The 288,358-nt window shown below is 39.0% G+C and overlaps 2 protein-coding genes across 2 annotated transcripts; one reads left to right on the forward strand and one right to left on the reverse strand.

Moving 5' to 3' along the window:
• The first annotated feature begins 400 nt into the window (after positions 1-400).
• Positions 401-39,913, forward strand: LOC120543309 (interleukin-17 receptor D-like). The gene is made up of 11 exons (XM_039776344.1): positions 401-469; positions 868-975; positions 1,814-1,940; positions 2,180-2,215; positions 7,295-7,339; positions 7,444-7,589; positions 14,030-14,110; positions 27,730-27,790; positions 31,364-31,468; positions 37,898-38,082; positions 38,911-39,913. Exons 1-11 carry the CDS (start codon positions 401-403, stop codon positions 39,382-39,384), a joined length of 1,437 nt encoding a protein of 478 aa, XP_039632278.1. The 3' UTR covers positions 39,385-39,913.
• Positions 39,914-47,793: 7,880 nt separating this feature from the next.
• Positions 47,794-236,197, reverse strand: LOC120542084 (semaphorin-3F-like). The gene is made up of 18 exons (XM_039774232.1): positions 235,747-236,197; positions 166,897-167,025; positions 92,024-92,184; positions 91,299-91,361; positions 89,566-89,685; positions 89,383-89,476; positions 88,903-89,022; positions 88,101-88,240; positions 79,725-79,839; positions 76,898-76,967; positions 75,888-76,032; positions 74,883-75,105; positions 73,528-73,616; positions 71,798-71,839; positions 58,077-58,234; positions 57,779-57,846; positions 52,549-52,682; positions 47,794-49,921 (listed from the first exon to the last, which is right to left on the reverse strand). The coding sequence occupies exons 1-18, from the start codon at positions 235,841-235,843 to the stop codon at positions 49,538-49,540; spliced, it is 2,352 nt and encodes a 783-aa protein (XP_039630166.1). The 5' UTR covers positions 235,844-236,197; the 3' UTR covers positions 47,794-49,537.
• Positions 236,198-288,358: the final 52,161 nt, after the last annotated feature.

Consider the following 288,358-nt stretch of genomic DNA (forward strand, 5'->3'; position numbering starts at 1 on the left):
AATATCATTAAGTACTTTGTACGTAAGTATAAGAACAAGAAGCCATTGTAGTTGGAGAAGAACAGGAGTGATATTTGCAAGTTTGGTTGAATAGCCTGGCTGCTGGGTTTTGGATATTTTGCAATTTACTGATAGAGGGAGACAGGGAGACCATTTTATAATATATTTCAGTAGTCCTGGCATAATGTAATAAAATCATAAATTAGTATCTCTGCATCATGGAATGCTGGTTATGAGCAGAGGCCTATGATATTATATACATGATAGACAAGGCTTTAGCTAAATAGCTATTACATGTCTGGAAACAGAGAATGTAATCAAACACAACACCAAGATTATGAATTGTACTAGAAGAAGCAACTGTTGTACCATGTAAGCGCTGACCTTGAACCCTATCAACATGAATTGTTGTATTCTGATGAAACACAAGAAAATTTCGATCTGCCTGCAGCCACCAGCCGGAGTGGAGGTCAGGTGCTATCTTTACATTGAATGATTATGGTTGCAGAGTTGTCCCATATTGCTGGTGCTAATGTGTTATGTGCCCATGGTCTAGTGAACTTACTGTACGTCAATTGTATATCAAGCTAAATTGGTCTGCAATCAACCTAACAGGGATGTCTTCGATAATTCAACCCATGCATTAATGCTAGCCAAAACACTCCTGTCAGGCTGGACTTCAAATATTCATACAGGCTGAAAGAATCTGTTTAGGACTACACTGTGACCTGAAAATGCACCCCTAGGATTTCATATCTGCTTTTTCTAACCAAAAGATGATGCCAACTTTAGAGACTGGGCCTTAAATTACTGCATTTTATGGTAATCACCATTAAATGTCTTTTCTTAGGAATTTTGTTCCTGCAGGGCTTCATTGTTGAGCTGAAGTCTGACTCAGGGTACGGCGTTCTGTCTAAATGTCAACAAATCGTCATTAACAAGAGAGGAGTGCTTCAGAACGAAGATGCCAGCATGGTAGGTTGACTTGAATACTACAACAGCTGGACTTTCATAAGCATCCCAGTCTATTCAAGCAGTGTACTTATTATGAACGTTGCTAGTCTCAGATTGAGTATTGCAGTATTTTTTTTTTTTGCTAGATACACAGTGTGCATTTGAAGTGTTGATAATCAAATGTTGATTTTTTTGTTAGACAGTAACAGTCAATTTATTATTACCTTTTAGAAAATGTAGGTAGGAGTAAGTTTTCCTGTGTTCAGTTTAAAATGTTTTCTTATTAGATTGAGTAAGTTAGGCTCAGGTCAATTAATGCTTCTTTCAGAGCCATTTAAATGCTAGAAAAGAAATGAAAAAGTGCAGAACAAAATTATCAACCACTGCTGAAACACTCATTCATACATTCTTGAGAGGATTTTCAGCTACCAGTTGGGGAAGCTCAATATATATGACTTTAACCCCTGAAGGGACGGGGCTTGGGAGGTCTGGCATCGTCTGGCTACGGTTCATCAAAGCTGCGGACAAAAACACAAAGTTGTTAATGTCAGTGCCTCCTCTCGTCCTAAGGTGATAGTGCTTACGTCATCAGAGCCTTGAAGAAGCCCTCATGCACACTTATATATATATATATATATATATATATATATATATATATATATATATATATATATATATATATATATATATATATATGGAGTCACACACCAGACATGTTAATTTAATGCAAGTAATTTTACTATGTAGTAAGACAAGCCATGTCTTAAGTATGAACTGTGTGGCTCTGAAATTTCCCTAGACGGTTTGCTTCACTTCTGTTTATGTAATAGAAGTGGTGAACTTTTGCTTCTCTTTTCAGGTTTTTGGAACAACGTTTTGTGTTCCTTTGAGTACAACATACTCCATCAGAGTCCGTGCCTATCCTGTACCAATGGGCACAGAGAAAGACAAGGATATCTTTACCAAAGCCATGTTCACCTCTAGAAGTAAGTGGTGCTGAATTAATAATATGTTCATTTTTTGGAGTTTGCTATACTTATTGAGAAACACTCTATTAACTGTTAATAAGACTATGTAAAGAATGATCGGAAGAGAATGTAGACATACAGTCTGAAAATAAGAAGTTCAGGTATGAGTATGTAATCCAAACACAAACACAAATATACTTATTGAATTCTATGTGCCACTGTGCACATGTTAACATTTTTGTTTTTGTGGTTTTCAGCTTGTGAAGAGGTTTATGGTGCACATCACTGTAAAGGTAACCTACACCCTTTCTGTGATACTCATTTTGTTTGTGTGATACTAGGCTCGGCTCACCTGTCCCTGCATTTGTATCTTTGAATGCTTCTATTTGTTTTCTATTTTTTATTTTTTTTTGTGTAAACTAGTGAGTTTTCACTTCCTAAGCTGACAAAGTAGAATATTAGAACACTCTAGATGAGAACAGGCCATTCAGCCTAACAAAGCTCTCCAGTCCAATACACTTAATTCCTCCAAAATAGCATCAAGTCCAGTTTTAAACGTCCCTAAAGTCCTACTGTCTACTATGCTACTTGGTAGCTTATTCCATGTGTCCATGGTTCTCAGAGTGAAAAAAACTTCTTAATGTTTCTAACTGTGTCCTGATGTTCTTGATGAACTCATTTTAAAATAACAGTCTCAATCCACTGTACTAATTGCCTTTATAATTTTAAACACTTCAATCATGTCACCTCTTAATCTTCTTTTGCTTAAACTGAAAAGGCTTAGCTCTTTTAATCTTTCCTCATAATTTATTCTCCATAGCCATGGAATCAGCCTAGTTGCTCTTCTCGGGACTATTTCTAGTGCTACTATTTCCTTTTTGTAGAATAGAGACCAGAACTGCACACAGTACTCCAGATGAGGCCTCACCAGTGCATTATAAAGTTTGAGCAAAACCTCCTTGGACTTCTCCTCCACACATCAGGGCACAATATATAACCTAACATTCTGTTAGCCTTCTTAATGGCTTCTGAACACTGTCTGACAGCTGATAGTGTCAAATTCACTACAACTCCTAAATCCTTCTCATTAGGTGTACTTTCAAATTTCAGAGCTCTCATTGTGTATTCAAACCTGCTTAGTACATTTACTTATTTAAATTCCATCTGCCACAAATCTGTCCAAGCCTGTGTGCTGTCCAAGTCTCTCTGTAATGATTCTAGATGATCTGCCAATCCACCTAGCTTGGGATCATCTGAAAACTTAACCAGCTTGTTACTTATATTCCTATTATATATATATTAGAAATAGCAGCGGCCCTAGCACTGACCCCTGTGGAACACCATTTTTAACATTTCGGCCAGTTCTGATGAGGTTCCTCTCACTATCACCCTCTGCTTCCTGTGTCTGAGCCAATTCTGTACCCATCTACAAAAATCACCCTGAACTCGCACTTAATTTAGTTTCATGCTCAACCTTTCATGTGGCAAATTACCAAATGCTTTCTGAAAGTCCAAATAAATAATATATGCTTCACTTCTGAGCATATCCTTTTGTTGTTTCCTCACAGTATTTCAGCATGTTGGTGAAACATGACAATAAAACAGCGGAGAAGCCATGGATTAAATAAAAAGGCTGTAGTTATCAGCAGGGAGACGTGAATCCCATGGCGAAGCCAGGAAGGGAATGTAGAGACCGGAGAGAAGGACAGCCTTATATAGGCAGGCAGCCAACAACGTTGGGATGGGGGACCAATGCCACCTCACACGGTGACCGAGCTGCAGGCTATGAACGTATATATGTACGTAAATAGGATTCAGTTAGCGTTGGGAACCCGTGTACCAAATTTCTTGAAGATGGGCCCATAAGTAACAAAGACCATTAGAAAGTTCAATATGGAGGCCGACAGTGGTGTCATACCACCGAAATAAGTACGTACATCGGTTTCAGTTAGCGCAGGGAAGCCACCTACCAAATTTCGTGAAGATGGGGAAATAAATAAGAAAGTTCAACATGGCGAACATTGTCGACCGTTATGACCGCTACGCTTAGAATTTTGAAATGAAACCTGCTTAACTTTTGTAAGTAAGCTGTAAGGAACGAGCCTGCCAAATTTCAGCCTTCTACCAACACGGGAGGTTGGAGAATTAGTGACGTTGGAAAGTTCAATATGACGGCTGACAGTGGCGTTATACCACCGAAATAAGTACGTACATCGGTTTCAGTTAGTGCAGGGAAGCCACCTACAAATTTCGTGAAGATGGGGCCATAAATAAGAAAGTTCAATATGGCAGACGTTGTTGACCGTTATGACCGTTACATGTAGAATTTCGAAATGAAACCTGCTTAACTTTTGTAAGTAAAGTGTAAGGAATGAGCCTGCCAAATTTCAGCTTTCTACCTACATGGGAAGTTGGAGAATTAGTGACGTTGGAAAGTTCAATATAAAGGTCGACAGTGGCGTCATACCACCGAAATAAGTACGTACATCGGTTTCGGTTAGTGCAGGGAAACCGCCTACCAAATTTCGTGAAGATGGGGCCATAAATAAGAAAGTACAATATGGCGGACTTTGTCGACCGTTATGACTGTTATGTGTAGAATTTCGAAATGAAACCTGGTTAACTTTTGTAAGTAAGCTGTAAGGAATGAGCCTGCCAAATTTCAGCCTTCTACATACACGGGAAGTTGGAAGCTGTTGCTGGGGGTGCCAGAATCCATCGAGGAAGAAAAATGAAAAATATTATTTGTACAAAATCTTAATTTATCTTAATTTTTCGTATCAGTGCAATATGCTGCTTGTTAAAACGGATGACTCCTGCTCTTACGTGCACTTATGTAGTGCTGCGTGGGTATTATGAAGTATCGTATCTGTTCAAGTTCTATTTCAATTTTAAATATAAGTAATTTTTATTTAGTCGACAGAAATATGTTTGGTAGGAATGAAAATTAAATTTAGTCAGCAATGCATAAATTTTTCTTCACCATAGAAATTTAAAGAGTAAATTCAACTTACATTCCTACCAAAGATATTTCTGTCGACTAAATAGAACCTACTTATATCCAAAATCGAGCTATTGAGCTGTCGTCTGCCTGCCTGGATAAGTCACCCTCGCTTAGCTCTTACTTTTTTACCATTCATTTAATCATGGCTAGTCACGAAAAAATCAAAACATGGAAGGAGGATTACACTGAGTATGGCTTTACCAAAATAATTATTGATGGCAAATAAAGTATCCATTATTCATAAAGCTTCAATTGGTGATATTTTTTTCTGCGTTAATCTCATATTTTTTCATACTTCTTCTCAAACCAAGGGGGTGCGAGGATAAAATGAATCGGGAAGCGCTGATTTATATATATTGAATATACTGAAATAGTTTTACTTTCAAATAATGCAAACAATACACGGCACATGTTTCGCCCTAATTCTGGGCTTATCAGGCGTACACACTCACTGCACCCCCTCTCGGGAATCGAACCTCGGACGTCAGCGCTAGAGGCGAAGCCTCTCGTGTTGTGCCACGGCGTGTGTTTTGTTTATTTAACAATATGTACTGTAGATCGGGGTATATATATATATATATATATATATATATATATATATATATATATATATATATATATATATATATATATATATATATATATATATATATATATATATATATATATATATATACTCCTGTAGCCACAATAAATGCCTTTATTTATAGACAAACCAGGGATGAACAAGTTCCTTTCTACTGCAGCCACAGCCGCGACACACATAAAAAACATCAATAATAACTCATAAACATGCAATATCATTTAGGAAAATCACAACATTTTACTCACCAAAAATTCGGATTATTTGTAAACAAAATCCATCGTCCTCTTTTTCCTCAAAAAAATCCGAGCGCTTCAGTTCTATCAAAACCTCACTTTCTATCGCCATCGAAGGTAATGCTGAATACGTGTTAATAGGGCGAAACACATGTCGCATACTCTTTGCATTATTTGACAGTTAACTATGTAACATTCTATGATCTGCTTCTCGCAACTGAGATGGCACTCATGGTGGATGTTTGCCGACTTGCAGAGCAACTACACGCGTTACCTGGTAGGTAACCACCCATACAATCAGATTGTAATTCAGACTTCGAATGCTATGTATGTAATTACCCCGATCTCCAGGCTGTCAAGTAAACAAACCATATGCTGTGGCGCAATGTAAAGAGCCTTTGCTTCTAATGCTGACGTCTGAGGTTCGATCCCCAGTGAGGGGTGGAGCGTGTATGCCTGATGAGACCAAAAATAGGGCGAAACACGTGTCATGTACTCTTGGCATTATTTGACAGTTAACTATATAACATTCTCTGATCTGCTTCTCAGAACTGAGAGGGCACTTGTGGTGGATGTTTGCTGACTTGCAGACCAACCACACACTTTACCTGGTAGGTAACCACCCATACAATCAGATTGAGATTCAGACTTCGAATGCTATATATATATATACTGTATATATATATATATATATATATATATATATATATATATATATATATATACAGTATATATATATATAATTTGGATATACTTTGTTAATCCCTGTGGGAAAATGATTTCTTCACATGACCTTTGGAGGTCAGAGTCAGCTATTGTACAGCATCCCGAAGCAACTTTCACATTAGGGGCCTTGCTGAAGAGCCCAAAGGAGTTTGATCCATTCTGGCATTATTGAGATTTGAAGCAGCAGCCTTATAGATACCATCACAGAGCAATAGGCCACAAAACCACCACTCCACCTGTTTACTCTTTTACACATCAACACACATACCCAGCCAAGCCGTGTGAGCCCAGGAATTGACCATTGCCTTAAATGTCTACACGTGTATGAGTGTACTGTACTTCAACACAGATATGAAATCTCAAAAGGGTGCTTCTTTTAAAAAAATGTACGCTTAAGCAACAAAAAGCACAATTAAAAACAGGCCCTCAACAACTCGCAGCTCAAAAACTGTACATCAGCCATTGCAGTTTTTACATCACTGATCTCTACAAAAGCTTCTTCAGCCAATACATGTCAATCTGAATTGTTTTTTAACTAAATAATAAAATGCATATTTTTAAAAGCAATTTATATTAAATGCTCTCCTAATACATCTAATTACATTCTGTTATCACTGTTTAAATAAAACTGTTGGAAAAAAAATTAATAAACATAGATGTGCTATCTCTTTAAATAAGCAAACCTTTAAGTAACGCTCCAAGTTTCAAAACAGTTGACTAAGTTCCTGAAGAGACCTGAATGTTATCCCATGCATGTATTCTCTAACTTGTTAATCATTAGTACTTTTTGTAAATTGATAAATGTATTGCTGTCTTGTTTCAGGCTGTCTCCAGTTAGGTCTTTATGCTGAAAATGAATGTTATAAGAGTAAGTTTTGGAGATTTTCAAACCAATAATCACCTTTATTTTTTACTTTGTTTCTTTAAATATGCTTTAATTTGTCTGTCGTTTTCTTTTTGTCATCCTGTCAGATTGGGCTCCTACAAATATCACCATTTTTGGGAGTGATAACACAGTTAGTATTGAATTTGACTCGGCACCCGACGAGTATAACATCAGATATTATCTTGTCTACTACAGAGGCTTTGAGGAAGAATCCTGGAGGATGAAGATGGTGGTATGTTAATGTTCGGAAGAACACGTCTCCATGACTTGATTAAAAGCCATAAAAGTGTGAGCTGATATTTATTTCACATAACTTTAAAAAGGACACACAATCCTCAATATGTCAGAGAATCTTCCTTGATTTGAAAATCATTTTTGATCTTTACATTTTGGAAAGGAAAGTCCTGTAATGTCATGTGCCTAAAGCCAATGCCATTACAACATCTGGACTGTATTCCTAACTTTTGTGATTTATTGCAAAATGAATGGAAATCTAATGAACTTCAACTCCTTAAACTCTTCTTTGATGAGGAAGCTCTTTCATGATTTTTCACTGTCAAAATGTGCTGCATCAGGCAACAGGACGGCATGTTAGGGAGTGGAATTTAACATGTGGGAGGACATTCTACTCAAACATTGACAAGGCGTTTAGATTCAAGGCTGCCTGTCCATTAACATAGCCAGTCATCATCTGTCCCAAATCATTTTTATTACAGAAATATAAATGTACTTGAACACAGTTTACAAAATATAGGATGTTAATAAGACATAATGCTTTAGACTGCTTTAATAAGTTAATAGAACAGATGAGGCCACAAACTTTCTAGTTATGTTTATGTGTGTTCAACAAGCATTTTCTAAATTCCCACTTCATTCTGCTCTTTTCTATTTAGAAATTCTGGCAGAAAGGCAAGACATCTGCTGATTTGCTGATCAATCTCCAGTAAACACAATTAAAAATAACTTATGTATAGCTTTTTGCAAAAATAAAAAGCAATGGCAACAGATTAATTGTTTTGGACCAAATAGAATTTCTGGGTGTGCTGATTCTGATTTGTTTTTAATTTTACGAATGAGGTGAGAGGTGTTATGATGAATTTGCATAGGAAAGTAGTCTTTGAATTGGTCTACTGAGATGTCCCATTTTGAAGGGAGCTCACATGAAACTCCCCATGGCCAAAGTCACATTTTCTATATTTTCTGTGGCATGTACTGTAAGTACAACATGAAAATGTCTATACCATCTGTTGGCATACATTTTCTGCTGTTGGTTTTGGTAACTTCCCTGGTTTTTTTTATTTGGTTTGCATATTATTGTGAAATTTTGTATTTTGTATTATTTTTTTGTGAAGAAGAAACAGAAAAAGATATCACCAGCCACACCAGCACTTCACAAAGTCTGACCCCCATATACAGTGGTGTGAAAAACTATTTGCCCCCTTCCTGATTTCTTATTCTTTTGCATGTTTGTCACACAAAATGTTTCTGATCATCAAACACATTTAACCATTAGTCAAATAAAACACAAGTAAACACAAAATGCAGTTTTTAAATGATGGTTTTTATTATTTAGGGAGAAAAAATCCAAACCTACATGGCCCTGTGTGAAAAGTAATTGCCCCCTTGTTAAAAAATAACCTAACTGTGGTGTATCACACCTGAGTTCAATTTCCGTAGCCACCCCCAGGCCTAATTACTGCCACACCTGTTTCAATCAAGAAATCACTTAAATAGGAGCTGCCTGACACAGAGAAGTAGACCAAAAGCACCTCAAAAGCTAGACATCATGCCAAGATCCAAAGAAATTCAGGAACAAATGAGAACAGAAGTAATTGAGATCTATCAGTCTGGTAAAGGTTATAAAGCCATTTCTAAAGCTTTGGGACTCCAGCGAACCACAGTGAGAGCCATTATCCACAAATGGCAAAAACATGGAACAGTGGTGAACCTTCCCAGGAGTGGCCGGCCGACCAAAATTACCCCAAGAGTGCAGAGACGACTCGTCCGAGAGGTCACAAAAGACCCCAGGACAACGTCTAAAGAACTGCAGGCCTCACTTGCCTCAATTAAGGTCAGTGTTCACGACTCCACCATAAGAAAGAGACTGGGCAAAAACGGCCTGCATGGCAGATTTCCAAGACACAAACCACTGTTAAGCAAAAGAACATTAGGGCTCATCTCAATTTTGCTAAGAAACATCTCAATGATTGCCAAGACTTTTGGGAAAATACCTTGTGGACTGATGAGACAAAAGTTGAACTTTTTGGAAGGCAAATGTCCCGATACATCTGGCGTAAACGGAACACAGCATTTCAGAAAAAGAACATCATACCAACAGTAAAATATGGTGGTGGTAGTGTGATGGTCTGGGGTTGTTTTGCTGCTTCAGGACCTGGAAGGCTTGCTGTGATAGATGGAACCATGAATTCTACTGTCTACCAAAAATCCTGAAGGAGAATGTCCGCCATCTGTTCGTCAACTCAAGCTGAAGCGATCTTGGGTGCTGCAACAGGACAATGACCCAAAACACACCAGCAAATCCACCTCTGAATGGCTGAAGAAAAACAAAATGAAGACTTTGGAGTGGCCTAGTCAAAGTCCTGACCTGAATCCAATTGAGATGCTATGGCATGACCTTAAAAAGGTGGTTCATGCTAGAAAACCCTCAAATAATGCTGAATTACAACAATTCTGCAAAGATCAGTGGGCCAAAATTCCTCCAGAGCGCTGTAAAAGACTCATTGCAAGTTATCGCAAATGCTTGATTGCAGTTATTGCTGCTAAGGGTGGTCCAACCAGTTATTAGGTTCAGGGGGCAATTACTTTTTCACACAGGGCCATGTAGGTTTGGATTTTTTTTTCTCCCTAAATAATAAAAACCATCATTTAAAAACTGCATTTTGTGTTTACCTGTGTTATATTTGAGTAATGGTTAAATGTGTTTGATGATCAGAAACATTTTGTGCGACAAACATGCAAAAGAATAAGAAATTGGCAAGAGGGGAAAATAGTTTTTCACACCACTTTAAGCCTCACCTCAGGCAGCCTGACCCCAAACCCCTCAGAAAGGCTTCAAAGTTTTACACATGGTTTAAATGGGGCTCATGTCTTTAAAAGTTCAAAATACTAAAAAATACACAAAACACCCATCAAGAGAGAATAACCTATAAAATTGCTGGCTCAAGAATACAAAGTTAGTGGCAAATCTTATAAACTGCTTATTTATATAAACAAAAAAAAAACATAATGGCAAAGAAAGGTCAAATAAGGAAAAAATAAAGTAAAAAGAGCTTTCCTAAAAAGACAACTCAAGGCTAATGAGTGCAAACATAATATCCAAAGGCAAAAGTCAATATTCAAAAGAAAAAATCAGTAATCACAAATCAAAACAAAACAAAACTTGCAGGAGTCACTCGATGAACCTCTGAGGGATCAACTCAGCTGGCTGAATATAAAGGCTGAGGCTGAGCTCCTCAGCAGTGATGTCAGGGTGGCCTCACCCCTTTGGTTTACACCCACAGAAAACAGCACAAATGCACAATACATAAATTCTAAACAATTAATAATCATAACAATATTAACAACTTTTTTTTAAAAAAAAAGAACATGAAAATAATATGCAATATGATAATTAAATGCAGTGGAAATCCTGGGTGAAACAGAACATTGTTCTTTTCGGCTCTTTTGACTTTTGCTTTTTTTCTCAATTTCCTCTCTTTACTCTTGTGAACTTGCTTTTGCAGTTATTAACCCTTTCGCCCCTGGATTTGCTGTTTTTATGGGTAAACTTATTTTGTGAGATATTCTAACTGTGGGGTCTAAACCTCAGAAATGAAAAAAAAATCAATATTATTATGCAATAGCTGCCAAATACTTCAATCGTCTAAATAAAATTGAAAGTGGAGCTACTTACTATGTGGTCCATTTTCACTTCCAAGTTTTGCCGACTGTATTCCAGTCTCTCCAGTCTGCGTTAATAGTAGCACACCTGGCTCCAGCAGCTGCAAATGTACACGTGCTTTGCAAAAATGGCTGCATATACAGTATATGTACTAGTAATAGGACGTCAGAGCCGAAAGGGTTAAATTGTGTTTATTTAGTTTTTAGTTTGTTAATGTTGTGAACTAGACAGTTCCTAAACACGAAAGTCCCAATAATTGGTTAAGATGCTCACTACAGCAGAAAAACATCATCAAAAACCCAATTAGTTTCACACGGAGCAACATGGTATCTTTAGAAATAAAAATATTTATTATTCAAAAAAGACTATTTAACTAGAAAGATTAAAAAGCACAAACAACACAGAAGGCAAAGCCTTCAAAACAGGCCATCCAAAGCAAACACAGTCCCAGTAAAAATATAAAAGAGTAATGGAAAAAAAAACAGAGCACAGTGGTTGAAAAATTCAGAAATTTACCAAAAGTGCAATCATCACTAGAAAAAAACTCACCATCATGAGTGCATTCACAATGAACCGCAAGGGACTGTGGGTTTTCACAGCCTTTACAGTGCTGAAGGAAGTCCCATGATGTAGATAGGCAGGTTACTCTGCCGGTTGTGGGAACCACCCACAAAACACACATGCACAGATACATAGAAACTAAACCACCAACAGTATTAAAATAAGCAAAAATGAACAAAACAGACATAAAAATGGCACTTGAACCTCAGCCAGGGGAGTGACCCTGGCTGAAAAACAACACTTTAATTTCAAAATGTATTCTTTGTTTTTGAATTTTGTATTACTTTTGTTTTTTTGTCTGTTTTAGTTGTTGGGTTAAAATAAAAAAAAAATAATATTTACTTTGCTTTGTTTAATTTTGCCAGGGGTTTTAACAATTGTCTTTGTTTTTGAGACCTGATTTTTGAATGTGCAGTGATTTGAGTTTTAGGCCAAGGCCTAAATTGTGCTTCAATGCATTCTTAGAGATTTTTGATTTTGAAGGATTTCTTGTAGATTCTTAGGCCTGGAAATCATAACACAATGACACTCCATGCAGCTTTTGTGGGTTTATCTGCTCAAATCACCAGGCCACCAGGCATTCACTGGCATACACCCCCTTCAGGCCTGGCTTCAGAAGAGAGCCCTCTCTTCTGATCAAGTGTCTTTTTTAAAGCTGATACTGAAAGAACATGAAATATTAAAGCCAAACCTACTACCCCCTTTTGAGTCAATGTCTCCAATTATTGTGAGTGAAAAAAACACTGGGGGTAAGTAATGGAGGGTACAATTGTTGTCAATGCCAAGCAAGGTCGAAATCAGAATATAGCAAAGTTAACTGAGTGAACAAAACACAGGGGCAAAGCAAAAATCAAAGCCAAAAAGTCAAAAATAGTTTTGAACTGAAATGAAACCTAGTGCTTGGCCTACTTGTAATAAAGCTGAGGAATATATAGATAGATAGATTGATAGATAGATAGATCTTTATTTGTCCCCACGGGGAATTTGGCTTTTTACAGAAGCTCTTTAAATAAATACATAAATATATAGATAAGTAAGTAAGTAAATACAGTACTGTTCTTGAATGGCCCAGCCAGAGTCCTGACTTAAACCCAATTGAGCATCTTTGGAGAGACCTAAAAATGGCTGACCACCAACGTTTACCATCCAACCTGACAGAACTGGAGAGGATCTGCAAGGAGGAATGGCAGAGGATCCCCAAATCCAGGTGTGAAAAACGTGTTGCATCTTTCCCAAGAAGACTCATGGCTGTATTAGCTCAAAAGGGTGCTTCTACTAAATACTGAGCAAAGGGTCTGAATACTTAGGACCATGTGATATTTCAGTTTTTCTTTTTTAATAAATCTGCAACAATTTCAAAAATTATTATTTTTTGTCTGTCAATATGGGGTGCTGTGTGTACATTAATGAGGGAAAAATTTATTTAAATGATTTTAGCAAATGGCTACAATATAACAAAGAGTGAAAAATTGAAGGAGGTCTGAAGACTTTCCGTACCCACTGTAAATAAATAAATAAATTTTCATGCATGCTATGTTCTGAACACACACAAGAATGACTTACAAAAGAATAAAATTAAAAAGAATGAAAAATTTCTGCCTTAGCTGTTTCAATCACAGTGAGGAATTATGTAGATGTATTGTCGTTGGCATAAAGGAGCCCCAGTAGCGTTTCTTGACACACTTCTGTTGAATAATTTGTTTTTTGAAAGTCCTCAGTGTTAGTGTGTCAGAGAGAGGATGTGCAGCATTGTTCATAATGGCACTCTCCTTCACTGTTACCTCCAGAGTGTCCAGAGTGCATCCCATAACTGAGCGTGCATAACTAACCAATTAGTTTTTTGATTTGGTGGGTCTCTCTTGAAGTGATGTTACGAGCACAGCACACCACGGAGTAGAAAATCACATGGACCATCACAGAGTTATAAAAGATGTGAAGGATGTCACTATCCACATTAAAGAAAACACAGTCTCCTATGAAAAAGGGCCTGCTCTGCACTTTCTTATACAACTCCTTTGTGTTCTGGGACCAGTCCAGCCTGTCACTGATATGGACCCCAAAGCACTTGTAGGAGAGGACCACCTCTACACCCACGTTCTGAATAATGACCAGATGTAGAGGCTCTCTACCAGCTTTCATATCCAATTAGGTACACTAGAGTTCAGAATAGACAGCTAAAGTTATAATATTTGTTTGTGCTTTTTTTCCAGCCACACAAAAAAAGTCGGGGGAACAGCAGATTGAAAGACGTCTTGGAGAACTTTAAGCCAGGAATAAACTACACTTTCATGGTAAGCTTTATCTGCATCACTCCACCCTTTGTTTAAAAAGAGTCTGCCACAGTCTGCCCTGCACACCTCTGATTCAAGTCCTTCTTCAGTAGACTAATTTACACAACAAAAGACTGCTGAAGAAAATGAAGTTAGTCTGGAAATGTATTTAACACAAGGCAAAAGTACATTTTTGGGCCAGGGTTGCCTCATATAGTTTGTCTTGTAAGAAAGAAATGAATGACATTAATGGCTTTGTGACAAGTTATCCAATACACTTTTCAGGGTGACTTTTACCGTAGTGGGGTACCAGATCTGTCATTGTGTGCAGAATGTACTTATTGTAGACCACCAGGGGGCACACTTTCATCCAAACCTGACACGGACAGATGCAGGACACAAGTTCAGGGTGCACGTTTTTTTTTGGGTTTTTTTTCCCGTGGAAAATGGCTTTCCCCGTTTCCCATGTGTACAGCACAGTTAAGCACACCAAACACTTCTCTTCTTCTTCTTTTCGTTCCTCTCTCTTTTTTTTGCCTCCTCTCCTCCTTCATTAAGAGCTCAATCAAGCAATCAAGGGCTTAGCAGCAGCTGCAGCACCCCCTGGCGGTGCACACTGAACCCAATGCGGCTGTACCAAACCCCAGCTCCCATAGAGCCCTGCGGGAGTCTAAGGCACCGCTGCAACCCAAGGGTGTTGCCACCTAGTGCTCTGGGGGAGGTAATGTTTGTTCATGGGAGGTAACACTCCCTCCACTGGTCCTTCCACGTTAAACTGAGATAGATGATATTTAGGGACATTATGAGTATACTGCAGGTGTTAGGCATGTTTGGTAGAAAGTGGCCTAAAAATGTTTGTAAAGTATAAATGATACAGACTGAAAGACACAGGAGACGTAGAAGACAGGTAAATCTTTTTTTTTTTTTTAATAAAAGACCAACTTAAAAAAAGATCTATACTAATAAAAGGCAAAGCCCTCACTGACTGACTGACTCACTGACTGACTCACTGACTCATCACTAATTCTCCAACTTCCCGTGTAGGTAGAAGGCTGAAATTTGGCAGGCTCATTCCTTACAGCTTCCTTACAAAAGTTGGGCAGGTTTCATTTAGAAATTCTACGCATAATGGTCATAACTAGAAGCTATTTTTCTCCATTTACTGTAATGGAGTTGAGCTTGAAAGCCGTGGGGGGCGGAGTTTCGTGACATCATCACGCCTCTCACGTAATCACGCATTACGTAGAAAACCAGGAAGAGCTCCAAAAAGCGCTGAAGAAAACATACATTATATAATTAAGAAGGCAGCGAAACAATTAGAAGCGAGTGAGTGACGTATAAAACCATATTCAGTGGCTCACGTGAACTGACGCAGTGCGCAGACAAAAAGCAACAGTTCCAAAGAGTGCTGAACAAAATCCGAATTACACTGCTACGCTCAAATAGATACACCGCACGCCGTGGCGCAGACTTCCGAGGTTCGATTCCCGAGAGGGGATGCACTGAGTATGTACGCGCTTCTCGATTCATTTTAGCCTCGATCCCCTTGGTTTGAGACGATGAAAAATATGCGGTTAACGAGAAAGACAGATCACCAATTGAAGCTTTATGAATAATGGATACTTTATTCGCGATCAATGATTGTTTTGGTAAAGCCATACTCAGTGTACTCATTAGATGAACGGTAAAAAAGTAAGAGCAAGGGGAGGGTAACTTATTGAGGCACACAGGCAAAACCACAATAGCACGCGGCTCGATGTACTGTAGTGCGCCAACTCGATCTGAATTGCGCGATCACATTTGAAAAATATTTCTTTTCAAGTTCTATTTAGTCCATATGTGTCAAACTCAAGGCCCCGGCCACATCCGCCCGCATGTAATTATATCAGCCCGCAGATCATTTTATATACTGTATTATTGTTATTAATGGCCCGGGATATGAAGCGCTGGTAACACAATAAACTACAGATCCCATAATGCAGCGCTTCAGCTGCCTTGCCTAACACTTACGCGTTAATCAAGTCTAGCTTATGATGCTGCAAGTTATTGCGAAGCTAGCCCACACGATGCCAAGAGAAAAGGTGATTCTGAAAATAGAACCTTTAAAAACCGATGGGAGGCTGAGTATATGTTTACTGACATTGCCGGTAAACCCGTGTGTCTCATTTGTGGAGCTAATGTGGCTGTAATTACAGAATTTAATCTAAGACGGCACTATGAGACAAAACATCAAGATAACCTGAAAGACCTGAATGCAATGCACAAGATACAGAAAGCAGAAGAGTTAAAGAAGAATCTGACACTTCAGCAGGCGTTTTACCCGCAAAATCACAAAGTGATTTCAAGTGAAGCTACTTTTATGGGAGACACAAATGCACCAGTGCAACTTGCCCCACTTTCCCTTTTGCCAAGTAATCTTGAACCAAATTGGCACAATGGTGTTCCCAAATACGCACTTTGCTGATAAACTGAGCGCACTGCGCACTGAGTTCACACGCTTTGGTGACTTTGAAGAACAAAAAGAATTTTGAGTTGTTTCGCAACCCATTTGCCGTCGATGTGGAAACTGCACCTGTGCAGATTCAGATGGAGGTGATTGAGCTGCAGTGTAATGGCACACTGAAGGCAAAGTACGATACTGCACGGCCCGCACAGTTTATTCACTCCATTCCCGCAAAATGCTCCAGCTCCGTCTACATGCGGCTCGAACCTTGAGCATGTTTGGTAGCACATATCTGTGTGAGAAGCTCTTCTCAGTCATGAAGACTAACAAAACAGCACACAGGAGTCGCCTCACTGATGAGCACCTGCAGTCCATCCTGAGAATCTCCACAACACAGAACCTCACACCAAACAGAAACGAACCTGTTGCCAAAAAAAGATGCCAGGCGTCCAGCTCTGATAAAATGACATAAGAGCAAAGACAACTGAATGATTTGATTTGTTATTGCTGAAAAGAACAAATTTTATTTATATTTCCAGGTTTTGTTATGCAGCATGTTCATATTTGAATTTGTATAATTTAGACAGGATGTATTTTTATGGAGAGCAAAATATTATAAGTTATTTAAGGTTTGAGTTGATTTATTTTGGAATAATATTCTGTTGACTAAATAAAAATTCCTTCTATTTAAAATTTAAATAGAACTTGAACAGATACAATAGTTCATAATATCCAGGCAGACTTGCACGTAAGAGCGGGAGTCATCCGTTTTAACAAACAGCGTATTGCACTGATACGAAATAGCCTGCACATTTAATTATTTAGGAATGGATAAATAAATTAAGATTTTGTACAAATAATGTTTTTCATTTTTCTTCCTTCATGGATTCTGGCACCCCCAGCAACAGTTGCTCGCACCCCAAAGACTGTATATATGTATATATATATATATATGTGTGTGTGTGTGTGTGTGTATATGTATGTGTGTATATGTAGATATGTATATATATATGTGGATGTATGTGTATACTGTATATGTATGGATATGTATAATAATATGTTTATATGTGTGTGTGTGTATATATACTCTGCAAAAAAAGAAACGTCCCTTTTTCAGGACTGTGTATTTCAACAATAATGTTTTAAAAATCCAAATAACTTTACAGATCTTCATTGTAAAGGTTTAAACAATGTTTTCCATGCATGTTCAATTAACCATAATCAATTAATTAACATGCACCTGTGGAATGGTCGTTAAGACCTTAACAGCTTACAGAAAGTAGGCATTTAAGGTCACAGTTCTAAAAACGCAGGACACTAAAGAGACTTGTCTACCGACTGTGAAAAACACCCAAAGAAAGATGCCCAGGGTCCCTGCTCATCTGCGTGAACGTGCATTAGGCATGCTGCAGGGAGGCATGAGGACTGCTGATGTGGCTAGGGCAATAAATTGCCATGTCCGCACTGTGAGATGCCTAAGACAGCACTACAGGGAGACAGGAAGGACAGCTGATCATCCTCGCAGTGGAAGACCACGTGTGACAACACCTGCACAGGATCGGTACATCCAATATCACACCTGCATGACAGGTACAGGATGGCCACAGCAACTGCCCGAGTCACACCAGGAACACACAATCCCTCCATCAGTGCTCAGACTGTCCGCAATAGGCTGAGAGAGGCTGGACTGAGGGCTTGTAGGCCTGTTGTAAGGCAGGTCCTTACCAGACATCACCAGCAACAACGCCGCCTATGGGCACAAACCCACCTTCACTGGACCAGACAGGAGTGGCAAAAAGTGCTCTTCACTGATGAGTCACGGTTTTGTCTCACCAGGGTGATGGACGGATTCGTGTTTATCGTCAAGGAATGAGCACGCCTGGGACCTGTTGGATCGCAGGGTGAGGGCTAGGCCATTCCCCCAGAAATGTCCAGAAACTTGCAGGTGCCTTGGTGGAAGAGTGGGGTAACATCTCACAGCAAGAACTGACAAATCTGGTCCAGTACATGAGGAGGAGATGCACTGCAGTACTTCAGGCAGCTGGTGGCCACACCAGATACTGACTGGTACTTTTGATTTTGAGTCTCCCTTCATTCAGGGACACATTGTGAAACATTTTTAGTTTATGTCTTATGGTGTTGACTCTTTTAGTGTTCATAAAAATATTTACACATTAAGTTTACTGAAAGTAAAAGCAGTTGAAAGTCAGAGGATGTTTTGTTGAGTATATATATTTTTATATATATATATGAGTATATATATATATATATATATATATATATATATATATATGACAGCAACACTCATCACTCACAACAGTGACAAAACAATTACATTGACAATCATGTTACGTTATTTTCAAAATGTTTCCTTTTCTTTTTCATTACTTCTTTAACACACTACTTCTCCGCTGCGAAGCGCGGGTATTTTGCTAGTCATTCAATAATTGCAAGAAAAAAAGTTTTGCACTGCCAACTTTGGTACAGCTTTGTGCTTTGTTTTGCAAAGGCAATGACTGCACAATGAGCATTTTTTAATTCACATTGTTTGTTATTGCCATCATCACAGGTAATCATTTAATATTTATAAAAATGGGGATGAGCAGGGCTGAAAATACACATGTGAATCTGTTTGACCATTTGAAATTAAGCTCTCTGAGCATAGGAAAAGTGCAATTTAAAAAAAGTATTATTATTATTATGTTTTAGAATACCTGAATTTTCATCAAAATCTAATTGTGAAAAGGTAAACTGTAAGAATTTTAAATATAAAGTTTAGGTTAGCATAAACTGAAAAAGGTAATTTCAGAATATTACAAATGGGCCTTCTTCAAGGAATAGCTAAGGCTTGGTTTATACTTCACGCGACGCAACACATGCTGCAGCGGATGCTCCTGCTATGCAAGCGTTGTACTGTTTATACTTTTGCGCATACTTTACATAAATCTGGAGGAATCCAGCAGGTGACAGTGCGAGATATCATCACGATGAGAACAGGTTCGGCTTCCCTGTGTCGTGAATTGCCTGGAACACCCATTAAATTCCGATGACACCATACCGCAATAGCCCTGAAAAGGATGTTTAATGATTAAATCCATCAATCCAGGGATTTGTCCATTCCAGCAAGCATTGGGCACGAGGCAGAAACAATCCCTGGATGGGGCCTCAGCTCATCGTAAGGTGAATGCAAGCACACACATACACTGGCGTCATTTTAGTGGCACCAAATCCTCAAATCTGCATATCTTTTGAAGAAAACTGGAGCACACTGTGGAAACCCAGCAGAAAAACATGTACACTCCAAGCAGGGAATACCAGAGACATGACCCCCTGCGACAGCAGTGCTAACGCTCCGACATCGCGTCACCCCCATGTGTGTAATTATTAACAGTATTCATTATTTAAAATGAAATTAACGATTTATCTGTAAAATGTAACATACATACTTTAATCATCATGAAAGTGATATCAGGTATAAATCTAAAGATTTTAAATTTGCAGAGAGTTTGAATACCATACATTTAATGTGTTCTGTGTGGTGATCTATTGCTGCTTGCCGCTGCTGTCAGGTCTAAGAAGCTTGTAGCGATTAAAAACTGTGATGACGTTTAGACGGTCTGCTTTAATGATAAAGTAAACTACGAGGGTAAAATGGGCATTTCGAGATTAAAGCCGAAATTTCCACTTTAATCACAAAATACATGTTTTCACCATGTCCTTAATTTTTTTTCTCTATGGCTCAAATACAGCACTGTACATTATGTTGCTGTTGTGAAGCTGCAAAAAAAAAAAGACGTCACAAAAGATGGTATATGAGACGTTTAAAATGTATCGTGTCATTGCGATTGGGAATATGCGACGCTTGAATATAAAAGCACCACGAATGCATTTGTATGTCGGCATTTTGCTTCTCCACATCGAACCATTCATCAAACATCGAAGCGTGCACATCGATCCCGTAGGATCCGCATAGAGGCTTTCTGTCACATATAGATAATAGCCAGAGACTCTGACGTCACATACCGACTTTTATCACACTGCGCCCCCAACTTTTTGCTGGTACTGAGGACCTGCTCAGAGGACACACCAAATGAATGTTGGGAACGTGTGGCGGCCATGATGCGGGTGCATACGCGTTCGGAGCGTGAAGTACAAATGAGCCCTAACAGGTTACACCCTACAGATGTTCTGTAGCAATCAAAATCAATTAAGCCTTGCAAGTTAAAGCAAAAAATTTGCACAGGTATCCCTCGCTTCTGTTGATTACTTAAAAACCTGTCTGTCGTAACACTAGAATCCCTGAAGCCTATGAAAAAACTTGTAATCCTGGCCCACCTTAAATCCCTTCGCACGTCTCCATCAGCATCTTTTGTTTTGTAAATGTGTTGATCAACACAAGCAGCAAGCAGCCTGCTATCCCATCCCCGCCTTGACGGATCTCAACTCGGGCAAAACGTTCTCCCCACTCATGCCAAGGCTCCTTACCTGGTTGAGAGGTGCCTGGAGTTGTACAAGGTAAATAATACAGTATATTGTTATTTGGAATACATACATTTTATGTGTGTTCCATGTCTACAAAGATCTGGGTAAGTGTAAGATGAAAGGAAACATGAGAAATGCAAGAAATGCTGAACACATACCTAAAGCAGAAACTTTTTCCATGTTATACTAATAATGACGAGAAGTGTATATAATGTGTGAAGACTTTAGTCCAAATATTAAACAAACATGTACGCTTTTATTCAAGAATTTAACCATAGAAAAAAAATCATTTAATTTACATGTTGCTGTCAATGAATTAAAAACCCAAGCTCAAATGTCAAATGATAGGACATTGCTATGAATACTTGGATGGTGTAGAGGTAAGACCTGCTGCCTTATAACCCAAAGGTTGCAGGTTCGAGGCTGGCCGATCTGTGTTTTGAGTAGTGAGCTGCTATTATTATTACTATAATTTAATAAAAACATACATTTGATTTGAGTCTGTAACACCCGGTGTAAATTGTGGCTACTTGTTAAAGTTAGCACTTGTTTTTTTTATTATTCAGTTTTATTCTATCAGTGACATTCACATGGTGCAACGAACTCTCTGAGTTGATGGCATTTATCTCCATTCTTTTCACAAGATACAATGTCCCGTAACTGCTATTAGACTACCATGCATCATTTGCGCTTTGACAACAATGACACCCATGAAAAATGACAGATTTGCTAATATTGGACATCTGGCAACATTTTGTTGAGAACTGTGTTTTGAGTTACAACTACAATAGCTTAAACAATATAAATAGCCCTAAAGCTCAGCCTTCTGTGAAAAGACAATGGAAAAAGCACGGGGAAAAATATAAGAATTTCAGCAAGTACAAGTGGAGGCAAGGAAAAACGTACAATTTGTTGGTTTAAACAGTGGTATAATCAACAAAAAGAAGTTGATCAAGTGACAGAGTGTCGGAGAAACTCCAAAGCTCAAGTCCACAAAGTCGCACAGTACCCGAAATAAAAAAGAAGTTGTCAGATATCCAAGTCGCCATGAAAAGGCGAGTCGTAGCCCAACGTCTGAGTGTCGTATGAAAGCATATTAGGGAACAGAGAAAAAAAATAGGCACACAGTGGGGAAAAAAGCAGGAAATGTCAACTTTAATTTTGAAATTTCCACTTTAATCACGCAGTTTATTTCGTCATTAAAGTAGATCATCATAAACTTCATCTTAAAATTAATTTACTAGTTTCTCAAATCCCATCGTAACTAAAGCAACACGTTAAATGCTTTGTTTTGTATTTGATGTTCTTTGTGCTCAATGTGTGTAATTCACTACGTGGTTCTTAAACCGGCTTTCTCTTCCTCCAACAGGACACAGAATCCTTTACATTCGTTATATTACAGCTGTCTGAAAAATTAAAATATTGAGATGTATACGCGATATCTTTTTCATGATGATAGGAATGAAAGCATGTTATAAACATGGGAACACAGTGGCGGTACTGTCTCTTTCAAACGTATTAACCCCCAATTGCTGTCCTTACTTTTCTTTCTCCAGATACCCAATCGCCACACAAACAGCTCTGTAATAGACGTTAAGCCGTCTGTAAGCTTACAACGACGATTCTTCAAAACTTTTAAGGAACATTGAAATATCTTCATAGTACGTGTTTAATTATTCTATCCATCTATCCTTCCAGCATACAGCAATCAATTAGGATCAATCCGTGAACTTGCTAGTGCTGCGGCACTGTGTCCTCACATGTTTAATTATTAACAATACAGATTATTTAAATGAAGTTAGTTTTATCTGTATAATATAATCAACATATTTTGCTGCATTTCATCTTAAAAATGCTATCATCATCATATGTAAATACGCGCTTTATAAAGTGGCACAGGTTGTGCAATATTATAACTGTAGTGCAAGTTTACAGTGAGGTAATTGTACTTATAAGTACAAACAGTTCTACAAGGAGCAATTGATGGACTGATTGACTGTTTAAAGTTCTTGGGATGAAACTGTTTCTGAACCGCAAGGTCCGTACAGGAAAGACTCTGAAGCATTTTGCCGTGGCTGAGGCAGCGTGTGCTTGATGCTGTATACCGATAATTCTCTTTCCAATCAGCTGCTGCTGTGATTCACACTCAGATACAGTGATATAAATACTCCGAGTGGTGCAGTGAGAGTAATATGGAAAAAGATGATCCACTGTGGCAACTCCTAACGGGAGGAGCTGAAAGAAGAAGAAGGTGCAGTGAGAGTAACAACGCTAAAGCAGTTATGGTATTTGGAATACTATGGCTATTCCCTGGACGATTATATTGTTACAGGTTAATTACAATCAGATGCATTACACTAATAAACAATATGCGTTAGTTTCAATGTATTTTATAAAGCCGTGTCAGAAATGTGGTTCTAAGAAATAAAGGGTAACCACACAGGAACAGTAGCACTGCTTTGCTGCTGGGTGCCGCCAGTCTGCAAAATCAAGCAGAGAACTTGCATACAACAGGGTATGAGGTACCATGGAAAAGTGCGCGGCTTTACGCCAAGTATAGATTTTATACATCGCGATTTGAACGTACAAACATTCTTACGCAACATTTCTGTTTGTACCTTTATACATGAGGCCCCTGGACAGAACACTAGTCCATTGCATGGCGAACACACACACCCAGCAACACCAGTTCACCTAACCTGCATTTCTTTTGGAGGAAACTGGATGAATCAGATGCTCGAAATTCAGGTGCTGATATCTCTATGCATAAGTTCAATTATATTCAGAAAATTTCAAGATATTATTTTAAACAAAAATGAAACAACAAAATGAACCTATGTTCCTCATTTACTGTTCTGTACCACATCTAATATACTATTAACATCAACTGATCTTCCTTTTGTGGAGTTCGGGTGTCACACACAATATATTTGTAATCTCCTAATCTACTGGCTAACACATGAATAAAAATCTTTTTTTTTTTTTTGAAATTGTATTAATTTTATTGCAATCATTCCATACAAATCAATCAATGTTTATAAAAAGTAGGATTAAGAACAGGTCGACCTCCACCCCGAGAGAGAGAGCAAGGCCAACGGAGTAAAACTTAAGGCTTAAATTGATGAGTTTGATAAGCCAATAGAAAAGAATGGAGAAGAAAAAGAAATGCAGAAATATTTGCTTCCTCTGTGCTTTAAGAGCTTATTCTAAAATACTACTGATTAGATCCTGCCATGTTTTGAAAAAAATCTGTACAGATCCTCTTAACTGAGTATTTGATTTTTTCCAATTTCAAATAGTATAAAACATCGGTTTCCCATTGACTTAAAAGAGGTGATTTAGGATTCTTCCAATTTAGCAAAATCAGACTGCGTGCCAAAAGTGTAGTGAATGCAATCACAGTTTGTTTGTCTTTCTCCACTTTAAACCCATCTGGAAGAACACCAAACACAGCTGTTAAGGGGTTAGGAGGGATTGTGAAACCAAGGCTCCAGAATGATATTATGCAGGCCCAGAACATGGGCATCCTGCCCAGGAAACATTTTGAGAGTTTTAGGCGAGACAGATGTGCTCGATATATAATTTTGAGTTGAATAATTGTATGCTTTGCACATATGGAGCTTGAGTGAATCCTCTGCATTGCTATTTTCCACTCCTTTTCTGATATATTGATTAAGAGATCTTTTTCCCAGTGTCCTCTTGGATGTTTGAAAGGGAGGGACTGTAAAATAATTTTATATATTGCAGAGATGGTGTCTAAGTCCTTGAAGTTGAGCATTATTTTTTCCAGCATGGATGAGGGTGCAAGATGAGGAAAATCGGGCAGTAAGTTCCTAATTTGAAGATAGTGAAAGAAATGTGTAGCTGGAATGTTAAATTTGGAATGTAATTCTTCATAGGCTGCAAAGATGTTGTCTATATAAAGATCTCTAAGAGGTAAAACTGCATATTTTTGCGAAGGTTGAAAGAGGTGGTTCTCTTGCAGAGGTGCCACAGATAAAAGATTCTCCGTCTTAAAATGCTTTCTACATTGGTTCCATATTCTGAGTGAGTGAAGCACAATTGGGTTATTAGTATATTGCCAATAACTTGCATTTATTGGAGCACAAAGCAGGAAATATAAAGAAGTACTGCAGGATTTTATTTCTATTGTGGACCAGGCCTGTATATGTTCATCTATTTGTTGAATGTTTGCTGCCCAGTAATAAAATTGGAAGTGAGGTAGAGCCATGCCACCTTCTGCCTTTTGTCTTTGTAGGGTTGCTGTTTGGATACATGGATATTTTGAGTTCCAAATAAATAAGGTTATTGTTGAATCTAATTGCTTGAAAAATGATTTATTGATGTATATACACGAATTAAAATCTTGTAGTCATTGTTAAAATGTAATAGGACAAGGCTAATCTCTGTGCCATCAGTATTTGCCATGTTTTGGCAGCAGGGTCATTTGACGATATTTTATATGTGTGATACATAAAAAACCTACAATTCCACAGACATGAACAAGCAAATAAAACTCCAAATGTTTTTCATTTTAACTGTATTGCAATTACAATTCTTCTAGCAACTTACATTTTTTTACTTACAAACCAACGAAATTAGTTTTGACATAGATAATATGGAGGAAAGATCACTAATGATGAGGAACAGACTGCACAGTGAGAACTTTATCACCCTTTTCACTCACTTTGTGCTTTTGTGAGTACTAAATGTGCAGCTACACAGCTACTGGGATAGGGAGCTGACACACTGAGCGATTCTTTTACAAAGACAGTATGTCTCTGCTGAGGGATCAGTTGCCAGTTAGTAGTTGGTTTTGTCTCCATTACTATACCTCTACCAGCTCTATGAGTTCTGTGTTATTATTAAATGCTGTAGGATGTTTAAGAGTAACGTTGTCATATTGTACATTTGTTGTGGTTTATTTCAGTTTATGTGCTTTGTTATTTAAAGTGAAGTAATATTGCTTTACTGTCACTTTATAATACATTTGATTTTTTTTCTGTTCAATAAGTTATAAACCGTTATGCATTTTTGTGTCAATACATATTTTCAGTGCAAGTTCCAATTTAAATACAAAATCGGAGTTTGAATGTCTGCCTGGAACAAACCCGTTTGTAACCTGAAGCCCAATTGTAATAAGTTTTTTGCACATTAAATAAAATATCTTGAACTTGTAATATCTGTAAGGTGTCTGTTTTAACAGGTGTAAATGCAGTATTTTGAATCATATTCAATGAGATGTTTGTTATCCTAATGAAATTTAATAAAATTAAATTTCTCAGCCTCACAAAGACCCATGCTTGAAGTGAAATTGAGATGTTGTCTGATGGATTAAATCTCTTCATGTCTTTTTGGTGGGCTGGAGTTTACAGAGGACATTGCAAGTGTTATGGTTTAGTCAGGGTTTTATCCCTGTCTCATGTAAATTATTTTTTAATCTATTATCGTTATGTTTTGTTATTCTTTTCATATATTGTATTTTGAATATTTGTTTTATATATTAGTTGTGGGCGGCACGGTGGCGCAGTGGTAGCGCTGCTGCCTCGCAGTTAGGAGACCCAGGTTCGCTTCCCGGGTCCTCCCTGTGTGGAGTTTGCATGTTCTCCCCGTGTCTGCGTGGGTTTCCTCCGGGTGCTCGGTTTCCTCCCACAATCCAAAGACATGCAGGTTAGGTGGATTGGCGATTCTAAATTGGCCCTAGTGTGTGCTTGGTGTGTGGGTGTGTTTGTGTGTGTCCTGCGGTGGGTTGGCACCCTGCCCAGGATTGGTTCCTGCCTTGTGCCCTGTGTTGGCTGGGATTGGCTCCAGCAGACCCCCGTGACCCTGTATTCGGATTCAGCGGGTTAGAAAATGGATGGATGGATGGATGGATATTAGTTGTTTATGTGATTAATTATGTGCATCTGTCAACTTAAAGTTAAGTTTCAGGGGGTGGGGCCACCACAATGTACAGTTGGAGGACCGCCCTCTGCCTATAAAAGCCCAGGCAGGAGCTCAGGTCCTCCAGACTAGCACTGCGTCTTTGGAGAGCTATTGTGAGAACTTGTTTTGTGTCGGTTTTTTGGATTTTGTCCTTTTCTTACACTGTTATTTGATTACTGATTTCTAGTTTCTGGATCTGGCTTTGTTTGTTTTGGGTTGCCTCTTTTGAAACACCTGAGTTGCCTAGTTTTTAAATTTTGTGTATATACTTAATGTATTTAATAAGTCTTCATGATTGTTTGCAAAGAGTAAGAGTTTTTACATGTCTCTCTTAATTAATACTTAGATATTTCTAAATAGAAATGAGTGTTTTTGTGGCCAAACTTTAAAATCAATGGAAAGCCTTTTTTACCGTGGAGATCTAAGCCTGGGCTTAAATCTTGGCCTATGCTTTGGCATTTTTTTCAAACAGATTACACAGATTCCAAAGAGCAATATATTTCTGCAACAAAGCAGAATTTACAATGAGACACAGTATTTGTCAGAATGTGTATGTTGAAGGTACTACATATCTAAGAAATGATGCTCAGCAGTGCTCATTTACCATTGAAGACAAATATTGGGGACACCTAGGAATGAAACGCGAAATCTTTGGAGATCATCTAATGAGTTACCAGGACACTCGAAAAGCTGATGAAAACTGGGATATGTGGGATCCTCGGTCTATCATGCACATATACCATCAATTGACATGAGATTTGAAAATAAACTTGGACTGTTTCACCCACAGGTGTCTTCTGACTTAACTGATTCACCTAGTAAAGAGGTCTACTATGTCTTTCCAGAGACAGGTAAGCAGGAAATATATGCTACAAATTCTTACTCTTGCTTACATAACATTTCTCAGATCAAGCACCATCTTAAAGGATCTAAAAATAAAAAAGATCAGAAAGTGTGCCTGCGGAGAGATCTAATCATGTGGAGGATTTGAAGGCACAAAGCGCATATCATCTCAAACTGGTTCCAGTTTACTTCAGTCACATGCACAATCCCTGGATCTCTCATCTAATACAGCTCATCTGGGATAAGGTGGAATATTAGGTTCACAGCATGAATGTTTGGCTGAAAACTCTATACAGTTAGTATGAAACAAAATCCAAAAGTGAAAACTGAGTATCTTATATATAAATGTCTACACATGGAAGTGTGTGTGTCTGTCCGGCCTGGAAGTGAGAGGTGGTGTCGGGGTAAGGGCTCCACCTCCGAGGATACACAAGCAAGGCCAGCATGTCGGCAGAAGGAAACCTCAGAAGAAAGACAGTCGCTTAGCTGCTAATGCACAAGCAATGCAAGCACGTTGGCAACACGAAACCTCCTAGGAGAGAGATGCCCAAAGTAGTTCTTTCCAATTACCTGACCTCTCTCTACATTTTAATTTTTTTTTGACGATTTCAATATTTTTTAGGACCCCAGACTTTTTACAGCATGTGCTTACACAGCTCGCTTTGCTCGCACACCCCCTTCACCCCCCCATGGGGTGCACTAAATGCCAGCCACTTCACATCTCTGCCTCTCACATTGTAGAGGGGGGCTGAATGCACACTAAGGAGATGTGGTCACTCCTCTGAAAACCCCATCAAAAATGGTGATACAATTAGAAACAAATACATTTTGTTTTCCAAAACATGGACATTTCTAAGTGACTCTATAATTTTGAACGCTTGCACTAATATGCACATATATATATATATATATATTGTAACAAGGCGCTATATAGGCACTTTTTATTTTTCTTCACCTGTGGGACAAGTCTTCCCCATGACCCCCACAGGCACAATACATTTCCAAACAGACCAAACACCAACACACAAGCACAAATACTCTTCTTTGGCACCACCACTCCTCCTCCAAGCTTCGTCCTCCACCTCCTCCCGACTGGCTTTTGAGTGGTGGCTGCTGGCCCCTTTTATAGTCCACCAGGAAGTGTGCCAGGTGGTTGACTGCCGAGTTCCGGCTGCAATTCCAGGTGTGGTGAATACCCTGCCCATACGAGCTCAGGAGTCTCAGCTACATTACCCCTATTGGTACCTGCGGGACCCAAAAGGGCTGTACCGAACTCCAATTACCATGGAGCCCTGTGGGAAACTGAGGCACTAGCGTCGTAGCATCCAGGGGGAGATATTGCACAGTCCATGGTGGCTCCTCTCCTCCTGAACATATAGCGAAGGGGCATGGACCCCGGCCATCCGCCACAATATATATATATATATGTATATATACAAGGTAAGTCAAAATTATGTTAACATTTGAATGGCGGAAACAATTTTTTCACAAAAGATACTTCATATGTTCAAGATGATTTACAGGAATATCTCAACCTGTTCGCCATCATGTTCAATACATGTACCATATGTGGCACATAAATTGTCCGCAAAAATTGTATATTAGTATATACATAGCAGTACCATTAGTGTTAACATAATTTGACTCACCCTATATATATATATATATATAACAGTATATAGTAATAAGACGCAGGAAACATTATAGAATTGATGCACCATAGTGATCCCCATATAGGCCTATATGGCCAAAAAAAAAGAGGAAAAACATTTGAGTGCAACTGAGAACCTTCTTCAGACTGCCCCAGGACGGTGCTGGAGCCAATTAATGACGTCTGCAACCCAGAAGGGGCGGGTTCAGGAGGGTGAAAAGCGGAAGTGATGTCAGAGATGAAGGAGCTGTCAATCATCCTTTCTGCAGAGGGGAGAAGAGAGAAGGCATTAGACAAACAGCACCACCCTCTGGCTCGGAGTATAACAGCTATTAAATTAACTGAGGTTGCCTCCCAGCCTTTATATATGTTTGTTCTGTGGTGACTGTCTCACTTTTTCCTGATTCTGTTTGTGTAAAAAGGTGACAGAGGCATCTCAGAGACCAGAACAGCAGTTTAAGCACCAACTACCATAGCTGCTGTTATCCAGAGGATAATTAGAGGAGAAACCACTGAAAAAGAAAGACTGTTAAACTAAACAAAAAGGTACACATAGAGACTTCACTGGACCACTCCACTGGAACACACTCAGCACTCCTTTGTCCGGATCTCTTAGTTTTTGCACACTTTTGGGTGTTACTCCACACTTCGGTCTTTTGAAATCTCATGTGGTGAGCCACTCTGGCCATTATCACATGCATCACCCAAGATTTAGAAATGAAACAATCATATTGCTTCTACTTACACAGTGTCCTGTGCACCTCATGTTTCTCCTGTGAGGCTGCACTATCTGTCACCCACTCGACACTCACTTGTTGGCTTTTTTCCGCTTCAAGTCCAAGTACCAGATTTTCCTTTTAGGCTAAGAGAGGTGCCCACTAGGAGACTGGGAAGTAAAGAAGGACAGGAGTGAAGCTTAAGTCTGCTAGACTCTTATTGTGTGCAACGCAAACAAATAATTTGTTACTTTCTTGCTACCCATCACTAAACTAATGGATGCACTCTAGGTAGCCGCTATTGTAATGTCATTGGTGCTTTATAAGTTTGAATCCAAATGCAGCATTTACTACAATTATGCTACACACTGACTAATAGATGTATAAGTACAATAGATAGCTCCTGTTTGAAACTGTTGCCAACTTCTGCTTTGGTCGTAAATGAAGATGATAACCTTTTCAGCTGGATGTCTGTTTGCATGAAAGTTCAATCTTTTGGGTATTAAGGTTGGTCCACCAAGGCTTGCAAAGATATCTTTGGCTGACCAGGCCAAAGATGAGTCACATGTGAGTCTGTGGGAGGCTAACAAGATGTCACCTTATCTTGATTAACATTGTTCTGATCAGAGGCGGACAGCGGCATTAGTTCCTGGTGCTGGATCTCCTCACATTCCTTGAGAGGCCCTTTGCAGGAATTCCAGTCACTTAGCCTTCCCTTATTCTAGTATTATATAAAAAATCTTAACACTTCTTTTATATTTATATATTTGCACAGTGCTTTAGAATAATAATTACCATGGAAAGGCACTATAAAAAATAAATCTAATTTGTTAGTCTGATCTCTGAGTTCAGCAGCACCTGTAATGCATTTGAGTAAGTCTCCTATTACATTTGCTTTAAGATTCTGGTATGGCCGTCCCTATTTTTATTACATTTTTTTTAACTGCTAAGGCTTTTTGTGTTATATAAATTTTAAAAAAAGAAATGGGCTCTGCCAGTAACCTAGCTGTGCCACTGAAATGTTTTACAAGATTTTCTCAAGTGATTATTGTTATTGTTTTCTTTTTATTGGAGTAATAATGACAAGGGCCAGGACCACAGTCTATTAAATTTTTTGCCATCATGCATTTTTTTAGTTATTACTTGGCACATTAATATGAAATTTTAAAACACATTTAGTGTAAATAATTGTGTCTTGTTTTATTTTATTCCAGAGAGTGTCCCTAAAGTTGTGTTTATAGTGGCTCCCCTACTGGTCATGGTGACTGGAGTTGCCCTGGGGTTTACTATTGTATTTGTGAGCTCTGCCAAGAAGAAAGGTATGTTCACTGCCAAAAAGAGACGTATTTGTATTGAGTGAGATGTTATCTAGTGGTGAGTATAGTCTTCAGTTACACAGTATGATCCAGGATACAAGCGGAGCATGGTGTCGGTGTGAGAGGGAGCTCACAGAAGTGTCTTATTCATACCAACAGCCTTCTTGTTCAGAACTGGCATCATACTGGGTTATGAAGCCGTTGTCACCCAGCAGTCACTAATCAGTCCCCCTTAGTCTTTTGTCCACAATATGCCCTGTCATATTAGATGGGGGTTGTTGTCTTAACTAATAAGTGGTATTTTTGAGCCTAAACTAACAGTTTAAGTGTCCCACGATTCTATGTGAAAAACAATGTTAGATCCTAGCTGTGCTCAGCCTTAATGTTTGTAGTGAACCATGTCTCTTTTATATGACATTTGGTATGGGATTTGTAAAAGCAGTGTTTCTGTTTTTTGATGCACCATCTGTTGGAATGACAAATGAAATTCATATGTCTCTGTTATATGCCATTTTCTATATGCATTTTATAAAAGCAGAGTTAATGTTTGTTATGTGCCTTCTACTAGAATGACAAATGCAACGCATTTTGCTACTACAAATGTTTGTGATAATCCACCTTTTGGGATGACAGATTCATAGCAACTGACACTTATCCATTTATTTAGGCCGATCTTTAATAGAATAATAAAACAAGCCAAACTAAGTCTTTCAAAGTTACTTAATTCACACATCTTGCGACGCACTTGGAAACATCATCAGTGATTATACCTGGGGTCATAGGGTGATTTGGGTCTTTCCACAATCATACCCCCTTGCCCAGGTGACCTGGAGCTGGAGCTGATTAGGTCCTGACTTGTGACCAAGCAGCACCTGTTGTCCACTGATCCCCCTGACGTGATGCACAGCCATCTTGACACATTTTCTCTGCTGCCTCAATGATGTTCTTTGTCATATTTCAGCCATGGTTCCTCCCTGGCTGGCATTCTGAGCTCTCATTTATGATGATTTGTTCATTTTTTATGTGAAGTTTGTCTATTATTTAGTTTCTATAAGTCCAAGTATCTTCTGTTATGTTCCTTGTGTTCTGTGGGTGGTCCCCCAAGAGGTGGATCCATCTGCCCATCACCACAAGGAACTGCCCTCAGCCCTATAAAAGCTGAGGATAACTCACAGTACCTCCTGGTTCATTGAATGCACTTGTGGTGTGGTGAGTTCTCTAGGGTTTATTCTGTGCTTTCATATTATTGGAATTGGAATTGCTCTGTTTTCAACCATTCTTTGATTTGTGCATCAGGACTTCTTTACCTCTGGAATGCCTTTTCCTTTTCAGTCACTCCTTTTGACTTGTGTGCCCCTTAGAGTTTTTTTTTTGTAAGAAAGTATGTGTCACTCCCACCCCTGTAGATGACTTTGGATGGACTGGATAAATAGATTGAGTGGATCAGAAACCTGATATGAAACAGCTCAACTTCCCAAACCACTCAGTCCATTTCTTGTGTCCACCTAGTCTCTGCTCCTTGCTGTGGAATCCCCTGCATCATATTGTATTTTAGTTCCTCCATACTTGAATACACCTCCTTCTGGAATAGATGTTATTGCCTCAAACCTAATCTTACTAATTCCTGTCACTGATCCCACCATCGGACTGAGGTGTACTCGTAACTCACCCTGGACAGCTGTGTCCTGTACCCTCCACTTCCTCGTAGCCCTAACCTCAATGCCAGCCATGGTAACTTTTGTGTCTGAGAAGTTGCTGTAGCACCTCTCTCACATTAGGTACCATGAACTGCTGAAAGGAAGCTTAATCTTACTGCTTTAATTAATGTTTGTGGTGATCTCCAAATAGCAGGATATGCTTAAATGATCCTGAGTAACTGACACACTAGGATTAATCCATCCTACATTTTCTGTATCTTTTAGTAAGCCCTATTGGTGACAAATTCGAGTTAAAAAATTATCTTAATGATCAGATGAACAGAGAAGAGATTGGGAATTACAGCTCTCTGTCAGCTGCATCAACAACTTGACACAAAGCAAAGTGACAGCTGCAAGCAAGCATAAAGTTCATACAAGTAATTTTTTAGGATAATTCTGTCCAATTTATGGTATTTTATTATATCTTTTAAACTATTTGTTGCCAGCCCTTCTAGTGAAAAAGTCTCCAAAATGCAATAATAATGAAGTACAAGGTACGAGCAGCAGACACAGATTACTAAGCAAAGCCATGGTAATAAAGGTAATAAATATGTAACGGTATCAGATTAGATAGATAGATAGATAGCTAGATAGACAGACAGACAGACAGACAGACAGATAGATAGATAGATAGATAGATAGATAGATAGATAGATAGATAGATAGATAGATAGATAGATACTTTATTAATCCCAAGGGGAAATTCACATACTCCAGCAGCTGCATGCTGATAATAAACAATATTAACTTAAAGAGTGATAAAAATGAAGATAAAACAGACAATAACTTTGTATGATGTTTATTATAGGTATTATACTGTAGGTAGATATTTATAGGTCTGTACCCTCTGCACACAGTCACCTCTGATAATTACGGGATCCGTGAGGGGCCTAGGCCTCCTAAAATCCTCCACCAGCTCCTTGGTTTTGCTGGTGTTCAGGTGTAAGTGGTTTGAGTCGCACCATTTAACAAAGTCCTTGATTAGGTTCCTATACTCCTCCTCCTGCCCACTCCTCATGCAGCCCACAATAGCAGTGTCATCAGCGAACTTTTGCAAGTGGCAGGACTCCGAGTTGTATTGGAAGTCTGATGTATTTAGATTGAACAGGACCGGAGAAAGTACAGTCCCCTGTGGCGCTCCTGTGTTGCTGACCACAATGTCAGACCTGCAGTTCCCGAGATGCACATATTGAGGTCTGTCTGTAAGACAGTCCACGATTCATGCCCACAGGTCCATGCCCTTCCATCTCTGTCAGCTTGTCCCTAAGAAGCAGAGGTTGGATGGTGTTGAAGGCAACTAGAGAAGTCCAGAAACATAATTCTTACAACACCACTGCCTCTGTCCAAGTGGAAGAGGGATCGGTGTAGCATATAGATGATGGCATCCTCTGCTCCCATCTTTTCCTGGTATGCGAACTGCAGAGGGCCGAGGGTGTGGTGGACCTGTGGCCTCAGGTGGTGAAGCAGCAGCCGCTCCATGGCCTTCATCACATGTGACATCAGAACAACAGGCCGGAAGTCATTCAGCTCACTAGGATGTGACATTAAAGACAGAGGAAGGAAATTTTAAAGTACCACAAAATTCAAATAACTAAGCTATAGAATAAGAGCTTTCAGCTTTTAGTATTGCCTTTTTGCATTATTTTATACACTGCAATTATTATTTATGTCATTTTATTTATGAAAAATGTAATATATTTATCTTATATGTACAAAATGTCACATCTTTCTGATGAGGAGGAGGATTAAAAGAAGTGAAAAAAGGAGCCTTCAGGGAGTTCACCATCTTCAGTTTAGCTGACAGTTTATTTGCTTCATCCAGCGCTAACAAAGCTAAATACTCAACAAAGTTTCCAGAGGCAGCAGGGCAGCATGTTGGCAAAAGCATCAAGAGTTTAATAAATGGAGAGAAGCCAATAGTCATGGACAAAGCCTGATTGTTGCACAGGCATCTGAAGGGAGACAATGCAAAGTTCACCCACAAATATGCCTAGGAGCAAATTGTTAGGAATCCATTAAAGTCATGTTTGTTTCCTTTAAAATTAATGTGGTTTATTTATTTTAATGTTATTTTGGTCATATCATCTTCTCACTGTTAAAGGATAAGTTCAGTATTTTCAAGTCAAAGTTTTCTCTTCATCAAAATGCTATACTGTATGCAGTTGCTGTTTGAAATTGTGTTCCGAAGACCAAAGTTTCTTATAAATTTTAAGAAATACCTTGTCCACACTGGTGTTTTACACTGAAATGAACAAGGGTTGTGCACAGCCCAAAAATTCAAGCCTCAAAACTTACCGAATATGTTCATTTGTCAGGCCAAGACCGCTGTTGCACGTTGACCCATGTCTTGCATGTTTGGGCCTGGCCAGTACTTGTATGGGAAACCAACTAGGAAAATCTTGGGTTGCTGCTGGAGTAGGTGTTGGTGAGCCAAGCAGGGGGCACTTACCATGTGGTCTGAATGTGGATCCCAATGCCCCAGTGCAGTGATGGGGGGACACTGTGCTGTAAAGTGGTGCCCTCCTTCAGATGAGGTGTATAAAGAGCAGCATGTATCCCAATGTCCAGGATAAATTTCCCTCTGTGGCGTAGTCATTCTGGCCCCCTAATCATCCCCTGTCTCTTATTGGCTAACTGTCTCACACCCCTTCACCACTTAACAGCTAATGTGTGGTGAGGGTACTGGCGTAAAAATGGCTGCCGTCGAATAATCCAGGTGGGTGCTAAACATTAGTGGTTGATGAAGTGGATCTCCATTTTTGAACAAAAAAAACACCAATATTATTAGATTCAGCAATTTTAAAAGAACAGCCTCTGTTGTCTTCTGCAAGAACATTTCAGTTTACTCTCAAAAGATCTAGCACAGTAAATTGTTCATATCACTTGGTAGGTTTAGTTTTGATTAACTTCCATGTTTATGTGAGGACTCACACAAGCAAACAGAACCTTACCTTGAGAAAAATGGCATAAGAAATATATGATAAAATGATTATTCCCAGATCCCTTTTGTTGTCACAAACCTGCATTGGAAACATCAAAGAGATGTTTTCTTTAATCAAAACTCAAACAGGGAGTATTCGGTAAGTTTTAAGGCTTTTGTTTTCTGGCTGTCCTCAAGCCTTGCTGTCTCCAATGTAGAACACCAATGTGGGTAAGATAGTCTCTCTATTATAAAAAAATATCTGGAAAAAAATCTTGGAAGGAGACGTGATGTGATTTTCATGGAGAGACACTTATACTTCCCGCGAAGAATGTTGGAACAGTACACATGCAGAGCAGGTTAGAGATAATGGAAGTACAAAAATTCGAAAGTCTCAAAAAAATAGGATAGTAAACATCGCATTAGCGCAAACAAATGGAAATTATTACTCGGTGAAATAATGGAACAGCGAAAAGAGATTGAATATATTGTTGGGATTTAAACTTTAAGTTGCAGACTTGTAGATCATCTAATTCATGTTGGCAGCGAGAATTAAAAGATTCCAAAAACATGGGTGCTGTATGAAGTCCCGTGAGACGAAGACTTTTAACATGAGATTCTTTCAAGTCATGCCATACTTACAACTATTTTCAAACAAAGACCAAAGGTCATCTAACGTCAGTCGTGTGAATGCTTTTGTCAGACGCACTTCCTGCACTCTCAGATCTTATAAATTTTATCAGGACAATCATTTTATATACGTTCTAGATGACATGTCAATGACTAAGTGAAGAAGAAAGAGCATGGACAAACATTTGAAAAAGTCATTTTATTTGTTAGAGAGAAAGAAATGATATTCACTCACAGGCAGTTATACATTGCGTTGTCAAAATGTAAGTCCAAACACGGAATCAAAATTCAATGCAATCTTGAAGAAAAGTTAATTCCAAATATTGTTTTAAAGTAAAAGTGAAAATAATGCACATGTAACAATTCCTATGAATATAGCAATCTCTTAAACTTGTATATCCGGTTAACCAAACCCGGGGGTGGGCTAGCGAAGCAAGCAGGGGCAAAGCCGCCTAGTTTTTAAAATTTAGAGAAAATGCTGAACTTAGAAACTTCATTTTGCATGACAAAGGCAACTATAGCAAGTTTGTGAAGAAATAGCTTTGACGTGAAAAACATCAAACTGTAAGTATGAAAACTTAAAAGAAGGAAAATGAACAGGAAACAAAAAGATAGTATTTTGGGAAAGGCCAACAAAGGAATCAAACTTGGTCAATAAGCAAAACACATGGGAAAATCAATCGTCATACACATGCCAAATAAAACAGGAATATGTGTAAACCAAAAAAAAAACCCAAAATCTGATTATAAAACCTGATGTAGGCACATTTCTATGCCGTTTACTTTTTATAAAAATGTGCATATGTCACTGTGCTTCAAATACACCCAAGAACCCGGACAGGGCTACGTTTCCGGACTCCAATTCCCATGCCACCCTGTGGTTGTCTTAAATGGATTCAGCCTTGAGTAACATTGCCACCTGCCATGTCAGGGAATGAACTACTCCCGGTACCAATGATCACCCAGTCATTCCTTTACTCTTCTGTCCCAGTTAGAATGAAGATTGTCAGGCATTCCTGCTGCCTGGCCAGGCAAGAAATCGTCCTCCACCCTGACCAGGATGTCTGTCCTTCCTCCATGGCACTTATACTATGTCACAAAATAAAAAAAAAGATGTGAAGGCTAATATAAGAGGAGCTGCTGTTTATAAAGTGGCAGTTACTCATTCCTGTGTCCTGGTTCTAGTTGCAGGTGGTCTGAATAAAGGTGAAGAATCTTTTGGCAGCTGCTTACGTGATCCTCAGTGTCAGACAAAGCCATTAAGGTTTGCTCCTCATGTATTCTTATGCTACTCCAGCTGTGAGGGTCCAGCACACACCCATCTGGTCCTGGCCTTTGCTCACTATCTCCAGCAGCACTGTTCCTGCCAGGTAAGGATGAATGCAGATCTATCTGTCTATCCAGATCAGTTGTGGTGAAATCTCGTTGTTTCTCAGCACAAAATTGTTTATATGGAGAATAAACCCACTGGTAATGTCCATTTTTAAGCCCACACAGATTTTTCTTTAATGGTTAGGGAGGATTTTAAAGCATCAGTCCTCAAATGAGTGAAACAAAATAAGGATGACAGTTTCAACAACAAGACATGTAAAATGTTACTAGAATATATTGGTAGGCATGAGAGTGTATGGAAGCACACTAGTGCAGGTGCCTTAGGGATGAGGGTTCAAATCTTGTAGAGGCCAGTTTTTGTGGGTTTTCCTTTTAATTTGATACAATACATTCCTCTCGCATCCCAAAGATATATGAGTGTTCTAGAATGGTTGGCACCTACAGTAGATCTGATTCTAATGGAAATGGCTTCAATTCCTCAACAGCTTCAAAAGAATAAAAAACTAGAAATATGCTGACCTAGTAGTGTGGCAGTGTTTTGAACCCCAAGTTCAGGGGTCACCTATCGTTGCATTTCTCATTTTTTTCAGAATATTTGCTTCTGATTGCCTCATGCATTTGTTTATGTTGATGAACTACTCTAAATTTCCCTGTTATGGCCGAGAGTTTGGCTCCCATGATACTCTATTCTTGGATAGCTCCTAACTTGTGACGGAACAGCCACTGCATGGAGGTATAGACAGTTTCAAAATGAAATCATTGATAAACCCAGAAACGAATGCAGGAACTGAACATGACCATGTAAAAAAGCATCTCATTAAACAGGCATGTTTATACTGACCATTCCATTTCCGTTTCTGTTCTAGGTGACTTTGGATCTTTGGGAGGAGCTTGTCATTGCTCGTGAAGGCCATGTTTCCTGGATGAGCAGCCACATTGAGTCATGTGATTTTGTCATCATCATTTGCTCCAAAACACTCAAGAACCTTGTTGACACGAAATCTTCAGTGGAGGTTGACTTTAGGAATTCATTTGTGGCTTCCGTATCTCTAGTGGGTGAAATATTAGGACAAGCTCTCATTTTCAAGAGAGACATCTCAAAGTTCATAGTGGTGTCATTTCAAGAAGACATTCACCTTCAGATTCCCAATGTCTTGCAATTGGCAACTAAATACAAACTTATGGAGGATTTTCCCAAACTCTTCTCTCACCTTCATTCTCTTGAACTTCTCCAGCCTGGTCTTCTACTTCATGTTAGCAACATTAATCAAGATGACTATTTCATGGTGAATTCTGGTTACCTTTTATATTGTGCCATTAAGAAATCATATTTGTCATAGTAAAATTATTAGAATTGGACATTTTCTGACCACATATGACAACCGTCTCCTGAGAATGCCTGTACAACATCACTGCGTTTCCATGTCCAGAAGTGTCACCAGGTATGTTGAGGATCACACATGTGTAAGTTATTTTAATGTTCTGATTAGAGCCTGCAGCACACCAATGGGCGACTGGCACTAAGAGTAATAGTTCATGAAGTGTTTTGGACTGACAACCAAATTGCCAAAATAAAAGACATGGAGGAAGATCTATAGCCAACAGTTTCTTATTGGAAATGTCCTATTATAGTGATCATATTTTTTTGCACATGTAATGATGTAAAAAATAATTAAATTCCAAGCTAATGTTAATTGATTTGCATTTCAAAATCACAGATTTCAGATATGTGGAAGTTCATTTAGAATCATAGAAGTCAAACAACATCTGGATTGTTACAAAGAAGTAAAAACAGTAGTTGATAATTGTATTATTGTGGTATTTCCCTCCACTTGCCCTTTTGCCTGTTTCCTCAAGGGTAAGTGTTCTCGTCAAGTTCGTTATCGGGTTGGTCTACTGTTGCACTTTAAGATGAACACACACACACAGACCCTAACCACAACAGTGCTCCATGAATGACACACACACACGCTGATTAACCCTTAGCACTTTAAACCACACAAGTGCTATAGGAATAAAAGCCTGTCATTCAGCACTTCAAGAGACTTACTTATTTTCGGCACGAACAACAATACGATGTTTTAGTGATATCTCAGACCTAAATATTACTTTTGGTCTACAAGAATACATTTAAACATACAAAGACTCAGCACTCTTGACTATAGGCCATTCATCAGCCAAGAATACCTTCTTTCTCATATTTGTTCCTTCTGTTGAGTATAACGCTCTTCACTCTCAGCCATATAAACCTCGCAGCACAGAAATAATGGCAAAAATCTGGCTGTCACCAGGTGCTCAAAGAAATCTAACTTATTACTTCAATCACTCTAGACATTAAGACAAAGCCCTGAAAGTTAAAAGCAGCATGGTATTTATTACAAGAATAATAATAATTCCACAAGAACAAAGAATACTAGAAAATAGGTACTGATAGGAAAGTCTGAATATATATAGTCTTTAGAAAAAGCTTACGAAAAAGTTACAGATGACAAGGATGAATGTCCCAGGGCGGCGTTTGATTTAGCAATCAATGTTCATGATGCCTTTCTGACGACCAGGGCCGTCTTCGTCCGTTCCTCTTCTTTTCTCTTCTTCTCCCTTTGCTTCTCTTTCTTCTTCTTTTGCTTCTTTCTTCTTCTTTCCAAACCAAGGCATATTTATTATGAAAAGTCAAGCCTTGGTTTCACAACACATGCACCTGATTGGCTGGCTGTCCAAATGATCGATGAATTAATTCAATGTCTGTTTTCCCACACAACAAAACCTTTGATGTGCTCTGAGGTAGCAGTAGTTCTTCCTGTCCCAGGCTATAAAGCAAATTGTTGTTCCAGATGTCCATCCATAAAGTGATCAATAGCCTGAGGTATCAGCTCAGCATCCTTTCCCAGGCTATAAACCTAATTAGCACGAAGCTATGAACAAGTGTTATAAAAGTAAGGTGTAAGGGAAGAAAACCTGCTTTAATTTGTTAATTTCATCTGTTGTCTTGTCTTGAACAAAATATAATGGAAACCAAAATGTACAGATTTTATACACCATAACAATAATGCAATAGAACACATCTGAGCATTTTAAACATCTCATTGCTGACCACTTAACTCATGCTTTGAGAACCATTGAAAAACCTGTTGTACTATGTGTGTATTCTACAGAGGGAATACTAAATCAGAACCAGTATAAACGAAGACCCCTACATGCACATTGTAAAAATGCAAGGACAAAAAAAAAACACAAGTTTGGGCTACAGTGAAAACCTGAGCTGGAAGAAATTTCAGCGATATAAATCATGCCAAAACAAGATTGGTCAAAGGGCACAAGTTAGGAATATGACAGAGGAGTTGTCTTACACCATGACATCCCATTGGTCCAAGAGATACATCAAGAAAGGATAAGACTGGCATAAATTCAGGCTAATAGAGATGCCCAGAAGTTTCTTCCTCATTCCATCTATCCAATCACCTTACTAAGATGAACAGCCATCTGGTTATCTGGTCATATTTGACTCCTCAACTCATAATAAGAAGACATGCTAACCATCCAGGTTGTGTTTGTCACACTCATTACTTTGCTTCTGTTTTAGGCACTTTAGGAATCTTATGTTTTCTATAATACCTGAATAAAAGTATAAAATGTTTCTCCTGATTGTTTTGGTGATCTATCTTCTTATCTAGGTTCATAGACACAACGGAAAGGGAAAGAAAGGAAAAGTTCTTTAACCACAGTAGGATTCAGCCTTGACTGTGGCCACAAGTGGAGCTGCAGTTGTACCTTTGTGTCTGGCCGGCTGAGTGTGAACCTATGAGGGCTATAGTGGGAATTGTGGAGGGAAAGGTGAAGAAAAAAAGAAAAGGAAAACTGTCCAACGCTAGTTTAGTTCTAAAAAATGTACAGCCTTGTTACTGACGTGGTGGTTCCAAAAAAAATTAAGAGAGACATTTCTACTTTCATTATAAATGACTTGTTTTTTAAAACTCAGAACCTGTAATTTTTGTTTCTTTTTTCTTAACCTGCAGTCAAGTAATAATAAGATGGAAAAATAACCCAGGGGTTTCACACCAACTCATTTCTTAATCACAGGCTAATTCTTGTAGATAACACAACATGTTATTTAATTCGATGGCGGCTTGCTACTGCTCTGGCTCTACCACACCACTCATCTGCAAAACTGTCAATCTCATTTGTTTTGAGACCACCAATAAAATGTATTACATGCCAAAGCAAATTGATATTTGTTAGACATTTAATTTTTATTATCCAATATGTTATTTAAAGAGATAACATGATGGGCAAGTAAGTACAAATGAGATCAAGATTTCTGGTCATCTATTGATTTGATGTGCATCTCACAATTGTTTGGCTTCTGGTTAAGGAAAACAAAAGAATTTGTATTATTAGAAAACAAGTTAGTTGACATTAGGGCAAAAGTTGTGAGTACAGTTAGCAGCAGTAGTTGGTTAATAGCTAAGAAAAGAACACCTGCAGCCACCACGGCCACTCCTTCACCCTGATGTGGAGAGTGAACATGCCTACTATTACTGGAACCAAGGCAGAGTATAGCCATGTCTGTACTAGATAAACTGGTGGGTCCCATGGCTGGATGGCTCGGTAGCTGGGTGGTTAGTGCTATGTGGGTCACGACAGAGCCATCTTACCCCAGAAGACCTGAAAAACCAATATGAAAGGGGCTGAAACTGTGAACGGAATTCTGTAGAGTTTCATTTGTTTTGTACTTGTCATATTACAAGTGAAGGAGCCAGCTGTGGATTTGTTTGTTTGGGCCACACCTCACACAAGCCACCGTGTAGGCCTGCAATGCCTGAACAGGACAACACGTGTTGGTAGGGTGCAAAGACATTGCCAGTTGTTTGTGGTGTGCTATGTTAATATTGTTTGTTAGGTGCTTTCTAAAAGTCAAATAAAGAATTTTAATTGATAGTGGGTCAATCTTTAACATAACATAACGTAACAAAATACATTTTTTTTTCTCTTTGTAAGTGCAGCGTAAATTTTGAGTAACCGCTTATATCCAAAGTCAGGTTTTCTAGAGAGAAAACTATTGTGTACCCATGAACCTATTTTCTTTATTGGTGAATAATATTTTATTTTTATGTATATGACCAAAAATATTTATAATTAATTTGACTGAATTTCATGTATTTCATGATTTTAGTTCTCCCTGAAAATATGACATGAAACGTTTTACACGACCATTGCTACAAACAACTCAAGGTAAGTAGCAGATAAAAAATTACCATTTTTGAGTGGAGTGACCCATTAATATCATGTTTTATTCTTCTCAATGATTACTCTCTTTATATTATTCATGATGAACAGAGTCAGACAACTTCTCATTCTTGAGCTTCTGACTTCTTGCCCGCCATTGCACATGCATTTTAGAAGAGGTCATCCATCAGAAGCTAAGCATGCTTGGGTATTTGGAGGAGAGGCCATCTAGGAAAAGCTTGGGTTGCTGCTGGAAGAGGTTTTGGTGAGCCCACCTAGTGGAGCTTACCCTGTGGTCTGAGTGTAGATCTCAATGCTCCAGTGCAGTGATGGGGACACTGTCCTGTAAAAAGGGCACCAACCTACAAATAAGATGTAAAACTGATGTTCTGATTTTCTATGTTCATAAAAGACTCTTGGGCATCCTTCTTAAAGAGCTGGGTGTACTCCAATGTCCTGGCTAAATTTCCCTCTATGGCCTAGTCATTCTGGCCCGATGAATCACCACCTGATGATTGGCAAGCTCTCTTTCACCACTTCACCAACTAATAGCTCACGTGTGGTGAATGTACTGGTGTAAAAATGGTGCCATCATACCATCCAGGTGGATGCTGCACATAAGTAGTGGTTGAAATGGCTCCCCACTCACTATGTAAAGTGCTTTGAGTAGTGAGAAACCATTATATAAATGCTATTATTATTATTGTAAGTGTTCCTTAATTTGAAGTTCAAATACTTGCAGTTATCATCCTCTGTGGACTTAGGGATTCTAAAGCAGTCAGAAATGGAGGAACTCGGGGTGCCATTTCATGGCCTTCTTTAAATGTCACAAATTTAGATTCCAGCTTCTTCCATCTAACCCAGGAATAAGTAGGTTCAAATCATAATAAGAACAGTAAAGGAAGGAAAATACAGAACACTAATAGAGACAATAGTAAAATAAAACACAAAATGTAAGGTTAGAAAACATATTTATTATCTCTATACAAACTGCAAAAAATATTTTATAATAATTACAAAAGAAATGTATTAATTTAGCCTAGCACAAAAAAAATCTACAAATACAAAAAAAGATCTATTCTTCAGTTAAAAAAATTAGTGGAAAACTTTCTAGAAAGGCTGTGTTCCTTGGCAAACGTGAGACGATACATAATCTGTGTCACTGCACCTATTGCTAATAACACTACAGGCTTTTTTTCATGTTGAGCTGTGCAGACTTTTTACACAAAATGAAAAAGAACCAAGTAGCGTTTAACAGAATTTGTGTGAAACTCACAGAGTTTGACTTGGCAATTGAGGTCCCCTGCAAAACTTCGAATGAGAGACACCAAGCTGCCACCATGTGACCTGCGTCTAAACTCTTTCAGGCAGTGTTCATCCAGGAATGACTTCAAGAAAGAAGCTACAGTGAGATGCGGACAGAGAGAAAGGTGAGCAAAGATATGAGGTACGGTGCCAATCTGGGAAATATTCAATAAGCAATTCAACACAAAGAAATAAAACGTCAGTGAGAATGGAGTGCTGGTTCTGCCTTTAGAGATTACAGTTAGGAGAGGTTGATTTTTGCTTGCTCTGCATATTAGAAACAATATCATTTTCAATGTTTTTATGTACTTGGAAGAGGGTGCATTGTTTTTTACTATGTACACTGGAAAGATGAACTATAATATTAAGTTCATCAACATTTTTCAACAGGACCATACAGCAGATTATAATTTTTCGTTCATTTTTGTTTCCTGATACAAATATAATATAAACCTGCAATTCAATTCGCAGGGTTTAAGATCTGGTCGTTTTCTTGTTCGCAGTTTTATGGTCACATACATTTTTGACATTTATTTTAAAATCAGATTACAGGAAGACATTTTTAAAATGATTTTGAGAACATACTAAATACACACTCATATTCTCGAGGAATTGGGATGCCTTTCTTATTTTTTCAGGAAAAGGAGAAACTAACAAAACATTTGTGATTTGCCTTGCTTTTTACAAAACTCGGTTGACGGAGGTGTCATGCACCTTCTTTCCTTGCCAAAATGTAGTATAAAAAATGGTGAAGGCATGTGGCAGAAATTCCTTCACAGTGACAAAGATTAAAGGTCAGCAATATGCATGTTGGCTCAAATTAGAGTATCAGATGATATTTAGATTTTTGAGATAGATGTGGGGTTTGACTACTAGGCATAGGTGCACACAGTAAGTGTTTTAAAAGTGAACCTGGCACGCCACTGCTGTAGAATAAAGTGCAAACTGAGTTTATCTTACTCTGACAAGTCCTTTCTTCCTCACTATAACTACATTCATGTAGCCACTTAAATGTCATCTTATTCCAACAGGGGACTTTCATTTTGTTTCTTACACAGAACTGAAATGGCATTATGTTACATTCTAAAACGCTGATTAATTACATACAAATCGAAATATCAGCAAGTACCAGTGATATAAACAAGTAACCACCCAAGTCAGAGAACCTCTAAGCTGGTGGATTATAGGAGACTTGATGATGACATAGTCAATGTCCAGCATGGAGAAGGATGACTTGTTTTTAAAGGTTTCATGGCTGAACCATTTTCCCTATAGGGCTATAAATTAATTTATTCTTTGTAACAACTTTAATGTTGTGTATTTAATAAAAGCAACCCAAAGTTTATTAAAATATAAATAAATCCTTTTTATAGTGTAGCTTCTGAGGTTCATGAGGCCATTCAGTCACCCTGTTCTTTATGCACTGCCAAAATTTTGTTGGGGAAAAGGGTTCCAAATATGCTCATTCTAATATTTATAATTTTACAGTACAAGCCTCGAAGTACAACCTGTCCTGCACAGATGGCAAGTGATGCCCCTCCAGCTGGATGGCTGAGCATTGGTTGGTCATTGAACACAAGCCTGTGGCCATGATACTCCTGTAATTAGGATTCCATTGTGAGGAAGAAGACTTAAGTGTATTTAGAGAATGGCATATGCAGACAATAAGAGGAGTGTGCATTATGGCCTAGGAGTTAAATGCAGGGCTGCAGCTTAAAGGTCTATATAGGTAATGTAGGATTATGCTTGGATCCACATAGCTACAGGTTATGTTTTTGTGCTAGATATCAACTAAAAATGTAAGACACAGCTTTTTTAAATAAATTGTTAATTGAATAATGTCTATTGTAGTGTATCCGAAGACAAAACATAAGCTTCTTTTAGTCATTGAAATTAGGGAAAATTAAAAAAAGAAATGCTTTTAGTGAAGGCCAGATGGACCCATGATGCCTGTGAAGTGACACTAAGCTAGTTTATTAAATATTTCCTTTAGCTCAACAAAAAAAGATCTGCTGTATGAAAGTCAAACACCTTTGCAACACACCCTGTCCCATGTAACATACATGACTTCTGGTCCTGCTAATAAATGCAATCTCTCCACCTCTTCCCAAAAAGCATAACAAAACAAAAAAATTCTGAAACCAACCAAAGTGCATAGTTTAAAGAAATATTTACATCCTAGAATAAATATTTGTCATGGCCGAAGCAGGCCCTGCGTCAGCAGAAAAAGCAGCCAATGGGTCAGGTTTCTGTCTTCTAATATGCAATGTACGGTACGGCTTTGAAGAAGCAACAGAAGACCAGTCCTCTACAATTCAGGCCCAGCAATAATGCACAGACACCATTGAGATGGCACTAGTTGATGCTGGAACGTGGCAGCAATTACAGAATCATGTCTGCACGACTGTTTCTTTTTTTCTGAGCCAAGGTCAAGCAACTAATACATAGAACTGTAACAAGAAGAACTTGTAATACGGTGTCTTAATGTACGTAGTTTAAGAAATGAGATCGTGGAAAATGGGCTGCCTTGTAATGTGATCAAAGGAGATAAAACATTAAAACATGAGGTCAGTTGCACATTAGCACTGAGTAACAGTCAGAAACCGTTTCAATAATTAAATATTACTCTTAAAAATTAATTGGGAATTTAATTTTGAAATCATTTTTTAAAAATAATTTCAATTGAACTAACTCCTTACTTTCAAATGACTTGGTAGAGACACTACCTAAGTGTTTTATGTGGGAAAAACATTTAAAGAGTTCTTATGAGTCCATGGTATCCAGAGTTTCAGTAACATTTACATTCTACATTGTGCTTTAAAACAAAGGGGCATGGCCCTAATCAGAGCTAAGGAAAGAAGTACCCAGAGAAAACCCGACAGTTTGGAAAGCAGCATAGTCCTGCTTCCATATTGGTTCACCGACAAAAGCGCGATAGACATATGCGCCCCGACAAAACCGCGATGGACAAATGAGCGCCGAATGACCCGCTAACTGGTTTTCAACAAATGCGCACCGACAAAATCGCCATGACAAAATCGTGACAGAGGCCAAGAGAGTGGGACGCCCTTGCTGCAATTCTTCCTACATATGCAGGGCTTGATCTTAAGGACTATCTGCGTGCCGTGCTGATGCATAATATTGACTTCTAAAATAAACATTATTATATATGCTTTAAACTAGTAATTCATATTTAATGAAACTTTTGCAATTTTGTCGGGGCGATTTTGTCGGCGTGTTTTAATCGGCGCTATTTTGTCGGCGCGCATATGTCTATCGCGCAAATGTCGGGTCACATTCATATTTGACCTTACTCTGGGAAAACAGATATAATCAGGGCTTAATGTGATGAAGAATATTCTATAGCCTACAGGTCATAGAATTTAAGGAGGTTTCTCAAAATGCAACAGAATAGAAGTGTAGCGATAGAATTTGTTGTATAAGAGAATTAGCAGTTTAGGATGTTGGCTATAAGTCTATGTATCTTGAATAAACATAAAACTTTGCAAAATTACCACAAATAACAAGCACGCACACTAATATATAACCATCCATACATTTTCTAACACACCTATCCATTTCAGAGTCACACTGAGCCTGATGTAAGCCAAATGTGTCTCTAAATTACTTTTTAAAATTTCCATAGATAGGTTACTTGGGTAGATATATGACATTATGCCACTAGATCACCATGTTGCCACATTGTCATACAAATAACTTTCTCCTCTTTTATAATTTTCCACCTAAAAAATCAGTCAAAATAATAAAACATGAAGAAGCACAATATATTTGATCATGAACTGTCTTTAGTGCAGGAAATGGGCTCTCTATAAATTCAGGAAGCTGGTCCTTTGCATGTTTTCAACTTCTCATTTCTGTGATACAATAGCTCTGTTCCTTTTCAAATGTCTGCCAACTGTGGTATGTTAACTCAAACAAAGTGATGTTCCTTCCACATAAAAAGGAATCCACATTCCAACTCAGTCAGTTTACAAAAAAGAAAATCAGTACAAATCTTTGCTAACATATATCTAAATGAACAGGGATGAAAGTGCAGTGGAAGAATGATGTTTTTTATATTCTTGAATGTTTAATATGTAAGATGTAGACTAGAAAGAAAGCTACAGGAACTGGAAGGCAAGAGAAATGTCCCATGGTGACATTTCTCTTGTGGCTTTTTTGTTTATTTCTGCAAGTGTCAGAAATAAATGTGGGTTGGTATGCTTACATTGTACAGAACAAACAACACGAATTACATAATCACTTTATTAGATTCTTAAATTAGGAAGAGAAATAGTAAGGAATGTATTTGCTGGGTGCCTTGGTATATCCACTTGTGCATGAAATCATTGAGCAGCTGTAATTCATTGAACAATCAGCTTGATCTTAGCCTCTGGTTTATGTTGTTGCATAACCTACCAGGAATTTGTAAATGTTATTTTCCAATGGGAATTTGCAAATAAAAACCTGCATCCATCTACATGGTTCCCCTCGCTTTTTCCTCAAAGTCTAATAGCTACTGGGTCACAGAGTTGAATCTCTGAGGTAAGCCACCTCTAATATTGGAGTGGTAATTCGCAAAGTTGTGAAGGCTATGTGTAGTCCCAAATGATATACTGTAAGGGGCATACATATTGCCTACTATGTCACTTTCCCTACCATTTACAAGGGGTGCAAAAGTGAGGAATGCCATCTAGCTGAAAGTGAATCTGTGTCATTCGTTGCTAGAAGTCTACATAAGTTAGTCAGATAGGGATTCAATTTTCTGGCATACCCAAAATGTGTGACTGACTATCAGGCTTGTAGCTTTATACAATAAAGTGGTCTGTGCTGTCAGTCAGAGAAGGTATAAAGCACCTGGTTTTAAGAACAAAATTGCTCTGGAATGGCACCTGGGAGAGAATCTGGGCATCACTGCTTCATACCCTCAAAGCAGATCGTAAATTGATATTCAGACATGGCTCCTCAGTCCCTCCGTTCTGGTATATCCTTGACATCATCATGTCGGCTTGTCCTCTTGGGCCTTTGTGCTGGGTTCAGCTGGTGCCAGTAGGATTCACAATACTGATTAATAAGTCGGATCTCTGGCTGCCCAACAATATGTGGTGGGGTCTTTACAGAGCTGTGTGGAGTTGGTTCAAGCTGGATGGACTGTGAGTGAATAGGGATGTCAGGGGTTGTAAGAGCATCAACAATCTCTCTGTCCAGTACGCGCAGAGCCACCCGTGCCACAGTATGCTTGAAGTTGTTCTCTGTGGCAACACAGTGATATAAACCACTGTCTTCTTTCCTGATGCCTTTGAGGAGAATCCCAAGTCCAGTCTTGAGAACCTCTCTATCACGGTTTAGCTGAGGAAACATGAAATATATAATGTTAAGCTGCTGCAAAAAAGTACCCTTCAATTCAAGCAACCCTAAATCTTGGTGATGCAGAAACTCTAGAAACATTAGCATATAGAGCTCACCCAATACGCAAGCTGTTACTAAACGGGGGACACTTGTTGCGATAAAGCATGTCAGGGGTCCATGGAAGTGCAAGGTTTTAAAAACAGTGTGGCTCTGGCTTTGTAGCTATAGGTGTGTTCTGGTGTAAAGTTGTGTGGCTTTAAAGTGCTTAATGGGGAATTGACTGATGGCTCGTTCACATGTGAGAGTGATCAGCACAAATATCTTTCACTGATGCTCTGTGGGTCTTTAAGGAAAGGTCATACACTCACAGGGAGTATTAAAAGATCTGAGTTAGGATGGGAAAGAGAGATTGAGATCAAGACTGAAAGGGTGAAGAATCAAAAACTAGAAGATACTGTACTACAGTGTAGTATAGAGGACACATGGGGAGAGACAGGTATGACAGTGCTAGGGCCGGTAACTCCTGTTGAGCAAAGGGAGCATCAGCAGCCAAGTGCTTCCAGGGTCATCCTGTGGATGGCGAAAGATGGTGGTATGACGAGGGAGCTGGGGTCAATGGGTTCCAATTGATGTTGAAGGAAGGTGTTTTGGGTGAGAGTCGATTATGATGGACCAGACCAGACAAGACAATAGAGAAATGCACTGGGGATAGAGAAGGAAATTAAGCTGGTTCTGACTATACTGTAATTTCTGATTTTATCATATTTATTTGAATTTATCTATTGGTTTTTAACTTCCACAACACAAGTTTTTATGATTTTTTTATTGAAGATTATGGTACTTCACTTTTTGAGCACTGTCATGAAGTTTGAATTAACACACTGTGCACTATGCACCATACTTCTTGTTTGTGTCCTCATTAGCTCTAGTCCATCTCGGTTGTGAATATGGATGTCTTGGGAAACAGAAGGACCCCAAGGCTGCGAGCACCCAGGGCATCTCACTTGTAAGTTATTCAAGAAGCCATTAATGAGCTCACTGAAGGGAATTCTGCACATAAGGAAAAAATATAGCGATAACTAGCAAATGATAGTACACCATCTGAAAAGATGTTACATTAGAATGAAAGTCTTTAGTTTTGTTTAATATTTAATTAAACTGTACAGCTTCATAATAAAGCCAATGGCACTATTTTTACTTAGGAGGTAATCATAGATAAGTGTAGGGGATTGCACAGAGATGCGACTATAAATCAGACATTGCAAGTAATTTTTAAAAGAATAACATTCAATCACTGTGGAAATTAGAAGCTGATATTTGTAAATCTTGAAATGGAACATTGGGCAATGTAATATCAGGTATCAACTATAAAACACTCTCCATAGTACTGGTCAAAATGAATTGGAAGGACTAATCATTTCTTAATTGGACTTTATAATATGTTAGCAAAAGCTGGAAGAATTACCTGTGACCAACATTCCTCTTAACCAGGGGTGGGCAAAGTCATTCCTCGAGGGCCGTAGTGGCTGCAGGCTTTTCTTCCAACCCAGTTACTTAATCACAAGCACTTATTGCTCAAGTAACACTTCTCCATTTTAGTTGTCTCGCTCATTACGATTTTGAACCCTTATTGCCTATTTTAGTCTTAAACAGCTGTATTCTTGGTTTTTTATTGCTCCTTATTAGCAATAAGATGCAAATGACAAAAGAAACTAGCATTTCTCCATTTAACTTGTTTCCATTTACACCTGTGTGTATTTAATGTGCACTCTTTGGTTTAATTAAATACTTTGAAGGAAAGTGAAGAGAAAAAAGTAAACGGCTGAGAATTACTCTTCAATTTTAGACTTCAAATAATTTGGACAATATCCTTAGAAATGAAAAAAAATCTAGGATATGAGAATTACCTGACATGGCAGAGTTAAAGCATTAACAAGTCATGAAATTAAATTATCGGCAAGGATTATTTTCTAATTAAGCAACTGGGTTGGAACAAAACCTGCAGCCACAGCAGCCCTCCAGGACTGACTTTGCCCACCCCTGCTCTTAACTGAATCTATTAAGACTCATTTCATTATTAAATTAGAAATGTTGAAAAGTGTTGATAATGGTCCAATTAGGATGACTAAAGAAATGGGTTATCATTAAATTACCAGGGGTTTGAACTGATCGTCTCTGTTAAGAGGCTATTCTTGATTGTGCCCTGTCAGACTACAACTGATTATTCAAAACAGTATCTATTACATTTCTCATATGGTAGGGACATTATCTAAAAACTTTTCACTGGTAACAAAACAGTCATCACATATATTTTTATAAATATACAATACAGTCTAGTATATACAATCATAATATTTACAGTTATGTTCCACTTTTGTTCCAGACTTTATAAGCATGGTTGGCACTGCGAAAATCTAAAACTCCATTTGTTAAGGTAATACAAGGCAATTTTTTTATCATTCACATATCTATGAGTTTTTACTAAACTGTCTTATTCTTGTTTATATACAATATTTATTTTATTATGTCAGTTGACCTGTGACCCTGCTTATCACTAAAGTTGCTATTTAGAAAAGTGGTAAATAATGAAAACGATGGAATAACTTAGTAAGCTAAGAATTACTTACCACTTTCCTTCGGCCAGTGCCATCTTTTTGGAATAGCCACTTGATTGAAGCCTGTGGTGACCGTGGTTGACACTCAAGAAAGACAGTGCTGCCCTCTACGCCAAACTGAGATGTCTCACCCAGTCGCTTCTCCACTAATGAAGAGAAGGGAAAGAAGACATTCAGTAATACAGATAAATAGAATGAAATGAGTTCAGGAAAACTTTGATGTGAAATGTGGGTGTTGCACCTCACGTATACCACTATTTTAAAGACAGATGTAGAGTTTCATATTTGAAATAAGCTCCTCTAACCTTACCCAGTTTAGTTTTTTGGTTTCTATGGCTACAAGGAGAATGTTTTGTGTGCCAGATGGACTGTTAAACTATACTAAGGCACTGATCACAATGTTGTCACGTGCAGGATTTTCATACTCATCTGGGCTATTTTTCCTGTTTTCCTTAACAAAATATTAGACTACCTACATTTTTACAGAGGTTAAAAGGAATTCATTTTTACAAAAATGAATTTGTTTTCTAATGCCAGTTGTTTGCAAAATGTCTAGAAATTGGTCAGGTTCTGAAATAACTACTTTATGTCAGTGTCGAAATTGATCAGCCTGTAAAGCACCCAACACAGCCATATGTCCTCTGCTTTCCAGCTGGTTAGGGTTTTCACCAGAAAAGAGAGAGAAGTGCTTGAGAAGTAAAGCTGCTTTATAACATGTTGCATATGGCACTACTCTGGTGGAGTCTGACATTTTACAGCTTTAAGGAAAAGTAACAACTCATTTTCTAATATTTATACCAAATGTATTGGAATTATGACTTTTCAATTTTCCATCCACAGCACTCTTTATGTGTTGATATTTTGTTTGTGATTCGAGTACTTTTAGCAATAAATACAAATAAGAACTGTGGCACTCGGCTGGGGGTAGCACCCAGCCGGGAAGCCCAGGAAGACAGGAGATGGGCTCAGGCCTCCTCCAGACCACGAGGGGGTGACTGCCCTGGCTCCTTTGGGGGCCACGGGTACATCGCTGGGAAGATCAACCCTGTAGGGGCCCGTGGTCACCGCCAGGGGCACCCCCATGCCTGGAGAACCCTGGACCCCAGCACTTCCGCCACACCAGGAAGTGCTGGGGGGAAGACGAGTAGCGACACCAGGAGTGCTTCCGGGTATGCAGCCGGCACTTCTGTCACACTGGGGCGTGTTCGTGGGAGATTGCCAGAACACACCTGGAGCACATCCGGGTATAGATAAAAGGGGCTGCCTCCCTTCATTCGGGGCTGGAGTCGGGTGGAAGATGGACGAGGTCGGTGAAGAGAGAGAAGGAGGCGGTCAGAAGAAGAGGCAGTGTGGTTTGGTCTGGACTTTGGGGAAGATTGGGGTTTGTGGCGCACTGAACTTGTAAATATTAGTGTTAATAAATGTGTGGTGGTGTCTTTAAACTTGTCTGCCTGTCTGTGTCCGGGGCTCGTTCCACAGAACAAACATAACACTCAACTAATTCTACCCACCAACATTTTATTCACAAGTGAGAACCCTTAGATATACTAAATGGTTGCAACTGATGGATAGCTAAAAACACACTCATATGAAAATGTGTGCTTGTCCCCAACAGAACAAACTTCTAGTACCGAGTTTAGCTCTCCACTTTGTCTGACATTGACATTCACATGATGATATGAATGAACAAATATCTGACACTCTTGTTGAAGGCAGGGTTTATAATTAGATGTAGATTGTCTGAAAAGAGGTTCGGGTCAGTACACCAAGGCAAAATTCAAAAACAAAAATCAGAATACAAAAATCAAGGCCATAAAACAGACTACATTTCAAAATACCAATGAGCAAAGAACCAAAACAAAAACACCACAAAACTGCTATCAAAGGATGCTAAAGTCAAAACTGTGAGATTATTTTGTCTCTTAAAGGAGCAGCAATGTCATCAGATAGGTGTTTCCTTGCCATCACTATTAATCAGAAAAAAGACTACATGACAAAGAATGTAGGACAGTTGTATTACCACTGATTCAATGCAATTACGAAAAAATAACTTACAATACAATGTTGAATACCCAAGTAACAAATCATAGACTTTTATTGTTCATACATTTTTATATGCTTTTACCATAAGAATCCTGTCAGATCTTAAATTTGGACTATTCAATTAAACATGTTTTATTCTTTTAAATTTAATAATAATCTAAACACTAACAAAATGCATTGGGCAGATGATGGCATATTATTTAGTACTGCTGTCTGAAATCTCCCAGATACTATGTTTTTCTGCAAACAGTTTGCTTTTTTCCCACAAGCCTGTATGGCAGCGTTTCTCAACCTTTAAGTATTTGCGACCCGAGTTTTCATAACCGTTTTAATCGCGACCCCCCCCTAACATTTTTTTGAAATGTAGATGCATATTTTATTATACCTACTTAACCTTTATCGACATTTATGTAACTCTATATTTATTGTTCCAGTATCAGAATGTAGTTTAAGTTAATTTGTTTTGGTTTCAACAGATGTTTTTTTCATATTTTTGATTCTTGTTTTCTTTTTTTCACATCTTTGCACCCCCCTTTTTGTTACTTCGCGCCCCACAGGTTGAGAACCACTGCTGTATGGATTTGTCTTTGGCTACTGTGGTTTTTCTATCACACCCTAAACATAGGCATGTTATTTTAGATAGGGACACTACGTTGGGTTCTAATAAAAAACGCTTTATAGTTGTAGAAACCATACCCTTTCATTAGTACGGGGTTGTTTCCTTTTAATTAAATTAATGTATTTTCATGCTCTCCAATTATTGCTATAAAGACAGGACTGCCTGTGGGGTAGCGCTACAGACTCAAAGCTCTAGGTGCCAGAGTTTTAATTTTAGGATGTGCATTCAGTGTTCTAGGCTGCTGTGACAGGCCCTGGCTCCTGCCATCCTGTAATGGAACAAGTACAGTAGATTTAGAAAATATATGGATGACTTACAATTAATAAATGTTTTAACATGCAGTACCAGTGCAAAAGCCCTCACGTAAATTGGCTCCTTGTGCACTGCTGACACACTGCTCCTCTTTATAAAAAATATAATATGCTTACTGAGAAAAATGTTCAAAGAAAACAGTTCACCAAATGACAGATGTTCATTTTGTCTTCACTATTTGATATGCCTTAAGAAATGAAAAACTGTTGGATCTTTTAATTCATCTTTTTCCAAAAGTAGTTTAATGTTGCACTGAAAATGTCATTGAATTTCTTTTCTTATACAATAGACTTCAACTTTCAAACAGATTTTTATGTTGTACATTTATATGTAAAAAATACTAAAGACTGCAGGAAACTAACAAAATAATTTTGTGTGTAGGTTTTTTTCCATTGGCCAGCAACTGAATAGCCCTTCTAAAAAGATGATGGTGAGCCCAGTGTGTGGATAGTTATATATTTGTAATTTCCATATATATATATTTTGATTTACTTTCAGATTTTACACTTGAACTAATATCTTGTGAGTCTTTCTCTTACCTGTTAAACTTAAGTTTAAAGTTTTTGCTATTTGTTCTTATTTCTTTCTTTCCTTTTTTTCATACCCATAATGTCAAAACCTTGTCTGTGCACTTTTGTGCTCCACTTAAACTTCAGATGGAATACTAAATTGCGGTTGCATCTCATTTTGTGCTTTGCTTTGACTGTTACTTGAAGTTATGCAACAGGCTGGTATACCAAACATTAATTGTAAATTATTCAAAGTCATATTGGAATGAGAAGGCTTGTGTTAGAACTGTAAATGGAAACTAAGATACTTTACAATAAAAAAGAAGTAAGGCAGGAATATATTTTGTCATTTATATTGTTCGACTTATATAGTGAACATTCAATAACAGTTGCACTGGAGGAAGATAAAGGAATAGGCATTGTGGGACACATTCTAAACAATATAAGGTATGCAGATAACACAATACTGATTCTGAGAATGAACTAGACCTACAGAAACAAATTTACAATATAATTATGAAGAATATGGAATGGAATTAAACATATAACATTAATTACACATTAATCCATAAAACTGGAGGAAAGACATGAGATAGTGGCCAAAAGAATTAAACTGGCATAGAATAAAGAATACAAATAATTGCAAAACTGGATAACAGGAAATGGGAAATGTATAAAAGAAAAACAATTAATAAAAGGAGGTTTAAAATGCAACCTGAAAATGAAATTGCTAACATTTTCTCAAATTTTGGCTATTGCTGTGAAACATGGACTTTGAGGAAAGATCTGAAAAGGAAAATAGACACTTTTGAGCAATGGTACTACAGACGAACTCTAAGAATAAGCTGGATAAACAAAGTAACTAACATACTCATATTACTCAGAACAAAAACAAAGAAACATCAAGGAATAAATTTAACACAACGAAAGATGAAGTATGTTGAGCATGTGGTGAGGAGATCCGCTGGAAATCTATCCTTGTACATCTTAGGGGCAAGAATAAATAGTAAAAAAGTTAAGGAAAGACCAAGGAGAACCTGGTTAGATGAAATTGGGGAAAGATTAAATGTAAAAAACCATGGGGAAGTATAGGGGCTAACTGAAAACTAAATAAGATGGAGAACCATGATATGAAAGAGGACTATACAAATGAAATATTATTGGGGCTTTAAAAGAAATCACCGAATCCATAGGCCCAAACCATTGTTTTGCCATGTCCTGTCTGAACAGCCTTCCATTTATATATGCCATGCAGGGAAAACTGCCATGACTTTGTCATTTAAACCACCCATTAATTATCCAACCTGCTACATCCTAACTGCAGGGTCACAGGGGTCTACTGGAACCAATCCCAGCCAACGCAGAGCGCACGCAGGGCACACACTAGGGACAATTTAGGATCGCCAATGCACCTAACCCGTATGTCTTTGGACTGTGGAAGGAAACCAGAGCACTTGGAGAAAACCCACATAGACACGGAAAGAACATGTAAACTCCACGCAGGGAGGACCCGGGAAGCGAACCCGGGTCTCCTAACTGTGAGGCAGCAGTGCTACCCACTGCACCACTGTGCCACCCTCAATTAAACTACCTGGTCTTAAAAACTACTTTCTGCTGAAATCCCCTATATTCCATTAACTGCACAACTCAGTTAAATATTCAAAAAGTTCCACATAATTTTTGTCAAGACATATATGCTAAATGCCTGCAACCTCCCAAACACCTTTAGAACTGGTCTGTTTGATTAGGATCTGCTCACCTTTAGCATTGAATCCCCGGCACTGCCGCAAAGGGTCCCCATATTTAATGTCTTGTCTGCGACTCCTCCTGCATTGCAGACACAAAGAGACATTAATGCTATCATGAATGTTTCCTAGAAATTACAGATGACAACTTCAAATACTGTATAAAGCGATGCATCAGAGACAAATGTTTCTGCAGAAGGAGAATGTTGCTTCAGCCAGTTGCATTTATTAGTGATTAAACCCCACTTGCTCTAGCCATTATACAGCTCATCTAATGCTTTTGGAAAAAATGAAGGCTAAAACAGCACATACCTCTTGGTAGCTGGAGTAAAGGGTGCACAGTTCTCCCCATCCCAAGCGCAGTATGGGTCTCTGGCTAGGCAGCAGTCAGAACATGCTTTTCCATAGACACCACAGCGGTGAAGTGAAACTTGAGTCAAGCCGCCTTCTGAAGAAACATAAAGTTGTTGCTGCAAGCAAGGAATAAAAGAGTTGTGTTTATTATAAAATATATATATAGTTTTTAGTTTGTACGAATATTTGCATAGATAATATGTAAAACAAATTACAAGTTTTAATTTATTGCAAAGAAAAAGCAGAAAGAATATACAGTATAAAAATCTCCCATGTACTAAAACCTGGAATAAGTTACATTTATAGTGAGTAGAACTGGCATAACTCTGCTTTTTGTTAAACAAAGTATTACATTATGAATCAATTGTTAATTCTTTCCTCAATAGAGACAGTACCTGAGTACACTGAAGAAAAATGGGAAGCAAGACAGAAGCCAAACCTGAATGGCTGTCATATGTCACACTTAAATTCACTCATACAGGGATTATTGCATGCATCCAGTCAACTTAAGACAGTGCAATGCTTTAAAATGTTTTATTAAACAAGACTCCTTACTCCATTTGCTAAATTAACTTAAACTGATTTTGAGGTCTTAGGGAAACAAATGTCAATCAGGTAGCATCAGATTCAAAACAGAAGTCACATCAGGATGGGCAGCCTATCTGTTGCAGGGAACAGTCATGCACACATTCATACACACTCAAAATAGCGACAATATAACGTCACCAATTAACCTGACATCTTTGGGATGTGAGGAAAAGTCATATAAAAAAACCGTATATAATTCAGTCAGTAGGTCAGCCATTGTTAACCTACAGGGTCACGGGGGTCTGCCGGAGCCAATCCCTGCCAACACAGACCCCAAGGCAGGAACAAACCCCAGGCAGGGCACCAGCCCACAGCAGGACACACACACCCACAGACACCAAGCACACACTAGGGGCAATTTAGGATCGCCAATGCAGCTAACCTGCATGTCTTTGGACTGTGGGAGGAGGAAACCCATAGGAAACCTACGCAGACACGGGAGAAACTGCAAACTTCACACAGGGAGAACCGGAAGCGAACCTTGCAGGTCTCCTTACTGCAAGGCAGCAGTGCTACTACTGCCACCCCATATATAATACAATTAAGAAAAATAAGGAGATTCAAAATAACCAAAACAAATGAAACAAAAAAAAAACTAGTTCAAAAAGTTTAATCCAAAAAAAATATATACAAATAAACATACAGTATCTATAAATAATATGATAAAAAAGAATGCAAAAACAAAATACATGGATAAAACAAGAAGAAACATAGGGAAGGAATTACTTAACATAAACCAAAGCAGAAAATTTGAATAGCAAATTCCAAGGAAACATGAGCAAAACGTACTGTAAGTGCCAAGAAATTTGAATACTAAATGATGATAAGAACTATAAACTATTACTTTAGGTTTTGATGAGACAAGTGCTAAGAACTAAACACAAAAAGTATCCTTGTAGGCCAATGGCCCCATTGAAGTCTTGGGGGACTCAATATGGCTGCAGATTTTTGTTCCAACCAGTTTCAAAATCAGTATGTCATTTTACCTCTAACTGATCACATTTTTAATTAGCTGGTCTTTGTTATCTTTCTTATATTGCATATAGTAAGAGCAGAGGAGTGAGATTTATTATTCATAAGAAATTTAGAAATATTCATAATTTTGCCATAGTTCTACGTTATTAACTCTCTTATATCATTTTCCTATTAATTGACCATTTTCTGTAGAGTTTGCTCCCTTAATTGCATCCTAATGATCACATTTAGGAATGCAGACAGCAGAGTAAACTACACTGAGTGCTAAACTTGGGAACCATTGTTCTAGACAAACAACAAATCTAAGAGCTTTTAGAGAGAAGTGTTGGGTAAGAGAGCTACAAGAACTGAAGTAAAGGCTAGCTAAAGGCACAGCAGGGGCCTTTTATAACTCTCCCAGGTAATTGTGGCCAATGTTGAGTTCAATAGAGGCAATAACCTTTTCATACTCAAAGACAGCTTTTTGATCTCTTTTCCCTTGCCCATCAATCTGACAGATGTGTCACATAATGTGCAAAGCCACCATATGCTTTCTTCAGTTTGCAGTCTCCTTTTAACAAACAGCTGTGGGAAACCAATAGAACAAAACGGGAACTAGCGTACTTAAACCTTCCCTGACCTGAGATGTATCAAACCAGCACAGCACCCTCTTGTTAACACAACATTATTCATGCCAGCATCTGGTGTTTCTCCTATCCTTCTCTAAATCCAAAATCTTCTTTCTTGGCTTTGGTTATGCCCCTGAGACTGCTGTTCGCCAATTTAAAAATTCTGTTTTTCTCTACTGCATGGCCCTCTTTCAAACATACTGTAAATTTAACAGTTGATTTATTGTCTTAACAATGAAAATAAAATGTACTTATAAGAGAATTTTTTGTATCTATAGATTTTGCAGTGATAACAAAAGTTTTTTTATTGCAGAATTCTCCCAGACTACCTCCTGAAACATACTAGTTAACAGTATCAATGTCCTCTAAACCACAAATAAACTTTGTATCACTGACTCCACAGTGTTAAAAAAAACAGTCACCAAATTAGTGCCTTGCATTTTTCACTAAAAAGGTGGCAAAACTACTGAGTTTGTAACAAGGAAACGTTCTATATCTACAAAACAACCACTGCTGTTCTCCCTCGAGGGCAGTGTATTAAAACTTGCAACAAGAATAATTTTGTCAGGCACATAAGGTTTCCATTAAATTCAGGCTCTGAAGCACCACCTAGTATACTTTGGCCGACCAGTAGTTACTCCCCAAGGTGCTAAAATATGGAAGAGCTATGCTTTAGCATGTTGCAAAACAAGTGGTGTTAGTTCCATTTATTTAATGATGCCACCTTCATTTTTGATTTCTTAGTGGCACTTAGTGGTGGCATTTTCAGACAAACAAAACCTAGAAATTAAAAAAAACTGAAATAAACGCCAAAAATACTGACTGATCCTAAGTGGTCACACTCCTATGAATGGAGAAGGCACTTACAGCACTGACTCACTTATAACTGTGAGAACCCATACTTACTCATTTTAAACGTGGAGTCTGCTTATTCTTCATGTGTCTATGTGGATTTTCCTCCAACATCCCATAGCTGTGCATGTTAGGTTGATTACCAGACCTAAATAGCTCCTTTATGAGTATGGGTGTATGTATGTGTGTGTGTGTGTTGAACCAACGATGGATGGACCCTGTAAAACTGTTTCCTAAATTGTGTTCAAAGCTGCCAGGATACAACTCAAACCAATGTAACCTTGCATTGGGTTCAGTGTTTTCAAAGTGCTATATCTAAAAGCTATGTGATGTGAAAGTTGAGAATTACAAATAGCAGTCAGATGCTCACTCAGGATAATGTTACCTCTCTTCAATTTTCAGTAATAAAGATAAGAAACCCAACTTTCAGGGATCCTCCAAACCAAGTTTGAACACTTTGGTTGAAAACTTGATGTAGGGTTTAACTTTCTTCTTTATGTGCATTCACAGTATTAATTTTCAAAACTAACTTCTTTTAAAAGCAAAACCATATATTGACCATTATATATATATATATATATATATATATATATATATATATATATATTGTGATGGACGGCCGAGATTTCAGTCTGGCCAGGATGTCCCTCAACTAAGAGAAAGCCTTTTTATGGCACTGCATCCCCCGGGACACTAGATGGCAGCTCCCCTGGGCGGAAGTGGTTCCCCGGATTCCCGCAGGGCAGCATGGGACATGGAGTCCAATTCTTCAGCCCTGTTGGGTGCCGTGGGTGCCGCCAGGGAGCTCACCAAGAACCCGGGGACTATTACGGTGACGTTAACCCGGAAGTACTCAGGAGTCACAAGGACGGAAACTCGCAGTACTTCACCTAAAAAGGCGTTTGAACTGAAGACGGAATACTTTAGGGTCATAGACTATAAAGAATTGTGGGAAACCCCAGCAGATGGAGCGGAGTTGGGTGGTAGAGGACAGAGCTGCTGGGAGTGGAGGATTGTGTTTATTATTATTGATTATTTTATTGATTTATTACTGGAGAATTGTGGAGAGTGTGGTGCTTTGTGCACTTTATTGAAGAAAATATTAAAAGAATTTTGTGTCTGGGACGTCTGTCTGGTGGGTTCAACAGGGCAACAGCTAACCCTAGCATCCACAATATCTATATTTACTTATATAATACGCTGCCATGGCTGTTTATTTGTCTGTCCAAGATTTTAAATCACCTGTAGCTCGTAAACCGTTTCACCTATTGACTTGAAATTTCGTACACATATACTACGTGACGTCTACTATCCGCTTTCGGGGTGATGATTTTTATTACTCTTTACTACTATTTTATTTTATTTTATTGCAGAATCAACTCTCTGCAGCGCGCAACAGTTCTCATTCCCTTCCACCTTCGCAGTCATTTCCCCTACCTCTTCATATCTATAATCATTTTTGAGGCAGATTAAAGACTTAAGTGCAAGCTTAAGTGAAAAATGAAAGCAAATGTACTAAGTAATTGAAACACAAAAACTAACTTAATCAGTTTTAACACGAAAAAGTGCAGACAAAAGAAGAGAAGCAGCGGGCCGCTAAGGTGGAGAAAACAAGAGCTGCACAGGAAGGAGCAAGCACATCAACCTCTGAGCAAACAAATGATAAGCATTACAGAGAAAGAGGATGAAAACTACAAATCAAGTGTATTCTCTGCAGCTATCGCAGTATGCCATTACTGGTATATCTATACTAATAAAGGCAAAGCCCTCACTCACTCACTGACTCATCACTAATTCTCCAACTTCCCGTGTGGGTGGAAGGCTGAAATTTGGCAGGTTCATTCCTTACAGCTTCCTTACAAAAGTTGGGCAGGTTTTATATCGAAATTCTACGCGTAATGGTCATAACTGGAAGCAGTTTTCTCCATTTACTGTAATGGAGATGAGCTTCAACGCCGTGGGGGGAGTTTAGTGTGACATCATCACGCCTCCCCGTAATCACGCGTACATAGAAAACCAGGAAGACCTCAAAAGCGCTGAAGAAAACATGCATTATATAATTGAGAAGGCAGCGAAACAATAAGAAGCGGCGAGTGACATATACAACCATATTCATGAGTTCTGCTACTTGAAACAAAGCACGATGTAAACCTAAACTTTAAATTAAGTTCATAGACAGGCTGCCGCTGGCGTTTGTAATTTAGTGCCTGCCCATATAAGGCCGTCCGTCAGCGGCAATCAATAGCAAACTGCCACGGTAAATATTCACGGGTGAAGGACTGTGCTTATGGAGAGGAAGATGAGATGGTCAGGGTGGTGTTTGACACAAACTCAGCGAAACTGCGAGAGAAAGTTTTAAGTGCCAGGACTAAGGTAACATTAAATACAGCCATGGACATAGCAGAGATGGCACCAGCACAGCTGGGAACCTTCGATGCATGTACACCGAGTGGCTCACGTGAACTGGCGCGAGTGCACAGATAAAAGCAACAGTTCCAAAAGCTGAACAAAACCGAATTACACAATTGAAAAGGCAGCAAAAATATGAAGCGTCTGATACATACAAGCATATTCATAAATCCAACTACTGCGGAAACAAAGCACACGTTGGAAAAAGTCAATGTCCGCTAAAGGAAGACAGTGTAAAAAACCCGTGCATGCAGTGTGTCAGGTCTCAGATAAAGAAGAAGACGAGCTGTTTATTGATGCAGTAAGAAGCGAATCGATGAATGAAACCTGTCATCTTTACAGCGATTGACAAACACGGAATGTAACTTGAACACAACACATCCTACAAATACGAACCTGATTGAAAGAAATAATGATAATCAAATCCTTGATGACAGCAACACTCAGTAACACTCACAAAACAAATACTGTATATTGACAGTCATGTTACGTTATTTTTAAAATGTTCCCTTTTCTTTTCTAGCTTTTTAACACACTACTTCTCGCTGCGATGCGGGTATATATATATGTATATATATATAACCCGATCTACATACTCGAATAATGGATACTTTATTAGCCATCAATGATTGTTTTGGTAAAGCCATAATCAGTGTATTCATTAGATGAGCGGTAAAAAGTAAGGCGAGGGAGGATGACTTATTGAGGCATGCAGGCTGTAGTCTTGGCGTCAACTATATCTTTTCAAGTTCTATTTAGTCCATATGTGTCAAACTCAAGGGCGCGGGCCACATCCGCCCGCGTAATTATATCCGCCCGAGATCATTTTATATACTGTATTATTGTTATTAAAGCCGGGTATATGAAGCGCTGGTAACACAATAAACTACAGATCCCATAATGCAGCGCTTCAGCTGCCTTGCCAAACACTTAAGCGTTAATCAAGTCTACCTTATTGATGCTGCAAGTTATTGCGAAGCTAGCTCACACGATGCTGAAGAGAAAAGTTGATTCTGAAAATAGAGCCTTTAAAAACCGATGGGAGGCTGAGTATATGTTTACTGAACCCGTGTGTCTCATTTGTGGAGCTAATGTGGCTGTAATTACAGAAATTTAATCTAAGACGGCACTATGAACAAAACATCAGGGTAACCTGAAAGACCTGAATGCAATGCAGAAGATACAGAAAGCAGAAGAATTAAAAAAGAATCTGACACTTCAGCGGACGTTTCTACCCGTGCACAATCACAAAGTGATTTCAAGTGAAGCTGCTTTTATGGGAGACACAACCACTTGCCCCACTTTCCCTGTTGCCAAGTAATGTTAAACCAAGTCGTCACTACGGTGTTCCCAAATACGCACTTTGCTGATAAACTGAGCGCACTGAGTTTGCACGGCGCTTTGGTGACTTTGAAGAACAAAAAAAGTCCGTCTACATGCGGCTCGAACCTTGTGCATGTTTGGTAGCACATATCTGTGTGAGAAGCTCTTCTCAGTGATAAAGACTAACAAAACAGCACACAGGAGTCGCCTCACTGATGAGCACCTGCAATCCATCCTGAGAATCTCCACAACACAGAACCTCACACCAAACAGAAACGAACCTGTTGCCAAAAAGATGCCAGGCGTCCAGCTCTAAAATGACATATGAGCAAAGACAACTGAATGATTTGATTTGTTATTGCTGAAAGGAACACATTTTATTTATATTTCCAGGTTTTGTTATGCAGCATGTTCATATTTGAATTTGTATAATTTTGACAGGATATATTTTTATGGAGAGCAAAATCTTTTGGGATATTTAAAATCTAAGTTTATTTTTATATAAAATTACATAAGAGTAAAGAAATTTGAATGTTTGTTCTTTTAATGTTTACTTTATTTCTAACTTGTATAATTTAGACAGGATATATTTTTATGGAGAGCAAAATATTATAAGTTGTTTAAGGTTTGAGTTGATTTATTCAGGAATAATATTCCTGTCTGTTTTTACCATTCCTACCAAAGATATTTCTGTCGACTAAATAAAAATTCCTTCTATTTAAAATTTAAATAGAACTTGAACAAATCGATAGTTCATAATATCCACGCAGACTTGCACGTAAGAGCGGGTGTCATCCGTTTTAACAAACAGCGTATTGCACTGATCTGAAATAGCTGTGTGTGTATATATGTAGATATGTATGTATTTGTGTGTATATATGTGTGTATGTATGTATGTGTGTATGTATATGTATGTATATATATATGAGATATATATATGTAGTATATATGTGTGTGTGTATATATATGTGTATATGTATAGATATGTATATATATATATGTTTATGTGTGTGTGTGTGTATATATATATATATATATATATGACAACAACACTCATCACTCACAACAGTGACAAAACAATTACATTGACAATCATGTTACGTTATTTTCAAAATGTTTCCTTTTCTTTTCATTGCTTCTTTAACACACTACTTCTCGCTCATGGCTGGTATTTTGCTAGTATACTAATAAAAGGCAAAGCCCTCACTGACTCACTGACTCACTGATTCATCACTAATTCTCCAACTTCCTGTGTAGGTAGAAGGCTGAAATTTGGCAGGCTCATTCCTTACAGCTTACTTACAAAAGTTGGGCAGGTTTCATCTCGAAATTCTACGCGTAATGGTCATAACTGGAAACTATTTTTCTCCATATACTGTAATGGAGTTGAGCTGGATGGCGTGGGGGCGGAGTTTCGTGTGACATCATCACGCCTCCCACGTAATCACGTGAACTGACTGTCAGCGCAGTACGTAGAAAACCAGGAAGAGCTCAAAAAGCGCTGAAGAAAACATGCATTATATAATTGAGAAGGCAGCGAAACAATAAGAAGCGAGCGACTGACATATACAACCATATTAATGAGTGCTGCTACTTGAAAACAAAGCATGGTGTAAACCTAAACTTTAAATTAAGTTCATAGACAGGCTGCCGCTGGGGTTTGTAAGTTAGTGCCTGCCCATATAAGGCCGTCCGTCATATGGACATAGTACGACATTGGCACCAGCACAGCTGGGAAACTTTGATGCATGTACACGGCGGCTCACGTGAACTGACGCAGTGCACAGACAAAAGCAACAGTTCCAAAGAGCTGAACAAAAATGAATTACACAATTGAAAAGGCAGCAAAAATATGAAGCGTCTGATACATACAAGCATATTCATAAATGCAGCTACTGTGGAAACAAAGCACACGGTGGAAAAGTCAATGTCCCGCTAAAGGAAGACAGTGTAAAAAAAACCCGTGCATGCAGTGTGTCGGTCTCAGATAAAGAAGAAGACGAGCTGTTTATTGATGCAGTAAGAAACGAATCGATGAATGAAACCTGTCATCTTTACAACGATTGACAAACACGGAATGTAACTTGAACACAACACATCCTACAAATACTGAACCTGATTGAAAGAAATAATGATAATCAAATCCTTGATGACAGCAACACTCAGTAAAACCCACAAAACAATTACTGTATATTGACAGTCATGTTACGTTATTTTTAAAATGTTCCCTTTTCTTTTCATAGCTTCTTTAAGACACTACGTCTCCGCTGATACTGGGTATATATATATATATACCCCGATCTACATACTCGAATAATGGATACTTTATTCGCCATCAATGATTGTTTTGGTAAAGCCATACTCAGTGTATTCATTAGATGAACGGTAAAAAGTAAGAGCGAGGGAGGATGACTTATTGAGGCATGCAAGCAAAACCACAATAGCATGCGGCTCGATGTTCAAAAAATATATCTTTTCAAGTTCTATTTACTCCATATGTGTCAAACTCAAGGCCCAGGCAACATCCGCCCGGCGTGTAATTATATCCGCCCGCAAGATCATTTTATATACTGTATTATTGTTATTAATGGCCCGGGGATATGAAGCACTGGTAACACAATAAACTACAGATCCCATAATGCAGCGCTTCAGCTGCCTTGCCGAACACTTACCGCGTCCCCGCCGTCTCTTCAGTCGTTTCCTTACTTTGCGAAGGAAGCAGCTTTCTCAGAGCTTCTGCACTGTTTTATAAACGAACGATATATAAGAAAGACCTTTTCCTTGCTTAGCCAATGAAGCAGCCTTTTTATTTAATCCACGGGTTCTATGCTGTTTCATTGTTCATTTATTACAATTTTTATAGTTATTGTGTAGGTTTTATTTAATCCACGGGTTCTCTTCTGTGTTCACTCGGTGTCTTCTTTGGTTTACTGAGCCGCCAAGGAAGCAGCTTTCTCACAGCTTCTGCACTGTTTTAAAAGCGAGCGACATTTAAGAAAGTCCTTTTCCTTGCTTCACCAACGAAGCAACCGTTTTATTTAATTCACGGGTTCTCTTCTATTTTATTGTTCATTTGTTACGATCGTTACAGTTAATGTGTAGGTTTTATTTAATCCACGGGATCTCTTCTGTGTTCACTGCGGTTTCTTCTTTCGTTTCGACCTTCGCCAAGGAAGCAGAAACTTACAATCACCGAAACTTTGTAACGGCACAAGATTTCAGGTCACATCTCTACAAAACAACCTAATTGAAGCAACTATATTTACTGGCAGTGCCTCAGGTGACACAGTTTTTTATTCCTCGCATCCCCGTTATACCATCTAATCTCCCATTTCAATTCAAAGCGCGTTCAGTTTCCAGTAAGGCTCTGCTTCAATGACAATTAATAAGTCTCAGGGACAAACACTAAAAATGTTGGCATTAATTTGAGGCGGGATTGCTTTTCACATGGCCAACTGTATGTTGCATGCTCAAGAGTGAGCTCAGCACACAGCTTAGTCATATTACAACCAGAGGGCCGAACTGACAACGTGGTATACAGAGAGATCCTTAACAATTAATTTTTGACATATTTTCGTTCAGTCTAAAATGTTTACTTTTTATTAATAAACATATTCAGACAGTATTTCACGCTGCAAAGCGGGTATTTTGCTAGTATATATACTAGCAAAATACCGCGCTTCGCATGCGTGAAGTACTGCATTAAAATCAAGAGTGAGCCTGATATGGCCGTGCAATATGATCATCTCGATAGACATGGTAATGGGGGTTGGAATGATAAAGGAAATGGGTACCTGAGCAATGTAAAGTAAGTGTAAAATACCTACACAATAACTATAATTGTAATAAACAAACAATAAAACAGCGGAGAAGCCGTGGATTAAACATAAAGGAATGTAGTTATCAGTAGGGAGACGTGAATCCCGTGGCGAAGCAAGGAAGGGAATGTAGAGACTGGAGCGACGGACGGCCTTATATAGGCAGGCAGCCAACAATGTGGGAGGCGTTGGGATGGGGATCCAACGCCGCCTCACACAGCGACCGAGCTGCAGGCTATGGACGATATATATGTATGCGTAACTAGGATTCAGTTAGCGTTGGGAATCTGTGTACCAAATATCTTGAAGATTGGCCCATAAGTAACAAAGACTGTTGAAAAGTTCAATATGGCAGCCGACAGGGGCATCATACCACGAAATAAGTGCATACATTGGTTTCGTTAGCTCAGGAAGCCGCCACCAAATTTCGAGAAGATGGGGCCATAAATAAGAAAGTTCAACATGGTGGATGTTGTTGACCGTTATGACCGTTACGCATAGAATTTCGAAATGAAACCTGCTAAACTTTTGTAAGTAAACTGTAAGGAATGAGCCTGCCAAATTTCAGCCTTCTACCTACACAGGAAGTTAGAGAATTAATGATGTTGGAAAGTTCAATATGGCGGCTGACAGTGGCGTCATACCACCGAAATAAGTACATACATTGGTTTCGGTTAGCTCAGGAAGCCACCTACCAAATTTCGTGAAGATGGGGCCGTAAATAAGAAAGTTCAGCATGGCGGACGTTGTTGACCGTTATGACCATTACATCGAAATGAAACCTGCTTAACTGTTGTAAGTAAGCTGTAAGGAATGAGCCTGCCAAATTTCAGCCTTCTACCTACACGGGAAGTTGGAGGATTAGTGACATTGGAAAGTTCAATATGGCGGCCGACAGTGGTGTCATACCAACGAAATAAGTACGGACATCAGTTTCCATTAAAAGTTCAATATGGCGGCCAACAGTGGCATCATACCACTGAAATAAGTACCAAATTTCAGCCTTCTACCTACATGGGAAGTTGGAGAATTAGTGACATTGGAAAGTTCAATATGGCGTCCATACCACGAAATAAGTATGTACATTGGTTTCAGTTAGCGCGGGAAGCCGCCTACCAAATTTCGTGAAGATGGGGCCATGAATAAGAAAGTTCAATATGGTGGATGTTGTTGACCGTTATGACCGTTACGCGTAGAATTTCGAAACGAAACCTTCTTAACTTTTGTAAGTAAGCTGTAAGGAATGGGCCTGCCAAATTTCAGCCTTCTACGTAAACAGGGAGTTGGAGAATTATTGATGTTTGGAAAATTCAATATGGCGACTGACAGTGGCGTCATACCACCAAAATAAGTCGTACATCGGTTTTGGTTAGTGCAGGAAGCAACCTACCAAATTTCGTGAAGATGGGGTCAGCCTTCTATCTACACGGAAGTTCGAAAATTGGTGACGTTTGGAAAGTTCAATATGGCGGCCAACAGTGGCATCATAACATTGAAATAAGTAAGTACAGCGGTTTTGGTTAGCGCAGGGAAGCCGCCTACCAAATTTCGTGAAGATGGGGCCATAAATAAGAAAGTTCAACATGGAGGGCGTTGTCGAGCGTTATCGACCGTTATGACCATTACGCGTACAATTTCGAAATGAAACCTGCTTAACTTTTGTAAGCATGCTGTAAGGAATAAGCCTGCCAAATTTCAGCTTTCTACCTACATGAGAAGTTGGAGAATTAGTGATAAGTCAGTGAGTCAGTCAGTCAGTGAGGGCTTTGCCTTTTATTAGTATAGATATAGATAGATATGACAACAACACTCATATCAATGACAAAACAATTACATTAGCAATCATCTTTTGCATAAAATACAGTATATTTCTAGAGTAGTAGGGTGATGTACTATATTAGCCATTATAGGTGTAATGAGTAAAGCAAAAGAAAATGACATGTCAAGACACAGCTGGACAGAAAGGAACAGGAAGTTAAACTTAAAATGTAACACATTACAATTGCATGGTTTAAATAGAGACAAGAGTTTTATAATCAGATATGAGGATTATTTACATCTCTCTGTCTGACCTAGTCGATTTGATTACAGATCCACATTGTAAGGAAAACTCATCAGAAACTTCAAAGGACTTTGTTGGACAGTTATCTTATCAAGAGATCTTATCAAGAATGAATCATAGGCTGGAGAGGTCTGTTAATTTTTGATATTGAAAATGACCCACTTGAAGGTTTTCAAATGCCGTTTCTTTCCTAGTTTATATATAAACACAGGGAACTCCATTTGCTGTACTACAATTTGCCTGAAGAATGGACCTGAGCTGCCTCAAAAGCTTGCATATTATAATCTGTTCACTTAGCCAATAAAAGGTGTTATTTTGCTTCACTTCTCATATGTATGAAATCCATGTTCTGGTCTTATATATAGTATGGTGTATGTCTGACTTATATTTTCAGGTTATTAGAGGACCATGTAACTGTAGTCACATTCTAGGTTGCATAATGAGAATGAGGGCATTTTGAGAACGACAATAAGAATGAATGATCATTTTGTAACACACATGACAAGTGTCCTTACAGGAAAAACACAGCATAAATCTGAAAATAAATGTGCATATGTATGTGCTTAGTGTTTATGAGATCTCTGTCATTTCTTCACTGAAACCTCTAAACATGAATACAGTACTCCAAATATTGCATAATCTTTTCAGGTTTTTTCTTTAGTCTAATTTATGCCCTTTGTAGTTTTCAGTTTATGTGCATTCATATGCAGGAGCATGCTCACCTCTCACATGTGTGCTGATGCATTATACAGTGTGCAGAGAGAAACCGTCATGGTTACTTCAGATGGCACATACATCATTTGTAAAAGTCTGTTTTTTTTTAATTGCACTGTGATTTATTTACAGATGATGGCTCTGGTTTGGTATGTTGGCTGATTTCAAAATCTAAGTTTAACTTTAAGAAATCTAAAGCTGAGTTCAGTAAAGTGGCTTTAAATGACCTAGGGATAAAAGATTACTCAAATAGATTATTTTATGAAATACTTCTTTTGTTTTTGTTAAGTAACCTTGGTAACCTCATACCAAAAATGAAGAAAGACATACCCTTTTTGATGATATCTTCATAGTTTTGACAGGTGCCGAAGTCTGAAAACAAACAACATTAAACAAGATTTAAAAAATAAATGGCACAAATCCACATTTGTTCAAAACTAAAACCAGTGCTATTTTGCAAAAACATGTCATAATGCAGACATTGCTAAACCATAAAATGTGAAAGGGGGAAACACTTTTGAATAGTTTGGAATAAATCCAGATTTCCTCACAAACTCACATACCAATTTCAGCATGCCAATAAGGCGCAGGCAGGTTTATTTTATGTAAAAAAAAATTGGACACAGTTGAATACCAGCCCCTCGGTGGGCTAGCGCTCTGCCTGGGGTTTGTTTCCTGCCTTGCACCCTATGTTGGCTGGGTTTGGCTCCAGCATACCCCCGTGACCCTGTAGTTAGGATATAGAGGGTTGGATAATGGATGGATGGATGAATGTATTCCAGCTAAATAAACGTGTTATTTTGTAGAAGAAGAGCCATTAATTTGTTTACTTATTTATGTGTTTTTATTATTCTCATTGAGCATATTGTTTAAATCACATTTTAAACAGTTTTGCAAGATGTTCATCTGAGTGTTTTATCAGTGTGAATCTTATGCATGTAGAAAATAACTAGCTTACAGATTAGAGGTCTCATTGCTGAGGTTATCATCAATAACTAGCAACCCTAATTATTTCACTTAATATAGCCCATAGCTGTACTTACAGTAGATGATGAAAGTCAAATAGCTATAAAGTGTACATTTTGACAGTCAGATCCTGACAATGTTAATCTGGAAACTGAAATCTGTGCACTACCAGTATATAAAATGATTTCAAGTGTAATGTTTTGATATTAATGTAAATGAACGGTAATTTCTCAAATAAACACAAAACGACCTGTTGCATGAAGTAGGAATCCACACATGGAGAGACACTTTGTCACAGGAACACTCACTCACAACAAGGCAGTCAAGAGACACTAATTAAGATTATGGTTTTAGACTTTTTATGGGTTGTAGACTATATGAAGATGCCAGAGTCGACTCAGAAGGCTCAAAATAAAACATTTAAACAAGAAGATTCCACCACGGTGGCGCAGTGGTAGCGCTGCTGCCTGCTAGGAGAAATGGAGTTTGCATGTTCTCCCTGTGTCTGCGTGGGTTTCCTCCGGCGCCCAGTTTCCTCCCACAATCCAACATGCAGGTTAGGTGGATTGGCGATTCTCATTGGCCCTAGTGTGTGCTTGGTGTGTGGGTGTGTTTGTGTGTGTCCTGCGGTGGGTTGGCACCCTGCCCAGGATTGGTTCCTGCCTTGTGCCCTGTGTTGGCTGGGATTGGCTCCAGCAGACCCCTGTGACCCTATTCGGATTCAGTGGGTTAGAAAATGGATGGATGGATGGATTCCACCTAGCCCCCTAAATGGGTAACAATACCAACTTCTTCACCATGCTGCTCAGAAAAAAACAAATGTAGATAAGATACAAATGAACTTCCCATTCATAAAATTAATTTCAGTTCAGCACAAAGAAAAAGAAACATCATTTGACTTAGGTGTGGGCATAGTACGAAAGGGTTACTTGCATCAGACTTTTTTCATTTGTCTCGTAACTTCTAATATACAGTATACTATCTCCTTGTGACAGTAAGGACAAAGCCAGGATCAAGCTAACCTATTTTTTAAGGACTCATCTGACTGGAGAAACATCACAAAGGGAATTTGTACATAGTGATGTATCTCTTACCTTAAACACCTCAACCTCCTCCAGAATGAGCTCTTCTGTGGTGCTGGGATCTTTAGGGAGCACAATTACCTTTTGCACTGTCCCACGATCTGGAAAAGGGAATGTATACAAGCTAATACCATGAAACACAGGATATAGAAATGTGTATGGAAAAAAACAAAACCATACTAATCAAAATGATCCATAAAGTTGTCAACAGAATATTACATTCAATACACTAATTAATAACATTATATTTAAAAAAATAGTATACTGTATATAACTTTCAAATATTCAAAATACATTAGAAAGCATTACTGCTTAAAATAACAATATGATTTCCCTTCAAGGTAAACATGCTTTAAGGTAAATTCACTTTCTTTTCTTTTGCCTTAAAATTACTTATACAGAATTATTTTTTCTGATTCTCAAATAAGTTATTAGAAGTGATAAGCAGCTATGTAAAAGTAAGGAATGCTTTTTTGCCACATCTGACCACCCAGGTTTAGATTCCCATGGTGGGCTGCTCCAGGTTCTCCAGTTTCCTCTCTTATTCCACGGTTAGAATAATGGCTGCTTTTTACTGTAAATTAACTCAGTTTAAGTGAACATGGCTTCTGTAACCCTTACATAATAACATAAGAAAGATGACACACCAGAAGAGACCATTCACTTCATCAAGCCTGTTTGTTTAACCCTTAAGTTGGTTTGAGCAGGTTCAGAACATGTGGCGCCGAGACTGTGGAACGCCCTCCCTGACTACCTGAGAGCCCCACAGTCGACTGATGTTTTTAAACGGAATCTAAAAACTCATCTTTTTAGAAAGATATTTTGTTAAGGTACAGTATAAATAGATTTTCTTGTTTTATGATTTTTATTTTTACTCTGTAGCACTTTGAGATTGCTAAAATATAAAGTGCAATATAAATAAAATGTATTATTATTATTAACATTAAAAATTGGATATTTGTTAGATTTCACCTTAACTTCTTAATTATTATAACTATTATTATTTGATGACTATCCTATAATGCACAATACCTATTTATGGAATTATGATACATTATTCCTCTATTTTAGATTTGTAAAATTATTTAGATTTGAAATTCTTACTAAAATTGCACATTTGTCTGTACTTTAAACACAGACAATAATTTCTTAAGAATGATGAGGCATATGTGAAATATTGAACTTTGGATAAGAAAAATGTTGTTTCAAATAACTGGTGGCGCTTTTTTGGCCTTCTCAACCTTTTGTGATTCATGTTTGGTTTTACAAACTGTTAATAAGATGAATAAATACATAACACTGTGATTGATTCAAAAGTTACATTTTCAGCTTCCTAGAGAATGTAAAATATTGAAAAAAAAACACACCTGTACCAAGGAACAGAACTTCATAACGGCCATCCACAGCATCGACCTGGTCCACGGCAATAGTGGTAAAACGATAGTCAACTCCTGTCCTGACCACCAAAGGCCGACGATTCAAAGGATACACTGATAAGTACATGAGCGGGTGTGTACGAATGAAATTCACTACTTCATCAGAAAAGTCCTTTGTGGTGCGTATACCTGGAGTGAATGTGCCTCCTGGACACTAGTCAAAAGAGAAAGATAGTCTGAGGATGAAACTTCACATTTTAAGCATTTAGTAAATTAAAATTTCACCATTCCAGCCAAAAATTCAATGACACTTTAATCACGGTAGCTTCAAAATATTCACTAGTAAATATTTCCAAACCTTCCAATACTACTATGTACTAATTATCTTACCTGAATATTTTTGAAATTTGAATACTTTGATATAAAGCCTTCAGAGTTATCTCTGCACTGGACTGAAGTGATAAAGCAACCAAAGATGAACTTGTTGCTTTTTCTTCATGCAGCTGCGTCTTTTTGGTAAGGTCTTGTTCAATTTTGCAACTCAAATGTACCCTCACTGGCACATATTGCACATCTTGATTTTTACAATGTATGGAGACTGCCACTAATTGTATTTTTATATAGAATTTATAATGAGAACAGCTTGATATTTTCCATTTTATATTCACATTTAATATCCTTACATGAACACCTCATATTTATCTGATCTGATATGTATTTACCGAGTGTTGAATATTTCTGTTACCTTATCCATATTTACTGTGGATAACAGTTTCATGTTATTCTCCAGCAAGTATGGACATGTAACGCATAAACAGACCAGTAAGATAAATTAGAAGAACTGTACTAATGAATTGAACACAATGGGAACTCTTTCATGTTCCATTGTTATTTTCTCACTCATTGTCTAATTTCACAATACACATCACTTATCTCCCACTGTACTTAAAGATCATACGTAAAATTAAAATGTGCTATATTTCATATTCTACTTACAGTTCCAGGACGTGGATATGGAATTTTCCCAGCATATGGTGTCCACTGGTAATTGTGGCCCTGCTTATGCGAAAATGGTCCATTGAAGACTGTCCGAATGTCAGACATGGAATAGACACATACAGCTGATCCCTTAAAGACAGACCTGTAAGAGAGCAACAATAATGATCTGTGGTTTCCATCTGATTCCTTATGAATTTAACAATAACTAATGGTATCTGAAAAAATACCAGAGAATGTTATGGTCTTCATAGTTATAAAATGACTGGTTCTGCCCAGTGCAAACCCACATGTGTGTATTGTGCCTTCATCACATTTTATCGTGTTAAACAAGTGATGATGTTTCCTGTAGTTTGGACAGGAAGAATGCTTTAATGACTTCAGAATATGTATACATAATGAAAATGGACAGGCCAACCTATAAAACATTTCTAATCTCTTGTTCTACACTGTTCTTTTATAGACTTAATAATGAACATATTGTCTCCACTGATATTATCATCTATTTTCTAATTTTTCACCTTTGTTCTCCTGAGTTTTGATATTTGCTTAAGAAAGTCACTGCCTGGTTGAAACCACCAGGTCTGACAAGGACGAAAACAAAAGGTTTTGTGAAATATATGATAAAGTCTCTCCTCTTCTCACCAGTTCCCTGTGCGTAAGAAGAAGTACTTAGATTATTTTGCTAATAAATAATATTATTCTAAAACCAGTTAGAAGAAATGTTAAAAGCAATAGACACAGCAAATTCTCAAGTTTTTGATTGAATCTTATTGTGTTGATTTAAACGGTTAAACATTTTTTTCATACATACACCTTCAAGTGTTAATTTAACATTAGCGATTTTACTGTGCATGTTATTAAAGTAAACTTGGTGCCTTTCAGCAGACTTAATAAAATGCAAAAATAAGCCTACACTGTTAGAAAGGAAAAAGAAAAACATATGCAAAACATACTCATTATTTTAAAACATATACATACAAGACTTTAAAGGTAGAGAGGCTACTCACCCGGTTGTTGAGAATACTGCATATAGTACCGGATTGCGTTCATCTTGGGTTGGCTGGATAAACATGTCTCCTGCCATAAACAAAGTATGTGGTTTTAGTTTCAAGAGCTACAGTACATGACAAAATAAGCAAAAGTGACCCTAGGCCTATCATTAATTTACATAATTTGTAAGGAAGCCAGTTAACATTTAATTTTAAATTTGCTGCTTAACCAAGGTTTTAATACTCTAGATTTCAGTAAGTACAAATTACGTCCTATTGCTTTAGAAAAGAGAAGACTAAAAAACAAAATATATAACAGCAGAGTGGAGTCAATTTTAACTCAAGTAAAGACTGGATTTAGAAAAGATAACAGAGGTTATCTAGGAGTCATGGAATAAAACGTTTAGATCAGTAGTTCTTTCACTCAGTGCTGGAGACTGCATGTGGCTGCAAGTTTTAGTTACAACCAGTTTCACAACATAGCATGCTGAAATGATGCAGCTACCTCAGTGTCAGCCCCGTACTCATTACTAAATAATGGAGAATGAAATCTGCGAAAACTAAGTTCAAGAAAAAATTACACTAAATGATTCTAATAATGGCTTTACTACCATATTTCAAAAATGTGTATCTTAGGTTAATAGACAGCTCAGGATGGCGCATGACTGTGTCCTGAAATGAAATGATGCTAATCCAGGGGTGTTTCCTCCCCTTGTGTCTAATTAGGACAGGATAGTCTCAGACTATCTGTGGCTCAAGATAGGATTAAGGAGTTAGAAATAATGGTTCAGTCTCAAATATTTCTTCATAAAAGGTAGATAATAAAGATACCCTTAACAATCTACAACAACTATAATCAGTCTCTAAGTAATCCTGCTGACTCATTTGAGAGACTTCTACATAAAAGCGGTCGGGATTGTCCTTCCGTCTCCGTGAGTGCTACGCAGGCGCGGAGTTTCACACACGCCCCGTCCATTTTGCAATGCACGATGGGATTTGTAGTTTCGTTTTTCCAGGTAAAAGATGATTTTCTACTCCAGACTGTGCGATATCTTCTTCTTCTTTCTTACTATATAAAAGCGGTCGGGATTGTCCTTCCGTCCCGTGAGTGGAAAGCGTAGCGGTATTCCGCTTATCACAGGCTTACTACTTGCAGCTTGCGGTGCAAGCGACATGATGTGAGCAGAGTTCTGGTGCTCCCATCGTTCCCTTGCTTTTGTGCGTGATGCGCTGGAAAAATAGACAAAATTATGTCTCTGGAAATAATTAATGTTGATGGAGTACAAATGCCTCACCGCGTAGTAAATATCAGGGGGGTTCAAAAGGGCGACCTCAATATAGAAAAAAAGTTGAAATTTCATCACAAAAATAACAGAAACTACGAGTATTAAAGTAATACCGCTCAAATGCAATATAACCAAATTAATGAGTTTGTATAAAATATCAAATTGATCTACATATTGAATTGCCTTAAGAAGTGGTCAACTTAAAAGTCGGTCGCCTTAAAAGGCGGGTGAGCCTAGTAGATTATACTATTGTGTTATTGTCTATTTATTGTTCAATTTCATGAAAATATCTTAATTGAATTCCAGTTACAGATATTGCAGTTGGTATAAACAATAATGATGAGCTCATTAATTTTAGTAATATGAAGTATCAGTTACAGACATAAAAGCTAAACCTGCCTTCCCCAGTGAACCAAAAAGTGCTCTTGGCGCATGTAATAATAACCATCCTCTTTATTAGTTCAGTTTATCTAAATAAAAACATGTTGAATTCATTGTTGGAAATTTTATTTTGTCACAACAACTCAAATGCAGGTGATATTATCAGTACACAAAGCCTCTGCTATTATTTAAAATTAATATGATGATAATGATGATAGGGTGACTTGGTGGAGCAGTGATTACCACTGCTGCCTCACAAAACCAGCTCTCTGGACTCAAATCCAGTGCCTGGTCATTGTCTGTGTGGAGTCTGAATGTTCTTCCAGTGTCTGTGGGGGATTCTCCATGAGTACTCTAGTGTTTCCCCTCACAATCTTTATGTCATGCAAGTTAGATTAGCTATATACAGTATAACTATGAATGTGTACATGACTATATCCCGCAATGGACAGACACCCTTTCAGGGCTGTTTTATGCTACCCTACAAGACTAAACTAAACTAAAAGTATATTTGAGAATATTATTTTATTATTGTACATTTGACAGGCACATTTACACAAGTATGTTTGCAATAACATGATGAATTACCACTTTTTTTGAACCAGTGGCATTTAACTTGCTTAGAGTCACATGGTGAGTTGAAGGAAGGGTTGAATCAACAACCTTTATTCAGTATAATAAGATTATGGACTCATTATGGTTAGAAGAATGTGTTACTAAGATATCTTGTGACTCAAATAAGACTAAATAATCCTTAAGACTGCTTGCCTCAGAAATGCTCTAAACATGTTAATCCATGGTGCAGGGAGAAATTCAAAAGAAAACAAGATTTTATGGTGGTAAAATATCCATTTAGTTAACTATTTCATCAAATCAACTTTTAATTTAAAGTTTTTATAAAACTAAGAACCAACTTGACGTGTGATGCCAGCCCTGTCATGGTGAATCTGACTTCCACAAGTAGCTGTACATCCATGAATAGTATATAGATAAAGTGAAGGTTGGTTATAGTACTTACTGTGAGCCCAGACATTCACTTTAAACTTTCTAACTCCAGCTACCGTATTATTCCATAATAATAAAATTCCAAAATACTTCTCGTTTTGTTCTTAATGAAATAAGATGTAGACATAATCAAAAGGTAGGCCAATATATAGTTTTAGTAAAGGTGTACTAACTGAGATCATCAAAATACGTCTCTACTCCATCCTCTCCAATGACAGAGCACACTAGTCTTGCTTTAAGGAAAGTGGTCCACTTGTTCACTAGAGAGCGCTGCCCTCCATCATCATTCTAGGCAACAGAAAAAGATATAGCTTTTCAAAATGTTGAACAATGAACAACAGAAGCATAAAGGAGGCACTTAATATAAGACAGACAGTTAGAGTTAAGACAAGATTTATATATCGTAAAAATAGTATTATTTTTTACAAAAAGCCAACACTAAAAACTACCAGATATTGTATTTTTTCAAATGTCCATTTACTAGTAATACTATGTATATGTACCACTTACATCAATATACAGTCTATATATTTTAATAAAGTAACCATTTTCTAAATATATTATAATAGTAATCTATAGATTGCTATTAAAATATATTTATATATAAAACTACAAAACATCAGGACACACCAGTGTCCATGCCCAGGTGTAATGTTGTCAGGCATCCACATGAGGGCTGATAAATAAAGGCAACAAGACACACAAAGAAAAAGGGACATAAGGGCTAGAATATCCAATGAAGAAAGGCAACAAGACACACAAGGAAAGGGGGGCATTATGGCTAACTTATCCATCCATTCAACCACAACCAGGTCACCGCTTGCAGCAATACCAGCCGCCCACCGAGAATGAATGGGGCAGTCGTGTGTGGTGGGCGGGCAGTGAAAACGCTTGCTGCCGGGAGCCACCTGAGGGACACAACACTGCGTGGACAGTGAAATCACCCACCTTCAGCCTCCATCCAGCCATCGCTTGCAGCGTCCCCAGGCCAAAGATGATGGAGCGGCAGTTACTGAGGCGTATGCATCACAGCTGTGGCCCCGTTCATATGTAGTAGGTCGGACGTCCGTAACCTGAGGACTACCTGTATATGAATTAATCTCTGAGGTGCAGAATGGGATGGTAAAGGATGGAGCCTTGACATGTTATCGAGATAATATAAAGCAAAATAAGCTACAAAATTAATATGGGATTCATATAATGAGGAATGTCCAATACAACAAGCTTATTAACTTGTGAACTGGAGTCTCTGGATTAAGGGCAAGTGGGGTACTGCCCCCAACTCTTCCAGAAGATAGCGCTGTTGTGCATAAATTACATCAGTAGTAAACTTGCCTCAAAAGTTTAAGAAATTGTTGCAATGTTTTTTCACAAACTGAAGTTAGTCGCCATAATCAACTTTTTTCTAATTTTCCATTACAGTCAGTCCCCGGGTTATGTACGAGATAGGGACTGTAGGTTTGTACCTAAGTTGAATTTGTCAGAACAGGTCCATTATTTTAATAAATGCTACTAGCCAACCCGTGGCGTACCATACGCCACATAATCAGGCCGGTTTTTTAATGATTTTTAAGCACAGGGAGAAAATTAACATTTGAAAAATCGGTAATGTAATAAATCAGCAAGAAAAGCAACATTGTAACAATGCACGGAACGAACCAACACACAATCGTTCGTCACTGAAAACTGGCGGACTGTCCTTGCGCCTTCTCCTGCCAGACGGAGGGATGGGGGAGCACGGAGCGGAGTCTGGAACGGGAGGAGAGGAGAAGGACGTCCATTCAGCTCCGTCCATCATGCTAGTCTGCTGATTTCTCATTCAGTATGCACTGCCCGCTCATGTGCCCACCTCCAACTCGTCACTTGAGTCGTTGTCGACTTTACACAGTCCAGATGTACCTGTGACTGACGTAGACTTTTCATTGCTCTGTGCGGTTTTGGCTGCTTTTCTATATATAATCCACCAAGACACCCGACCACGGTAGTAGCGAGGTGGGAAGGGGGTGTGTACAAAGGGTTGGGACGCAACCAGTGGGAGCGTATGAGTCACACTTAGTGGGAATTCCATGGTTTGCAGCCCGAATGGGGTTCAATGGCTTACCCACGCCGGGCAGACACGCGCTCAATGTCATGCATAATTATTTATTGAATGCTAAACACTTCTGGAAAGACACGGATGTCTAAAACGGGTTGGTGTGAGAATACAACAGTAAGTGAATGAAAAGATGGAACTCTGGAGAGAGCAAAATACAACACAATAGTGAACCCGCAGCATAACAAACGCCGCGTGGCTCAGACGTGCATGTGGACTCTTACCACAGACGAAAGTGACTAACTTGGTGGTCAGTAAGTTTTTGCGTCTGGGCGAATGGGCAGGCAGTTTGAATGCCTAGAGAGCGAGGGTAGACGGCGGCCGGTGAAAAAGGACTGTTGGTGGGCAGGGAAACGTCTTCCGTGTTCCTGCAGGAGCATCTAAGAAGACGCATGTTTGTCGCGGGTGCGAATTGCTGAATTGCTATATGTAGCGTGTAAAACAGTTTGCTATGGTGCATGCAGTCATGCGTCGTAACCGAAAACTCGTTTTTTAAAGACTGCTTACTTCATTGTGCTTTAACCTCAGTTGTAAAGGATTGTTTTAAGGATCCCATGGGATAGCACTCGCAAACCGTTTCACACGCTGCATATGGCGATTCACCTCCACGAGAAACATGCCTCTCTCTATGAACAGTCAACATAGCTCGAAGGTGCATGACATTAACCTGACCTGCACTGCATGTGGCCTCTACGACAGACGAATATAAATGACGCCATTTTTTCTATGTCCTCGCGTCCGAGTTGGTGAACGTGGCCCTGCGAGTTGTCGTCGTATCCATTGGTTTTGGAGTTGGTGGGCGTGGCTCCTTCCTGCGGGCGCCATAGGTGTCTCACTTGTCGGCGGCTTAGTGAATTCACGCCCCTTCCGGCGTGCTTTTCATGGTTGTCTTGCCTTTCCATGGGTGTCTTGCCTTAGTGAATTATATATATAGATTGTTGACCGACTGTAATCAAGTGCTCTGCCAATGAATGATGGAGTTTTACCTCTCTCTGACCTTTTTATTATTTCTACTTTATTTTCAATGGTGATGGTTTTCCTCTTATTTACTGTATCACCAGCACTTGCATCAGATTTGTGTTTCAGAGACATTGTTGAAGGGTGAAGACAAAAGGTTAAGATGAGCTCTTCTGCACAGCACTGTACACGCTATCACAGCAGGAAGGCACCTGTTGTCAACACGTCTCGTGTACTAACAAGAGACAACTTCCTGCTATGTGTGTAACAGTACAAGCAGGCTTGCTAATGAGAATGAATGGGGGTGGCGAGGGGCAGTTCACTACCCGCCCACCACAAAATCACCTCCACTACAGTATGCTGCCTGCAGCATCCACCCAGTGAGAACGAACAAGGTGCGGCCAAAGGTGGGTAGTGAATTGCTCACCACTGCCCCCATTCAACAGGCAGCCACCCTACAATGCTACCCCCCGCTTGCCCCGTTCACCCTCAATGGCCTCCGTTCATCCTCAACCAGGTCACCGTTTGCAGCATTACCAGCCACCCACCGAGAATGAACAGGGCAGCCAAGTGTGGTGGGCGGGCAGTGAAACGCCCCCCTCCACTCCATCCAGCCTGCGTCCAATCAAGAGCAGTAGCTGCAGTGGCGTAGTGGGCGGGCAGCGAACTGCCCCATCAAGCCTCCGTTTTGCACACGAGCGATAGCTGTGGCCCCAGTGACTATGGAGCACAGGTCACCGCTTGCTGCCGGGAGCCGCCTGAGGGACACTACACTGCACAAGCAGTGAAATCGCCCCCCTCCAGCCACCGCTTGCAGCGTTCCCAGGCCGAAGATGACAGAGCGGCAGTTACTAAGGCTCATGCGTCACAGCTGAGGCCCCGTTTGTAAGTCGTAGGTCGGATGTCCGTAGCCAGGGGACTACCTGTATATGCTCAATACAGTTTCTTATCTAGAAAAAATATTTTGGAGTACTTCAAATTTTCATTGTGGCTGGTTCTTCTAGCCTGTTACTGGGTTACTTGGTCAGACCTTTTGACCTTACAGTATTCTATGTATACTGGATCCATGCTCGGCCAGGACGCCCCTTTGTCACTAGATCTGGGGGAGCAGCCATGGGAGCCACGCTACATCCCTCGGAACCTTTGTTGGCAGCTCCCCTGGGTTGCGTTGGGGCCACTTTCGTGGAACAGCGGAGCTTATCTTGGTTGGGCTCCATGGCCTCTGCCAGGGGGAGCTGCATAGAGCTGCACGGCTTAACGAGCCCGTCTGGGCGGGAGCGCAGCCAAACCCAGAAGTGCTGCCAGAAGTAGGTCAACGAGCACCTACAGCACTTCCGGGTGGGCTATAAAAGGAGCCTGCAGCCACTACTCAGGGTGCCAGAGTTGGGAGGAGGTGGACGAAGCTGCCCTGGGAGGAGTGGAAGACAAAGAGTGTGATTTGGGGTGATTTTTCTTTGTGTGTATTTTGGGACTGTATTAGGGCTGGTGGGACACGGGGAAGGCATGTCTCACGGCTGAAGAAAGAAATTAAAAGTTCTTTTTGTTTGTGTTTACACGTGCCTCCATTGTCAGTCTACGTCGGGACAGCGCCAACCAAGCGCCACTATCACAATACATACTTTTGCTCATGTTTATACATGTGCAACCTGAATTTTTCAGCTTGGCCTTGAGGGTTTCCCTTCTAAGCGACCCACTAGTTAATAATTTGTGATGCAATTTAAACTGTGTTTTAATTTGTACATTTTAGAGTAGTCCTTATGATTAGCATGGGTCACCTCAATTACACTTATGTAAAATCAAGTTTATAGGGCCATTATTGTCATGCAATTTAGCACCCATTGAATAAAAATAATGCATTTATGATAAATATCCTAACACAGAGTCACAGGGATCTGCTGGAGCCAATCCTAGCCAGCCCAGGGTGCATGGCAGGAACAAATCCCGGGCAGGCACCAGCCCACCGTAAGGCACACACCCACACACCAAGCACAAACTAGGGACAATTTAGGATCGCCAATGCACCTAACCTGCATGTCTTTGGACTGTGGGAGGAAACCAGAGCACCCGAAGGAAACCCACGCAGACACGGGGAGAATATGCAAACTCCACGCAGGGAGGACCTGGGAAGCGAACCGAGATCTCCCTACTGCGAGGTAGCAGCGCTACCACTGTGCCACCCAATTTATGAATATCCATTTGCATTTCTGCTTTGAGTGTTAAGAATTTAATGTTGGTGTTGATACATCTTTTAATACAATCATTTGGTGATTGTACATTATAACAATATGTTGATAGATCTTTATTTTCTGTGATTTCTTAATATTATTTGGCTGACATTTTATAGTCACATTTTCTACAGTCCTATCTCTTTCTGTCTCACTTACACTCACACTCTTTCTTATACATGCAGCCTATGCATGGCTTCTCAGTATGGCTCTGCCCTTTCTGACAGTGCCTTTCTAATCGTCTGTATGGCCCCACCAGAATTTTCATGCCTGGAATTAAACTATAGGTGCAGAGGTGCCATTCAACTTTTAATTTCATGGAGAAAAATAAACAGAGAAAGAAAGGTCAGGCTTTTGTGGTATTGGAAGAAATATAAAGGTGAATATTATCAGTATAATAATGAAAAAGAAGGCTATGGTGATGCATAATTAAAGATAGATGAAGGGGGTAAGTGATGCAGAGAAAGGGGTCTAGTACTGAACCCTGAGGTAAGGTTTGACCGAAACCATGAATAAGTAACAACAGTAATTCCTAAAGAAGAATGACATTCCAATAGTATTTTGTGAAAAATGGTGTAGAATGCTGAAACAAGATCCGGAAATATAAGAATGTTTAGTAATCCAGAATCAGCAGCACAAAGCTCATTTGTGACTGTTAACAGAGTTGTTTCAGTACTAGGTTTAGAAAGAAAGAAAAGGTACAAAATATAAATTGGTGATGAAATGATCATAAAGCTGGTAAAGATCAAATTGTTCTAAATTCCAGGCAAGACAGGGGAGCATTGGACATAGGGTGGAAGCTGCAGAAAGCTTTGTGATTACTATATGTAGGTTTGGTAACAAGGTTAACAGCTGTAAATTAGCACAGTCTGGAATAATACCAGAGGAATGGGAAATGTTAGTGACAACAGTGAAGGGAAAAGCAAGAGGCAGTGAGTCAGCATTGACTTAAACTGTGGGAATAGGTTCAAGGTGACAAATGGATAGGTTAGATTTATCGACCAGTTCAGATACTAAAAGATGATTAACTGGAGAAAAATCTGAGAAACTGGGTATGTTGTGATATACGAGATAGTATTCACCTATAATGAGGATGCTTGTAAAGGTGTGGCGCCCAGGTGTTGGTAAATAGTAATGGATTCGAAATGGAAAATTTTTCAAAAAGAATAAAAATATTGGAAGAAGCTTAAAGACAATAGTTTTGAACCTGTAAAATATACAAAATTGGGTTACCCTGTTCACCACTTATCATGATGAAACAATATGTACATCTTTTAGGAGACAGAGATTCGTGAGATTTTTGGGATTTTGAAAGAAAATAAAATTAATGTTTTATCTTAGTTAACTGAACCAAAATAGTGTGATGGACAGCCAGGGATCTTGCCCGGACGGGATGCCCTTTTTAGGAGAAGACCGGGGGAATGGGCATACTGCCAGGAAAACCTCCCCTGGGACACGAGAGGGCAGCCCCCTTGGTTTACATCGGGGCCACGGAATTGGAGCTTAGAAGCTCAACCCGGTGCGGGTCCGTGGCTACGACCAGGGGGCACCTGGACAGCTCCAGAGTCTGGTCATGCAGAAGAGGAGCGGGGTTCTGGTGCAGCACTTCTGCCACACCCGGGAGTGCTGCTGGATGTTAATCAAGGGGCACCTGGAGCACTTTCGGGTGCACTACAAAGGAGGCCGTCTCACTCGACTCAGGAGCCAGAGTCGGGAGGAATAGGACAAAGCTTGGGAAGAAAGGAGTAGAGGAGGGTCGGAAAGGAAGAGAAGGACTGAGTACTGTTGAAGCACTGTGTTGTGTGCAGGACCGTATTGAATAGACGTGTGTGTTTTGGACATACGATGTCTGTCTGTCTGTGCCGGGGGCCCGTCTTCTACAATGTTAAAAGTAAAAGTTCTCTGATTAAAAGCATAAAATTCAAGTGGAATAAAATTAAAAGGAGCAGAATCAAAGGATCGCACCAGATTAAGTGTGTGTCCTTTCCTGTGGGCAGGAAAAGCAGATGTGCCAAGTAATAACACAACATTGTAAGAAGTAAGTAGAAGAGAAATGTCAGTTTCAATGACACCCATGTTTATTACAATCACCAAGATAATATGGAGGGTGGCAGTAACCTAAGTAAAAAAAGATGACACTTTAGTACTAAACTCATTAAACTTGTACCAAAATGTTAGGTGCTCACATTACAGTAATCCCTCCTCGATCGCAGGGGTTGCATTCCAGAACCCCCCGCGATAGGTGAAAATCCGCGAAGTAGAAACCATATGTTTGTATGGTTATTTTTATATATTGTAAGCCCTTAGAAACTCTCCCACACTGTTTATAAATATTCTCCGCACAGTTATACAGTATATGCAAATATTTGTATATTCATTCCTATTATTTCTTTTTCAACATATTTTGAAATGGAATGTAATAATCACAAACCTTGGAAAAAATAACTTTGTTTACATTGTTTACTGTTACTCTGCTTGAGGATTAGACACAATTAAAGAAATATTTACAATGAGCAGTGAAATGTGTGTGAGTGCAGTGACAGACTTGTGTCCCAAAGGAGGCTGGTTGAGAGGGGAGGCCAAATGTCATTTATTAAGTTGCTTTCCAAGTATGCATAGTAGTTACTGCAAGTATGGCAGTATGAGTGTGAGTCAAGTGTTTTAGAAGCTTTTTGCACCTCAAAATGTCTCAAGGGTTGTCTTTGTCTTTGGAAACCACTGGCTTGACAACCATATATTTGAATGACTGCTAGTAAGCTTTAATGAACAATATGTAATGAGTTTTAAGCTAAATTTTGCTCATGCTATTATCTTCTTCTACATGTCGTCCAGAGAAGTGTGCTAGAGTTTTAAGCCTTACGTAATTAGACTTATTACCACTTTCCAGGGATGCAGCCAGGGTCTTGACCAGAACCAACCCAGAATCAGGATTGTTTTAAAGATTCAATACTTAAGACAAGAGGCTGCACATACACCTGAAACACCAGGCTTAAATAACTGTACTTTTATTCTAAATGTTCGGTTTTTATTCTAAACACACAGCGTTAAGTTTACAGATTTTTATCACCATGCAGTGGTAGATGATTGCCAAATGGTTCCCATGCATGGTTTTCAAAATTAAAAAAAAATGGATATCTCTGGTGTATCCTGATAGCAATTCATACTACTGTGGTGCCAGGTGATAATATGTGTTAGGAGTAGCTCACTGCTCCTCAAGTACTATGAGCAGGATTTTTCTTTTTATTTCTTCTTAATAAAACAAAAGTATTTAATACCAGGCATATCCGGCCAACACGAGACAGCACATTGGGACTGCTTCCTCCTTCCAATGACTTCTCCCGGAAGAAAAAATACAACTTATCATCATTCTTTTCAGCACTGTCTGGGATCACATGCATCTGGATGAACACAGGATCTGAAGTGATAGAAACAAGGCAAATAAAAATGTGCTCAGATAGGATGGGGCAGATAGTTAAAGCAGGAAACAAAGCAAACTTTCATTCTGCCATTTAATGCATTCCTTTTACCTTGTTTGTAGTTACACGGAAACTGAACCTAATATGAAGGAAATCAAAGCTAGAAACTCGCCATTTACAGTTTACACAAGTTGATTAATTTGATCTCATGTCTTTGGATTCATTTATTTTGTGGATCATAACTTTTGGCAAATGTTATAGCTAGCTGGCATTAATAGTGAATTAGTAGCATACACTGGTATTACTTATGACAACTTAAGGGAAACTTAATAGTACAGAATGGACCAAGTTACACTAGTCTTTCACCATGAAAAGATGAGCTGTCTAAGCGCCAAGTTATTAAAATTGTTAAGTTAATATGCCTATAGTAGAAGCTATACATTTACAATAATGACACTGATGAAATATTGTAGTGCATTTCCAAGAAGGCATTTTGTTTTAATAAAGAATAGTTTAATGTTCAGCCTCATACCACCCACTGATTAAATATTTTTGGGATATCACAATAGATTAGATAAAATGACAAGTTTTTCTAGGTACCAATAACCTACAGAACTTTTTCACTTAGAAGTAACTACTACAAAAAGAAAAGACACTTTACCATTGAGCCAACGGGAATCATACTGCTCGGTGCGTACAGCTGGTCTCTTCCCCAAGGTTCGAAAGACAGCAGCATCTGTACCCATGAAATCAACGTGGACCCCTGCATAAAGACTGCCATCTGCATACATGGAAAAAGAGTGGCATCATTCCGGTATGTGACTTTGGTGCCTAATTTCAAGGATTGGAGCAAACCAACTACAAGCTTACTGATGGCTTCAAGTCAGTTTTCCATTTTTCCAAGTTTGTGTGCTTTCAAAAAAGTTAATTTCACTTTTTACCTTTGTGAATGTAGTTTACAGAGAGTAACATTTTATTCACTTTTTCTGATTATTTCCAATAAAATGTTATCCGTCAAAACAAGAAAAAACAGTTAAGACTCAATATAAAATATATTTTACACATTTTTGCACACATACATATACAAACACATATATGGCATACGTAGATGTATAAAAAAAAAGGTTATATGGCAGCTTACCTACAAGTAATGCAACATTCTCCTGTCTGGGGTCATAAGGACACTTTCCTTTCCCAGATTCAGCCTTTCCTGGTACAAGACGAAATAGGTACTCCTACAATGATAATGAGAGAGAGATATAAAAAGATGGTAAGGTTGATATATTTGTAATTTTTGTGCTCAAGTGAGAGAACCATGCCTAACCTCAGATTTCCAACCACGGTTGATGAAAGTGCACACAGGACTGTAAGCTCCAGTCCCACAGGCATACAGATGAGTGCGATTCCATGGCTCTACCAGCCGCACATAATTGGCACATTCTCCCTGCCACAAAGAAAGGAACAAATCAAGTTTAGTACCACAATCCACTTGCCTGTGCAAAAACATAAAATTGAACTAATAATTACAATGTATTTGCATGGACATACAGTATGCTAGGAGGGTAATTCAAAAAGTAGAGACAATTCGAAAGTTACAAAGTAACCACAATGGATAGAAGCTTATGGGTATTTCAAACACACACAGTGTAGCACTCTGCTATTAGACTAGTTGAAGCCAAGGTTAAATGAACTTGGATGCTCCACTTCAGGACTGCACCACTGGTGAACAGCATGCCGTATTGAGATCTTTTTGGGCAGAGGGAATGAAATCTGTTGAAATTCATTGTAGAATGTTGGCTCAGTACAGATGTGAAAACAGCATGACTCAACAAAATTTTTATTCATTGGTAGAAAGATTTAAAGCAGGAAGAATAAGTGTAACCAACAAAGCTCAATCTGGTCGACCATCAACCTCACTCATATGGACATGGAAAATGCCTTCATCAGAGAAGACCAGTAGATTAAGTTGCTGCTCATTTTTATATAAGTTATAGATCTGCACATGCCATAGTGCCTGCTGACTTGGGTTAACATAAAAACTTTGCACAAGATGGGTACCCAAATAGCTTACTGATCTGCACAAGCCTTCATCAGGCTTAACTCAATCTGCCCAAAGAAATCTCACTATGGCACAATATTCAACAATGGTACAATCCCACAGCGAAGTGTTCATGCCAGGTTCATTTGACCTTGGCTTCGACTAAATTAATGGCAGAGTGCTGTGCATATTCAAACCACCCATAAGGCACTGTGAACATGTTGTAGTTCCTCAGTTCTAGCTATTGCAGTTATTGTGTAATTTTCAAATTGCCTTTGCTTTTTAATTTGCCGTTGTATATTATAAATTTATACTTGTATTCATCTAGTTTCAAACTTAGTTGGTCAATATAGAAATGACCTGATTACGTTCCTTACCAAGGGTGTTAATTATCAAAAAAGATGAAGATGTGAACAGTGTACATAATGAACACTATCATACTACTGCACATGTTTGTAATTGGAAGACAGAGATACAATATGTTAGCACATATTACTATACAAAGAAGTTGTATTGATAAGTTTATAAAACAAAGAGATTGACTTTAATTGCATTTGGATATCTAGGAAGCTCTCTTGCATGGCATAGACCTTGCATACATTTTGCTTTCTAGTTGTAACCACAATTAAAATTTATAGAAAAATAATAAATACTCAATACATTTTTGCATACAATGTTTTACCGAGGGCAAGACCACCAAAGTGAAAAGTGGAATGTGTCCAGCAAACAACTCCAGAGAGTCATACGTACATGGATTTCATTCTGTTTCTCACCAGACCAAGCAGAAATGTGATTGCAGAACAATCTGCTGTATAGAGAATGCTTAATGATTACTAGAGACAGTGTCCTCCAGCAGGCAGGAAGAAAAATGGTATCACTAGAAAGTGCTTCATAGGACCTTCACATGTCCTGCATGCCTATATTGCGGTATAATTAGGTTGTATTGTACATGTAAGATTCTTTGGAATGATAAACACTATATAAAATAAAGATTCAGAAAGATCCGTCACTTTGCTCACCTGTTCTCCTTTTCCTGCCATCCTACATTCACCACGGCGCTGCACAGAAGCTGGCCAATGGATCTGAGAAAAAAAGAAAGGTAGGCAGGTAATTCAACACATAAATAAGAGATGACACTTTACTGATTCCAGAATTGGAGAGCTGGGCCTTTATTGAAACATGCCTTATAAAGAATCTGTTCTCTAAAGGCTTAAGTGAAAAATATCAAATCCAGTCCTTTGAATGCCACAACAGCTAACAATTTTCATTCTTTATATTGCTATTAATGAAACAATTGTTGGTTCAATTTAGTTTCCTTTCTGCCTAAGATTCAACCCCCTTATTGCATGGCTCTTATTTTTAAACAGAGTCTTTACTCAGTTTTGTTTTTAATCACCAGCTGTTAAATAATAAAAAAGCTCTATAATGATCATCTAATGAATTAGACAGAAATAAGACTTATTAATCTATTCTAGTCCACACATACTGAATTTTGACAAAGTTCTCAGAAAGAGAAACTATTAAAAATTTCTCAATGTCAGTAAAAAAAATATATATATATATATTAAATTGGATGTTTACATAACAGCAAGAACTGGCTTTCAATAAATTAGAAAGAAAACTTACAGAGAATGTGACCATCCAGGAACTGGACTTGACACCCTTTTAAGTAATAACTCAAATAATTCTCAACCACACATAATTTCACATTAATTTTTTGCACAAAGCCTAAAAGCTCTCTTACAATAAGAGGCTCCTTGTTGACGTTCTGCATGTCCAATGCCACTACATATTCCCGACTGCCAAGATAGAGTCGATCCTGGTCTTGGTCCATCAGCAGGATTCGATAATCACTTGTGTTGAAGGAGAAACTGAAAGGACGAGCTGTGCGAGTCTCCATCAGTTCTGAAAAAATAAATAAATAACAAAACAGGACATTCTTAAACCAAGTCATTCTAACTCAAGGGGCCAGAGCACAAGGCAAAACCCAGTTCTATACATGGGAATAATCAAAATGCTAATTAAACTAATACATGGGTCTCTGGGAATATGTGAAGAAAAACAGAGTTTCCCTAAAGGGAAACCCATACTGACGATGAAAGAATGTGCAAACAAGGAGGAACTGAAGGAACACAACCTTTTCAATTTAAACAGACAGAGATTAAGAGGTGACATGATGGAAGTTTATTAAATTATGAAAGGAATTGGCACAGTCGATTCCTTCTGTTAGTTTAAAGTCAGGTCTTCAACAGATACATGAGGGCACTGATAGAAACTTGTTAAGAGTAGATTTCACACAAATACTATAAAGTTTTTGTTCACATGCTGAACCATAGAGACATGGAATAAGTAACCAAATAGTGTGGTAGAAGCTGCTCCTCTGCCTGGAGATGACATCAAGTTAAGTTTTGCAGGTCTTTAAAGTCCTATAATGCTGCTGTCACCATCCTGCTCCACTGACAGACTGAGGAGATCGTTGCTCCCCCACACTATGTACTCTTCAATTCCACCCAGGGGGGTAAACGTTCACATTATACAAAGTTATTGTCTGTTATACCTGCATTTTTATCACTCTTTAATTTAATATTGTTTTTATCAGTATGCTGCTGCTGGAGCATGTGAATTTCCCCTTGGTATTAATAAAGTATCTATCTATCTATCTATCTATCTATCTATCTATCTATCTATCTATCTATCTATCTATCTATCTATCTATCTATCTATCTATCTATCTATCTATCTATCTATCTATTGAAGAAATTAGTGAATAGGATTGATGAGCTTTGTTGGACTGAATGGCCTGTTATCATTAAAATTGTTCTAATATATGTAAGCACTAACAGCCGCCATCTTTTTTTGCAATAATTTATGAAGTTAACCAATTAATTTTGTTTTATAAAATGGCGTTCACTCATAAATTTACCTTAAACAAGCTAAGTGTTTACGTAGAGTATAATCTTTTATAAATGTATTAATCCACCAAAACTACTGTACATGTCAGTGAGATGTTAAAGGAAAACTAAAGTATTTGGAGAAAGATCCTTACAAGCACAGAAGAAGCAACTTCAATGCAGAGAGTGACTCGGCTTGGATCCCAGTACAGGTCAGTAAAATTGTGATTTCAAGATAAAAAATCAATGTAGTAAGAAAATTAAAAATAGTAAATCTAGAGCCATCAACTCATATTCTTTATTTAAACATGTAAGGGATAGAATTGGCAACAGTCATACAAATGTTTCCCCTTACGTTAAATGAACCACAATACTGTCTGAACAGTAGGTGTCACCAAAGAGAGCACAATACAATCTGTAGCAATACCCTCAAGCCAAGGAAAACAGAGATTGTACTGGTATTAGTCTGGTCTGTCTTCTTTTGGGGGCCTGTGAAATGTTTTTAATTTGGCCACTTTTATCAGCTCTTTAATGCTTGTGACCAATCCAGGCAGATTCTCAAAAAGGTACTTGCCTGCTGTTCTCTTGCACACTTTGAAACAAAAATGAAAGGTAGACAACACACAAATACACACTCCCACACTTAGGCAATTTGCAGTCAATCACTCTGGCAGCATGTCTGTACTATGTGAGGTGATTTAAAAGAAACTGGGGAGGAAACTTTAAACTGCAACACTCTAGTCAAGAACTAAGCCAGGGTCTTAAACGAGTTAAATCAGAGGTCCTGTTTTGTACTTATGGTGGCACTCTTCTTCTAAATGTACACTGACATACATTATGGCTATCATTTAAACACATAATTCTGATAATTCAGATGAACATTTTTTAGGTTAATTTCTTAAAATCCTACAGTGTGTCAATTTAAAAACATTTAACAACCAGAATCTCATCATTGGAAACTTCATCAGATATACACAGCTGCAAGCTTAATTCCAGAGCTTTGCAATTGCTTCCAATTACAGTATGTGCAATTCCATATGCAACCATGAGCCAATACTGGCCTCTTATAATTAAAAGGAATAAGATGGATGTACACAACAGTAGCAAGAATCACTTATTAACTAATTTAATTACGGATCTTTCACAGTGAGACAGAAAACTATCTCCGGATGGCCTCCAGCTGCCCAAATTGGCATGACAATATGCTCTCTCAATCTAAAGTATGTTTACATATATATATATTATATATTTTTACATATTTATATATATAATTAATTATATATATTTATACTGTATACATATACCGTATATATACCTGTACATATACTATACTATAGTACATACAGTAGTGATTGCATGATTTATCTATATCCAGTACTCATGGCATGGCTTCAAATTTCTTGCCAGTTAGACAATGTTTTACAACACTGTGATATTCTTTTAAAGAAAATCTGTGTGTTTTCAGAGTTGCTATTTCTGTTATATCCTAAGAAGATTTTTCTTAAATTTCCAGTAAGCAATATTTTTAAGTCATGTGAAAATATACAACCTAAAAATACATTGCCTTCTTTAAATATTACAAGATGAAAAAAGGAGGTGCTCTGGGCCAGTCATGGGCCTGGAACCTTATAATGGCACTTCAGGCTCACAGACACCTACCACATTTTTTTGTTTTGCTTTTCTCTTTGGCTGAAACACATTATTTGTGTTGGATTCATTATACCTTGGTCTACTGGCATCAAACAAAGTAGTGGCTTGCAATAGTCTGAGTAACAGACACATCTGAACTTGGCTCAGAGTGAAGGCATTCTGCTAATATTCCCACAATGCTGGGTGATGACATCACTGTGGTCAGAATGGCAACACGAATCTCTTTGCCAGCTATGATAGTCTATTCTCAGACTTGTTTTTTCATCCTAATCCAAATGGCTTCATCCATAAAATCTTCTTTTGAGAAGCAATGAGGATCTGTTTTTGGGGATGCACCTGCTCTTGTTAAAAGGTCATAGCAAGGTAACATTCACTTGCTATCTAAACAGCCGGCTACTTCATTCTCAGTCAGACTTTCAATAGATCACACTGGCGTTCAGTTTAAGTGCTTCATTTTCTGATCAGTGTATGACACAAAACAGTAGAATGCTCAACACAAACTATGGAACAAAAAAAAATAAATAAAACAAAACCATGTATTTTCAGGACACAAAATCCCTTGATGGATAATTTGAATATTTAATTTCCCTCCAGGCTTGAAAAAAAATGAAAAGTCCTGCCAAAATTTCCAAAATCTGCTGCCAGATTGTATAGTAGAGTTTGATGTAATTAACATTTTAAGGCACTACATAGGGTTGCCAGATTAGAAAATTAGAAATATGTGACACCTTAAAATCCCTCTCTATATTACTATATATATAAATTTATACTTGCCCCCTACACACCCAGACCAATACATTAAACAAAAGAGACATAAGTTAAAAACATTAAGAAAGTATTTTAATGGGTTATGAGGAAAACATAAGTGAAATCATTTGAAAATATTTATTTAATACAGACAACAGAGAAATATTATTATTATTTAATAAAGGCGGTTAGAAAAAAAGTGGGCCGTGGCAAGTACACACTTTGTTGACACTGTATGTTGCAATGCTGATACAGAACTGCACAGCAGTGCGGCTGGAGAGCAAAATGGTAAGAGTGTCGCTGTCCTCAGCCAACCATAGCAACTGAACAAGTTACAAACAGGCAGCGGACACTAGTTTCCTCATTACATTTGGGTTATTTTCATCAAGAGAATCTGAGAAAAGAAAGTATAATTACTTATAAAGTTACAACTAAATACCGTAAGAAGGTAGTAAAAATATATTTTTATTATGAAATTTGAAAATGAACTAAATACGGGACATTTGGGACAGGGTACAAAATTATCAAATATGGGACATATGGCAACCCTAGGCACTACATCACATAACAAAATTGATTAATATTTTCTACTTTTGTACATTTACTTATATGTTTTCGGGATCCCTGCAAGCTTGTATTACACTGAAGTTTCAAAATGGATTGCTGAATGTAGAAACATACAGTCTGATATTATTTACATACCTTGTTAATTAATTAAATAATTAAAATGAATGAATGGTGTTGTAGTGATAGTGCAGGCATTTCACAGCTGCATATTCATAGGTTTAAATCCCAACTCAGAAATTGACATTTCTGAGTTTCCAGTTTTTTCTGGGGTGTACGAGCTTTCTATGGACTACTCTAATTTCAAATATGGAGTAGGTAGTTTGATGACTCTAAACTTGGCATAACATGTGCCACCATGGCCTTAAGGCACTGTTTCCTGCACTGAAAAAAAATTAAATGTATTTATATCATGACATTAAATCTTGTTTTCCTTAGTATAACAGTTATTGACTTATCAAAAAGCATGTATTTATTTAGCATAGTTTAAGAACTCTTGTGAAGTAAATTTTGCTTACCCCATTGGCAGATTTTTTTTGCTAAATAAAAGCAAAACAACTACCATTTAGTTTTTTTATCTAGTTTTTTCTTATGCATTTTTTGCAGTGTGGCAACAGTATATTGGAACTATCAGGATCAGTAATTAATTACGTATTTTTTATGGATTTATAGTGATTAGAAGATTTACTACTTTTTCAGGCAGAGATATAATAAACATATATTTCTGTTATTTTTCAGTTTGTCAGAAACTGTTGTATTTACATCAGTTATCATTGTAGTCACCTCATACTGTATGTCAGTCATTATGATTTCTGTTTATTTATTTAATCTTTCACTGGTTGTGCTTTATGCGTCTAGATTCTAAAGCTTGGTATACTTACCGAGTAGGCATGTACAATAAGCATTTCTGTTGTTATGTGTACTGTAGTCTGCAGGTTGTTTCCTGTTACATGACTGTGTAACATCTTATATTGATTTTTTAAGAATAATTTGACAGGAATACCTTGGACGTCAGGAACTATTTTCAATTCAGAGCCATATTAAACCTTACTTACTAAAATTTTTTCTGTTGCAGAATTCCTTGGCCAAGTGCCTTTCCTGTTTAGATTAGTATAATTCTTTTCATATTAGTCTTCATCAATGCTATTTACACAAACTTAATATAATTCAGATTTCCACTGCTTCTGCTGTAAACCACATAAAGTTCAATCATAATATTACTTTAATTCACCCATCATCAATCTGACTTTCACCTGAATCCAGTTCAGAGTTACGAGCAGCGGATACCTGATCCTGTCCTGGATGGGGTGCCAGTGTATTGCAGGGCACACTTATGCACAGACCCACACTCACTCATATCAGGCATGTTGGTAGACTTGCCAATAATACTAACATTCATGAGTTTGGGGAAGGTAGGAAAACAGGAGTGTATGCTTAAATGCTGCGACATCACCAGGTAACAATAAACAAGTGGAAACGCTTAGAGTTTTTTAAGACATTGGGACGATGGGCTGTCAAGGGCACACATATGTGCTACATATTAATATTGAGCAGTAGCTTGCTAAAAAGGCAGGTTCTTCAACACAAATTTACATGCTAACAGCCTGTATAAGTAAATAACACAATTCCCAATTGTCAAACAAGCACATATTGCCTCCATGAAAGTTATCTTGGATTTAAATTATGGGATGTATATCTTGAAACATTACAACTATTATGACTATTCCTGGTGAATATTAAGTAAATTGCTCAATGGGCAGAGATGTGTTAATCCAATGTGATAGCTGTGTTCAATATAATAATATGGCTATCACCTGGGATTTGATCAAAATTAAGTATTTTCCGGCGTGTTGCACCTTCCGGTACTTAATGACCATTATGTTGCTCCCTTGGTGCTGTGACTTTTAATGATATGAGTACTGTAAATTATAAATTTACAGTAAAAATATGACTGGCACTTTAAAAAATACAGCAGTATGTTGGCAAATGTATTTAAAAAAATTTAATGAAAGATGTAGTAAATGCATTCTTCTGTACATAATAAGGCCCTTACTCACCAGTGCAGGCTATTGGCAGTGCATTGGCATTATAAGAAATCCTTAAATATTTGAGCTCATATTCATGTGCTGTGACATTTGTTGCATCAAAGATCGATTGCTGCTCTAGCACAGATTTACTTGTTCTGTGTAGCTGGGTGAAGAACAAAATAGTTATTAAATAATGGATGTCAATCCCTGAAATACAACAATAGTAATTTTCATCTATTACACCATATGTTTAAAAAGAATGTTCTCTACCGGTATTTCAATGCCTGGCCCCAGAACAACATAACATGGCCCTTATTTAGGACATATAAAATTAGGCCATACATAACATACACCAATAGATTTGATTATACGAAATCTTCTTTAGCGCCAATACACTTATTTGTGAATTAATACAAAAAACAATGCACAATATATGTACTTATTTGGCTGGTGCCTTTATATAAGGCAACTTACAATATTTATGATATAACTGGTTACATTTCTTTTGGTTTTCCAATTGGAGCACAGGCAGATCAATTGACTTGCTCATGGTCACATAGTGTCAGTAGTGGGATTGGAACTCAGAACCTCAGGGTTTAATGTCCAAAGCCTTAACCACTTCCACACATACTGTGGATATTTCATCAGATTTTCAAATGAGTATATACAGTTCCACATGCCATATTATAGTATATTAGGGAACAAATCAAAATAACGACAAAAGAATACACTGTATTTACTGAGAAAAACATTGACGCGTTTGATACTTATTTTACCCACTGTATATTACAAGGAGCTTGAGATGAAAATCATGCTTGATAAGATGTGGTCTAGAAAGTTTTCTTAAATACGTTACTACTACAGGGATAAAACAATAGCCTAGAGGAAAAATATACAGTGTGCTGCTTTTTGTATGTTGCTAATTAAATCAGAGCAACATTTTAAACACATGTAACTAGAAAGATGATGATTAGCACTCATACATTCATTAAGAATCATTACAGCTAAAGAATAACTTTACCAGTTTGTATAAGGAATCTGATGTCTTGCTTGTATGTGCTATAAAACACATTGGCTGACAATATGATATAGCAGTACTGCAACATGCCATTGTTTATAGCAGACAAATTATTTTACAGAGAAGTTCTTTTTAATCGCTCTAGTGATAGCTGATGGAAATGCCCTGCCTGACAAACAACACAACAACCATTCATTTTTGAGATGGTAATGTGGCATTAGGCGGGCTGGCTTCTTGTGAAGAACAATAAAGACAAGGCTGCTGAAGTGTAGTGTTTATCACAACTCTAGGAAAGATTCTGTCTGCAAAATGCCAAAGAATCTTTGTTCTTAACAACTGTTTGGTCAGATTTGGCCAGCTGTTATAGGTGTAGAAAATGACTGTAGTAGCACACCCATTAAATGAATCTTCTGTTTCAAATATACAAGTTAACAGGTCGCACGCACAACTTTAAATTGTACACCTTTACATCACAAACAAACCAAACCTCAAACTGATTATTAAATAACCCAGACCCGGAGTAGAAAAACTTCACTAACATGAGATTCAAGGAAATAAATGCAAATTCAAGTGACTTCATGGAACTTTTTTTACTATATACCGTACAAATACTAAAGTCATTGTTATTATTAATTAGTCATTAACATTTGTTTTTCAACAATTATACTCCCAGGTAACGTGAAATGAGAAAGTTAACCATCGGTTAACATCCTGTTAGATACTTTACATCAGTTTGCAATAACAATTTTTGACTCCTAGATATTTAAATAGTTCTGATACAATCAGACGTTATGAAGTTTATTCTCACATTCAAGACCATTCCCTAGAAACAGTAAACTATTATTCAAGTTCCTCCCTTATTACCCTCTTAATCTTCAGCTATTTGCAAAGTCAGATAGCCACAGGACTTAGCAGTTTCAAAAGCACTGTTGATAACTGGCAGATACTGGTGATTTTACTGGCAATAGAAAAAGATAAGAAATCATCTGACCCCTCTGAAATGTTTCTCAGATATGTTGGTCTTTATGGAAATTAGAGAGATGAATTTAATAAAATCTTCACCAAGTCATATTAGCTGGTTGAGTTGCCAGTTGTGAGTAGTATTAGTGGAGTATAACAATTTGAGTGTAACAATTAGAGGAGCATAATCAGAGATAACAAAACCATCATAGTTGCATGGTCTTGGAGAGAGAAGATTTTTCTCATTAATAAATTGTTTATTTGTGAGTAACTGTAGCGCATAGACAAAGTAATGAATGCTGTCTGAAACATGGATGGAAATATCTTTAGGGTGAAAGAAATGAGATCTCCAATGGTACACACAAAATGAAACATAGTATTCAGTGGGTGCAAGCTTCATCACTTTTCCTTACAAACATTAAACATTCTATGTTCATAATTCTAATGATATATTATACACTACTACATTTAAATCTCTACAACCCCACAGTCAACATACATTATTAATCCAAAAGATACACACCCTCCAAGGTGAATCTAAAACAAAAGCAATCACACACTTATAAACATGTAACACAAATGTATGGTTATCCAAACACATAAATGTCTAATAATAATTTATCTTATTGCTATAGAACCAAAGGTATATCCAGACAACATTGAGTAGGACGTCTCAAATAATTATTAATAGTTTAGTCTTAGCATCCACAGGTGATACTCATATCACTAGTCAAAGTATACAGTAAATAGACCTGCATGTCTCTGAATATACAGTATTTGGAGAACAGAACAACAGAGGCAAACATAAATCCCATGAACCTGAATTCTATGATAATTCTCTCCCTTGCATATGCATGCAAACCCAGATCCAAGCTAAAGCTCACCCAATATCTTTCAGGAAAGGATCTGATCCCTTTTTTCAAGGAACATTAACAATATAGAAATACAGCAATTGTATATGTGACATAAAACATATCACTAGACGAAAAAGAAATAAGTACTGAATGCTATTTTTTTTTCTTTGTTGGTTGATATACAAAAGCTTCTAAGTCTCAACAGGAGTATTTGAATGCAGAATATTTTGAATAATTGAAGAATAATGATAATCATGAATCACATTACCTGCAGGAATTTTCCAGGGACATAGCCATAGTTTGGTATATCAGCAGTGGGCAGGAGAATGAATATAGGACACTAGGACTTTGTTGAATGCTGCTAATTGAACAACCTACAGCTCAACATCAGTAAGACAAAGGAGATGACCATAGATTTCAGGATGATCAAGCCCATACTGTCCTCGTTTTGTCATTGACGTGGAGGCAGTGAGGACATACAGATACCTGTGGAGTGCATCTGAAAAAAAGGCTTGAGTGGCACAGAGGCTGTATTCAATAAGGGTCAGAGTCGCCTCTATTTTTCGAGGACGTTGAGGTTATTTGGTGTATGCAGGCCACTCTTGCATGTTTTCTACAAGCCAGTGTATTGTTCTATGCAGTAGTGTGCTGGGGAAATGCCATTAGTGCATGTGATTATTTTGTTACTCTGTGTTACCGTAAGGTAGCTGCTCCACAATTCCTGGTTTTCACATGGCTGCCGTGGCCCAACCACTTACCTTGTTAACATGTCTTTCTTCCATACTTTTTGTACTTTATCCTGGCTTCACTACCTTTTTGCCAGTTAGTCTTTATCCTGTGAATTCTAGATTCAGCTTGGCACTGACAAGTACTAATATTTTAAATACCTTGAGGTTATTTTCAGGCTTTAACAATCTCTTCTGAGGACTGAGGCCAACCTCAGCATGCTTAAGGTTCCATTAACGGTTATGAATCCTGGAGTGTTTCTGGCATGCCAGCTCCTGGCAATAAACAACATGGCTGTAGTAGCTTCTCTTGATAATCTCTGCTGCCTATTTTTGGGGAACATTGTCTCCCTGGAAGCATCCTACATACACACCTAATTTTTTAACACTCCTTATAGCAACGATATCAAGGCATATGTTGAGAATCTCCTTTCCCTGGCCTGTGCCAGGACATCCCAAGGGATGTCGTCCATTTCATAAACCACTATTCAGCCCAGTTTTGGTGAATCTCCTTTCCTGGCCTGACCTCTCACTTTCTAGCTCTCTTTTTTAAGTGTCCTTTAGGATTGGAAACCTACTACTTATATTTAATTTGTAAAAACTGGACAAATCATCCATTGAGGGTATGTAAAGTTAATTTGACAAGAAAGAAAAATGGCAGACATACTTCTCTTGCAGGATTATGGAAGAAACACATCAGTCTATAAATAAGTAACCACAGGACCACCATGCTGCCCTTGACTACAACATGTTAAAGTTGTTATATGCAGTGTTCATTATTGCAACTACAAAGTAACCATTTCAATAAAAAATACAAATAAGGAAAAATTCTAAACGTGTTAAATGTTTTAATCATGATGGTTTTCATAAAAAATAAACACCAGGGATTTCTTAAAAATAGTGCTTGTGCCACGTGGCAAATCAGTTTTTTTGATGGGCATATGGAGGTTGCATAAGGTGCCATAGTGGAGGTAGTCTCACAGAGCCAGAAATATCATACGTTTGTCTGGTGAAAACCATGAGCGAATTGTGCTTAAAAGTGGATGGGAACAATTAAGAAAGTTCACTCAATTTAAAAATTCTAAACCAATCCAAAACCTCATGAAGGAGCAGCTCAGAGTAAGGGAAAGGATTTAAACACTAAAGAGTAATGGTGCGCTTATTAACCTTGTCTGACAGATAGCAGGCCTTTTCTCATGAAGCATAAACCGTCTATGGCTGAAATGTCTCCTAAAAAGACCTAAACAAATAAATGTGTGTTATGTTTACGGAGAACATTGTACATGTGTTAAAAAGAAACATAACCTGTTGCAAGTAAGGTAAGAGTCTTTGATGCACTGCCGCTGACTGTACATGATGTCTGTTGCTCTTAATTACAGCACTGCTGCAGTCAATGTAAAGCTGAAAAAAATGGCATCTATGTCTGCCAAAAGATGAAATGTAAAATATTCAAATTAAATGGTGTTGCAGCGAGGGGTAGTTGCCCTGTCCAATGATTGTTCCTGCCCTGTACCCAATCGCTGCTGTTATAGACTCCACCTGCCTAGCGGGTTAATATAATGGATGGTGTATCATTACACTGAGTTAACAGGAGGTGAAAAGAACTACCATCAAGGGGGATATTGTAGAAGTGCCACAGGAGATATCATTTTCATTCTTCCTTACACCTAAAATGGTAAATGTGCCTAATGACACTGACACAACTTCAGCAGAACCAGAGGCAAGGATTCACAAACTAAAGTAAGTTAACCTACCATCCCTGAATATAGGTGCAGCGTATAGGAATTGACAACAGCAATTTTACCTTTCTGTTTTCTCTCTGTGTTAAGTATTTTGTTCACTTTCTTTTTCTTTCTACCTCTGTCTTTCTATGGTTATTTTACATATCTCCCTAATACATGAGGTGAAATGGGATACTGCAACCTGAACATTTAAAGTGCACAGACTGGAGGAAAATGGTGGTGTTGGTGGATTGGGTCTTTGGGAAGAAACCCTGTGTGCATAGCCTTTTTGCCACAATCCACTACAAACTTTTCAGTGAGTTGTCTCTAGAAGTGGGCTCTCATTCAAAATCAACTTCTGGTCCCACAAGACCAGGATCAAGACCAGCAATCAAACACTAAAACAAGAAAGGTATGGAGAGAATGCGGCAGGCTCCCTAAGGCCAAGCTTACATTCACATTTTATGAGCTAAATTGGAACTAAAACAGATCTTCCTTCTTGTATATCATGATTTTATAAAACATATTAGAACAAATATAAAAATAATGGAAATGATTATGTTATGATTTTAAAACATATGCACGCTCAAAGTCACTTTCCCATTGTAAAAAATCTATTATTATTTAAGAAGCAAGTGAAAAGACAGAGTAGTGAATGGCAGCTTAATATACCTATATCTTCATGGCAGAAATTAAATCTTTACGACGATGGATCAGTGTGAGCCAATTATGACATATCAATGTCTTGTAGTCAAAAGCACCAAGAGAATTTTAGGCGAAAAAAATCTGTTTGCTTTCTTATACACACCTTAACCAAAGGTCAGACAATCACTTGTGGGGATATGTACAGCAAAGAGTGGAGTTCACATGACCAGTCTCTGTATGACAGGTTTTATAATCTGGACCAGAGGAAATCCTAATATTTTAAAAGCTGCAGGAAAAGCAATTTCCTTTCTTGGCTTTCTTTTCTGTTTTTCATTTCCCATGTGCGAAAAGTATATTTTACACATTTATGATGAGCATCTTTGCTTTCCAAGAGGGCGTAAAATCTGGAAATTCACCATCAGTCCAGGGGAATAGTTTCCTGCATAGATCTGAAACATGTTGACATAATGAGATCTAAATTAGGAGTATAGTGATGAGATGGTTAAATAAAATCAGGGTGGAGCAGTCTAAGTAGGCTTCCCTACTGTTATGCTAATCCAAAATATCTGTCAATTTCAATGTTTTAGATTAATGTTACTGAGGTTACATTCTATACAAAAGTCAATTTCAATCATTTCCAGCTGCTGCAGCTGGGGTGTACTGTATTATTATAGCCTGTAGCAATCAAGTTCAGTGATCGGTTAAGGACTGCAGCACCTGCATGAGTGATGTTATCAGAAGAAGCATGTCTATTGAGAAGCAGCATGCTGTTTGTGAGACATTTGATATGATTTCCCAGCTTCAAATCCTTAAGTAGTCTCTGAAAGCATTTCCACCCCAAATGCACAGTAGCTTTCATTAGGCTCTGGTTTATTATGACCCTATAATTGGAAAAAATGTATTCTGAAAATGGGCAGATGCTAGATGATGCCAGCTACTGCTCAACAGCAGATTTAGGATAACTCATCTTACAAGATGTAAAGACAGTGTTATACAGTAACAAAGCATGGCGGCATTTACAATATTCAATTTTCCAGCTAATGACCAAAAACCATTTTAAGAATTAGAATGTGAACACTATTTAAAATGGCAGTATCCAAAGAAGATTTAAACTGAGTTGTGTTGTACATGGAGTGACTCTTTTCATAGCATGGGATTTAGCTTTGTTTGCCAGCTCACTCTGTCTTTATGCCAACTGGAAAAAATCCTCATTTGTAGCTTTGCTGCCAAATTGTGGGGAGGCAGCATGATGCCAATTAGACCCATAAAAAAACACTCTGTAGGGTTTATTACTCTCATCCCGTAACAAGTCAGAGTTAAAACTTTTCCATGGATTAAAGTGAGAAGGATGAAAAGAACCGAGGAGCCTCATGTTGTTCAGGGCCAAAATCTCCATATATTCTACTTGAGAAACAAACAAAGAAAGCAGTTTTGGATGTACAAATATTTCTGAAGCTTTCTTTCTGCAAATTGGACCCACAATAGACTCATGACTGAAAAGAAAAATTATGATTACCCTCATAAGGATTTTCTTAGTTACATACATACTGTACTTACATATGGGTTAACATTTTAATAGTGATCTTAATATGTTATTTGTGTCTTTTGATTACAGATTCCGTATTGATTAATCATGTATTAAATTAGGTGAAAAAGAAAGAAAGAAAGAAAGAAGAGTCTGGCACAGTAATGTTTATACATGATTACCTCCTTCAGAGCCAGGTTAATGGTTATGCAGAACAATGTTGTATTAGTGGTGTGTTGATAGCAAATACCCTGGTCTCTTTCCTTGAATCGAGCCTTGTTAAAAAAGAGATATAGAGTCTCCTAAATCTACTTTTTTGTCAATCCATTGCTCCAATCACAGGCCATTTCTTTCTGTGCCTAGCAGTCCTTTCCATGCTTCCATTATGTTGCAGACTAATAATAAACATTTCCTTCTGTGTGGAAAGTCATTAATTTGTGAAGCGGTTTTGCTAAAATGAAGATTTCTTAATACCGATGCCACAAAATGATCAATTGACATTACTGCTGGATATATGTGCTACCTAGCTGTTCTTCCCTAGGATGGAACGCACAGGACAGCAAACCCTGAGGCTACTAAATAAGATTTGTCCCTTTCCCTCTTCTTCTTCAAAGGTTGCCAAAATAAGGTATTATATACCAAAAAATGGTAGGCAGCTGGTCCTAATTCATGGACCTGGACTAACATTCTCTGAGATTTAGGTACAGTCTACCACTGGCTAACTTGCTTCAATGTCAACATGTACACATAAAGTGTTTTGAAATGGCATTTACTAAGAAAATACATGTTTACTAATGGATAAAAAACTCTTTAGAATTATGCATTTAGTCCTGAGTTTTCCTTTCATGAGCTACAACTCTACTACACGCACTTTCTGACTTGCCTCTGTTTCTTCTTAACAAATTGGGAGAGTTTGAAGTGTGATGCAAAGTTCATTCCAGCTGGAGGAAACATCTACATACTATATACCTGTATGACTAACATACAATTCTTCTCAGCTTGGAGTGAGCTTGCACATTTTGTTCTTTAAAGTGGTAGTCTCCTGTTTAATGCTTTAATAACCTGACTTCTTAATGCAGTCTATGGAGGTCTGCAGAGGGTGCGCAGATTCTTAATAACAGGCCAGTTAGGGCCGGAGTAAAGTAATTGTTTGAATTAACTTTTTGTTTCCAAGTCTCCATATTCCAGATAAAAGAGTTTTCAATATGGGCTTTAGTTTTTATACAACACATCACGAGTGTGTCTGAAATACCCAATTGGATTAAGTGTGTTTAATACTGTACTTTGTTTTAAGTTTGTTTGATTGAGACTCAGGTATTTGGTTTATACAAATGCATTTTACCTCAATAACATTTGTTACAGTATCCCTGAGGAGAAGGTCATGCATTTGCTGTCATTCAAACCATGGAACACTTATTACTAAATCACAAAACATTTGAAGATTAATAATAGCAAGTAATAAATCAACTAGTGAAAAAATGCACCTGTTTGGACTCATTTATTAAGAAATTGATCAATAGCCATACTAAGTTTAATGTCTCTGATTACATCTACATTCTCAGTGTCACACACGTGCGAGTAGGAGACAACAAAAGGGCCTGAATAATGGTAATTCCACACCCGACCAGGGGGCAGCGGGGTGCACTAACTGTCTTTCTCAATCCCTTGCAGGCAATTCTCGGGAAATCCCGCACGGTTCTGGTGCCTCTGATGATGTCACTTCCAGTCCTGGTGCCTCCGATGATGTCACTTCCAGTACTAGCAAATAAAGACGCCATCTTTACTGTCGAGAATCAATTCTGTTTTTGACTCTAAACTTTAAAGACCTGCTCAAAACCTTAACCTTTTGCAGCCGGGACATAATATACAGGTGACTGCCCCAAACCTTCTTGGTGTCTTTGTGTGATCTTTGTGACATCAGATTGAATACTGAAACAGTAAAACAAGAAGTTATAACAACAGTGGAATACTTTTATAATCAAGAACTACAGCCAATGTTGCCATTCATCAAGTGGGTTGATTAGTTCTACTTTATACTGTGAAACCAATGCACCATTGTTCACAAGGACAAGAAGGCCCACTTTCACTGTAGTTTGTGAAAAAAATATGATCAACTTGACATATTTTTAGTATAAATATAACATGGCCCATGGACATGGTTCACACCATACTTATCATGAGGGCTACAATTTTGAATACATCTGTCTTCCTAAATAAGGATAATTGCAAAAAATTTATTTCTAAAACATAGTGCTCATAAGGCTAAACTGTCTATTTTTCTACTGCATCATACTACAGTAAATCATGCTTTTTTGAAGACACTTTTAATGTCAAAATGGGAAAAAGAAAACAAGTGATATTTCACATTTAAAACTATGAGGTATATGAAAAGTTTGGACCTACATGAAACACACTGGAGTATGCTGCAGTTAAACTTTTTGACAGAGAGTTCTTAGACACTCAGGATTTTTAGCACTGGCTGATAAACTGCTCCTTGACAGAGTTTAGCTTACTTTCTGTCACTTTTTTCAATGTAAAACACTTTACTAATCAAATTGACTAGAGTAGGGTAGAGTATTAGTAGGGACACTAGACTGTATGCAATGTTTTACCACCAAACTCCTTGAAGTATATTGTCTTCTGGTTGTCATGTTCCCTAAATGGTCAATCACTGATTGGTTTTATCAAAAACGTTTTATTCAAAACATTTGAAATAATTTTAGTATGAAACAGGTGTTGTGAAAATGAACAGAACTACTAAAGAAGATAACAAGATAAAACAATTCTGGAACTGATGTATCAAAACAAGATCTGCAGAATACCACAGCATTGCACGGCATGTCTGGAGTAACACAATGCCAAAATTAGTATGAGATAAAACAAAGAACTGTTTTATGTTGGACATAATACTCTTTACCAGTCATCCACTATCTAAGATCTGTTTTCTTTTGCAAATTGTAATCTTTTACTTGTATTTGCCAGTTTCAGATATGGCTTTTTCTTTGAAACTCTGCCATTAGCTGTCTTTTCACTCTTGCAGATGACTCACAGTGGCAAATGAAGAACTGTAAGATGTTGGTTTCTTAAACTACAGACTCTGATGTACTCTTCTCTAATGCAGTTGTGCATCTGGGCCTACTTCTTCTTCTTCTTTTCTGTTTAGCTTCAGTTTGCCCTCTTCTCTCAAGACAGCACTGGCCACCTTTTAATGAAATCTTTAGCTCTTTGCAATCTGTCACCTGGACTTGCCTTCATGTCGTATAACAACAATTCACTGATGTGATTCTTGAGAAAGTTGTTTCATTTTGTCAATTATTTTAAATAAGAATTAAACTTCAGGAATACCAGTAGCTTCGAACCCAAGGAAAGACAATTTCTTGTTTTCTTCAACAGAATAACTGGTTTCAGCTGTGAGAAACAAAGGTTTCTCGAAAAACCAATTAGGATTTAAGCATGGTTAATTAAGGAAGAGGCCAGACAGTTTACCATCAGAACACTGGAATAATGGGTGCTGTAAATCAGGCTTTGCAGTCATTTCTGATTTTTTTTTTTAAATCTGTCATCTTATAAAAAAATGAAGATTTCTGGGCAATTCTGAGCTTTTGAATGCTGGTATATGCCAATGTGCACAGATCCTCAGGATCAACAGGATCAAATAAGAAAGATATCTAGTGAAGTCAATCACCATCGCTATGATTCTATGACTATACCATTCCATAATTCTGGCCAACATAGAATAAGCTTCATTTTAATCTTTGACCCTTTTATATACTAAAGAAATAAAATACAATGCTCACTAGGTAGTCATTTAAGTAGTCATGTGCTTAATATACAGTCTTCAGTACATATAATTGTACTTTCTGTATTTTTGGTATTGGATTGTGTTTTGTTCTTTAAATTAAAAAAAAACAAAACATCCATTTAAAGAACCCCCATTTTCTCTTATTTTTAGGGAGCCTTCCTGTTCATGTTACTGCATGTGTTCTGGTCTACTCTTCTGGTCTGAAATCTTTTAAATGAACCACTTTTCCCATTGCATGGTAACCTAGGCTGTAAAGTTCTTATCTCAGTTTCAACTACAAGCATCACTGCTCACCAACCAGAAGCCATGCCAGTCTAGCAAACTAAACTGCAGCATGATGCTTCACACTTCCTCAGTCTGTGAATACTTACTTAATAGGCCACATTGTTGATCTGCCAGACCTAGCCTGAACACCAAATTTTTCCCATTCCACTTTATTGAAATATATTACAAAAATACAGTCTCTTTCTTCATTCCCAATGTGTCATCAAGAACTAAAACCTGCTAAATAATATTCTAGTTGGGCTACTCTAAACAATAGGCCAATGTGTTATTAGCCGCTTTCACTTTGACAATTTACTATGTTTTTTGCAAAATAATTAACCACTTTTGAAACCCCATTTACTTTACAGGAAAAAATCAGCTTCCAGTTAACACTCTACAATAAATTTACTAAATAATAAAAACCCATGGCTGTGGAAATCAATGCAGTTGCTTGGTTTTCTCTATAGTCAAAAATTCATTATTATAAAGAACAAAAACCTGTGTTTACAGACTATCAGAATGAAGAAGATCCTGTGAGCTGGTAAGCCATGATACCACAAGGTAGGCATTTGACATTCTCAGTAAGCTGAATGCTATACCTGAACTCTTCCGTAGGCTTTCATAGTACATGCCAGGCAGTCTGGGGTAATGTATATAACACCTAGCTAGGCAGTTTTCTTAGCCAGACCTCAATGCTTTTGGCCATACAACTTGAGGGGTGAGTTAATTAGCATTTCAATCAAAGACAATTAGCTATGAATATGCATAATCCATTTTCAAATATATGCATTCTTAATCCCTTTTAAAAATGGAACATTTTCAAAACAGATAATTTTAAGATATACTCTGTACAAATTATCTAATCTCTGTATAATGTGGCAGCAGTGCAATGCATAAAATCATGTAGATACAGGTCATGAGCTTCAGTTAATGTACATATTAAACACCAGAGCATGAATAAAATATGATTTCAGTGATTTCAATTGTGGCATTATTATTGGGTCCAGACAGGCTTGTTTGTGTATTTCTCTAATTGCCATTAGCATGGATTTTCACACATAGCTGTCCTAGATCTTATTCAGAAGGGAACAAAAAACAAAAAACACATACAGTTCGACAGGCAGAAAAGCCTTTTTGATGAAAACAATCCGTGAAGAATGGCCAGACAGAAAGATTATACCATGTGAACCTGCCAAAACGGGAAGGACAGTGACCCTGACCTCTATTCCAGACAGCCTCATTCTTACTTCACTCAAAACAACACCCTTTATTTTGCCCTTAATATGACATTCACTCAGCAAAAAGAGTTTGAAGCAGCCATCTTGTCTGTCTCAAAAGTGGTGAATGAGTGACTTTCCCTAATTGCACACACTATCTTTACTGATTCTAGGATCATTACCAGAGAGTGCAATATTTCCTCCCAGAAGTAAAAAGAACAGAAGTGGAGCTTGAGACCAGAAGGATGCTGGACCTTGGTGTTATTAAGGAAAGTTTTAGTCCCTGGCACAGTCCTATAGTTCTAGTCCCTAAACATGATGGGAGTTGGCACTTTTGCAGTGACTTCAATTGACTTAATCGAGTCTCACAATTTGATTCTTATCCAATGCGAGTACATGAACTCTTTGAGGGACTTGGTAGGCGTCAGTATTTGACCGCACTTGACATGATGAAAGGGTACTGACAAATTCTGTTAACAAAATCTGCCAAGGTCAAAACCACATTCAGCAACCCTAGTGGCCATTGGCAGTATGTTGTTCTCCCATATGGGTTACATGGGACTCCTGCAACTTTTCAGCATCTGGTGGATAGACTATTGCTATCTCACAATAACTATAGTACCGCATACTTGGATGATGTCGTCATCTATTCCGGCACCTGGGAGGAACATGCACAGCAGGTTCGTGCAATGCTCCTGACACTTAGTGAAGCCAGCCTATGTATTAACCTGAAGAAGTGTTTCTTCGGATTGACCAAGGCCAAACATTTAGGCTACTTGATGGGCAGAGGTACCGTTAGTCCACAATGCGCCAAGGTAAATGCCATCCTGAATTGGCCCCATCTGAACAGCAAGATACAGGTGCAGGGTTTCTTAAGTTTAGCTGGTTACTACCACCGGTTTGTTCCTCAGTTCTCCTTTGTCAGACCTCACTAAAAGGGCTCATAACATGATGGGATGAGATATTAAAACAGAGGCTGCATTTTGTAACTTGAAACAGGCTCTTACGTAAGCACCACTGTTAATTACTGATGATGTTTCTTCTTTTATTTTATAGACCAACGCTTTGGACAAAGGTCTTGGTGCCCTACTGAGCCAAAGTGTTGATGGTGTTGAACACTCCATCATGTACCTGAACCAGAAACTACTGTATCAGGAGACATGTATACAGCAGTGGAAAGGGAAGCTTTGACAATTAAATGGGCTATTAACCAGTTGTGTTACTACTGATATGAATTCACTCTGGTGACAGACCATGCACCCCCTACAGTGGATGGCATTTCATAAGGAGTCAAATCCTCACATGACCAGATGGTTGTTGGACCTGCAACCAGTTCAGTTTAAAGTCATTCACTGTCGAGGCTCTATCCATGCCAAAGCTGATGCTCTGTCCCGAGTTCATGCCCTTGCTGTTCGGAATGCCCGACCCGACAAGTCTGGGCTGAGGGGGGTCCTGTCACATGTGAGCGCATAGGTAACAGTTTAAGGGCTCAGGTAATTGTAATTTTCCTCCAGAAAGCCAGAGGGTGCTGTCGACTAACACCTTTTCTCTTTCACTTTCTGTAGACTGGAAAATTGACCACCATGACAAATCGTATGTCACTTCTGGTTTCTGCCCACCTGGACCAGCATCTTCTTGCTTGGGACCTTTAACATCAGAAGCAACATCATCTTAATCAGTCTTTTGGAGACTTGCATCATCACAACATTCTTTTCTTCAGTGTGCAATACCACGTGTTTTATTTGAATATACAGGGTTAGCCTTTGTGGCCTTATAATCTCTCATTGTCTCTTTGTTACAATGTTCAGAAGCCGAGTCCTACCAACAAAAAATTTTGTTATGTGTATGCATAATGACAATAAAGAATTCTACATCTATAGATTTGCAATTTGAGGATATCTGAAAATGTTTATTGAGACTTTTTAAAATTTTATATACTTGTATACTTCACCATACTAGTTCAATCCTTGACCTTTTAGCACTGTCTGTCATTGGATTGTGACACATTTGGGGAATGTTCTGTTGCCTGAATTCCTGCTGAGATTAAATTGCTTTTCATTACATAGTAAGACTTCCTTTAGTAACTGTATATGCAGCAGATGATAGATAGATAGATAGATAGATAGATAGATAGATAGATAGATAGATAGATAGATAGATAGATAGATAGATGACACATACTGTATGTAATGACAACAGTAATATATACTGTATGTAATGGTCTTCACAAAAGAAAACTTAAATTCTTCATGATCCATGTTTCTCAAGTTAGTGTACAGTGGGATTTAAATACTATTCTGGTATTGTCTCAGCAGAATACTTTGCATTTTTTTCTACTACACAAAGCACCACCTCCTCATGACTCTTTTTTAAAGCTTCAAGTGTAAGAGATCCATGAAACAGCACCCACACATTGTACAACTGTAGCCTCAGGGCAAGTCTTTTGTTTAGCTTTATGTTTCTAGCAAAATGCCTATAGTATTTGCCACCCACTGAGAATGGTTATGGATATTCAGGGTTTTTTTAAACAGACAAAATCATATTAAGGAATGTTACCTTAATGCTATCATTGAAAATCAGCTTCATTGTATCCAATTAGCAAAACAACATTAATTGCAATATAAACCTAGCACTGGCATCCTTGGTAGTTTGATGGAACCATAAGCAACACTAAATCTTCTCAGCGAGCATGCTGACTGACCAGCAGGCTCTGGCATTGGCATTGTTTCAGCCTATTGAAGTGCTGGGACACCAGTTCAGAGCTGATGTGAGGGGAGGGACCTTCATGGCACATTACCATGGGGTCACCTAATAGCATTCAACTGCTTATTGAGTAGGGTGCTATGGGAATGCTTTGCATTTGCAAAAGTGGGCGGTTAGACAGACAGCATGGTTAAGTTTTTTTGACTTGGATATTTGAATCTACTTTGAAAATGCAGCCAGAAAGGCTATATTTGCATAAAAGTATCACAGGCAGGCAATGTAAACAACATTGACAAAATCTGCAGCAAAGAGTGTTTTATCTACCAAAACTTACTGTAGGTAGTGCTCTGGTCCAAGTGCAGTAGAACAGGAGACTGACAAAAGCAGGTCTTCAAGGATTACTGATTAGGCATCACCAGTACCTGATGATTACTGCCATTACAGGTGTATTTACCTTAAATTGCACTTTTGTGCATTGACATATTTAGTATGTGGAACACAATTTTTCTTTTAAATTTTCAGTGCTGTCATTTACAAATGATGTGCAATGTATTTATATGAAAGTGGTCTGAAAAGTTAAAAAAATACTCTAGGAAATACATACAGTGTGTCTCCATTGTATACAGTATGTCATATCAGTAAAAGCTGCGGTGGGCTGGTGCCCTGCCCGAGTTTTGTTTCCTGCCTTGGGATTGGCTCCAGCAGACCCCCGTGACCCTGTAGTTAGGATATAGCGGGTTGGATAATGGATAGATGGATATCAGTAAAAGTTCTTATGTACTCCTAACTGACTAAAAACTAATAATGGTAAAAAAAGCAGATATTATTTTTTAGAAAATTAGAAGATCTGTCTGCACTATAACTATTCTTGATAAAAATCATAAGTGAAAATAGTCACTAAAACTCCTGTTCTGGTCCCTGTGTCAGGTTTGAGTCAATTTCAGAATAAGCACATCATTAGGAAACTGATGCATGTTAAACTATACATATGCATGGTGTCACACACGTATGTTTAGGAGACAACTAAAGGGCTTGAATACTTGTGATTCCATGCCAGACCAGGGGGTGGCAAAGTGCACTAATCTTCCCTCTCGATCTTTTGCAGACCATTCTAGGGAAATCCCGCCCGGCTCTGGAGCAGCCACTGATGTCACTTCCGGTTCCGGTATTGATGACATCACTTCCTTTGCTGGCCTTTAAAGCCGCCATCTTGTCTCTAGAAGATCAGTTCTGTTTTGGACTCAGTTAGATGAACATGTTTTGTTATTTAAATCAGTTTTGCAGGCGGCTGCCCCAAACCTTCTCAATGTTTGATGGTCTTTATTGTGACAATGTTTAACTTGATACAGCAAACAAAATATGATTATCAAGGAGATTTAGAAACAAGTCAAGAAGCAGACAAGGCAAAACCATTCCAATTTTTGCTCAGATTCATTGAATTTAGTCTGGTACGAGTATACTGCAGTTGAAAAACATAAGTTCATAGATAGACCTTATGATAAGGTTTAAAATAAGGTTTAACTAGATTATGAGATCATCCTAAAATGTTGCTTATATATTTCTGTAAGAATATTACATTTACTGTATCTTGAGCCAGTCTGAATACAGCCAGATGACTGAAGATATTAAGAGTTGCTGAGGAGCCATATCTTTTACTTTGATATTTGGATATCTATTGCAGTTAATATTTGCTGAAATAATGATAGAATATCTGGATATCACTACCTATATATGTTATTGCATCTAATTTACATTTAGGCATTGAGTAAGTAACAATTTTAATAACTTTTACACTTAATTGGCCACCCCCGCCACTCCCCACTCTCTCCTTTCTTTAAAGACAGCAAGTCTGCCTGCATACGTGCCTGTAAATATCTGCTGTTGAATAAGCACAAAATTAAAGTGTAGAATGATGTTCATTTCCATCTCTTTATGGCTTACTAAATACAAGTGCAACTCTGATTATACACTTTATATGATTGCAGATCTTCTGTCAGCAAAGTTACTAAAAGACTATTGAATCTACTTTAATTTTGTTACTACCCAGATCACAAAGCTACAGTATTTTTAAACCATGTCAAAGAATCAGAAGATTATTAATGTAGTATCAAGTCTTGTTGCTTATAATTCTCAAATACAAAACTTGGGAAGAGTACTATAACACTTTAAGCAAATTTTGCTTAGCAAATGAAATATTGGAAGGAGGCTGACAGAGTGCTATTTTCTCCATTGCTTTAGGAATCAAATACTGAATATAGCTTAATGAAGAGTCTGTGTAAATTTGAATACACTTGAAATAAATAATTAGGGGAAGACTTTCAGAGATAACTATTAGTTGAAAAGAATTTGCTTTTGATAATTTCTTGAACTAGGCTCTAACTATTTGAAGTAAAAAAGAAATGTGTGCTATTTGTATGCACCGTATTTTCCAGCTACAGTTTAGGTCCAAATAGCTGCTCAGGAACCTCATAAAGTGGAAGACAGAAAATCTAAAGTAGCAGCTCCATAAAAGTAATACATAACAGAAAAAACATGCAGGCATGCCTGAAATGTGATTAAGATAAATATATTGTCACATATGTACACCTGGAGATTATCCTTCTGTCTCTGCCAAGAGGTAAGCAATGCCTCTCCAGGATGAGAGGGGACTCTAATGTTAACTGTCTCTCCTTTTCCACCTGCTGCTCCAAGAAGTCACTGAGTGAGGGCAACTGACTCGTCGAGACGGGACTGCAGACTGCAGCTAGAATCTATTGTGGACTTGTTCACAGTACCCAGAGCTGACCCTGCCTCTTCACGTCTGGGCTATATAAAACCCACTGGAGCCCGGAGGATGGCATCTACTGTTGGACCCGGAACCAGATCTGAAGTAAGCTCTGTCATGTTATCAAAGCTACCAAGCAAATCTGTTTATTGTGCTGAAATGCCATTTTTGCTGTGGCTATCATGCCCAGTTTTTTATGTTATTAAACTGGAACACTTGGTTGTTGCCCCAACATTTTGAAGCAAATTATAACAAACTTACCATTAAATTAATATCTAAGCATGGAAACTTAAATAAGACCAGCCAATTTAATGTCAGGTATGCAAAGAAAGAATAAGTATTCCATGCACCACATGAAGGACATTGAATCAAGATGTTACCAGAAAAGCAGAATTCTACATTCTACAGCTAAAGAAAAAATTAAAAATTGTATACAGTGTGAAAGTAAGTAGATTTACAAAGTAGGTCATATAAAACTGTACCCAATGCAAGAAAAGTAAATTGTAACATAAAATGCACCAACACCTTCCAGGGAACTGAGTATAAGTGCATATAAAGATGAAATACAGAACCAAGTTTTGCACAGTCAAAGTAATCCTTTCAACCGACAGCAATATCACATCACTCTGGTGCATGATATTGTGGTGTAATAGAATATGGATGTGAAAAAACAATAAATATTTTATTTTCTTCTTTATTTCCAGCACAAGTCAGTTATCCTTATTTTGACAAATAGGATCTAGACATAATTTTTGTAGTACATGTTGGGAAATTTTACAATTAATGACAGATTACAAACTACTGATTTTGCTTCTTAATGAGCCAAAAGTAATGCTTTAAACATCACCTCCACATATTGAGAGATAGACAACTTCACTGAGGACATATCAATATGCAGTCATATAAATCACAAGAAGGTATAACAATAACACTAACACAAATATTAGTTATGGCGACAGTAAATAACTAATAATTGAAGGGAACAGGCATGCTTATTAATAGTGAGGTTAGAAGACTCAAAAGCATCAAGTAGAACATTTGCTCAATGGAGCTGGCAGAATCAAAATGAAAAACTCTGTAAGAAGGGCTAATTACAAAATTATATAATTCAAAATATAAAAGATATGTTAGGTGGCAAGGTAGCCTCAAGTCTCATATAACAAGATTCCTACATTTAAATCTCTATTCCTGTACTGTCTGTGCACCTTTTGCATGGATCTATCTGTATGGGTTTTCTTCAGATATTTCAGTTTAATCCTACATGCAAAAGTAGTGTAGGTTATGTTGCCTGGCATCCCTAAATTGGCAATTAATGAGTGTGGATGTGTGAGTGAGCACCCTACCTGGGAGTAGTTTCATGCAGATGGGATAGGCTGTGGTCCCCTACAACAATATATAGTTTTAGAAAATAAATAAATGATTTACAAGCTTTATCACTCCCCAAGAGAAAACATTGCTAACATCGTTATTTAAGTCATAAAAAGGAAAGTACAGAGACAGATAATTGCATTTTTAAGGGACTGGGCTAGGCTGTATGTAGAAAAAAGACCTATGATTTACTGCAGGACTGTGCATGGATGTCTGAAGGTAAAGAAAGTACCACATATTCGCACATACTTTCCATTTGGTAATTTTCTTTATAGCAAGAACAACACAAAGTTGCATAGAATTGTATATGGTGAATTTCATACAATAAAACATTAATATAAATACACTATATAATTACATCAATAGTAATCAATCCTCAATAACTCATAAATATCCATTTGTACTTAGACATCACTTAGACATATTCATCAAATGAGCAAAGAAGACTCGAATGCAGGGGTTCTCAACGTCGGTCCTAATCAGTGACAACACCTTATAGCACTGATCTCATTTAATTAGCTGGTACTTTTTTCTTTTATTCGACATTCAAAAAAACATAGCAGCATGATTTTTACATTTATAAGACATTTATAAATATTTCTGCTTTTGCTATAGATTTAAATGCTTAACTCTCTTTTGTTGTTTTCATTATATTTTGCCCTTTCTCTGTGCAGTTTTTCCCCCTTCATTGTATCTTAATAATGGCAACTTAAAACGAGCAGAGCAGACACTCAGGCAAACAACACTGAATAATCAAAGGCTGCAGCTACTTTAGAGTCAGACCCACTAATTAGTAAATAATGGATTAATTAAACAATTAGAACACCTAGAAAAGTACAATGAAAATCAAGAAAAGAGAAAAATACATTATTCTTATATACCTGCTTGGTACATTTTAATTTTTTTTTTTTTTTAAGCAAACTTAGTTTTCTAATTAATATATTGTTCCTTAAACACATAACTTGGGAAATATCAGTTCACTTAATTAGCCCAGGAATTCAATTAAAAACAGAAGCTGGTTGGAACAAAACCCTGCAGTGACAGGGGGTCCCCAGGACCGACGTTGAGAACCCCTGCTCTAATGTCAACCTGCTAAGTTTGTACATCTCACAGCTTACAAATCAGTAGTCCTGGCCTTGGTGGACTTAAGCAGTTTACCAAAAGGGAGAACAGTGAAATCAGCAACCAACCTATAGAAAAGGTTCATGGCTTCCTGTGTCACTCCAGAATTCTTTGACTACCTCAAAAAGAATTACCTCTGGTGGGCTTTTGCATCTATAATGTATATGTTGACTGCCATTTTACAGCACTGGGGAGGCCTATATATGAACTTGAAAATCTCCACCCCTTCTATAAACTGCTGATTAATGTATTAATGTTAGAATTATTTGTTTTTTATATACAACCATTTACTTTGTTCTATTTACATATGTCTTCAGTTTGGTTACTTAATTTAGAACATAAGAAATCTGACAAACAAGAGACCGTTCAGTCCATCAAGCTTCAATTTATAGCCAATAGCTAAGCTGTGCCAATATCTCATCTAGGTACTTCTTAACATTTCTGTATTCAGGCTCTCTTATAATTTGAGAGGAGCCCTATTGGAGTTGTGCAATTAAGAAACTGGACAATCCTTACAGAATCCATGTGGAAAGCATTTGCTCATATATAACAAACACAAGTGGTGTGTGTCAGTTTATCAGAAAGCTTTAGACGGTTAATTGTGTTAAAACCATATGTGCTAGGTGATTTTAGATAGTAAAGTACAGCATTTGTACAGTATAGTTGTGTCTGGGTTGTTGGGGAATGTTATTACTTTGTATTTATATTGTATGTTTCCAATGATCTGTTATTTGCATCAGCTGCAACAAATCAAATTCCATGGAAGTGTTATTGTTGGCATACATGAATGTTATGGCAATGACAGTAAAGTGAAAGTATTTTCCAGAAACACTTAATACTGTAATTAATTTATGTCTCTCCTGAAGTGCAGAGTTGAGAGATGAAAATATTAGCTCTTGCTCATAAATGTTGAGACAAAAGCTGAAGAGAAACGTTGGGCATAAAATGGAACATAAAACTGTTACAGCCATTCAGTGAAACAATAAAACAAAAGCTAAATTGACATAAACATGTAGGTTTGTCACGAAATCAATTCAGCCAACTAGTTGTAGATTTCAGCATTGAATAGTCAGAAAAACTACACACAAGTTACATATACAGTAGTATCAATCAGTGTGAAAGGGATGACAGGCAGAAAGGTGGCGCCAGAGCTCTCAGTTTGCCTTTTTCAGTACTACAACATGTTTATGAAATGCTAGAGGGCCAAAAAATGAAAGATTCTGTACACTTAAACAAGCTAGCTCCAACAGGAGAACAACTGTGGGTCTATTAATATTTTGGCAACAACTAACATTAAAAAAAAAAGAAATTAGAAAAATCAAAGCTTTTAAAATGGGTATAAAGAGCATATATAAATCATAAAACTGTAATAACAAAACGATTGCTCAAAAACATCATGTGTGTTTGAGGCCAAACATTTTTCATTTCCATTTTTAAAATCTCAAAAGAAGGAAGCTATTACTTATAATGACAGACTTTGTGCAAGTTTAACTGCCAATAACTCATTTAACAGATCATCATAATTACTGTTTTCAAAATTATATTATCATTAAAAAATGATCTGCTTAAAAAAATATCTAAATACACTGAAAAGGTCAGACGGATTGCATGTTTAGTTCATGTCATCTGTTACCAAATGCACTTCATCAAGTTCAGAAGCTATCCCGGCAGTATCCAGTGCAAGCCAGTCACTATTCCATTGCAGGACACACACATGCACATTCACACATACAGTACGTAGGTATCGAGTAACTAATTATCTGAATGCCCACATTTTTGGATTGTGGAGGAATACCTGGAGAAAAACTCTGGGAGAACCTGCAAAGGTTACATAAAAATGACTGGGCCCAAAACAAAAGACAGTCTCTTAGAGCCATGAGGCAGAAAACCTAACCCTTACAGCATTGTGCCATACAATTCTCATTATTTTCATAACATAAAACGCTTTAATAAATGCTATAATATGAAAATAAAAAAACATAACACAAAATATATTCTCATGAGCTATTAACTTATTTGTGCTAAGAAAGAAAACCTGGGCATGCATTAAGCAGGTTATTAAGATGACAGGTTTCCCCTAAAAATATAAGAAGCAACAAGTTAGTAGCAGACAGCCATGGTGAACATATACAAAACCACGGGACTCTTGCTTTCTTATAATCAATTTCCCATAAGCTTACAAACTCAAAGAACTGAAAAAGAACTGAGTGTGATTTAAAGAATGAGTTTTCAAACACTGTGGCATTGAGAGCCACTTGACTGGATTAATTTGTTGTTTCATACACAAGCAGCAAATACCCCTGCTTTCTTTCCACAGCGGCAGGGTGATGGGTAAATGCACTCCAGCATAAAAAAGAGAAGATACACTGCTTGCCAGGGCTCTACTTCATATTGAGGCACACTGGGATTAGCTACACGGGTGAGCTTGTAAAAGAGTAAAAAAAAAAAAAAAGCCAATAGAAAGAAGATAATCCTGACTGAATGGTGAAGATCATGCAAGAAAGCTAAAGTACAGTTTTATCTGTCTGCCAGTGGTCTCAAAGGAGCTTCTCTTTGGAAATGTTCTGGGTCACTAACTGTTAACAAAGACTGTTGATTTCATTTCACCAATAATCCAGAACATTCCTGAGTATATATACATGTATGGGAACAAGAGGATTATTTGAAACCTGAAGAGTCTTCTCAAAAAGTGGGGCCCTCCCTTGGTAAGCAAAGTGTCTGCTGCAGAAGTGCTGAGATGATGAAAGTGTTTATACAAGATAATCATTGCCAGCATACTGACCAGCACAACATCATGCCTAGTGTGTTTGGCATGAACCAGTGCAGCATCCATTTTGTAAATACATCTATCATGGGCTGCATCAGGAGTGGGCAGGAGGAGAAGTATAGGAACCTAATCAAGGACTTTGTTAAATGGTGCGACTCAAACCACTTACGCCTGAACAACAGCAAAACCAAGGAGCTGGTGGTGGATTTTAGGAGACCCCGGCCCCTACTGGATCCCGTGATTATCAGAGGTGACTGTGTGCAGAGGGTGCAGACCTATAAATACCTGGCAATACAGCTGGATGATAAATTGGACTGGACTGCCAATACTGATGCTCTGTGCAAGAGAGGACAGAGCCGACTATACTTCCTTAGAAGACAGCGCCCTTCAACACCTGCAGTAAGATGCTGCAGATGTTCTATCAGACAGTTGTGGCGAGCCCCCTCTTCTATGCGGTGGTGTGCTTGGGAGGCAGCATAAAGAAGAAGGACGCCTCACGCCTGGACAAACTGGTGAGGAAGGCAGGCTCTATTGTAGGCACGGAGCTGGACAGTTTGACATCTGTGGCTGCAGGGGCTGCAGGCTCCTGTCAATCATGGAGAATCCATTGCATCCACTGAACAGGATCATCTCCAGACAGAGGAGCAGCTTCAGCGACAGACTGCTGTCACCATCCTGCTCCACTGACAGACTGAGGAGATCGTTCCTTCCCCACACTATGCGACTCTTCAATTCCACCCAGGGGGCTAAATGTTAACATTATCCAAAGTTATTGTCTGTTTTACCTGCATTTTTATCACTCTTTAATTTAATATTGTTTTTTATCAGTATGCTGCTGCTGCTGGAGTACGTGAATTTCCCCTTGGGAATAATAAAGTATCTATCTATCTATCTATCTATCTATCTACCAACCAGCAAACAGCATCCATCCAGGAGCAATACAGCCCAATAAGCAGTGCATCTAGTTTACAGCAACTGAATAAAGAGTACAATACACCAAGAGAATTGCCTTAGGCATTACTGAATTAAAAGAAATTTATATAAATCCCAATCTTTAAATTTAAAAAGGAAAATAATGTTTTCTGTTCTCTAAAACAAGAAAAAAATCCCAATGCTGAGTACTGACCGTATTTCAAATTGCAGCATTACAAGGCTAAACTAGACTCTTGACAAAGTATCTGTCATTACCCAAGTGCTTATGACTGTGACAATGGAGAAAAGGGCTTAAATGCACACATTTTCATAGGAATCCAGGGTTAAAGACTCCAGCATAATTCCAGATTAAACAGTTATCTGTTAGGGCTGCCTGATTAGCAAATGCAAACTCATAGAAACCCACTATGAAAAACACATAAAATCCACATTAAACACCTTAGTAAAATTGTTGTCTGGGCAATCACCTGAGTGACGGCAGCCCGAGACGGGAAGGACGTCAAGTGGGTGGTCAGGTGTACTCACACGCGCCTGCTGTAAAGTCTACAAACGCTGCGCAAGTGCGCAGCCGTGCCGTAAAGGAAACAAAGACTCGGGACGGGCACACTGCCACTGTGGTTTCAAAATAGCACGATGTTAAAGGTCTTCCTGCTTGTAACGTTCGTAAAGCTGGGAGCAGGTGAGAATAATCTCGGACTTAGTCTCTTGTGCTTACCTTCTCGACATGTTTCGATGTTGCCTTTTGTCTCGATTAAGTATTTTATTAAAGAACCATTAGCATCACAAAGGCATTCACTGAGTGAGGGGCGGGTGTGCGTTTGTGTCGGAACATGTCTGCAAGCGGTGGGCTCGTAGCCTGCAGGTCAGCAAGCGAGAGACAAAGAAAACGATTGCATCTACACGGTAAGAATACTAATTATTTGTGAAATCTCGTTGCCTCCATACGAGACACAAACTTCTTAAAAAAAAAATTTAAAAAAAGTGTTTCTCAGCAAACTTCTTCCTCAAAACTGTTACAGCTAGGGTGCGCAGTTACGAGTTTCATTTCGTATGTTCTCCTAATGAAGTTTCATTTCTTAGGGCAGGGGTGTCGATCTCCGGTCCTGGAGGGTCGTTATGGCTGCAGGTTTTCATTCTAACCATCCTCCTAATCAGTGACCAGTTTTCACTGCTAATTAATTTACCCTTCATTTTAAAACCCCTGTTTTTAAGGATTCAATTCCCAGAACTGATTCGTTTCCTCATTAAATGACAACCGAATGAGATGTGAAACTAACAAACAGATGACCAGCTAAATTGGGTCTTCAAACACCAACCAGTTTCACTCCAATCAGTTTCTTAATGAGAAGCCAATTCTTGCTGTTAATTAAGCCCATATTTAATTCCATTGCTTGTTGCTGCTGTCATTCTGCCATAGCAGACATGTCCAAAATTGTTATTTGTTTCCCTTCTAAGAACACCATCAAAATGTTTTGGTGACCTGACAGATCAGCTTTATTGAGACCTTCACCTTTCTTCATTTTCAGATATTACATGATGGGCACAGGGGAGCTGGTCATCTGGCGGCTCTTCTTGTGTGTCATTATTGTTTGGCTGCTAATTAAAGAAAAAGAAACAGCTACGGGTCCTGAGTCAAGTTAATTAAAACTAAGGCAAAAGAAGTTAATTAGCAGCAAAAACTGGTCACTAATTAAGAAGAGGGTTAGAATGAAAACCTGCAGGACTGTGCCTTCAGGACCAGAAGTTGACATATCTGCCTTAAGGTGCATCAGTTTCTACTCCCAGATGCCTCATTTTACGTTAATCTGTGATTCAGAAACTATATGAATGCCCATTCAGGGTTTGTTTCTATCTTGTTTACAATGCTGTCAGAACCCTGAACTGGACTAGCTAGGGTTGATAATGGCTTCCTCAAACTAATGGTGAATCAATCATTTACAAGATCGGAGTAATCCATTACATCTGTTAATGTCCAACTTGAACATTATTCAGTTTCCTAAGAAATAAGAACATACAAGTGTAATGTGTACATAAGATAATAACACTGAACCAGATGTTTTTAACAAATGTTACAAGGATGGCTGGATGGCAGAAGACGTGGTGAAACTTACTGTATCTCCAGTTGCACATGGGCGTATTGTACAAATAGACTTACTTATCAATCACACATTTATTTTCCAAACATAATTATTTCTGTGCAATGTGAAAGAGGAACAAGACGCTATTCAGAGAGCATTAGGTCAAGTAAATTAAATTCTCATGTACTGGTGCACCAGCTCATTATGAATCATACTTGTATTCACATCATCTTCTTCTTCTTTCACTTGCTCCCATTAGGGGTTGCCACAGCAGATCATCTTCTTCCATATCTTTCTGCCCCCCACATCTTGTTCTGTTACACCCATCACCTGCATGTCCTCTCTCACCACATCCATAAACCTTCTCTTAGGCCTTCTCCTTTTCCTCTAGCCTGACAGCTCTATCCTTGGCATCCTTTTCCCAATATACCCAGCATCTCTGTTCTGCACATGTCCAAACCAACACAATCTTGCCTCTCTGACTTTGTCTCCCAACCGTCCAACCTGAGCTGACTCTCTAATGTACTAATTTCTAATCCTATCCATCCTTGCCACACCTAATTCAAATATTGGCATCTTTAATTTTGCTACCTCTAGCTCTGTCTCCTGTTTTTTAGTCAGTGCCACCGTCTCCAACCCATATAACATAGCTGGTCTCACTACCATGCTGTAGACCATCCCTTTCACTCTTGCTGACACTCGTCTGTCACAAATTACTCCATATATCTGGTTAATTTAGATCCATCCATCAACCTAGCCTGCATTTCATTGAGTTGTGGGAGAAAAGCCATGGAGAGTGATGTGTCAGTGCCATGTGGACAGTGCCTTAGCTGCTTCAAACCCAGGACACTGAAAATTATCAGTGATTCACTGCGCTTCTATTTGACAATCATTGCCAGACCAGACAGATATATAGAAATTTATTTGTCCTTAGGGAAAAATGTAGCTTTTTACATAGCATCTTTAAATAAATACAGTAACTGATAAATATGTTCAGAAACAAAAACTAGGAAATATGGACATTCTGATATCACACCATTCTCTGCTCTAAACCAATTCTGCGTCATGGAGAACTGGAGCCTGTTCTGGCCGCACTAGGCACAAGCTATGAAACAGTCGTAGTTGGATATTAAAGATATTTTTAACATAATATTTACTGTATTATACAAAGGTAAATCAAAAAGTAAAGGCAGCTTGGAAATCACTCAGTAACCGCAACAGACAGAACTTAGCACAACACGTTCATGTTCATTCCTACTGTCCAAATAATTCTTACTACTGCATGTTGTTCAACAATGATGCAGTGCTGCAGCAGAGCATCCATTTTCATTTGAATTTGGCTTCAACTGGAGTAATGGCAGAATGCTGCAGTGTGCATGTTCAAACTACCCATAAGCCATCGTGAACCAGGTTGTATTGTGTCAGCTTCTATCTGTTGCAGTTACTGCAAAATTTCAAATTGCCTTTACAATTTGATTTAGCATTGTATGTTTTTATTTAATTGCCTTAAAATGTCCTTTGAATCGGTTTTGTTTTGTTGCAGCATGGATTTGAATTTCCTCTTGGGGATTAATAAAATATATCTAATCTGATTAACTGGTTTGTAGTACTGTAGATTCTTTCATTCAATTAATCACATACAATGGGGTGGGGTGCTGAAAACATTTCTTTTTAAGCCATTCACTGACTTTCATCTTTACAGACTTATTCATTCACAGTTCCTGTACTCACTCTTTAGTTTAATACTGGAGATGTTGATGAACCTACAGATAATCCAGTAATCATTGGTGTTTAGTAGGACAGATTAATGTACCTAACATTCCTGCAGTCACTCACTGGCATCTATATGGGCAGACTGGTAAACCTACTACTGTTTATGTGCCTTTAGTGGTGTTAAATGGGTTAACCTGATACTCTTCCACCCATTCAGTCTTATACAACTAGACAGACTAGTGAAAATAGCACTCTCAAAGTCTGCAACTGTCACTCAGCTCGACAGTGGTTAATTCGCAGCTCTTCCAGAGAGACCAGTGAACCTAGGGATCCTTGTGTACGTGTATACAATTGGACAGACTGGTGAACCCACTCTTCTTTGAACCCAGTTCTCCTTCAGTAGTTGCTGGTATATAATTAGACAAAATATTCTATTATTACTAAGAGCTCCCCCATTCGCATACACAGAAGAAACAAGCAATCATATCACACTCAGCTGGGTTGCACAAAAATCCTTTGCAAGTATGACCTCCTCTGGTGGGGTCAGCAGTCCTGAGCTTAGTCCCAGGAGATGGTTAGAGAAAGCTGCTAATCCCTTTTTAACAAATGTCTTTCAGACACATACCCACAATCCGAACACCTTAATTTGGCCCGTGAGAGGCAATAAAGCTTGTCTTCTTTATCAGGCTCTTTGTTATTGCCTACCATTTGAAATTAAAAGACACCAGAGGGATGAATAAGAACCCAAAGGCACAATAAAGTGTTTCTGTTGGGTAGGAAAAAGCAGTGCAATCTACTGTCTGGGGTGCAAACTCTCCATCTGATAAGGTGTTACCTGAGATGAGCACTTTTCCATGACAGTTTTAGGGCTCAACAAAAAAAAACAACTTCCAGTTCAGCTAAATGTACTTAAAAAAGTAATCCTACAGTCCAGTGTTGAAGAGGAAGTCCTTGTAGGATAATATTATTATATTTCATATCTGACTGTTACTTTCCAGACTCTCTAATAGTGGTATTACATCAGCTTCTAAGCATATGGAGAAGTAATTCTGCATGCAAAAAAAAGTCCTAATATAGGACAGGCGAGGAAACATTAAATAAAAGGACAGCTATGCTGAAGTCATTTCTCCCATTTCATTGTGTATTACATTAAATAACTACCTGCTTCCTGACTATAGTTAATAAAAGACTGAAATCAATTTCACATTCCATTTTACATCCATTCACTTTCATTCCCATTCAAGGCCTCAATGGGCTCAGGAACCAATCTCAGTAGTAAACAGTGGCATCTCAACCAGATGACACAGTGACAGATAACAAACAGCTACCGTTATTAACAATGTGACAGTTGCAAATCTTCAGTTGTCCTAACCCTTTGCCTGCATTTTTCAGTGAAAGAGATGAATGCTGAACACAAAGAGTTAGAAATCAAATTGAGCTAAGAATAGCGGTACCACAGTGCATTTTATTAGGTGTGTTTGTATATAATACAATGCATTGAAGCAGTGATCTGCACAAGCATGAGTTAAACCATCTTTGTACGCCCCTCTGTCAATGTGAATCTCTGTAAAATTTGTATTGTAATTGTACATTAATAATCAATAATATTTGGAATGAGGTTGACCATGAAAATATTTAAAATGGAAGGAACTAATACAATGTGTAGCAGTACAATTTGACTGCTTCTCAGAGTTTTTTCCCTTACTACACATCACTTGGCAGCCAGTAGGGTCTGTTAGCTATGTTTATTGTTTTTAAACCACAATGGTGGCAGTTTAATCCCTGTCTCTGATATTCTGTGTTACCAGCATGTGTTTCAACTGTAAAATTTAAATAAATGCGCTAAGGACCTTTTTAAGGGGTTCATCATTAAAGGGTGCTATACTATATAAATTAAAGGCTGTTTGTTAACTTGATGGTTTGATTTGACAGTTTACATCCTGTTGTGGACGAGGTTCACTGCATATTGCACCAAAAACAAAGGCAGCTCTTTAGAAAAAATAGTAGCATGTTTATCCCATGAATTTCATTAATCTTTATGTTGGGAGGTTCTGAAATGTTCCAACACCATTACTCATAAAAGGTAGTAATGAGAAGTCAAGCAAAATTACACCATAATGGCTAATACAACACAACACCCTAGTACTATAGTCATAAAAGGTAGGTAAAGTTGCAGATGGGAGTCTGTAAAATATCGCCATAGAGAAGATAATCTTGTTTTTTTTTTATATTTTTGTAAGTCATTGGTTTACATCTACACCTTGCAATCAGAATGTGTATAGAATTGTGGTATAAAACGATAGGTTAAGGTGTCAAGGTGTATCAGTCAAGCAGCAATATTACTTGTAGTGTTTAAAGCTGGAAAAACTGAGATGCTGCTAGACTAGAAGAAAGATATAATTGGTGATTATAGGTTAATAATTGCAGGTTAGATCTTTTAAACTGGGAGAAAAGGGTGGCTGCATTATGCTGTGGGTGCTTTGTTAATCTAATAACTACATACTTGCTCTTGTGACTTACAATTACGCAGAGAGGTTTTGATTTGACTGTTTCATTTAATGGTGTTAATAATTTTATTAAATAGTGTTAATGTCCTGCATTTTACATAAAAAGGATACCTCTCTGATTAGTGAATATTACTAAATATTTGGAACCCTTAATTGTTCCTCAAATCACTAACCTGCTATATTCACTTTATTTTTTTTTCTCCCAAGAAAAGAACACCATCTACACTCTTTACTTATTACTTTTTAAAGCATCTAATAAATCTCTTCGCCTAAATTAACCTTACATCAATGATCTTTCTCTACTCTCTTCTCCTCTTTCCAGGAATTCTATAATCTTCAATGGTACATTTTGTTCCACAAAACCCAACTTCCAGTACACCTATTCAGAATTCCTTATAGACTTTAAATGGCCTGAACCCAACCAACTCTGTCATACATGTCTCCTCAGAATACCTGCAACTTTCCTACACATGTTCTTGAATGGCCCTCCTATTTTTTCCCTTTTAGTCTAGGACATGTACATCTTTATCTTTTGTCATTTAAATTTCTCTATTAACTCAAACCCTTCTTCTGTTAGATTACCAGTTCGGTGTGCTGGCAGCCAAATAATCCTTGAGCTTGTTTCAATCCAGTGTATGTGTTGAGTGAGACGGTGATGTTGGCTGCCAACCAATGATTCTGTCTATTTTGACATATCATGATAATGTCTATATTCTTCCACACTCCACTACAAACATCAACCATTCAGTCTAAGTTTGTTAATCTTTGTCTCCCTCTGCCTTTTCTGCCTTCTATGTGACCTGGCAATACTAATGTCTCTCTAACTTGTTTTTCCTCAGGACTTGCCCAAGAAGCAAATGTGTCTTGTTGCAGTTGTTCTCATTAAGCATCTTTGCAATTTTTGCCGATTGTAAAACTTCATGATCGGAGACTCTCCCGAACCATGCAATATATAGAATTCCCTGCAAAAACCACATCTCTGTTGCTTCCAAATGAGTTTCCACCTTCTTTAATATGATTCAGTTTTCACTCCCATTAAGAAGTGTTGGCCAAATGTAGAATTTAATAAGGAGGATCTTTTTATTTTTATCTTATTGATTTTGTTAAGAAAATAACATTTCATACAATCAAGTCAAACTTAATAAACCAGAATTCAACCCCCACCTGAGAGAAAGAGAGGAGAGCCAAAAGCATGAACACATCTTTAAAAACAAGAAAGAAGAATGTTGTTTTCTCTAATATAAATGCTTATTCTAATATTTTATTAATGAGATCTTGCCATATTTTTAAAAAGTTTTGAACAGATCCTCTTAAGTACATGTTTTGAATGGTGGTTCTGAGGCTAGGGATCTGCGCCAACGATCAGAAGGTTGGCGGTTCAAATCCTGTAAAATGCCAGAAGTGACTCTACTCTGTTGGGCCCTTGAGCAAGGCCCTTAACCTGCAATTGCTTGGGGTTGGTGGCAAGACAGGCACTCCAGCTACTGTAAAAAAACAAAACAAAAAAAAAACCTCACACTATTTCAATCCAGATGGTTTGTCATGTGGTGGGTGTGGCAATGCGAGATTGGCAGATGCTACCAACCTCTGTAAGTAAGACTTTATTTTTTTTTTTTTTAATTTCAAATGATATAGAACATCAGTTACCCACTGACTTATAACAGGTGGACTGGGATTCTTCCAGTAGGGCAAGATAAGTCCACATGCTAGTAGTGTGGTTACAGCAATTCCAATTGATTTGTCCTTCTCCACTTTAAGCCCATCCAGGAGTACTCCAAACACGGCTGTTAATGGGTTAGGAGTGATTGTGACACAAAGGCAGTTTGATAGGCATTCAAAGATTTTTATCCAGAATAATGTTACTGTAATTTGGTGCACGCTCAAAATATGTGGCAAAGTGAGGGTGGAGCAAGATTGCAACGTTAACAGGTCGAGTCTTGCCCTGGATACATTTTAGACAATGTTAAATGGGATAAATGTGCTTGATAAAAAAATTTAAGTTGGATGATTGAATGCTTCATGCATATGGAGCTGGAGTGAATTCTTTGCATGGTTACCTTTCTCTCCTTTCCTGAATTGCTAATTGAAATTGTCCTTACCCTTTTGTACCCTTGGGTACTTGAGAGGAAGAGACTTTAAAATGTTTTATATATTATTGATATGCTGTCTGAGTCTTCAAGACTAATCAGTATTGCCTCTGGAATAGAAATGGGCGGAAGGTAAGGAAAATTGGACAGGCTCCATTTAGCAAAGTTTCTGGTTTGAATGTAGAGGGAAAATTCTGCTGATGGGAAGTTAAATTTGAAGCATAATTGTTCAAAAGATGTGAACATATTTTATATATATATATATATATATATATATATAGTGAGATATCCAGGGACTATTTTCCCTACACCCCAGAAGTACGTCCTAGTCACAAGGACAGAAGAAATGACGTGCTTCCGGGATGAAGAAAAGGAGTTTTACCTGACTCGGAAGTGATAGAAAGTCACATGGACTGAGAGACAAACACTTCTGGGTCAAGGACTATAAAGGACTCTGGGAAATCCCAGACAGACGAGCTGAGTTGGGAGGCAGGGTGGCTAAGCGTCTGGGAGTGGAGGATTGGATTATTGTTTATTTATTGAGTATTTGGGAGTGGAGGGTGCTTTGTGCACTTATTTATAATAAATATTATTATTGAACTTTTACCTGGTGTCTGACGAGTGGTCTGAGGGTTCAAGGGAGCGAGAGAGCCCTAATTTGTCACAATATACATTTCTCTAAATGTTTTAAACATTTCCCAAACATTAAATACTGTGTAGGTTTGAGAAAGCAGAAAAAGGTGATTATCATGTAGAGGTACAACAGATAAAAGCTTCTTTGTCTTAAAATGCTTCTTGCATTGGTTCCACTTTCTGAGTGACTGATGGACAATTGGGTTATTAGTATATTGATGATCATTTGTATTTACAAGGGCACAAAGCAGGGCATATAAAGAAGTACAGCAAGACTTTTTCAAGAACATTTTTCTATTTGCATGGAAAAAGTTAAACGAAATGTGAACAGATGGTCTACCCTCCATCTCACATTATATTATCAGGGAGAATCAATACTGTCACGATGGACATTCTTCCCAAGATTGTTTATCTATTTCACATCATCCCCATATATATTAACCAATACATTCTTTAAGAAATAGATTCAATTATAATCAAATTTATTTTGGAATTCAAAAAATCCACACATCCAAAGGTTGACTCTACAGTAGTGGAAATAAGTTTTGGCAGTGACACAAATGTTGTGTTTTGTAAACTTTGCTGCTTCATTATTTTCAGATTTTTTTATATGTTTCTATGATATACTGAAGAACAATTATAAACATTTCATAAGTTTCAAAGGCTTCTGCACTTTGCTCTGGCATGGTGGATATCAGCTTCTGTGCCAAATCCTGACTGATGGTGATCAATTCTTGCCTTTTTAGTGCTTGAAGTTGATCACAATTTGTGGGTTTCTGATTTTCCACCCACTTTTTGAGAATTGACCAAAGGTTCACAATGGGATTAAATCTGGGGAGTTTCCTGACCATGGGTCCAAACTTTCAATGTTACGTTCTCCGAGCCAATTCAATATCACTTTTGCCCTGTGACATGGTGCTCCATCATGCTGAAAAATACACAGATCATTACCAGGCACCTGGAAACCCCAACCCTATAGGAGGACTGTCCCTCTTTATTTATTTACAAGTGGCGTCGGCAGGCAGGATAGAGATCCCGAGATGACGGAGGGACAGGACCTCAACACTGTGCTGCAGCAATGAATGACCAGCTCCAGGCGCTGCAGCTGCGCAAGCCGCCACCACCCGGGAGCTGGAGGCCACGAGGCCAGGTTAGTAGAAGCCCAACGGGCGAGACCAGACCCGCCAGGCAGCCGCTCTCCTTTAGTCCCGGGGGCCCTTCGAGGACGCCGACGCTACCTGGGCATGTTTGAGAGGACGCCACCGGAACGAGTGGCAGCGGTCCAGTGGGCGCCCATCCTGGCGCCATATCTGAAGGGACGCTGCGGGCCTATTATGACCTCCTGAGGAGGAGGCCTAATTACGACCTCCTCAAGCCCGAAATACTGGCCCGCTACGCATTAGCCCGGCCAGCAGGCGTCAATGGCGGAACTGGGTCTTTGACCCGAAAACTGCTCGCGCCCAGGCGCTCGAAGTTCTGGGGCAAGATGGGCCGCTGGCTACGCCAGAGGGACCCCACGGGCGGAAAGTGGTCGAGCAGGTGGCCTGTGAAGGCCTGGTCAATGCCATGCCCAGTTCCCGCCCAGCAGGTCCGGGACACGCTTACCAAACATGTCGGGCCTCCTCGACGCCCTGGAGCGCCAGTTGGCGGTCCTCCGACTTGGGGGTCAGAAAAGCCTGCTCGCGGGAACCGCAGGGACGGGCGGCCACCCCGAGCCCCTCGACGCGCTGCAGAAGCGCCAGCCAGAGCCAGAGAGAAGCGGGACCGCCGCTGTTTCAAGTGTGGCGAGACCGCCACCTGCTACCAACCTGCCCCCACACATCGCCCGGAGCCTATGGACTGCACCTGGACATCGCCGGAGAGGTATTGTACCCGCCGCATCCCTTGGCGAGTCCAACACGGGAGTGGTGTTGCTAAATGGGCACGCCGTGGTGGCTTTGTTTGATTCCGCAGCAACATTACCATTGTTGCTCGCCGCTTTGTCTTACCGCAACAGTGGTTAAACCAGCATTTGTTGGTCACTTGTGTGCATGGGGGACTAGGTCATATCGCTCCGCCACTGTTATGTCACCTGGAAGGGGAACCAATCCAAATGACGGTCGCTGTGTTACCTGACCCCCTTCCCAGTGATTTTGGGACAAGACTGGTCTAAAAGAATCAGCGGTAAGCCATTCGCGCCCCGGGCCTGTTGGATCTTGTTATGAGGGAAAAGGCACCCTCCCGCGGCCTCCACGCCGCACAAGGGCAGGCCCTAGCGGGCGCTGGTGTTCGGGGACTTTTCCTGGCCACGGACCTTGACCCGAAGACTCCGCCGGGAAGGGACTAGCCAGGAACTCTTCCCAGGCCCAGGCCCAAGACCCTCGGCGCCTGGACCATCAGTTTCGTCCACGCCGCCTCCTTTAAGAGGGAGCAGTGGAATGATGATTCCCGCGCTTTGCCCGAATGCGTTGTTCTGCCTAACAGCTCACAGCGGACGGATCCACACCGCGAACCCTTCTTTGTCCTTGAAATGATCTGTTGTACCGAAAGTGGCTACCCATGAGGGCGAGGTGCGGAAGTTGTTGCTAATTCCGCGCACCTTCCGGCGGAGATATGCGAAGTTGGCACATGCTCACCTCCTAGGCGCCACCTCGGGCCAAAAACACTGGAGAGGATTAAGCCCGTTTTACTGGCCTGGGATCAATGAGGAGGTCCGCGGTTCTGTCAATCCTGTCCGGAGTGCCAGACCCGCCAGATTCCTAGGAGGGACCGTGCTCCTCTAGTCCCTATTCCCCTAGTCGATGTACCCTTTGAAAGGATAGGGGTCGATTTGGTGGGACCCTGGAGCCCTCAACCCGTGGCCACAGATATATTCTAGTCATGGTGGACTATGCCACCCGGTACCAGAGGCGGTTCCCCGCGCCCGCTAATACTAAAAGCATCGCACGGAACTGGTTAATTTGTTTCACGCTGGGCATACCCAAGGAGGTCCTCACGACCAGGGTACGCCTTTCATCGGATACGCTCAGGAGGTAGCCAAATTACTGCAGATAAAGCACCTGAAAGCGCCTGTCTATCACCCGCAAACTGACGGGTTGGTGAACGCTTTAATCAGACGCTTAAGCAGATGCTCGCAAGGTAGTCAGCTGACGGCAGGAACTGGGACCAGCTCCTCCCGCTCGTGCTTTTTGCCTACCGGGAGGTACCCCAGGCCTCTACTGGCTTCTCCCCCATTTGAATTGTTATATGGGCGACAACCCCGGGAATCCTCGACATCCTAAAAGAAGGCTGGGAGGCCGAGGCCCTTCCTTCCTCTAACATTTTGGAGTACATAGCGCAACTGCGCGACCACTCACAAAGATCAGGCCCCTCCTAAAAGAGCACGCGGACTCGGCGCAAGCAGCGCAGGCCCGTGTTACAACCGCAACTCCGCCCTCAGGGAGTTCCGCCTGGGACCGAAGTTATGGTGCTCGCCCCACCTCCCACTCAAGCTGCTCGCCACTGGCAAGGGCCTTACGAGGTTAAGGAGAGAAGGGCTCGCCGACTATTTGGTGAAACAGCCCAATCGCCGAAAGTGAGAGGATCTATCATGTCAACCTGTTAAAGCCCTGAGAGATAGAGAGGAGCTTCCCAGCTCCCATAGGTCACTCTCCCTTCACGAGCACAACTGCCCTTAACCTCGGAGAAGAGCTGACCCCAAGCAGCGGCAGGAGTTAGCCCAAACCTCCGTGCCATCCCCGAGGTGGTGAGCGAAGTCACCCGCCGGACCCGCTGATTGCCCACGATATAGTCACGGAGCCCGTGTAATCGTCCGAGAGGCCCTACAGACTCCGGAGGCAAAACGCAGAGGTCGAACTGGAGGTGAAACGTATGTTGACATGGACATAATTGAAGAGAGCCATAGTCCCTGGTCCAGCCCTATTGTCCTCGCCTCCAAGCCAGACGGCTCCTGGAGGTTCTGTAACGACTTTAGACGCCTGAATCAGATCTCCAAGTTCGATGCCTACCCCATGCCCCGCATTGACGACCTCCTTGAGCGGCTGGGTACGGCTCGATATTTGACTACCCTTGACATGACAAAGGGTATTGGCAAATTCCTTTAACGGCATCCGCAAAGGAAAAACGGCCTTTAGCACCCCTAGCGGGCACTGGCAGTACAAGGTCCTCCCATTTGGGCTGCACGGGCCCCGCGACCTTCCAACGCCTGGTAGACAGAGTGCTGAAGCCCCACCAGTCCTATAGTGCCGCTTACCTGGATGACGTTGTCATCTATTCCGCACCTGGGAGGAGCATCTACTGCAGGTCGCAGCTGTCCTCCTAACACTGGCTAAAGCCGCCTCCGCATAAACCCCGGAAGTGTTTTTGGATTAAAGGAGGCCAAATATTTAGGCTACCTCGTGGGACAAGGACAGGTGCGGCCACAGGGCTCCAAAGTTAAAGACATCTTAGAATGGCCCCGTCCGAATACCAAGAAACAGGTGCAGGCTTTCTTGGGGCTTGCGGGTTACTACCGCCGGGTTTGTTCCCCGCTTCTCCCAAAGAGCAGCACCCTTGACTGACCTGACAAAAAGGGCGCCCCTCGCGTGTGTGGACCGACAAGCAGAACACGCGCTCAGTGACCTAAAGAAGGCCCTAACGCCGGCACCTGTGTTACGGACGCCCGATTTTGGGCTCCCGTTTATTCTCCAGACCGACGCTTCGGACACAGGCCTGGGCGCCGTGCTGAGCCAAAGCGGCGATGGTGTCGAGCACCCTGTGATGTACCTTAGCCGGAAACTGATGGACCGGGAGACCCGGTATGCGGCAGTGGAGAGGGAGGCCTTGGCCATTAAGTGGGCAGTGACCCACCTCCGTTACTACCTGCTGGGTCGCGAATTCGCTCTGGTGACTGATCACGCTGCACTTCAGTGGATGTCCCTGCACAAAGAGTCGAATCCGCGGTCACCAGGTGGTTCCTGGACTTGCAGCCGATAAGTTCACTGTCACTTATCGGCGGGCACCCTTCAGGCCAATGCCGATGCTCTCTCGTATTCACGACCTCTCGGTTAGGTCCGCCCACCTGACGGTCCTGGGCTAAGGGGATCGTGTCACGCACGGCGATTAGGAGGCCGCGGACTGATTCGAGAACCCTGGGAAAACATTCGCCGCCAGGGAATGGCGGGTATTAACTTTCTCCCTCTGCTTCCTTAGAAAAAGAGACCTTCCAGCACCATAGGCCTGGTTTGACCGCAGTGCGGTACTTCCGCCTTCCTCCGCCATCTTGCCCTGACGCCATCCTTCCCATCCTCCCTTGCGGTCCTTCCCAGCTGTCCTCCACTTCCGCTCCACCCCTATAAAATGGCCGCGACGCCAGGAGACGGCGCGCTATGAACTGTTTAGTTTATACTTTTGACCTTTTCTTTGTTTGAAAATTCTGTACAATATATGGGCCGGAAACCCCAACCCTTATTGCTGTCTCCTCGTCCTTTTACAATATATATATATATATATATATATATATAGTGAGATATGGCCGGCCATTCATCCCAGCCAATACCCCCAGGCTGCCAGATAGAGCCCTGCTGGATACCATTGGGGCAGCCAGGAGTAGCTGCAGGGAGACCCAGGGACTATTTTCCCTACACCCCAGAAGTACGTCCTAGTCACAAGGACAGAAGAAATGACGTGCTTCCGGGATGAAGAAAAGGAGTTTTACCTGACTCGGAAGTGATAGAAAGTCACATGGACTGAGAGACAAACACTTCTGGGTCAAGGACTATAAAGGACTCTGGGAAATCCCAGACGGACGAGCTGAGTTGGGAGGCAGGGTGGCTAAGCGCCTGGGAGTGGAGGATTGGATTATTGTTTATTTATTGAGTATTTGGGAGTGGAGGGTGCTTTGTGCACTTATTTATAATAAATATTATTATTGAACTTTTACCTGGTGTCTGACGAGTGGTCTGAGGGTTCAAGGGAGCGAGAGAGCCCTAATTTGTCACAATATACATTTCTCTAAATGTTTTAAACATTTCCCAAACATTAAATACTGTGTAGGTTTGAGAAAGCAGAAAAAGGTGATTATCATGTAGAGGTACAACAGATAAAAGCTTCTTTGTCTTAAAATGCTTCTTGCATTGGTTCCACTTTCTGAGTGACTGATGGACAATTGGGTTATTAGTATATTGATGATCATTTGTATTTACAAGGGCACAAAGCAGGGCATATAAAGAAGTACAGCAAGACTTTTTCAAGAACATTTTTCTATTTGCATGGAAAAAGTTAAACGAAATGTGAACAGATGGTCTACCCTCCATCTCACATTATCAGGGAGAATCAATACTGTCACGATGGACATTCTTCCCAAGATTGTTTATCTATTTCACATCATCCCCATATATATTAACCAATACATTCTTTAAGAAATAGATTCAATTATAATCAAATTTATTTTGGAATTCAAAAAATCCACACATCCAAAGGTTGACTCTACAGTAGTGGAAATAAGTTTTGGCAGTGACACAAATGTTGTGTTTTGTAAACTTTGCTGCTTCATTATTTTCAGATTTTTTTATATGTTTCTATGATATACTGAAGAACAATTATAAACATTTCATAAGTTTCAAAGGCTTTTATTGGTAAATACATCAACTTTATGTAAAGGTTAAATATTTACAATTTACTTCTGCACTTTGCTCTGGCATGGTGGATATCAGCTTCTGTGCCAAATCCTGACTGATGGTGATCAATTCTTGCCTTTTTAGTGCTTGAAGTTGATCACAATTTGTGGGTTTCTGATTTTCCACCCACTTTTTGAGAATTGACCAAAGGTTCACAATGGGATTAAATCTGGGGAGTTTCCTGACCATGGGTCCAAACTTTCAATGTTACGTTCTCCGAGCCAATTCAATATCACTTTTGCCCTGTGACATGGTGCTCCATCATGCTGAAAAATACACAGATCATTACCAGACTGCACCTGGATTGTTGGGAGAAGTTCCTATAGGAGGACATTTTGATACCATTCTTTATTTATGGCAGTGTTCTTTGGCAGAATTGTGAGTGGGCCCACATTCTTGGATGAGAAGCAACCACTCACGTGGATTGTCTCAGGATGCTTCATTGTTGGTATAACACAGGATTCATGGTAGTAACCTTTTCCTTCTCCATACGATTTCAGGTGTCCCAAACAGTCGGAAAGAGGATTCATCCGAAAAAGTAACTTTGCACCAGTCTCCTGCTGTCCAATCCTTGTACTTCCTGCAGAATTTCAGTTTGTCCTTGAGGTTTTTCTTGGAAAGACATAGCTTCTTTGCTGCCCTTCTTGGGACAAGACTGTTGCTCAAAAGTCTTCGCCTTAATGTGCATGCAGATGCACTCACACCAACCTGCTGCCAATACACCAAGCTCTGCATTGGTGGCAACCCAATTCTGTAGCTTGCTCCTCAGGAGGAGACGGTCCTGGTGCTTTCTGGACACTTTTATCTAATCATTTTGTGCCGGCCAAAATAAATAAAAATGAGTTTTGTGATGCAGTTAACTTTTTATGCTAATAAAGCTCTTTGCAATGAATTAATATGCACCTGACCACTCTGCACAATAATATAAAAACAATGTGAATTGCCACAACAAAATCAGAAGCCACAAATTTTGCAAAATGCAACATTTGTGTCACTGCCAAAACTTTTGGCCACTACTGTAGAATGACCTAAATCAGAAGGGGACATGACACTACCTAACTTTCGGTTTTATCACTGGGTGGCAAATATATAAGCTATAAAGACCTCATGTATAAACAGTGCGTACGCACAAAAATGTTGCGTAAGCCTTTTTCCGTGTTCAAATCGCAATGTATAAAACCTAAACTCGGCGTAAAGCCATGCACATTTCCACGGTAGCTCATACCCTGGCGTACGCAAATTCTGCGCTCGGTTTTGCAGAATGGCAGCACCCAGTGTCAAAGCAGTGCTACTGTTCCAGTGTGATTTGCCTTTCTTTTTTAGGTCCACATCCCTGACGTGGCTTTAAAAATATACTGAAATTAACCGCATATTGTTTATTAGTTTAATACATTTGATTGTAATTAACCTGTAACAAGATAATGGTCGACAGAATGGTCAAACTATTCCAAATACCATAGTTGCTTTAGCGTTGTTACTCTCACTGCACCATCTTTTTCTTCTTTCAGCTGCTCCCGTTAGGGTTTGCCAAAGCGGATCATGTTTTTCCATATTACTCTCACTGAACCACTCGGAGCAGCTGATTGGAAAGAGAATTAGAGCATCAAGCACACGCTGCCTCAGCCATGCTGCCTATTTGAACTGCTCTCACACGGCAAACGCTTTAAAACCTTTCCTTTACAGACCTTGCGGTTCAGAAACAGTTTCATCCCAAGAACTATAAATGCACTCAATCAGTCCATCAAGTGCTCCTTGTAGAACGCTTTGTACTTATAAGTATAATTACCTTACTGTAAACTTGCGATACAGTTATATTATTGCACAACCTGAGCCACTTTATAAAGCGCGTATTTACATATGTTGACGATATCATTTTTAAGATGAAATGCAGCAAAATATGTTTATTATATTATACAGATAAAACCTGAACTTCATTTAAATAATCTATATTGTTAATAATTAAACATATGAGGACATGGTGTCGCTGCACTAGCAAGGATCTGGCTCTCCGTTCACGGATTGTTCCTGCTTCGCGCTGTATGCTTACTGGGACTGCTGTGACACTGGAAGGATAGATGGATAGAATAAACATGTACTATGAAGATATTTCAATGTTCATTAAAAGTTTTGAAGAATCTTTGTTCTAAGCTTACAGATGGCTTAACGTCTATTACAGAGCTGATTGTGTTGCGATTGGATATTTGGAGAAAGAAAAGTAAGGACAGGAATTGGGGGCTAGTACGTTTGAAAGAGACAGTACTGCTGCAATAAATTGTTTCATCGAAGGTGGCACACAATCACTATGCCACCGTGTTCCCATGTTTAATAACATGCTTTAACTCCTATCATCATGAAAATGATATCAAGTATACACTCAGTATTTTAATTATTCAGAGACCTTTAATATTACAAATATAATGGATTCTGTGTCCTGCTGGAGGAAGAGAAAGCCTGGAAGCACGTAGTGATTCACACACATAGAGCACACAGAAGATCAAATACAAAGCAAAGCATTTAACATGCTACTTTAGTTATGATGGTATTTGAGAAACTAGTAAATTAAATGATTTTAAGATGAAGTTTATGACAAAATAAACTGTGTGATTAAAGTGGAAATTTCGAGATTAAAGTTGACATTTCGTGCTTTTTTCCCACTGTGTGCCTTTTTGTTTTTTTCTCTGTACCCTAATAAGCTTTTATATGACACTCAGACGGTGGGCTACGACTCACTTTTTCACGGCAACTTTGATATCTGACAACTTTTTTATTTTGGGCACTGTGCGACTTTGTGAACTTGAGCTTTCAAGTTTCTTCGACACTCTGTGTCACTCGATCAACTTCCTTTTGTTGTTTATACCACTGTTTAAACCAACAAATAGTACGTTTTTCCTTGCCTCCACTTGGTATTTGCTGAACTTCTTCTATTTCCCCCCGTGCTTTTGCCATTGCCTTTTCACAAAGCATTGAGGTTAAGGGCTATTTATATTGATTTACATATTCAAAGAGGCATAATTCTGAGAGGAGACGGGGTGGGACAGCAGGTGCGTGCATCTGCATTACTTTTCACGCTGACCAGGATTTATGCAGCAGAAGAACATGGAAGTTGGCGAATGCACAAATTTATGCATTTGGATTTTTTTGTGCGTAAGCACATTTCCGCTTTTGTGCTTACGCCATGTTATAGTGTGAATTCTACGCATGGCGTTATGCATGAGGCCCCTGGATACTGACACAAATTGATGAAAATACATAAAACTGGTCTGCAATACAAATCAGGCAGATCTTATCTAGTATATTAATTGATCTTGTTAAAATATTCCCCAAGCTCCGAAAGGTGATTTTTGCAATCCATATCCTTTGATTAATTTACTTCACACGTCTCTCATTAGCTGTTATGAGGCCTTTGCGAACTCTTCAACTTTAACAAGCTTGTTACTGTGGGCAATTGGTGTTTTTTCCCTTTACTGTCTAATTAATCTGGCATCCAGGAAAACAAGTGAAAACTGGACTGTGTTATCTTAGTTGTTCTAATTCTTATCTGTTGTTGTCCCAGGATTCAGCTCTCCTTTTTGATCCTCATTTTTATCCTAGCAGTGCAATGTGAATCCTTTCACCCTGTATTCTGGACTGGTTATCCAAAAGTATTTATCCTTGGGTGGAGTGGGTTGCTTTACTCATTACTTAGTATTATTCTTTGTTTTGTTTAATTAACTAACTTCATTGTGAGTTTTGGATCACCCATAGAAACATTTATTGTGCTGCTATGAACAGCAGCCATATAAAAACATATTTTTGGTGGCACAGAAATCTGGTGCAGGGTCACCTGAAATTTAATGATGAGGAGACCAAAACAGAGATGCCCTAACACTAGTCTGAAAAGTAGGCTAAATTGCAATCGTATGTGAAGGTCACAAGGGTTTGCTTGACCTACTGTAGCTCTGCACAATCAGTGTTGACAATTGTCTATTTTAAATAAATCCCTACTGAAATCATGTACCACAGTTTTTAAAAAATAAAAAAAAATAAAAATGGCAAAGCCAAAGTTAACACACACGACAGACATGAACATAAAATAGAAAGTAACATGATAAATGATTAAACTTAATACAAAGAGTAAAGAAGTAAATAATCATAACACAAGAAAACTAAATTAATTATATTTAACAAATAATTCTAAGGAAAAACTACAAATTTTAAACACTAAAGCAGAAAACAAGAAAGTTACTAAGTAAATTAGTACAAAATAATAAGATAATGTAGATTTTTGAATCTATAATTAATTCAGGATCACAAACTAAATCTAGATATTCAGATTAAAAGCATTAACCACAAACTTAACCAAGACAAAAATCCAAAAATATGAAGAAAAAGAAGACTTAAGAAGTGGGCTGATGGCAAGGAAGAATTATACAATGCCTTAGTAAATAGTTGAAACTGGTCCTTTTATTAAGCTTCAGGTGGCTCTCATCAAAGTTGCTGGGAATTTGAGGCTCCACCCTGTTGACCTCAATTTTTACAAAGAAAAGGGGACCAATTAACAATTAAAAGTCACAGAAAAACAGAAAAAGGAAAAAAAAAATAGTAGAGCTGGGTAAAGCTTCTGCTAACGCGTGACATACATGACCCAATGTGCAACTTAACACACCAACCACATGATCATGCATCATATAAACATTAATCCAGCACTTTATTACACGGGGACCATCTTCAATATTTAGAACAGTAATAATCTGCGCTTTAGGTTTAATTTTCCATGTAAAGATTGTCCCCAAAATCTATCACTGATCCTGTGTGATACTTCAGCAGATATGAAGTGCACTTGTGTGCTTAAAAAGCGGGCAGTAGTTATTTCACACTAGTCCTGAGACAACTATTACTACAGAGTTTGCACATACATAATTCAATTGCTTAAATGTATGTAATCAATGTGTACAAATCCACGAGGACAAAATTATTGAGGAGTGCAAACAGCTCCTCAGATTAGTGCTGTCATCTATATTGATATCACTCGTGCTTGAGTGTGGATCTGCATACCTTTGAAGTATGAATTGGCCTTATAAAATATCAGATTAATATTCTAATTCAATATTCTAAATGGTAAGTAAATATTTCTACAGCTTTTCAAAAACTGTGGAGTGAAACAGAAATGTGGTATTTTTTGAAAACAAACATAAAGGAATATCACAAAATAAGCTTCCTTAAAACAAAAAGCGACATGGAATAAATGCTAAAGGTTAAACATGAAGAATTGGTTGTCCGAAGAAAGTGATGGTTACAGCAGGACTATAAGAGTTTTCTGACTGTTGTTATGTAGAGGTGATAGAAAACAGAAAACAAATCAGGCGTAACAGAATGGGAGACAGGAGATTTTTATACTCAGTTCAGAGAAACCTGTGCTCTGAGCAGCTGGACTTGAGGCCAGATTAGACTGATGTTCAGAACAGAAAGGCCAGGGATCTTGACTGCTTAGCTCCTGCAGTTAGAAAGTAGGCAGAGTGGCTATAAAACAGTCTGCAGGGTTTTGTTTCTGACAGGCGTGAAACATTGCAGAAAAGTTTAAATGGAAAGTCAGAGCGTCATCTTCTGTCACAAATGCTGTTCTCTGATTTAGGAGATGCTGCCAGAATGTCCTGTGCTCCTGGGGGCTTCCCTGACGCATGACGTCAAAAATAAACATGATGCACGAGTCTTTCCACATTCAGGGTATCCCATTTCTCAGAAAGTGAGCATGCTCTCCCCATTAGAAATACATACACACACACACACACACACACGTATAGACCAATGCAAAAAATTAACACCACCCCCCCTCCAACACAGTGGCCTTTTAGGCTCCATGATTTAAAGGCCTTTCTCAGCCTCCAGAAATCCCTTTTGTCAGAGAAAGAAAATCCTGTCCAAACCCACTGGCTGACGGCCAATATTCCAACAATTTTAATCCCCACTGGGAACACTTGCTTCATCGCCCATTTGCCAACCTGCCTCAGGCGCATAAAGTCCCAAAAGACACAGCCTGAGTGTATGAGGGAAGAGTGTGTAAAAATAAAAATATCTGATCAAGGTAGGCAAATGTAGTGAATCCGATAAAATCACTTAACTATGCCCTGGGCTAACTTCTAATACTAAACAGTAGGGGGAAAACATGTGGGAATGAGGAAATAGTTCCCTGTGTGCTATTCCTTCTGCAACTAATCCAGGGAAACTGTTAGAGACAAAAAGATACAAGTCTGCTAGAGAAATTACAGAAAGGTTTAAAGTTTCACATGTGTAACAACTGCCAAAGTAAGACCATTTTAGGTATCAGTGGAATAATGTGACTTTTAAATTACTGCTTAGTGTCACAGTATAGGTCTACTTTAAAAAGCCACCAGTTCATATTTATTTTAAGATGGTCTGTGCCCTGTTTTCTCACCAAGATCATCCAATAATGTAATGTGCTGGTGAAGCTGTGCCTGAAGGAGTGTGAACAATTCTAATTATGACATTACAGAGCAAAAAAGCTATATATTCAAAAGAAGTTGTGCAATTGGAAAAATCAAACACATTCATGCACTAAAGAACATAAGCTGAATGAGCAAGAGTATTGAAGCATAAAAATTTTCACGTAGACACAATCCAAGTCTTCAGAATTCTCATAGGCATCAATAAAGCTGATCCAGCTAGTTTTTATCTGAATATTGATTCAGAGAAGAAAAGTAGGCAGCACTTTTTCATGAGCACATGCTTTTAAAGCTGGCAACCTGACATTTTTATAAAATACTAGCTGAAAAACCCAGCATTGCCCGGGAGGAAAATAAAGTGTTTATTTTTATTTTTTGAGAAAAAAAAAATAAAAAAAAAATAACACAACTTTAAAAATAAAAATAAATTAACAAACAACGAAGACTCACTAATGTGCTTGTCAGTTGACGCTCTGAACGGCCAAATCTATTTAATTTCAAAAGCAACAGGGGCGCAGTGGTGCTCAAACATAAAGAATGCTGGCAGTCACCACCAGTTCGCCCTCTAGTGGTCATTCCGAGTGTCAACTGAACGATAACATGCATATAGACCACAATATCACCCCGCACCCTACCCAGAAGGGCGTGGGTTAGGGTTGATTTCACCCTACAGTATTTTTAGTTGACCAATGAGAAACATGTGTACGAAGTTTCATGAAAATCACACCAGCCATTTAGAAGTGATACTTTAACATACAAACATACACACACACACATTGACTTTTATATATATATATAAATATACAGTATATATATATTATCTATATATATATATATATATATATATATATATATATATAGACTAGCCGTCCTCTGTGGCTCCGCCCTTGTAGTAGTGAAACAGGACAGTGAGGGGAGCCATGCCCGGCTTTCTACTCCTGACGTAACACTTCCCCCTCCTCTTGGGCCGCAGCCTCTGTCTTGGATTAGTGCAAATATATCACTCTTGCAAGTGAACTATGATACATAGTGCAATGAGAGAAGTCGCAAAATCAACTGGAATGTTCAAGCAAATTATAAAAATAAAACTCTGATCTTAATCTGTTAAGTAGTTCTCTCGCGGAAAGCGGACAGACATACAGATGTTGGAGTATATATATATATATATATATATATATATATATATATTTAAATATGGAAGAGATTATGGGACTGCTCAGTTATTAACTAACCAAGCCGACTTGCCTTATATGTAGAATTGTTTCCTTGGTCTTGCAATGCTTTGGCTATACTGCAAGTCACATTTTGAGTAGATGATAGAAAATGTATCGTACTTACTTATGAAATTAGAGAAAATCAAAACACTAATCACGTTAATCATATTTTAGATTATACATCATTTATTAAAATTTTGAAGCTGGCACACTGGTAATGACTCTTCTAAGGTTTACCTGTCTGAGCAGTGGCTCTTTTTATTAATTATTGTTACATTTGAATTCTGTTGAGCATACAGCATTTTTCAATCAAGTTAGGTAACAGAAATTAATGTTGTATTTAGTCATTCGCACATTTCCTTTATAAACTATAACACTCTGATATATATTTTTCAGGATAGAGTACAATACAATAAAACATAATAGATTATACTAAATATTAAATACAGAACTAATAAACATAAAGATTTGTTAAAATACATCATAGCCTAAGTTGAATAATGTAATTTCAAAACACTTGACCACTGTACCTAAACTCTGTTATATTCACATTATGTTCAAGAGGGAATCCTGCTACCCATTCTTCTTACTGACTTTTCAAAGTCTTAGTATGACCTAGTAAATCTACTAATGGTAGAATTCAATACCAGATTCACTGGAAGAGTTCATGTGAAAATGCAGAAAGTGTTTCATCACATTCAACTATGACTTGACTTCTTTGGTTGTATTCTGTCCTCTCAAATCCTAATAGAAAGGTCAAGAAGCATCCAAAAGCATTTCCCATTTTTAAAATGAGATGTTTGGGGTAATACACATTCTCCTCGAAATAACCAGGCCACTTTATTTGTTTGCTTTGCTGTATCTACACATGTAAGAGTACACAAATACAACAACTGGTCAGTATCATGGGAAATTACACGTACTTCATTTCAATATAAATACTATTTTAGAAGTAAACAAAAACAAATGCTTATTTTATTCTGCGTAAACAGGTTGGGATTACTTGGAAGTAAAATAAATCTGCTCAGCATTTTTATTTAGTTTTTAAGTAAATACATGGCAACCCACCACTATTAATCTGTATCTGGATCATCTTTACCACCCAAAAGTATATGACTTTGTGATGATTGAAAGCAGTGGTGTTTTGACGTACAACTCATTTTAAGACGCCATGTAATACTTCAGCTAGTACTCATACCCTGATCTACTACTATATATTGTACTTGTTGACAATCCCTTCCAAGTATGCGTGGTGGGGGTGTACCATTCAACATAATTCCATTCCTGACCCAAGAACTACATTCCTTGTGACCCTTTGTTCCAGATGTTGCTGCTTGCTAGTAATCCACACTTTCATACTGTCTTCTCGCAATTGACTCCTCATGTAATATCTTCCTTATACTCATAAAAAATGCATATCATAGGGGTTGACACCTGCCAAATCTTCACCTTTAGTGTATGAATTAATATCTGTTCATCTCCTGTTCCTTATTTGCAACTTTTGCGCATGCAAGATCAATCACACTGCATTCTTCTGCAATGTTTTAATTCCTCAGGATCTGTAATGACTTGTCCCCCATTATTATTTTGAGTGGAGGAAAACAGAAGTGATCAATACTTTATAGACTGAGACCCAGAAAGCATAAGGGATAGGCATCCACTGTCAGTCTTAAGGCATAGATTAGCACTGACAAATGCTAATCTGTGCCTAAAGAAATACAGATATGTCTGCAGACTGCTGGAGGAACATGAATCCTCACATCAGGCAATACAGTTGTTCAGGGTAGATATGCCAATGCATGGCAAGCCCTGGGACAAACCAGAGGTTTAACCTAAAATTATTTTTTCCTTGTATTGTAATTTTCTTTTAGATCAAATATTTAAAATTAAGCATTATTAACTATGAGGAAAGCTTTTTGCTTTTAAGTTTTTTTAGCTGACTTATATTTTTAGTTTTGCCTACACCTCCACACAGAGATGATGTTGGGAAAGCCTGTGAAAAGGGCTACCCCAGTCCAAAAAGCTCTGCTGTCAGTATGTCATACAGATATAAATAGCAACTTCCCTGGATTATGCTGTTCATCAGCTCAAGTAGACATATGCCATCTATTGTCATCACTGTAGGTCACATTCAGGAGCTGAGAAGTGCCAGAAATATCCAATCTTTAATGAGTCAGTGAAACTGGAACAGTGTCTTTGAGCAAAAAATGTATATACTGTAAAGGATGGCATACTGAGACGTGTCCTGGCCAGGATTGAATAAGGTTCCTTACCTAGGCTGGAGATCAGTATAACGGAAGGACTGGGGAATATAATTAATTCAGGACATTTGCTCCCTCAAAATGTTAGGTGGCGGCATCCATGAAGTAAGATTCCCATGTGGACTCTTGCAAGGGCATGCTGGAACCTGTAGTCCCATGATGTAGCACTGTGGAGTTCTGTGCGTTCTGCCAGGTGGAGTTGAAAGGATTAACAATCGATATTTTGTTGGACTTCAGATTGGCTCGGAAGTACTTCCATCGGGCTAAGCCCTAGCATTGGAAGTACTCACAGGTCCAAGACAAAAAGAACTGCCCTGCCACATCCAGGCGAGTTAAGAGTGTGGTGGAAGTGGACAAAGCTCGCATGTGAGGAGTGGAGGAAAGAAGAGAAAGAGAAAGAAGAAAAGGATTATGTGGTGGTTTGTTTCTCCATTGTTTAAAGCCTGTTGTGAAAGGTATTTATAGGAATAAACCCTTTTATTCAAACAGGGAGTGGGTCTGAGAGGTTGTGTCAGGGGTTTGGGGTGCTGCATCGCTCCCTTGTCGTTCACAACACGTTCATTGAGGTGCAAGACAAGGGCACAAAATGATTGCATAGAGCCAATCCCTTTGCCTTTCCAACAAGACATGTTAAAGCAGAATATTGCCTGAAGATGTGACTCTGATGCTTAAACCTTTAAGTATGGAAATATGGAGCTTGAAAGCAAACCGTGTAATAGCACTATGGTATAGTTAAAGAGTTCTGTTTCTATTTTTTATTCCTAATGCACTTAAGTTGAACCTTTTTACTCTTTAGTCACTCAACTTCACATAGTCTATAGCTTAATGAGTAAATAAATGGACAGGAGAATGCCACTGACCTTAAGGACTTAAAATTATTTCATTTGAACCAACCCACATATATTTCAGACAGACTTTTGCGTTCCTTGTATTGATAGGTGACAGGCCAGTGTCTGGGTCAGGACAGGCGAAACATGATTCATTTGTCAAAGTAATGTAGTGTTCTTTTCTTATTGTGTAATTAAGATCACATAAATGCAACCTACACAATTATTTTTATGCATTCAAGTATTGTCTACCTTTTCAAGCTCAAGACCAAAGCTTTTAATGCACAGATCCCCTTATCTTTTGTTGCGCTTGGAATTGATTAAGTAGCAACCACAAGGGCTTAAATAAATCTTTGTGGACCACAAGGGAAGTGTGACTCAGAAACAGGCAAGAGCCTTAAATTGCGTAGTCAAAATACACATTCACCAGTCAGAACATGACTTAAGTTTGGGAAACAATCTGCAATAAATCATAGTGAAGTATTTTAAAATATAACTACAATTTTGGACACATGGAATGTAGCGCCAGCTTTTAAAGGATTGTGTGCGTGATGACATCAAGAGACATGCCACCAGCAACTGTCCATTGTGTCTTAGTAGTGGTGCCTTAGAATGACTGCACCCATAATAAAATACAAAACGGTATTGCAGAAAACACAAAACAAGATGTTGAACAAAATTGACTTTAGTCTGGACTAAATAAAAAAAAAGGAAATAGAAACAGATTTGGATTCACCACATTTCTATACCCCAGAAAAAAATCATTTAGATCACAAGAAAGTATTTATTTAAAGTACAAAAAAGTTGTAAGCATCAGTCAAATCTTAACAATCCAATGCGGTATTTACATGGGAGACTTTAATCTTTCAAATGGCAAGTGGCACAAGATGAAATTTGTTACATGAATTAAAATCTTTGACTTCAAACCAATGCTTCTAAAGTGATTCATGAAATCTAAATAAACACATAAAGACTGTGAAGGAGTAGGACAGATCTAAAAGTAACCATAATTTCTTGCAGTAAATAAATATTAATTTTGTATTTCTTTTTTGGGAAAAACTATTCATATGTACAAACTCAGTTTTCTTTTTTATCTGATACTGTTACAGTCCTTATGGATTTGTTTTTTTTGTACTGCATTTTCTGTGCACAGCTTTTTGTGTTCATTTTTTATAAACTGCATTGAGCTATGCTCTTTTCTTTCTTTCCTCATTTATTGTTCTTAATACTGTATATGCTTATAGATCAGACTGGGGTCACTGTTGTTTCATCTTATTCCTCTGCAGCGCTAACATGATCAATAGAAGTGTTCTGCTGGGCAGGCTCAGATGGCAGGTCAGCAGTTAATAAAATAGTCTGCAAGACTAGAGCTAGCATCAGGCATCAGTCTCTAGCATTAAAAGTGCTACATATATTGTTCAGTTTAAGTTGTTTTTGCAAAACCAATATTTCTTAAAATGCTTAAAATACTTAAAAAAGAGGCAATAATGAATGCCACTGGTGACTTTTTCAACTGAAAATATTGAAAAAAGTGTGCCAGTTTTGTGATAGAGCTGCCACTTTTTGATTACCAGTGCAGCACAGCATAAACAACAAGGAAATTTTACCTACAATGAAAATTTAAGACAAAATATTCATAATATATTTTTACTTTTAAATTATGCTTTTAAACTATTTAAATTTTACAGTTTAATATATAATACAGACACAAAAAAACATAAAGGAGAGCTTGAGTCTTATTCAAGGAAGTTAAACCCTCTTTGTGTTTCACACTATGTCCTCTCTAGCTAGCTACACTCAGATTACTACAGTGTTCTTTGCAAAAGTTATGATTTGCATGACAACATACTTTACTAACTCCAGCAGAATTGGAAAAAAAATGAAAACATGCCATTTAGTGGACATTCCTTTCAATCTCTCTTCTCTCAGTGTTTTCAAAACAAAACTGAATCAGGATTTGAAACTTTACCATCTACAGCTTTTAGCAGTTCTGCTAAGTGCAACAGTACTATAGTATACAGAATACAAAACACTCTTCTGAGAGTCACTAAGAAGCTACAAGAATCCTGCTTAAAAATATAATGAACATTATTTCGTAAGAAAAGGGTGTGGAATCCATGATTTTTATACAGTATGCATGTGCATGTTAATGTTCAAGACTAATTCTTTGCATTAAATGATAAGATGTCAAAAAGGCATTTTTTGAAATCTTTCTCCCCGTAGGGCACACATTGCAAACACCAGGTGCTACTTGCCAGTGCCAATGTGCCAGAGCACAACATAATTTCAGTTATTTTCTTTAATCCTACTTGTCTTTAAAAAACACAATTACGGTATCAAATTGATGTATGAAGTGCAAACGTGTTCATGAGCTGAGTTTTACGTAATTACTCCCATCAATTTAAGGAAATGTTCTGTTATTTTTAATAGGCAGAAATCTACAAGACAAATAACTGTTTTATGGTTCTATAATTTAAGTACACACTGGTAATGTACTGTAGCTTTACCTCTGGGCATCTTTCTACCCATCACTAGGGGCCAAACAGTGCTGGGAAGTGGTAAAAAGACCTCCAGGATTATACATTTCATAGAATGATGGATTAACTGGCATACTTAGGATAGGAGTCAGATACCATGAAGACCTGTTAGAAAGCCAGAAAACTCTTTTACCACTTAATGACACACGGTCATGAGTGGAAATAGATGGCACCATGGTGTCACTTTAAGAGACTAGGCAGCACAACAACCTTTTAAAAACTACAGGGTGATCAAAAATGTAGAATCTACTGTGGAAAGGAGTTCTGAGTTGATTCCACAAGTGAATCTGGAGTTTGGCAGAAAATATATATTTTTTTAATTAAATATAATATTAAAATTTAAAATATCAGTTTTTAAAGCTGATTGAAAGGTAGAGGAAATAAATGGGCAGAGAGGTGGGGTAAATGCCCACCTTCAAAAGCAAGAAATCCAATTTTTATGAGAGAAACATAGGTAATTGTGGCATAATGACCTAAGTTCTTTGGTGGTAATGGAAAGCTGGTCAAGTGTTCAAGCTACGCTTCCTATTATATAATTTAAGGCCTTTATGGGTAGGCCCAGAGTGTCATGAGGGTTATTTCTTGTATAGTGTATTTTCTCTTGTACTCCCCTACTCTGGGCACTTAATTGTTGAGCTAAACACCCCATTTTTTCATAGCTTGGGACTCTTTCACATTTTTCTAGTTAAAACAGAGTATGGCCTCTGATAAATTATTGAACAGTATACACTGAGACATACGGTGATCCATCCTTCTTGATGCTTTTATAAAACTTGTTCAAGAAATATTATTAATGTTACAGGTGAATATTAAAACTGGAATTGTTTTCGGGGATGCAGGGGGATTCTTAGCTTTATTCTTTGGCCAGTGCATCCCTCAGAGGTGCTGGTGATTAGAAGATTATGGGCTAGTTAAAATAATGTATTGGCTTGGAGTACTAAGTCCTGCTAAGAGTGAATTGGAATTATTAGCAATACCGCAATATGGCATCTCAGCAGTCTTAAGGAATACAAGTGAGTACTGTTTGCTGGCATGACTAAGGATAGAAAGGCAAGAAAGTGGGAGTGAGAGTGAATTATGGTATGAAGAACACAGGAAAGATGTCGCCACTGCCAACTACTGGAATCTTGTAAATGTAAGGCTTACTCACATAGATCATGCAAATTTTACTACATTATTGCGCTGTGTTTTCTCTTTCTGTTTCTACCTCTATTTTGTTGTCTCCATCCTGATGTTTGAGAAGAAGTTCTTGCTGTTGTACTTTGACATTTTTAGTCATTTTTTATTTCAGATCCTAGTAAATGTCATGGAGCTACACTCTAAAAAAATTACAGAATCGGTTAAAAAGAGCCTTTACCAGACTGGTAAGTCTTCTAAATTATTAAGCCTGATTTCTAAGGGACTTGAATTAATAAGGTTCAGCACCTCTCCTAAAATATTGTAATGGCACAATGCCAAAAGCTCAGGACAAACCCTGTTGCAAATAAATGTTTATGTTAAAAATGTTTAGATTACAAATGATATCAACCAGTCACCAAAGGTGACTTTTAAAAGCACTAGTGCAAAATAAAGCACACATATACAAATAAACATACAAGGCCATAATCGAGAATAAATGATCATATGTAAAAACAAAGACATGATGAAGCTAAGATTTCTCTGCCAACTCAGCTTCTGAACAATATCCCTCAATCATGTAACTTCCATGTTTAATCAGTTCTCAATATAACAGGAACTCCATATACAATGAACATGACTTTGAACTGAACCTTGTTCATAACAAAATCATTCCATGGCAGTCGTTTATTGACAGACACTAATGTAGGAATTCAGACTGGGATCTTTGGATTACTAATAAAATAAGACATACCTGCCTGTGGACTGAACCTTAAATGTCCCAATAAAATTCTAGTTTTATTTTTAAAGCATTTCTGAATTCAGTCCCCTACCTATTTGTGCTGCTGAGGCCAGTAAATCAGCACAAATACTAATAAATCCAGTGGGTATTCCTGTCACAAGGAGTTTACTTTTGTAAATGTAGAGCAGACACCTTTAAAGGAGCTCAAATGAGGCAGCTTTCAGTAACACAACATGGCGAGAAATTGAATTTTAATTCTTCATCAACAGTTATGTTCCTATGCTGAAAATCCACACACATTCAAACACTTGGGTGAAGATGCAGACAAATATATACATAATAGGCGTACACACATTTTCCCTAAACCAATAGTTAAGAACCCTTATAGATACAGTATATGTAAGAATACTGCGTTACCTGGCTTTGCCCTAGTAATGTTGTAATACAATGGGCATCACTTATAGTGCTGTCTGTTAATCAAGTATATCAGAAGTACTGTGTGCTTTTTTGTATACAATACGTGTAGTTTTTTTTTTTTTTGTTATTGGAAGGAAGGATGTTGTAGTGGTTAAGGCTTTTGGACTCAGGACTTCACATCATGAGGTTGTTGGATCAAATCTTGCTACTGACACTGTGTGACCAGGAGCAAGTCACTTCACCTGCTTCTGCTCCAGTTGGAAAACTAAAGAAATGTAAGCACTTTTATTTCAAATGTTGTACAGTAAGTCACCTTGAATAAAGACATCACTCAAATACTAAGTAAAGATAAAATTGTTAGGTCAGTTGAGACTGCTTACTCTTGAACATGCTATACACAACTGTCCATGAATAAAACATTCCTGCATTAGATCAATTCCTGCCTTTTTCTGATTTTCCAAGTGACTAGGCTTTCGTTGATGGCTATTGCAAAACAAAACTTTACACTAAAGTGTATTCTTTTGAACTGAAATCTGTAATGAGCTATGTTCTCTCTAAGGGAACGACGTTTTCTTGGTGCTGCACAGCTATTATCCCGCTCCCTCACCCTCGGCCCTGTTCTGCTGTTTGGAAGAGCCATGAAGTTATAACAGTAGTCATTTCTTTCACCCTTTGGTAATACACTACACGTCAACTCCCACCCTGACTCCCCCAGCTGTCGTTTATGTGTTGGGGCTCTGTAGTGCACAATATCCCCAAATCCCCCCGCAGACTTATTGTTTGTGTTAAAATGCTTTGCGGCACTCAATACTTAATGCCTGGAGGTTGACGGCGTGACACTGATAACCAGGAGATCTGGTACGCATCTAAGCAAAAAACAGCTCTTGCTAATGATTAAGCTTTGCATCTTCATTGCGTTTTGCTCAACTTTGTTTTTCCATTTAACAACTTGATCAAGTCACTTTGTTCCAGTTCAGGACACCACCAAGTCTTCAGTCGTCCCTTCACCCTAATGGTTAGTAGTTGGTATTCGTACGGCCTATTAATCACTTCTGCTGCATCCTTATTTTTGCAAAAAGCACATTTTCAAAGAAGTGGAGAGTATGTAAGTTTGCATAATATTAATAAATATTGAGAAATAAAAAGTGTGTAAGATCATTTTTTTCAAATTAGAACCTAACCAAATTTCATTCAGTTCACTCAAAGCATTTCTGAGGTTTTGGGTTATTTAGTTTTTCTATTGTAGGAGGGCATTTTACCCTTAAATATCAATGTATTGATATCTCCTTTTTTAGCAGATTCCTACTGACCGAGATGTGCCACAATGCCAAATTTCAGCCTTTTAACAAAATGATAAATAATGTTTTTGTTTCTTGATGAATGAGTGAATGAGTGAGTGGATGAGTCAGTCAGTATATATTGTGTGTATGTATGTATATACATACATACATACTGTGGAAGACTGCCGGCTTCCCAGGCCAGTCCGCACCCCCAGGCCGACAGGAGGAGCTCTCCCGACACCAGGATCGTGCCCCGAGGTCCAGCAGGGCCTTATGGACTTTGTAGTGTTTATACACAGCCCTGCTGGATACCTTGGGGACCACCAGGAGTCGCTGTGGGAGGACTTGTGGGATCTGTTGTGCCCTATGACCCGGGAGTACGTCACAGTCACGTGACGGGAAGGAATGGCGTGCTCCCGGGGTGAAGTAAAAGACTGATTGCCCTGACCCGGAAGGAATAGGGAACTGTGGACTGCTGGGACAGGAACACCTCCGGGTCAGGGGCTATAAAAGGACGATGCCTCAGTCCAGACACTGAGCTGTGCTGGGTGGGAGAGGAGCAAAGTGTCTGGGCGAGGAGGAGAGGTTATTGTGTGTAGTTGTAGTGAATGAGTAGTGTGGAAGGTGCTTGGTGCACTGAGAGAAAATAAAAGAGTCTTGGACTGTAACCTGGTCTCCGGAGTTGTACCTGAGGGTTCGAGGGTGCACTACTGCCCCCTACTGCCACACTGGCGTAGTCGGCAGGATTCTCTGGCCGTCTGTTGGCAGAGGACCTGCATAAAAAACAAATTTTGTGTGGGCAGACAACCCTCGGTCGATTCCCGGTGTTCACGGAGGTGCACAACAGCACCCGCTACCAAGAAAGCGGCAACAGTGCGTGCTATCCCGCTCTATAGGGCCATGGGAAAGAAAACTGGGAAAAAGAAGGTCAGTCCCAGCCGCCTGCAGGGCATGACGGACGCCGAGATGTCCTGGACCCTCCTGACCGGGAGCGAGGAAGACAAAGCGCTAATCCGGGCGGAACGAGCCCGGGTAGCGAAGAACTTCGGACACGGACGGCTGTCGGCGCCGGACCCCTAGATAGTCCGGGGTGTCGCCATCCGCTACGAGGCAGCTGGAGGTAAAGCGCCCGGCGTTTGACTTTGTTTTATCATGTTTTGCAGGCGCCGCCGAGAAACTTGCAGCGGGCCGCAACTGACTACCTCGTGCTTCGGCAAAATGGCGCGGCTCCCAGAAGGCAGGCCAGGCGCGGGACGGCTACCGACAGCTCCAGTCAGCGACAGACTGGTCACCAGCGGTGGATGTCGGGACGGTGGAGGGAACCCGAGTCCTCCGGCGAGGCGGTCGTTCCCTAACGGGTCTGAGCCTCCTGGAAAGGGAGGGGAAGGCGGGCGCGCCCGAAACAAGAAGCCACCGACAAAGAGGGACGGGTTGTGGCTGGCAGTCTGCCGCGGTAAAGGAAAAGGCAGATCGCAGCCGGCTTGTAGTAGCCAGCCGTCCCTCTGAGGACTCCAACTCCCAGGAGTCTCTGCGACCCAGCGAAACACGTGCGGGAGGGGCGTGCTCATTGGTTCCCGGCGGAGGGTAAGCAAAATGCGGAAGCGCTAACAACTCCGCCGTAAACATTAACTGTTTGGATTTACAGGGGCTCGAGGAATACCTCGCGCCCCTAAGCAGTTTCTTACAGGAATATGCTGAACTAAAGGAACGTGTACTGGAATTGGGAGCGATGGCGGCAGCTCCGTTGAAAGCACTGAGGGAGTTCGTGCAGCGGCTGCCGGAAGCTCGGAGAGGGTCGATCGCGGGAGTACAGGTGAGTCCCTCCCGTGTCGTAGAGAGTAAGGGGACACAGTGCGATCGGGCACCGCTGAGAATGAGTAGCGTGTCAAAGCACTGTGTGCCCGACAAGAGACTGGGGCATGATGACCGAATGGTGGGGACTGGAGCAAACAGCCGGGGCATGCGCGTGGCGTGGCTTTCGGAGCAGTACAGCTCGAGGACCCGACCGGTCATAAATGCGGGTAACGCCGGTGATGGGAGTGCGGCGAAGCGCCGCTTCGTGCCGTGCAGCTGACTGGTGCTGTTCATCGGGCGAGACGGTGCTAATGAAGCCGGCTCCTAGTAAACGTAAGGAAACGGGTGTGCAGACAGTAAGCCTCAGGCTGAGCGCAAGCCCCAGATCAAGCGGGAGATCCCCAAAAGGAAAGGTGGGCCTCCCGACATAATGGAGAGAAGGCTTGAGGGCAGCCAAGCAGCCGTAATGCCCTCCCTGGCAGGTGAAGGGGCGGAGACGACGCTGACGGAGTTCCCGAGGTGTTTTTGGTCCCGCAGAGGGAAGCAACCAGGAGGGCTTCGTCGGTGCTATAATTGCCGGCAACCGGGCCACGAGGCGCCATTGTCCCCGAGACAGGAGGTACACCGTCCCCAAGGTTCGCTCGAGGACAGGGGCACGCGCACTCAAGGCCGGACGACGCGTCCTCCTGGAGGAGGACGTCCCTCTCGGGGCCGGACGCTCCGCCCCAGAAGTCGTCGCTAAGGGGGGGGAATTGTGGAAGACTGCCGGCTTCCCAGGCCGGTCCGCACCCCCAGGCCGACAGGAGGAGCTCTCCCGACACCAGGATCGTGCCCCGAGGTCCAGCAGGGCCTTATGGACTTTGTAGTGTTTATACACAGCCCTGCTGGATACCTTGGGGACCACCAGGAGTCGCTGTGGGAGGACTTGTGGGATCTGTTGTGCCCTATGACCCGGGAGTACGTCACAGTCACGTGACGGGAAGGAATGGCGTGCTCCCGGGGTGAAGTAAAAGACTGATTGCCCTGACCCGGAAGGAATAGGGAACTGTGGACTGCTGGGACAGGAACACCTCCGGGTCAGGGGCTATAAAAGGACGGTGCCTCAGTCCAGACACTGAGCTGTGCTGGGTGGGAGAGGAGCAAAGTGTCTGGGCGAGGAGGAGAGGTTATTGTGTGTAGTTGTAGTGAATGAGTAGTGTGGAAGGTGCTTGGTGCACTGAGAGAAAATAAAAAGAGTCTTGGACTGTAACCTGGTCTCCGGAGTTGTACCTGAGGGTTCGAGGGTGCACTACTGCCCCCTACTGCCACAATACATATAATGTGTGTATGTGTGTATGTATGTATATATATATATGTACTGTATGTATGTATGATGCACCCCATATACATGACATGTTCTGTCAGGTTAAAACACAAACACATGTAACCCATGTATATAAGTATAGATGCTTCCACTTCCAGACACATATACAAATAAATTCAGGCATACACATGTGAACACACTGAAGCACAGGCAAAAGTAGGCATCAACACAAATGCACTCTGACATTCACAGATATACACATGGACTTTAATGAACACTGACTCATACATATGAACATGATTTTCCCAGACGCATGCAAACCCTCCAAGCCAAACCTCATTTCTCTGAGGCGCATGCACACAAAAGCACAAGGACATGAATGAATGTGGACATAAGACAAAGACACATACAGTACACACCTGTGAACACACATGCACATAAACTAACACAGTTATTCAGCTTACAAATACACATGCAGCCAAACAGGGAAGGGCTCAAATGACAGCTGGAGGCAGTAAACGGATACTGAAAACAGACAGCACTCTGTAATTTACAAAGTCCCGACTGCCTCATATTTCCACCTTGATAAAAAGCTTGTTTTTATTAGACATTGCCTGTTCCTGTCTCAACAACAGAACACAAGATTTGTGGGATCGCCAATTTGGGATTCATCAGCTTAATTTATAGGTGGGTAAACTCATTTTAGAGGCACGTTGGCAGACCTGGAGCTCTTTAAAAACAGAGGAAGCAAAGACTTTTGGACAATGAAGGTCTTAACCCTTTTACAAACACTAGGGTAGAGGAAAATTTGCCAGTTCCTGTTTTTCTTTATTCTTTTTTGTATTAAGATGACAGCTGATTTTGTGCCTTTTCTGTTTGCGTGACACTAATAAGAAAACATGTTTGAGTGAAAAATGAAACAAACTATCAAAAGACAAAAACGAAACGTGATCGTTTATCTTGACTTCTTTTATACAACAAGAAAGGCATTTTTATCCATTTGTGACAGGCACAGCAGACACCCATCATAGACACGCTATTATTTAGTAAACTTTGGGCCATTGCTCATTGTACTGTGATAACAAGACAAATACTTGGGTGCAGCTGGCCTCCTTTGACCCACTCATTGTAAACGAAGCTCTTACTTTAAGGGTGGCCTCCCACCTGCACCTGAAGCACATCTGGTTTTCATCTTTCCTTTAAAGACCATCTTCTCCACCCACACCTAAGCTCCTGCCACACCCTGGGCTTTCTAACATACACTAATGACTGCAATAAGTGTCATCCGGTCACTATGCTGTGACATTTCCTAGTCGTACTGTTTTTCCCATTCATTAATGAATATACTGACAATACAAACACTCTTGACCTTTGAATAAAAGCAGAATTCCCATCACAGTCCCAAGGCACTTGCTGCTGCTGTTTGATTAATCAATTTTGTTAGTGAGAGGTCAGTCCATATCATTAAATGAACCTGTCATTCAGTTAGATGCCAGCTGCCTTCTGTTGCCACCTGCAACTATGGAAATTTCGAAGAGCAATATGATTGTGACTGTTTTACTCCTTATTATGAGCATTTATTAATTTGCATCATTCTTTTTTAGCTTTAAAAGAATTAATTTTCTTATTAAAATTCAAATCCCTTTCTTCTTTTTGACACATTTTTAGTGTGTGGCCAATGAACTTTGTCAGATATGTTAACCTACTTCTGTCTGCAAAAATGCACATTTGCTGAATATTCTGGGACAGACAAATACACACTGCTGTACACTAATAACTGGAACAAATCATGCCTGTTGATTTAATAGTCTGATGGTTTGAATGAAGATTAACAGCCAGGTTCTTCATGTGTGACACTGAATAGTCTAGGACAGGCCTGCCAGGTTTCATTGCAGCCCCTATCCTAATGAAAGGTTAATTCCTGATTGAAACTAAACTTTTGTCTCAGGTTGAATTCTTATTTTTGAATTATTCATCCGGTGTGAAAATGCAGAATTGTTCTAAACTACAGTGAGAAAATTAACAAAACCACATATAGATAAAGTGAAATTTTAGCTCACTAATCTCTGTAAAGATTGTTCATTTGTATTTTGATGTTCTATTTTGTTAAAAGCTCATTTACTTGTTCCTGTGCCTGGTTACTGGGTATATTATAAGGGCAGAATACACTTCTGTGAACTAAAAGCACAAATGGCAAGATTAATCTGAACTATCCATTGTGACAGATAGGGGGCGCTATTGCTCCCTTGAACCCTCAGACAATACGTCAGACACCAGGTAAAAGTCCAATAAGTTGACTTTTTATTAATATATAGTGCACAAAGCACTCTCCTCTCCAAAAAAACTCATAAGTCAATACACAATACACTAATCAATAAATCCACCACTCCCAGAAGCGTTGCCACCCTTCCACCCAGCTCAGCTCGACGTCTGGGATATTTCCCATCATCCTTTTATAGTCATTGACCCAGGAAGTGCTTCTGAACCCGCAGTCCATGTGACTTCCTAGCACTTCCGGGTCAGATAAAAACTCCTATTCTTCAACCCGGAAGCACGTCATTCCCTTCGTCCATGTGACTTGGACGCACTTCCGGGTTGTAGGGAAAACCTTCGTTCTTCCTCACTGCAGCGCCTTCTAGCGGCCCCCGTAGTATCCAGCAGGGCTATGGATAAAAACTCCATGGTCTATAATTCCCTGCTGGCATTCGGGGCACCTCCATGCTGCAGGGAGGGCTCCAACTGGAGGCCTGGGGGTACTGGCCGGCCAGATTCCACACCATCTTTATTCAGAAATTGACAAATAACAAAGACCATTTAAGTAAGAAACACAAATTATTCTCTGATTAAGAGACTGGCTCTACGAAATCTGAGGACACTGTTGCCAAGATGTTCTTCATCTTAGGATCGACATAAATCACTGCTGCCAACCAGTCTAGATTTTAAGTTATTAATACGTTTTATCTGGTCACTTGAGTTATTGATATGTTTTATCACTCACCTCAATTTAACGTTTACATCATTAATTGATTTCAGTTTGGTCAGTTAAATTATGTAATACTATGTCTTATTTTGTGTTTATTACCACCAGCAACCCTCAAAAGTATATCTGTCAATGTTAAAGAGTTTTCTTTTAAAAGAAACTTACAGGAAAAAAATCTAAATTATTTAGAAAGCTACAACACCAAAAAAAGCACTGCCTAATTAGTTCTTGGCAGGTGCCTTGTGCTAAAACAGACATGGCAGATAATATGAGCATTGATGGAGAACAGAAATGGAACATAGACACTATTCTATGAAGTAACATTCTGTGTGTTTAAATATATATATATGGAAGAGAAGGTCTGTGATACGGTTTACATATTTGCAGCTGGAGATCCATAAAGGGAGAAAATGAATCACGTATCATAAAGTAGTTTTTATTCCTGAGCTTTCAACCCCTACCAGGGGTCTTCATCAGAGGATAATATATATATATATATATATATATATATATATATATATATATATATATATATATATATATATTTCTTCATTCCTAACAAAATACCCTAGAATGTCTGTGGAATGATCTAAAGTGAAAAGTATATTGTATTATACACACTGAAAATAAATATTTTACATTCATAAAAATACCATTTCCTCCATCCTCTATTGTGAAGGTCCCACAGCCATTCCTAACAGCAATTGGGCCAATGGAGAAATCAACACTGGAAAGGATGAAACTATTTTTCAAAGGACACAACCCTCCTCACTCATACTAAGAAAACTTAGAGTTGCAGCATGTGTGTCGGAATGTGAGTCTGTAGAGGATAAGTCAGGTGGCATTCCTTCAGGAGAATGAATTATGAATAGCCAATGTTACCTTGTATATCACCCTATAACACACACAGATATTATTTGTCAATTTTCTGAACCTGTTTATTTCATTATAGACTAATAGGGAAGTGGCACCAAACATAAAAAGGAAGTCAGGCCATCAGATGAAACATTTACTCACACTGGGCTAATTCAATTAGTCTAACATGCCAGTCTTTGAGATGTAGCTACAAACCTGATGTCCTGAATGCAATTTAGATTTAGGATTTATTTAGGATTTATAAATTTGTGTTAGCAGTCCTATCACAGATTTTATTATTTTTCACTTTTTTTAAACAGTAAAAACGCAATGTTGGTACTAAGCTTGTCTGCACAGGTCTAAATGACCCAGTGCTGCTAGGAATGATAAGAGGTGTTGATGAGTGGTCATCACTTTTAATGGGCATAGAACAGTGCTATTAAAACAGTGTAATGGGTTGGATTCAGCATTCAACAACATTGTTCTTGTTGAAAAATTCTAAACTTTGAGGGCAGTAGACTAACATGAAAGTATAAACAAATGTTGTTATGACCTCCATTGATGTTCTGTGAATGCTTAGTAACTTGAAACTGTATATAAAAAGACTAAAACTAATTTAATTTGTAGTCAGGCTTGGCTTATCAAACTGTTTGCATAATAAGTTTCATTTTCCTGTTTTATTCTGTGAAAGAAGAGAAAAAGGGAAAGGCATAGTGAAAGTTCTGTTGGCCTGATATCAACTCATTTGTCAATCTCCCCTGTTTGCATTTGTCTAGATGAGGGCACTGTTGTGACAGTAGATATTACCAAAAATGAAACAATCTACATTGGGAAGTTTCAGCAGGCTGCAAAGATTACTATTCACTGTCATTTAGTACATTCATTGTAAGAAGAAGTGGGTTTGGAACAGTTTTAGGGCAAGGATAACAGCAGGACTTTTCCGAAGAGAAAATTCCAATGATTGTCTTATTTTTTTAATTGCTGTTCAATTAATTTTTAACAAGAAGTCTTTCTTTTATAGTAAATAAAGTGCAGATGAACTGTGACATCACATGCTGATACTTATGTCTGGCAGTGACACTGGTCATTGCAACAGAGGAATGCTGCTTACAACACTGGCACACAGTTTCAATAAGCAAATGTAACCAAAACAATTTGAAAAATTTAAAGCACTTAAAAATAACAACATTGTAGCATAAATCAGAAGTCATCACAGATCATAATCATGCATACATTCACACTTACTTGCACTAAAGTTGCCTAATAACCCAAAGCTGATGTCACATTACGTGACTTTTTCTTGTGGAGTATGTCAGATTTGCAAATCACATCCACTAATCTCGTCACTGCACAATGTCAAATTACACGGCTGAAAATTACAGTCACATTTATTGACTAAGGACCTCAATTATATATGGTGTGTACACAAAAAAATGTTGGATATGCCCAATTTCCACACACACTTCAAGGTGTATAAAAACTAAGCTTTGTGCAATGCCACGCACATTTTCATGGCAGCCTCACACATTGCATACGCACTTTTCTGCTTGGTTTTGCAAGCCGGCAAACACAGCATCAAAGCATCTGTGACATGGGTGTTATCAAGTATACGAAAATTAATTGCATATCGTTTACAAATGTAATTCACTTGACTATAATCATTCTTTAACAAAATAATGGTGCACAGAATAGCTGAACTATTCCAACTACCATGGCTGCTTTAGCATTGTTAGAAGACATCGCCAATGGAAGAATTAGAAGAGAGTGCATATTTGCAGATGATGATGACTGGCTTCGAAGTCAATTTCGATTTCCAGGAGCTATCCTCTTGGAGCTGTGTGCTGAACTGCACTGGCTTTACAAAATCAGATTTTGAAGAATTGTGCTCTATCTGCTCCTTTGCAAGTTCTGTCCACCCTTGGTTTTTTAGCCACAGGTGCTTTTCTACATGAACTTGCTGACTGATAGGGTATTTCACAAACATCACTAAATCACGCCATGCCAGCTGTATAGGACGGTATTATCTGCTTGTCATACAGATATATAAGATGTCCTTACACTGTGGTTGAACTGGGAAGCATGAAAATGCAACTTCTGGTTTTCCAACTGTAATCAGAGCGGTCAATTCCATGTAAATTGCTATTGCAACGGCACTGGACAAGTTACATCAGTCAGGGATGAATCAGCAAAAGAATGAACTGGCATTACATCATCAATAGCAGGAGCACCTATAAAAATTTCAGAGTTGCAGGTGCTTACTCCAACTAATGTGGCAAAAGGCAAAGAATCCTTTTAAGGATGGCAAGTCACCTCAAAGAGCTACGTAAAGAGCAGAGAATCGATCTGTTGTGGTGCTTTGTGCCGATGTTACACTATAAAGGTGCCTTCAGAGAATGAATTTGCTTATGTATGGAATGATTACAATCAAATTTAAAAAAAAGAATTTGCTTATGTAAATAGAACACATTTCCACTCTATTAATGTGCTGCTGTATTGTCCACAGAAAGTGTGTCGCATTGTGCAAACATGTAGCGTGCTGCATAATGTGGCACACAATTGTGGCTTGCTTGTACCTGAACAGATAACAGCATGATGAACCTGACCTTGACCCACCAAATGATCAGCCAAATAAGACAGTGTTACAACTTAATTTCAATGTAATTAGCAGAATGTAAAAACAAGTAATCAGATGCAGCATTTATTTTGTAACCAATTCATTTAATTTGTGGTCAATATCACATAGTAAAGCCCTTATATTCATTACTTCAATGGCCACATCTCTTACAGCACCCATTACTGCACTATGTGACTCCAGAACAGCGTCCATCAGCACACAGCCAGATGGTTGCCTGGTGGTTTCCAAGGCAGAGGTGTGTGTGCAGCCAGCTCCTGAAGATGTACTGGGCACAGTAGCACCATCATCGTGTCCTCGGCATGGGGGTCAACTTTTGTAATATTGTCTGAAACAGAATAAACAGACAGTGGGCTGTGACTCTCTTTTTAATGTCGGCTTTGATATCTGACCACTTCTTTTTGACTTCGGAGGCTGTGTAACTCTCTGAACTTGAACTTTCAAGTGTCTCCACCATGCTGTATGATTCCATCAACTTCCTTTTGTTGCTTATACCACTGCTTAGGCCAACAAATAGTATGTTTTTCCTTGCCTCCACTATGCATTCATTGAAATTCTTCTTTTTTTCCATGTGTTTTTGCCATTGTCTTTTAACAAAAAACTGAACGGAAGGGGCTAGTTATATTGATTTGCATATTCAAATATGAAAAAATATGGGGGGATTCGGGTTGGTGCTGTAGGTGCATGCACATGTGTTAAATTTTACATTCATTGGGATTTATAAATGGGAAGTGCATGGAAGTTAGTGTATGCACAGTTTTATGCTTGTGGATTTTTTTGTGCATACGTACATCTCCAGTTTTGTCCGTACGCCATGTTTTAGAGTGAATTCTACTCATGACATTATACATGAGGACCCAAGTGCCAATCTTCCATTGTAGTTGTGCCTGCCCCATTTTCTGACAGCCAATGAACTTGACCCTTTATTTCTTTTCTCCATTTTGTTCTGGTATTTAAAACATGACACAACAGACAAATGAGCTTCTCTTCTGTTTGTGAGGTCCAAAGCCCCTGCTGTGTTGCCTGATGGAGCCTGCGCTGTAGGAAGGGCAAATAGCTGCAGTGAATTTGGCTGCATTCTAGGCCTATTTTTTCAATTTCCATTCTGTTTCAGTTCATGAAACATGAAATATCAGACAGACGAGCTTCTCTTCTGTTTGTGTAGTTCAAAACCCACTTATTCCTTTTTCCTCATCGCAACATTCTACACATTGCACTTCCAGATGAGCATATATTGATTGCGAACACTACTACACATACAGCCCACCCCACTGACTAAAGACAAAATCAATCCTGTTTGATTTAATCATAGCGAGTCACAGACTAGTTGAAGTGGGTCACTGGGTATGTCACATTAGGCGATCGGCTTCAAGGGAGTGTGCTGCCGACTGCCTCTGACTCCCTAACATTATGTAAATAGAGGAAACAAAAATTGCTAGGAAAGTTGCATAATGTGACATAAGCTTAATCTGTTTTTGGAAAATGTAATCCTACAGCATCTGGAAATAAATCTAGTTGGATATGGGGAGAACACACAGACTTTTCACAGCAATGATTCAGATCAAGTGCCTAGGAGTTATGAAACAGTAGAACTAACCAATGTGCCATCATACCCAAACTGTAATATTGTTGGATTTGGAAAGCAGTGGTACTTTGTACAGTTTTGATATTTTTATCCATTTTCATTAACTTTCTGCTTTGAGAAATGAGAGGTCACATTGCAGTAGTGTGTTCATGTCAGGAATCTCATCAATCTGCAGTTTACAATGCATTTTTTGTAATAAACATTCTTTCAAATGCTACTATTAATTGAGGTGAAGCAGATCTGAATCTGATCCTTTTCTTAAAACACATAAAGGTTAACTTATCAAAATAAAATAAAAGAAAACTTTTTTTTTTTAGTATGGTTTTCCGGTGACAGTACCTGCTTTTTACAGATGTAGCACATCCCTTACTTAACTAGTTTGTATGACGGGTGGGATTATGAATTGTACTTTCAGTCCTAGATATTGGTTATTAAAGATTGTTGTTGGAGTGGGTGGAGGTAGCTAAAGTCTTTGTTTAACTAAACTGACTTGGTCATTTTATGATACATTAATGTGGAGGTGCAGGGAGAATAGCAGTATAATAGGAAAGTGTTACCACGTACAAAATCAACTTTGTACCTGAAGTAGGCAGAAGCAGTGTCACACTAAGGAATGGGAGGTGGAAATGGCTTTTGAAAAATAAATCAAAACACAAACACAAAAATATTCACAAGAAAAGGCTTGAAAGTCAGCTGTGGCCAGCCTACTCTTACCTTTATAGGAAAGGTGCACTCGGGGAGCGGACTGCCGGTTCCCAAGGATGCCAGGGAAGCACAACGTCAGCAAGAACATAGGTAGAGCCAATGTCGCCATGGTGACACCAGATTTAGAAAGGCGGGGGCCTGGTTAGAGCAGAAAAAGGAAGAAAGAAGATGAGAAAGAGTGGATTAGGACTAATCAGTATACTGATCTTCCTGATGCAACCTGCTGCCTCAGTACACTTATAGCTGCAGTTTACCTTGTTGCATTTTGCGTTCCGCTGTGAAAAGCAGGTGCCAACACAACTCCCATTGACCCATCTGCACAAAACACATGGCAAACAGATAGACGCCCTATGAAACATCCACTGCAGGAAACGCCTCTTTCGACTTGAGTGAGCAGCGGCTGAGAGCACTTGTTACTCTCACAATTACCCAATTGAAACAGAGTGCTGACGAAATGAGTCCCCTGACAGGTAAGCAGGAAGGACTGGGGGACAAACAATGCTGGAAAAACAGTCTGGGTATCCTATACAGACACATTTCCACAGACATTTTTTTTATACTAGTGAGTCCTCAGAGGAGTATAACTTCCATTCCACTCTAAGTTGGGACTGTCTTTACATTATACAGAACCCTTTACCATAAGTACTATCATAAACATACAAGCTGGAATATACAGTAAAACCATCCCCTAAAATTGTAATACTTGTAGAGGGAAATTAGGGGGTATAAATACAGTTCTGCGACCAAGCTGGACCAGGTGTAAACGTATTCTGGGACTGGCCTTTTCCTTTTATATAGGGTAGATGCAAATTATTTTATAGTAAAATGGCTTGTTAGGTCCAAATATTTATGAAGTCATCTGAAGGTAATCATTTGTTAGCATAAATTCAGTTGATCTGTCTTCAATATGTATATAGACGTATCACTTAAAAACAATAACAAGGTGTTATACAAAACAAACAGGAACACTAAACAGATAAAGGAGCAGAGTCAGAGGTAGATCTGTAAAAAATGGAGATGGGGGCACATGGAGTGTCCACCCAACCAGACACCTTTTCATTTTTACATGTAACAAGAGTTGAATATCTATCCAACAAGGAACAGCATAGTCCTGTAAGTTTCAGTAGTGATGCTACCTAATGCACTTCCATGGCACCTGGCATATAAACAAGGAATACTGCCCCCTAGAGTTTCTCTACACTGGATTAAGCAACATATCTTCTTCTGCTAGTGTGGCTGTCTTTTCTGGAGGCTATTTGAAGTACATCTTTTCGTCTTATGTCAGGTTGATGGTTCCCTTACCCCTGAAAACCTCCTGCTGGCTAAGCCCCTCGACACAATGAAAACATGGCATAATATTTAAAATGCCAGTATTCAATTGAATAAGTACACTGAAAAAAAAATGTGACGATTCATACTTAATATTTTCAATCTGAACCAATATAATTCTTTTTAGCTTATTGATCCCACAATTTTTAAGTTGGGGCATACCATTTAGCGTGATTGGGTGCAATTCATTTGTTTTTTTTTTTACTGAAGTAAATCTATTTTTTAAGTTGTTCTTCTTTTTTGGCAGCTGGAAAGCCATCAAACTGGAAAGTTTGACCGAAAGAATATACAATCAATTAAACACAGCACATGAACAACCTAAAATATTAAGTTAAATGAAATATGATTTTTACGTTTATTCCCTCCACCATAACTTAATTTAGTACAAACATTTTTTTTTTACTTTGATTAAGATCTGAAACCAAATATTTCAAGCTGCAACACTAAATGACTTAATCTTAAGTTGCTTTAAAGAGAAAATTTACGTTGAATGAACAACATCAATGTTATACTTTTTTCAGTGTAATGTGCATGATTTCATCTCTGAAGCCAGGGGACAGTGAACACTTAACGCTTGCTCTGTACCCTGAAGAGCAGGCACTTAGCCCAATATCACATTTCCACACACAGATATCTTAAGAGAAGCGACCGTTTACTACAGCAGCATTCTAACTACAACACTCAAGTCTTTGGTCAGAATCCAAAGTTGGCTGCCAAATGCAGAGATTTGTTGTTAATCCCTAGTCACACGACTTTCATTCACAGTTTAACTGTACATATTATGGAAAGATTGAGTGAGAGATTATTGTGTAAGCCTTGAGACTCCAATCAAACAGAAATGAGGGGAGAAACGTGCCCATGGCCACAATGAAAAAGAGAGCTACTCTGGAAAACCAAGTTCATTCTTTGAGCCTCTGTCCAAGCATAATATTTTATAATAAGGCTGTAAAACACATTTTGCCCATTCTATTTTGGGGTACTGGCCAGATTACCATCTGTAAACTTTGTATGTTATTTCCATGTGAGTTTTTCTATAGGTACTCTAATGTTTTTTGCCCAAATCCCAAACTAGCACTTTCCAGTGTCAGTAAAAACTGTAAACCCTTGCAGATGTCAAAGTGCCTAAAGTGATTAAATCATAATGTGTGTCAGTGTGCCTAGTGAGGGACCTGTGTCCCTTCCAGTGTTGGTTTCTGCACTTGACCTTAATGAAACAGTCTCCAGCTTCCATGATTCTAAAATTCATTAAACAGATTTGAAAATGGATGATTATGTAGTTTATAGGGCCATTATTGTAATATGCACAGAGTACAGTAAAGTCCTAGATTACTTGTGCTAATGAACATGCATATCAAGGAGAGGTATGGTACCTCACAGATGTAGTGTATTATATTTGAATCTCATGCCCACTAACTGTGTGGGTTTTGAATCTCATCTATTCCTTTGTTTTTCTCCAGCTACTCCATTTTCTCTCATACACCTCAATAAAATGCTATATTGTCCTTGCATGACTCAGTATGACTTTGTGCATCCTAAGATGTTATTTGGTGAGTCTGTGTTAGCCCAGTGAAGGTATTTGCCCTTCCCCTCAAGTTTTGCCATGTGCCAAAAGTTGCTAGGACAGGCTTCAGCCTCTGCAACCCTGAAGTGGATAAAGAGACAGAGAGGTTGGGGGCAGACGCTGATAGCACATTGTCGCACCCACCACATGACAAGCCACCTGGATTGGGATCTGAGTGCAGCGGGTGACACCTCAGCACCACACTGGTACAGTGTGAGCTTTTTTATGGTGGCTGGAGTGCCAATTATGCCACTAACCCCCATGTTTTTCCTGTAGTTGGAGGACCTGCTTGCAGGGCTGGATGCAAATTAACATCATGCCCAGGACGAAATAATTGGAGGTTAAGGGCCTTGCTCAAGGACCCAACAGAGTAGAGTCAGTTCTGGTGTTTACGGGATCCAACCCTTCCAATTGCTGGCACAGAGAAGTGGATTAAGGGTGTCTGAAAATGAATGAGTGGATCTTTCAAGGTCACATGAACGATGGAGCTGAATCAGGCAGAAACAAGTGCAAAGCGAGAAACAGTTGTAGACATAACATCGGTTCACTGGGGAAAATTCAAAATTTCATGAGAAGAGTCACTAATCAATCAGTCTTAAGTCTATGGGAAGAAACAGAGTCCTCAAAAGAAACCTACAAAAAAATGGGAAATTGACAAATTCATATTCAGCAGTATCATAACATGTGATGAGAAATTTAACATTGAGGAGTATCATACCATATCATTGTCTGTTTATAAGTATATATAATATAAACAAAAAATGTAATCTCCACACATTATAAAGAAAACACAGCACGGTTGTGGTGATGCCTGAGATGATCTTCTAACAATCATTTTAGTGTATCACTGATTTAGTACAAGGCATGCATTGTCCTTTGATCGGTCTCTGAAACCAAGTTCAAAGCTCAGTTTAAGTGTAACTAAGTCATATGTATAAATACTTTATAGATGTACAGTAGATCAGTATACTATATGCTATGCTGAATGGCACTTTGAATCTTTTTAATTTAGCTTTTTATTAAACCTGAATTTCTTTTCAGTACTTTAAGGCAGTCTACTGAAGCGCATGTTACATTATTAATAAATTGTACTAGTAGTATGTAACACAGTAATTATAATAGTCTTCTAGATTCAAAAACCCACCCACAATGCTGTTAGGTTCAGATCCTTTAATGGTATGCTGGAGAAAGAGATGCATGTGGAAATCTAGACTACACTCTGATTTACTTCATAAAGCTGACATTGTTATGTTCAGCCGGTAACAGTCTGTCTTTATCTTCTCCTTGACCTTTTAATAATCTGTTCTGTTGATTTTAGTATCTTTTTTTACTAGTGCACATTTTCACTGCCTAGACTGATATATCTTGCAGTCTGTTCATTCTGTAAAGCACTAACACCATCTATCCATGCAATATAAAAACTACTTTATTCAGAGAAAATTCATGTGGACCTGAGCATCCCCATTTAGTATTGGGTGCAAGGCTGGTACCTATGCTGAATGAGGTTCCAGTTTGTGATATGGTATAGTCACAAAAACCACTACACTTTTACACATACAGGGCCATTAAGAAGCACAGATCTCTGGGATGTTGAATGCCACTATTGAAAAACCAACAACATGGGGAGAGTGTGAAACTCCATACAGACCAAGCCTAGGACTCCAGAACTGAATAGCAATTGCAGCAACTTCTGCATAAAGCAATGTGTAATTGGTCTAAATATTAAACCTTTTATATAAAGTTTAAGGTGTTAGACTAACTGGCTAATGATCACTGTTACGCAGACAGCATACCAGATGGAAGCGATATCTGTAAGGAAAATATTAGGCTACTTCATTGTATGTACATTTGTGACTACCCATTCTTGGTTTACCTCTAACTGTGAAAGTGGATACACTATATATAGTAAGTGCAAAGTGAGGAAAACTTGAGAAAGGGATGCAGCGTTGATGGTGTGTAAGAGGCATATTGTAGGCAATAGAGAAAGAAGCGAGAGGCCATGTAATATGGTTGTTACTGTATTATAGCCACTACATTTTTTATTTGATATAGCCAAAGAGAGTCAGTTATTTCTCTGCATTGTTTTGCCAATTTATTATTCATTTTTGTAATATATATGACATAATATAACCTCAAACTCACTTAATCCAGTTCAGAGACTACAGCAAATCCTGGCAGCATCCAGTAGAATGCAAAAACTAGCCCTGGGTGCCAGTCCACCACAGGATGTACTCACACACATATATGTGACCAGTTCTCCTAACCTGCATCTCTTTGGGGGTGTAGAAGCAATAAATGGGAAGTACCCAGAAAAAAAAGCTATGTAGGCAAAGGGAGGAACATTCAAGCTCCATAAAGACAACAAACAGTGCAGCATTTGAAGCCAGGATCCTGCATTGTTGAGGTATCAGCACTAACCACTACCCTATCTGTAACTATAAAGTTTTTCTTAATATAAAGTGTTTAAGTATTTTGAGGTACAACAAAGTCCTGGGTATTACCTAAAGAGGGTTCGGAAAAGTTACAAGAAAGGGTTTTTTTTTTTCCTTTTTACTTTTTGCATAATGTGAATGTGATATAATTACACAAAACACAAAGTGATACTATAGGGCCTTAAAATAAGTTTATAAATGCAGTTTAATGTTCCTGATGATAAAAAGATTTCTGAAATACTATAGGGCTTCTTTAAGAGAAAAAACTTTAACCTTTACAGAAAAATTGGACAATGTATAATGAATAATTGTTTAATCGATTAATCATGAACTTTTCTTATTTCATGCTCTGAAACTGTCATTAATAATAAACATTTAAGTTATGTACATAAAGAACAATGATCTAAATCACTGCATGGTTCACATTTGGTAAGATCTTCTAGATATGGAAATTGACCACTTTCTCATTTAAATGTTTTTTAAATGTTTTTATATTATGCCATACTGCAGCACCCACCATGTTTATCAATTACATTTATGTTGGGAAGTTCTGCTTGTTCTGCACATTGGATCTGAATGTCTTTGGGCTCCTGCTGTTTCTTTATTTTGTCCCAGCTGCCTAAGAAACTTCCTCTTTTGTTCCCAAAGAAGCTACACTGAATGTATTGTACTAGAAGCCGTCCTCCCAAACACCTTGGCTTAGTACTGGTTGTTCACCAAGCTCCCGAATATTTACACCTACAGTAAAAGTTGAGAAGTGTGCCCATTTTGCTTTCTCTCCTGCCCATGTCCCTGTCCCACAGGCCCTAGTTCTGCCATGTGTTTTGGCACACACATACCTGTTGCATGACTTAATGCACCAACCTATTGTTATCAAGTAGTCTCTGGAATGAGCTTGCTACTCTGTTTACAGAGCTGATTGCCCAGGTTCCTGCCAGTCTGAGCTTGACAAAGCTCACAGATCTCATCCCAGCTCCCAGTTTAACAGCTGGAGTCGCTGTGTGGGATTTAGCAGGGGCCTGCTGAGATTCCACCTCGCCTTTTCCTGATCCCCGAAAAACTGCAGGCAGCTGGACACTCAGTGAGGGTAGCCAACGGCTATTGTCAGAGCCTAAAAAATAGCCCCACAGCGGAATGTGCCCTCCATCACAAAGCAAATTCAGTCGTTGAGGCATTTAGACAAGCCGTATTTTCCACCCAGCCTTGAATGGAAAGAAACCTTGGCAGAGCACTTTGTGTAACACGGTAACTAAAATCAACATAATAAAAAGTGACCACCATTCACGCAGGCTTCTTAATACCTGTCTAGCTCTAGTTTATTAACACGGGAAAGCAGCGAACAACAAAGGAAGAGCTCTGTTCTTGTATTATAATGCGTTTATTGTTCCATCAGGCCAAGCGTCAGGATGGATCAAATCCAATTAGCACCATTCCAATAAGTGCATTGGCCACTGAAAGGTGATGGCTGTGACGTACATCTTGCAAATTGCTGACGTTTGTGGCTCTACACATTTTACTTCTGTTTCCCCCACTATCTGGGGGTATACACTTAAAATAATTTCCGACATTAATTGAGTTTCAGCTCAGGTCCCAACTGGGTTCAAATTCTTTTTATGCTCATTTTGTTGATACTTTATGTTAACAGTTTCTTTATCTTATTTTGTTTATTTACATGTGTGTCCTGTTGTGTTCCCATCACTGTTAAGGAACTGCCCTCAGCTGTATTAAGGTAGAGGTAACCCACAGCCCTTTGCAGTTCATTGAATATGCTTGTGATGGTGGTGAGTTCTCCTGTGTATTTTTCTATTTGATTATTTTGTGAATTTCTGGCCTTTTGAAATCTGTGCTCTGTTTTTTTACTTTGTTTGCTGGATTTGTGATTCAGACTTTTTTGCCTTAGATCACTTTTGCTTTTTCATGCATTTATTGTTGTGTGTTTTATGCTGTTTAGAGCTTCGCTATTTAAGTGCTCTTTCTTTTATGTATAAAGATTCTACTTTGCCCTTTTTTGACTAGCCAGGGTATTTGACACTACAGTATTTCCCTCTCTAGTGGGCATTTTCAGTATTTTTGGGACTTTCTTAATTAGGGCTTCTTGAGATCACGGCAGCACCATCACAAAGCTATTTACAAAGTTATCAAAATGCAGTATAGTGTTTAGAGAGTGGGTCTGCATTACATTTCAGTGTAACCTGTGATAGACGGGCAACCTGCCAAAGGTAGATTCCTGTTTTGAATATGCTGGTGACCAGGATATAGTTTTGAAAATGGATGGGAAGAATGGCAAATATAACCTGAATGCTTTTTTCAATACAATATAGAAAAATATGTGGATGGTGAACATCAGTCGTTCTTTATGCTGCCAAGCACCTTTAATAGTAAACACCACTGCAAAGAGCTTTTCATGTCTGGTTATTATAATTAGTGTATTTTATACATTTATTGTGGCTTTTGTGTGGTGTTTTGCGGTTTTCTAGGAGTCATATGCAATAATTTGTATTGTTTCTGTCCCAGAATGCTCTGTATGTGTGCAGTGTGTGTCGTCTTGGCACGAACCTATAAAAATCACCATTTGGCGCCAGATGATAATCTGTGTTTGGATTCATTTAATGTTTTGGTGTACTCTTAAATTACTGATCTCTTTAACAGTGTCTTGACTAGTTTCTGATTTATGAGTTTGACTTTTGTTTAACATCGTTAGTTTGGTGAATTACTGGTTTCTTTCCTCATTCCTTCTGAACCCAGCACATATCTTTGACTTTGCTTCATCTTCTGGTCTTATATTTAAAATCCGTTGCTCACAGAACAGTGGTATAACATTTTATGAATGTAAGTTAGAGGTGTAATGGAGAGTAGGACACTAAAAGGACATAAGGTAATTTTATTTTGTTTAAGTGACCCAGCAGGCTAATGAAGGCTTAGAAGAAGAGTAGTCCGGAGTGTTCAGAGATCATCCTTGGGAATCGCTAAGACTGACAACCAAAACAATAGGACAAAATGAGGCTCAAGTCACATTTAGCATAAAATACAGAGGAACTATATAAGAACAGACAGAGCTGGCACTTTTTCCTTAGGAGGCTGTATTCCTTTAATGTGGATAGTGACATCCTTTACATCTTCTGCAACTCTGAGATGACCGGTGCAATTTTCTTTGCTGTTGTGTGCTGGGCTAGTAGCATCTCTTCAAGAGAGGCACACCGAATCATCAAGCTAATTAAAAGTGCACACTCAGTTATGGGATGTACTGTAGGCCCCATGAAGGTAGTAGCAAAAGAGTAAATGAAAACAAAACTTTCAGCAACCAAATCATCCAATAGAAGTGTGTCAAGAAGTATTACTGGGACTCCTTTATACCAACAGCAATGTATCTGCATAATGTCTCACTCTGACTGTAACTGCAAAGTCAGAAGTTTTCTTGTTTTTAATTTCCTTCCTTTTTAGTCGTTCTGGTGTATGTTCAGATTAGTGTGTCTATCTATCTATCTATCTATCTATCTATCTATCTATCTATCTATCTATCTATCTATCTATCTATCTATCTATCTATCTATCAAACCTTGAAAAGAAATTGCTAGAAAAAATTATTTTCCCTTTGAAAAATAAAGTTTTTACCATCTAAGAATACACAGCTCAGCCTTAACAAAAATGGTCACCATAATGTCAAACATGCATGCACATGAGGCCTACACCCATAGTGAAATGTGCTGTCATAGTAACTGGAGTGATGACATTATAAACACAATGCTAAAATAGGCATTATTATAGTTTTTGACTAATCGTAACAGGTTTTTAACTAATAGCTAAATACTCCCAATAGCTTATCGAACTACACAACTTGGTAGATTCTTACAGATTCCCACATCACTGTGTGTAAAGAAATATGTCTTGTCTTCCATTTTAAATGCCCTTCTCACCTGAGGTGCCTGCTATGCACAGTTCGTATTCTCTTCTATGTTTGAATGGATTTTCTTGGACTGTAACCATTTAATAAAGCCAACACAGTTAACAAGCCTCATGTGTGACTTATTAGTATAGGCCCTCTTTGACTGTGATGTCTCTACCCCATGATCAAAGGCTGGAGAAAACGAGAAAAGTATTAAAAAAGGTAAAAGAAAGGTAATTGTTTTAGGTTACAAGAAAGCCAGTAAGCCAGCTGTGGGATTTCTGCCTGCTTTTGTTTAAATGTCACTACTAGGTTATGGACCAGCCATACCTAGCCACTACACATTACTGCAAGGCAAATTATCACAAAATATATCTGTTGCATTTAGCCAATACAGAACAAAAACAGAAATGCGAATAACAGTGTTTCTGAATGAAAAAATAATAAAGCTGAAAGTATTTAGACCGTTACCCACGCTGTAAAAAAGTTGGCACTAACCTGAAAAAAAAACAACAAAAAAATCATCATCAAAAAGTAACAAAACCAAAAAAACTAATGCCCAAAATGTAACCCAAAATCTCAGTTCAAATTTCATGTGAAGCTTTGATTTCTTGATAATTAACACCACAAAAATTGCCACAATATCTACAATTTTGGACATGAGAAATCAAATCTTTATATAGCTGCAATGATAATGTTATGAAGCATGACTTCCAGTTGCAATTGCCAACAATAAAAAGTTCTTCATTATACAGAATGGTGGCTCCCACAAAAATTAGGTTTGGAATAACAAAACATAGATTAAAAAAATTACTTTCCAGAAGCCCTAAAGCATAACACAGCATTTACAGAATGCCAGTGGTTCATCTCCTGGAATGAATGCTGTAGTCATAAAAATGGTACAGTTAGGAGGGAAGCTTATCAGAAGCATATACACTCACCTAAAGGATTATTAGGAACACCTGTTCAATTTCTCATTAATGCAATTATCTAATCAACCAATCACATGGCAGTTGCTTCAATGCATTTAGGGGTGTGGTCCTGGTCAAGACAATCTCCTGAACTCCAAACTGAATGTCAGAATGGGAAAGAAAGGTGATTTAAGCAATTTTGAGCGTGGCATGGTTGTTGGTGCCAGACGGGCCAGTCTGAGTATTTCACAATCTGCTCAGTTACTGGGATTTTCACGCACTACCATTTCTAGGGCTTACAAAGAATGGTGTGAAAAGGGAAAAACATCCAGTATGCGGCAGTCCTGTGGGCGAAAATGCCTTGTTGATGCTATAGGTCAGAGGAGAATGGGCCGACTGATTCAAGCTGATAGAAGAGCAACTTTGACTGAAATAACCACTCGTTACAACCGAGGTATGCAACAAAGCATTTGTGAAGCCACAACACGCACAACCTTGAGGCGGATGGGCTACAACAGCAGAAGACCCCGCCAGGTACCACTCATCTCCACTACAAATAGGAAAAAGAGGCTACAATTTGCACAACCTCACCAAAATTGGACAGTTGAAGACTGGAAAAATGTTGCCTGGTCTGATGAGTCTCGTTTTCTGTTGAGACATTCAAATGGTAGAGTCAGAATTTGGCGTAAACAGAATGAGAACGTGGATCCATCGTGCCTTGTTACCACTGTGCAGGCTGGTGGTGGTGGTGTAATGGTGTGGGGGATGTTTTCTTGGCACACTTTAGGCCCCTTAGTGCCAGTTGGGCATCGTTTAAATGCCACGGGCTACCTGAGCATTGTTTCTGACCATGTCCATCCCTTCATGACCACCATGTACCCATCCTCTGATGGCTACTTCCAGCAGGATAATGCACCATGTCACAAAGCTCGAATCATTTCAAATTGGTTTCTTGAACATGACAATGAGTTCACTTTACTAAAATGGCCCCCACAGTCACCAGATCTCAACCCAGTAGAGCATCTTTGGGATGTGGTGGAACGGAAGCTACGTGCCCTGGATGTGCATCCCACAAATCTCCATCAACTGCAAGATGCTATCCTATCAATATGGGCCAACATTTCTAAAGAATGCTTTCAGCGCCTTGTTGAATCAATGCCACGTAGAATTAAGGCAGTTCTGAAGGTGAAAGGGGGTCAAACACCGTATTAGTAAGGTGTTCTTAATAATCCTTTACGTGAGTGTAGGATGGGAGAGTAAATCCTACACAAGTGTTTTGTTCTTTCTACAAATGTATGATGGGCCACAGGTATAAGTACATAATAAGGACCCAGTGCAACACCAGACAAAGTCTTAAAAGTCTTATTATTTTTGTATGCCTAGTGCTCTGCTTTATTCACTGGCTCTTGTTTTGGTTCATAATCTAATGCTTATAGTTAATTTACTAACATGGCCCCTATTGGCCCCATACTTTATTCACAAATCCTCTAGGCCAGCCACTGATTTGAGTTTTAAATTAAAATGCAGTGAGGTTATGTATTTTAATACATTCTTGCTTGTCATTGTTAGGTACCAACTTAGCTTTAAGTGTATTTTATGTTTTCTCTTTTTAACATTTGAATTATTATGTTTCAAATAATTGGATTGTTATTATGTGTGCCAATTCCCTATATTCTGTGGGCGGAACCTCAAAAGGCAGGCCCACCCTGATGTCACACTTGAGGGACCACCCTCTACCTTTATATTCTGGTGGTTCAGAGAGCTTACCTCAGGTTATCATTGATATTTGTAGAAGTGATTATTGTTAAGTATGGTTATCATTTTATTTTCTGGCTTTGTGGATTTCTTGCTTTGTCTTTGGAATCTGAGTTTTGGATTACGGATTGGATTTGTTGGCCTTACTTTTTGCCCTTTTTCGCTGTTTTTTTTTTTTTTTGTCATTTTGTGCTTTCTTTTACTTTCTTGTAATAAATTCTCAGTTGCAAGATTCTTGTTTTGTACTTGTCTATTCAAACCAGAGGTTGAAGGAATTATTTTCTCTTGAAGGGCTTTTAATATATTTTGCAACTGTTTTAACTATTTTGAGTATTTTAAACTTTTATAGTCAGCTTACCATTCCTGGTAGTAGTTTGGGCTGGCTGTCTGGGGTAACCCCTTACCTGCACTCCTAAGAATAATCCTTCTAAAATGACACTTTACTGGTTTGTGTGATTCCTTGTAGAACCATTGCTTGACAAAGAAGCATTTAATTCTGGGCATGGTACATTGCATATGCAATTGGTTCTTTGGGCATTAAAGAGATTCCTAATAAGATGAAACAAAAAACTCTAATGTATAATAGGCAATACATCGTGAGACCTTTTCTAAGCCTCACACACCTTTTCATCATGTTTGAGACTCCTTCTACCAACAATCATGGTTCTGAAGATATGATGCATGTTGCTTGAACCTGCTAGTAAGAATTTCAATGTATTACCACTACTACTTCAGCAGTGTTTTTAGAGTATTTCTAATATCAATCCTGAGAACTGCTTTTTGATGATGTCCTTTAAAGAGGTGCTATATGAGAAAGAGAGATATGTTTTAGTAACATTATTGATAATCGAATGCTTCTTAAACTCATGCATTCATCTTCTTCTTCTTCAATTCTTTATTGTCATGTGTACAAGTACCATATACAATGAAATGCTTGCTTGCATGTGCCCCTGCAGACAGTGAACATAGACAATACTGTATCTTGACTGCTGACAAGGAAAGAAAGACAATGTTGTGTATAAACAAGAGTACAATCAGCCTGAAGAGGCTACTTTGACTTCTTGTAATAGCAAATCATTGAAATGTAGCCCTATGATTTCTAGCTTCAGAAGAAGTGTGCAATTTTATTACATTCATACAGAAACTGATAGCAATGTCAGATAAAGTTTGGAATAACTAAGGAGAAAGTAATACACTGATAAAAAGAGTTTTTTGGGCAATAGTAAACCATTTATGTGTTTTGTATTGCATACTTGGTTAACTATGAAGAATGAATCATTTTTCAACTTTCAATGGAATTACTTGTAAATGATAGGGGTACAGGTGGCATGGTGGCGCAGTGGTAGCGCTGCTGCCTCGCAGTTAGGAGACCTGGGTTCGCTTCCCGGGTCCTCCCTGCATGGAGTTTGCATGTTCTCCCCATATCTGCGTGGGTTTCCTCCGGGCGCTCCGGTTTCCTCCCACAATCCAAAGACATGCAGGTTAATTGGATTGGCGATTCTAAATTGGCCCTAGTGTGTGCTTGGTGTGTGGGTGTGTTTGTGTGTGTCCTGCGGTGGGTTGGCACCCTGCCCAGGATAGTTTCCTGCCTTGTGCCCTGTGTTGGCTGGGATCTCCAGCAGACCCCTGTGACCCTGTATTCGGATTCAGCGGGTTAGAAAATGGATGGATGGATGGATGATAGGGGTACAGGTGGCATGGTGGCACAGTGGTAGCAATGCTGCCTCGCAGTAAGGAGACCCGAGTTCACTTCTCTGGTCCTCCCTGTGTGTAGTTTGCATGTTCTCCCCATATCTGTGTGGGTTTCCTCCCACAGTCTAGAGACATGCAGGTTAGGTTCATTGATCCTAAATTGTCTCTAGTGTGTGCTTGGTGTGTGGGTGTGTGTATCCTGTGGTGGGCTCCTGCCCTGCCCGGGGTTTGTTCCTGCCTTGCGCCCTGTGCTGACTTGGCTCCAGCAGACCCCCGTGACACTGTGTTAGGATATAGTGGGTTGGACGATGACTGGCTGACTGATAGGGGTACTCTCCAAACCAGAATGATGCCAAGGAGGCCAAAGTATATGAAAATAAAATGTTACTATATACAGTAAATAAGTACAAGAGAGGAACTGGGGATATGCAAAAGAAATAAACAGAACAGAATGCAAATTCTACTAGCTGTCTTACTGCCAGGTGAAGTGGATAGCCCACAAGCCTACTTAAAAATTCCCTGCATAGTCTTTCTTTCTTTCTTTCTTTCACTCAATTACTCACTCACTCTCTTGCTCATGCCAGTTGGGCATTTGCTTAAACTGATCCTATCAAATATGAGCCAACATTAAAACAAAATATTTTACCAAATCTTCACAATTACTTTTAAAATTACAACTTGTACTGTACAAATTAACTTATTTTAGGAACCAGTTCAAGACAGCTCCTTAATCATGTGGTTTAAACAGTATGGATGTCCACATTTTTTTGTTAACCCCTCATTGTTTCTCCAATCATCACCTCTGCTGCACCCTCAAGTACTCTTAAAGGGCAGCACGATTGCCTCATCAGCTCTGAAGATTATTCCTGTTGTAATGAGGACATCAGCTCATGTCGATTGTTATTTTTATCTGGAACTTTGAAGTTTGACTACAGCAATTCCATTTCCCATAGTGAACTCCATTAGGGGATGCTACAGAAAGGAAAGAATTGAATTATAAGACACAATAAATAATAAATTCAAAATAATAAATTGCAAAGTTTCAAAATTAGGTATCTTTAATTAAGACAAGCATATGAGTTTATCCGTCCATTTCCTGCACCTTCTCAATCCAGTTTAAGTTTGCACGTAGATGTAGCCTGTTCTGGTAGTACAGGGCACAAGGAAGGAGTAAACCATGGACACAACACCAGCTATTGTCAAGTGAAAAGGATAACTAGTGATTTGGTTGGAATCAAAAGCAGTTGCCATTTCTGATTCCTTAAGATCAGAATTATTGAGCCCTTGTATGGGCTGCACAACACCCTGTTTTTTTTTAAGTATTTTGTGTATTTTCGTATTTATTATTACTCTGTGAGATTAGGGTGGGTGTATATGTGTGAAACATGCAATGTCCTGTCTAGAATTCATTCTAGTCTTGCAGTTGATGAGTTGATGTTGCCAGTATAGGCTCCATTTCCCTATGTCCTAATATTACTGTGATAAATTGATAACACTTGCACTGATACTGAAATTATAATTAGTTTAAAATGTTGACCGTGTACATACTGTTTCTGAATGCTATAATCTCGGAATCATTTTGAGTGGTCAACCAAGAACAGCATTCTTTTCAAATAAAATTATTTTGATAAAGTACAATGCCACACATCCCATTGTTCTCTATAATTTTTCAGGTTGGCAGGAGTTTATACACGTAAAGGTATAAACTGCAGGCTTCTCATATGGTTTATTCTTGCAATTTGTGGAAGTGATTAGTATCTTTTTAGCCACTTTCGATTGTTTCTTTAGCACATGTCCACAAATATTTTGTGTTTTTCTGAATTAAACCCCTTGTAACAGAAAAACAAAAACATTTATACAACACAGGGCATTGTGTACAGTACATACAGATTCACTATATACTAATTAATTTATAGCTTGACAGTTATATAGCAAGTTTTTTTAAATCATATGAGGGAAATGAACAGTACATTGTGACAGGACTGATAGAAATGTTCAATGCCAGAAAAAAAAAACACATTAGTAGAATACAACTCCCTGTATCATAAATGATATTATTCTTTAGGGTTTATGGGCACAAGTTAAAATAAAAGGAGTAATTCGGGGTTAAACCAGCAATGGTAACTTTTTTGTTTCCTCCAAAGACTGTACATGACTGACCCAGAAGGAGAATCATGGCCCTAAAATGACTCTGCTCTCTGTGTAGCCTTAATTGTCTGCTGCTTCAGTTGGCTCTAGATTTATTTGTGCATATGTGACAGTCACTGCAGGCAGTGTACCAGCATAAATTGACTTTCCTATAGTACTAGGGTGTAGTGAGAAGTCAAGCAAAATGACACTGTTTTGGCTAACTAAAAAGATGATAATATTACAACACTATGTGCCCATGAAGAGTCATGATGATAACCTCTCTGTCACTGAAGTCCTTGACAAATGTGGTCCGATGATCAGCGTTTCCTCAAAGTCATTGAGATCTCATCTTTTAGCCGTAACTATAGGCAAAAAGATATGTCAAGACTTTGAATAAGCTAGAATATAACTTAATTAATGGCAGAATTAATATATTGTATATAGATAAAATGTGTGTGTATATATTACAATATATAGTATATAGGTAGTACATATACATTTTACAGTTTAACATTAGAGCCCAGTTCAGTTTACTTAATATAAGAAGTAGGATAACTGCTTTTGAGTGGCTTGTGTAAGACACAATCCTGTTTAAGACAGAAGAGTTGATGGAGTAATAATATGAGTGTCAGCCCCTCTCTTGGGATCTGACCTACATCACTTGAGGATAAAGATCACTAAGAGACAATCTGACATTCAACTGCAAAGTACTTTTGGCCTTTGATCTATGCCAAGTTAAAAGCGTTCCTATCAGAAATATTTATTTAAGCACAAGAAGCAGCAAATCAAGTTAAAGGCCAACAGCTGCAGGAGCAGAATGCATGTGTCAGGATATTATCTCTCTCAAGAGAAAATTTGAATTAGCATTTAACAGAGAGTGTTTGTGAACAAGATGGAACAATGCATCTCTCCACCAGATCAAAGAGAGGGTTAATGTGGGCATTGAAGCCAAATCAAAGAGAAACAGTTTACGCTGGCTTTCGGTTGTATGGCTGACACGTTTCCGTACATGCTCACTTACATGCCTGAAAGTTTGGGCTGTCTGCACTTATGCAGACACACCCACATCCTCTCCATGAAGTTAATCGTTCGATAGTTCCTTTTCTGGGCTGAACTGGAATAGTTGGGATAAATTAAAATTAATATGGGTCAATATGCTAGTTTCACTGATGAACCTTACATTGCCAGTCTCATTCCTAGACACACCCCTACAATCTTGGAAACAGTCTCCACATTATTGTCATTGTGATATGATAGTCAGCATGCTGGACAGGGAAATTGCTGGCCATAAATGGTAGGACAGGATAGGAACAACACCCTGTAAGATCTCAAAAGAAATGGAAACACATGTAGTGGTAGTGGTGATACATGTTGCCATTCCAGCATAGGAAGAAGAGTACCACCAGGGTAGTACATCCCCTCTAGGTTCTGCTTGTCCTAGATGGGCTACTGGTAGGGGATGCAGCATTAGAAAAAGTGAGGTGGCAGTGTGGAAACCAACTCCTGGAACAAATAGTAAGGTCATACAAGGATGGTAAAAGGGCAAAATACCTCTTGACCACAATACACGGTTTCAAGTAAGGAAAGGATCCTTTAAAGGGGTGAATTAATCAAATGTCATTTAATTCTCCACAGTCTGTTTCTCTCAGAGCAAAAGAAGAACTATGTTGCCCTTTTAGGTAAGGTAGCTGGTAGGCTTTGAGATACACTGATAGGGCTATCAGAGGCCAATGTGTCCTTTTGGTCATAGGATTTAGTGCTGCCCTTGAACTGGAGAAGCGATTTCAGGAAATGGTCACAAAAGACCCCAGAGTAGGGCTTAAAACTGACTTAAACTTAGTGGCTAGCAAGTTGGCAGAAAGGGCATAGCAATTACTTAACTAGAGGGAGAAAGAGAGGTAAGATGAGATGAGAGAAAGAAAAAGAGGGAAAAAAGAGATAGAAAGAAAGGGAGAGAGTGAGAGACATGGAGAGATGCATCTATCTGCAGCCTGTAATACCTATGATGTAGGTCAGGTAATGTCCAGAATGTCAGTCAAGAAATGGCCTTTGAGATAAAAAAAAACCCTCACACAACCCTAATCTTAACCATAGCATAACCGGACATGTGATGGGAGTTTTGTAACTGATATTGTGGCTGTTTGTGAAGTTAGGGTAATATATGACTTACCTCATAGGTACTGCAGGCTGCGCTTACAACACCGCATCTTTTAGACAGGGAAGAGGACCTATTATGGAAAGCCCAGAGAGACTACAGGCTTTATGTTTTTCTATTTTTTTTATATATATTTTAGTTTTCTGTAATTTTGCTGGGTTCCAAGACACTACAACAGTGCCTCCCACTTATTCACAGCATGGTTTGGGTCATCTGATTTACCATTTTCATACACAATGGCTTTCATATGCACTGTAGATATTAGCTTCTTGAGTTGAAATTAGCTGTCACACGATAACCAAATATGAGAACTGATTCTCTGGCATTCATTTATCCATATAGTGGAAACTGTGTGATACTGATTTAGTTTTAGTTAGATCTATAACTTGAGGACAGGTTTACATGAGCACAGTAACACTAGCATGTTACAGGCCGTAGCTGGCCAGAACGTCATAGAGTGCACAGTGCCAAAGGTTTAATGACCTACTTCTACGATCTTTAAAATACTCTTTGGCATGCCAGTTTCATTTCAGACTTGTTTAAGATTCAGCTATACTCATCCACCAAATAAATTCCAAACACCACAGTTCCTATCAAACCATAATCATGCCAACATGTCCTGGGTCTAGCTACAGACATACTGGGCACTCCAGTAAATTAAACATGCTGCAGTGCTGGCCTTGGTTAGTTCCTGAATTATAGAGAGCTGTATTGGTCCTATTTGGCAAAAGTAACAGACAGCAAGGTGCGGTACAACGCATTTGGAGTCCATGGCATTGCATGAGTATTTTATCTTTTAGGAACAGTGTGCTGAGGCTCCAGTTGGGCATACGTACATGCAGGGCATTGATGGGGGTAATTGGAGGAACCTGCATGTAGATATGCAAGGTTCAGCCGATTTCCTCATTAGCGCTCTGTGGTGTTTAATTAGGTACCTGTGTCCACTAAGGTTTAACAGAGCCTGAGAAAGACAAAGAGAGAGAGAAAGCAGAAAGACAATCCACAGATTAAATGAAAGAGATGAAAGAGCAGGATTGTGGCCTCCATGGGGATGAGGCAGGCAATCGGGATTGTGACCCTGAGAGGAGCAAGCAAACAGCGCTCACAGGACAGGGTAGCACGAGCGATCCAACTGCTCCAAGTGGACTCCTGCTGAAGACTGAGAGAAAGTGTAAATAACTCCTTAACTTGGTATAAATATTTATTGAAAACTTCTGCACTGCAATTTCTTTGACATTTTAGTAAAAAGCACTGAGCATCTTTGATACATCACCTTTGCTGTGTTGTGTCCACTCTCTTCCTACTCCATCTTCGTTTCATGACTATCATTGACCTGGATTAAAGGAGAGTGTGCCAACTCCAGGCAACCTGGGCATGACATAAGGCAGGATAACAACTGAAGTTGGCAAGAATGTTTCAGGTGCTGACAAAGTGTTGCCCAATTTAAGGTTTTAAAACTTTAAAATAAAACTACAGGAAATGAAAAGAAAAACTGTAATTTTGAGAGTCCTTTTTCAGACTGTGAGGCAATAAGCTGTAGCATGTTTAGCATATACCAAAATCTGGCACTGTCCTGCTAGGAAACAAGGAGATAAAACATATATTAACCTAAACAAACAAAAAATGTACAAGAGGTGTTACTTGTTCATTGAGTGTCATTCAGACAGAATATATACAGTGGTGTGAAAAACTATTTGCCCCCTTCCTGATTTCTTATTCTTTTGCACGTTTGTCACACAAAATGTTTCTGATCATCAAACACATTTAACCATTAGTCAAATATAACACAAGTAAACACAAAATGTAGTTTTTAAATGATGGTTTTATTATTTAGGGAGAAAAAAATTCCAAACCTACATGGCCCTGTGTGAAAAAGTAATTGCCCCCTCAACCTAATAACTGTTTGGGCCACCCTTAGCAGCAATAACTGCAATCAAGCGTTTGTGATAACTTGCAATGAGTCTTTTACAGCGCTCTGGAGGAATTTTGGCACACTCATCTTTGCAGAATTGTTGTAATTCAGCTTTATTTGAGGGTTTTCTAGCATGAACCGCCTTTTTAAGGTCATGCCATAGCATCTCAATTGGATTCAGGTCAGGACTTTGACTAGGCCACTCCAAAGTCTTCATTTTGTTTTTCTTCAGCCATTCAGAGGTGGATTTGCTGGTGTGTTTTGGGTCATTGTCCTGTTGCAGCACCCAAGATCACTTCAGCTTGAGTTGACGAACAGATGGCCGGACATTCTCCTTCAGGATTTTTTGATAGACAGTAGAATTCATGGTTCCATCTATCACAGCAAGCCTTCCAGGTCCTGAAACAGCAAAACAACCCCAGACCATCACACTACCACCACCATATTTTACTGTTGGTATGATGTTCTTTTTCTGAAATGCTGTGTTCCTTTTACGCCAGATGTAACGGACATTTGCCTTCCAAAAAGTTCAACTTTTGTCTCATCAGTCCACAAGGTATTTTCCCCAAAGTATTGGCAATCATTGAGATGTTTCTTAGCAAAATTGAGACGAGCCCTAATGTTCTTTTTGCTTAACAGTGGTTTGCATCTTGGAAATCTGCCATGCAGGCCGTTTTTGCCCAGTCTCTTTCTTATGGTGGAGTCGTGAACACTGACCTTAATTGAGGCAAGTGAGGCCTGCAGTTCTTTAGACGTTGTCCTGGGGTCTTTTGTGACCTCTCGGATGAGTCGTCTCTGCGCTCTTGGGGTAATTTTGGTCGGCCGGCCACTCCTGGGAAGGTTCACCACTGTTCCATGTTTTTGCCATTTGTGGATAATGGCTCTCACTGTGGTTCGCTGGAATCCCAAAGCTTTAGAAATGGCTTTATAACCTTTACCAGACTGATAGATCTCAATTACTTCTGTTCTCATTTGTTCCTGAATTTCTTTGGATCTTGGCATGATGTCTAGCTTTTGAGGTGCTTTTGGTCTACTTCTCTGTGTCAGGCAGCTCTTATTTAAGTGATTTCTTGATTGAAACAGGTGTGGCAGTAATCAGGCCTGGGAGTGGCTACGGGAAATTGAACTCAGGTGTGATACACCACAGTTAGGTTATTTTTAACAAGGGGCAATTACTTTTCACACAGGGCCATGTAGGTTTGGATTTTTTCTCCCTAAATAATAAAAACCATCATTTAAAAACTGCATTTTGTGTTTACTTGTGTTACATTTGACTAATGGCTAAATGTGTTTGATGATCAGAAACATTTTGTGTGACAAACATGCAAAAGAATAAGAAATCAGGAAGGGGGCAAATAGTTTTTCACACCACTGTAAATGGTATTAATGAAGAGCTGAACATTCTTTTTTTAATCTTTCCATTTAAATATTTTTTCATGAACCATTTTCTGCTGCATAAAAGCTTCTTTTTTTAAGTTGAGACTGATATTAGCTACTTACTAAGACTCTTAAGTTCACAAATTGCAGTCATTAGTCTCCATTTCTGTTTGTAATATGTCAGCATTCCATTGCACTTGTGACTCCAATTTTGTTAAAAATGTGAGTACTTCCCAAAAAATTCTAAACAATTGAAGTTTATTCAAAAACAGAACAAAGGTGGGTAATGCCAATGAATTTGTCGCCTGCATGGCAAAGCCCATCAAGCAATTGCAGTGTTGTTATGGCCTCAGTAATGTGATCCCAGATTGACACATGTTCCAAATGCCTGATATTTTACAGTGCTACTGGTTCCCAATGCGAGTGGAAAAGTGGTATACATTTAACCAAGAAAAGTACAACAGACTGGCAGGACTCACATGTGTACGCTTGGTTATAAGATGAGGGATGTTCCCGTGGTGTAAGCCAGCACTGAGACGACCTTATACTGTTGGTCTGATTTAGGTAATGCAAACTGGTTTATACCTGCAATAGTACAAATATATCTTTTCATAAAAAGTGTTGTTGACGGTTTTATGTTTTATGGATAGCAAGGACAAGTTGCAAAGGCTGACTGATTGATTGGGAGAACTTTGTTAAACAGGGTAAAATAAAAAAAACATTGTTCAGAAAGAAGAAAATTAAAGCCAAAAGTCCTAATACAGTTACTGAATTATCTTTTACTCTTTTAGAATGAGACAGTCTCTTTTTTAATTCCTGCAACCACTCAGCCTTAAAATTGATGTTTGCATGTTGATCATATTGTAATTTGAAAGTGTCCCTGGGAAATAAAAGGGATGTAAATATAATGTGATATCATCAAAAAGTGATGAAGAGAACAAAGATTATTAAATAAAAGTAACTTTTATGCAAAAGGAAAAAACATTCTACCTTGACAGTGTCAGACTTATTACATTATACTGTATACATGGAGGAGTCTGCAGTGCCAGCAGTCTTTCTAGATGAGTCATATTTCTCTTTCAAAATTATCTTTCCAGAATATTTGGTGACACCTTGGCGTTATTGGTGGTAACGTAAAAGGGGGAAAGTGTTCTGAGGGATCTAGGAGAAGACAACATACTGGAAGTGAGATAATAAGGAGTCAAAAATGTGGCAGAGAATGGATTGGAGTAGAGAGGAGTGGCACAAGAAGCATGTGGCTGTAGTTCAAGTGTGTTTGTATTTGTTGTTTTAGAAGCATTCCCTGTGGCCCTAACAGTTGGGAGGTTTGCAATGAGCTTTAATTTTATTCCAGTTACCAAACAGAAATAAGTAACGCGCTGTAGTACAGCTCCATTCTAAAACATTCAGCGACAACTTAAAAATCCACTTAGTCTCCCACACTCTTTCTTACCAAGATGGCAAGAAGTGTGCACTTTTTCTAAACCAATCACACAGAAAGATACACAAAGGACATCAGAGGACAATGTCAGTGCAGTAAATGGAAACACACACAAGGGAAATGCGGGTTCACAGGGCAGACATAGCACTGTGCAAATGCCCCGAACTGTATTACTACAGAAGTAGCAAACTAGCCATGAGAAATTGCATGTCTGTTAAAATATATTTGTATTTTGTACAATAATACATGGTGAATAATTGATACATTCTGCATTCTACAGCAAAGATAAGAATAATTGCTTTATTTGGTACTGAATGACCGAGCTCTAGTTCATCCATACATTTTGAGCTAGTTTAGGGTCCTGAATGAATAAACCTTACTGTGTGTTTGTAAAAATGATGTCATATACTGCGTGAATCGAGTTCCATAAGGCTATCCAGTGATTCAGTGTATACTTTATATAGCACCTTTCATTAGTAAATACACTAGTCTTGATTGTTTCCATTGTTTCATACTTAAACTTGACCTACTATACACTCTTAAAAATAAAGGTGCCAGAGTGCTTCTCTGAAGCGATGCCATGGGACGACCATTTTTGGTTCCCAAAAGACTAATCCAAAGGAAGTTTCCAGATAGAACTTTTACTTATTTAGAATCATAACAGGCTCCACTAAATAACCATGAACAGATGGAAAATGATTTGTGAAATCTGTCATAATTTTAAAAATACTCTTGCAACTTACATACACAAACACAGGCTAAGTCTTTTCTTTTTATATTTTTTAGTATTCTGCTATGTAGCCTACCATACATTAAAGATTTCAGTTTTTTCTGCACTTCTTAGGAAGTAAGAACCAACTTCATATGCAAACAACCCTTCTGACAATTAAATGGTTCTTTGTCAACCAATTGAGCTATGAGGAAACTGGTAAAGAACTTTAAAACGGCATTAAAGAACCATTATTTTTAAGAGTGTACCTTTAAGTGCATTTTCAGTTTTTTATGCCAGCCTTTGCCAGAGTTTTTTTCACGGCTGAACTTAATGCCTCCTTTCCTTGACATTTAAGGTTTTTATATTGAACTTGCCTTTTGCTTTCCTTCACATTTGAGAGGGCCCACTTCTGCGTTCAAAGTTATAATATATAGTTTTGTTTCTTTAAACAAAGCTGCTTTTTTGAAAAGGGTGATTCATGTAAATGTTTAGATTGTGGTTCCCACTTTAAAACACATACATTTATCATTATTGTGGATTTAGCTCAAACTCTGAGATGCTGTCGCCAGGATTTCTCATGCCATCAGTATGATGCAACTGAAGGAAGAAAAAAAAATTACACTGGAACTTCACAAAACCACTAATTTAGCATTTTTTCCTCATGTTGTAGCATTTGCATTAAAAGAAGATCCTATCCTCTAACTATAGCTACTCGACTTTTCCACTGAAAGTCCTTTCTGATTTAAGTGCACTACACGTGAATATGTTATTAAAGCTATATTTTAGATTAAAAAAGGCCTTAAGTTAGGTTTTTCAGTGAAATTTTGAAATCTATACATTTTGGCAGGATGGTTATTTTTAATGTTAAGGCTGTAAGTAAGGATGGACCCAGTAGTATCAGACGCATCAAAGGTACAAGACAAGAATAAACCTCAGAGAGGATGCAAGTCCATTGCAGGTCACACTTACTTACAGGGATGCTTTTGTGATGTGGAATAAAAAAAAAGATGAATGTGAAAAGAATGTTCCGACTTCAGCCATTCAGCACCCGGGCCAAAAATCCTGGAACAGCGGTGCTTACCACCATGCCACCATCTATAAATGATGTGATCCTTAGCAACTAATTAAGCTGCCAGTACCCCAGCTTTAGGATTAAATAATATATTTGTAGTTTATCAATAAAAATATCCAGGGGTGAAAAGTATTTTAAATAATCAAGTTCATAGATACCACTTATTTTTTAGTGGATCTCATGGTAATATTAACATTCCCGAAAGCAGTCAGATGATCAATATGGGAAGAACACATCCAGTAAACCCAGAGCCACAAAAACAAAAGGGAAGCAACCATGAAACATAATTGATGGATTTTCACTCAAGAAAGAAGAAGGCATAATAGAAGTGGAAAGCCAGAAGGTGAGAACACTGGTGCGTAGAAATATCTGTGGATGATGAGAGTGCAGGACCATCATGCAATCACTTCATATCCTTTGACGAAAGCACCTGAAGTGTAAATTAACTGTCAACGTTCCATCTGTGTTACTAATTCACAGATGTTGAATAAAATGGCCACTGCGTATGTGATGCACATGTGATCCTTTCCTCCCAGTCATACTTTCAGATTTTCTAGCACCTATTAGAAGTGGCACCTGCAATATATCAGGATTGTTCTATTCTTCACAACTTACATTTTTTGCTTTTATGACCTTGCTCACCCAGTCAGGGCCACCGGAGCCACAATCTGGTCAAATAGTAACATGCATAAAGGAGAAACCCACTAAGAATTATTCTCACATATTCATAGACACATGCATTTAATAAGTGTTACTAAGAGACAAAGGTGATGAGAAAATTAAATAAAAAATATATAAACTACTTTAGGATGATGCTGACTATACAAAGGTGCTATATAAAATTAAATAGATACAGCAGACAACCTGGTGGATGAATCTGGGAAATCAGAGCACCTGGAAAAATTAAGCAGAGAACATGCCATCTTCATTTAGAATACCCTCTTACATGGAAACAGAGCCAGTGCCGTCTGTGTGGGGTGACAATACCACCTGCTGTCTCAAAGTATTGTCTTATTTTCCTAATGACAGCTAAAACAACTTTATTTTCTTTTTTTTTTTTAACATACACAAAGAAATCTTGCCCAGACTTCCGCCAGTATTTGTTTCGTACTGTGTACTTAGGGTCACATTTTGCCCTTAGTAAATGTGTTGTTATCAATTGGTGAATTTTTTCAATTGTTCTCTTGGACGGATGTCTGTGGTTTCTTTGACAAAACTAGAGAGCCGTATCTCCTGAAGTCCACAGGACCACCATGTTTCTTTTTCTGCAAGCACCAGACAGCTGAATGAATTTCAAATCAGATGTGACACACACATGCTATAGATCTCCGGCTGACTGTTCAACAATAACAAAATACAAAAGGTCCAATTAGCAGACAAGCCATCAAAGCATTGCTAATCCCCAGTCACCTGGACTTTCTCTCTGCATGGCATCTGAAAACTGGTCATCTCAATCCAACCTTTCCTGACTGAGCTTTATAGGAGTTTTGCACAGGCTACCTGGCCCTATGAGGCTAGACAGTTGTGGACCTTTAGGCGCAAGTGTTTTTTTTATTTCATTTAAAATAAATTACTTTGGAAGACATGAAATGAATAACATACCAGACAACTAATACCACCAAGAAGTTCATCTACTCCATATATTATCCAAACTGTTTATTCCAGTTTAAAGTAATTTCGACTGGAGCCCAAACAGTAGAAATCTCAAGGCAGGAGCCATCACCTGGACTTGTCATTACTGAGAAGTGTACGACCAATGGCAGTTTCTGACTACTGTGAATGTAAATTACTTCAGGGCTGAATGGTCTCTTGTGAAAGGGTGTTAGTCAGGAGTGTTTTTATGGGTATTAACCCACTTAATCTTTCCCCCTCAGCTTCCTATATTTTTTCTGCTGTTGATTGGCCAGGCACGTATCCTCTTCACGGGATTGTATTATTAATATAAGGAGCTGCACAATTCTGTGTGTTGTTGAGGTTTGTTCTAACACATGTGTTTAATGCTAATAAGGAGATGTCCATCCCATTTCTGCTTATAAAAAGCTACTTGTAAATCTCATGTCAGTTACAGAATTAGATATTTTTGTTTTAAACAGTAAAGTCATTTTTTACATGACGTAATCTGAAAACTGAGCTTCCAAATGACCGGTAGCTCATAATCCATCATGGTCCTTGGAACAACAAACTTTCACTTATTCACAGTCTTCGGCAATAAAAGGTTAAGCAGCATTTTTCAGCCTTGGTTCTTGGTGTGACATAATGCATCTACTAGTTTTTACTGCATCAGAGCTCTTAATCAATCGAACTGAAAAAATAATCAGTAGAATCTTGCTTGAGCAAGCTTGCACATGCCGCAAGGAAAGGCATGTAAATGAACATGATTAGAAGACAGCTTGCTTAGGAGCTTATCTTAATATCAGTTCATGACAGCATTTTTAGGAAATATCCCTGTTTTTTCCAATGAAGCTAAAAAATGGCACTTAAACTATCCCACTGTATAAAGACATTTTGATTCTCCCAAAATAATACATAGGAAACGTGAAAGCAAATTAAATTTGCCACTCCACCGTTTTCTATAGCCTCTTGTCTGGTTCCTCGTCATGTATTATCTCTCTTTATTTTTCTGACTACCCTGGCACTTCCTTCCACCAATGAACTTTAGCCCTAAGCTCACATTCTGTCGCCTGACTCAGTTAGTTCTCGGGCATGAGGCCAACTTATGGAATTATTTCCCAGATCAGTGGCAACACTTTTTCGATTGCAGAAATATCAGATTACAGTCATGGCCAAAAGTTTTGAGAATGGCACAAATATTAATTTTCACAAATTTTGCTGCTTCAGTTTTTATGATGACAATTTGTGTATACTCCAGAATGTTATGAAGCGTGATCAGATGAATTGCAATTAATTGCAAAGTCCCTCTTTGCCATGAAAATGAACTTAATCCCAAAAAAAACATTTCCACTGCTGATGTGAAGAAGGCTTCAGGGCACTCAAGAAAGTCCAGCAAGTACCAGGACCATCTCCTAAAGTTGATTCAGCTGTGGGATCGGGACCCCACCAGTGCAGAGCTTGCTCAGGAATGGCAGCAGGCAGGTGTGAGTACATCTGCATGCACAGTGAGGCAAAGACTTTTGGAGGATGTCAAGAAGGGCAGCAAAGAAGGCACTTCTCTCCAAGAAAAACGTCAAGGACAGACTGATATTCTGTAAAAGGTACAGGGACTGAACTGTTGAGGACTGCTGGATTAAAGTCATTTTCTCTGATCCATCCATCCATTTTCTAACCCGCTGAATCCAAACACAGGGGTCTGCTGGAGCCAATCCCAGGGCACAAGGCAGGAACCAATCCTGGGCAGGGTGCCAAACCACCACAGGACACACACAAACCCACCAAGGCCAATTTAGAATCGCCAATCCACCTAACCTGCATGTCTTTGGGAGGAAACCGGAGTACCCGGAGGAAACCCACGGGGAGAACATGCAAACTCCACGCAGGGAGGACCCGGGAAGCGAACCTGGGTCTCCTAACTGCGAGGCAGCAGCGCCACCACTGCGCCACCGTGCCGCCGTTTTCTCTGATGAATCCCCTTTCCGATTGTTTGGGGCATTCAGAAAAAAGATTGTCTGGAGAAGAAAAGGTGAGGGCTACCATCAGTCCTGTGTCATGCCAACAGTAAAGCATCCTGAGACCTTTCATGTGTCGGGTTGCTTCAGGTGGGCTCACTCACAAAGCCATGAAAAAAGAATGGTATCAAAACATCCTCCGAAAGTAACTTCTCCCAACCATCCAAGAACAGTTTGGTGACTAACAATGCCTTTTCCAGCAAGATGGAGCACCGCACCATAAGGCAAAAGTGATAACTAAGTGGCTCAGGAAACAAAACATTGAAATTTTGGGTCCATGGCCAGGAATCTCCCCAGACCTTAATCCCATTGAGAACTTGTGGTCAATTCTTAAGAGGCGGTGGACAAACAAAAACCCACAAATTCTGACAAACTCCAAGTACAGATTAAGCAAGAATGGGCTGCCACCAGTCAGGATTTGGCCCAGAAACTGATTGACAGTCAGGTTGAATTGCAGAGGTCTTGAAAAAGAAGGGCCAACACTGCAAATATTGACTCTTTGCATAAACTTAATGTAATTGTCAATAAAAGCCTTTGAAACATATGAAATGCTTGTAATTATACTTCAGTGTACCATAGAAACATCTGACAAAAAGTTCTAAAAAACAGTGAAGCAGCAAACTTTGTGAAAACCAATATTTGTGTCGTTCTCAAAACTTTTGCCCACAACTGTAGATAGAGTTCTGTGTGCACTTGCAGTTAGGATTTTTTCCACAATATTTCAAGTAATGGGAGCATAGAAAAATGATTAAGCAGTACATTGATCAGGATGACTAATGTTTTCTATTGAATATAGTGAAGTTAAGCGCTTTACCACTACTACTACTGTTACTAACTCCTACTCATATTCTTGTTTATCATAGTTCTGGAGAGTGGTGACATGTTACATGTTGGCTGGACATGCATGTGACAATCCTGTTACTGCTACCACCACTGCATCTCCTTAGGCTCACCCTCCAGATGCTTTAGTTCTAGTTTTTAACCCGTATACCCAGTTTAAGGTTGTAAGAAGTCAATGTCTATCCTGCCTGACTCTATTGAGTGTAAAATGGGAGCTCAGAAATGGGCACAAAAACACACTCAGTCACACTACACCAATTTAGAGCTATCAATCAAAGTAATCTGCACATTTTTGGAATGTGTAGAGGAAAACCCACTTAGAGAGAGAATTTGTAAACTATAAACAAGCAATGCCTCATCCATATCAGCACCACTCATGAACACTTTATGAAGTAATTTGCAGTTTACTAGTTCAAGAATTTTCAACTGCAGCAAATAACTTTTACTTACTTGCTTTATTCTAAGACTAAAACTTAAAATACATTAAATTTCATAACAAGTCATATGAAGATGAGAAACAGCGGCCTTAATGAGAATCTATTAATACATTATGATCACAAGATGCAGGCCTTCTAATTTAAAGGACAACTAAAATACCATAGGCGGTAAAGCCTTTAGCCATTAAGTCCTTAAACTAGGTAATGATAATAGTCTAGGCCAGGGGTGTCAAACTCCAGGCCTGGAGGGCCGCAGTGGCTGCAGGTTTTCATTCTAACCCTTTTCCTAATCAGTGACCAGTTTTCACTGCTAATTAACTCCTTGTCCCTTCATTTTAATAGCCTTGTTTTCAAGGATTCAGTCTTCTGAATTGATTTTGTTTCTTCATTAAATGACAGCCAAATAGAAATGTGAAATGAAATGAGCCAACAGATGACCAGCTAAACTGGGATTTCAAACTCCAACCAATCTCTTAATGAGAAGCTGATTCTTACTGTTAATTGAACCTGTTATTTAATTCCACAGCTTGTTGCTGCTCTCATTCTGCCACAGCAGACATTTCCAAAACTGTTGATTTTCTGTTTTTTCTAAGAACACTGTCAAAATGTTATGGTGACCCGAGAGATCAGCCTTACTCAGATCACCACCTTTCTTTATTTTCAGATATTGTGTAATGGTCATGTGGCGGCTCGTTTTGTGTCTCACTATTGTTTGGCTGTTAATTAATAAAATAATAATAATAATAATAATGTTAAGAAGGCAGGCTGTATTGCAGGAGTAAAGCTGGACAGTTTAACATCTGTGGCAGAGCGACGGGCATTAAGCAAACTCCTGTCAATCATGAAGAATCCACTGCATCCACTGAACAGTGTCATTTACAGGCAGAGGAGTAGCTTCAGCGACAGACTTTTGTCACTGTCTTGCTCCACTGACAGACTGAGGAAGATCGTTCCTCCCCCACACTATGCGACTATTTTTATTTTTTTCATTTTTTTCATTTTTATTACTATTTAATTTAATATTGTTTCTTTGTATCAGTATACTGCTGCTGGATTATGTGAATTTCCCCTTGGGATTAATAAAGTATCTATCTATCTATCTAAAGAGACAACTAAGGGGACCTGAGTCAAGTTAATTAAAACGAAGGCAAAAGAAGTTAATTAGCAGCAAAAACTGGTCACTTATGAAGAAGATGGTTAGAATGAAAACCTGCAGCCACTGTGGCCCTCCAGGACCGGAGTTCTACACCCATGGTCTAGGCTGAAGACTTGGCTTAGTGTACCCTTATTAGACCAGTTGATTTGACCTTGTGGAGGATTGCCGGCTTTCCATGCCGGTCCGCACCCCTAGGCCGCCAGGAGGAGCTCTCCCGACAGCAGGATCATGCCCTGAGGTCCAGCAGGGCATTATGGACCTTGTAGTATTTTTACACAACCCTGCTGGATACCTTGGGGGCCACCAGGAGTCGCTGTGGGGGGGCTTATGGGCTCTTTTATGCCCTATGACCCGGGAGTACGTCATGGTCACGTGACAGGAACGAACAACGTGCTCCCGGGTTAAAGAAAAGGACTGAGTGCCCTGACCCGGAAGGAGTAAGGAACTATGGACTGTCGGGACAGGAATACCTCCGGGTCAGGGGCTATAAAAGGATGGTGCCTCAGTCCAGACACTGAGCTGAGCTGGGAGGTAGAGGAGCAAGTGTCTGGGCGAGAAGGAGTGTTTATTATAGTATCGAGTATTGGATGAGTAGTGTGGAAGGTGCTTGGTGCACTGTGAGTCACAATAAAAAGTACTGGACTTTTACCCGTTGTTTGGAGTCATCCCTGAGGGTTCAAGGGCGCTATATAGCGCCTTCTTCACAACCTGTATTACTTAAACAATGTCTGATACTTATTTGTCTACAGTAAAGTTTGGCAAGCATCATGATTGGCTACTAACAACTCTCTCCCCTTTTCAATTTCTTTTAATTATCCTACTTTGTATCTGTTGTACCTTGGCCAAGCTACACTTCTTGGCTTGTGGAGTGAGACATTAAATGGGTGACAGCTTTGGGCATCAACAGTGATGGACCATCAGTTAACAAGTATGCACTCCTGTGTGTACTGTCATATTGCAGGACATCTGGAAAGGGTAAAAAGTAAACTGGCCTAGACTAGCCAAATTTTGACTTTTCCTATTCCAAAGGGATGTGGATCAAAAGAGATTCGTTATCTTGAAAAACTGAATCAAGCTGAGATTTAATTTTCTTCCCTAACATTGGCAAGATGCCATATCTTCTATGAGCTTAGTCTCTTATCATTTGACTGCATTTTACTTCTGATTATCTCATTTCCACCTTTGGAAGCATTCGAAACAAAATATATAGATCGTCACAGTAACTGAAAATTTGTATAAAATTGTATTTCTGTATCTGTGTAGGACTATCTGATCCCAGTATGAGTGGGTTTGGGTGTGTGATTATACCGAGTGGCTTAGTAGCACCATGTACATGGTTATTTTTTCTCATACAGAGTGCTGCTGGCATAGGCAAAGGATTCTTATGACTTTGAAACGGGTACAATGAAAAAGAAAGTGTGAATGGGTAAAAATCTGAGTTTAATTGAGTTGCTTTACAGTGTTATACAGACAGCATGAAGAAATCATGGACAAATGTTCTATAATGTGCATTGGTAAGTAGTCTGAACCTCATTTTAAACTGCACATTAAGCAATCATCACATTACAGTTCTTCACTCATTTCAATCATCTATTCCAAATATTTTCATGCTCAAACAAATTGCTTAATAACAAAACATTGTTAAAGGTTTGTGCAAAATTTACCACAGCCCTTGAACCCACGACCTTCCAATTTCATGCACTCCCATAGATGAGAAATAAGAGCAAATTGGCATGGAAAGTTGAGGGGTTGTTCTGTTAGCTCCAGCAGACACCCAACATTTTTACTGTCAGTGTGGGTTTGTTAACTGCATTATGTAATGTTACTTAATCACACATCAGGTTCATCCAGTATAAGTAGAATCTATACAAAGTCACAGTAAAAAAAGTCTTTAGGAAAATAAAAAGCTGGTTTGGTTCCATAATATTTTTTATAGTTCTTCTGTACTGGGCTTAATTACTTTGATATTTGCTAGTAATTTCTAGATATAATTATTCAGCCTCTTAATCATGATGAAATATAGTCAAAATCTTACATCTCAGAAGATCTTCTCTCACTAAATAATTGTTGCAATGCTGGACTGGCTTTTAGTACAAGGAAATACTCCAAAATATAGTATACTTTCTGGTGGCTTTAGCCCCCAGCTGTGGTTTGTAGAGACTGTATGACTTTAACTTACCTTGTATGACCCTACCAAGCACTTTCCTTGACTTTTCTTCATTTAGTACACATTTTGACCCCGGTAACCTGTTGCTCAAAAGCCTATAAATAAAAAGGCATGCAAAAATGAAGGATGGTCCTCACAGGAGCATCAATGGCTTGTGTAATTATTTGGCAAAACTTAATAGAATTAGTGTCTTCTCTAACATAATGTTTTAACAAACTATTGTTTTAAAAGATTCCTTTTTAATTAGACCAACACACTGAAAGGGACACTGGGATTTAAAGTATTTGAATGATTTTTGAACAACAATGTAATATTCATATTACTATGTTAGCATTTGGGTGGCATGGTAGCGCTGCTGCCACGAAGTTAGGAGACCTGGTTCGCTTCCCGGGTCCTCAATGTGTGGAGTTTGCATGTTCTCCCCGTGTCTGCGTGGGTTTCCTTCGGGTGCTCCGGTTTCCTCCCACAGTCCAAAGACATGCAGGTTAGGTGCATTGGCGATCCGAAATTGTCCATAGTGTGTGCTTGGTGTGTGGGTGTGTGTGTGTGCCCTACGGTGGGCTGGCGCCCTGCCCAGGGTTTGTTCCCTGCCTCCCAGCAGACCCCAGTGACCCTGTAGTTAGGATGTAGCAGGTTGGATAAGGGATGGATGGATGTTAGTATTTTGCAGTGTTTTCTTTGTTTTGTATCATTTTTCACTCGTTTTTGGTTCATTTATAAAGCAAGGCTGAGGATTGAAATTTCACATAATAAATGTCTGTGTGGAGCTGATATGTCTGTTACCTAGTAGGTACAGATTATGTGACCCTGAGCAATTGTGAAACCCACACACACAGAAAATGCAAACATATATTTCTATACTGTATTTACTTATACTTATATTTCATTCTTGAATTTCTGACTTCAGATCTTACTGTTTTCTGTCTGAGTTTAATTTCTGGTAAGCAGTTAGGCTTTTGTTCAAAAAAGTTTTGTCATTGAGGTTTCAGCTTTTTTCTGGTTTTGACTATGTTTTATCTCCTGGTTCTCTTCTCGCCCTCCGGCAGGACAACAACCATCAGCGTGTTTCATTCACACGAGGGAGGATGGTTCAAAGGAGATGTGCTGTTTACACCTAATCCTGATTCTACATTCTGCATGCTGCTAAACTGCCCCGCAGGGAGACAGAAAAAAAATTATGTTAGCATTGGGAGAAATGCTTAGTTAAAAAGCAAGCCAACTTTGGAAACAAAAGTCAATTCCATCTTTCAAAGAAACTGGGATTTTTGCAAGAAATCAGAAGTCAGAGCCGAGAGCAAAAATCAGAAACTAGAACAACAAAAACAAAGCACGATTCAAATTCAAAGTCAAAAAGACAAGGGCAAGGATTTGTTAACTGGTAAAAATCAACAACAACTGTCTCTTGCACATTGATTCAAGGCTTATTTGTAAAACTCACATAAAACATGGCTGCTCGAGGCAGTCTTTAAACGTTTGACCTAACAAGATGAGGGTCTCGACCTCTTTTAACATGCCCCCAGCAACCACAGGAAGCATCATAGTGACAGGATCCATAAAATGACGGCACCCAAGAGAAAAGTCAAAATGATGTTGTGGTAAAATGTAAATAATTTTTAAACTTGGTTAAAGTGTAATAAATAAAAAAATACACCTCAGATTTGGTACCTCTGTGTGTTAAAGCCATATAATTAATGTATAATTAGCCAGAAACTCTTCTAGAATTTGTGCAAAAAAATTATTAAAATCTGAAAATCATAACAGTCACATTAAAAGTCGAGGCACATCAGACATGGCAATTTTTTTACAACCGTACGTTGTCAAGATTTGTTGATCATAAGCTTATTGTAGTCTCATTTTTGTGTTCTTAACAGACAAGAGTTGAAATCCAGTGTGGTCTTCGCTGCTAAAGACAATCTACTAGAAGACCTGATGTGTTGTACATTAAGAGATGCCCTTCTGCACACCACTTTTGTAAAATAATGAGAATGAGAATTTATTGCCTTGGTGTTCACTTAAGTAAATCCGATCATTCTAATCTAAACTTTTCTATTGAAAAAGGTATATTTACCCACAGACCTGCCCTTCATTGGATTATGTTTTCTTATTTTAATGCACCACTTTCTGTAACTTGTAGTCCGCGAAACCCCCAGGACAGATGTTCCTAGATGCTGGAACAACCAACTCTGGTAGCAACAATCACACTGTTGTTAAAATTGCTTAGACCAGGCATCTCTCCCTTTCTTATACAGTAATCCCTCGCTATATCGCGCTTCAACTTTTGCGGCTTCACTCTATCGCGGATTTTAAATGTAAGCATATCTAAATATATATCACAGATTTTTCGCTGGTTCGCAGATTTCTGCGGACAATGGGTCTTTTAATTTATGCTATACGCTTCCTCAGTTTGTTTGCCCAGTTGATTTCATACAAGGGGCGCTATTGGCGGATGGCTTAGAAGCTACCCAATCAGAGCATGTATTACATATTAACTAAAACTCCTCAATGCTATAAGATATGCTTCCCATGCGGTGCTCGATTGTTTGCTTGTCTCTGCCTCTCTCTCACCCTCTCTGACATTCTCTGCGCCTGACGGAGGGGCTGTGAGCAGAGGTGCTGTTTGCACAGAAGCTGTTTGCCTAGTGGATACGAACGCACCTCTAAGAAATGCCGGCCGCTTTATCGCGGTGCTTCCAAAAGCACACTTATTGATTTTTTGATGGTTTGCTTTAATCTCTCTCTCTCTCTGGCGTTCTCTGCGCCTGACGGAGGAGATGTGAGCAGAGGGGCTGTTTGCACAGAGGCTGTTTACTTAGAAGATACTGACGCTCCTCTAAAAAATGCCTTGGCAAACTTAAAAGCACACGTATTGATTTTTTGATTGTTTGCTTTTCTTTGCGAGCGATCTCTCTCTCTCTGAAATTCTCTGCTCCTGAAGAGAAGAAGATATATTTGCATTCTTTTAATTGTGAGAAAGAACTGTCATCTCTGTCTTGTCATGGAGCACAGTTTAAACTTTTGACTAAAAGGTGTTATTTCATGTCTAGAGGGTTCTAATAATGTTAACAGTGTGGGAGAGTTTATAACGGCTTAAAATATATAAAAATAACTACACAAACATATGGTTTCTACTTTGCGGATTTTCATCTATCACGGGGGGTTCTGGAACGCAACCCCCGCGATTGAGGAGGGATTACTGTATTTGGCTCTACAACAACTAAACCTCTTGACCTTGTCTGCTTGCTGTATGTAAGGAGTTGCAGCCACACGTTTGGAGGAGTATGATATTTGCATTAAGTGTCGTGTGAATACTAAGTACTATGATGGATGGCCGGCAGCTCAACCCAGCCGACACACCCTGGATGCTAGATGGTGACTTCCCTGCAGCTTAGAGGTGCCCCAGATTCACACAGGGCACCACAGCCCTGCTGGGTACGGTGGGTGCCGCTGTGTGATGCTGCAGGGAGATACTGGGATTTTTGTTTCCCATTTAGCCCGGAAGTACTCCCAAGTCACGGGGACGGAAGAACAGAAGTACTTCCGGGCTGAAGAAAAATGTAATTCTCCATCTGACCCGGAAGTGCTGACAAGTCACGTGAACAGAAGAGGAGAAGCACTTCCGGTTCAAAGATTATATAAAGGACTGGTAGAGACCCAGCAAGCGAGCCGGAGTTGGGAGAGAGTGTCACAGAGCTGCTGGGAGGAGAGGAGAAAAAGTATTGTGTTTATTGATTGTGTTTGGTGGATGTGGTGCTTTAGAGGCACTATTGCAAAGAAGGAATTAAAATTCTGCTTAGTGCTTTTAAACTTGTTTTCTGAGCATCTGTCTGTTGGGTCTCACGGGGCAAAAGAGCCCTCTAACATCCACAGTATGTATAAATATTGCATATATATTTTTACATTATACATTTCCCATATATGAGTGTTTGTGTGCACATTTATTGTTCATTACACAAAATGAAGGTTGTTTTTGGTGTTTTCATGAACTTAATCAATAGAGAGTTAGTGTGGATTAATTTCTGGGAAGCTGCAAATTGTCATGCATTAGTATCAGAAACACACACCAGCATGAGATCAAGTTGGAGTATTTCATCACTCGAATGGCATGTTTTTGAACTGTGGGAGGAACACAGTGAGGCATAATGAGTATTTATTTCTATAATGCGCCTTTTATGATGAGCTTTATCTGCAAGTGTTTAGGGAACATATGTAACAAGTTCTGAAGATTTACATGGATGAATGTAAAGTAGAGGCAGACATGTCAGGGTGAAATAAGCCAAAGGCATAGATATACCTAAATAACCTTTTGTTTCAATGCCACCACTTTAACCTCTAAATCCCAAAACTTGAATCATGAAGATGCAAATCAGAGATCCGCTTCTTCTGTTTTGCATCCAAATCTGATTTCCTCTTTTTCTGGGTCAATGCATATTGCAGTTCACTCTCACATTTGCCCAAAGTGACCTATACCTATGCCTGTTTAAATTTTTTGGGATGTTGTTGCAATAAATATGGTTTTGTCATGCAAACTTTATTTATTCCATATTTTTATGGATATTCAATACATGTTTTTACACTTTTCTTTTACAGTGTTGGGTCTTAGTGGCTTTGTAATACACTTTGTGATAATGTATACTATGAAAGAGACCACATAAAAACGACAGTTTGATGGACTCTTGGAGCTGTATAATTTATGATTGGGTGACAGCGGTATCATTGTGCAATTGCGTGGGCGAGCCAGTGGGTTTCCTTGTTCCCACAGGACTGTTATTAACTTGACATTAGAGATGTTTTTGACTGACGCCCTCACAGACCACGGAAACCAGCCACTAATTGATTTGAATTTGCTTGGGCTTCATTGTGGTATTTTTTTTTTTAAATATTAAGATTTCCTGTTTATATTTTTCCACGATATCGTTTTCCTTGTTAATTCACCTCATTCCCACCTGACTGCTTGAGCATGATCTGCTCCTTCTTCCACGTTGCCTTTTCTTATTTCCACCATTGAATGATTTTAACTGTTCAGCAAGCCTTGTCCAAGATTCTTCACTCTACAAATATGATAAATTACACTTCCATATCTCTGCTTTAAGGTTGTTTCAGAAAGCGAGAAAGAGAGAGAAATGTTTTTGAGGATATGTTGCAGACAGTTACAGTACACCTTTGAAATTTATTAACTATTCAGCATGCCTTGTTCTAGATCCTTCACTCTACAAATATGTTAAGTTACATTTTCATGGCTCCGCTTTAAGGTTGTTTCAGAAATAGAGAAAGAGATAGAAAGGTTTTGGGGGACATCTTATCTATTTTATTATAGGGAATTCCTGGAAGTATCACAGTCATTGATCAAAACTTTTTGGTCTGACTTTGGAGCCTTAAGACTTTGTGTGTCTCTTGCTGAATTTAAATGCTTTATTTTACTTTAATACAGAGATAAATAAAATAAATGCCCAAAGTAGAAATCAGCCAAGGGTGTGAAATAACTTTTTCCACCCACTGTCTTTCTAACCCACATATCCATTTCAAGGTCTTAGGAAGCTTCTGCTTATTCTGCTAGCATCAGGATCAAAGCAGAGACAGGGTACAATTATACACTTATTGACAATAGGTCAATATAGAGTGGGCTTTCTGCACGTGTGTGTGTGGGATACAATAACTGGGAGGACAACAACACAGACACATTAATGATATATAACATTCACACAAGTAATGTTGAGTCTGGGATTAGGCCCCACAGTGCTGTCCTTTTACTAGATTGGAAAATAAAAATGTTGCCTTGCTTTATTTGCTTTGTTCCACATATGAGGCTCCCACATCTCTGATAATCTCCAATGACATTGACTGAATTGGCATTTTCTGGCACTTACTGGACGCTTTTCAAATGAAATAATAACAGCAAAAACAAACACCAAATCTATTTATGACAAAGTTGGTAAAGACCAACTGATTATATTGACCCCTCATTTATCAGACCTTAATTTCTTGCTGCTGTCTAATTTAGGGATCTAAGAAGTTACGAAAGATGTCTGGATGAACATTTTGGGTTCTTCATTAGTTTGCTCCTTTGCATATCCTGGTGAGTCCCTAGTTACTGTCTAGACTGCTTATGCTTCCAGTGCTGATTCACCTGTTATGAAAGTGAGATTTTGTAAAATGAAGCACTTCACCCTCCTGCTCTGTCCGTCTTCTGGCTTACTCAAAAATGGGTAAATAGTAATTCTGCTATACACGTGTCCTGTCATGTGAACTGCTATGAAACACATCCTGTAAAACAATGCCATTCAAAATATCAGAGAATGTGTGAAAAAGAAATAAAGGTGAAAATTATTTCTGTGCTACGTTTGCTTTCATTTTATTCTTCTGATTAACATTCATTTTCATATTTTTTTTCCTTTTATATGAAATAAATATGGATTGGTTTTATATTTCTATTACAAACGTAATCTTTACACACAATCATTGTGTGATTTACACATAAAATCATTTCTTTATGCAGCACACTGCTGGATTTGTGCGGGTGGATTTCAATTAGTGTCACTGGTTAACATTAAGAGTGGAACTAAGAGTTTGGTTATTTGAGACCATTTAGTACATCTTATTAAGATTCAATAATGAAAAAAAAACACCAAGTCTGATGAAAATTAAATCTGAAAATGAAAACTGTATACAGGCAAAGCATGAGCAAGGAAGAGAAAAATGAGCCATTGAAGGAGCCTCACCCATTCAAGACCATTTTAGAACTGCCACGTAACCTAACACACACACACGTGTTTGGGATGTGGAGGGAAAATCCACACAGACATGGAGAGAATGCCCAAAGTCCATACTGTAAATGACTGGGCACAGGATTTGAATGTACAGTCGTGGCCAAACGTTTTGAGAATGACAGAAGTATTAGTATTCACAAAGTTTGCTGCTTCAGTGTTTTTAGATCTTTTTGGCAGATGTTTCTATGGTATACTGTAGTATAATTACAAGCATTTCATAAGTCTCAAAGGTTTTTATTGACAATTAAATTAAGTTTATGCAAAGAGTCAATATTTGCAGTGTTGGCCTTTCTTTTTCAAGACCTCTGCAATTCGCTCTGGCATGCTGTCAGTCAATTTCTGGGCCAAATCCTGACTGATGGCAGCCCATTCTTGCATAATCAATGCTTGGAGTTTGCCAGAATTTGGGGGATTTTATTTGTCCACCCGCCTCTTGAGGATTGACCACAAGTTCTCAATAAGGCTCAGGTCTGAGTGGTTTCCTGGCCATGGACCTAAACTTTCATTGTTTTGTTTCCCCAAGCCACTTAGTTATCACTTTTGTCTTATGGTGCGGTGCTCCATCACACTAGAAAAGGCATTGTTTGTCACCAAACTGTTCTTGGGTGGTTGGGAGAAGTTGTTGTTTTGGTACCATTCTTTATTCATGGCTGTGTCCTTAGGCAAAATTGTGAGTGAATGTCTCTCTAATGTATTTACTTGTTGCACTGAAGATTTGAGTACCTACTGGAGGGCATGGAGGCTAAACCACTACATATGAATGTGCTGAACTGCCAACCAAGTCCTGAAAGTGGGAAATCTTTGCAAAAAAGGACTTAGCGTTGCGTCATAAAAAGTCTATAATTACATATTCAGAAAAATATAAATCCACATAAATTACAGTAAAATATATTGATATATTAGGATACTAACAAGATGATCTCAGTGTACAGCAGTTAGCACTTCCGTCTCGCGGTGTTTTGACTCCTGGCCGTATAGCCCTCTAGTGTGGCATTTGTCTTGTGTTCCCTTTGGTTTCCTCTTATAATCAAATCATTCACACTAAATCAGGTCTGTGGGTATTGGTTTATGTGTAGGAATGTCCTCTCTGATGGACTGGCATCTTAGTTATGTCTAGTCTGTTGCAGATGTCATGGGTTCTGGGTTCCCACAACACAAAACCCAGGGAATGCAAGAAGGAAAGCTAGGTATATAATGATAATTATAAGGCACAAATTACAAGTTTCAACTTCATTTATACCAATTCAAGGTTGAGGAAGGCTATCCCTAGCAGCAATGGACGTAAGGCAGAAACAGACAGGATGCCAGTCCACTACAAGGCAATTCATACTTAGCCAATTTACAGTAGAACACTAATTGACCTATGGTGTATACCTTTGGTTGTATAGGAGAACAGGAATACGTTGTATGCAGACAATAACCAAATCTTTCCATGCCATAGTTTTTTTTTTCCCCTACTCACATTAAATTGCCTGGACTGAGCTGATCACTCCCAAAAACCATTTTCTTCCTCCACTCACATACAGTCTTCAAAGTGTAAACTACTAGCATCTAAAAAGCTCATAGATATGACGGTGACTTCCCAGGGCCAGCAAACATAGTAGGACCAGGTTAGTTAAGCTCTAGCAAGGAAGAAGAGAGAGTCCACCTAAAACTTTTACATTTCTGCACTAGTCATTCGTTATGTTTCTGCAGTCATTTACTATGTCATTCATTATGTTTTCATTGAATATCCACAACCCACATGCCTCTCTGTTCTTCACAGCTCAGTGCCTCAACATGGCTTCATATATGTGAATTGGTACAGCAACCTGCTGACAGGCATGCCTGCTTTTTATGGCTTTCATAATTGGATTCAAAAGTTAAAAATTAGCAGAATTTTGCGTCCTGTCGAGTTTCAGGCTGTCCTCAGTGAACTTGGCTGCCCAAGATTCTGATGTCAAAGAGATCACCTCCTCCTTGTGTGCTGTCACTGAAACTCTCAGGGAAGTCTGACGTCCAGAGCAAGGCATTCTGGATCGAAGGCATAGATTTATTAAAGTCACAAAGGGTTAAACCTCCCCCCTTGTCCTACCAGAGCCTAATTATTTACCTAACCCTGTCTTGTGACAACAGATGTTAAAATCCATGCTGTGGAATTTCTCCTCTTCATAAAGAATGTGACAAGTTTGAATCTGCACCAAACTAAAACACTCAGCCACGTGGCGTCAACTCTGTAGTACTTCATTTCTAACAGGCTGAATTCTGTCAGGTCAAAGTGTGGACTACTGTTGTTTAGTTAGTTGGTTCAATAATAACTTTCTATGAATATCATAAAACTAAAGAAAAGATATTTGACTTTTACTGACTAAAATCTCTAAGTTCTTCCCTCATAGTAATGGGAGGAGGAGGAGGTTGAAATAGTGACTGAACACATAGTAGAACTCACATTGAGAATAGTTTCAACTGTAATATTCATGGAAATATATATCCAGAATGCAAGCAGCACCAATTTCTTCATCATAAGCTTGGAATATTCAAAGAGGACGGGGACTTTTGTACTTTCCTTTCAAGGCAGTATGATTCAATCTGTCATTACTTGCAGCACCCTTGCCTGACTTAGTAGCCTGACAGATCAAAATTTTAAAAAGTGCCAGCAGGTTGCCAGATATGCTGATGTATATGACTTGAGGGTGAAGAAACTGGAGATCATCTTGCCTGATGACTGACGCCCATTACATATGGCAGTGGTTCCCAATTCATTCCCAGGCGACTACTGTGGATGGATCACTGTGTCATTCATGAATTGGCCTTTTTATTCTCTTATTCCAAGAAATTATGAAAAATTTTAAATGCATACATTTTCCCTTTTTGAATTACCATTGTCCATAGAGTTTTCTACTTTAATTGTATCCAAATTCTGACAATACTAAATGCTAAAAGGGAGAAATGACATCAGTGCCATATTCATTTGTCTGCTCATTAAGAAGTGTTGCCATCAAATAACATGCCATGAAATATTTGCTGCCCTTCAACATTCAGTGTTGTTTGCTCATGTGTCCACACTGCTCATTGCTAATTATCAGGATCTGTATACAATTAAGGGAGCAAACTGTAAAGAAATTGATATATTAAAAAGAAAACTACATGAAATTTAAACATTTGAAGTTATGGCATAGAAAACAAATATTTATGAATTTATTATAAATATGTTTTGGCCAGATAACTAAACAGTGAGATCAATTAAAAGTAGGAATGATCCTGAAATTGGTTATAAAAATCTAACCCAGGAATTAAACTTGAACAGCATTGACATGTGGTGGTTACTTTGAGAAATGAAGGAAGGATCGTCGTCCATAAAGGCTGACACAAACTGATCCAGTGCCATAGAGATTTTCACATAAACAAAATTATGGGTAGCAAAACATTGTGGCAGAGGTGAGATCATTTGTCAATTATTGCATGTAATTTGAATTGTTTGTGAAAGATGCAAAAATGTCTGAGATTTCTGAAATTTTAAAATATCCACTTTATGTACTTTATGTTCGTGTCTGTGTAGATACAAGAAGAAGCTACGTTTGAATTTCTTTTTTTTGTACAAATGGAACTAAAAAAAAGCTTAATGTTAACCTTAACCTTAACTTAACCCTAACCTTCACTTCAGTTGGGACTACATAGACTGAAGCTAATCTCAGGGGTGCTCTTCGCCTCACTTGCATCGGTAATGGACTCTCCAGCTTCATTTTTTTCTCCCGATATCAGCCTCCTCTTCCATCAAGTCCACTCTTGGTTTTTCTGAAAATGTATGACTCACTTTTCTGTTTCATACTCCTGTACACATCCATTACTGGCAGCCCAGCCCTTCCTGCTCATCCTCAAATACCACTACACTCATGCCTCTTGCCTTCACAGGGGCCACTCATACTTGATAGCTGGCACATTTGCATTGGCTTGCCTGGATGCCAGTGTTTGTTGTTAGCGACAGCAGGTTTTCCAGAATCCCCCGTTGTAAAAAGGATGAATGCATCTGAGACACGAAGAGCCTAAATAAATAAATAATACACTGCAGTACATTCCGACACCTGCTGCCACTGCCTCGCCTGTCCTCTCGTACAATAACCAGGAGATTCCTTTTCAATTACCAGCTCACTGTGGTGCTATTGATAGCTCCCAGCTGCTGAGCCATGTCAGTCTTGCTCTCCTTTGCTGTTTTCTTCTCATTGTTGTCGCTTCGCCACTCCTGTCACTCTGGCAGAGATGTAACCACTTAACACCTCTCAGCTGGATGTGCCTTCCACTTATTCACTTGATCCTTAGTCTCATCTCACCTAGGGCACTACTACATCTGAGATTTTTGATTTTAGGATGAGTTCACTGAGCATTAAAAACATTTAGCATGCATTTTAATTGCAGAGCATTTACAGTAAAATCTGCCTCTTGCCCAAGAAATGTTGGGTCTTGCTTACACTTATTCAAAAGTCTCCTTGTACTAATAAGTGGGCAACGTTATGAGCTGATTACTTTGACACAATTCCATAGAATAAAAGAAAAGTGTCTTGTACAGTAAGGGAAAGACGGCACCTGACTAAGCAAACTCTTCTATTTGGAGTCCGTTTTTGTTTAACTGAAGGTCGCTGAGATGGAACAGTTGGCCCAGGAATGAAGAAGTATTACCAAAGCAAGCAAAGCCATGTGAATATATGAAAGACCAGTTTCAAAAGCTAGGTAAAACTGAGAAGAAAAACCCTCAGCTGCCAGACGAGTTTGCCAACTTACTAGTTTTCAAATAATTATAAATTTGGTATGGTCTTTGGTTACAGGGATTCCATGTTTTTGAAGTATCTCGTAGCAAATGTGAGAGATGGTAGCATAAACTACTCTGTCATGAGGTACTCTAAATTTCCCTGTATAAGTAATGGACTGTTACCCTGTACAGGATTAGTTTCTGTTTTATGCCTAATGTAGCCATGATAGGCCCCTGCTTACAATGGATCTGATAATACAGTATGAATGTCAGAATGGGACAAGAGACTGGGGTAAGGTTCCTTCTTGGTTCATGTTCTCCCATATCAATGTGTGTTTTCTTCCTGCACTGCAAAAGTGTAGATGTTAGACAACTCATGCCTTAATGCAAGGTTCCCTAGGTCTCTACATGACATGACGCAGGTGTAATAAACTGATGGAAGAATGGAACGTATTTTCTGTGAATGTTTCTTAACTTTATAAGTTCTTTGATATATGTTTAGGTGACTTTTCCTTGCTATGGGAGGTGGTCTCATAACATTTGCAGTCTGACACCAAAACTGGACCTGCTTATTTATCCCACACATAAATTGCACAGTTTAAGACAGTTGACTGAACTGTCTAGTCCATCTGCTGTTAAAATGCAAAATTATGGAAGGAATGTAACCACTTAGTTGTTTGTTAAACATTTACTTTATATAAGAAATGTCAGACAATATGGATTCCAAGATTTGGGCCATTCTGGACATTTTGTTTCTCTTTTCGCATTTCCCTCAGAGCCTCTGCCATGCGCTGCAGAATTATAATGTTTATGGTCATTCCTAATATTTACATCTTTACTGGCTGATTGTTTTGCATTTAGTGGTCTACTTAGCACTTTGAGCTGTACAATAATGTTATGAGAGCTTTAATAAAATAAATTTTTTGTTGACAACTTTCAGAGTAAAAGCCAAAGTTTTAATGTGTGGATTACGCACTTGTGAAACAGATGTAATTACAAATGGAGCTATGACAGGTCTGAATTTGCTTCTGTACAATGCAGACATCTATGTAGACCGATATGTGCATTATGGAGCAACTCTGTCTGTCCAGTTGTTTCTGAAAAAGATTCATTTGCAGAAGTGGTCCTTTTGTTTATGTTGTTAAAGATAAAGGCTGAAGAGATTTAGTAGTCATGGATCTGAGAAATACGGGTAGAACAGATAGGATATTTTTTCTAGAGCAAAGCTCCAAGCATAGCAGCTTCAATGGCTATCAGCTTTGCATTCCTTAAGACATCTTATTTAAGTTGTTCTTTTGCAGATTAGAATCTGTTTTCGTTTACCTAAGGCATTTAAAATTAACGATATTTAGTTTGGCGCAGCTGTTGGCACAGCTCATATTAACATGCTCAGCACAAGGAGCGAATGAATGGCTGAATAAATGTTCTGTGAAAATTCAGAACCACCAACGTTAAAAAGTAGAAAGTGTTACAGAGTTTATTAAATCCTTCCCTTTAGACCAAAAACATGGAAATAATTCAGACAAAAACATATTGACTCAAATCTACAAAGTTCCGTCTTAAATGACACTTTTTAGCTACACTAGCAGGTCAAAGTCTATTCACTTAATGAAGTAAAATTAAGTAGATTTTTTTTGTGTGTGCTTCAATTTCCAAAAATCCAAAGAGGTGAATGAATATTAGTTGAATTAGTAAATGGTCTATCATGAATGAGTGTGAGTGTCTCCTGTGATGAACCGTTTTTTTTTTTTTAAAGGTTAGTTCTTGCCCATATGCCAATGATAAGAAAGGATGAAATGAAATTAATGTTGCTGCTTCACAGCTCCTGGACCTCAGTTTAGTTGCTGACTGGATACTTGTTTGTGGTGTATGAAGGTGTATCCCATTTTCTTATGGATTTCATTTAGTTTCCATTCTTTATAGAAAGAAATACAGCCAAATTAATTGACAAGTCTAAACTAAAGACATTAGTTCCATTTTTTACATAAAATCAAAATTAACCCATTCAAATTGGATATAATTTATCTGCAAATAACAAAACATACCATACATCCACCTGCTTAAACCAAATCTGAGTCACTGGGAGTCAGAGCCTACTGGGATGCCAGTCCATCGCTGGGCCAACTTTGAAGTAACATAAATTACTTGCACTTGGGAGGTGGCGATGAGGCCTACACAGACACAGGGAGAAATGGAGAGCCCACACAGACAACACATATGTGTACAATTTGAATCCAAGTCAGTGAATCCATGTGATAGCAGCGCTAAAAATGGTGATACTAATGTTCTGCATGTCATGTGTCATATTTTCTATTAAATAGTGCTCTTCATTTGTAGAACTGAGAAAAAAAATCCTGGGTCTGGAGCCTAACTTGGCAGCATCAGGCGCAAAACAGGAACCAGTACCCTGTGCTCCTCTAAACGGGAAAGATTTAGATTAAATTACCCCACTGCAAGGCATCCATCCACATTCTTATATGTAGAACTAATATAGAACCACCACTGATTTTGTGAACCTGTTTTTCCATTACACACACGCATTACCATGGTAGGTAACCAGATTGCGATTCAGACCTATGCATGTAATGCTCCAATTTTCACCCTGTCGAGTAAGTGAACCTGCCGCTGCTGTGCCACATCAGAGGCTTCGCCTCAGGCGCTGACATCCAAGGTTCGATCCCCGTAAGTGAACGGGATTTGAGCCTGAGTCCCTGAAGTTACCATCATAACCCCCCAACTCAAAACATACTTTCATCTATTTTTTCATCTAAGTTAACAGAACTTTGTCATTTAGTTGGCCCGAAGTGAATAAATTTGTCCTGCAATGGGGTGACATGCCATCCAGTGTCTGTTGCTGTCTGGGTCAATAGAAATTATCTTGATGGATGCATAAATCAGTGATTATATGAATGGAGGAAAGGAGGGATGGGAAAGATATCTGATTTTATATATCTTATGTCAGTTTTGTTGCATGCAATAATCTTCTTAGACTAAATCATTTCAGAAGCAAAATTGTTTCAGCAGTACATTATGTGCAAGCAGCAGCTCATGCAGGCCCAGCTATTAAATGCACCCTTATTGACGCCAACTGTCCACTTTTGCTCTGGAAATCCTGGAAGAGTGGAGGTAAAATTAAATGAATGGAAAATGGGGGGTCATAAATGTGTGGTAATGTCTTTAGCTTCATAAATGTTTCTCCACAAAGCGTCCTTTTCAATTTGACTTTCAGATGAAAGAGAGAGATTGGGGGAGTGGTGTGAAAAAGGCAGATGTGTGTGTTTTTCACCAGATTCCTCAGCAGTACCGTTTTTACATGCAACACCCCCTTCCCACCCTCAGTCAGGAAACTATTTCTTAAATTACACAGTGCAGGTAGTCATTTTAGCTGGAAACTTCTTTTGGAAGCCAAAAGCTTTCTTGCTAAAAAATGGTCTGTTTATTAAAAAAAATCAAACTACTCTCTGTTAAGCAACAGGCTGATCCAGAAGTAGCAGTCATTGCTATAAATCAGATCTAAGCCATTGTGTTCAATGTTATGGACCCTGGCTGTTAGCACAGTGCCACATTCAGCTTGTCAGGATGCAGAGACTTATAGCTGGGCTAGAGTGGCAGGAGCTGGTGACTGCCAGGCACTTGAATCAGTCTGGCCTGCTGTGTCTGCAAGAGGTAGCCATATTCTACATATTGGAGAGTCTTTAGAAAGGAAGTGATCACATTGCAATTCCTGCATTCATTTTATTTCAATCATTTGCACTAGTCATTGTGTCCAGGAGTGGAGCTTATCCCAGACGTAATGCAAGTAAGAACCTAGCCATAGAGATGGGAGTAGTTCCATCTGCAATATTCATGCCCACAACCCCAGAGTGTACTCATTTACATATATATAATAAAGCGACCTAGAGCTTTCAATTAAGGCAACTGTGTGTCTTAGGGTGAGCTTCGGGAAAATGGGAAAGCTAGCTAGGGGTACTGCTCTCAGTTGAGCCCTAATATTACGCAATTCGTTATCCTCCTATTCCACAGAATTTGTTTTCATTATTTTTATATAAAAATAATATTAAGTAATATTTTTACAACACTACACATGATTTCAATAAAGCACCTTTGAATTTGAAACAGACCCATTTGAGCTTCGAAGCCAAAAGTGCGGATGCAACTGTAGCTGAATTGCAGGTTAGAATATGACATGACACGTAGTTCAGGACCCAGGTGAGCACAGACGTAGGTGGATGTAACCAAAGAAAGAAGTTGGTTCTTGAATGTGGGCAGCAGTCATACTTTGGAATTGAACCAGGGTCCAAGTGCAACTAATCCAAATCATATTATGTGATATCATCTACTGTTACATTCTGCTCCATACTTGTACATTTTTTTTATTTTTCATACTGTATTGAGGATTTGTTCTGTTCTGTGTATTATATTGTATTGCCCCCCTTCTTTTTGACACCCACTGCACACCCAACCTACCTGGTAAGGAGTCTCTCTTTGAACTGCCTTTCCTAAGGTGTCCTCCATTTTTTCCCTACAAGGGTTGTTTTGGGAGTTTTTTTCTTGTCTTCTTAGAGAGTCAAGGCTGGGGGGCTGTCAAAAGGCAGGGCCAGTTAAAGCCCATTGCGGCACTTCTTGTGTGATTTTGGGCTATACAAAAATAAATTCTATTGTATTGTATTCTATTGTATTATTGTACCTCATTGTGCCACCCCAGTGGTTCACAGTTATTTAAAAATGAGATGGCAATAGGTTCAGAATGATTTTTTCAGAGTATGGCTGTTCTAATCTTGGTTTTGGAACGTCTTATTCTGAATTGTGGTACATTTGTGTACTTCTATTTTGTTTTCATAATGTTTACATTATTTAATCTGATGACCGGTGTTCTGGTGGGGTGTTTTTTGGGTGGGTGTAGCCATTTTATGAGTATCTTTGCATGACTGCAGCTGTTTCATTTACTTTTGTCATGTCTATTGCTTGTTCCATGATGTACTGTGACCCATCTACAAAAACTGCAGCACACAGTCCTTGATAGTTTTGTATTGGATCCCTTTGCCACCTATACAAACTCTCTCTTTAGTGTTACAAGAAGCTATAAGAGACTACCATGAAGATCTTAGTGTTCAGGTTCTTTTAGGATCAATTTTGACATCAGGTTCTGTTTTGTGTTTATACTGACAGTATTTTGACCCTAACCTGTTTTCTTCCACAATTTGTTTGTGTATTTGCCTTGATAATTGATTGTCTTGGCTTTTTTCAGTATTGTGATTTTAATTAGACTCTGACTTTGCTGCTGTCTTCTTCCTATAGTTTGTTCCAATCCCTGATCATTTAAAAATGGGATTAAAATCATAACAGCCTCCTAATAGCCTTAGTAATTACAATGTTCATGTCCTCCAAGTAGAGTGCTAAGGAAATTAAAAGACAAATGAAATGCTATATTATGACCATAGATCATAGGGTAGCAGAATCATGTGGTGGTTAGGACTACTGCCTCTCAGATCTGGAAGACTGTGGAAATCGTATGTTTTCTCTGTGTCTCCTGTTTGCACCACAAAAACATGAAGACTAACATGGTTAGTGACTCTAAACTTCCTCAGCACAAGGAATTGTGCTGGGAGTGACTGCATCGTTCAGTAAACTGGCACCCTCTCTAATCTTAGTCCCTGTCTTGAACCTGATGCCTTCAAGATAAGCTGCAACCCTTATTTTATTTAAAGTCAGCAATCCAAAAGTCATTGTCAACAGATAAGCAGAAGGTCAGATGGGTAGGCAGATAGCAACAGCACCAAAATAAAACATGGAAAATTTGAAAAGCACAGTGCAAGGGACAGATGGAAGGTCATGCACAGATTGTCCTAAAAGGAACAGGCAGAGGTATCCAAAAAAAAGTAAAACACAAAAGTGAATCTGAAAATGAGAAAAAGGAGAAGAATGACAAAAATCATCACCACACCAAAATGGCTTGAATGGGTGCTTTTACATGGGCACTTAAACACAACACTTGAGTAATGTACATTTCAAGCCCCTTCAATCACATGGTTATATTTGATTAATGTTTGTGGCAAGCGGCTGGGGGCAGTACCCAGCCGGGACGCCCAGAAAGATCAAAGGAGGAATTATGCCTCCTCCGGACCACGAGGGGACAACCGCCCTGGTGGCTATGGGGACCACGGGAAAGGAGAATGGAAGCTCAACCCTATAGGGGTCCATGGTTACCGCCAGGGGGCGCCTAGATGCTTGAAGAGCCCTGGTCCTCAGCACTTCCGCCACACCCGGAAGTGCTGGGGGGACGAAGACCAGGGACACCCGGAGTGCTTCCGGGTGCACGGCCGGCACTTCCGCCATACCAGGGAGTGCCGGCAGAAGCCCATTGAGAGGCACTTGGAGCACGTCAGTGTGGGTATAAGAGGGGCCTCCTCCCTCCATTCGAGAGCTGGAGTTGGGTGGAAGAGGACAAAGCCTGGAGGAGAGGAGTGTAGGCGATCAGGAGAAGAGAGGCATGGACTTGAGGGTGATTGGTGCGGGAGCACTGGATTGTGTGCTGTTGACCATTGTATAAAAGAAATGGTTAATAAACACGTGTGTGGCTTGGAAACATTGGTGTCTGCCTGTCTGTGTCCGGGCTGCTTACCACATGTTACATACAGTGGGGTTAGATACCTATAGACATTGATAAGGGCAACATAAAAAAGGACCGCAGCCAAATCCTGAGAGTAACCAAATATAAACTAAACATTGTAATGATGGACACATTGATGCTAAAAAAAAGATGGAAAATATTGTATGTTGTTTTTCTTAATATTCTTCTCAAATGGCTCTGTATCGGCAAATCATTAAAAATGAGAGCTGTGGTCCCACTTCTGATGTCATTCTACAGTCCACATCTTAGATAGTACCATCTAGAGAAATCATAAACTTGTGTAAATTGACCTTCATAGATCCCTCAGCATGGTTAACTACAACCTACATCCCTACCTCATCTCTGGGGAAATTAACATGAAATTAACATGAAATAGCTAAAGTGCCCCCAAGCCAACTACACTACTACAGAAATTTGAAAAATTAATTACTAGACACAATTAATAGGTCTTTCATACGAACTTCCCAAAGTAATTTGTTAAATGCATACATTTGTAAAATGTATAAATTAATTTGGGAATATTGTACACTGTCATTAGTGAAAAAGATTTTCCCTGAAAAAGCAACAGTAAAAAGAACAGCATTCTTAAGTAAAAATGAGCAATGACCTCACAGTTGGCTGGAAAAGGACTTGGAGAATGAATATCTCTAGAATTACAACACAGATGCAAGATGAATAAAAACATGTAATAAGAGGGAAAGAAAAGGTGTATGATGACAATAATAAAGGATAGAAAGGGAAATGACTTAAGTGCAAGCTAATGTTGTGGCTTGATGTGTGAAACAGGACAGATGGCACAACTTTAATGCAATTTTAGAATTATAATACCAATAGGAAAGAAAGAACATAACAGACATAATGTACAGTGTTAAGACACTGTAGTTTGTACTTTGGGTACAACCAAGTACAGAAAGTGATACAGCAATACAGGACAAAATTAGTGCCAGCAATGGTCATGGGCTGAGAACATACACTAAGAGAAAAACAAATTGATATTCATGAATACACTGACAATAAGATGAAGAGAAAGGTGCAGAGAAGAGTGAAAATGCAATGCAAGGGACTTCAATACTACTCTTAAATGTTTGTAGTGGAGCAAAACCTCATGACCAGACATAAGTAGACAGAGCCATTGAGAGAGAATAAAGCCCCCTATTTGAAATCAAGATGTTTAATGAGAAACAATCTGAGTATAGGATAAAATAAGACAGGAGTGCCGTACAGGACTGCATTGGTCTAAATGGGAAGTATGACAGAATGTGATTATTCAGTTTCTAGGCCAGTTATGCTCTGTTTTTTGAGCTAAATATAGAAGCGTTTAAACCTGCTTTAAATCTCAAAGAACCTTTAAATGGATCAATGACACATAAAGCATAGCAGTTAGAGACCAGTATGTCAAAAATGGTCAGCTGTCATTTACCTGTCCACATTGTGTTAGCTGCAGAGGCCTAGTTTTAGAGTCAGATCTCCTGGTGGGGAAAACTACTAGAAAAGATGGTTGCCATGGCTGTGCAAAAGTCAGTCCCAAATAGCATGACACCATGAGTTTATGCAAGGCTTTGGTTTTACTGGCTAGAAATCAGAAATGCTGTCAGCTGTGAGGATTAGCAATCCATGTCCCCAGGCTTCTGGCACAAAAAGTGCAAGGGTATTGAGCAGACAGGTGGTCAGGTGGACCTCTGCATTTCTAAAGACAATAGCCTGCACCCCAAATCAAATCAGGAATGGAACTTTTTCCTCGAGCTGCTGTGGATCATAGTTACATGCACAAATGGTATGAGATCACGGAGCTCAAACTGGGATGAGCAGGTGAGCAAAATGTCAGGAGAGTCAAAAGATCAACAAGACAGCCTCAACCAGGATACTGCATAAATGTTATATGGATTAAAGTGACCAACTTCAATCGACTGGGGCTCAAGACTTTAAATATCTGGCACAGAAAAATAGGAGGATAAAATAATATTATCTGTAAAAATGTTAATATTTCCTTTATTGTAACAATTTTGTTGAGATCTGCATTGTACCTTGTCTATATTTGCCACTTTCCCACAATTCTGAACAACATACTGTGAAGCAAAACTAATTGGTGTAAGCTGATCTATTAAGAAAGTGCTATACTCCTTTAACTAAATAAATCTTCCAGCCTCAGGCAACTTGTGAATAGGTGGAGAAACCTCAAAGAGGCAAGATGAACAGTGCAAGTGAAAAGAATATGCAAACAGCAATTGGAGACATCTTGAAAATAACTGTATGTCACCAAGCATTTAATACAACACTTTTCTCACAGCAAGCACATAAACACTGAACAGAGATGAAAAAGACATTCAAGTTTCATTCAGTTTTTCTAAAATAAACAAGCCATATGAAACAATATCTATATAAAAAGTATAAAATAAATACACTCTCACTGCTGGAATAATAATATCTGGCCTGCTTTGTCTTCCTTTTTATCTTTTCCCACTTCTGCATGGGGTCGATGTGCTTGATCAACCTTCCCCATATAACTTGGTCCTGCACCTACTCCCCAATCAGACCCTATCCCCCCACTTCTGCTTCGGCCTCCCTTGATTTCTCTGCCCCTGTACTCCCATTCCCATCACTCTTTTGATCATTTATTCATTGTCTCTCCACATCATATGTCCATACCACTTCAGTCTACTTTCCGGCACTTTCTTAGATATCTCTCCCACTTTCGTTGCACCTCTGTCTTATTTCTTATTTTGTCTTTTTTCTTAACTGCACGCATCCACCTCAACATTCTCATTTCTACTACATCAAACTCCTTTTACTGCCCGTGTCTCAACTCCATACATCATTTCTGGTCTTACCACTGTCTTAAAAACCTTACCTTTAACTTTCTCCTTAATTCTTCTATCATACAATACTCCTGATACCTTCTTCCAATTGTTACATCCACAGTGCACTCTATGGGTTATCTCTGCATCTAAATTTCCATCTTTGACTACCACTGATCCTAGAATTTAAATGTATCTACTCTTTTCATTAGCTGTCCCTGCAGGCTACCCTCTGAATCCTGATCATCATTTACCCTCATCAGTGGCGGCTGGCCAATAGAGGGCGCTAGGGCGCCGCCCTCCCTGAACCACACACACAAAATAATAATTATATAAATTATTTAAATGTATAATTATATGATGTGATATATTAGAAAATCTTCTGTAAAAAATAAATGTTTTCACCATCACCATATAACTTCTCTGCCTGTCAGCACGTCTCAATTTCAGCTGAGGGGCGATCGAGATATCGCCCAAAGGAGGCGGGTCTTTGTAGAATTTAGTCAAATGCTGATTCAAGATATAAATATATTCAAGATGTGACATAAAATTTAGCCAATCAGCGTCCTCAAATCTTAACTGAAATGGGCGATTTTTCTGTCGCCCCAAGCAGCTAAAATCAAGGATGGTCTGTAGTGGCGCAATTTTCAATTAACATTACGTGACAATGGTGGACTCAGGTGTTGTTAATTCCGGACACGAACCCAACTCTGTTCAATCTCTACTCCAATATCCGTTTGAGAAGAGAACTTTGGCAGAAAAACTGAAGGTAAAGGAGCTGGGTCCAGATCAGCCTAACCTCTTAATCAGACAGCAGATAAGCGAAAAAGGGAAGAAGTACACGCGCTACTCTTCCAGTTGGTACACCAAAAAGGCCTGGCTATGTGGATGCGTTTCTGCTAATGCCTTATTTTGTTTCCCGTGCTTGTTGTTTAAAGCAACTGGGACAGATCCTGCTTGGACAGTTACGGAGTGAGAGATATGAAGCACCTGTCCGAGAAAGTAAGAAAACATGAGAACACCAGGACACACATGGATAATTCCGTCAAACTAGCCATTTTGGGAAGAGTAAACATCGCTACTCAGTTAGACGACGGTCACAGGATTGCGATAAGAAAACACAACGAGGAGGTAGATAAAAATCGGTATATTTTATCCAAGATAATTGATTGTGTTAAATTTTGTGGGGCTTTTGAGTTGGCCTTGCGTGGGCACGATGAGACTGACTCGTCAGACAACCCTGGCATTTTAAGGGTTTAGTGGATTTTGTTGCCTCGCTAGACAGTGTGCTAGACAGTGTGTTCCTGTACAAATAAGTAAAAAAAAGATGCAGTTTTTTTTTTCCCACCACAGTTATTTTCCTGTACATGGTTGTCCTCACATTTGTCGTGTGTGTGTATATATATATATATATATATATATATATATATATATATATATATATATATATACTGAAATAATTGATCAGACATGATTTAATAATGTTCTTTAACTTTGTCTGCATTGCAATAAATCATATTGCTTTGATTTGTGAAGAATTGTTTGAGAAATTGTTTGCTGTACCACAGCCCCACCTCAAAACATTTTCACCAGCCGCCACTGACCCTCATATATTATGTCTTCTATCCTCTGTCTTCCAAAGCCCTTCTCCAGCTTCCTCTCCACTTTCTCTTGTCAGGTGCTGCACAACACAATGTCATTAGCAAAAAGTATGCAACAGGGGGATTGGTCTTTTATCCCATGAATCGACACGTCCATAATCAGATCAAACAGAAGATCCCTTGTGCTGACCTACTTTAACTGAGATCTTGTCTGTTACCTCAATACTGCTTTTAATCAGAGCCTTCACTCCCTCATACATATTTTGAATAATTCTCACAAACATCTCTGTTACTCCTGTCTCTCTCGTGAACCTGCACACGTCTTGATGTGACACTCTATCATAAGCCTTCTCCAATCAATAAACATCATGTATTGTTTTTCTCAATGCTTCTCTATGAGCTGCCACAATCCAAAAACTGTTTCGTGCTGTTCCCCTAAAAAAACTGCTCCTCCACCATGGTGGTCTCTTCCCTCATTTGTCTCTGTAAAACCCTTTCCCAATTTTTCATTGTGTGTGACATCATCGTTATCCCTCTATAGTTTCCATAATCCTGAATATCACCTTTCTCATTATGAATGGGTATAATCGCACTGTTCCTCCACTCCACTGGTATTCTCTCCTATTCATAGATCCCTCAACACATCTACTCCCTCTTCTCCTAAACTCTTCCACACTCCTGCTGGTATTCATCCAGTCCTGTTGCCTTTCCATTTATCATTTGAACAGTAATATCTGGTAAATGGATTAAACAAATTCAGGTATTCTTTCATTATTTTATTATGATTAATTATGGCAGGCATCTAGTGTATCTTAATTTTTTTAGGTTTAACCAATGAGAATTTAGTTGGACTGTTCAGCAGTGTTCTTAGATGGTTTACATGATATTTTACAAATCGTTTCTGGTACATGCAGTAATCTTAAAATGCCATTGCCTCATTCCTGTCAGACATTGTGTTTGGTATTGGGATTATTAATCTGGAAACATAATATTAATTTTAAGTGAGGAGAGCATGCTGTATTTACCAATAAAACTAAATGAAGCTACTTATTTTTATATTATTACTATTTGATGTACAACAGTATAATGAAAGGGTGAAAACAATTTGTCCTTGAATTCGTTAAATAGTTGTAGGTTAATATAGTGGGTAGAAATTCTGTAAATCAAATGACAATATGGACTACTCTTTATCCAAAACTGATTTAGTTTAGCAGGCCAAGTCTTTGCCTATTCAGTCCTAAAACTTTGTAATGTTTTGCCTAGCGATTTTAAGAAAGCCCCATCATTCAGAGAACGTCATTCCCGGTTAAAGCACAGATAATTTGGACTAAGGATGCTAGGTGGGTTGTCCATATAGCATTTTTAAAATAAGTTTAGCACACATTTGGATTGGTCTCTAATAATTTGTTCCCATTCTTTTTCTCTTTATAGTGTTTTGCAGTGACACTTGGTGTCATGGTAATTTTGATCATGTTGTCTCTCTTCACCAAAGAATGGGACAGTGGCATGCATGTGTCATCACTAATGACAGACAAACTTCAGATGTTTGTAGTAATTCACCAGAATGATTGATATTAGTGCAGTGAAAATGTCATTTTCTTAAATGACCATTGGCTCAGATGTGTATTTTCTTGGAAATACAAATACAGTAAACTGAATTTTTGTTATCTTCCACTTTTTTGCCAGCTTTATCTTTTATCTTTTAATTATATTATTAATAAAGAGCTCTAAGAAACCGACTCTATATATTTCTATGTGCTGTACAGAATATAGTGAGCTGTATTTTTTATTGCATGCTATTTAGTGTTTTAACTTTCTGTATCTATAAATGCATAGAGTGCTATAGACTGGAAGTGTGTTATATAAAAAATACATTTGAACGTGTGGTGCTATTACATCACAGCTCCAGAAGCTTTAGTTCAATTCCCAGGCAGGGCCAGTCTGTGTGGGGCTTCACTGTTCACCCAGCACTCTTGTCAGTGTTTGCTGGGTACCTAAAGATGTACGGATTAGGCTAACTGGCAATATCCCATTTAATACTGGTTCCTAGCTTGTAGACTTTGGCCTCCTACGACCCTGTTCTGTAATAAGTGGGTTCAGAAAATGAATGAGTGAACTAAATGCTAATTTTCAAGTGCCAGTCCTGTAATCACTATGATTAGACAATGCAGATCTTCAAGTTTGTGGAATTGTTATGATGAGTTACAGCAGATCTCTCAATCACAGTCCTGTACATTGACTGTTTGGGTCACTGTAGATCTCCGTTAGGTCACTGTTCTTATATTGATAGGATAAATGAATGCAGATCTGACAGTCCCAATTATGAAATTATAATAATGAGCCCATTAACTCTGTTCATTAATGATGCATTATTAACTCACATTAAAACCTGAAGGCATCCTATCCTAAAAGGTCTGGGCTTTCACAATAACTAGAAGACCTTCTAAAATGGTAAACATGTTTTTCTTGTAAATCCAGTCTCATAATAAACTTGCTTCAAAAATTTTGCCTTCAAACTCTTTCTTTCAGAATCAAGTTTATATTTTATTAGGTGGCTAATGACTATTAAAAGACTGAAATGCAATGTGAAAATAGGTTAGTGGGCAGACAGCCTAATTTTGAAATGAAAATCTGCCTCAGGCAGTAAAGGGCTCTTGCACATTAAACTTTACAAAACCAAAAAAAAAACACTCTAAATCTGTATCTCTGCAGAGAACAGGAATGCATACAAGCCACAAATGAAAAAAAACAAGGGTTCATATAATCCATCTCTGAGCACAAAAGTGTCATCAAGGAGTAAACAACATAGGAATCCATTTGAGGCTTCATCCTGTATGAAGCATCTTTGAAGCAAACGAGACAAGAAAGACACTTGCTGTACACAAACAGATCTCCCTCCTAAAAGAAAACAAAAAAACGAACATTTCATTTTAGTCTTTAAGTGTAGCGTAGATGGTAACAAAAATAGTTAGCAGTACTGTGTTCATTCTGGCTTTCACTCCCATGTGTAATCATTGTCTCTATGGAGTTTGCCTGTTCTCCTAGTGTCAAGGTGGGCGTTCCTCGAAGAGCTTCATGCACATTCCATCCATCCATCCATTATCAAACCTGCTATATCCTAACTGCAGGGTCCCGGGGTTCTGCTGGAGCCAATCCCAGCCAACACAAGGTGCAAGGAAGGAAGCAAACCCTGGGCAGTGTGCCAGTCCACCACAGGGCACACCCACACACCAAGCACACACTTGGGACAATTTAGGATCGCCACTGCACCTAACCTGCATGTCTTTGGACTGTGGGAGGAAACCAGAGTACCCAGAGGAAACCCACGCAGACACGGGGAGAACATGCAAACTCCACACAAGCGAACCCGGGTCATCTAACTGCGAGGCAGCAGCGCTGCCCACTATGCCACCGTGCCGCCCCATGCACATTCCTAAACACATATTAGTTAAACTGGCAACAGGGTCCTGTTTGAGAATATGTACCTGAGTGGGCCTTTTGTTGGACTAGCACACTAACAAGGTCTGTTTTCTGTCTTTATGCCAAGTGATGCTGGGATAGACTCCAGTCCCCTGCAATCCTGAAATGGAGTAAGGTATAATCCAAATAAATAAGATGAAGAAGAACAATAATAATAGTGAGTAAGGGTGCCTGTGATGAAATGACACTTTATCCACTGCTGGTTACTACATTGTGTTTAATGATGCTGGGACAGGCTCCCCTCCCATAACACTGAAATGGAATAAATCAACTCATAAAATGAATGGATGAACAGTATCAGGTTGAGCCCCCTGTTGTCGAATATGCCTCTAGGTAGCCAGAACACAAAGCACCACTTTAGCTTCCATAACAGCCACCATACTTTCAGTCCAATACTTGCACAGAAGCACAAAGGAAAACCAATGACTACAGACAGTTGAGTTTTCTTTATTTTTAATGTTATTTATGTAGGTCACAGAACAAAGTTACCTTGCACAAGCTACTCCCTCTGTTTTAAGGTCTGGGCACTAAAAACATGGGACAGTAGGATGAGAAGAGATTTACTTACATTAGCCACCCTAAGCAGATAAAGAGAAATATTTCCTGAAGAACAATGGTAAACCTAAAGTTGCATGCATTTGCTTTTAATCAGTGCTTCTTTGAGACCTTTCTTGAAGCCTTTTAATCATTATGGACAAGGGAATATATTGTTGTAAGTCATACTATGTATCCATCCATCCATTCATCCATTTTCTTTTTGTTCTTTTTTCACTCTAGAGTTGTAGCGAGCCAGAGCCTATGCCAACAGTTCCTATCACAAACTGGGAACAAACCCTGGTTGGGATGCCAGTTTTAACATCTACTGAACCTGAGATTACAATAGGCATTTTTTGTAGAATCTCCATGTTTTCTTTATTTAAATTGAAAAGATCATTTTACACTAAGGGCGGCACGGTGGCGCAGTGGTAGCGCTGCTGCCTCGCAGTTAGGAGACCCGGGTTCGCTTCCTGGGTCCTCCCTGCGTGGAGTTTGCATGTTCTCCCCGTGTCTGTGTGGGTTTCCTCCGGGCGCTCCGGTTTCCTCCCACAATCCAAAGACATGCAGGTTAGGTGGATTGGCGATTCTAAATTGGCCCTAGTGTGTGCTTGGTGTTTGTGTGTGTCCTGCGGTGGGTTGGCACCCTGCTTAGGATTGGTTCCTGCCTTGTGCCCTGTGTTGGCTGGGATTGGCTCCAGCAGACCCCCGTGACCCTGTATTCAGATTCAGTGGGATAGAAATTGGATGGATGGATGGATTTTACACTAAGCTAGAGTACACATTAACTTTAAATTAATGTTTCATTAAGTAAGCATACGACACGGCATAATTAATTCACACAAAGGTACATTATAAATCTTGCATAATCCAGTTTGGGACTATGCAGGGGATGGAGGGCTGTATCTACTTCAGCAGCATTAGGAGCAAATCTGGAAACACCCTGGACTCAATTAAACTTGGCGTACTTAGCATCCATAAACTGAACTAGCTTTCTCAACTGCTAAGTTATGGAGAGGTGTGGTGTATTTCAACAGAACTGAACACAAACCAGGAACCAACCCTGGACGGTTGACCAGTGTTCAGAGGACCAAACCCACTCATAATAGGGCCAACTGCAGATTCCTCTTCACCTTAACCTGTATATCTTTGGATAAAACTGGAATACTTCATGAAAACTATTTTGGGTGGACAAAGAACACACAAGCTGTGCATAGAAAGTGAATGAGCTTAGAACTGAATCAGAGTTTAGCTTCTGGAGCTATAAAGATGGAGCATTAGCCACCATGCCACTCTAGCACTATGCACTGTTGTATAAGCAACTGAAAGAAATCATAGATTAAAAAAATGAATGTAATCAATGGAGTTCATTCTTTTTTAAAACGTTATGGGAGATAAGTCAGGGTTTTAGATATTCTGGTATTTTCAGATGAATATGGGCAAATCCATGCATCCACCTCCAGAAGCCCTTTATCTAATTTATAGATTTATAGTGGGCCACAGCCTAAGCACATTCACACACCCACATCCATGTTTATTCATACAGGGCCATTTTAGGGTTGCCGCTTAACTTGACCTGCACACCTTTAGGACTTGGGGGAAAAAACTGGAATACCTAAGAAAAAAAAAACCAAAGGCACACGGAGAACATGCAAAGCCCACACAGCCAATAACCAGGCTGTAATGTGAATCCGGGCTTTATAGGTGTGAGGCAGCATTGCTATACACCACACCACACTAGACAAATCCAGTAACTGTTATTTCACACCATGTCATGACATTCATAGTGAACATTGTTAAATCATGCTTTACAACATCAAGAAGTAAACAAATTCAAATAATAGAACAACATCCAGAGTTGCATTGGCTACATGAGTTTTAGTTAAAGGGTAGAGGAAAACTCATTAGCAGCTATAAAACAGAATTGTTCTAAATATGGTAGAAATCATGCTAGTATTGACAAAACTGTGGTTACATATTCATTTTTCACATTTTTTACCATTTTAAAAATATTCACAGCACTCTTTGAATTTATACACTAGAATATAAGAACTTTAAGTGACATAATTAGTGCTACCAAGACTAAATTTTGACCTTGAGGGTTAAAGTTCAAATCCATAAAATACCAAATCTGTCACGCTGGTAGAGTGCAATAAGTTTAAAATAGTGTTGCTAGGGTCTTGACTTGCATTTGTCATATTATTCCTCAAATGGCTGTCTGCATATTTTGAGATCATCTGTCAGTGCTGATCACTGCTAAGCTCTATATACCAATTGGGGACACCTGAAATCACCTAATACAACTGGCAGTCTTTGTACACTTTTACTATACGTCTCTCAAAGAATACTTCTTTATAGATGTGGCACCCACTCTCCAAAGCCCTCTGCCCAAAACTCTGCATGAAGGCCTATGAAGTATGAAGTTCACCTCATGCCCTTAAAAAAAGACACCAGAGCCATAGGGAAAACATTTTTGGTTTTGTAAAGAACCATCCACATGGATGTTCCAGAAAGAACTTTTTTTTATTTAGATCCATAGCACGCTCCATAAATAACAACAGGTATTGAAATCCCAGTGCTTTTGTGACATTGAATGGACCCCCGCTGCATACAATCACACAGGCTAAATTCAGGTTTTCTTGATCTGTCACATCCTATAGGTAGCCAGATACATTAAACATTTCTGTTCTGTCCACATATATTAGGAACCTTTTCAAAGCCCAAAGAAACAATTCCTAACCAAAGAAAGTTGAGAGAATGAAATGGTTCTTTATCAAGTAATGGCTCTACAGGGAACCACACAACCCAGTAAAGTGTCTACTACAGAACCATTATTTTTAAGAGTATATCGTGATCTAAACTTGTGGGTCCAACACAGAGTACAATGAACAGCCTGCTGTCATTGAGACTGGCTGCTCAAAGTGTACAAACAGATGTGAAACGGATGGAAGAATTATGACTGAGAAGGAGACAAAAGTGAAATGAATACCATAAAACTGCCCACAAAGAGGCAGTGGGATTAAAAGGTCAGAGACAATAACAGCACCCATAATTGCTGGAAGGAATAGAAGGCAGAGTGCAATTAAAATAAAACAAAACACACACTGCACACACAGCAAACTCCCATGCCAGAACCATACACAGACATCAGTCTCAAGCTAAGGGTAATAAACGATACAGAGCAAAAAATCGAAAGATTTCTAAGTGAATATGAACGAAGAAATTCTGAACATGCACTACCTGTGCTGTCAAGTGTCAATAGAATACAAATCAACACCACCATTACTGCAAATACCTTATATACATATTCAGATGTTCCTTCCTGTGCCCTGCTTCAATTTTTTTGGAAATTTTGATATCACATGCCAAACAACTGCTCTTTAAATTTGCTTCAGGGCGCACCGTGCAATGAATGGGTATCCCGTCCAGAGCTGCTTTCTCCTTTATTCGCAGTACTGTATACTCCCAGGGGAAACCCCGCCTGTCCTCGGGTGTCCTGGGTTTATTATTGGAGCAAAGGCGGGTTACGTGACACGCAAAGTGAGGTGGAGGCTGCAGCCGAACCAGCGCCCTTGCAGTCCAATACCTTAGCCAGTAGGAAAGAAAGACATTTCCCAGTTGATGCATTTTTAAAAGGATGAATTCGTAAAGGCTAAATCTAAACATAATTATGCGTGTAAAATACAACGACGATTTGTTTTTTCAAGATTTTAACATAGAAATATTTTAACTAGGAATTCGAATTGCTACACCACAAATCAGACAATATTGCACACTTTTAAACATTCCCCGTGGTGGCATTGCCTATGATGAATATTTATAAAACAGCACGTTTAATATAAAGGGCCACAGAATCCACCAATACACCTTCCAATATTTAACGAGTTATTCTTGAACAATAAACTATTCTATTTGACATACAAATCTCATGTGTAACTACTAGCAGTTCAGAAAAATAAATGAGTTTATTTAAATGGTCTGCACCAATTCTTACATGAAGTACAGAATGTTAGAAGAACAACGAGAACATTCATTCAGGTTTCAAGAGCTCGCGTGTCGATTCGTCAAACATTTCTGTACTGGAGGTGTTCATTGTGAAAGTTACTGTATTAAATAACTCAGGTCCATTTTGAAAAGGCACGTTTTAAGATACCTTTTTGAAACAGGGAAATGTAATTTCAGAATTTTGCAAATAAATATTGTTTTTTTCTGAGATATGAGATCTTCATAAAGACCATATTATGTATGCTTATCTTGACGGCGAAAAATGATGAACAAAGTCTTTATTTTGCGAGCGATGAGCGCCATTCACTATAAATGTCATGTCATTCTCGGATTACACCGCTTTTTTGTAATCCCAATAGAAGCGCCCCCGGGCAAAAACTTGAAGACAAAGTGTGGAAACACAATCTGTTCACTCCAGAAAACAAAAGATGAAGGTCTGGAAGACTTCATGCGACACCCCCTATAAAGTCTGTGGTTACCTCTTTTCATCTAATTTCTTTATTCGCGACACATTAACAAAATCAGACAATAAAACAGATGATGAATATGTTAAGCTATTGACTGTTCTTTGCTATACACTCTCATGAATATCGCATATTCAGCAGTGATTTAAATGATTATTTGCGTAGATGTTTAGATTATTACAATATAAGACAAGCTAAACGAAACCTGTCTTTAAAAATGCTCACATATACAGTACACGTTTTTGCTAGTAGGTAAATGTACTAAGTTGCAAAATGCATATTTTAACTCATTTTAAATAAAAGTGTTTTGATACACTATAAAATCATACAAAATGTTAATCTAAGGCAAACAACGATCAAAAACTCAACCAAATGTTAATAAAATGGGAGAAACACCAGCTGCTTAGCTGTTATGAGAGCGACTAGTTATGTTGATTGCAGCCTGTCTCTCAAGTGATTTCAAAATGTTCTTAATGGATAGCTTTAATTTCACATTCAAGTATGGCTTAAAATGTTATATTGTAGGTCACATGAATCATCAAATACAGTTACAATTTTCCAAATCACAATAATAGGACAAACAAATTAACAGTTTGAGAATTTCACACTCAAACAAAGCCAAGACAACAGAAACCTATAAGAGATTGAGTATGCAAATATTACAATAGTGAAAAATTGTCAGGGTGGTGTTTGCACGTCCTCCCATTTTTTTTTTTTTTGTGTTTTGTATTCTGTCCACACATCTAAAGACTTACATGATGGGTTAATTGTTGACTTGAAACTGCCCCTATGTGAGTGTGGGTCAGTGCGTAAGTGGGCCCTCAGATGGACTGTTATGTGCCCATGGCTGTCTCTTGCCCTATGCTTAGTGCTTCTATGATAGGCTCCAGCCAGCCTAAAGTATGTAATTATGCGGAGTTTCAAATATTATGTTATATCACCCACTAACAAGAACTGTGACATTTCGTCACAGGTTCAGATTAAATTCATTTCATTGAATGACTAATAAAATAATTCCTCTGAGAAATCTGGAAACAGCATGCTCTTCCACATTAATCCAACTGACGTGCATTGGTTGCTCCACTACAAGGTGATAGATAGATAGATAGATAGATAGATAGATAGATAGATAGATAGATAGATAGATAGATAGATAGATAGATAGATAGATAGATAGATAGATAGATAGATAGATAGATAGATAGATAGATAGATAGTACTTTCTCTTTTCCAAGGAGCAAGTATAGCTTTTACAAAAGTTCAAGAAATATAAAAATATTATTACAAACAACTGCTTCAAACACAAAACAAATAACAAAACAGCAAGAAGAAAAAACTTTTGTCTTGATTAAACATCAGAGACCAGTCACAGTAAAGTGCAATAAAGGTGTATTGATGTGGATATAAAGCAATCCCAGTATTTTCTTGTCAAACCTCTGCTGAATTATTTGTTGGCTAAAAGTACTCGATGCTAGTGTATAATAGAGAGAATGTTCAGAAGTGTTAATAATGGCACTCAGTTTTGTTTTTGTTTTCCCTTCCAGGGGTCGAGAGTGCATCCCCAAACCGAGCCTGCCTTCATAATCAGTTTGTTGATTCCATTGGCTTCTATTGAACTAATTTTGCCTGCCCAGCACAATAAAGCGCAGATAAACACACTAGTCACAGTGTTATGAAACATGTAAATGATGTAATTTATGCTTTAAAGAAAAAGTATGTTCTGCCCTTTATTATATAGATGTACTGTACATTTTGTGATATTGAAGACAACTACAGCACCTGATTAAAAGTGTGAGTGGGTATATTGTGCAGGCTCCATGCCAATAATGACCAGGAATTCCACCTCTGCTTCCTAGGTGTGCACAGACAACAGAGATAACCTTTGACCTATCCCAGTCACCTGAAACTGTTAATGTGTATTTTTAAATCATTATAATAAATATTCAGTATTATAGATCTTTGAAGTGATTAACAGAAAATAAACACCCTTTTGTATGTATCATACCCTATACAAGTATTGAGACAAGTGTCCACAATCTGTCTTTTATGTATCAGGTCATACCAGCAGCATTCCTCATAACTGACCAGCTAATCTCAAGTACACTCTTAAAAGTAAAGGTGTCATAGTGGTTCTTAAGAATAATGCAATTCGGGAACCATTTTTGGTACCCAAAAGACCCATCCACAAGAAGGTTCCAGAAAGAACCTTTATTTATTTATTTTGATCGTTAACAGGATTCATACCATAAATAATTATGAATAGATGTTATTAGATATGTGAAATGCCAATGGCTCATGATTTTAAAGGTACTTTTGCTGCATACAATACAGGTCAAGTCCATGTTTTCTTAGTGATAGGTAGCCTACCATGTATTAAAGATTTCGTTTTTTCTTTTTCTTTTCTTTATATTAGGAAATTTTTCAAGGCACAAAGAACCAACTTTATATGCAAAGAACTCTTCCCAGAATGAAACAGTGCTTTGTCAAGCAACCGATCTCCGAGGAACCACATAACCCAATAAAGAACCATAAAGTGCCATTAAAGAACCATTATTTTGAGTGTGTAAGACGGCAGTTGTTTGCATAGCAGATTCACACACGAAACTGTGAGATACTGGAGGAAAATTCTAGGGAGATGCAGTGACCTGGGATCTGAAATTGAGCTCGTTACTTGTACCGTTAAAGCAGTAGCACCACCCTAAAACCTTTTTTAAAGTTTTTGGAAGAAAATAATGTAGTAAACATTATTCTCTACATCAAAAACAAAGAGGATTATAATATTACTAAAAAGCGCAATGGCAGGTTGGTCTGCGCCCTGAATTGTGTTCTAACAACGAGAAAAATAATCCCTCAAGTAATCTTATTTGTTTCGAAATCAAACTTAACTAATGGATGTATCCGTGTTTCTCGATAATAAAAGACACGAATAGTTAGGCCAGTTTAACTTCACAGCGAAGGAAGCCTAACACATTTCAATTCTGAGCAGATATAATACACAATTGTGTAAAAATTGCACGCCTTATTATTCGATGAGAATGAATGGGCACGCAAATTATACATTCAAAGGTAATCATTAGACCAGGCGTTTCGAAAGGATCTGCTGTTAAAAGTTCTCATAAAAAGCATTGCATAGCGAATCAAATTCTTTAAATGCTTAGGTAATGGATGGTGTTCTGCGGAGTTTCTTAACAATACCTCTGTGTTTACCCTGGGACTCCGCGTTGTTTAAACAGCCAACCGCAGTACACGGCCGTATTGACACTTCATAAATCGTCTTATGATTGACAGCAAGCTTAGCGGATACACGCTGCGCTCAATCCCACTGTGTCAGGGGCTGCTGAATCAACGAAATCAACAAGCACCTTTCTACGCTTTTAACTCGGCCAGTTTGGACTACACCGGTACTGTGAAAGAGAAACAGTTTCCTGTTCATAAAAATCCACATTAAAATTGCCAGTCACAAAGAATCAATTTGAAAAGGGAAAAGGCAAATAAAATTATAGGAAAACATGTAAAATAAGCTTAACATGTAATTACACGAGAGAAGAAACAAACGAGCACGAGACAGACACCGTAAACAAAATATTCAGCTAATTACAAGCAGCAGCTTCATTCAGCAAGGTTATAAATTACAATTAAAATGTATTCAAAATGTGAGCCAGACATTTCACCAGAGGGCATCCTTCAAAAAAAGATAAGGAGTACACGCGCGCCATTCTGTCTGATTAATTATAGAAGATAAAGTTTTCATAAAATCACTTTGGTAGCCACGATCACAAAACGCCTTTCAAAATATTTAATGGTGCACTAAAAGGATACAACACATCACCTATTGTTATGCAGCACTTGAAATGATGCTCACTCGAATACTTTTAAACGAGAGAATTGCTTAATTTATTTTCCATCTACTGAAACTAATATGCAGATATTTTAAGTGATTTACACAATCTGCGTAATTTGATAAATTTCCGGGAACACAGTCAAATGACTTTCGTTTTAAGATTTTTTTTCCCTCTAGATAAATAAATAATATAATACTCTGTATGCTCGTTGAAGTAAACCCGCGTGAAATTGGCAACAATAGATTTACGTGATTGAAGAAACGTCGCAAACAGCGATCCATCACTTTTACAGAATATTGCATTTTTTAAATACAAACATGAAAGATTTACTGGTTGAGAAGTGTTTTCCCCAAAACATTTTATTTTCAGGAACATGAGACTTCAATACATCATCAAGTGGGTTTCGTGTCACAGGGAAAAGAAATGAAGTGTCTGGTTCAAGGTCATCGGAGGAATCAAGAGGCTGAGTTGCAGGGACTTCGACTCAACGTTATGTTTTACATGCAAACCATACTGCCTCCTAACAGAACGCCGCATTTATTGCTTTATTGTGGCGTAAATTTAAATCAGAAGCAACAGCTTGGTGTAAACTAGTAAACCTCTACAAATATCTGATCTGATAGATCTGTTTTAATGTATTATTTGCATTCAGATTGGCGTTACTTATTACAATCGTGTTAAGCATCCAAGTGTTTAATTTCCTGCTCATGTTGCATTGATCTTGGTAAACATGAAAGGAAGTCTTTAAACCAGTCTCATGGTAAGAACACAAAACTATTATTTAATGAAACACTGTTCTCCTAAATCAGACGCCGCATAACTTGAAGGTCTGCTGCTTGTGTCGGTCGCTTCTAGTAAACTGCAGTCTGCATATTTTTGCACGGGTTTTACGTGCATGTGAGGAATCACCACTATAAATAAGGCGGTGTTTACATTCACCAGTAGTGTCCGATACCCCTGAAGTGCTGGTCCTGAAAAGTGGAAGGATTGTTTACCTACCTAATTGCCATTGCCTAAATTAACAGCTCAAGATGAAAAAAGTCTTCAAATCTTATTTATGGGTTTAAAAAGTCACACATTTAAAGCAATAAAAATATTACGATCACACCACTCATAACATTCACAAGTCAGTGCTATAACTAAACAATTTCATAAACATGATTTCTTCATTTGTGAAGTATGATGATACTAAAATTGCACGTTATTGCCGCCATTCTTCAAGTTGATGCTCCACGCGCTTTGCCAATTTAATCTGTGGCCGCATAAATGTTAACACATGTTAGCAGATTCATTTTCCATGTATAGCATTATTACTACATTTAAACATTTCCCTCCTTGTTAACTTGTACGACTGTATGCTGGTGACTTCTTTGCTACAGTTGTAAAGGGCCGTGGCAAAGACTGTCCACTCAGGATCAGGATAATGGCCACTCACCTCCGCGGGACACTTTAGACTCCGCTAGAGCTGCTCCAGGGCGCAGACTGGCAGGTATGGCTTCACATTCCACTCGGCAGCGGCAGGCGATTTTCATGAAAGAACGACTCGAATCATCATAGACGGCACGCACCGGGCACGACGAGCGCCGAGCCTTAGGGTCACGGATTAAAAATCCACTCTCCAGCTTTCCGCGGTGTCTTTGCGTAGCTGTCCAGTGAGAAATTTATCATTCACTTCCAGCGAAGCTGCAATACGAAGCCGTAAGACTATGGGACCGTGTACATCCAGTAGGAGCAGCTTTAAGAATCCACGCTCCGAGATGAGCAGCTCGTCCAAACCCAGTTCTAAACTTCATACAACAAGCCCACGACTGCACGGCATTGGAGTGTTGGCAGGTGCCGAGTGCTCGGAGTTAAAGCGCTCTCTCTCCCGGGCAGCGCCGCTCCTCCAGCTGGTCGTTTGTTAACCCATTCCGCGCCGAACACTTCGCTAAACTCCTAAAGAATGGAGTTCTGTGTGTAACCACAATGACTTTCAGGGCGTAACAGTTTCCAAAGTAAAGTCCTGAAATACCTTGTACGCGTTGTCTATTATGTGAAAGGATTATATAAGTAATAACACAATTATTTTAGAAAGTATAATGTCCCGACCCGAACGTTTAGACAATCGTTTATTTTATAGCCAGCTCCAAATATCACCATTTATATTTCACGAAAATGTCATTTCTTCATTTTCATAATTATAGTTCGCTTACTTAAACTAGCTTTTAAAACACATCAGATTCATTTGTTGATGCAAGTTACAATCACTTTTTGTATATAGATTTACTTGTACTATTTTACTACTAGTCGCTGTGATATAAATGATATCCATCCATCCATCCATTCATCCATCTCTCTGTTTTCTTAACCACATTATTGTTAAACAGGATGTAGGAGCCTGGAGCTTCTCTCAGTGGCACTGGACACAAGGTAGGAATCACTTCTGGTTACATACCCAATATAGATTATATTTTAATTAGAGTTGCCAATTAGCCTAAAAACTTTTCTTGGCTTGTGGAAGGACATTAGACTCTCTTTAGGAACCGCACATGAAAAACAAGGAGAGTATGAAACACCCTACTTAATATACCCCATCCAGGAATCAAACCTGGGTCTAAAACACTGCAAGGCAACTATTCTACCTGCCGTACTATTCTTAATCATATTAGTACATGCTATAAATGTCAATTCATCTTTTACAACTATTAGGTGTTTGAAATAGGTCTAGAATGCAACTTTTGCTGACACCATATAAGGTTTAATGCAGGACTAGCTTATGGATGGGATGCTTGTCATTTGTCGGGTAAATTCAGAATCACTATTTTACCTGGTAAGATTTTTAGGATGTCAAAGAAACCCAGATTACTCTGAGAAAACATGAAAACACAGGTTGGATATGCAAACTCTACACAGATAGAGACTGGGCTGGAAACAGAAATCAGGTCAATAAAGCTATGAGCTGCCACCATGCCACCCACTATATAAACACTTCAATATCAAAGCCAAGTTTCTAAATTTGAGTAAATAATATTATATCTGAAGGAGGAAAGGCCTGCTTTGTTGGTTTATCCTGGCAACAGTGGGTGCAAAACAAGTAAAGAGTCTTTATCCCATATAGCAAAACAGTTCTACTCACTAATCAAGGTGCTGGACAGTGGTGACATGTTGCATATTGATTATTACATGAAAGTAAGAATTTCATTGCATTCTGCACATGTGAAACCTTTAATATTTAAATGTGATTGAAACCATTGTAATTTTAGAAAACATTAAAGTTATGGACACATATTGAGCCATTGATGAGATCTGAACATGCATGTGTGTTTCAGCAAATAGTTCCTGAGCCAGTTGCCTGCCTGCTACATTGCAGTCCACTCATTTAGTCATCTATCATGGGGAACACAGTGACCATCAACTGCATGCTGTTTTCTTTGTCAATGTTAAGGTCACTTGCTTGGCAGCATTAGTACAAAGCTATTGATACTAAATGTGTGCCCTTTAGTCTACTTTAGTAAAAAGGTAAGTAAAAAATAACAAACAGGCATGCAGACTATAGACAAATAAGATGGATTAAGACAGCAAGCCACTTTATATATGTGTAATGTGGCAAATGGTTTAATTTAGATTCAGTAATTGTTTCTAGACCTGTTTAGTTCAAGGGTTCTATCGCATATTCCAACAGCAGGAGAAACAAGACAATTATCACAAAGAGAGATCCTGATAGCATAGACTCAGCACGTAGTCACTGAGTTGAGTTTGGTTGGCCAGTATTAAGTGTTCTTATTGCAGTTACCCAAGAGTCCTTCCGACCGGCTGCGTGACATGCAACTGCCTTACATCTGCCAGCATATCCTTGTAGCTCAGGATGCCCCTGCACGTCTGTTTTAGCCTGAGGGACCGAATGAAAGGGAACATGAGAACAATCTGGGAATGTTATCTGCTACATTGGAAACATTTTTGCTACCACAGTGCCTTGCAACACAACATCATAACCTGGCTCATTTACTTTTTTGTTGTTTTTGTTTTTGATTGGCTCAGTTCGGCACATCTAAGTTTAATTGGAATGGTTACAAACTACTGCATGGATAAAAATAAAGTTAATTTTATTTAAATGTATTCTTGCACAGTTTCAGAGGTGTTAGGTAACTAAGCCGTTTTTTCAGACTTAAACTGATTTTAAAAACAGCTGTGTTATTTTGAACAGTATGGTTGAGAACATGTCTAAATGGGACAGAACTGTGCAGTGAGGACCAAATGAGGTAAGTGGAACAATCACACAAAACTACATAAAAATAAAGTGAGCGATCGTGTTATGAAATTTAAACCTGACAAGTGACATTAATTCAGCTTAGAGGAACATTTAAAAAAAGTCTTGCTATCCAAATGCAATCCAAATTCTGTGAGTTAACTAGAAGAGGAGAATGGTGTAACCTGTCAATGCATTTCCATCAGGCAGTCTCAACTATTATCTCTGTGGGTTTTTTGTGGAACTATAGAAATGCATTGTAATCCTAAAGGATGTTCACATTTGTATTAAAAAGTATTTGTAGATAGGGACGACAGCTTTGCTTTGTGTCTCTAGAGCCCCACGTGTGCTCATGCTTAGAATCAAAAAATCATGCTGTATCTTTGTTGAAACAGGCCTGTCCTGAATAAATACACATCAGAAGCAGGCTTTTGGCTGTGTGTTTGTCATGGAAATTATGAGAGGGAGTAAACAATGATAAAACTTGAACTGGAGACTAACGTGCCACAGAAGTTAAGTTGGCTCTGTTTGTATGATATCATATGTTATTAATTATATTAAAGATGTTATATCCTGTTAACCAGTGCAAATCGTGGTGTATATAGCACATACTGGATCATATTTTTGTTTTTTGAGAGCCTGCAGTCAGATCCATAATTCATGAGTTGACATTTTTGATTATTGTTTCATGTGAAGACCATTGAATTGCGTTTAAAATGCACACAAATAATGACCACTACCTAGTTCACTTTAAGACAAACCCCATGAGAATATATACTTTTTGAATGTCATTATGGTCAGGATGTCTTTCACTTCAGTATTACAGCTTTTTCTATTGTAGTCATCCATCAGTACATCTAGTGCTGGAGCCTATTCTGGCAACATCAAGTACAATGTAGAATTCAAACCTGAGGACATCTGTCCATCACAGGGCACTCTCAGAGTCATTAATTTGGACAATTTAAAGTATTGAATTAGTCTAAGAGGAAATTAGCATAACTGGAAAAAAGCCACACCATTATGAAGAAACAAACTCCACTCAGACATTCATAAAGTTTGTAGATACACTGGGGTATCTTATTTGTGAGGCATCAGTGATCCACCGTAATGTCTCTTAGAATTGTATATATATGTCTTGTGGCAATAGGGGGCGCTAGTGCTCCCTTGAACCCTCAGGTACAACTCCAGACACCAGGTAAAAGTCCAAGACTCTTTATTATTTTGCACAGTGCACCAAGCACCTTCCACACTACTCATAATCTCGCTACTAACTACAATAAACACAATACTCTCCTCCTCTCCCAGACACTTGCTCCTCTACCTCCCAGCTCAGCTCAACGCCTGGACTGAGCCTTCGTCCATTTATAGCCCCTGACCCGGAGGTGATTCTGTCCCAGCAGTCCACAGTTCCTTATTCCTTCCGGGTCAGGGCAATCAATCCACCACTTCAACCCGGGAGCACGACATTTCTTCCCGTCATGTGACCGTGATGCACTTCCATGTCGTACGGCACCACAGAGCCCATAAGCCCCCCCACATCGACTCCTGGTGGTCCCCAAGGTATCCAGCAATGCTGTGTATAAACACTACAAAGTCCATAAGGCCCTGCTGGACCTCGGGGCACGATCCTGCTGTCGGGAGAGCTCCTCCTGGCGGCCTAGGGGTGAGGACCGGCATGGGAAGCCGGCAGTCCTCCACAGTCTCTATATACATTTGTGGAATCCACTCACTCCATTATAGGGTCACTTGGGCCAGGGCCTATCCTGGCAACATCAGGTGTAAGACAGGAACAGGCCCTGGCTGGGACATGCATCCATCACAAAGCTCAACCACATATAAACCTACAGTTACTTAAACTGAGTGAGTTTAAAATTGTTGTTCAACCTAACACAAAGATGTTGGCATGTGGAATGAAATTAAAGTATCTGAAAAAAAATCAGTGGAAACATTGGGAGAATGTGCAAACTTCACACTGATAATTACTACTGGGTTAGAAATTTATCCCTGGACTGTGGAGCTGTGCAGCAGTGACCACAGAACCCTTTATGGAAAAGGAGTATGCTGTTATCTAGAAAGAAAACGGGTCTCCTACATTTCACATGATAATTTTAGAGTGATTAGAAGTAAAAGTAGTAATAATTTTCTCATGTCTGAAAGTTGTTTCTTTTTCATTCATCCAATCCTTGTGTCTGCATCCATCATGCCATATGGTTATCTTTCAAATTACCTTTCTACAATACTTTTTTGGCAAGTATTATAATAGCAGTCTATTATATATAGCACAGAATAGGGTACTACAGTAACACTTCTGTGTCTCATTATTTTGAACACTATTTTAATAATACATTAAACCATTAAATCAGTTTGACTAAGAATAAAGTTGGTGTAAGGAAGGAGTTAGACAAAGCTACGGGTATACATTTGCATTTGGTTTACATTGCTATGGAGCAGCAGGTCAAGCAAAGCAGCCTTATACAAGTACTGGGACACTGCCTTCTGTGGACACAGAGAAGTGGCAATGCACAGACATGAGTACCATATTGACTTTGATCCGATAAAATATATTTCACTTCTACATTCCTTTATTTAACAAAAATCACAAAAAAGTGATTCTTTTTAGTCACTTATGTAGGATATTCTTCCTTATTATATATTTGACAATTTATAATCAGTGCGAGAGAAAATTAAGCTTTAGAGTTTCTTGAGATTAAACTGAATTAAACGAAATGTGCAGCAAAATCCATTCATATATTGTTTTCTTTGCTTGTATGAGTTGTGGCTCAGAGGTGCTTCAGATTTGTTCATAACAATGATTCTTAGAACTGGCAATGCAGAGAATGGAAATGGTTATGTCATCAGTAGAAATCAAGTGACATGCTATAGTGGGATGTCCTCCTCCTTTTTCTATCTATCTATCTATCTATCTATCTATCTATCTATCTATCTATCTATCTATCTATCTATCTATCTATCTATCTATCTATCTATCTATCATAGTGACATTGTATTAATACCGAAACTAATAACCAGCTCAGGGGTTATTGATGATGGTTTCTTGGTTGTGGTCTTGTTCTGCTAAAGGTGAAAATAATAGTATCTTTTCACTTAAAAAATTACAGAAATGTATATGGTATGCATAATTCATTATATCACATTTAATACAACTGAAACTTTGCTTTGATTTATAACCAAACATATTATTTTAAACCAGTAATGGCGGACTGCACGATAATGTGCAGTGAATACAATGAACTTGTAGTTCTCATTTTCTTTCTCTGTACGTTTAGCATTTGTTTGCTCAGAGATTGATGCGCTTGCTGCTTCAGGAACAGCTCTTCTCTTCTCCACCCTAGTGGCATCTTTTCAAATTAAAACTGATTTAGTCAGTGTTTGTGTTGTAATTACTTAGAAAGTTTTCGCTGGCACTTAAGTCTTCAATCTGCCTCAACAATGATTTAAGATATAAAGAGGTAGGAGAAGTGACGGCGAAGGTAGAGAATGAGAACAGCGCCCATACGCATGCGCTGCATGGCTGCCCTGCTGGCCACTGCCGAGAGTTGATTCTACAATGAAATAAAATAAAAATAAAAAGAGGCATAAAAATCATCACCCCGAAAGCGGACAGTAGACGTCATGTAGTGTATGTGTACCAAATTCCAGGTCAATAGGTGAAATGGTTTACGAGCTACAGTACATTTAAAATCCTGGACAGACAAACGAACAGCCACGGTAGCGTATTATATAAGAAGATAATGAGACAAATGCCAGGAACAAAAAAATTGGTACACTTAACCTAATATTTAATTTCCCAGGATTTGGAGACAATAACTGTATTCAAGCACCTTTTGTGGCTCTAAGTGATATTTCTACAGATTTTCAAGTGGTCATTTGGCTTACGCTTCTTCATTTCTATCAGGTTTGATGGGCACCTTCTCCCAACTACGACTTAAAGCTCATTCACGTCTGGATGTCATAACAGAAATAGGTGAGACCTTCACAAATATCCACAAAAAACAGGCCACAATCCTAAATGACCTTCCCAAGACTAGATCTGACCCAAGAGAAGACTGACCCTAGGAAACTGGGTCTTAAGTTTAAAACAAAGAATAGGCTTTTAAAGTTCAACATATAAGAAACATTCCTAAATATAGCAAAATGTCCCACAAGGAGAAGGGTCACTCTAAACCTCCTGGTAGATCACAAAATAGGACAACAAAGAAAATTTATAAATAAAAGATTTATTTAACAAAATAGAAAAAAATGCTAAAAGAGCAAAAAAGGAGTTGCCCAAAAGGTAATCCTAAGTGAACAAGTCCCATAAACACAACCCAAAAGCAAAATACAAGAGCAAGAGGAGAAGTAATCAAAAACCAGAGAATCAAAATACAAATACAAAAAATATACATATCAGACTCTGAAGCAAATTCAAACGAACCACAGAGGGACTCACTTTTCCAGCTTGCCTTTATAGCTCTGGGGATGTTTCCTTAGCAATGTGAGAGATGGCCAGCAGTTTATCCCGGCCAACACCCCCAGGCCACTAGATGGAGTCCTCCCTGCAACATGGAGGTGCCCTGAATTCCCGTAGGGCATCATGGACAATGGAGTTCGGATTCACAGCCCTGCTGGACACCGTAGGGGCCGCCAGGGGATGCTGCAGGGAGGCATGAGTGTTTCTATTATAGCCCGGAAGTACTCCCTAGTCACGGGGATGGGAGAAATGAAGTATTTCCGGGCTGAAGAAAAGGAAGAATTTTCATCTGACACGGAAGTACTATGGAAACACATGGACTGAAGGACAGAAGCACTTCCGGGTCAAGGACTATAAAAGGATTGTGGGAAACCCAGCAAGCCGAGCCAGAGTTGGGAGGAAGTGCCACAGAGCTACTAGGTGGAGAGGAGGAATTATTATTGATTATTGTGTGTTATTGATTTATTAATAAGTATTGTGGAGGTGCTTTTTGCACATTATAAAAGAAATTAAATTCATTTCTTATATTTTTACCTGGTGTCTGGACATGTTGTCTGTGGGTTACATAGGGCAACAGCGACCCCTACTGTCAAAGCAGTAATGCCAGGGGTGGTCTGTCCTGTTGGGGTTCCACCCACAAAACACAAAGAACATAAATGAATATAAAGAAACAGTACATAAAGAATTCTAAACATAACAAAAACAATAGTTCATTATGCATCACAGTTACATGATAGCTAAACAGAACAATATTAATACAAATAATCATAATAAATGATCCAAACTGAAAAATGAATAAAAAAGACAAAAGGAATATAAACATAAAAAATCCTGCCTGAAACATAAACGTTTCACTCCAAAATGCCATAATAGATTTTATTTTCCCCAAACATATTCAAAGAGGCAGCAATGCAACCTCAGAACATCACAGAGTCACTGGCTTGTCAGCAAGAATTATGATAAACTCCATCGGTTATATAGGTTTTTTACCATGAAGCTTGTTTTCATCCTGAAAGTGAAGGATGATGCAACTCAAAACTGTTGCACCTTGAGCTTGAAGAGCAATTTGAGCAAAGTTTTCCTTATTTTCTCTATCATCTGAATAATATTTCCATTCAAATCTTTGTTCATTTTTTCAGTGGCCATGTCAAGGGATGCTGGTTACAGCCAAATGGGCCTTAAACATCTTGATAATATTGCCAACAGTTGTTACAAGACCATCAAGTTCTTTGACAGAGCTGGGGTATATCCACCTAGGAGTAATGATCATGACTGAAGAACACTGTCTCCTTTGGGGTTTTCAATGCAATCAAAAAGTACATTTGTGCCCTATGGTGTAATCAGTAAGAACAATAATCGAAAAACAGTCCCCTTTGGAGGGATGAGCACAATCAAAGAACGGTGCTGCAGATGCCTAAATCCGCAGGTTGGTGAGCACACTGGCGAGCTCACCAATTCCAGAGCCTAGTTGTCATTTGTCATCTCTTACTTTCTCATCTTTTTCCATTTTCTATGACAGGCTGAGAAGATGGGTGCTCCCTGATGGCTGCAGGGCTGGCTGTACTTTTTGAAGGTGGTGTTATAAGTTAGATGTTGACCAGGCTTGGCTGTCACTGTCTATCTGGTCTCCTCAGACACCTCTCTGATTTCCTTCTCTTTCCAATGTTTATTGTGACACAAACATTACAGTGAATTCTTTCCCCAATAAACTGGTTGAGTGAATGATTACAAGATTGAAGACACTTGAGACAATAAATTAGATTGGGGCACTACAAGACAATTATTTCTTATAACTTCTGATGAGTTCCAATGATTTTGTGCCAGCCATTTTGGAATGTCTTTGTAGGATAAGTAAGAATTGAGTACTTCCCATGGCTTTATTGTTTTGTTGGATTGCTCCCCAAAGAAATACATGTATGGATGACAAATGAGCTCTTAATTTAAGTACTTTTCAAGAAAAATGGTGCATTATTTGAATAAAATGTAAGGATACTGATATTTTTGGCCCCACCTTTATACTTAACACCGCATTAGTATGAAATTGCCTGTTTTGGCTACAGTAAATCAACATCTCCTGGAAATCTAACCGATGCAAAAAGTGTGATTAGTGAAGAAAGAAACAAACAATATTCCTGTTCACTGTAAAATATTGCTAGTGCAAGTGACAAATTAAAATGAAAAGTTAGGGGTTACTGTGCAGATTCAAAAACAAATCAACATCTTCTGTAATGTATTAGATAACTTGTTTAATTTATCTATCTAAGTTGTGTTGAGAAAGATGTCTATTGACCTACCTAAAGTGGTACATTTACAATATGCCATCCATCATATTTAAGCAGTGCAGCTTTGAATTTATACTACAGACTTCTCATTCCATGTCTCCACTCTAATGTACACAATATTCAATTTATAGATAAAACAGGGTACATTCAGCAAAGTTGTAAGATGAAAAGGTCAGGTTATACAGTGCATCCGGAAAGTATTCACAGCGCATCACTTTTTCCACATTTTGTTATGTTACAGCCTTATTCCAAAATGGATTAAATTCATTTTTTCCTCAGAATTCTACACACAACGCCCCATAATGTTGTTGTTTACTTGAGATTTTTGCAAATTTATTAAAAATAAAAAAATTGAGAAATCACACGTACATAAGTATTCATAGCCTTTGCCATGAAGCTCAAAATTGAGCTCAGGTGCATCCTGTTTCCCCTGATCATCCTTGAGATGTTTCTGCAGCTTAATTGGAGTCCATCTGTGGTAAATTCAGTTGATTGTACATGATTTGGAAAGGCACACACCTGTCTATAGAAGGTCCCACAGTTGACAGTTCATGTCAAAGCACAAACCAAGCATGAAGTCAAAGGAATTGTCTGTAGACCTCAGAGATAGGATTGTCTCGAGGCACAAATCTGGGGAAGGTTACAGAAAAATTTCTGCTGCTTTGAAGGTCCCAATGAGCACAGTGACCTCCATCATCCGTAAGTGGAAGAAGTTCGAAACCACCAGGACTCTTCCTAGAGCTGGCTGGCCATCTAAACTGAGCGATCGGGGGAGAAGGGCCTTAGTCAAGGAGGTGACCAAGAACCCAATGGTCACTCTGTTAGAGCTCCACAGGTCCTCTGTGGAGAGAGGAGAATCTTCCAGAAGGACAATCATCTCTGCAGCAATCCACCAATCAGGCCTGTATGGTAGAGTGGCCAGACAGAAGCCACTCCTTAGTAAAAGGCACATGGCAGCCCGCCTGGAGTTTGCCAAAAGGCACCTGAAGGACTCTCAGACCATGAGAAACAAAATTCTCTGGTCTGATGAACTCTTTGGTGTGAATGCCAGGCATCACGTTTGGAGGAAACTAGGCACCGCTCATCACCAGGCCAATACCATCCCTACAGTGAAGCATGGTGGTGGCAGCATCATGCTGTGGGAATGTTTTTCAGTGGCGGGAACTGGGAGACTAGTCAGGAAAAAGGGAAAGCAATGTACAGAGACATCCTGGATAAAAACCTGCTCCAGAGCGCTCTTGACCTCAGACTTGGGCGACGGTTCATCTTTCAGCAGGACAACGACCCTAAGCACACAGCCAAGATATCAAAGGAGTGGCTTCATGACAACTCTGTGAATGTCCTTGAGTGGCCCAGCCACAGCCCAGACTTGAATCTGATTGAACATCTCTGGAGAGATCTTAAAATGGCTGTGCACTGACGCTTCCCATCCAACCAGATGGAGCTTGAGAGGTGCTGCAAAGAGGAATGGGCGAAACTGGCCAAGGATAGGTGTGCCAAGCTTGTGGCATCATATTCAAAAAGACTTGAGGCTGTAATTGCTGCCAAAGGTGTATCGACAAAGTATTGAGCAAAGGCTGTGAATACTTATGTACATGTGATTTCTCAGATATTTTATTTTTAATAAATTTGCAAAAACCTCAAGTAAACTTTTTTGACATTGTCATTATGGGATGTTGTGTGTAGAATTCTGAGGAAAAAAATGAATTTAATCCATTTTGGAATAAGGCTGTAACTTAACTAAATGTGGAAAAAGTGATGCGCTGTGAATACTTTCCGGATGCACTGTATGTTTTATCTTAATTACAGTTCTCTTGTGGCACAATGGTCAGTACTATTACATTGCTAGTAGGCCCCTATTTCTAGACTGGTCGCTATCTTACGGGAGTTTGATTGCTTTCCTCCATATATGCTTGCATTTTGACTGGACAAGCCCAAATCTCATAGATGTCAATGTTAGGCTAATTATCAGGTTTTTAATGGTCAAATGCAAGTGTGTGTATGATGGACTGAGGCTTTGCCAGGGTTGGTTGTGTCCAATGATTCCAGGGCAGGCTCCGTCTTTTGAAAGGTAGAATGAAATACTGTAGGTTTGAAAAAGAGAGAATTGTTGTCCTGTTTGAGATGTACAGTGCAGAGTAGTCTGATTTGATGATGTATGACGTTTACAGCTATCCATGCCATATTTATACTTCTTATAATAAATGGCTCACTACATGTTTTAAGACTTTTAAACTGTACTGTCTTCTTCCATGCTGAGAATAAAACACTGCAGTATTATCAGTAACAACGTTTTGAGAGCATGAGACAGTGGTCAAACTGCTATCCCTTTCTAGTAGAAAGCTTAAAACTAAATGTTAATAAATACTCTAGTTTCATATAGATATTAACCCTGATCATTAACTTGCACTCCATTTTGCCAAAGGCAATATGGTCACCAAATCATTAAACCAATCTACTCCCTATGTCACAGTCATAAGAATCACTGTTAACTCAAATTTCAAATGTATCCATCACATCGTTCTTACTCTGTGGTTGTATCTTTCTTCAGCCAGTTGGGAGATTTTTTTCTCCCAATACTTTGGGAACAACAAATGAGTGAGCTAGCATAGTGGGCACACTGATCACATATTTTAAAGCTATTATATTTAAATATCTTGTCACTCATTCAGTATATATTCATCTTGGCGTTCTTTTTGCATCTCTACATGATCTGAGGTGGCTCTCAGGATGTTAGTCTCTCAAGCACCAAAATTCTGCTTTCAGAAGACTTTCCATGGCACAAAGATTGGCACAAGTGCAGATGGCTGGATGTCAGTTTGTGTATATTTGGAAACTTCCGGGAAAAACAAGTGTCTGGATGTCCTCCTGTTCTGTAACATTGTTCTGCAAGGTATGGATTCATAGCAGAGGTTCCTCAGCTAATGTAAAAAATGTGCCTTTGCACTTCTGTTTTTCGTGACAGAGGATGTGCTGTGTGTGACTAATAAACAACAAGGAGTCAACATAATACAAGAGGAAAAAGGAAACAACGTGGTGTGGTAGCTCCCAAGGGCACACCTTGCATGACAGTAGAGTTCATGGCAACAGACTACTGAATAATCATGTTACTTCATTATAATCTCTGCCTAGTGCCACTGTTTACAACAGCCAGCAGACTCTGAAGAGCACTGGAGCATAGCTGTGTCCCTGCTTATTGGACATATCCTGCTGCCATTCTCCTTTCCCCAAGATCAACATCCGGGAAAAACTATGGGAATAAATTAACTGTGGCGGCACTACTGGAAAGACAATGGATATCGACAATTACCGAGAAGCAGAGCAGCTGGGGTATGGGTGCAGAACAGGATAAAAAGCTGCTTATGAAATAACCCATGAGCCTGATGGGCAGCTCCTCACATGTTGTTCTCTTCTGTTGTCCTGCTACTCTTGAAATATGTTTGTCTCTGATTTATTCTTGCTCACTTTTAAATCAAATATTTGTAAATGGAAAATTATAATTTTGAATGGGAGAACAGGCTATATTGTTATGATGGGGATCAGCAGACTGCTGAAATTCTTCAGCTTTGGGGGAAACTCTGCTTTATATGTTCCCTCTAAACTGAACAAAAATGCTGAGAATAATAATACAAATGGAAATCACCAACTGTCATGAAAGTACACAGGGAAAGATTTGCATTTGTAAACTATGTGTCATGAGATTTTGTAATTAGCATCATACAAAGGAACATCAAATCGAGGTTTATTACAAAAAGGTAGAAGAGATTATGAAACAAATGTCATGATCTGTATACAGTGGCTTATAATATTTCATATTTTATATATTTGATTCATTCTTGGGGCGGCACGGTGGCGCAGTGGTAGCGCTGCTGCCTCGCAGTTAGGAGACCCGGGTTCGCTTCCCGGGTCCTCCCTGCGTGGAGTTTGCATGTTCTCCCGTGTCTCGTGGGTTTCCTCCGGGCGCTCCGTTTCCTCCCACAATCCAAAGACATGCAGGTTAGGTGGACTGGTGATTCTAAATTGGCCCTAGTGTGTGCTTGGTTTGTGTGTGTCCTGCGGTGGGTTGGCACCCTGCCCAGGATTGGTTCCTGCCTTGTGCCCTGTGTTGGCTGGGATTGGCTCCAGCAGACCCCCGTGACCCTGTATTCGGATTCAGCGGGTTAGAAAATGGATGGATGGATGGATTCATTCTTGGCTGGCATGGTAGTGCAGTGGTAGCAATGCTGCCTCACAGTTTGGAGACCAGGGTTCGCTTCCCGGGTCCTCGGCGTTTGCATGTTCTCCCCGTGTCTGCGTGGGTTTCCTTCGGGTGCTCCGGTTTTCTCCCACAGTCCAAAGACATGCAGGTTAGGTGCATTGGTGATTCTAAATTGTCCTTAGTGTGTGTGGTCTGCAGTGGTCTGGCACCCTGCCTGGGTTTATTCCTGCCTTGTGCCCTGTGCTGGCTGGGATTGGCTCCAGCAGACCCCTATGACCTTGTGTGAGGATATAGCGGGCTGGACAATGACTGACTGAATGATTTATTCTTTTTCTGGAGGTCACAGGGAACACAGAGTTCATCACATCAGTATCTTAAATGAAGCAGACGTCTATCACAGGACCCACTTAATCATACATACCAGTTTAGCTTCTCCAATTAATCTTACTCTCACATTCTTAACATGTGGAAAGGTATACAGACCGTGATCCTGGCTAAGTTCTGACCCAGTATGCTAACAACCATCACTAAAGTGATTCTTCACGGCTCATAAATACAATAAAGTGACCCAATTTATTGCCACTGTGAGGCGGCAGGACTAATTACCGTTCCACCATGATGCTCATATGGAAATACCTGAAACCTAGAAATACCTTAGAAAAATGTCTGTGTTAACCATTGAGAAGATGTACACATTGTAAATTCTCACAATCAAATGGTCCAGCTTTTCCTATTATGTGACAATAACATTAATTTGTTTTCCAAAGCCACTGATTCTATTCATTCTTTCATTTATTGCAGTTTAATAAGAATTAATGGAATAATTGTTGTACAATGATGTGTACCATGTAGTTTTCCTGTGTGCTACGGTTTCAAGGCTATGTCTATGCAGAATAATTAGACTATAGTGTTGTAAGTTATAATATAGCTTAGCTATTATATACAAGGATTAACACGGTTCTTTGTGGATTTACCAATGTAAATCACAGAGCATTTGTACTTGGAACCTCTCGTGAGGTAACATTATTGTTGTCGGCATCCCCAGACAGGGAACTGTCAAGTACCAGTGAAACTTTTCTAAATGTTCTCTGTTTTGAGCTTCACCTGATGTTCATATTGCTCAAAGTCTTCTGATCTCAGCACCACTTCTTCTCATTGGTTGGGTAGCAAAGCCATGACTCTTAAGTGTAACTCAGTACTTCCTAATTCCTTCTGACATATCTTTTCCCATGACACTTATTCAGCTGGAGGCTAAGGGTAGTGGAATGGCTAAAGATATCCAGCTCCAACCCCCAACTCATCCTTCCCACTTCACTCCCATATGTGACATTCGTTACACTGTACGTTGAAGACGAATTGCTCCTTCAGCCTCTTTGCATGCCTCTGAGAAAGAAAGTGCTGTTTATTCAGGAGTATCCAACAGCAAACAACGGGTCATGGACCAGTAATATAAAAGAAAGAAAACAAAAAGATTTTTGAGCCATTCTGTATTGTCATTTGTCAGGGCAGTGAATATTTTTAAAAGGTAATGTATTTAAGGTATGAAAGGCGCTTTCAGCAGGAATCATTTATCCATTTGTCAAAGCCTTGATGAGACCTCTTGTTATTGCCAGGCCTAGTAGATAGCTTAACCTTCACTGGCGAAGCCTTCATTAATTACTGGTCTTGACAGGCTCAACACCTTTAAATAGCTTAAGGAAATATCACCACAATGGGTAGGGAACAACAAACAAATGGTGACCAAAAAGGGAATTCTGATGACATCCATAAAATCTTTCCACCCACTCCCCAGTCTGATTATAATGCAGTGAGATCTATTGTGGCTGCTTGATTCCTCACAGCCAGTCCCAGCTTCGCGGGCCATGGGGCATGGACAATAGTGTGGGTGTTTTTTGGGCGGTCAGGGTCAGAGACCCCAAGAGCGCTTAGAGACGTACACCCACACCAGGCTTACAAATCCAATTATGTTGTTTTCACAGGGATTTGGAAATGTCACTTGAATAAGTGGAATTCTAGTTGATAAAAATAAGAAAGGGAAATGCATGAACTAGGAGTAGAAGGGATACTCCACATGACAGAATACCAAGTAAGAAAAAAAGAATGAGAGCATTAGTGGGAAAAAATGGGACACAGCTCCATACAGAACAATTTTGCAGGAGGTTGCCTGAGTAGTTCTTATGAAGCAATGGATTCTCATATTAATCATCTGCTGTTTCACAAAGGTTGGTCACTCTAAGTACATTTTTGAACTCCATGCTTGGTTCACACAAATTAAATTCCCAATGCAGGTTAAGTAAGTTTATTTTCGATGCAGGCTTAATAATGATCTTTCAATTCTAGCAGTTGTTCTTAAACTCATAAAGTTACTTCATATCCAAAGCAAACCTCTTCCTATTATCGAAGAAGGGTCTCACTGGAATCCAACAAAAAAAATATTGATCATAGAAGAGCCTGTCTGGGTTTGGTGAGCAGCCCTACATGACCTTGTTAAAACAGTTTCTACCAAAACATAAAAGAGCAAATAGTTTTATGATTTTAAAATAATAATCATCATCAGTCAGATAGTTAATGGTGTTTCAGAGATCATACATACTGTAGTTAAAGAGATTTGCAAAAAGAGAAAAACATGGTCATCAAAGTACACAAAGGGAAAAACCAAAATTGAAACAAAACTACGTTCAAAACCGAAATTTTTGGTAACATTTTTTATGCTCAGTCTTTTGCTGTCATGATTCCTTTCTTTCTGTTGCCAGGATATGAATTATCAAATTTCGTACTTTCATGAACTAGGAGTTCCAGAGCACTCAATTTCCAAGAAGCACTTCCAATAAAGCATACTAGAGGTTTAAAACAATCAAAACCCATTTAGTAATAGGGCAAATACATGATCTTTAACAAATAAGACTTATTCTTCACTAATCAGTACTCCAAAAGCAACAGAGCTCAACGGCAAAATGGAATTGCCTGAGTCACAAGGCAGTGCAAAACAAGCAAGTCCTAATAGACAGATAGATAGATAGATACTTTAATAATCTCAAGCTGAAATTCACATACTCCAGCAGCAGCATACTGATAAAGAACAATATTAAATTAAAGAGTGATTAAAATGCAGGTATAACAGACAATAACTTTGAATAATATTAATGTTTATCCTTCCGGGTGGAATTGAAGAGTCGCGTAGTGTGAGGGAGGAACGATCTCCTCAGTCTGTCAGTGGAGCAGGATGGTGACAGCAGTCTGTCGCTGAAGTTGCTCCTCTGTCTGGAGATGATCCTGTTGAGTGGATGCAGTGGATTCTCCATGATTGACAGGAGCCTGCTCAGCGCCCATCGCTCTGCCACGGATGTCAAACTGTCCAGCCCCGTGCCTACAATAGAGCCTGCCTTCCTCACCTGTTTGTCCAGGTGTGAGGCGTCCCTCTTTTTTATGTTGCCTCCCCAGCACACCACCGCATAGAAGTGGGCGCTCACCACAACCGTCTGATAGAACATCTGCAGCATCTTATTGCAGATGTTGAAAGATGCTAGCCTTCTAAGGAAGTATAGTCGGCTCTGTCCTCTCTTGCACAGAACATCAGTATTGGCAGCAAATCAAAGAAATGTCAAAAAAACAGAGCATCCATCCATTTTCTAACCCGCTGAATCCGAACACAGGGTCGCGGAGGTCTGCTGGAGCAACATGTCAAAAGTCCAGTAATTCATAAAAGGTACGAAGAGTATGCAAAACACAGAAACTCACCAGAAAAATCCCTAGCACATTTGAAATGAACCGGCAGAAACTGCGATAGACCCTCTGGATTTATAGGGCAGAGGGCAGTTCCTGGCAGTGATTGGCAGGTGGCCCCACCTCTTAGAAGACCGCCCACAAACCACAGAGAACATGACCAAGGCAGCTTACATACTTGATACAATTAAAAGCAAAGAATAATGCAAATAATCAACAACATTAACTCAAGTAAAAGAATCAAAAGTGAAGAAAACAGATGTAAAACCCTGGATGAAACATAACAACACACATGTGCCAGGTTTTGCATTTTAGTGTGTTCAGTGTTTTTCTATTTTTAATTGAATTATTTTGCTTCCAATTTTGGTTTATGTTGGCTAACATTTCTATGCACAGTTGTTCAGCATGTTCAGCAAGTGTTCAGCACGAGTTGTGTCTGACCTCTAGGCATCTTAATTATAAAACACGGTGACCTGTATGGTTTGGCATCAAATTCAACCGTTTTGTTTTGGATAGCTGGAGCTAAGAACATCAGCTAACATTTTGCTTTATTAATTTAGAACATGAATCCTCTTTTGCATATTAGACTTTGATGATCATCTCTTGTTAGCATTTTATGCACTGAATCTCTGCCTGTTCCTAACTTTGTCTTAGCTTGTTCCTTAGCAGTTTATCATCTACTGGTAGTTCATTTTTACATCTCTAGATATTTGTGTCCCTGCAGCCTGCATGATCACAACATTCACAAAGTCTGTGCCTTATTGCTTTAATTTTGTAATATTTGGATACTGTGAGAATTACACTTCCATCTTTTGTACCATGGCCACCATGCTGTGACAAATCACATGGCACAAGTGTCATGTACCTAGCAACTTGGTAACATTATAGCAAACAAAAATTCTGAAATGACAGCACCCAAGGAAATTAATATGTGAAATGGTGGTGCCCATGGGAATAATAATGATGGCTTCACTAAAATAATGATAAAAAACAGCGACTAAGACAAATGGTAAGTTTAGACCATGAATAAGCAATAAAGCTAAAATTAAAATCTACAGTAGAAATGAAATTGTTCAAGAAGCTAGATTTCCCTTGCCAATGAGATCTGGCACACACACACACATGCATGTAGCCCATTCATCCTAATGTCACATGGATTCATAACAACACATTCCAAAGTGATGGTGCATGATGGCACCACAAACAAATCATTAAAGAAAACTGAATAAATAAAATAAACCAAGCTAAACAAGAAAAATATAAAACATTATTTTTTGCTAAATTGAGGTAGACCTCAGCAGATAGTATTTGCTGGACTCCTTCCATGGATGATGCTGTTTTATTTTTAACACTCAGATACTGACTGGCATAGGTCAAGCTCAGGTACAGTATATCCAAAACATTCAAAGCAGAGCATCACCTCTCAAGAGTGGGCATTGTTTATTATGTTAAGGTGCATAACACTTTTGAGCCTAGGATAGAATCAGTAAATATGTTTGGGGCGTTTTTTGAGAAATCATTTAAAAGTACAAAAGGTTCCCGTTAAGGAAAAGGAGGTAGGTGGCTTGGGGATTTGGCTGGAGGTATTTTTAGGATGGTGTGTGAGGTTTAGATGAAGCATCCTGTTGAATCACACTGATGGATGTCATCATGGGGTGTAATTTGCCTTTTATCCCATAACCCCTCCCAGTGCAATGCCGATATCATATGTCTGTGTGTTGGGGTCAAATGGACAAAGTCTTACTTCCTGCTTGTGGAAGTGAAACATTTCCTGGCTCGGATATCACTGCTGTGCCAAAGGGAGAGAAGGGTTATGCCAATACATTTGATAAGATAGTGATTCTGGGAAAGAGCAAAAAAGAGAAAACTGTATTTGCTAAAATGGGTGGAAATGACGCATTGCTGGTCCCAGAGCTTTGTGTGCAGATATTTGGTATTCTCACTCGCTTGGAACAAAACCAATGGATATGTGAATGAAAACAGTGTCAAAGTTAAGGTCAACTTCACGCACTGGAAATTTACAGAGAGTCCATTTTCACAGAAAATAATTATTTACCAGTTTTGGAAAAGACTAGCATTGCAAATTATATGCAGAACAAAATGATATACATTTTCTTTGGGCCTAGAAGATTGTTGCACCTAGTTGATCCAAAAAGTGGTTTGAGCAATGAGCTATAAATGACATGGGAGACCTTGTTTCAAGATTATTTTTATTGCTGTGATGGTTCAAGATTATTTTTATTGCTGTCAAGTTGGGATGATACCAATAAAATTGACTTCTCTCTGTATGCACATTAACACTAAACTTGGCAAGTAAATATGTGGTCTCTGAGACAGTAATTGTGCTCAATGCCTAACAGAAATCAGACTTGCTGTGAATGTTATTGGGAAGATGTACCCTGAGTCACGTTACCTGGTTAGAAAAGCTACTGTGTACACAGAGTATAAGCTGCTAACCATACCGTGGTCATGTGTTGCATCCTAATGCTGGCTTAGCTCCTTAAATGGGATTTGCAAGTAGAAAAGAAAGAATACGTTGTTTGTGATAATAGCACATATGAAAATCGCAACACGTCCTGACTAGTTATGAGTGAATCCCAGAGAATTTGCTTCATTGTCAGTTTGGCAAAATCACAGAATTTCACCTAACTGCGCAAAATGCAGGGACTGAACCAGTTTTGAGTGGATTATAATGGTGCAGTGGCCTTTTAAATGTCCATGTGGGATAGGGAAGCACCTGCCAACTGTACTTGACCAATTATTGTGGCCAAAAATGTTACCTGACAGGAGGTGGTGCTGTATAATGACAATCTCTCTTCTCTTCCCTCTGCAGAACGGAGGATTGACATCTTTCCACCTTTAATGTCACTTCCAGGGTCCGTCCACCTGGACCCGCCTCTTCCTCCCAGAATGCCTGAAAATTCGAAGAGCAAATCCTTTGTTCTGTCAACCTGAGGCACTAGTCCAAGGATGACTCGTTTTTGCATTTTTAATCGCGTTTCATTTGCTTTCAAGGTTTTCAGTTATAAGGGATTGGCTGAAAGGTGCCCCAAATCTTTAACATTGTTTGCTCCATCTTTACACCGTGCTGTGACACAGCAGTGCTAATATATGTACCACCATGCCTCAAACAAAAAAAGAAATTGAAATGGAATGAATACCATTAAAAAAAATACAACAAATGACCACAAATGTGAAATCATCAAATAAAATATAGATTATTTCATTCACCAGGTTCCAGTGAAGCAGAAGCTCATTTCACTGTTTGAAGTGGCAGCACAGTTGGAACATCTTTCTGATTTCTCAGTGCAGATGCTTCACACTTTTTCCTCCCATCAAAAAGATATAATATCTTGTAAATAGTAATAAATCTTTCATTTTTATTATTATTTCACAAGGTCTCCTGTTTTCTGACAACTGGATGGGGAGGAGGAGTGCTCTTTTAAGACTTCTTTTGACTCAAGTAGGCAGCACATGGCTAATTACACAATGGCTGCAAGTACATAGGGATCAGTGTTACATTTCCAGGGGCAGTACTCAGAATATTTTCACTATGGTTGTCTTACCTCTCAATTGAAAATTCTGCAGTTTTGTTTTTTTTTTTTCAACACATGTGGCGTGGAAATTAAGATGAAGTCCTGATAAGGTTGTGACATCTTGTATGCATAAATAAGATTGGCAATGATTTTGTAGTAGATATGCGTGAAAGTTCTGCACATGGTTGCTACAGCTCTCTGAAGTCATGCTGGTTTCACAAAACATTAGACACTGGAAAAAAATGTTTGTCTAAGACAGATACACAGAGAATTTCCAGGAAATTATGTGCAGGACCAGGTTGCAGGTGAGTACAGCATATGCACTGCAAAAAATTCTCTGGGGGATTTCATCTATTAACACTAATCCTAACATTAACAGTGATAATGGTGATCAGTAAACCCCACAGACTTTGCTTCACCATGAGTTTGGCAAAATTACAGAAATATTCAGGAAATTCTTCAAACTCCGCAAAATGATTTGAAGTCAATGGGGGTGGAGGAACTGATCTAGTTTTGAGTGAATTATAATGGTTCAGTGGTCTTTTCAGTGTCCCTAGTGCCTAGGAAAGTAAGTGTCATCTATGCTGGGATGATAGTAGTGGTGCTAACAACTGTGCCACTGTGCATCAAGCAAAAAAAGAATAGAGACAGAGCCATTACTACAAACAAAACACAAGGAAAATAAAAAGAAAGTGTCGTTTAATGCAACGCGGTGTTTCTCACTCTTGATTTCAGTGCGAGACTCATTTGCTTTATCCCCTTACACCTAAGTCATTTGGATGCATGAATACTCCATCATTTCATCAAGTGTGTAGGGCTGGTAAATTATCTCTTTGGCCATGCACCCAGAATGCTCTGAAAGCAGATCTACCGTTGGAAATGTCTTTTTTGTTTCTGCTCTATCTGTGCCGATACTTCACATTTTTTTCTACCATTAAGAAGATAGAAACACCTTGTAAGTAATAGTAATAAATATTTACTTATTGTTGTAATTTCACAGGGTCTCATTTTTTCTGATTCAGGGAGGAGGAGAGAGCTACTTTAAGGCTTGTTTTGACTAGTAGCTGTAGCACATGGCTAATTATTCAAAACCAGAACTCGGAGAGAATCTTTTGTCAGAGCCCAAACTGCGGTCAAAAAATGAGCAGAGATATGAGACCAGAAATTCAAAAGAAAAGTTATAGTTAGCAGTTAAGTAAAGTAAAGAGTTTTATCCTTCAACCTCTGACACCCCAGAATTAATGGGGCTGAATTTAACCCCTTTTCTATTTTGACATCACCAATAAACACATCCTAAAAATTCCAAGATGGTTTTTCATGGCAATGGCTAGTGCAGCTCTTGCCACCTGTAAAAACAACAAAATGGCATTGTGATAGCTCATAAACGATAATTCAGGAGGTTAAAAACACAAAACCTGACCAGAAATTCAGATTCTTTGTACTTCAAAATCCCATACTAGATATATAAGATATATAAATACTGTACTAAAGATCATAATAGATATTTGTGCATCAGTGATCATTTAATTGTATAGTAAAGAGTCTGCAAGTCTATTTCTACAACTCAGACTATTGAAATAATACACAAATGTTCAAAAGATAGCACTTTATAAACAGTGCATAAAACTTAAAGGACAACGGCAGATTTTGAAAGTGAATGTCAAAGGTGTAAGTTAATAATGTCAATCTCAATTACATTTTTTTGACGTCAACAAGGCAGACCTTTAGCTTGGATCTCAAACTGGAAATACTTGGTATATCCTCAAAAGACAGATATTCACAGGGCCACGCTGCCAGCGGCGCTAAGAATTTTCGATAAAGTGGGGAGTGGAGTACATTTCTGAAGATGATTGGAATTCAGCAGCCCACTTGACTTAACTGCCAAGCAGACAGTCTGCAGAGCCACTACTGTGCCTTGAACTGGCTCTCTTCCAATCAACTATCTGAGTGGCATGACTTTATAACTAGATTGTTTGCTACTACATAAGAAAAGGGGTTCTTATGAATACCAAGACATAAAAATGTTACAGATTCTTTGCATAAAGCTGTAATTGGCAAGAAAACGAATCATGCAATTACACTGGAATGTCAGAGAAAAAATTTCAAATGCTTCATATTAATTATATGCCTGTTTCATTTGTGAAATAAATCTTTCACTGCAGCACTGAAGTGGAGGCAGCACCATATCGTTAAAAAGTCACCGAAGTCTTCATATGTACAAGCTTTCTGTCTGCAATGTGACCACAGCAAAGCTGCTCATGTGTTACTCCATACAGTCAAAATACTGGGAGAACTGGGAGGAGACCAAGTCATCTGAGGGCATCCTTTGAATCCATCAGACTATAAGACACTTCTAGAAGCTGGAGAAGTTTACAAACAATAGGAGACCATTAGGTTCTTCTGACTAGCCAGGTTTGACCAAGTGTGCAAGTCCATTCCAACCGCTTCTGAAAATTTAACAGCAAACAGATTGTCCTAACATTTACCTGCGGAATGAAGAAGACAGTCTATAATTTAATGTCTGTTTACTTTTTTCTACAAGGGTGGAGATATCTTTGCTAGTAAGAGCTTTTCACCTCTGGATTCGGTAGTATGAGCTCTTCCCTACTCATAACTGAACATTTTCAGATCCCTATGAACTTATCTACTTTGCATTTACTCTTATTTCTAATGTAATAGGTTTGCATTTATGATACTCTTTCAGACACTGTACTCTGCAGTTAACATGACAGATCTCCAAGTAATTTTAACCTATTTTTCAATATAAAAAGATTCACACAGATTCCAACAACAGCTTGAGGTTTTAGACTGGTTGCTTTTCCTTGTTCAGAGGCAGATACGTACTATAGCCGGTCAGAAGTCTGCTTTATAGCATGACTAAGATGAATGGAAGTTTTTCATTATGTCTAAACTGACTTAAAAAGAGGAGCTGCAGTACCCAGTATGGATCACAGAAGATGCCTCACCTCTTAAAAAATCTTGGATTCAAAAACACTCATTTTATTTTCCAAAATACCTTTTCATAGGCTTCTTCTCCACAACATAATACAATTTTCTTGTTCCTTTTTCTTCTCTTCTGCTCCTCTCCAGGTGAGTTTTACCCCTATTCCACTCTCAACTCCAGCTCACCTGCCTGAGGCAGTAGACTCATTTTTAAGTCAAGGTTTTTCCAGAGGTGTAGCTCAGAAGCTCTTCTAAGTTCAGATTGACCTCTGAGATAAATGGCGCCCCCCTCTAAGTAGATCACTGTAGTGCCTCTGAGGGACTTTAACAGGACCGCCTGTTCAGTTTAGACGGTATGAGTAGCAGAGGGACGCTGTCATCTCGCATCGGGGGAACATATGTTCCTGGGAGGCAGTCTTTCATTGTCTTTCCATTATTCTGGCTTCCCAACTAGGCAGGGTATCACAATCATTAGCCAGGATGCCAGCCTATACATGTTCTCCATAATATGTGACTTACACAAATGTCTGCTTCTGAACGAGGAGTGAGACCATTTTAAAAGTCGTAAGTATGAAAAGGTGCAGAATCTTCAATAAAGTTATATATAGTATATTTAACTTCTCACTTCTAATAGTTTCTTGCTACTAACTCTTCTACTTTCCTACTGTGGTGTTTCAGCCAGGGTTCCTCCCTTATCTGAGATTCAAACTTGTTATAAGGCTTTTTTGTTCATTGTCAAGTCTTTTATTTATGCTAATGTTGCTTTTGTTAATTATTTACATTTTTCATTTTCTGTATAAGTTGCTGTTTGTGCCATGAGTTTTGTCGAGTCATTACCAAATAGGTGGGGCAGCCTGCCCATCTCTGCAAGGTATTGCTTCCAGCCCTATAAAGGCAGAGAGTATTTCACAGTACTTTGGGGTTCCAATGCATTAGTGGTGTGGTGAGTTCCCCTTGTGTTTCGTGTGCTTTGTGAATTTCTGGATTTTGACTTTCTTGCTCTGTTTTTTGAACACCCTATTTGGATATTGTATTTGGACTTCGTTCTCCTTGGATTGCCTTGTGGACAACTTCTTTTTTGCTTTTGTGCTCCACAGAGCTCTTGTTACAGAGTATTTTTAAATTATAAATATTTTAGTTACAAAGATCTTGTATTTGCATTAGTACTAGCCAGGCTTTGACAGTTTTACTCCCCAATGGCCATTTTTAAGTTTTTTTAGACTGTTTTTAGTTTCTTATTAGGGCCACAACATTTTGGTGCTACTGAAGCATAACAACTGCTTTTAAAATTAGGTTATTTTGTTTTAATGTACACTTTACATTTTTGCCTGTGTTTTCATTTTATGTAATTTTAAGGTTGTCTTTTGCCTAACATACTACAGGTGATTGATTACTTCAGGTAAATGTTTAAGGTTGTTCTTTAATAAAAAAACATGACTTAAAGTAAGTGGTAAAGTTCTGGATAGCCTTTAAAGGCCTCTACAATGACTCTAGGTTGGCTTTCAAGGCTGTCTTTTAAAACATACCACAATTAAACCTAAATAGTCAAGGCTGGCCAGTCTTGGAAGTTGTCTAATATGGACGATATCTCTAGATAAATAATCAAGACTTGCTATTTACTAGAAACATCTGTGGTGGACAGCCAGCTGCTCAACCTGGCCGAGACCCCCGAAGAGAATAAAGATGGGGAAGGCACCTATTTAGGGACACTGCCTCCCCCAAGACACCAGATGGCGAATTCCCTGCAGAGTAGTGGTGCCCCAGATTCCTGCAGGGCATCATGGACTTTGTAGTTTGGGTTCATAGCCCTGCTGGGTGCCATAGGTACTGCCAAGAGATGCTGCCGGGAGACACGAGGCTTTATACTTCCCATATAGCCCAGAAGTACTCCCAAGTCATGGGGACAGAAGGATAGAAGTACTTCCAAGCTGAATAAAAATGTTATTTTCCATCTGACCCGGAAGTGTTGACAAATCACGTGAACAGGAGAGGAGAAGCACTTCCAGGTCAAGGACTATATAAAGGACTATGGGAAACCCAGCAAGCGTGCCGGAGTTGGGAGGGAGTGTGACAGTGCTTGCTGGGAGGTGTGGAGGAGAATTGTATTATTTGTTATCGATTTATTGTTCATTGTGGTAGTTGTTGTGCTTTGGGGCACAACCCAGAAAAAAGAAAAGATTAAATTACTTGTTAGTGATTTTATCCTGTGTCTTGCGTACTGTCTATTGGGGTAAAGATAAGCAACAGCCGCACCAAGCGTACACTTTGTGACACATCCAATATAGATTACGAATCCAGATACATGATTAAGGATAACTTTTGTTGCAGACACTTACTCCAAATATGTAATAAAAGTCAGATTTTGATGCAATCAATAGTGGCTAGTTATTAAAAACCTCTGATACAGGTGCCATGGCTCCTGTCGGGTAATGAAAGTCTGCAAGTCATTTGGGACCACCAATATAGAGCAATATAGAACTTGATTTCCAAAGCCATACCAGATAATAATTTTATATGCTTAATACAGATCATGACTCTTGGTAGATGGTCAAAGCTGGCTAATCACTAAGGAATTTTTAGACAGTTCTTAACTCAATATAAGTGGTCTAGAGTAGCTGGTCAACATGTTTGATTATTGTTATGTTTCTGCTTAACCTAATATTACAGTAAGCAGTTCGCTACCTCTGAACTATTCAGAGACACATCTTCCTAATGATATTTTAAGAAAATCAGTTCTCAGTAGCTAACAGCAGCTCATCATACCTAACTGATAGTCTCCATTTTGGAGACAGCACACTTGGAGCTAATTTTTTACCTTTAGACTTAACACAGTGCGACAGGGTGGGACCCCCTTTTTATCTGCCTGCAAAATAACTTAACTAAATATAATTTCTGCTACTTTTCTGGTTAAGTGTCCCACCTGGCCAATTTGGGAATTCCCAGTTTTGACAGTTTGAAGCCCACAGGCAGGCAGGGGATTGACTGCAGTAGCAATCTGCATTCCTTTATTTTGTCATTTTTAATCATTATGGCAAGCTACCACGGGAAGGGGGAGAGTGAGAGGCAGAGAGGGAGAGTGAGAGGCAGAGAGGGAGAGTGAGAGGCAGAGAGGGAGAGTGAGAGGCAGAGAGGGAGAGTGAGAGGCAGAGAGGGAGAGTGAGAGTGCAGTGAGAGTGCTCTTTCCAGTTAGCTCTAGTTTCTGCTGTAACTTCACTTCAGAGCAGTTGATGGGACACAGCGCAATGCAAAAGTCCGCTTCTCTCTTACCTTCTGTAAAATTAGTTATTTTCCAATAGCAAATTAATAGGTCTTTGTTCACTGCTCCTTACACTGAAAAAAGTATAACCTCCATTCAACTTAAAATAATTAAGGTAATGATTCACACTTAATATTTTCAATCTGAATCAATAAATTTCTTTTTATCTTATTGAACCCACAATTTTTAAGTTGAGGCAAATCATTTAGAGTGATTGGGTGTAATTCACTTGTTTTATACTGAAATAAATCTATTTTTTAAGTTGTTACAATTTAAAATGGTTTATTGGTCGTAACCTGTTTTTATGCTATTAGAAATATTATGAACATAACACATTCCAATGCTGTACTTTTTACATTTATTTAAAAATCTAGTGCAAATACACAATCATTTTGCAGTGTAAGTCTTAAATATACAACAAAAAATTATTAACGTTTCTACAGCTTTCTTGAAAGTATGTTTTATTACGAGTCCTTATACTTAAAATTAACAGTTGAGAAACAGGGTTACTTACCAGATATCCTCCATTATAAAAGTCTGCTGCTGAAAATGACCAGCCCTGTATAGCCACATCCACTCCACTCGGGAAAGTGTTCTTCTTTTTTGGCAGTTGGAAAAGCCAGCACGTTAGAAAGTTCTACCTGAAGAATATACAAATGGCCCCTCCGACACAGCACACGAACAACCTAAAATATTAGGTTAACTGAAATAGGAATTTTATGTTTATTCCCTCCACCATAACTTACTTTGGTACAAACACGCTTTTTTACTTTGATTGACATCTGAAACCAGATATTTCAAGCTACAACACTAAATGACTAATCTTAAGTTGCTTAAAAGAGAAAATTTACGTTGAATGAACAACATCAATGTTATACTTTTTTCAGTATATTAAGATTTTTTTTTATTATTCCAGTCTGCTTAGTCCCCAAGAAGGAGGCGTCCTCATGTCTTTAGTTCACTCATCCATTGCATTTGGTAGAAAACGTGTGGCCTTTAATGGAGAAGTTATAAGTGGGATATTCTCTTCTGTAAAAGTACTTAATTTATTGAGCTTTATTGTTAGTCAGTCAGTCATTTTCAAACCTGAACAAGGTTGCAAATCCACACAGACATGGGGAAAACATGCAAACTCCACGCAGGGAAGACCTGGTTTCTTTGCTGCGAGGCAGCAGTGCTACCACTGCGCCACCGTGCTGTCTCTGGGTTTTATTGTTTTTTTCTCAAATATTTTACTCATTTTCTTTTACGTATGTACAATAACACAACTGAAGTGATAGAGTCAGACTGTTTTTTCATCTATTTCTCTTTCAAAAATTTATAGTGCACACATTTCATTTAATGGCGCCTTACCATCAACCTGGATTTCCAACTCTTGTTAGCTTCTCTCACAGCAAGGACAGGTTAATACAGAACAGGCACGTTTTTGTGCCTCCTTCAGTGCTAAATGCAACCACTAAATTTCCTTTCCTTTCTTAGTTCCATATTCCCAGGGATCACGTGGACAGAATAGTAGTTAAATCAGCACTTGCCATCATTGAGGTGATTTCTCTCGGCAAGAGGCTATTCAGAGTCACTAAAGTGGTCAAAGCTAATTTTATGTTATAAGTCAAATTCAAGCAACTGACACATAAACAGCCATTCAAAACAGGACATCTAACACTTACTAGAAAATGGGAGCAATTTTTACAAACAAGACAAACCAATTCACCCCGCTCTTTTCATTTGGTTAGCTAATAACTAAAACGATCCCAATAGCTTCAAAAAAGTAATACGTTTCTACTCTTAAAATACATGACTTGATATTTTGTTCTCCACACACTTTTGCTCACAAATCCAAATATTTGGGTTCCAGGACTAGTACACTGCCATATAATGATGGTACATATTAAATGCCCGGCAGTCACATGATAACAATGGGGTGATATCACTATCAACAATATGACCACAAACATGCAAAATCGAATAAAATGTTGACATCCCACATTCAAAATGGTGATGTAGTGATGTCACAAATGTCATGATTTGGCTGATAGCATTTATTTTTTCTGTCACTTCTTTACATTTTTTGAAATACTGTTTTGAGTTTCAAAGGCTAAGAAATGAATTGCTTATATCAATTTTTTTTTATTTTGAAGTGTTTTTAATACAAATGAGTTACATTGAAATCCACAGTGCCATTCTCAAGTATGTTAGTCTTTATTTAACAGACAGAATTTTGCTGGATGGAGAGGTACAGCCCACTTCTAGAAGACCTGGGGGTAGGCACATGACATACTGAAAGGGGCCCCAGTTGGCCTTGGAGCATCTCGGAATCCCACAGAAGGAACTGGAAGAAGATGATGAGGATAAAGGTTTTGGTTTTTCCAGCTCAGCACTCTACCACTGTGACTCTCATCTGAATAAGCAGAGCAAAAGTGAAGTGCAGAAGTTTATTGTTTAACTTTGAGAACCTGGACTGGGTTTCCACATAGTCTACTCTATTTAGGACTGAAGAGCCTCACCATCCTTCTGCCTGTATGAAATGCCCTCCATTTTGTTAATGATATTACCAGTAGGCCTCAGACTCGATTGAGCCACAGCCTAGTCACTATCTCTGTGGAGTTTGCACCTTCTGCCACTGCCAGTGTTGCTTTTCTCCTACTCCCATAGATGTGCAAGATAGTTTATCTGGTGATTCTAAATTGTCCCTTCATGAATGAGTGCCAAGTTTTGTGTCTCTGTTGAAGGTTGGTTCCCACCTTGTGTCTAACATTGCTGAGATAGAAGAGGTCCCACCTATGTTCTTAGCTTTATAATGAATGGATGGGTGGATTTGAAATGGTATACTTATCTAAAAATAGACATTAGTACTCTTCTCTCATCGAGTTTTAAGGGAATATTTTTGGAAAAACGTTTCGCTGTCCATATTCTTTAAATTGCATCACAGATTGTATAAAAATTCCAAACCACTCTAATAAATAGATAAAGCCCAAAATAGAATTTATTTTTTGTTTTTTGACAAAACAAAACACAATTTTTTTGTTTAAGAAAAGATCAATGACATGAAGATAAACAGGAAGAGCACTTTTGGATTTTACCCACGCCGTCCACGTTCCTGAAAGCAGCATTCTGGTTTCTATTTCTTACTGGCAAAATCCCAGCAACTGCTAAACAAATAACAGGAACTTGGAGGATATCGCCAGACCTATCAGAAAGATTTTTGAGAGTTCTTAGCTGGAATGTCAGAGAGCTGGGAAGCTCGGGAATATGCCTGCTGTGGTGACACAGAAAATCAGTACGTTCATTTGTATAGCAGACTCTGCAGACAAGGTGTTTTGTTTTTTATTGCTGCAGTCTTTTATTATCTTTATAGTGGAAGATTCTGATTAACCGTGACTACCTGCCCGTGTAGAATTTCACATCTTCCATGTCACTTTCAGATACTATACATCATTCTGCAATGCTCTAGTGTCATTATTGTTCTGCTTTCTCAATTACTTTGTTATTCTGTCTGTACTTCTGTCCTGAACTTCTTCTTTACTTACCTTTATTCTCTATTCTCTCATTTATCTTCATCTTCTTGTTTTGTTTTGTTTGATTACGTAAGATGGCATGTAAAGCAAAGTTTGATAGCTTAATGAATATCTCTTTCTCTTAATATTTATTAGCATGCTGCTGGCATTTCTCAACTAGATGGTGGGAATGAGCACTTTGGTTCAAGTTCACATTTCATAATCATCCATCTATCATTCGTTCAGTTCACTGATACTGCATGTTACGCTTGAACATATCTTAATCAGCATCAGGTGGAAAGTTTCATAAGTTACAGATCATTTAAGTGTGTATGATGAGCAGTCTACTGCAAAAAGTACAAACTTTGGCCTTCAGGGTGCTTGTACTGTTTGGCAGTGAAACTTGTTTTTGAAGTTACTGCTGTAGAGTTCATAACAGTTTGGGGAGCTTGAAATCCCAAATTACAGCTAAACATTTATGTGTTATGGCATAGGCATTCTTATGTGTGGCCCTCTGCAATGATTTGTGAGCCATCCAAGGTGACATCCTGCATTGTGTTTGTTGCTCTTGTAATAGGCTGTAATGCACTATGGTCCTAAAGTAAATACGTGCATGAGAAAGTGGATTGACAAATTATATAAAAGTTTGTGAGGCATTCTGAATAGCCTCACAAATATCCCATAGTGTGTTTTGCAATACTTTTACTTTTTCTCAGACATTTACCAGTCATGCATTCAGGCATATTTCCTAATTACCATTTCATGACAACAGCAATTACTTGACCATCTCTAGAGACTGTTTATTCTTGCTTTGATTGTAGCCTCCCAAAATTAGCATATAACAACCTTTAATTATTCATTCATTGAGTCATTCTTAATGTCCTTTGTGATTCAAATTTTACACTTATTTTCTAGTTCAGATTTATCCTGTGGTAATATGTGTACCATTATATTTGTTGTACTGCCTTTACTGGGTAGTAGCTGTTTTAAACAGATAGATAGATAGATAGATAGATAGATAGATAGATAGATAGATAGATAGATAGATAGATAGATAGATAGATAGATAGATAGATAGATAGATTAGATCTTTATTAAGGGAAATTCACAAAAGTAGTAAAAAGTGTCCAGGGAACAAGTCCACATAAAAGAAAGTGGTAGGAGTGATCAGTGAAATAGAGAAAAAGGTAGAAAGATAAAGTCGTACATGGAGCTGCTGGAAATACTGCCACTTGCAGCAGCTCCTGAGTCATATGGGAATCACGAGAAGTCGCAAAGTCAAAATAATTAGCCAAAGGTCAAAATTGTGAATGTGTGACATAAATCTACAAAGCTCAGGACATGAATCAAAGATAGGATCTCGTAACCAAAAGTGGGCATAATAATAATAATAATAATAATAATAATAATAATAATAATAATAATAATAATAATAATGCATTTTATTTATAGGGCACTTTACATTAGCAGTAAATGTCAAAGTGCAACATAAAAAGGTTAAACAAAGGCAAGGCAAGATAAAAACAGAGATAAAACAACAATAATTATAGCATTCTTGTTAATAAGCTTTCCTAAATTGAAAAGTCTTTAGCTGTTTTTTAAAACAGCCCACAACCTGCTATGTTCTTAGGCTCTCTGGCAGGGCATTCCAGAGCCATGGCGCAGCGGCTGCAAAGGCTCGGTCTCCTATTGTATGAAGTTTGGTCACAGGGAGGCGAAGGCGGTAGGTATTTATAAAACGGAGGTTTCTTGTAGTGTATTGTAATATAAGGAGGTCTTTAAGATATTGTAGAGCATTTCCATGGATGCACTGGTGAGTAAACAAACAGAGTTTGAACTTGATACGGAGATGGATAGGAAGCCAATGAAGTGACCGAAGGATTGGTGAGATATGTTCATATTTCCGCACCCTCATCAGGATTCTTGCAACACTATTTTGAATTTGTTGTAACCAGAGCCAAATAGAACAGATGTTAAATAAAGCCAAGAAACAGAAGGAGTATCGTAATTAGAATAAGCTAGTAAGTATTATCGGTAAAGGTTTTTCTTCAGAGGAATCTGAAATCTCAGACAATCAGAGAATGCACACACTGACGTGTCACATTGCCGACCTCACGTGTCGCACACACCTTGTCATCTTACCTGGAAACTGCATAGCATTCATCAACAAAAATGGTGGTGCCCATAAGAAAACTTTACAGGAGAATGTCATTTTTAGTACTGTTAAAAACACTTTCAAATAAAACAATAAATATAACCAATAGATTCCTTGGTCTTTGAAGCCTTAACAACAATATTCCAAAAAACTGAAAAGAGCAAAGTGTCACTACTGATTAAGTTTCTTTCTAATTTCTTGGCTGTCATTTCGTGTAACTGTCTTTAGAGTTGCTTCCTGCTTTTCTAGGGGCGTGGCTTCCAAGGTTGTAATTGACACAATAGGATAAAAGGTCAACTGGAGATTCTTTTCTAACCTTCTAAAAAAATTCTAGTTACCATTTTTGCTTCTCATGAGTTTAGTTCAGATTGACCTCTTTCTCTGTCCCTGACTTCGATTCTTGTCACTAATTTGGAGCTGATTAGTTTACTCAGTTAAATTTTACTTGCCCTCTCCTTGGCAGGACACAAAGAGCAGATAGAAAAAAATAATGTTGCCAGCCACATCATGACATCTTTTTCGATCTGGGATTCTGCTACTTTCTGTGTTTTGGCATGTTTGCAGCCATATTACTGACAGTAATACCTCCCCCATTTTTACCCTGTGACTGCCAGACATTCAATGTTTGACTTCATTACTTGCCACTATTTAAGATGCTAGTGTGACAGTCCTGGAATTCTTTTTGTTTTGTTTTTTTAATAGGATTTCTGTTTTAATGTATTGAGGTTTGGTGCTTTTGATTTATAGATTTTTTGGGCTGTGACAGCTGCTTGTTTTCAACAAAGTTTTCTGCTCTCATATTCTGGTCCATTTCCCAGTCTGTTTTGATCTTTTTCAGCCTAATTTATTCCACCTCTTCCAGAATACCCTTGAGCTTTTGTTCGCTTTTGCAGTTGTCACAGCCTGTGCTTCAATGTTTTTGACTGAAACTTGCTCTGACTTTGCCTGTTTTTGTTGATTTGTTATTCTGATCCACTGTGACCTTAAATTGCATTAAGTAGGCCAGAAAAATGGATCGATGGATAGCTGGATGACACTGAATGCTAACTTTAACTCACTGACCAAGTTAGCATAACCTCCAGGTGTCTGCCTCACATTTTCATATCTGTTTGTTAACAGTATTTGTAACAGCTTTTATCCCCATACACTTGATGAAGTCCTCTAGACTCATTAATGACCTGTCACTCAACTGAGAATAATTGTGGAGCTGAAGTCTTGTCCTGGTAACTTCTCTCTGGTGGCCCCTGCAAAGGGTCCAATACCATCTAGTTATGGTCCAGCACTCCAAGACATTCATTGGAAAGAGCAGGCTCATACATTAGATGGCTAGATTGTTCTGATATCATTTTTAACATCTTTTCTCTAGAATTATATGTTTCTTTCTCTTGTTTAATAACCTTTCCCATTAACAATCTATATTGTATCACGGAAGATGTCAGACTTGACGCCTGTAATGCTTTGGTCTCTTTCTTGTTGTATGTTGTTTGCTGTTTAATTGTAGTAAATGTGTTCCATGTTTAGTTGATTTGTCTAATGTGTTGCACAAACTATCCACGTTCAGAAATAATCACATTTCTGTTATGCCAAATTACTATTTGTGTCGGGCGGCACGGTGACGCAGTAAGGAGACCTGGGTTCATTTCCCGGGTCCTCCCTGTGTGGAGTTTGCATGTTCTCCCCGTGTCTGCGTGGATTTCCTCCGGTTTCCTCCCACAGTCCAAAGACATGCATTGGTGATCCTAAATTGTCCCGTGTGTGTGCCCTACCCAGGATTTGTTCCTGCCTTGCGCCCTGGGATTGGCTCCTGTGACCCTGTGTTAGGATATAGCAGGATGGATAATGACTGACTATTTGTGTCTGGCATTTTTCTGTTTTGGCTCACCTTACACTTCTTCTATATTTCCAAATGATATTCTCATTTATTCCATGCTCCTTTGTGCCTTTCTAGTCTAGGTTGTCCCCACATTAGTGAGTAAGGGTCTTTAATGAATATCCCTTGTGATGGACTGGTATTCTATCCAAGGTTGGCTTCTACCTTGCACCTGGTGCCACCAGGATAAATGTCAGGTTCCTGCAACTCTCATCTGTTTAAGTGTAATGTAATAATTGAAAGATAGATGATTTTTGCCTTTCTGCTGTGCTTTGCTCGCCTCTTTTTTTCCAGCTTGGTTTCTTTATTGGTTCAGATTTTCATTTGATATGTAGATTGGCATTCTTCAAACTGACTCTCAGAAGAGACTTGACCAGGGATTGAAATTGAGTGCCAGTTACAATGGTGTGAAGGGAATTATTACAATGGTGTGAAGGGTATACCAGCCATGTATACCCAGGATCTAACTGTAGTAAGGGAGCAGTTACACCTTGTGTGCAGGTTGGCACAATTAGGCTTACTCAGCATCTGGAGTTTAACAGCATATTCGGGATTAGTCCTACATTTTATGTGCAGGTGTAAATGAGAGCATCTTTGTAGACACACTTACAAAGGCTTAGCTCCAGTGAGAAGGTTGACTGCACCTCTAGTGTGGCCAGCCTTGAGTGTTTTCAGTGTCTTAATTTGGAAATTTGTGACTTTTAATTTGAAAAAGCCAAACATGAGACTTCAAAGGCCATTTGGATAAAGCATTGTGTGGATATTTCAAGAGTTATGGGATGACATGATTCTAATCATTTATGTAGTACATGAATCATGGATGTCTCCTTGCAGGGATTAGTGTTTAAAAGCCTTCAATGAGTATAGATTGAGAAGAAATAAGGATCAAGGGTTAAGAGTTTGAGAAGTGGAGCAGCCAATGGAACTGGGACTTGGAGAACATGTGTAAGTTTTGGATGGAGTGCTTTACATGAATTAAGGATGGTGGTGGTGTTTTCTGGGCAGTCAGCCCATCCATCATTCTTTCCATCCATTATCTAAACCTGATTTTACATTTCAGTTTTGCTGGAATCGACAGCCTGTCTTGGTAGCATCCACCATATGCTGAGAAACATAATAGGACACAGATCCACAAACCTAGACTGTCAAAGTCATTAATTAATGTAACACATCTGTAAGATGTGGAGGGAAAATCATATTACCCAGAAAAAAATCATAGAAGCTGTCCATAGTCGGTGGTCAGCCAAGACTAGAACCCAGTCTTATCTTACTTAAGGAAAGACCCTTGATTTGTAATCTCCATGGAAGGTTGTGGATATGCGGCACCAGTGGTGGCTCTTGAGTATGGCGTGAAAAACGTAAAAAACTGCTAGCCATACTTCACCTACAACATGTCTTTAACAAATCAGTATATCAGGAAAAATGAGTAAAGCATAGTTGTAAATTAATAAAATGCAATTAGTTTGAAGCGTTTTTTGTTACACCCTTTAATTATGGAATGATCTTTCAGTGAACACAAGCTTTTAGCTTAAATTCTTTTTAAATTGTCTGCATTCCTATGTGCGTGTGCCAGGAAGATGCAGTAGTAACTAGTATAGATTACATACATGATACTCTCACAGTGGATTACTAGAAAGTGTAAAATTCACAATGACAAAGTTGAAAAATATCCCTCAGTGTTTGTCTTTCTAAGTGGTGAGCAAGGATGGAGCTAATGTAAACTTAGTTAATCATATTGCACCTCATAGATCTACAGACATAGTCCACCAATTCTCTGACCGTAACTGTCTAAGGAAGCTGAAGCTTGCAAAGGCTAGAGGACATCAGAGATGCATTTACAGGGAATATTATGGCAAAGTAACACTAAAAAGCAAGCCCTTCAGCCACATATAATCTTACATTAAAAAGTTCTAGTCCCAACATCATGTCATTCATCTTAATAAAGATATATCAGAGCAAATATTCTAGCCCCACCACTGTGTGCCCTCTGTCTGTCTTGTCTATACTGTTATCATTGTACTGCACCGTTGTCACTGACTCTCATCTGATCCCAGACTCTCTTTTCCAAGAGGCTTCTTCACCTGGGCACTGTATGCCCACTCTGTTACACTTTTCTCTGTCCTGTTATTATATTTACTGCATGCTCTATTATTTGCCTTTTCAACTTGCTAATAACATCCTCTTTCCAAAGACACTTAACATCTCCATACTCTATGCTGCTCCATAGTTCACACAATATGATGATTGTCGATTCTGCACTTTGTTTTTCTTCTCCACTCCCTGCTGTTGGTAGTTTGGAGGATGAGAGTCTTATCACTCCTGCTGGGCTGTACTAGGAGAGTCCTGAGAAAGCCTGATTGAGACCAGCTGGACTGGTCCCAGTTAGAACATATATAAGCAGATGGTCAGACATCCTCTATCCCAAAGCCCAGTTAGAGGCCATGAATAGGCCATCCTTTTATTATGTCTGGAGTGTATTAGGAATAATTGACCTTCTGTTTTAAGAGTCAGGACTGCTAGTAATGCCGTGGGATCGGCAGAGGTAGAGCTGTACTCAATAATTAATCCCATCATTGGAGGTTAGGTGCTGGTCTGGAACATGTGTCTCTCCAATGTCAATGACATGGAAGAACAAGGTAAAACAAATGGAAAGAAAAGTTCCAGAGTTCATTTTCCAGCTAACTTTAAGCCACATGGCCAAAAGCAGAAAACAGAGTTTTGTTTCTCGGAATAAATGTTGGATAAAGTCTCCTAACCGCTAGATGTTTTCCTTTCTATAATATGCCATTCTCAACTGTTTATTAAGGCAAAGATTGACCGATTTTTGCTGGGAAAACCCCAGAAAGCGACCCACAGCACTACACTTCCGAGTCTGTGGCTCAACTTTCATGTAACTGACAGGATGGTAAAGCAGGCAAGAACCAAGACAAGGTAAGTCATGTCACAACTTGACATTCCCTCACGTGGAACAGCTTATTATTTAGGCGTGTGCACAATTCTCCTTGCACATGTAATTATATTTAATATTCCCGAGTAACAGCTGTGGTAAGTATCGCCTCTAATGCCTGTTGTTTGCAACGTTTATGGCTGCCATCCAGCCAAAAACGAAAATGTGAAAGGTGAAAACAGAAGTAAAGGAAAAACTGAAATTAGGTTAACTTGAATATATAATAATTCTGTTTTGCATTTTGCATTCAGACAGGATCCTGACATTACCTCATAAATAAGAGAACATTTGTATGTTGTTGTTTGATTTTTTATTATTTCTTGTCTCATAGTTCTGAGCCTGTGTGGGCAACCGATTCGTCACATCTGGAAGCGCAGCCGGAAATCAGGGATCAAGCACCTGAAGCACTTCCGGGTGAACTATAAAGGGAGCCGACCACCACTCAAGGCCAGAGTCGGGTGGAGGAGGACACGGTTGCTGGGAAGGAGAGGTGGTGCCAAAGAAGAGCAAATACTGTATTTGCGTTTATTGTGTGCGTGGGACTGATTTGTGTCTGTGGGTACAGGGAAGGCGTAGCCCACAGACGAAAAAAATAAAAGTTTATTTAATTTACACATGCCTCCCGTGTCTAATCTGTGTCAGGTCAGGCACTATATAGCGCTTATCTTACACTCTGCATAAGATGTGGTGGAAACCATAAGAGAGGGCGCTGTAGTATGAATTGAGCACATAATGCAAAACATAATGACAAAGGCCTGCCATACAGATATTTAGGCAAATCAAGCAAACAAGTTACATTTCCAGTGTTACTCACATTAAAACTGTTTTGACTGGAGGCAAAACATTTTTGTTATTAGAAATTTTGGCTCGAGTGAAATGTTTCAGCGAACAGTGGTATGTGTTTAGATCATAATGGCTAAGTATCTTGTTGTGAGACTTTGGCATGTAGAACTGCAGAAGTTTCTGACATTTTTTCCACCGCATTTTTGTAGACTGCTTCTCGTACTTAAAGCATTGTTTTAATAAGAATGACAATTTCTGGAGTCCTTCCATTCTCAGCCAGCATCTTTGTAGTCAATCGTTTAGATTTGTGCAATGATGATGTAACCAAAGCGTGAGTGAAGGTGTATTATGGGCTGGTTGAGTGACACCACGAAGGGCCAGCATACCATTCATACTTCAGCCCAAATTTCATTATCGGAAATATGCTCTTGTGTTTGGCTTTACAAAGTTCAGGGCTGGATCTAGAGTTTATAGTTTGTGAATGTACAATTTTATTCAGCAGCTATTGTTGAAGTGAATGAGTGAATAATGTGAATTATGCCAAAACGTTAATGTTTTCAATGGCAGGCAGCTGGAGGAGGCTATCTGACCAACTCCCTAACTTGCTTCTGAGGGCTGAGCATAAAGGTCATGTTAGAAAATGGGAAATAGGAACTATGAAAAATGAGGGGAAATTCTACTTATATATAATTCAGGCAGTGGGATTAGAAAACGAAATTTGCTCTTCATGTTGAATCTTCTGCTTAAAACAATAAGAAGGAACTATGTTCCTAGAGGATCACTTTCTTAATTTGTATCCAATTTCTGAACACATTATGTTGCCTTGATCTTAATTGATTCTCACTACAAAGATTCTAAAACCTAAATTGCTTAATTTTTCTATAACCAGCTACCAGCTAACAGAAAGTACTGACCTGCTCCACATCAAAGCACCAGGATGATATTCTTAGAAAATTTTTATTAGAAATGTGTGGCATGTCAGAGTGAGAACTTTGCCAGGCTATTATACTGTATATAATTAAATTGGGAAATGTGTATTATAACAGCAAGACTTGGCTTCTAATTGCAAAATTGGTTACAAGTGTCACACACACATGTTTAGGGGAAAACTAAAGGGCCTGAATCGATGTAATTTAACGCTAGACCAGGGGGTGGCGAAGTGTACCAATTCTCTCTCTCAATCCCTTGCAGACCATTCTCGGGAAATTCCGCCCGGTTCTGGGGCAGCCAACGACGTCACTTCCGGTTCTGGTCCTGATGACATCACTTCCTCTACTGGCCTTTAAAGCCGTTGTTAAAGCTGTTTTGGACTCAGTCGTGTGAACATGTCTGTTCTTATTAATCAGTTTTGCAGCCGGGAAAAATTATATGGGTGGCTACCCCAAACCTTCCCAATGTCTTTTGGTCGATTTTGTAACAGTGGCATAGTCATCAGGATCAGAACCGGAAGTACCAGTAATGGACTATGTGAATGAAAACGTGCAGCCATATTGACCACCAGGAACTGTGTTTGAAACCTTTTCGGTATGTTGTATTGTTCTCTTTTATGTTTTTATGCACAAGCCACAAACTCTACGTGGGTCAAATGTGAAGACTGCACAAGACCTACAGTATGTGACAGGAACTTCTCCAGCATGATTACTGAAACAGATTCGAAGACGTTGTGCTTGGCTATCTCCTAACATATTCTGAGTGAGTTATCTACATATGCACATCTTGATATGCAATGAAATAATAATAATAATAATAATGCATTTTATTTATATAGAGCCATTAATGTGAGTGTAAACTGCCAAATAAATAAGATACAACAAGACCAGCCACAGCATTCAAACTACTTTTCTCCTATGAATGCCATCACTCACTCTACGGATTTAACTTGCCTCAAGTAGCAACAAAATCATTTATACAAGAGAACCACAGGAATTTGCATTCTCTTTCATTTAAAATCATCTTTGTTGGCATGAGTAGCAACATATAACATTTCAACAGCTTCCTGTCATAGTGTAAACCGTGAATCATTACAATTCAACCTACAGTATAATGTCCTTATATCTACTGTCATAAAAACGAGTCCAAGACATTATAAAGGTTTGGAGCAGTCACCCGTATATTGTTTTTCCCAGCTGCAAAAGGGTTTCCTTTATCAAAGAATCGATGTGCATCTCACAGAGTCCAAAATAGAACTGCTATAGTAGCCTAAGATGGAGGCTTTAAAGGTCTTGAGAGGAACTGATGTCATCAAAGGGACCGACACCAGAAGTGACGTCATCAAAGGGGCCGGCTTCGGAAGTGACATCATCAAAGGGGCCGGCTTCGGAAGTGACGTCTTCAGAGGTGCCGGAACCTTGCAAGATTTCCCAGGAAAGGTCTGTAGGGAACTGAGAAAGACAGTCAGCGCACTAAACCGCCCACTGGTCGGATGTTTTATTACAATTACTTGAGCCCTTTAGCTGCCTCCTACTCGCACGTGTGTGACAAGGCCCCCCCCTCAGCCCAGACCCATCGGCCCAGAGGTCGTGGGCACGAGAGAGAGCATCAGCGTTGACATGGAGAGAACCCTTACAATGAATAAGCTAAAACTTGTAAGATTGAAGGTCCAGAAACCACCTAGTGACCCGTGGATTCGACTACTTGTGAAGGGCCATCCACTGTAAAGGAGCATGATCCGTCACTTGAGTGAACTCCCGGCCCAAGAGGTAGTACCTCAACTGCGTAATCGCCCATTTGATCACAAGGGCTTCTCTCTCCACCGCTGCATACCTGGTCTCTCGATCCAACAGTTTCCGGCTCAGGTACATGATGGGGTGTTCAACACCATCGACGCTTTGGCTCAGCACTGCACCCAGGCCTGTGTCCGAAGCGTCCATCTGGAGAATAAAAGGGAGAGAAAAATTAGGAGCTTTTAATATTGGTGCTGACGTAAGAGTCTGTTTTAAGTCACTAAATGCAGCGTCCGCCTTGTCAGTCCATACCACATGATTACGAGCCCTCTTCTTTGTAAGATCAGTCAAGGGTGCCGCTCTCTCTGAAAACTGAGGTACGAACCAGCGGTAGTACCCGGCCAACCCGAGAAAGGCTTGGACCTGCCTCTTGGTTTTCGGACGGGACCATTTAACAATGGCATCTATTTTTGAACACTGTGGCTTCACAGTTCCCCGACCATTTCTTGGGATTAATATGAAGCCCGGCTTCTCCTAGTGTTCGCAATACCGCAGTGACCTGCTGTACGTGTTCCTTCCATGTGCTGGAATAGATGACTACATCATCCAGATAGGCAGCACTATACGCATTATGGGGTTGGAGCACTTTGTCCACCAGACGCTGGAAAGTTGCAGGAGCCCCATGTAACCCGAATGGAAGAACACGATACTGCCAGTGTCCGCTAGGAGTGCTGAACGCGGTCTTGACCTTCGCGGAGTCCGTTAAAGGAATCTGCCAGTACCCTTTTGTCATGTCAAGTGTGGTCAAAAATTCAGTTTGTCCAAGTCTTTCGAGGAGGTCATCCACGCGAGGCATGGGATAAGCATCAAAAAGGGAGACCTGGTTAAGCCGACGGAAGTCATTGCAAAACTTCCAAGTGCTTACTAACCAAGACAATTGGGCTGAACCAGGGACTAAAACTTTCCTCAATCACTCCTAGTTCCAGCATCTGCTTGATTTCCAGCTCCACTTCTGCTTTCTTTGCCTCAGGAAGTCTATAGGGGCGCTCTCGGACTATAACCCCTGGTTCAATCACTATGACGTGCGCAATCAAAGAGGTCCGTCCAGGTTTTTCACTCACCACCTCTGAGATGGTCAGGACGGCTGATTCCAGCTCCCGTCTTTGTCTATAGGTTAATTCCTCACCGAAATTAAGGGTGTCTATGTGAGCAAAGAATGAGCAGGGCTGAGCGGAGGAGGGATCTGGCTCCCTCTCCTTCCACGGCTTCAGCAAGCTCACATGATAAACCCGCTCAGTTGGTCTACAATTGGGTTGTTTCACCAAATAGTCGACCAACCTTTTTCTCTCCTTAATTTCATAAGGGCCTTGCCAATGGGCGAGTAATTTAGAATGAGAGGTGGGAATTAATACCATGACACGATCTCCCGGCTGGAATTCTCGGAGTGTCGTGCCACGCTCGTAATAATGGACCTGTGCTGCTTGTGCCTCTTCCATATGACTTTTTAAAATAGGTCAAATTTTCTTAAATCTATCGCGTAACTGTGCGATATATTCCAAAATATTTGTACAGGGAAGAGCCTCTCCTTCCCAACCTTCTTTCAAAAAATCCAATATACCTCGGAGTTGTCGTCCGTATAATAATTCAAAAGGAGAGAACCCCGTAGAGGCTTGTGGGACTTCCCGATAGGCAAAGAGAACGAGGGGAGGAGTTGATCCCAATTCCTTCCATCCCCGCTTACCACCTTGTGAAGCATCTGCTTGAGAGTCTGATTAAACCTCTCCACTAGACCGTTGGTTTGAGGATGATACACCGCAGTCTTTAAGTGCTTTATTTTCAGTAACTTGGCCATTTCCCTGAACGTCTCCGAGGTAAAAGGTGTTACTTGGTCCGTTAGGACGTCTTTAGGAATACCAACATGCGCAAATACTCCTACTAGTTCCCGTGCGATTGCTTTAGATGTAGCTGAGCGCAAGGGAACAGCTTCTGGATATCGGGTTGCATAATCCACGAGGACTAATATATATTTATGTCCTCAGGCTGAGGGCTCCAAGGGTCCTACAATATCGACCCCGATTCGTTCAAAGGGGACATCAATTAAAGGAAGGGGAACGAGAGGAGCACGGTCCTTCTTAGGAATTTGCCGCAACTGACATTCTGGACAAGAAATACAAAAACGGCAAACCTCCTTGTTAATTCCCGGCCAATAAAATCTGAGCTTAATCCGCTCTAAAGTTTTTTCTGAGCCTAAATGGCCTCCAAGGAGGTGGGCGTGAGCTAATTCACAACCTGCCGCCGGTAAATTCGTGGAATTAACAACGGTTTCCGAACCTCTGCCCCATGTTTCGCAACCCGATATAATAGATCATTTTCTATTACAAAGTGAGGTCCTTGTGGCATTGGCTGATGTGTGCGTTGGCCGTTGACCAGGACTACTGCATTTTTTGCAAATTTTAGGGAGTCATCGTTCCACTGCTCCCTTTTAAAAGAAGCCGGTGTTTGTTTAAACTGAAAGTAAATGTTGGAGAGAGGGTCCGGTCTGACTTCAAGGGGAGGGGATTCCTCCCGACTCGTCGAGGCGCGGGTGGATGACGTATTCACCTGCAACAGACCAGGAATCTCCCCGTCCTCCTCGTGGGCTTCCGTATCTCTCTCCGCCGGCTGTGTACGCGGCGTGGAGACAGCTTGAGACGAGTTATCCCTAAATTTTTATCAGTAGTCAATAGTTTACCGCATTTATTTTCTGACCAGTCCCGTCCTAGAATCGCTGAGAAGGGAGGATTAGGGTGAATCCCCATGGGATTTTTTTTAGCGTTCCTCCCTGACTCACGAAACACAGGGCGGTGTCGTACATCCGGAGGTCTCCGTGAATACATTTAATACTGGTCTTTTTTTTATTTTCTGTCGCGGTAAAACATATCAGCAATCAACAATGGAAATGTTGCTGCTGGAATCAAACAGGGCAAGGAGTTTATAACCATTAATGACTAGAAATCCTGTATTGGAACACGTCAGGGGGTTGGCAAGAGCACACAAACTATCTCCCCCCTTCCACCTACATCCCGCATTGCCCGGGTAGGTTACACGTACATTACACGTAGGTTACACATGTATGTGTAAGAGACTCATTCAGTAGGACATGATCTCTAGGAAATCCATGAGAGGGCCGTTCTGCTCTCCCAGAGTTTAAGACTGGCTTGGGTGTTTTCAAGAGCTTTATAAGCTCTTCCATAGAATGGAATTCACCCCAGTCCGGCTGGGCAAAGTTTTTAGGTAGGCCTTTTAAAAAGAGGAGACAGGCTACCTGTTGTACTGTTTGGCAGGTGGTTAATTCAAATGGCCTTAGCCACATAGCCACCTGCTCCCAGAGGGCCATAGCCTGCTCCTGGACTGATCTCTCTGGATCAAGTGTCCAGTTTTTTATTATTTTTACCTGCTGGACTGGGGATAGCCCATATTTATCTGAGACCTCAGTCTCAATGGGTGGCTCAGCTCTCTCCTCCGAGAGAACATAATAAGCCCTTTTTGTTTCATCCCCAGAAACCAGCCTACGCCTGTATGTCCCCTTCACATTCTCCATTTGATAAGTTATAGGCCCGGGGTTGCATTTGTGGATCGGAGCCTGTACTGCGTCCTTCCTGACCCCCAAACGCCCTCCCCCCTCAGAAACTCGGCCCCAGTACTTTCCTACCTGGTTCATTACATGTCCGAGTCCCTGTTTCTTCTGGGACTGTATCCTGCCGGCTACGCCACTGTCATAAAAATGAGTCCAACACATTATAAAGGTTTGGGGCAGCCACCCATATATTGTTTTTCCCAGCTGTAAAAGGGTTTCTTTTATCAAAGAATCGATGTGCATCTCACAGATTCCAAAACAGAACTGCTATAGTAGCCTAAGATGGAGGCTTTAAAGGTCTTGAGAGGAACTGATGTCATCAAAGGGACCGGAACCAGAAGTGACGTCATCAATGGGGCCAGCTTCGGAAGTGACATCATCAAAGGGGCCAGCTTTGTAAGTGACGTCATCAAAGGGGCCGGCTTCGGAAGTGACATCACCAAAGGGGCTGGCTTTGGAAGTGACGTCTTGCAAGATTTCCGAGGAAAGGTCTGTAGGGAACTGAGAAAGACAGTCAGCGCACTCCGCCGCCCCCTGGTCGGATGTTTTATTACAATTACTTGAGCCCTTTAGCTGCCTCCTACTCGCATGTGTGTGACACTATATATGGCTTTAGTTTTTACAAATTTCAATCTATTTCCAAACAGTTTGAATATATATTTGAATATATTCCCAAACAGTGAATAGTATAAAATACACACAAATGCAGAAATGAATGCAGTGAATATGGAGATAGTAATAAATGCACACCGGAAACTCCAATTCGGACAACCCGCTGGGGGGCACAGATTATAAGGCTGATGCAGATGTTTGTGTTTATAACCATGACACTGCATTCATTTTCATATTACATTTCCTCCATTTCCATTGCTCTGCAAGCTTTACATATTTTGGTATTTATCGTTGCCACAAAGGCAAGTATATGTTTCTTGGTTTAGAGCAACATTGAGAGCAAAAGTTAAAGTAAAAGTTCTTGATACATAGAGCAAGGCAAACTAACTCCCAATGAAGGCAGTTTGTGTTTACTCCAAATATTGTTGTATAACGAAGTATTTTCTGCTCAAATGTGTTATTTATTTCAATAAAAAGTTAAATAAACAGTCAGTCGGTCATTGTCCAACCTGCTATATCCTAACACAGGGTTACGAGGGTCTGCTGGAGACAATCCCAGCCAGCACAAGGCACAAGGCAGGAACAAGTCCTCGGGTAGAGCACCAGCCCACCGCTGGGCACACCCACACACCAATCAACACTAGTGACAATTTAGGATCGCCAATGCACCTAACCTGCATGACTTTGGACTGTGGGAGGAAACCCACGCAGACACGGGGAGAACATGCAAAATCCATGCAGGGAGGACCTGGGAAGTGAACCCAGGTCTCCTTACTGCGAGGCAGCAGTGCTACAACTGTGCCACCGTGCCACCCATTAAATAAACATACAAGTATATATATAACAAACATTTAAGCATACAAGTTACATTTATACATTGAAGCACATAAGAGATATATTTATCAATTTTCTTTTTGTTCTTTTGCTCTTACATCTTTAAGCGCTGTGCACCCATCAAATATTGCAGCCTTCTTTCCTTGGACAGCAGGACTGCCTGCTACTGCTATATACACGATATGTCAAAATAGAATCAAGAAATGCACGTTGATAAATCCCGGTTCTCTTCCTTCCTTGCACATCCCAAAGACGTGCACGCTCAGTTAATTGGTGATTCTAAATTTTTACCCCCCATGGATGAGTGTGTGTATAGTATGTCTTCAATGGACTGGCACCCCATGCAGATCTAGTTCCTGCCTTGCACCCCTGATGTTAGTCTGGCAAGCTCTGGCCACATCCCTAAATCCCCAGAGTGTGGGGGTCTGGGGTTAAACTTTGTATCAGCTTCCTCATTTATGTCTTTTATGCCTTACTCACATGGTCTATCATGGAGGGTATGTGAAAGGCTCCATTAATGCATGTCGTTATTGTTGCAAAAGTTTTCAAATAATACACTCAAAACATGCTTACTAAGTATTTTCAATAATGTGATTGCAGCTGAATGAGAACTGTGCACTGACACATTTAGATCTGTGTTCACACCATTACTCCAGCAACAAATAAAACTGCAAACTGCAGGGAACAAGTGACGACATGGGCTGCATTGGTTAATGTGGCTAACTTCTGTTTCCAGAATGCTTTATCAGGCATGTTGGATTACCTCAGCCTGCCCACTGAGTACCACTGAACATATCTTTGAAAAAATCTCTGTAGTAAAAACTAAAATCTACATTTATAAATGCTGGTGTGACCACAGGGAAGTACATAAGACTACAATTTATTTATCTTCTAATAGATTAGATTAGATTAGATAAACTTTATTTATCCAAAGGGGAAATTTAGATGCATGAATCAGAAGAAACACAATAAAGAAGGATACAGACTCACAGTACAGATAATACAGCCAAACAATCGATAAAAAAATAAATGTATATTGGGCAGATATTTCAAAATGAAGTTAAAGAGTATGTTAGGAGGAAACACTGAATTGCCTGATAGGAGTGGGCAGAAAAGATCTGCAGAGGCACTTCTTAGAACACCATGGAGGAATGAACCTGTGACTAAAAGTACTCCAAAAGACCACCTCCTAGAGAGGATGGAGGGGATTTTTAAATTGGCATCCAACTTTTCCACCATCTTCTGTTCCACAAAAGCTTCTAATGTGTCCTGGATTCACCCTGTGATGGAGCAGGTTTTCCTGATATGTTAGTTAAGGCATTCTGTATCTTTTGAGCTCCAGTTGCTTCCCAAGGAGACTGTGGCATAGAACACCACACTGGCGACTACTTGACCGATAGAACATTTCCAACTGATTGCTGCACATATGAAAAGTCGTGTGCCTCCTCATGAAGTCCAGTCTGCTCTGGCCATTCTTGTACAGCGTCACTGTGTTGTCAGACCAGTCCAGTTTGTTGTTTATGTGAACCCCCAGGTACTTGTAGCTTGGCACCACTTTCATGTCCTCTCCCTGAACGGTGACTGGTCTCAGAGGCTCTTTGGCACGCAGTATGTCCACCACCAGCAATTTTGTCTTGCTGATGTTGAGCTGCATTTGGTTCTCCCTGCACTACAAGACAAAATCCTCTGCAACCTTTCCCTCTACTCTGATTCATCTCCATTATTAATGCAGCCTGTAGTGAAGGAGTCATCCAAGAATGGAAAGGGCTGGTATTGTACTGGAAGTCTGTTGTGCAGAGAGTAAACAGGAAGGGAGACAAGAGAGATCCCTGAGGTACTCCAGTGTGACACACCAACATTTCTGACACACAGTCCATCACCCTCAGAAACTGATGTCTGCTGATCAGGTAGTCCATAAGACCCAATATAAGTAGCAAAATGTCATTTAGTGTTATGAAAATACATCATCAATATTGTTTTCTGTTCAGATCCCATCCTCTGTATAGTGGTGATATGGCTATCAAGTCAAGAAAAGTCAGGTTTACTGACACGTGCACATAGTACAATGAAATTCATACTTGTCTGTCTCTCCAGAACAGTTGACAAAAATAACAATAAATAAATAAAAAGTACACAGCAGCAGGTAACATATATGTACAAATAATTATATGTAACTAGGAGGGCAAGCCTCCTGGCTCCTTCGGTGCCCAAACCCCAGTTGCGGCCAGATGTACAAAAGAAAAATGATAGTTTATTGGTGTCCAAATCACGAAATTCTATAAATATGTAAAAGAAAAATTAATTACTATTTAATGGAGTAAAAATCATGAAATGAGAAAATATTTACTCTTATCGATTGGAGTATTCCTATTAAACTGAGGTCCACTATGCTGGATAAATATTTATAAAAGACTAAATAAATGATCCATTCGTTTCAACTGACAAAAACCATGACTTTCTAAAAATGGAATAAGAATCTGAAAATCTATCAACATCACATTAAAGTTCGATAAATTCTGAAAAGAATGATACCAAACATATACAGTATATGTAGGTTTTAAAATAAGCCTGATTTAAAGCGTGACAAAAAAGTGACATAGAAACGTCACATAAAATCATTGCACTTTTAGGCTTAGGATTTTATATATAGAGAGTAGATATATACATTTAGCCATGGTACCAGTCAAAACTACAGAGCAATTTAACAATATTTGCCATCTGTCGCCCAATGTTTACTTTCAGTGCTAATCCTCTGTGTTTATGTGCGTCTGAACATCTCTTCATCAGCATTCCCTCTCTTGAACACATTCCCATAAAGCCTGCCTCTCAGACTCTGTCATTATTTTCGAGGTGCCTTTCTCACATCCTGTCCTGTTTTATACATTCCATCTTTAAAGGAGACTCTCAGCAGGCCTCCTACACCTATTCTTCTCCTCATGCATCTCACACTCGCACTGCCTCTTTCTTCATGTCACCAAAGCTAAACTGACCAGTCAGACTGCTCTGAGGGAATGGACACACAGACCTTAGTGTTTTATAATATAGTAGATTTGTATTTGCATTTAGTACCACAAATGAACCTTGAATTGACTCTGTGAGTGCCAGTGATTCAGTAATATATGCCTGACGGAAGGAACGAGAAAAGCAGACATGCAGGATTGCTGACATCTTTACTTCTCCTGTTGGTCTTTCTAAAGCAGTGAGTCTTATGTATGTCCTGATGATACGCCACCTCAGTGCCAGCAGTATTCTGTGCCACCTTCACCACCCTCTGCTTTACAACCTTGAGCTGAAGATGTCTTTAATCTGTTCTGCTCAGTTTTCATTCTTCTCCACCTATGACACTGGGCACAAATCTGGAACCAGCTCTGGATTGTTCCTTCAATCACAGCACACTCACCCGCACCAGGCCATTTTATGGTTGCCAATGAACCTACTGTGTGTATTTCTTAGGAGTGTGGGGGAAAAACCCACCGCATTGCTACCCTTGAATTGTAATCCTTATTTAATTTCTTTTTAACATTTTGGCAGAACAAACGATAAAAGATAAGGTTGTGCCTGCAATGTGAGATGTGAGAGATAGAGATTGAAGGTATAATTCATCTGTGCTCTTATAAAAGGTTGTCCTTTTATGCCATTTGCCAATGCAGTGCTACGGCACAATAAATTTGAAAGGGGCCTCATAAAAGCATTCTTACATGAAATACATTTAGCATGAAAAAGTTCAATCACTATGAATGACAGGCGGCATGGTGGTGCAGTGGTAGCGCTGCTGCCTTGCAGTAAGGAGATCTGGGTTCGCTTTTCGGGTCCTCCCTGCGTGGAGTTTGCATGTTCTCCCCGTGTCTGCATGGGTTTCCTCCGGGTAGTCTGGCTTCCTCCCACAGTCCAAAAGCATACAAGTTAGGTGCATTGGTGATTCTAAATTGTCTCTAGTGTGTGCTTGGTGTGTGCCCTGCAGTGGGCTGGCACCCTGCCCGAGATTTGTTCCTGCCTTGCAGCCTGTGCTGGCTGGGATTGGCTCCAGCAGACCCCCATGACCCTGTGGGTTGGACAATGACTATGAATGGCAAAGTTCAAACTCACTCTTACTAACAGTGGCATGCAAACACATAATCTGATCAGTTTCTTGTTTGCTTTGGCCTGCAGTGCAGACACTCCTGTAACAGAAAAGAAGTTAGAAAAAAAATGTAAAAAGGCTCGTCAGAGGAAGCTATAGACAAAGTGGGTGGATCCAGCCAAATGGCAAGAACGTCAAAAGTGAGTAAGTGGTTTTGAGTGTCCTCAGGCCTGCAGAGAGGCTTGGTGAGAAGGCATCTTGAAGTTCACTTTATGTTTTCTAATCTGCAATCTGAACATCCACCAACAATGTTGTAATCATTGCTTACAAGAAACAGAAACAGGTCCTCATGTGTGTAGTTTAGCACCCGTATACACAATCCATCCATCTATCATGTAACCTGCTTATCATGCTCAACATATCAGGCTGCTTTTGCCTATCCCAGCAGTACTGGGTGCATGGCTGGATGGGAAATTAGTCTATCAAAGGTTTCAGCCATGCACACCTGTCAAATTACCTAACAAACATGACTTGTTCAGCCGCAATGTGAACAGAAAACTTCCACATAGGCATGGACTGGCTCTGTGTAGCTGTGAGGCAGGAGCACCAACCACTGTGCCAACAGGTCCTTATGCAAGTCAGACCTAAATTAACAGTTCAGAGCTCTCCCGTGGAGTGTTTAGATCAGAAAAATAAACTCAGCAAATCAGACAGTTTTTCTAATCATCTTAATTCATTTTATCAGAATGACCAAATGTCGTCTTTGTCCTCCTGACTTATAGCATTTCATGCATTTCCAGTGACTCTCTCATTACAGAGTAAATTCAGTTTCTGTTAGTGGAAACTTAAAAAAAAAACGGGGGACAGAAAATGAACTATTGGAGAACACGCTGTTCTGGTTAAGAGCGACTCGATTCCCGCATTTCCTTTGGCCAGCCTTACCATGAAAAGTGTGGTATTGTTTCAATTATCATTGAATGTTTTCAAGAAACATCCAACTTTTTCTTTTTTTTTTTTACCAGTTTTTTAGCAAGTAAAAAGTTTGTTTTTTTTTGCAGTATGTCCCTTAACTCTGGAAAGACAAAAAAAAATTAAAATAGCAATAAGAAACCCTCAAATAGAAAGAGAATCATGAAAATTACAGTGGAAAAAAGGTTTTGAATTGCAGGTCACTGTAGGGTAACTTATGTGGTTCAAAGGTCATCCCGTCTCACTTGGTCTTTTTCCACTTGGCACCACCAATGGCTTACATCTTACATGTCACTTTGCCAAAAAATAACACTATTTTCCACTTTCTCCTTGGTTTTGTTAGTTGCACTAATACATGTAATTCTGCTCAATTTTAACTCTCATTATGTTAAATACCATTTTGTTTTAATTATCATGCTGGACCCAGAAAATCCTGGTGACCTCCATCTCAACCATAAGCCAACCTCAAGTATACCAGAAACCACCCATGCAGCAGAAGAGCAAAAGCTTGGTGTTTAGTTTCAGATTAAGTACAGACGTGAAAGCGGGGGCCTCACAGTCCTTCTGGCTTTTTGGATTTTAAGCAGGACGTGTCCGAGAAGCTACCAAAGGGATAACTGGCCTGTGCTAGCTAAGCTTTTTTTATTAATGTAGCTTCCTATTACTGCAAACGAGAATTTATTAACCGTAAAATTGTTCACATACTATTGAGGAATGCGAGTTTCATTTAGATGACATCTAACCTGATGGTGTATTGCCACAATCCTGTTCAGATGTTTGACAAAACAAAGCTACCATCTGCAGGATTATGACTCTAAATGAGAGTCTCTCCTAAAGGTCACAGAGATTTGGTGAACCACCCAGAGAAGACAGACATGGAAACCTTCTTCTTCTTCATCTGGGAACCTGGTGCTAAAACAATAGAAAATAACCTGTATCCAGAAGAGACCTTGGTAGTGCTGTATGATTTCAGTACTCTTTTGTCCCTATCTACTTGTCTTTATTCAAGTATGAGGTACTACTTACAAAATAAGGTGTAACAAAGAAGCAGGAGACAAAAAAGGTTTTGGGGTTCCACCCCGTATATCAGCTTCCTGGGAAAACGTTTTAAACAAGGTTAGCACACTAGAGAAACACAGTAGCCACTAAGGACTGTGTCCAAAATGGGACACACTGGCAAAGAAGTGGTGTCTGGGTTTTGTAGTCGCTCAACAGGAAGGGGTGTGTCCATTAAGGTGGAACCGGAAGTGACATCAGGAGTAGGGTGGGGGCTGCAACCGGAAGTAGAGGCTGAATTTAGGCAGTCTTCTGTTCAGAGGAGCTGCTGAGAGAGAGAAGAGGCATTAGTACACCCAGTTAACCCTTAGTTCGGCCTATCACTTTTAGCCAAGCCCATTGACTGCCTCCTAT

Source organism: Polypterus senegalus, chromosome 13, assembly GCF_016835505.1.
Source record: "Polypterus senegalus isolate Bchr_013 chromosome 13, ASM1683550v1, whole genome shotgun sequence".
In the NCBI taxonomy this organism is placed as follows: Eukaryota; Metazoa; Chordata; class Cladistia; order Polypteriformes; family Polypteridae; genus Polypterus; species Polypterus senegalus.

Coding starts and splice junctions, on each gene's coding strand:
- LOC120543309 (XM_039776344.1), top strand. CDS start 401: ATGAATTGTTGTATTCTGATGAAACACAAGAAAATTTCGATCTGCCTG. Junction 470..867: donor AGCCACCAGCCGGAGTGGAG/GTCAGGTGCTAT, acceptor TTGTTCCTGCAG/GGCTTCATTGTTGAGCTGAA. Junction 27,791..31,363: donor CTATGTCTTTCCAGAGACAG/GTAAGCAGGAAA, acceptor ATTTTATTCCAG/AGAGTGTCCCTAAAGTTGTG.
- LOC120542084 (XM_039774232.1), bottom strand. CDS start 235,843: ATGAAAATCGCCTGCCGCTGCCGAGTGGAATGTGAAGCCATACCTGCC. Junction 58,235..71,797: donor TGAAGATATCATCAAAAAGG/GTATGTCTTTCT, acceptor CCTTGCTTGCAG/CAACAACTTTATGTTTCTTC. Junction 57,847..58,076: donor TTTACTCCAGCTACCAAGAG/GTATGTGCTGTT, acceptor TCTGCAATGCAG/GAGGAGTCGCAGACAAGACA.